Below are 288,358 nucleotides of genomic sequence, written 5' to 3'. Positions count from 1 at the left end.
GTGAAAATAAGTCGATGTGTACATGGATACCGAGTTTCTGCAATTGTTTGTCTTGTTATTTTCGGCAAAAATCGCCGCTTCGCAAGCCAAAATTAACGAGTCAAAGAATTGCACAAAATCGGTATCCATGTACCAGCAAAAATCGCCGAGGGGCACCCTAAAATATACTTTTACCTGTATTTCTTGTGCATTTAACATATCATATATTATCTAGTTGTAGTGGTGCTGATTTTAGAATCCTGTCTAACACGTCACATTGTTTGTCAGATTTTAATGAATCTACTTATTCTAAACATGTTTGATTTAGTTCATTCTTTGTGTTCCAGTGAGAGGGTCTGTGATTTTTTTTTTGGCTACTTAATTCAAAATTCATTTTTATCATCTATAATAAGTGGATAATTCATTATGTATTGTAGTTGTAGTATAAGTAGCAGTATTTCTAGTGTGCTGATGTCAGTAATGTATTTAACAAGTAGCAGTATTTCTAGTGTGCTTGCACATACTCTACATAACTTATAAGGTATTTCTCCCGCCTTCTTGGAGTGATGATCTGCAACTGGGCGCATATTCCAGAGGTCCGCAGTTCGATTCCCGGCGAAGGCATTGCTAATTTTTCATTCTATCTTGCTTCCAATGTAAAATTCTAATGTCTGTACAGTGGCGCCCGAACTAAAAGGGTGTTAGATGATTGTTCTCCACACCCAGGATTTGACGATTAATTCCCCTAAAAACCTCAGTCGCCCTTTAAAAGGAGGAGTATATAAAGTATTTCTCCCACCTTCTCGGCATGTCTTCATGGTGTGATGTGTATCCAGAGGTCCGTGGTTTGATTCCTGGCAAAGGCATTGCATATTTTTCATCTTAACTGCTTCCAAAAAATACCTAATGCCTCTACAAACTGATGAATCAATACAGCTGCATATATATCAATGAATGCATATCAGTGCACTGTATGTGACATGTACAAGTTTTGTTACTTTCATGTATAGTGTATATTTCTGTATTATGTGTTGATGAAACAGACTACCCATTCTCAACTACATATAAACAGTGTTTCATTTGTTTTATGTTTGATTCTTAAATTCCAAATCTTACTTAATTTACCTTTATTTGCTGTAATTAAGCGATGAATCATTTTATCTCTTGCAAATCTCATAATACCATGTATAGTATTATCCAATCTCTTAACACTTTTTCCATGAAGGTAAATATATTTTAATGTTTGGTGCATTCGTTCGATGTGCATGTTTGTGTTAACACCACTGTGAAGTCTAAAACAGTATGCCGAGCTAGATCTATTTTGTAAATAATATGTTTCAAAGTAATTTGCAAATTCAATAATGTCCGGATCTTCTTCAAGTAATTTTATTGCTGCTTCTTTCAGTGTATGAAAAGTATGAATGTCTTGTTCTAAGTGAGACCTACCGTATTTGACGGCATATAAAACACACTTTTTTTCTTAAATTTGGTCTCTAAAAAGTTACATGCGTCTTATACGTGAAGGACACAGTCTTATACGTGAAGGTAATTGCATTCAATAATTGTTTATTTGGCTTTTATGAAACGTGAGAACTAAAAGAAACCATGCTATTGAAACTTTTTTCCATGTGTGTGGCCATGTAAATAAGGGTGCGTCTTATATGCCATCAAATACAGTAATAATTTTATATGTTTTTGCCTGTTTTTCAACACCATTGATTTTTTTTTAAATTGTTTCTCCGGGTTCTATCAATATGCCATGCACAAAAAAGATGTTTCTGTAGTAAACCCATTTCAGACTTCCAAGCATTAAAAAAAAGATTCAGCCATATCAGACATAAATATTTGTGGTTGTATTTGCCCAACTTTTTCTTTAATGCATGAAAAAAAAATTGATAGCACAGGTTGGTCACATCGATTAGAAATTAAAAATGCACACAGGAATCCTTGGTGCAAATCATTTATTGTAAGTTAAGTTATGAGTTCAAATCTGTATGCATTAACCCCATGTGTACCATCAATACATATACAAGTCAGAACTAAATTTTTTCACTATCTCTCTTTGTGCTTCTGTCATCATTATCAAAACAAAATCATTTCCTTTTAGAAATTAATATTGTGTACAATATTCATTCATGCTATGTTGATCCCTGGGTTTTATAAAATGAAATGCATTGATGTTCAGAATTTTGCATTTCAGGTACCCGTGTATCTACACAAACCCAATCATTTTCATGTTTAACAGAATTAGAAGACAAACTGAAAGATTTTTTGATGTTATGTAAATCTTGTTTTGTAAGAACAGGAAACCTCTCAAGCCGGGCATCTCATAGAGAATTTCTAATTTCATCTAAAATATTATCCAGAGAAATTTTTGCTGCTATCTTTGATGCAGTATTTTTTATTTCATCTGTTGTTAAAAATAAGTGACCTAAATCATTCCGATGCCCAGTATGTATTTTCTGATGTGACACTACACATTTGCCATCTGTATGTTCTGTTACTTTTAATGCAGCTGCACAATATGTATTTATTTTATTGCTACCAAGGGTTTTTAAGTGACACAAACCTTTACTTTCTGATATAAAATTTCCTGAACAGTGGCATTACACCATGTATATTAAATATGCTTACTCCATAAGAAATTTTGACTTCGTACTATTTTCAATTTCTGCCTTCCATGCCAAAAAATCATTAAATGAATTAAATTCTAGTTCAGTATGATTCAAATCAACATCATGAACATTACTGAAATGAAATATTATTTCTCGCTTTTAAAAATTAGCATAACATACAGGACACACATAATTACCTGTAAGAAGTATGAATTTTATTTTGATGATATTTCCAATTTTTTAGGTCACGAAATTTCAGATGGCAGTCCTCACATTTGTAGTTTGGTGATTGACCACTTTTTTAAGAATCATTAATGTAGTATTATTAGAGTGTAATGTGTTGGTATGGCGTTTCAAACTGCATTTATTATGGTACGTTTTTAAGCAATCAGAACATACAAAATTACTCTCAGCCACACTAAAATTATTTGCACAATCAACCATACTATTAGAACTTAGTTTTCAGAGACTTAATTAATGTAGTATAGTATTATTGTACATATGCATGGCGTTTCAAATTGTATCTATAGTTGAAAGTTTTAAACAATCACGGCAAACAAAATCACTCTCAGCTATACTAAAATCATTTGCACAATGAACCTTATCACTCACAACACAATCAGAATTATCACACAGGATTACACCTTCCTGATTTTGATTCGATTCAGAATCAAAAATACCTTTGGGGAAACACAAGTACTTGGCCATGAAATAGGCAGTTTTTCTTGATTTTATGCGGAAGATATAATAATGGAAGCAAAATAAAAAAAGAGAACTGTATCATCAATCACACTTTACCACAGCAGTGCAAACAGTAATAACAGTAAATACGACGCGCCTTCAGGGAAATGACGACATGCGCAGTAATCTGCGCAGATGTTCAGGGAGGAACCGGGAGGAAACTAGCATCTGAGGGGCTAGACGCTTGTCTCACCACACCTCTCCCTCTCTTTGCATTGGGACCATGGAGGTAGGAAGTAAGAAGGAGTCGCCCTAAACAAGTTTCTCCGTACCCTGCTCTGAAGCACCGGCGATCCCTACGTGGTGACCAAAACATTGGGTCATTTACCATTGAGTTTTATGGGATTTGACGCGTTCGGGTGTAAATATTTTGTAATTACGTCGCAAATATACATATAAATGTATATATTTTCTTTTTCTACGACACTTCAGAGTACTAAGTATGTGAAAACAACATATTTTTAAACAACATTTCATTCTGAACGGAATTAAATGCTATACTTTTCTCAGAATGGTTTAATTTGCATGAAATATTTTCACAAGTTTTCGTTAATTACATTAGAAAAAAAAATTAAGGTAGTTCGATTTTATTCGGTTAAGGTGCAAAAATTAAGATCAAAGTTTATTGTATTATTAATATTAAAATTATGCATTATTTCTTTTCTATTTATAGAGCTTCTTCCTAAAATACTTTCTTAAATATGACATGATTTTTTGGCTTCTTTTAAATCGAAAAATGTAAGTCAATTTATAATTGATGCTCTATTCGGTTCATTTTAAATTAGAGAATTATTAGGAAAATAGTATTTGACTTTCTCTGAACATTTCTGAAAGGGAATAAAATAAGTTTTTTTTTTTTTTAAGTATTATTTAAAACTTGTAGCTGAATTATTATAAAATGTAAAGGGAATAATTCTTTTAATTATACTTATCAGATTTTTTTCTTTTTACCCTTCATTTCAACAATACATATTCCAAAACTCTTTATTACGTTCTTAAGTGCGCATCTCATAGCATTTGCTTTACAATACCTTTTAACAGATTGCTTTCCAATACGAACAATTCTTGCTTAAATAGTTTTATAACTTATTTGTCAACAGGATTTCAATTTATGTTTACAATTCAATATTAAGGTTATTATATATTTAGATAACATTTATAATCATTATAAATTAGATACATTTAATCATTAGATTTCTTCACAGTACTATCACAGTTGTTTATAAGTGAATAAATTCTTCATTTCAAATAAATTTATAAATAATTTAATGAATATTTAAGTATTTTGTCAAAGGCAGATACATGCTTTTTGCAAGCACATGCATAAATACCCATACATATTTCCTATTTATCATTTCCGGCATGTGCAAATCTTTAATTTCTGTGCATTCACTATATTTTTCGTGTAAAGGACTTTACACTAATTTAGCATACACCCGAAAGTTTTACATAAAAAATATATATGAATATAATTTGAATGAAAATTATAAGTATTATTTTTAATACCCACTCAAAGGTCAGTTTTTCTTCAAAATTCCCCCACGATGGCATCTCTCTCTTTAGGCAGATAGCCCTTGCATGCGTTACTCTATTTAAAAACTTAATCTGACCTATGTGCCTAATTACAAATATTTTAACATACATAATTTTATATTTACATTTAGCCATCAAGTTTCAAACTTTTCAAATCTTCTAGAAAATAAATTTTGGCAGATCTCTTTTAGCAATTTTCTTAAAATCTATATTTTTGTAGTGCAACAGCTTAGAATTTTATAAAACAGATTCATAATCAAAATCGCTGTTGTTAGTTATCGAAAAATAACCAAGATGTGATTTTTGCGTAAATGTCACTAAACTATACAAATTGCTATTATCCATCCCACTATGAATGTTTCTTTTATGCGAAAGTGTCCCTTTTTCGATTTCTATGGAACTGTCGTGTGTCGAAATACTATCAGAATTTTGTCAAGCGAGCTTCTGAATGTAAACAAAAAATACCCCGTCTGGTGACCCAAGCTTCAAAGCAGTGCTTCACTTCTAGCGCGGAATGGCCCCTCCTCCCTTTCCTACCTCCATGATTGGGACGCGATTTTGAGAAAAAGCGGACGACTCCATCTTGGAAAAACGGCATTCGATATGTTTTGGTTTGCTGTATTTAAGTCGGGGTGGAATCCGGTCAGCTAGCTGTGTTCTTCTCCTCGGTGAAATATTGCTATCATTTCATTGAAAGTGACCTGGTAATATTTCAGGATACACCCTCGTACATTGGGCTAAGTTGTCACCTCTCATGGATGAGAGTACCTAAGTAAGAACTTAAAATTTTAGATACGTTTCTTAGGTTAAAATTCTGATTGAAATACTTCTTTTAAGGTATATGACTTAACTTTCCAAGATGTCACTAATTGTGTGTGTGAATTAAGATAGTTTAATATATAACACCTGCTTCAAAGCTAACAGTAAAGTTTATTTTGTTTACTTGTCATTTAAAATTACCTGCTTATTGTCTTTCGGTGTCATCTTTCTACCATCGCTGAAATAATTTACTCATCTCGAAGATTATTATCCCTTTTATTGTGTGTATCCATAATAACTGTCTAATTTTTTTTCTTTTATTGTTCATGTTGTAGCCGTACATTAAAAAACCCTTTCGCTTACTGTACTTCTGTCGTATTAGGAAAATCAGTTGCTTTTCTATCAACTGCAGTCATGATTTTAGTAACAATGTAGCACATTGCTGGAATATAAAACAAAGAGGAAAATCATTTGCTTTTCTATCAACTGCAGTCATGATTTTAGTAACAATGTAGCACATTGCTGGAATTTAAAACAAAGAAGGCTACTTTTGAAGTTTTATATATTAAGAAACGGTATTAGATATTTCTCCTTGTGTATAATTATTCTTTAATTTCAAAGTAGTTAAAATCTAATGATTCCTTTCTTTCCCCCCTTGGCCTCTTCTAGTGTAATTTGTCATCATTTTTGTGCACTCTAGGATTGCAGAACATGATATCGATAAAGAAAAAGAACGAAGCTGGAACGGACAAATAATGCAGAGCAAAAAGACATCTGTGGCTGGTAATTCTTGTTTTATCTTAACTTTATTTCCATTAGAAATGCTTCAATGTTATAATTTGTACGTCCCTTCTCACATGTTGCTTTATATTGGAGTTTTACTAGTTATTTATTTTACATGATCGCTTCACATTATGTTTTAATGTTTAGGTTAGCATTTGTACATTAATTTGTGCATTAATTTAGGTTTTGAATTCCATATTGAATTGTCTGAATTGGTGCTTTCTTTATATTGTATTGTAATATTCGAAGTGAGGTTGAACTGTTAATTACACTATAATTATCTGAAGTTTGAGATTTGTTAGAGTTCTGTTGCTTCGTAGTGGTTTCAAAATTACTGCTGTAGTGTAATTGTTTCCCAAGTGGCCTCCTTTTGCATTACGAGGAGGAGGCTAAACATTTTCATCTCTGTGTGGCCTAATATTTTCCCTGTCCAATGGGGTCTTCTCTTCCAAACAGGCCAGTGTAATTGCACTGCATGTGTATAAACCAATTTTGATTAATTTTTTTCAACTTTAGAGTCTCTCTATCAAGTGCTGTTTCTCGTAAAACCATTGTGTTAATCTTTGGATTATGGTAACTTGGAGATTTTTCGTGAAAATTTGGCAAGAACCCTTCTACAACAACCTTCTACTTTTTTTTTTTTTGCACCATTTTGTCTTCATGAAGTAAAGACAGGTTTATTTATTTATTTTTTTTTTTTTAATTTTCTCAACATTTTTTCCAACAATCTGCTAGCCAAATTACGCTTATGCTATAAATTTTATGGAACAAAATTGCTTAATCATGACAAATATTAACTGCAAAATTGGGAGAAAGTGCAGGTTTGCAAACTCCTTGCCAAGGTTTTTAGAATGGCACATACATGGTAACCATGTACAATTTGACCTATTTTTACTTAAAAAAAATCCCAGAATTGCGCACACTCTTGACTTTATCCGTGTACAAAGCTTTTTTCTCATAAATTAGAAAAATTTGCACGAAAATGCAGGAAAATTTTATAAATCTTTAAAGTCGGTAAAAAGGACATATATGAAATTACCTGATCGCGAAAAAGTATATACCGTTTCCAAGGATGAACATTTGCACGTATAAAATATCCAAAAACTTTTCCCTCTAAATTATCTATTATAAACGTCACCTGCGAATTTATAACGCAAACATTAAAAATGGTTGCTAATACTTATTGTCAAATATTTAAATTATTTCCATGCACGTTTACTTCTGCTGAAACGTATTCCAAAATGCTACAAACATATAATTCCCAAAATAACTATCATTCAATTAAAATATAGTTTAATTAAAAAACACTACTTAAAATAGAAATAAACACATACAATAAATTAATAAAAATTAACTTAAAATGTTAATTACTTTAAACTAATCCATTGCTAATAAAAATTTTCCAATAATAGCATATTATCTTATTTATTCCTTATATTTACAACAATGCATAAAAATAATATCCTCAAATGATTAAGAATACTAACTTACCTGATCTTCTACAGAACCTTGAGTGCATGGCGGATCACAAAATGTCCATTTTCACCACATTTCTTTCACCGCCATTCAAACTTATCTGTAATATCCTTCCTTTCACACAATCTCATTTCATTCCCACATTTTGGACATTCATACTTATCCACAATTAATCCTACACTCATACAGCATTCAAGCAATTCTTTTGGATTATCAGATAAACGCAATAAAAATTTCGAATTCACATTAGATAGCGCCATGGGATCCAAAAATTAAGCAACACTGTTTCACACAACACAGAATGAAGCTAAATACAAAATGCTATAAAGTACTGCAGATATTTTTCCAAATTTCCCCCCTTTTCCGATTGAAGAGCTGTCCTTCGTCCATAAATGTCACATGACATATCTCATGATCTCTCATTTCTCTCAGACAAAAAATCCGTAATTGGAACTGGGTACTTCTCACATTATTGCCAAAGTGCTAGGTAGTAACCTTTATCGCCTACCAAAATGTCGCCAAACTGCCTGTTACCATATTCCAAAGATTAGCCGACCATTGAAAGTTAAATGTTCAACAACAAAAAAATAAATAAATAAATAATTAAAAAATAAATAAAAATTTAATGAGTACTCGTAAAGTTATTATTATTTTTTTTTTATTTATTACGTGCTCCGCCCTTAGGCACTACATGGACAGGGAGGGACTCCCCGTGGAGGTCTTTTTAAGGGAAACTGGCTCGTATCCACGTTACACATGGGGAAAACCACGAAAACGCCCATGCAGCCAGCCCGTTCGCCAGGACTTGAACCACGGAACGAACTACCAGTGTTCAACGGCTTATACCGCTCGGCCGCTGGTGTGCTACTCGTAAAGTTAGTGGAGCGAAAATGTCTTCTGTTAAGGATGCTCAAAATGTGCTTTTTCTTAGTTGTTTTAAGCATATACTTTATTATATTTTTCCCTTAATCTGAACTATTTTGGCGTATTGTGAAGTTTTATGAACCAATTTGCATAGATCTATTTAAAATTGATTCGATAAATAAAAATTAATTTTGAGATCAAATCAGAGATGTTTTATTATTATCGAAGTAAAATTCTGCAGATTAACTTTCAACTTTGTTTTGAAAAGCACTCTGAATGTTTCTTTTGGACTTTTTTCCGTTCTCTTGGCAAATGCATGACAGAATTATTATTGGAAAAAGCTGATGTCTTTTGCTTATAAGAATGACTAATGCAACTGTAACCGTGTCGCTGTAAAGAGCACATGTTTCCCAGTAGCTCTTTTAAAGTGTCCTGTTTTTTCTTTAATTGGGTCAATCTCCTCTAGAAGATCAGACATTGCTTTTGTGTTATTTAAGAATTCTTTCATCTTATCTTAGGTTAAAAAGCTCTTCTTCGTAATGAGCGTTTTTATTATCAAGGGGTTTTATAAGCACCCAATTCTTCTTTTATTTAACATATTTATTTATTTAACTTTAAAACTTCTATTATTTAACAAATCTTTAAAAGTATATATGTACAGCTCTTTTAATGTTAATATATTGCGAGTTTGATTCTTACTCTTTTTTGATCTGTTATGTAACTAATTCTGTGTGTGAATTAAGATAGTTTAATGTATAACACCTGCTTCAAAGCTAACAGTAAAGTTTATTTTGTTTATTTGTCATTTAAAATTACCTGCTTATTTTCTTTTGGTGCCGTCTTTCTACCAGGGCTGAAATTATTTACTCTTCTCGAAGATCATTATCCGTAATAACTGTCTAAATATTTTTCCTTTCATTGTTCATGTTGTACCCACACATTAAAACCGCTTTTGCTAACTGTACTTCTGTCGTATTAGGGAAATCATTTGCTTTTCTATCGACTGCAGTCATGATTTTACTAACAATGTAGCACATTGCTGGAATTTAAAACAAAGAAGCTACTTTTTGAAGTTTTATATATTTAGAAACAATATTAGCTATTTCTCTTTGAGTATAATAATTCTTTAATGTCAAAGTAGTTAAAATCTAATGATTTCTTTTTTTCCCCCTTGGCCTCTTCTAGTGTAATTTGTCATCACTTTTGTGCACTTTTGGATTGCAGAACATGATATCGTGAAACAAAAAGAACGGAGAAATAGTGCAGAGCAAAAAGACATCTGTGGCTGGTAATTCTTGTTTTATGTTAACTTTATTTCCACTAGAAATGCTTCAATGTTATAATTTGTATGTCCTTTTTCACAAGTAGCTTTATATTGGAGTTTTACTAGTTATTTTACGTGAACGCTTCATATTACGTTTTAATGTTTAGGGTAGCATTTATGCATTAATTTCTTAGGTTTTGAATTCCGTATTGAAGTGTCTGAATTGGTGCTTTCTTTATATTGTATAGTAATATTCGAAGTTAGGTCGAACTGTTAATCACATTATAATTGTCAGAAGTCTGAGATTTGTTAGAGTTCTGTTGCTTCGTAGTGGTTTCAAAATTACTGTTGTAGTGTAATTTTTTCCCGAGTGGCCTCCTTTTGCATTATGAGGAGGAGGCTAAACATTTTCCTCTCTGTGTGGCCTAATATATTCCCTGTCCAACAGGGTCTCCTCTTCCCAACAGGTCAGTGTAATTGCACTGCCTGTGTATAAACCAATTTTGTTTCAGATTTTTTCCGAATTTAGAGTCTCTCTATCAAGTGCTATTTCTCTTGAAACCATTGAAAGTTAAATGTTCAACAAAAAAGAAATGTAAATAAAAATTTAATGAGTACTCGTATAGAAAGTTAGTGGAGCTGCAAATTGTGAAGTTTTATGAACCAATTTGCGAAGATCTGTTTAAAAGTGATTCCACAAATAAAAATTCATTTTGAAATCAAATCAGAGATGTTTTATTATTATCGAAGTAAACTTCTGCAGATTGACTTTCAACTTTGTTTTGCTAAGCACGCTGAAAGTTTCTTTCGGACTTCTTTCTGTTCTCTTGGCAAATGCATGACAGAATTATTTTTTGAAAAAGCTGATGTCCTTCGCTTATAAGAATGACTGATGCAACTGTATGCGTGTCGCTGTAAAGAGCACATGTTTCCCAGTAGCTGTTTTAAAGTGTCCTGTTTTTTTCTTTAATTGGGTCATTCTCCGCTAGAAGATCAGACGTTGCTTTTGTGTTATTTAACAATTCCTTCATCTTATCTTCAGTTAAAAAGCTCTTCTTCGTAATGAGCACTTTTGTTATCAAGGGGTTTTATAAGATCCCAATTCTTCTTTTGTAATTTTCTGATTCATTGTTTAACTTCTCTGTCTTCCATGTGTGAAAATTCTACGGCATCGTTTGCTTTTGAGATTTGTAAGATGTTTTGGACTTCATTTTCAGTTGATGGAAATTGTTTAAAGTAGCAGATAAATTCTTTCCGGTGTTGATAATTGAATGCTGCAGCACGTATGAATGAAATTCTAGCAGTGGACAAATTAAATGGGATCCCTATAAAGTATTTTACTCCTGTACCATGGATTAGTCATTAACAGTACTTGTGTAAAAACAGATTAAAGTTTATGAATTCCCTGTTTAAGAAAGGAATTTCTTTATGACAGTATGAAGTGTGTATCATAGCTGGAATAGCGAGGTGTTGCGTCTTCAGGGAAACAAAATCTGTTATTCTGTAATTTTTACTGAAAATGTGTGTTTAAATTTTGTTACCTAGATAACCTATTTTTAACTCTTTCTATATGAAAATGAAACCAAATACAGACAAAAAAATAAAATTGCATTCCTTCCCTTGGAGCAGTTACTCGCATTTTTAACATAATGGGAGGCAATTTTAAGTTTATAAAATTCTGGCTAGCTGCAATTATATATTGCACTTTTAATATTTCAGTTGTAAGTGCATTGCACAAAGTTTAAAAATGTGTGGTATAATATGTTAAAGAAAATGTATACTCTTTGTATTATTTACAAAAAGATCAGCTCGATGAAAATTAAATACAGGGAAATCATATTTTAATGTGAAATTTAACACTGCATTTCTTCTGAGAGTTTTTTTTTCTCCTTCTGGTACGTGCGATGTTATGGCTAAATCCATGCAGTCGTTCGGATGTTTGTTTGTTATTCTGTATCTGAAGATTGATTTTAACAAGTTCGTTGTTGAAAATCCTCTTTCACATTTTTAAGTAGATCGAAAGAAGGAATTTATCTTTTTAAAAGTTTAACAGTTCATGATTTTTCTGATCTAGGACTATTCAAATGGCTTTTTGTGATATTCCTTATCTTAATTAGGATGAAAATCAGTTATTTCCATTTCTAGATCAGTAGAATTGTTAACCTATTTGCAATCTTTTACCATTTTTCTTAAATACTAGTATTATGTAATGGGTATGAAGTGAATGAAGTAGTTGGCCTAATTTTAAATACACTCAAAACATCTAATTTAGAAACTAATTTAAGCTCGATGAGATTTTCCAAATGTTTCTTTCAGTTTTCTTACATTTCACGCTTTAATTCTCCAGATTTTCAAAGTGGCAAAACGTACATTGCATTATGGTAAAAACGTATATTCCTTATATTTGTGTAATATTTTTACAAAATTAATTTTGATTTAAAATGAATTTAAAATACCCTTGAATTCAAAGACTTTTAATATTTTAGTTGTTATGTCTGTAAGAATGACTAAATCATAGAACCAATTATGGTCAATAATTTCTTCATAAGTTTCGTTTCTGGATTTTTAAAATTCTTCTGTAAAACTTTTGTAACCGAAGCTGGGATGGAACCCAGGCAGCCAGACATAATGTACCTTCCCTGAGTGAAAATTTCTATCATTTCACTGAAAGTGACATTATAATATTTCAGAATAAACCCTCGTAACACTAATAAATGTATGTAGGTTTTTTTTTAATGTTTTTATAATGCGTGTTTGGTTCTTACAATATTTTGAGCTATTATATTACTAATTCTGTATGTGAGTTAAGACATTTTAATATAGAACATCTGCTTCAAGGCTAAAAGTAAAGTATTTGAATTGTGTTTCACCCTTCGTGTGTTTTAGACGTTCGTTCTACTCTAGAGTTTACGGAATTTCTCGGGATTTGGACACTTCACAAATCTGACAAAATTTCATTCCTATGTTTAGGTTTTATAGTACAATAAGTTGAGCATCCCTACATTAGTATATGACTGATTCCTTCGAAAGAAAAAAAGAGTATGTTAGTTTTGTTGAATTTTTGGTCACAATTTTATTATGTAGGTAATTGCAATAGCTCTTCCACGAAATTGCATTTAAATTTTTTGCGATATTTCAAAATGCTGTTTAATTCAATGGAATTTGATGTGTTTTGGCTTGCTGTATTAAAGCTGGGCTCGAACACGGGCAGCTAGACAATATGTTCTTTCCCTGAGTTAAATATTGCTATAATTTCATTAAAGTGACATGGTAATATTTCAGGATAATTTTTGGTACATTGGACTAAGCTATCTTCTCTCAGGGATAAGAGTACCTAAGTAAAGAAAGTAAAATTAGAAACGGTTCTTACATTAAAATTCTCAATGAAATATTTCTTTTATGGTTTATGACTTTTGTTTCTAAGATGTTCTTCGAAATCTGTTTTTGACCTTTTTTTTAAAAAAAAAAAATCTTTAAAAGTGTATTTGTATAGCTCTTTTAATGTTAATATATTGTCATTTAAAATTACCTGCTTATTGTCTTTGTGCCGTCTTTCGACCAGCGCTGAAATTATTTACTCTTCTCGAAGATCATTATCCGTAATAACCGTCTAAATATTTTTCCTTTCATTGTTCATGTTGTACCCATACATTAAAACCTCTTTTGTTAACTGTACTTCTGTCGTATTAGGGAAATCATTTGCTTTTCTATCGACTGCAGTCATCATTTTAGTAACAATGTAGCACATTGCTGGAATTTAAAACAAAGAAGCTACTTTTGAAGTTTTATATATTTAGAAACAATATTAGCTATTTCTCTTTGTGTATAATAATTCTTTAATTTCAAAGTAGTTAAAATCTAATGATTCCTTCCCTCCCCCTTGGCTTCTTCTAGTGTAATTTGCCATCACTTTGTACACTCTTAGATTGCAGATCGTGAAAGAAAAAGAATGGAGAAACAGTGCAGACAAAAAGACATCTGTGGCTGGTAATTCTTCCTTTATATTAACTTTATTTTCACTAGAAATGCTTGAATGTTATAATTTGTACGTCCCTTTTCACATGTTGCTTTATATTGGAGTTTTACTAGTTATTTATTTTACTTGAAAGCTTCATATTACGTTTTAATGTTTAGGGTAGCATTTATGCATTAATTTCTTTGGTTTTGAATTTCGTATTGAAGTGTCTGAATTGGTGCTTTCTTTATATTGTATTGTAATATTCGAAGTGAGGTAGAACTGTTAATCACACTATAATTATCAGAAGTCTGAGATTTTTTAGATTTCCGTGGCTTCGTAGTGGTTTCAAAATTACTGCTGTAGTGTATTTTTTTCTGAATTGGCCTCCTTTCGCATTACGAGGAGGAGGCTAAACATTTTCCTCTCTGTGTGGCCTAATATTTTCCCTGTCCAACGGGATCTTCTCTTCCCAACAGGTCAGTGTAAATGAACTGCCTGTGTATAAACCAATTTTGTTTTAGTTTTTCCAGAATTTAGAATCTCTCTATCAAGTGCTGTTTCTCTTAAAACCATTGAAAGTTAAATGTTGAACAAAAAAGAAATGTAAATAAAAATTTAATGAGTACTCGTAAAGAAAGTTAGTAGAGCCAAATTGTCTTCTGTTAAGGCTGCTCAAAATGTGCTTTTTCTTAGTTGTTTTAAGCATACTTTATTGTATTTTTTCCCTTAATCTGAACTATTTTAGCATATTGTGAAGTTTTGTGAACCAGTTTGCGAAGATCTATTTAAAATTGATTCAATAAATAAAAATTAATTTTGAAATCGAATCAGTGATGTTTTATTATTATCCAAGTTGCATGACAGAATTATTTTTTGAAAAAGCTGATGTCTTTTGCTTATAAAAAAGACTGATGCAACTGTAACCGTGTCGTTGTAAAGAGCACGTTTCCCAGCAGCTCTTTTAAAGGGTGAGGGCTGTGTGATCACCAAGGCAAGCGGCAGCACGATCGCTGCACTCCGTAAAAAAGTGAAAATTTTTCCTTTCCTCTTGGTGGTTATCAATTAAATTTCTTTGAAAAATGTTTATTTTTCCCCTACAAAACCTATATCATTCCAATGAATTTCGACTCCGATGTTGACGAGAATAAAACAGCGGACAATGTAAGGATATACTCCAAAAGCCTGGAATTTTAAGATAAGTACTTTTCTTTCATGTAAACTAAATCAAATTTCTATAAATAAGTGCCTTTAAATCAATAAATCTTAATTTTTCATCAGTTTAAAGCATTAAAAAATACTTGAAATTGCCATTGCTTGTGGCTTCCTTTGTGTATCAACTCGAAACAGACCCCAGCGTTATCAGTTCACGTCTGTCAACACTTACAAAGCCCTTAAGGAATCTCGAGAGAGGGAAAATTTGGGGATGAGAGGGATAATTTGGGCATCGCGCTATTTCCCTCTCGGATCTTCTGGATTCTCTTTTCTTTCTAGATCGCTTGAATATAGTTTCGCCTTTAAATAATATTATACCTCACCGATTTTTTCTCTTACTGTTCTTTGCTATCTGTTAAATGTCCATATATAAGGGATGGTTTATTCTTCACCGCCTTAAATTAATTTTTAGAACTATGAGCTTATATAAATAACAGTGTGCCTCATTGTGTTATATTAACATTATTTAACTAGTAATAAATTATGATAGTATAATAATTAATCTTGTAATAAATTATGATAGTTAAATTAATAAATACTTTTTGTGTTTTTAATACATATACTCAGTAATTTACACACACACACACACATATATATATGTATATATATATATATATATTTTATTTACTTATTTATTTGGGTGTGTGCGGTTGTAATCTTGTATTGTATATGGTTCTATGTTGTTAGTCTGCTGCTGCTTTTTGAAAAATGTATGAAAATTTTGAGAATGAAAGTAGCATAAGTTACTTTGGTTAAATTAATATATACTTTTGTTTGATGACCTTTGTTGATATCTCAGGATGCAAGCGTACATATTACTTTATATTCCATGCTAAATACCTTGATACGAAGCATTTTAACACCGTCAATATTTGTTTTTTCCCCAGTAACACATCTATTCACCATTACCAAACACACTCACTACACAAACACACCTGTGAGACACTATTTATTGTAAATAAAGACAGTTTCTTCTTCTTTTAACTACACTCATGGACACAATCGTATTTAGGATATTTTCTACTTCTTTTCCTTTTCTTTCTATAGGCCCCCCACCCTTTTTTTTTTTTTTTCTTTTTCCCTCTATTGTTTTTGGGCCATTTATTTTAAATTTTATTTTGTCCCATCTTTTCTTCCTGGCCTTTTGAACTCGTACAAGATGTACGAAGTTCCTTTTTTCTCTCCTCAAATACGAAATTGCCCCTCTTTCTATATACCTTTCCTTCGCACCTATGCTTGATTTTTCACCCATCGGTGCAGAAAGACTTAGCGGGTGCAAAACAAGACATCTGTCTACTTTGTCTGTCTGTCTGTCTGCCAGCTCTTTTAAAGTGTCCAGTTTTTTCTCTAATTGGGTCAATCTCCGCTAGAAGATCAGACATTGCTTTTGTGTTATTTAACAATTCCTTCAACTTATCTTCTGTTAAAATCTTTTCTTAGTAATGAGCGCTTTTATTATCAAGGGTATTATAAGCACCCAATTCTTCTTTGGTAATTTTCTGATTCATTGTTTGACTTCTCTGTCTTCCATATGTAGAAATTCTTCGGCATCCTTTGCTTTTGAGATTTGTTAGATTTTTTGGACTTCATTTTCAGTCGATGGAAATTGTTTAAAGTAGCAGATAAATTCTTTCCTGTGTTGATGGATGAATGTTGCACCCTGTATGAATGAAATTCTAGCAGTGGACAAATTAAATGGAATCCTTTAGAGTACTGCTATACGCGAAATCACGCTTTACGAGTTTGCGCTCAGCAAGTACCTGCCGTATTAAAAATGATAGAATAAGCATCACTTGAAGAATCGTATGAGTTATGTGGAATGCAGGTTGGGAGTTTAGTCGTGATAGGTAAACGGACTATACAGATGACCCGAAGTAATAAAAATTTAGATGGGTGTACTATAAAGTATTTTACTCCTGGACCATGGACTAGTCGTAAACAGTACTTGTGTAAAAACAGATTAAAGTATATGAATTTCCTGTTTAAGAAAGGAATTTCTCTATGACAGTATGCAGTCTGTACCATAGCTGGAATAGCGAGGTGTTGCGTCTTCAGGGAAACAAAATCTGTTATTCTGTAATTTTTACTGAAAATGTGTGTTTAAATTTTGTTACCTATATAACCTATTTTTAACTCTTTCTATATAAAAATGAAACCAAATACAGACAAAGAAATAAAATTGCATTCCTTTCCTTGGTGCAGTTATTCGCAACTTTAACTTATTGGGAGCCAATATTAAGTTTATAGAATTTTGGCTAGCTGCAATTATATATTGCAATTTTAATATTTCAGTTGTTAGTGCATTACACAAAGTATAAAAATGTGTGGTATAAAATGTTAAAGAAAAGGTATACTCTTTGTATTATTTACAAAAAATTCAGCAAGATGAAAATTAAATACAGGGAAAACATATTTTAATGTGAAATTTAACACTGCATTTCTTCTGCGAGTTATTTTCCCTCTCTAGTACATGCGATGTTATGGCTAAATCCATGCAGTCGTTCGGATGTTTGTTTGTTATCCTGTATCTGAACATTGATTTTTAACAAGTTCATTCTTGAAAATCCTCTTTCACCTTTTTACGTAAATCGAAAGCAGGAATTTATCTTTTTAAAAGTTTAACAGTTCATGATTTTTCTGATCTAGGACTATTCAAATGGGCTTTTTGTGGTAGTCTTGATATTAATTAGGATGAAAATTAGTTATTTCCATTTCTAGATCGGTAGAATTGTTATTTAACATATTTTCAATCTTTTACCATTTTTCTTAAAAATTAGTATTATGTAATGGGTTGGAAGTGAAGGAAGTAGTTGGCCTAATTTTAAATACACTCAAAACATCTAATTTGAAAACTAACGTAAGCTCGATGAGACTTTACAAATGTTTGTTTCAGTTTTCTTATATTTCACACTTTAGTTCTCCAGATTTTCCAAAGTGGCAAAACGTACATTACATTATGGTATATTATGTATATTCCTTATATTTGTGTAATATTTTCACAAAATTAATTTTGATTTAAAATGAACTTATAATAGCCTTTAATTCAAAGACTTTGGTTTAGTTCTCTTCCCCCCCCCTCAAGTTTAAGATTTTAGTTATTATGTCTGTAAGAATGACTAAATCATAGAACCAGGTATGTTCAATAATTTCTTCGTAAGTTTCATTTCTGGATATTTAAAATTCTTCTATGAAACTTTTGTAACAGAAGCTGGGATGGAACCCAGGCAGACAGACAGAGAGTGTCTTCCCTGAGTGAAAATTTCTATCATTTCACTGAAAGTGACATTATACTATTTCATAATGAACCCTCGTAACACTAATAAATGTATATACACTTTTTTATAATGTTTGTATAATGCGTGTTTGGTTCTTACAATATTTTGAGGTATTATATTACTAATTCTGTATGTGCATTAAGACAGTTTAATATAGAATACCTGCTTCAAGGCTAAAAGTAAAGTATTTGAATTAAGTTTTACGTTTCGTCTGTTTTCAGACGCAAGATCTATTCTACAATTTACAGAATTTCTCGGTATTGGACATCTCACATAGCTGACAAAATTTCATTCCTGTGTTTAGGTTTTATGTTATAGTACAATAAGTTGAGCATCCCTACATTAGTATATGACTTTGATTCCTTCGAAACAGAAAAAGAGTATCTTAGTTTTCTTGAATTTTTGGTCACAAATTTATTATGTAGGTAATTGCAATAGCTCTTCCACGAAATTGCATTTAAATTTTTTGCGATATTTCAAAATGCTGTTTAATTCAATGGAATTTGATGTGTTTTGGCTTGCTGTATTAAAGCTGGGCTCGAACACGGGCAGCTAGACAATATGTTCTTTCCCTGAGTTAAATATTGCTATAATTTCATTAAAGTGACATGGTAATATTTCAGGATAATTTTTGGTACATTGGACTAAGCTATCTTCTCTCAGGGATAAGAGTACCTAAGTAAAGAAAGTAAAATTAGAAACGGTTCTTACATTAAAATTCTCAATGAAATATTTCTTTTATGGTTTATGACTTTTGTTTCTAAGATGTTCTTCGAAATCTGTTTTTGACCTTTTTTTTAAAAAAAAAAATCTTTAAAAGTGTATTTGTATAGCTCTTTTAATGTTAATATATTGTCATTTAAAATTACCTGCTTATTGTCTTAGTGCCGTCTTTCGACCAGCGCTGAAATTATTTACTCTTCTCGAAGATCATTATCCGTAATAACCGTCTAAATATTTTTCCTTTCATTGTTCATGTTGTACCCATACATTAAAACCTCTTTTGCTAACTGTACTTCTGTCGTATTAGGGAAATCATTTGCTTTTCTATCGACTGCAGTCATCATTTTAGTAACAATGTAGCACATTGCTGGAATTTAAAACAAAGAAGCTACTTTTGAAGTTTTATATATTAAGAAACAATACTAGATATTTCTCTTTGTGTATAATTTTTCTTTAATTTCAAAGTAGTTAAAATCTAATGATTCCTTCCCTCCCCCTTGGCTTCTTCTAGTGTAATTTGCCATCACTTTGTACACTCTTAGATTGCAGATCGTGAAAGAAAAAGAATGGAGAAACAGTGCAGACAAAAAGACATCTGTGGCTGGTAATTCTTCCTTTATATTAACTTTATTTTCACTAGAAATACTTGAATGTTATAATTTGTACGTGCCTTTTCACATGTTGCTTTATATTGGAGTTTTACTAGTTATTTATTTTACTTGAAAGCTTCATATTACGTTTTAATGTTTAGGGTAGCATTTATGCATTAATTTCTTTGGTTTTGAATTTCGTATTGAAGTGTCTGAATTGGTGCTTTCTTTATATTGTATTGTAATATTCGAAGTGAGGTAGAACTGTTAATCACACTATAATTATCAGAAGTCTGAGATTTTTTAGATTTCCGTGGCTTCGTAGTGGTTTCAAAATTACTGCTGTAGTGTATTTTTTTCTGAATTGGCCTCCTTTCGCATTACGAGGAGGAGGCTAAACATTTTCCTCTCTGTGTGGCCTAATATTTTCCCTGTCCAACGGGATCTTCTCTTCCCAACAGGTCAGTGTAATTGAACTGCCTGTGTATAAACCAATTTTGTTTTAGTTTTTCCAGAATTTAAAATCTCTCTATCAAGTGCTGTTTCTCTTAAAACCATTGAAAGTTAAATGTTGAAGAAAAAAGAAATGTAAATAAAAATTTAATGAGTACTCGTAAAGAAAGTTAGTAGAGCCAAATTGTCTTCTGTTAAGGCTGCTCAAAATGTGCTTTTTCTTAGTTGTTTTAAGCATACTTTATTATATTTTTTCCCTTAATCTGAACTATTTTAGCATATTGTGAAGTTTTGTGAACCAGTTTGCGAAGATCTATTTAAAATTGATTCAATAAATAAAAATTAATTTTGAAATCGAATCAGTGATGTTTTATTATTATCCAAGTTGCATGACAGAATTATTTTTTGAAAAAGCTGATGTCTTTTGCTTATAAAAAAGACTGATGCAACTGTAACCGTGTCGTTGTAAAGAGCACGTTTCCCAGCAGCTCTTTTAAAGGGTGAGGGCTGTGTGATCACCAAGGCAAGCGGCAGCACGATCGCTGCACTCCGTAAAAAAGTGAAAATTTTTCCTTTCCTCTTGGTGGTTATCAATTAAATTTCTTTGAAAAATGTTTATTTTTCCCCTACAAAACCTATATCATTCCAATGAATTTCGGCTCCGATGTTGACGAGAATAAAACAGCGGACAATGTAAGGATATACTCCAAAAGCCTGGAATTTTAAGATAAGTACTTTTCTTTCATGTAAACTAAATCAAATTTCTATAAATAAGTGCCTTTAAATCAATAAATCTTAATTTTTCATCAGTTTAAAGCATTAAAAAATACTTGAAATTGCCATTGCTTGTGGCTTCCTTTGTGTATCAACTCGAAACAGACCCCAGCGTTATCAGTTCACGTCTGTCAACACTTACAAAGCCCTTAAGGAATCTCGAGAGAGGGAAAATTTGGGGATGAGAGGGATAATTTGGGCATCGCGCTATTTCCCTCTCGGATCTTCTGGATTCTCTTTTCTTTCTAGATCGCTTGAATATAGTTTCGCCTTTAAATAATATTATACCTCACCGATTTTTTCTCTTACTGTTCTTTGCTATCTGTTAAATGTCCATATATAAGGGATGGTTTATTCTTCACCGCCTTAAATTAATTTTTAGAACTATGAGCTTATATAAATAACAGTGTGCCTCATTGTGTTATATTAACATTATTTAACTAGTAATAAATTATGATAGTATAATAATTAATCTTGTAATAAATTATGATAGTTAAATTAATAAATACTGTTTGTGTTTTTAATACATATACTCAGTAATTTACACACACACACACACATATATATATGTATATATATATATATATATTTTATTTACTTATTTATTTGGGTGTGTGCGGTTGTAATCTTGTATTGTATATGGTTCTATGTTGTTAGTCTGCTGCTGCTTTTTGAAAAATGTATGAAAATTTTGAGAATGAAAGTAGCATAAGTTACTTTGGTTAAATTAATATATACTTTTGTTTGATGACCTTTGTTGATATCTCAGGATGCAAGCGTACATATTACTTTATATTCCATGCTAAATACCTTGATACAAAGCATTTTAACACCGTCAGTATTTGTTTTTTCCCCAGTAACACATCTATTCACCATTACCAAACACACCTGTGAGACACTATTTATTGTAAATGAAGACAGTTTCTTCTCCTTTTAACTACACTCATGGACACAATCGTATTTAGGATATTTTCTACTTCTTTTCCTTTTCTTTCTATAGGCCCCCCCTTTTTTTTTTTTTTTCTTTTTCCCTCTATTGTTTTTGGGCCATTTATTTTAAATTTTATTTTGTCCCATCTTTTCTTCCTGGCCTTTTGAACTCGTACAAGATGTACGAAGTTCCTTTTTTCTCTCCTCAAATACGAAATTGCCCCTCTTTCTATATACCTTTCCTTCGCACCTATGCTTGATTTTTCACCCATCGGTGCAGAAAGACTTAGCGGGTGCAAAACAAGACATCTGTCTACTTTGTCTGTCTGTCTGTCTGCCAGCTCTTTTAAAGTGTCCAGTTTTTTCTCTAATTGGGTCAATCTCCGCTAGAAGATCAGACATTGCTTTTGTGTTATTTAACAATTCCTTCAACTTATCTTCTGTTAAAATCTTTTCTTAGTAATGAGCGCTTTTATTATCAAGGGTATTATAAGCACCCAATTCTTCTTTGGTAATTTTCTGATTCATTGTTTGACTTCTCTGTCTTCCATATGTAGAAATTCTTCGGCATCCTTTGCTTTTGAGATTTGTTAGATTTTTTGGACTTCATTTTCAGTCGATGGAAATTGTTTAAAGTAGCAGATAAATTCTTTCCTGTGTTGATGGATGAATGTTGCACCCTGTATGAATGAAATTCTAGCAGTGGACAAATTAAATGGAATCCTTTAGAGTACTGCTATACGCGAAATCACGCTTTACGAGTTTGCGCTCAGCAAGTACCTGCCGTATTAAAAATGATAGACTACGAAACATCACTTGAAGAATCGTATGAGTTATGTGGAATGCAGGTTGGGAGTTTAGTCGTGATAGGTAAACGGACTATACAGATGACCCGAAGTAATAAAAATTTAGATGGGTGTACTATAAAGTATTTTACTCCTGGACCATGGACTAGTCGTAAACAGTACTTGTGTAAAAACAGATTAAAGTATATGAATTTCCTGTTTAAGAAAGGAATTTCTCTATGACAGTATGCAGTCTGTACCATAGCTGGAATAGCGAGGTGTTGCGTCTTCAGGGAAACAAAATCTGTTATTCTGTAATTTTTACTGAAAATGTGTGTTTAAATTTTGTTACCTATATAACCTATTTTTAACTCTTTCTATATAAAAATGAAACCAAATACAGACAAAGAAATAAAATTGCATTCCTTTCCTTGGTGCAGTTATTCGCAACTTTAACTTATTGGGAGCCAATATTAAGTTTATAGAATTTTGGCTAGCTGCAATTATATATTGCAATTTTAATATTTCAGTTGTTAGTGCATTACACAAAGTATAAAAATGTGTGGTATAAAATGTTAAAGAAAAGGTATACTCTTTGTATTATTTACAAAAAATTCAGCAAGATGAAAATTAAATACAGGGAAAACATATTTTAATGTGAAATTTAACACTGCATTTCTTCTGCGAGTTATTTTCCCTCTCTAGTACATGCGATGTTATGGCTAAATCCATGCAGTCGTTCGGATGTTTGTTTGTTATCCTGTATCTGAACATTGATTTTTAACAAGTTCATTCTTGAAAATCCTCTTTCACCTTTTTACGTAAATCGAAAGCAGGAATTTATCTTTTTAAAAGTTTAACAGTTCATGATTTTTCTGATCTAGGACTATTCAAATGGGCTTTTTGTGGTAGTCTTGATATTAATTAGGATGAAAATTAGTTATTTCCATTTCTAGATCGGTAGAATTGTTATTTAACATATTTTCAATCTTTTACCATTTTTCTTAAAAATTAGTATTATGTAATGGGTTGGAAGTGAAGGAAGTAGTTGGCCTAATTTTAAATACACTCAAAACATCTAATTTGAAAACTAACGTAAGCTCGATGAGACTTTCCAAATGTTTGTTTCAGTTTTCTTATATTTCACACTTTAGTTCTCCAGATTTTCCAAAGTGGCAAAACGTACATTACATTATGGTATATTATGTATATTCCTTATATTTGTGTAATATTTTCACAAAATTAATTTTGATTTAAAATGAACTTATAATAGCCTTTAATTCAAAGACTTTGGTTTAGTTCTCTTCCCCCCCCTAAAGTTTAAGATTTTAGTTATTATGTCTGTAAGAATGACTAAATCATAGAACCAGGTATGTTCAATAATTTCTTCGTAAGTTTCATTTCTGGATATTTAAAATTCTTCTATGAAACTTTTGTAACAGAAGCTGGGATGGAACCCAGGCAGACAGACAGAGTGTCTCTTCCCTGAGTGAAAATTTCTATCATTTCACTGAAAGTGACATTATACTATTTCATAATGAATCCTCGTAACACTAATAAATGTATATACACTTTTTTATAATGTTTTTATAATGCGTGTTTGGTTCTTACAATATTTTGAGGTATTATATTACTAATTCTGTATGTGCATTAAGACAGTTTAATATAGAATACCTGCTTCAAGGCTAAAAGTAAAGTATTTGAATTAAGTTTTACGTTTCGTCTGTTTTCAGACGCAAGATCTATTCTACAATTTACAGAATTTCTCGGTATTGGACATCTCACATAGCTGACAAAATTTCATTCCTGTGTTTAGGTTTTATGTTATAGTACAATAAGTTGAGCATCCCTACATTAGTATATGACTTTGATTCCTTCGAAACAGAAAAAGAGTATCTTAGTTTTCTTGAATTTTTGGTCACAATTTTATTATGTAGGTAATTGCAATAGCTCTTCCACGAAATTGCATTTAAATTTTTTGCGATATTTCAAAATGCTGTTTAATTCAATGGAATTTGATGTGTTTTGGCTTGCTGTATTAAAGCTGGGCTCGAACACGGGCAGCTAGACAATATGTTCTTTCCCTGAGTTAAATATTGCTATAATTTCATTAAAGTGACATGGTAATATTTCAGGATAATTTTTGGTACATTGGACTAAGCTATCTTCTCTCAGGGATAAGAGTACCTAAGTAAAGAAAGTAAAATTAGAAACGGTTCTTACATTAAAATTCTCAATGAAATATTTCTTTTATGGTTTATGACTTTTGTTTCTAAGATGTTCTTCGAAATCTGTTTTTGACCTTTTTTTTAAAAAAAAAAATCTTTAAAAGTGTATTTGTATAGCTCTTTTAATGTTAATATATTGTCATTTAAAATTACCTGCTTATTGTCTTTGTGCCGTCTTTCTACCAGCGCTGAAATTATTTACTCTTCTCGAAGATCATTATCCGTAATAACCGTCTAAATATTTTTCCTTTCATTGTTCATGTTGTACCCATACATTAAAACCTCTTTTGCTAACTGTACTTCTGTCGTATTAGGGAAATCATTTGCTTTTCTATCGACTGCAGTCATCATTTTAGTAACAATGCAGCACATTGCTGGAATTTAAAACAAAGAAGCTACTTTTGAAGTTTTATATATTAAGAAACAATACTAGATATTTCTCTTTGTGTATAATTTTTCTTTAATTTCAATGTAGTTAAAATCTAATGATTCCTTCCTTCCCCCTTGGCTTCTTCTAGTGTAATTTGCCATCACTTTGTACACTCTTAGATTACAGATCGTGAAAGAAAAAGAATGGAGAAACAGTGCAGACAAAAAGACATCTGTGGCTGGTAATTCTTCCTTTATATTAACTTTATTTTCACTAGAAATACTTGAATGTTATAATTTGTACGTCCCTTTTCACATGTTGCTTTATATTGGAGTTTTACTAGTTATTTATTTTACTTGAAAGCTTCATATTACGTTTTAATGTTTAGGGTAGCATTTATGCATTAATTTCTTTGGTTTTGAATTTTGTATTGAAGTGTCTGAATTGGTGCTTTCTTTATATTGTATTGTAATATTCGTAGAACTGTTAATCACACTATAATTATCAGAAGTCTGAGATTTTTTAGATTTCCGTGGCTTCGTAGTGGTTTCAAAATTACTGCTGTAGTGTATTTTTTTCTGAATTGGCCTCCTTTTGCATTACGAGGAGGAGGCTAAACATTTTCCTCTCTGTGTGGCCTAATATTTTCCCTGTCCAACGGGATCTTCTCTTCCCAACAGGTCAGTGTAATTGAACTGCCTGTGTATAAACCAATTTTGTTTTAGTTTTTCCAGAATTTAAAATCTCTCTATCAAGTGCTGTTTCTCTTAAAACCATTGAAAGTTAAATGTTGAAGAAAAAAGAAATGTAAATAAAAATTTAATGAGTACTCGTAAAGAAAGTTAGTAGAGCCAAATTGTCTTCTGTTAAGGCTGCTCAAAATGTGCTTTTTCTTAGTTGTTTTAAGCATACTTTATTATATTTTTTCCCTTAATCTGAACTATTTTAGCATATTGTGAAGTTTTGTGAACCAGTTTGCGAAGATCTATTTAAAATTGATTCAATAAATAAAAATTAATTTTGAAATCGAATCAGTGATGTTTTATTATTATCCAAGTTGCATGACAGAATTATTTTTTGAAAAAGCTGATGTCTTTTGCTTATAAAAAAGACTGATGCAACTGTAACCGTGTCGTTGTAAAGAGCACGTTTCCCAGCAGCTCTTTTAAAGGGTGAGGGCTGTGTGATCACCAAGGCAAGCGGCAGCACGATCGCTGCACTCCGTAAAAAAGTGAAAATTTTTCCTTTCCTCTTGGTGGTTATCAATTAAATTTCTTTGAAAAATGTTTATTTTTCCCCTACAAAACCTATATCATTCCAATGAATTTCGGCTCCGATGTTGACGAGAATAAAACAGCGGACAATGTAAGGATATACTCCAAAAGCCTGGAATTTTAAGATAAGTACTTTTCTTTCATGTAAACTAAATCAAATTTCTATAAATAAGTGCCTTTAAATCAATAAATCTTAATTTTTCATCAGTTTAAAGCATTAAAAAATACTTGAAATTGCCATTGCTTGTGGCTTCCTTTGTGTATCAACTCGAAACAGACCCGCGTTATCAGTTCACGTCTGTCAACACTTACAAAGCCCTTAAGGAATCTCGAGAGAGGGAAAATTTGGGGATGAGAGGGATAATTTGGGCATCGCGCTATTTCCCTCTCGGATCTTCTGGATTCTCTTTTCTTTCTAGATCGCTTGAATATAGTTTCGCCTTTAAATAATATTATACCTCACCGATTTTTTCTCTTACTGTTCTTTGCTATCTGTTAAATGTCCATATATAAGGGATGGTTTATTCTTCACCGCCTTAAATGAATTTTTAGAACTATGAGCTTATATAAATAACAGTGTGCCTCATTGTGTTATATTAACATTATTTAACTAGTAATAAATTATGATAGTTTAATAAATACTGTTTGTGTTTTTAATACATATACTCAGTAATTTACACACACACACACACATATATATATATTTTATTTACTTATTTATTTATTTGGGTGTGTGCGGTTGTAATCTTGTATTGTATATGGTTCTATGTTGTTAGTCTGCTGCTGCTTTTTGAAAAATGTATGAAAATTTTGAGAATGAAAGTAGCATAAGTTACTTTGGTTAAATTAATATATACTTTTGTTTGATGACCTTTGTTGATATCTCAGGATGCAAGCGTACATATTACTTTATATTCCATGCTAAATACCTTGATACGAAGCATTTTAACACCGTCAAAATTTGTTTTTTCCCCAGTAACACATCTATTCACCATTACCAAACACACTCACTACACAAACACACCTGTGAGACACTATTTATTGTAAATAAAGACAGTTTCTTCTTCTTTTAACTACACTCATGGACACAATCGTATTTAGGATATTTTCTACTTCTTTTCCTTTTCTTTCTATAGGCCCCCCACCCTTTTTTTTTTTTTTCTTTTTCCCTCTATTGTTTTTGGGCCATTTATTTTAAATTTTATTTTGTCCCATCTTTTCTTCCTGGCCTTTTGAACTCGTACAACATGTACGAAGTTCCTTTTTTCTCTCCTCAAATACGAAATTGCCCCTCTTTCTATATACCTTTCCTTCGCACCTATGCTTGATTTTTCACCCATCGGTGCAGAAAGACTTAGCGGGTGCAAAACAAGACATCTGTCTACTTTGTCTGTCTGTCTGTCTGCCAGCTCTTTTAAAGTGTCCAGTTTTTTCTCTAATTGGGTCAATCTCCGCTAGAAGATCAGACATTGCTTTTGTGTTATTTAACAATTCCTTCAACTTATCTTCTGTTAAAATCTTTTCTTAGTAATGAGCGCTTTTATTATCAAGGGTATTATAAGCACCCAATTCTTCTTTGGTAATTTTCTGATTCATTGTTTGACTTCTCTGTCTTCCATATGTAGAAATTCTTCGGCATCCTTTGCTTTTGAGATTTGTTAGATTTTTTGGACTTCATTTTCAGTCGATGGAAATTGTTTAAAGTAGCAGATAAATTCTTTCCTGTGTTGATGGATGAATGTTGCACCCTGTATGAATGAAATTCTAGCAGTGGACAAATTAAATGGAATCCTTTAGAGTACTGCTATACGCGAAATCACGCTTTACGAGTTTGCGCTCAGCAAGTACCTGCCGTATTAAAAATGATAGACTACGAAACATCACTTGAAGAATCGTATGAGTTATGTGGAATGCAGGTTGGGAGTTTAGTCGTGATAGGTAAACGGACTATACAGATGACCCGAAGTAATAAAAATTTAGATGGGTGTACTATAAAGTATTTTACTCCTGGACCATGGACTAGTCGTAAACAGTACTTGTGTAAAAACAGATTAAAGTATATGAATTTCCTGTTTAAGAAAGGAATTTCTCTATGACAGTATGCAGTCTGTACCATAGCTGGAATAGCGAGGTGTTGCGTCTTCAGGGAAACAAAATCTGTTATTCTGTAATTTTTACTGAAAATGTGTGTTTAAATTTTGTTACCTATATAACCTATTTTTAACTCTTTCTATATAAAAATGAAACCAAATACAGACAAAGAAATAAAATTGCATTCCTTTCCTTGGTGCAGTTATTCGCAACTTTAACTTATTGGGAGCCAATATTAAGTTTATAGAATTTTGGCTAGCTGCAATTATATATTGCAATTTTAATATTTCAGTTGTTAGTGCATTACACAAAGTATAAAAATGTGTGGTATAAAATGTTAAAGAAAAGGTATACTCTTTGTATTATTTACAAAAAATTCAGCAAGATGAAAATTAAATACAGGGAAAACATATTTTAATGTGAAATTTAACACTGCATTTCTTCTGCGAGTTATTTTCCCTCTCTAGTACATGCGATGTTATGGCTAAATCCATGCAGTCGTTCGGATGTTTGTTTGTTATCCTGTATCTGAACATTGATTTTTAACAAGTTCATTCTTGAAAATCCTCTTTCACCTTTTTACGTAAATCGAAAGCAGGAATTTATCTTTTTAAAAGTTTAACAGTTCATGATTTTTCTGATCTAGGACTATTCAAATGGGCTTTTTGTGGTAGTCTTGATATTAATTAGGATGAAAATTAGTTATTTCCATTTCTAGATCGGTAGAATTGTTATTTAACATATTTTCAATCTTTTACCATTTTTCTTAAAAATTAGTATTATGTAATGGGTTGGAAGTGAAGGAAGTAGTTGGCCTAATTTTAAATACACTCAAAACATCTAATTTGAAAACTAACGTAAGCTCGATGAGACTTTCCAAATGTTTGTTTCAGTTTTCTTATATTTCACACTTTAGTTCTCCAGATTTTCCAAAGTGGCAAAACGTACATTACATTATGGTATATTATGTATATTCCTTATATTTGTGTAATATTTTCACAAAATTAATTTTGATTTAAAATGAACTTATAATAGCCTTTAATTCAAAGACTTTGGTTTAGTTCTCTTCCCCCCCCCTAAAGTTTAAGATTTTAGTTATTATGTCTGTAAGAATGACTAAATCATAGAACCAGGTATGTTCAATAATTTCTTCGTAAGTTTCATTTCTGGATATTTAAAATTCTTCTATGAAACTTTTGTAACAGAAGCTGGGATGGAACCCAGGCAGACAGACAGAGTGTCTCTTCCCTGAGTGAAAATTTCTATCATTTCACTGAAAGTGACATTATACTATTTCATAATGAATCCTCGTAACACTAATAAATGTATATACACTTTTTTATAATGTTTTTATAATGCGTGTTTGGTTCTTACAATATTTTGAGGTATTATATTACTAATTCTGTATGTGCATTAAGACAGTTTAATATAGAATACCTGCTTCAAGGCTAAAAGTAAAGTATTTGAATTAAGTTTTACGTTTCGTCTGTTTTCAGACGCAAGATCTATTCTACAATTTACAGAATTTCTCGGTATTGGACATCTCACATAGCTGACAAAATTTCATTCCTGTGTTTAGGTTTTATGTTATAGTACAATAAGTTGAGCATCCCTACATTAGTATATGACTTTGATTCCTTCGAAACAGAAAAAGAGTATCTTAGTTTTCTTGAATTTTTGGTCACAATTTTATTATGTAGGTAATTGCAATAGCTCTTCCACGAAATTGCATTTAAATTTTTTGCGATATTTCAAAATGCTGTTTAATTCAATGGAATTTGATGTGTTTTGGCTTGCTGTATTAAAGCTGGGCTCGAACACGGGCAGCTAGACAATATGTTCTTTCCCTGAGTTAAATATTGCTATAATTTCATTAAAGTGACATGGTAATATTTCAGGATAATTTTTGGTACATTGGACTAAGCTATCTTCTCTCAGGGATAAGAGTACCTAAGTAAAGAAAGTAAAATTAGAAACGGTTCTTACATTAAAATTCTCAATGAAATATTTCTTTTATGGTTTATGACTTTTGTTTCTAAGATGTTCTTCGAAATCTGTTTTTGACCTTTTTTTTAAAAAAAAAAATCTTTAAAAGTGTATTTGTATAGCTCTTTTAATGTTAATATATTGTCATTTAAAATTACCTGCTTATTGTCTTTGTGCCGTCTTTCTACCAGCGCTGAAATTATTTACTCTTCTCGAAGATCATTATCCGTAATAACCGTCTAAATATTTTTCCTTTCATTGTTCATGTTGTACCCATACATTAAAACCTCTTTTGCTAACTGTACTTCTGTCGTATTAGGGAAATCATTTGCTTTTCTATCGACTGCAGTCATCATTTTAGTAACAATGCAGCACATTGCTGGAATTTAAAACAAAGAAGCTACTTTTGAAGTTTTATATATTAAGAAACAATACTAGATATTTCTCTTTGTGTATAATTTTTCTTTAATTTCAATGTAGTTAAAATCTAATGATTCCTTCCCTCCCCCTTGGCTTCTTCTAGTGTAATTTGCCATCACTTTGTACACTCTTAGATTGCAGATCATGAAAGAAAAAGAATGGAGAAACAGTGCAGACAAAAAGACATCTGTGGCTGGTAATTCTTCCTTTATATTAACTTTATTTTCACTAGAAATACTTGAATGTTATAATTTGTACGTCCCTTTTCACATGTTGCTTTATATTGGAGTTTTACTAGTTATTTATTTTACTTGAAAGCTTCATATTACGTTTTAATGTTTAGGGTAGCATTTATGCATTAATTTCTTTGGTTTTGAATTTTGTATTGAAGTGTCTGAATTGGTGCTTTCTTTATATTGTATTGTAATATTCGTAGAACTGTTAATCACACTATAATTATCAGAAGTCTGAGATTTTTTAGATTTCCGTGGCTTCGTAGTGGTTTCAAAATTACTGCTGTAGTGTATTTTTTTCTGAATTGGCCTCCTTTCGCATTACGAGGAGGAGGCTAAACATTTTCCTCTCTGTGTGGCCTAATATTTTCCCTGTCCAACGGGATCTTCTCTTCCCAACAGGTCAGTGTAATTGAACTGCCTGTGTATAAACCAATTTTGTTTTAGTTTTTCCAGAATTTAAAATCTCTCTATCAAGTGCTGTTTCTCTTAAAACCATTGAAAGTTAAATGTTGAAGAAAAAAGAAATGTAAATAAAAATTTAATGAGTACTCGTAAAGAAAGTTAGTAGAGCCAAATTGTCTTCTGTTAAGGCTGCTCAAAATGTGCTTTTTCTTAGTTGTTTTAAGCATACTTTATTATATTTTTTCCCTTAATCTGAACTATTTTAGCATATTGTGAAGTTTTGTGAACCAGTTTGCGAAGATCTATTTAAAATTGATTCAATAAATAAAAATTAATTTTGAAATCGAATCAGTGATGTTTTATTATTATCCAAGTTGCATGACAGAATTATTTTTTGAAAAAGCTGATGTCTTTTGCTTATAAAAAAGACTGATGCAACTGTAACCGTGTCGTTGTAAAGAGCACGTTTCCCAGCAGCTCTTTTAAAGGGTGAGGGCTGTGTGATCACCAAGGCAAGCGGCAGCACGATCGCTGCACTCCGTAAAAAAGTGAAAATTTTTCCTTTCCTCTTGGTGGTTATCAATTAAATTTCTTTGAAAAATGTTTATTTTTCCCCTACAAAACCTATATCATTCCAATGAATTTCGGCTCCGATGTTGACGAGAATAAAACAGCGGACAATGTAAGGATATACTCCAAAAGCCTGGAATTTTAAGATAAGTACTTTTCTTTCATGTAAACTAAATCAAATTTCTATAAATAAGTGCCTTTAAATCAATAAATCTTAATTTTTCATCAGTTTAAAGCATTAAAAAATACTTGAAATTGCCATTGCTTGTGGCTTCCTTTGTGTATCAACTCGAAACAGACCCCAGCGTTATCAGTTCACGTCTGTCAACACTTACAAAGCCCTTAAGGAATCTCGAGAGAGGGAAAATTTGGGGATGAGAGGGATAATTTGGGCATCGCGCTATTTCCCTCTCGGATCTTCTGGATTCTCTTTTCTTTCTAGATCGCTTGAATATAGTTTCGCCTTTAAATAATATTATACCTCACCGATTTTTTCTCTTACTGTTCTTTGCTATCTGTTAAATGTCCATATATAAGGGATGGTTTATTCTTCACCGCCTTAAATGAATTTTTAGAACTATGAGCTTATATAAATAACAGTGTGCCTCATTGTGTTATATTAACATTATTTAACTAGTAATAAATTATGATAGTTAAATTAATAAATACTGTTTGTGTTTTTAATACATATACTCAGTAATTTACACACACACACACACACATATATATATATATTATTTACTTATTTATTTATTTGGGTGTGTGCGGTTGTAATCTTGTATTGTATATGGTTCTATGTTGTTAGTCTGCTGCTGCTTTTTGAAAAATGTATGAAAATTTTGAGAATGAAAGTAGCATAAGTTACTTTGGTTAAATTAATATATACTTTTGTTTGATGACCTTTGTTGATATCTCAGGATGCAAGCGTACATATTACTTTATATTCCATGCTAAATACCTTGATACGAAGCATTTTAACACCGTCAATATTTGTTTTTTCCCCAGTAACACATCTATTCACCATTACCAAACACACTCACTACACAAACACACCTGTGAGACACTATTTATTGTAAATAAAGACAGTTTCTTCTTCTTTTAACTACACTCATGGACACAATCATATTTAGGATATTTTCTACTTCTTTTCCTTTTCTTTCTATAGGCCCCCCACCCTTTTTTTTTCTTTTTCCCTCTATTGTTTTTGGGCCATTTATTTTAAATTTTATTTTGTCCCATCTTTTCTTCCTGGCCTTTTGAACTCGTACAAGATGTACGAAGTTCCTTTTTTCTCTCCTCAAATACGAAATTGCCCCTCTTTCTATATACCTTTCCTTCGCACCTATGCTTGATTTTTCACCCATCGGTGCAGAAAGACTTAGCGGGTGCAAAACAAGACATCTGTCTACTTTGTCTGTCTGTCTGTCTGCCAGCTCTTTTAAAGTGTCCAGTTTTTTCTCTAATTGGGTCAATCTCCGCTAGAAGATCAGACATTGCTTTTGTGTTATTTAACAATTCCTTCAACTTATCTTCTGTTAAAATCTTTTCTTAGTAATGAGCGCTTTTATTATCAAGGGTATTATAAGCACCCAATTCTTCTTTGGTAATTTTCTGATTCATTGTTTGACTTCTCTGTCTTCCATATGTAGAAATTCTTCGGCATCCTTTGCTTTTGAGATTTGTTAGATTTTTTGGACTTCATTTTCAGTCGATGGAAATTGTTTAAAGTAGCAGATAAATTCTTTCCTGTGTTGATGGATGAATGTTGCACCCTGTATGAATGAAATTCTAGCAGTGGACAAATTAAATGGAATCCTTTAGAGTACTGCTATACGCGAAATCACGCTTTACGAGTTTGCGCTCAGCAAGTACCTGCCGTATTAAAAATGATAGACTACGAAACATCACTTGAAGAATCGTATGAGTTATGTGGAATGCAGGTTGGGAGTTTAGTCGTGATAGGTAAACGGACTATACAGATGACCCGAAGTAATAAAAATTTAGATGGGTGTACTATAAAGTATTTTACTCCTGGACCATGGACTAGTCGTAAACAGTACTTGTGTAAAAACAGATTAAAGTATATGAATTTCCTGTTTAAGAAAGGAATTTCTCTATGACAGTATGCAGTCTGTACCATAGCTGGAATAGCGAGGTGTTGCGTCTTCAGGGAAACAAAATCTGTTATTCTGTAATTTTTACTGAAAATGTGTGTTTAAATTTTGTTACCTATATAACCTATTTTTAACTCTTTCTATATAAAAATGAAACCAAATACAGACAAAGAAATAAAATTGCATTCCTTTCCTTGGTGCAGTTATTCGCAACTTTAACTTATTGGGAGCCAATATTAAGTTTATAGAATTTTGGCTAGCTGCAATTATATATTGCAATTTTAATATTTCAGTTGTTAGTGCATTACACAAAGTATAAAAATGTGTGGTATAAAATGTTAAAGAAAAGGTATACTCTTTGTATTATTTACAAAAAATTCAGCAAGATGAAAATTAAATACAGGGAAAACATATTTTAATGTGAAATTTAACACTGCATTTCTTCTGCGAGTTATTTTCCCTCTCTAGTACATGCGATGTTATGGCTAAATCCATGCAGTCGTTCGGATGTTTGTTTGTTATCCTGTATCTGAACATTGATTTTTAACAAGTTCATTCTTGAAAATCCTCTTTCACCTTTTTACGTAAATCGAAAGCAGGAATTTATCTTTTTAAAAGTTTAACAGTTCATGATTTTTCTGATCTAGGACTATTCAAATGGGCTTTTTGTGGTAGTCTTGATATTAATTAGGATGAAAATTAGTTATTTCCATTTCTAGATCGGTAGAATTGTTATTTAACATATTTTCAATCTTTTACCATTTTTCTTAAAAATTAGTATTATGTAATGGGTTGGAAGTGAAGGAAGTAGTTGGCCTAATTTTAAATACACTCAAAACATCTAATTTGAAAACTAACGTAAGCTCGATGAGACTTTCCAAATGTTTGTTTCAGTTTTCTTATATTTCACACTTTAGTTCTCCAGATTTTCCAAAGTGGCAAAACGTACATTACATTATGGTATATTATGTATATTCCTTATATTTGTGTAATATTTTCACAAAATTAATTTTGATTTAAAATGAACTTATAATAGCCTTTAATTCAAAGACTTTGGTTTAGTTCTCTTCCCCCCCCTAAAGTTTAAGATTTTAGTTATTATGTCTGTAAGAATGACTAAATCATAGAACCAGGTATGTTCAATAATTTCTTCGTAAGTTTCATTTCTGGATATTTAAAATTCTTCTATGAAACTTTTGTAACAGAAGCTGGGATGGAACCCAGGCAGACAGACAGAGTGTCTCTTCCCTGAGTGAAAATTTCTATCATTTCACTGAAAGTGACATTATACTATTTCATAATGAATCCTCGTAACACTAATAAATGTATATACACTTTTTTATAATGTTTTTATAATGCGTGTTTGGTTCTTACAATATTTTGAGGTATTATATTACTAATTCTGTATGTGCATTAAGACAGTTTAATATAGAATACCTGCTTCAAGGCTAAAAGTAAAGTATTTGAATTAAGTTTTACGTTTCGTCTGTTTTCAGACGCAAGATCTATTCTACAATTTACAGAATTTCTCGGTATTGGACATCTCACATAGCTGACAAAATTTCATTCCTGTGTTTAGGTTTTATGTTATAGTACAATAAGTTGAGCATCCCTACATTAGTATATGACTTTGATTCCTTCGAAACAGAAAAAGAGTATCTTAGTTTTCTTGAATTTTTGGTCACAATTTTATTATGTAGGTAATTGCAATAGCTCTTCCACGAAATTGCATTTAAATTTTTTGCGATATTTCAAAATGCTGTTTAATTCAATGGAATTTGATGTGTTTTGGCTTGCTGTATTAAAGCTGGGCTCGAACACGGGCAGCTAGACAATATGTTCTTTCCCTGAGTTAAATATTGCTATAATTTCATTAAAGTGACATGGTAATATTTCAGGATAATTTTTGGTACATTGGACTAAGCTATCTTCTCTCAGGGATAAGAGTACCTAAGTAAAGAAAGTAAAATTAGAAACGGTTCTTACATTAAAATTCTCAATGAAATATTTCTTTTATGGTTTATGACTTTTGTTTCTAAGATGTTCTTCGAAATCTGTTTTTGACCTTTTTTTTAAAAAAAAAAATCTTTAAAAGTGTATTTGTATAGCTCTTTTAATGTTAATATATTGTCATTTAAAATTACCTGCTTATTGTCTTTGTGCCGTCTTTCTACCAGCGCTGAAATTATTTACTCTTCTCGAAGATCATTATCCGTAATAACCGTCTAAATATTTTTCCTTTCATTGTTCATGTTGTACCCATACATTAAAACCTCTTTTGCTAACTGTACTTCTGTCGTATTAGGGAAATCATTTGCTTTTCTATCGACTGCAGTCATCATTTTAGTAACAATGCAGCACATTGCTGGAATTTAAAACAAAGAAGCTACTTTTGAAGTTTTATATATTAAGAAACAATACTAGATATTTCTCTTTGTGTATAATTTTTCTTTAATTTCAATGTAGTTAAAATCTAATGATTCCTTCCCTCCCCCTTGGCTTCTTCTAGTGTAATTTGCCATCACTTTGTACACTCTTAGATTGCAGATCGTGAAAGAAAAAGAATGGAGAAACAGTGCAGACAAAAAGACATCTGTGGCTGGTAATTCTTCCTTTATATTAACTTTATTTTCACTAGAAATACTTGAATGTTATAATTTGTACGTCCCTTTTCACATGTTGCTTTATATTGGAGTTTTACTAGTTATTTATTTTACTTGAAAGCTTCATATTACGTTTTAATGTTTAGGGTAGCATTTATGCATTAATTTCTTTGGTTTTGAATTTTGTATTGAAGTGTCTGAATTGGTGCTTTCTTTATATTGTATTGTAATATTCGTAGAACTGTTAATCACACTATAATTATCAGAAGTCTGAGATTTTTTAGATTTCCGTGGCTTCGTAGTGGTTTCAAAATTACTGCTGTAGTGTATTTTTTTCTGAATTGGCCTCCTTTCGCATTACGAGGAGGAGGCTAAACATTTTCCTCTCTGTGTGGCCTAATATTTTCCCTGTCCAACGGGATCTTCTCTTCCCAACAGGTCAGTGTAATTGAACTGCCTGTGTATAAACCAATTTTGTTTTAGTTTTTCCAGAATTTAAAATCTCTCTATCAAGTGCTGTTTCTCTTAAAACCATTGAAAGTTAAATGTTGAAGAAAAAAGAAATGTAAATAAAAATTTAATGAGTACTCGTAAAGAAAGTTAGTAGAGCCAAATTGTCTTCTGTTAAGGCTGCTCAAAATGTGCTTTTTCTTAGTTGTTTTAAGCATACTTTATTATATTTTTTCCCTTAATCTGAACTATTTTAGCATATTGTGAAGTTTTGTGAACCAGTTTGCGAAGATCTATTTAAAATTGATTCAATAAATAAAAATTAATTTTGAAATCGAATCAGTGATGTTTTATTATTATCCAAGTTGCATGACAGAATTATTTTTTGAAAAAGCTGATGTCTTTTGCTTATAAAAAAGACTGATGCAACTGTAACCGTGTCGTTGTAAAGAGCACGTTTCCCAGCAGCTCTTTTAAAGGGTGAGGGCTGTGTGATCACCAAGGCAAGCGGCAGCACGATCGCTGCACTCCGTAAAAAAGTGAAAATTTTTCCTTTCCTCTTGGTGGTTATCAATTAAATTTCTTTGAAAAATGTTTATTTTTCCCCTACAAAACCTATATCATTCCAATGAATTTCGGCTCCGATGTTGACGAGAATAAAACAGCGGACAATGTAAGGATATACTCCAAAAGCCTGGAATTTTAAGATAAGTACTTTTCTTTCATGTAAACTAAATCAAATTTCTATAAATAAGTGCCTTTAAATCAATAAATCTTAATTTTTCATCAGTTTAAAGCATTAAAAAATACTTGAAATTGCCATTGCTTGTGGCTTCCTTTGTGTATCAACTCGAAACAGACCCCAGCGTTATCAGTTCACGTCTGTCAACACTTACAAAGCCCTTAAGGAATCTGGAGAGAGGGAAAATTTGGGGATGAGAGGGATAATTTGGGCATCGCGCTATTTCCCTCTCGGATCTTCTGGATTCTCTTTTCTTTCTAGATCGCTTGAATATAGTTTCGCCTTTAAATAATATTATACCTCACCGATTTTTTCTCTTACTGTTCTTTGCTATCTGTTAAATGTCCATATATAAGGGATGGTTTATTCTTCACCGCCTTAAATGAATTTTTAGAACTATGAGCTTATATAAATAACAGTGTGCCTCATTGTGTTATATTAACATTATTTAACTAGTAATAAATTATGATAGTATAATAATTAATCTTGTAATAAATTATGATAGTTAAATTAATAAATACTGTTTGTGTTTTTAATACATATACTCAGTAATTTACACACACACACATATATATATATATATATATATATATATATATATTTTATTTACTTATTTATTTATTTGGGTGTGTGCGGTTGTAATCTTGTATTGTATATGGTTCTATGTTGTTAGTCTGCTGCTGCTTTTTGAAAAATGTATGAAAATTTTGAGAATGAAAGTAGCATAAGTTACTTTGGTTAAATTAATATATACTTTTGTTTGATGACCTTTGTATATATCTCAGGATGCAAGCGTACATATTACTTTATATTCCATGCTAAATACCTTGATACGAAGCATTTTAACACCGTCAAAATTTGTTTTTTCCCCAGTAACACATCTATTCACCATTACCAAACACACTCACTACACAAACACACCTGTGAGACACTATTTATTGTAAATAAAGACAGTTTCTTCTTCTTTTAACTACACTCATGGACACAATCGTATTTAGGATATTTTCTACTTCTTTTCCTTTTCTTTCTATAGGCCCCCCACCCTTTTTTTTTTTTTCTTTTTCCCTCTATTGTTTTTGGGCCATTTATTTTAAATTTTATTTTGTCCCATCTTTTCTTCCTGGCCTTTTGAACTCGTACAAGATGTACGAAGTTCCTTTTTTCTCTCCTCAAATACGAAATTGCCCCTCTTTCTATATACCTTTCCTTCGCACCTATGCTTGATTTTTCACCCATCGGTGCAGAAAGACTTAGCGGGTGCAAAACAAGACATCTGTCTACTTTGTCTGTCTGTCTGTCTGCCAGCTCTTTTAAAGTATCCAGTTTTTTCTCTAATTGGGTCAATCTCCGCTAGAAGATCAGACATTGCTTTTGTGTTATTTAACAATTCCTTCAACTTATCTTCTGTTAAAATCTTTTCTTAGTAATGAGCGCTTTTATTATCAAGGGTATTATAAGCACCCAATTCTTCTTTGGTAATTTTCTGATTCATTGTTTGACTTCTCTGTCTTCCATATGTAGAAATTCTTCGGCATCCTTTGCTTTTGAGATTTGTTAGATTTTTTGGACTTCATTTTCAGTCGATGGAAATTGTTTAAAGTAGCAGATAAATTCTTTCCTGTGTTGATGGATGAATGTTGCACCCTGTATGAATGAAATTCTAGCAGTGGACAAATTAAATGGAATCCTTTAGAGTACTGCTATACGCGAAATCACGCTTTACGAGTTTGCGCTCAGCAAGTACCTGCCGTATTAAAAATGATAGACTACGAAACATCACTTGAAGAATCGTATGAGTTATGTGGAATGCAGGTTGGGAGTTTAGTCGTGATAGGTAAACGGACTATACAGATGACCCGAAGTAATAAAAATTTAGATGGGTGTACTATAAAGTATTTTACTCCTGGACCATGGACTAGTCGTAAACAGTACTTGTGTAAAAACAGATTAAAGTATATGAATTTCCTGTTTAAGAAAGGAATTTCTCTATGACAGTATGCAGTCTGTACCATAGCTGGAATAGCGAGGTGTTGCGTCTTCAGGGAAACAAAATCTGTTATTCTGTAATTTTTACTGAAAATGTGTGTTTAAATTTTGTTACCTATATAACCTATTTTTAACTCTTTCTATATAAAAATGAAACCAAATACAGACAAAGAAATAAAATTGCATTCCTTTCCTTGGTGCAGTTATTCGCAACTTTAACTTATTGGGAGCCAATATTAAGTTTATAGAATTTTGGCTAGCTGCAATTATATATTGCAATTTTAATATTTCAGTTGTTAGTGCATTACACAAAGTATAAAAATGTGTGGTATAAAATGTTAAAGAAAAGGTATACTCTTTGTATTATTTACAAAAAATTCAGCAAGATGAAAATTAAATACAGGGAAAACATATTTTAATGTGAAATTTAACACTGCATTTCTTCTGCGAGTTATTTTCCCTCTCCAGTACATGCGATGTTATGGCTAAACCCATGCAGTCGTTCGGATGTTTGTTTGTTATCCTGTATCTGAACATTGATTTTTAACAAGTTCATTCTTGAAAATCCTCTTTCACCTTTTTACGTAAATCGAAAGCAGGAATTTATCTTTTTAAAAGTTTAACAGTTCATGATTTTTCTGATCTAGGACTATTCAAATGGGCTTTTTGTGGTAGTCTTGATATTAATTAGGATGAAAATTAGTTATTTCCATTTCTAGATCGGTAGAATTGTTATTTAACATATTTTCAATCTTTTACCATTTTTCTTAAAAATTAGTATTATGTAATGGGTTGGAAGTGAAGGAAGTAGTTGGCCTAATTTTAAATACACTCAAAACATCTAATTTGAAAACTAACGTAAGCTCGATGAGACTTTACAAATGTTTGTTTCAGTTTTCTTATATTTCACACTTTAGTTCTCCAGATTTTCCAAAGTGGCAAAACGTACATTACATTATGGTATATTATGTATATTCCTTATATTTGTGTAATATTTTCACAAAATTAATTTTGATTTAAAATGAACTTATAATAGCCTTTAATTCAAAGACTTTGGTTTAGTTCTCTTCCCCCCCCCTAAAGTTTAAGATTTTAGTTATTATGTCTGTAAGAATGACTAAATCATAGAACCAGGTATGTTCAATAATTTCTTCGTAAGTTTCATTTCTGGATATTTAAAATTCTTCTATGAAACTTTTGTAACAGAAGCTGGGATGGAACCCAGGCAGACAGACAGAGTGTCTCTTCCCTGAGTGAAAATTTCTATCATTTCACTGAAAGTGACATTATACTATTTCATAATGAACCCTCGTAACACTAATAAATGTATATACACTTTTTTATAATGTTTGTATAATGCGTGTTTGGTTCTTACAATATTTTGAGGTATTATATTACTAATTCTGTATGTGCATTAAGACAGTTTAATATAGAATACCTGCTTCAAGGCTAAAAGTAAAGTATTTGAATTAAGTTTTACGTTTCGTCTGTTTTCAGACGCAAGATCTATTCTACAATTTACAGAATTTCTCGGTATTGGACATCTCACATAGCTGACAAAATTTCATTCCTGTGTTTAGGTTTTATGTTATAGTACAATAAGTTGAGCATCCCTACATTAGTATATGACTTTGATTCCTTCGAAACAGAAAAAGAGTATCTTAGTTTTCTTGAATTTTTGGTCACAATTTTATTATGTAGGTAATTGCAATAGCTCTTCCACGAAATTGCATTTAAATTTTTTGCGATATTTCAAAATGCTGTTTAATTCAATGGAATTTGATGTGTTTTGGCTTGCTGTATTAAAGCTGGGCTTGAACACGGGCAGCTAGACAATATGTTCTTTCCCTGAGTTAAATATTGCTATAATTTCATTAAAGTGACATGGTAATATTTCAGGATAATTTTTGGTACATTGGACTAAGCTATCTTCTCTCAGGGATAAGAGTACCTAAGTAAAGAAAGTAAAATTAGAAACGGTTCTTACATTAAAATTCTCAATGAAATATTTCTTTTATGGTTTATGACTTTTGTTTCTAAGATGTTCTTCGAAATCTGTTTTTGACCTTTTTTTTAAAAAAAAAAATCTTTAAAAGTGTATTTGTATAGCTCTTTTAATGTTAATATATTGTCATTTAAAATTACCTGCTTATTGTCTTTGTGCCGTCTTTCTACCAGCGCTGAAATTATTTACTCTTCTCGAAGATCATTATCCGTAATAACCGTCTAAATATTTTTCCTTTCATTGTTCATGTTGTACCCATACATTAAAACCTCTTTTGCTAACTGTACTTCTGTCGTATTAGGGAAATCATTTGCTTTTCTATCGACTGCAGTCATCATTTTAGTAACAATGCAGCACATTGCTGGAATTTAAAACAAAGAAGCTACTTTTGAAGTTTTATATATTAAGAAACAATACTAGATATTTCTCTTTGTGTATAATTTTTCTTTAATTTCAAAGTAGTTAAAATCTAATGATTCCTTCCCTCCCCCTTGGCTTCTTCTAGTGTAATTTGCCATCACTTTGTACACTCTTAGATTGCAGATCGTGAAAGAAAAAGAATGGAGAAACAGTGCAGACAAAAAGACATCTGTGGCTGGTAATTCTTCCTTTATATTAACTTTATTTTCACTAGAAATACTTGAATGTTATAATTTGTACGTCCCTTTTCACATGTTGCTTTATATTGGAGTTTTACTAGTTATTTATTTTACTTGAAAGCTTCATATTACGTTTTAATGTTTAGGGTAGCATTTATGCATTAATTTCTTTGGTTTTGAATTTCGTATTGAAGTGTCTGAATTGGTGCTTTCTTTATATTGTATTGTAATATTCGAAGTGAGGTAGAACTGTTAATCACACTATAATTATCAGAAGTCTGAGATTTTTTAGATTTCCGTGGCTTCGTAGTGGTTTCAAAATTACTGCTGTAGTGTATTTTTTTCTGAATTGGCCTCCTTTCGCATTACGAGGAGGAGGCTAAACATTTTCCTCTCTGTGTGGCCTAATATTTTCCCTGTCCAACGGGATCTTCTCTTCCCAACAGGTCAGTGTAATTGAACTGCCTGTGTATAAACCAATTTTGTTTTAGTTTTTCCAGAACTTAAAATCTCTCTATCAAGTGCTGTTTCTCTTAAAACCATTGAAAGTTAAATGTTGAAGAAAAAAGAAATGTAAATAAAAATTTAATGAGTACTCGTAAAGAAAGTTAGTAGAGCCAAATTGTCTTCTGTTAAGGCTGCTCAAAATGTGCTTTTTCTTAGTTGTTTTAAGCATACTTTATTATATTTTTTCCCTTAATCTGAACTATTTTAGCATATTGTGAAGTTTTGTGAACCAGTTTGCGAAGATCTATTTAAAATTGATTCAATAAATAAAAATTAATTTTGAAATCGAATCAGTGATGTTTTATTATTATCCAAGTTGCATGACAGAATTATTTTTTGAAAAAGCTGATGTCTTTTGCTTATAAAAAAGACTGATGCAACTGTAACCGTGTCGTTGTAAAGAGCACGTTTCCCAGCAGCTCTTTTAAAGGGTGAGGGCTGTGTGATCACCAAGGCAAGCGGCAGCACGATCGCTGCACTCCGTAAAAAAGTGAAAATTTTTCCTTTCCTCTTGGTGGTTATCAATTAAATTTCTTTGAAAAATGTTTATTTTTCCCCTACAAAACCTATATCATTCCAATGAATTTCGGCTCCGATGTTGACGAGAATAAAACAGCGGACAATGTAAGGATATACTCCAAAAGCCTGGAATTTTAAGATAAGTACTTTTCTTTCATGTAAACTAAATCAAATTTCTATAAATAAGTGCCTTTAAATCAATAAATCTTAATTTTTCATCAGTTTAAAGCATTAAAAAATACTTGAAATTGCCATTGCTTGTGGCTTCCTTTGTGTATCAACTCGAAACAGACCCCAGCGTTATCAGTTCACGTCTGTCAACACTTACAAAGCCCTTAAGGAATCTCGAGAGAGGGAAAATTTGGGAATGAGAGGGATAATTTGGGCATCGCGCTATTTCCCTCTCGGATCTTCTGGATTCTCTTTTCTTTCTAGATCGCTTGAATATAGTTTCGCCTTTAAATAATATTATACCTCACCGATTTTTTCTCTTACTGTTCTTTGCTATCTGTTAAATGTCCATATGTAAGGGATGGTTTATTCTTCACCGCCTTAAATGAATTTTTAGAACTATGAGCTTATATAAATAACAGTGTGCCTCATTGTGTTATATTAACATTATTTAACTAGTAATAAATTATGATAGTATAATAATTAATCTTGTAATAAATTATGATAGTTAAATTAATAAATACTGTTTGTGTTTTTAATACATATACTCAGTAATTTACACACACACACATATATATATATATATATATATATTTTATTTACTTATTTATTTATTTGGGTGTGTGCGGTTGTAATCTTGTATTGTATATGGTTCTATGTTGTTAGTCTGCTGCTGCTTTTTGAAAAATGTATGAAAATTTTGAGAATGAAAGTAGCATAAGTTACTTTGGTTAAATTAATATATACTTTTGTTTGATGACCTTTGTTGATATCTCAGGATGCAAGCGTACATATTACTTTATATTCCATGCTAAATACCTTGATACGAAGCATTTTAACACCGTCAATATTTGTTTTTTCCCCAGTAACACATCTATTCACCATTACCAAACACACTCACTACACAAACACACCTGTGAGACACTATTTATTGTAAATAAAGACAGTTTCTTCTTCTTTTAACTACACTCATGGACACAATCGTATTTAGGATATTTTCTACTTCTTTTCCTTTTCTTTCTATAGGCCCCCCACCCTTTTTTTTTTTTTTCTTTTTCCCTCTATTGTTTTTGGCCATTTATTTTAAATTTTATTTTGTCCCATCTTTTCTTCCTGGCCTTTTGAACTCGTACAAGATGTACGAAGTTCCTTTTTTCTCTCCTCAAATACGAAATTGCCCCTCTTTCTATATACCTTTCCTTCGCACCTATGCTTGATTTTTCACCCATCGGTGCAGAAAGACTTAGCGGGTGCAAAACAAGACATCTGTCTACTTTGTCTGTCTGTCTGTCTGCCAGCTCTTTTAAAGTGTCCAGTTTTTTCTCTAATTGGGTCAATCTCCGCTAGAAGATCAGACATTGCTTTTGTGTTATTTAACAATTCCTTCAACTTATCTTCTGTTAAAATCTTTTCTTAGTAATGAGCGCTTTTATTATCAAGGGTATTATAAGCACCCAATTCTTCTTTGGTAATTTTCTGATTCATTGTTTGACTTCTCTGTCTTCCATATGTAGAAATTCTTCGGCATCCTTTGCTTTTGAGATTTGTTAGATTTTTTGGACTTCATTTTCAGTCGATGGAAATTGTTTAAAGTAGCAGATAAATTCTTTCCTGTGTTGATGGATGAATGTTCCACCCTGTATGAATGAAATTCTAGCAGTGGACAAATTAAATGGAATCCTTTAGAGTACTGCTATACGCGAAATCACGCTTTACGAGTTTGCGCTCAGCAAGTACCTGCCGTATTAAAAATGATAGACTACGAAACATCACTTGAAGAATCGTATGAGTTATGTGGAATGCAGGTTGGGAGTTTAGTCGTGATAGGTAAACGGACTATACAGATGACCCGAAGTAATAAAAATTTAGATGGGTGTACTATAAAGTATTTTACTCCTGGACCATGGACTAGTCGTAAACAGTACTTGTGTAAAAACAGATTAAAGTATATGAATTTCCTGTTTAAGAAAGGAATTTCTCTATGACAGTATGCAGTCTGTACCATAGCTGGAATAGCGAGGTGTTGCGTCTTCAGGGAAACAAAATCTGTTATTCTGTAATTTTTACTGAAAATGTGTGTTTAAATTTTGTTACCTATATAACCTATTTTTAACTCTTTCTATATAAAAATGAAACCAAATACAGACAAAGAAATAAAATTGCATTCCTTTCCTTGGTGCAGTTATTCGCAACTTTAACTTATTGGGAGCCAATATTAAGTTTATAGAATTTTGGCTAGCTGCAATTATATATTGCAATTTTAATATTTCAGTTGTTAGTGCATTACACAAAGTATAAAAATGTGTGGTATAAAATGTTAAAGAAAAGGTATACTCTTTGTATTATTTACAAAAAATTCAGCAAGATGAAAATTAAATACAGGGAAAACATATTTTAATGTGAAATTTAACACTGCATTTCTTCTGCGAGTTATTTTCCCTCTCTAGTACATGCGATGTTATGGCTAAACCCATGCAGTCGTTCGGATGTTTGTTTGTTATCCTGTATCTGAACATTGATTTTTAACAAGTTCATTCTTGAAAATCCTCTTTCACCTTTTTACGTAAATCGAAAGCAGGAATTTATCTTTTTAAAAGTTTAACAGTTCATGATTTTTCTGATCTAGGACTATTCAAATGGGCTTTTTGTGGTAGTCTTGATATTAATTAGGATGAAAATTAGTTATTTCCATTTCTAGATCGGTAGAATTGTTATTTAACATATTTTCAATCTTTTACCATTTTTCTTAAAAATTAGTATTATGTAATGGGTTGGAAGTGAAGGAAGTAGTTGGCCTAATTTTAAATACACTCAAAACATCTAATTTGAAAACTAACTTAAGCTCGATGAGACTTTCCAAATGTTTGTTTCAGTTTTCTTATATTTCACACTTTAGTTCTCCAGATTTTCCAAAGTGGCAAAACGTACATTACATTATGGTCTATTATGTATATTCCTTATATTTGTGTAATATTTTCACAAAATTAATTTTGATTTAAAATGAATTTATAATAGCCTTTAATTCAAAGACTTTGGTTTAGTTCTCTTCCCCCCCCCCTCAAGTTTAAGATTTTAGTTATTATGTCTGTAAGAATGACTAAATCATAGAACCAGGTATGTTCAATAATTTCTTCGTAAGTTTCATTTCTGGATATTTAAAATTCTTCTATGAAACTTTTGTAACAGAAGCTGGGATGGAACCCAGGCAGACAGACAGAGTGTCTCTTCCCTGAGTGAAAATTTCTATCATTTCACTGAAAGTGACATTATACTATTTCATAATGAACCCTCGTAACACTAATAAATGTATATACACTTTTTTATAATGTTTGTATAATGCGTGTTTGGTTCTTACAATATTTTGAGGTATTATATTACTAATTCTGTATGTGCATTAAGACAGTTTAATATAGAATACCTGCTTCAAGGCTAAAAGTAAAGTATTTGAATTAAGTTTTACGTTTCGTCTGTTTTCAGACGCAAGATCTATTCTACAATTTACAGAATTTCTCGGTATTGGACATCTCACATAGCTGACAAAATTTCATTCCTGTGTTTAGGTTTTATGTTATAGTACAATAAGTTGAGCATCCCTACATTAGTATATGACTTTGATTCCTTCGAAACAGAAAAAGAGTATCTTAGTTTTCTTGAATTTTTGGTCACAATTTTATTATGTAGGTAATTGCAATAGCTCTTCCACGAAATTGCATTTAAATTTTTTGCGATATTTCAAAATGCTGTTTAATTCAATGGAATTTGATGTGTTTTGGCTTGCTGTATTAAAGCTGGGCTCGAACACGGGCAGCTAGACAATATGTTCTTTCCCTGAGTTAAATATTGCTATAATTTCATTAAAGTGACATGGTAATATTTCAGGATAATTTTTGGTACATTGGACTAAGCTATCTTCTCTCAGGGATAAGAGTACCTAAGTAAAGAAAGTAAAATTAGAAACGGTTCTTACATTAAAATTCTCAATGAAATATTTCTTTTATGGTTTATGACTTTCGTTTCTAAGATGTTCTTCGAAATCTGTTTTTGACCTTTTTTTTAAAAAAAAAAAATCTTTAAAAGTGTATTTGTATAGCTCTTTTAATGTTAATATATTGTCATTTAAAATTACCTGCTTATTGTCTTTGTGCCGTCTTTCTACCAGCGCTGAAATTATTTACTCTTCTCGAAGATCATTATCCGTAATAACCGTCTAAATATTTTTCCTTTCATTGTTCATGTTGTACCCATACATTAAAACCTCTTTTGCTAACTGTACTTCTGTCGTATGAGGGAAATCATTTGCTTTTCTATCGACTGCAGTCATCATTTTAGTAACAATGTAGCACATTGCTGGAATTTAAAACAAAGAAGCTACTTTTGAAGTTTTATATATTAAGAAACAATACTAGATATTTCTCTTTGTGTATAATTTTTCTTTAATTTCAAAGTAGTTAAAATCTAATGATTCCTTCCCTCCCCCTTGGCTTCTTCTAGTGTAATTTGCCATCACTTTGTACACTCTTAGATTGCAGATCGTGAAAGAAAAAGAATGGAGAAACAGTGCAGACAAAAAGACATCTGTGGCTGGTAATTCTTCCTTTATATTAACTTTATTTTCACTAGAAATACTTGAATGTTATAATTTGTACGTCCCTTTTCACATGTTGGTTTATATTGGAGTTTTACTAGTTATTTATTTTACTTGAAAGCTTCATATTACGTTTTAATGTTTAGGGTAGCATTTATGCATTAATTTCTTTGGTTTTGAATTTCGTATTGAAGTGTCTGAATTGGTGCTTTCTTTATATTGTATTGTAATATTCGAAGTGAGGTAGAACTGTTAATCACACTATAATTATCAGAAGTCTGAGATTTTTTAGATTTCCGTGGCTTCGTAGTGGTTTCAAAATTACTGCTGTAGTGTATTTTTTTCTGAATTGGCCTCCTTTCGCATTACGAGGAGGCTAAACATTTTCCTCTCTGTGTGGCCTAATATTTTCCCTGTCCAACGGGATCTTCTCTTCCCAAAAAGTCAGTGTAATTGAACTGCCTGTGTATAAACCAATTTTGTTTTAGTTTTTCCCGAATTTAGAGTCTCTCTATCAAATGCTGTTTCTCTTAAAACCATTGAAATTCAATTTAGGTTTTATAGTACAATAAGTTGAGCATCCTTACATTAGTATATGACTTTGATTCCTTCAAAAGAAAAAAAGAGTATCTTAGTTTTTTTGTTTTTTTTTTAAATTTTATTTTTGATCAAAGTTTTAGTTATGTAGGTAATTGCAATATCTTTTCCGCAAAATTGCATTAAAATTTTTTGCAACATTTTAAAATGCTATATCATTTGATGGGATTTGATGTGTTTTCGCTTTCTGTATTAAAGCTGGGCTCAAACCCGGGCAGCTAGAGAACATTTTCTTTCCCTGAGTAAAAATTAAATCGTTTAAAAATACATTTATGTCATTAAATGAAGAGGCTAGATGAAATATTCAAATCGTGTAGCTTCTACATTTAGTTTGACAGTAAAAAGTCTGGAAGTAATATTATTCTTTGTTGAAAAATATCTTTATTGATACCAAGTGTTGCAAATCAATCTTAAGTTATTTCTCAGAGTAATATATAAAAACTGTCGTCCTCTGGCTACATTCCTGAAAGTAAGCATTAGGTATTTAACAAATCGATTTGATCATATTTTATGCATCATGCAGACTATATTTCCAGCTCTTTCATTAAAGTGCAATTTATTTTCAGTGTATGAACATGAAATTTCTTCTAAAATACTGTACAAGCCTAGTCACTTATTCCAAATTTAATTCAGTCTTCATATAAGAATTCAAATTTGCCAGACAATTGCTTTCTTAACATCTATTAAACAAAAATAGTTTAATAGATGTTGTTGTAATTAATTTAACACTTTTAACTTTATTGTTTTCAGAAGTTTGCTAAATCAAGTTTATCTTTGTGTGACCTTGCATCTAAGGCACCAATAATAAATTTGTTTTGGCATTCACTGGTTAAATTTTTAAAGAAAACTTATTATTGATGTAAAAGAAGGAACAAATTACATTTATCTTGGTAATATGTCTTTTGATATTGTCTTAAGTTATCGCGTCTTATGGTTATTTATGGTGTCTCATGATGTTGCAGCAACTTAAAATGCATTTCATAGAACTTGTTGTTTTTTAAGTTGCATAACCTGTTTTCATAGCTTCTTGTCATCTTTATGTTTTACTGTTCCATGTTCAAATATATATAAAAGGTAAATTTCTAATCAAATATTCTTCCATTCACAGCACAGTGATATAATTTGTGTTCGCATTTATTATACAGTTATGATCATTATTCATTATAGAGTTTTATATATTTAATTTATATCATTATGTATTATATGATTTTGCTTTTAGAATATATCACAATATATGTTTCGAATTGTTAATAAAACTATTATGTTTTTCAATGTGATCTGTGTGTCTTTTAGGTTAATTATTTTAATAAAGGAAGTAAAATAAAATCATACCCTTTTAATGTAATTCACATTTTACCATAAAAATTTTTTTTTAAAGTCACATTTGATAACAATATAAAAAATGTTGATAGAAACTTTAAAATTATTCCTATTTTTATTGGCAAGTATTAAATATTCTTCACAAAATTCCATTTCTCAGCACACACCATCTCAATTAATTTAATCAGTTTCCAAATAAAAATTAAATTCAGTATGTCGAAGAGTAAGTACCAGAAGTAGAACTGCATGAAACACACAAGAACATATCCATATTTAGACAATTACTATTCACTTCTAACTGTTACTAACTGAATAAAGGAAAATATAAGTATAAAGTTCTATGAATAAAAGATCAGTTACACTAAAGAAAATTTTTTTTAATATACATTACATCTTAATTCTATATAATTATTCTTTTGTTTTTCACTTGCCCTTGACATTAGTTGATGACAGCTGATTCATGTCAGAAATATTGTTCCTTATAAAAAAATACACACATAAATTTTATGTTTTATATATAGAAAAATCTATGTACTCTTCTGTTATAGAGACTTGGATTCAAAAATGTCTGTATGTGTGTTTATACACAAACATACATGCATACGTGCATATATACGTGCATATGTGAACACATTCATACATACATTTCTGAATTCGGTCCTGATAACAGAAGTGTACCAAATTTTGCCGCAGTTGTTAAATGAATAGTCAAAGGCAGAATGGTTTGGTTTATTTGATTACAGCAAAGCTTGCTCAGGCTCATCTATAGCTAAAAGTATAGATAATGCCTTTGTGTAGTACTTTCCATTGAAAACTGTCACACATTAATATTACATGTGTATAATCAGCTATGAAATATGCACCAAGAAACTGAAATTGTCAACAGTAATGTAATATACTTTATTCTGTGTTACATACGAGTAGTACATTGTGTTTGGACTAAGCTATATGAAGCATACACAATCAACCGCATTCAAATACTAAATATTTAAGTATTTTCTGATTATCCAACCCCTAGTTTCAGCATTTTATAAAAGTGTTAGGTTTTTTTTATGCATTCCTGGTACACATGCGACCAAAGACAGTGCATATAAATGGTTATATGATTATATTATACAAATGGTTATGATTTTATAGTTAACCGTCATTTCGCTGGCAAATACTTTTTTTATCATAATGAATTACATTAGAATTTTGGAGTCTATGTACTTATAAGAAAAAAAGCGTTGGATTTCATTAAAAATACAATGTTTTCCCTAAGAATAAAGAATCAAAAATGTGCATTTTATGAAATTGTACTTTTTAAATGATAAAATTTTAAAATCTACAATCTGAATATTAGAATATGTTTGGAAAATTACCGTAAAATCTCTTGTTTCTACCAAAATGCTTTTAACATTCTGTGATGGATGGAATTCTCTTATGAAAATTATGTTATGGTACTTGAAATGGTTTCTTGTTTACTTAAGAATTATAACCAGATAATGAAGCTCTTACAACAAATTTTATCTGATTAATATAATTTATGCCTTTTTTTTTTAATGAAATGGCTGTTGTATATAATGATTGTAGTTGTTTAAATTTAAATAATTCTTTGGCATAATGTAATTTATATCATCTATGTTGCTACAATTCTGTTTCAGTACAAGACCATCATGTCAGTGTAAGATTTCATAAGTGGAGACTTGGTTTCTAATCTTTGTGTAATATAATACGGAGAAGCTCTTACTGTGAATTTTGATATGTATAATTTATTCTTGTATTGGATTGGAATGGACTCGGTGTTTTCATTTAGGATGTTTCATATTCAAAGAGTTAGTTCAGTGTTTCATATTCAAAGATGATTAAGTTCATACAATGTAATTAATTAATAGACTTATCACACAGACCTTTTTAATAGACTTATTAAATTTTTTGTTCAGACATAATGTTACTAATTAAAAACAGCATTAGAAAAACAAAACTGGTTAAAAGAAAACTTCAGTTATTTTTAAAATTGATATTTTATATTTAAATGCTTTTATTAATATAAAAACAACAATAAACATATTTCTAAATAATAAGGTTATTAAGAATCCTTAAGAAAATTTTTAACATTTATAAAGGTTTGCAAGGTGAAAACATAATCGATTTTGTTATAAATCACATGGTTTTGACATGTTTTGAGTATGCTCTTTCTGGATTGGTAGAAGCTTGGTGATCCTGTTATGAACAAATCTTAACAGATGAAGATATAGCATGTGAATATAGAATCTAAAGGAAAGGTAAGGTTAGATTAGGGTCTTTGAATATTACCAAGCACAATGGTTATCAGTCTGAAGAAGAATGTTTTTATGAAGAACTTTATAGGGCACACTCGTTCTTATATGGCAGGGTTGCTTTCTCAAGTACTGAGGTAGGGAATACTTAATCTGCTCTTTTTTTTTTTTTTTTTTTTTTTTTTTTTTTGAAGTGTTTGGTAATGGTATTATTCATTTCATGTATTTTCTGTAATACATATAGAACACTAATATTTCTATTACAAGTGTCTTTTTTTCATTTTTAAGTGCTTTGCTTGTTGATATTCTCAAAATTGCATCTAATATGTAGTGCTATTAAGTATATAATAGCTATATAGTATGTATAAATTATAATGTACAACATATAATGATATGTATTATGTGGGCTATTATGTATGTATAAATACAATAAACGCATATATAGATCAATATATTTTTAGTATGTAATCATTCAAAATAAATTTTATGGAAAAAAAAAGACACTTGACAGCAGAGATTTTCTGGAAATCCCAAGTTAAATACATATGAAATCATTTGTTTACAATCAGTGAACGTTAACACCAAAACAGCGACTCAATGCTTACAACAGCCAGCATTTCCTCCTTTACATGAACAAGAAATTAAATTAAAAATATATATATATATATATTTCTCCTTTTTCAACAATGAAATGTCCTTCGATTTCATGCGATCGTTACGCTATAGAACTTATCCTTCAATAGGAAGTCAAAATTCGTACATTGGGTTTTTCAAGTAAAATTCCGTGCTTTACTAAATGATGCGCTTTTTTAAATTCTCTCTGCTTCAGTAATATAGCGAGAATTTACGCCTCCTTGAACAAAATCAAACATTTCGCAAAAGCTAAGCAACTCCATTTTTGGATGGACGAAGTCAGATCACAAATCAAAATACTGATTTTTATACGCCATACCTATATGGGAATTTAATCGCAGATAAAAAGAAAAGGCAAAGCAGTAGAAAACATCCTAAAAATATTACTGTCTCCATGGGTGTAGTCAAAAGGAGAGGAAGTGTAATCATTTACAATAAATACTGTCTCACACTTGTGTGTAGTGAGTATGTTTGGTAAGGCTGAATAGATGTGATGATGGGGGGGGGGGAATGGATAGTGTTGAGATGCTTCGTATTCAAGCATTTATTTATTTATTTTACCATGGAATTTAGCATGGAATACAAGGCAATATGTATGCTTTCATCCTGAGACACGCAGCAAAAGACCCATAACATCAGACAAAAACATATATTACTTTAACTAAAATAACTAAAGACAATAAGCATAGATCGGTGGTATTTATTAATATATTTATCATAATTTATTATAAGTTTATTTATGGTCAGCTCGCTATCATAATTTATTACTTGTTAATTAATGTTAGTTTAACACAGTGAAGAAAACAGTATTTATATTATCTCATAATTCTAAGAATTTATTTAACGCAATGAAGAATAATAGATCCCTCACATTTAGATATTAAACAGATAGCAAACAACAGTTGAGGGGAAAAAATCGGTGAGGTATAGTATTTAAAGGCAAAAAAATATTTAGCGATCTCAGGGGGGGGGGAAAGATAGGAGAACGAAGTAGCGCATAGCGCAACCTAACATACACGTCGCTTCGCAAAATCTCCATTTTCCCTCTCTGGAAACTGGAAATGTAGGCGATGTCGTTCTGTTGGAAGATAGCCAGAGACGCCGCACTCATTAGTGTTTAGCCAAGATAATCGAGCTTTTTCCCAGTATAGACGGAAAAATTAGACTAACGAGGGTCAAGATAGGAAATGAACTCTGCTTCCTCCAGTGTCCCGGCTTTTCCCGTCGGAGATCTCTACTCCCGAATCTGCTGGTCCTCTGTTCCACTGCAGAACATCTCGAGATAGAAACAACCCTGCGACTGGTCAGGCTGATTGTATTTCAGAACCTGCTTCAAGTCTGTTTGTGTTTCAGAACCTGCTTCAAGTCCTCACGTGATAACCAGAGCTGGAAGAGTTATTGGTCTTCCTCATCGACTGGACCTGTGTGTATTGAATTCCTCCGTACCGTCGGACCTCAATGGTGGGAGGAGATGTTACATCTAAACTCCGGACTATCAGCGCCGTTGCATCTAAAATCTAGAATAATCAAAACAAAAACGTATATAGAACTCTGATTTGCATTGAACTGGAACCAGAACAAGAACTAGAAAGATTGTATGAAGGAAAGAGCGTAATGCTCATCTAAACGTAATCTGTTAATTGTGTATAAATATAATCTATTTATGTTTCACACAAGTCTAAGTGTCAATATTTTGAAGAATCTTGGAATTTAGATAGTTCAGCGATCAGAATGGATGTTTCCTTGGCCATCCGGCAGATAGAAAAGGTAAGATAATTTTTTTTGCCTTTATAGAGAATTCAGAAATATTAATTTTGAGTGAGAATCTAGAATTTCGTTTCCACTAGAAGGTTTCATAAATACGTTATATTCACTTTTACATTTAGCCTTTGAAGTTAAATAAATTTTACAATTTCGACCTAGCTTTTGCGGTTTAAAATATGATTCTCCTTGTTTAATTGCAATATGTGTCATCAATTCGCAATCAAATAAACCGAATATTTCATCTGATACAATTAATTAACATAATAATTTAAAATCACTCACTTAGCGCATCTGACAATAATACTCAACGGTAGCATTTCATCTTGACGCAAATTAAACATAGCTTTCTGAATGTAATTTTTGCGCTTTTTGAAAACTGTATAACACTCTCGTGGCGTTGTCTGAAATTCTTTCAACACTATTGTTCTAAGCTTATCATAATTGCGCATGTCTTCTTCAGTCAAATAAACTATTCAATTATTCGCTCTCACCCAGAATATTCAAAATAATTTCCAATTTTAGCTCATCTGGTTTAAACGCTTTCTCAAGGGACTGGAAAAAAGATTGAATGAACTTTACTCTCGAAGGTACTGGGAAAGAATATGTATTGTTAAAAACAAGGTGGTTAGAATAGAACAAGGAGGAGGCTATTCTAACTTCCTTGGTTAAGAAGGAAAACTTCTTCGCACCAAAAGTTGCTCGGCTGCCCATGAGCGAAATATCTGTCTCCAAAGCGCCAAAGTTCGAAGCCGGTATCGAAGTTCGAAGGTCACGTTTATCAAGAGTCCATAAAACGAATACCGTTATAATTTTCTTAAACCTTTGAAGGAAAAGAAAATATTTTTTCGCGTAAGTAAATTAAATTAATAGGTTAGTTATTTTGAGTCCACCCCCTCCCAAAGAAAAAGTGCAAAAATCTGAGTCTAAATTATTACAAAAAGTAAAAGAAGAAACGTTTTGTCGGTGAGATCGGAGATCATCATTCGTTAAGTGGTGTTCGACACGAAGGCCTTTACCACAACATGTTTATCAATCCCCTAAGAACCTGTAACAGTTCGTTAAATTCCATAAACTGGAAAAGTCCTGTGCACTTGTAATAAAAGTGCAAAGACTTCAGTAGTCAAGAAGTTGATCAGGGGTGACGCCATACATCGGCCACAAATGAAGTCTTCGTTGGATAAGCTATAATAGCAACTAATAATTTTGACATATCTTTTACACATTATCGTAGATTTGACACAGTATCGTAGAGTAATATTGGAAAATAACATATACAAGTCCCAGATTTTTTTTTTTTTTTTGCTTTCGTCCGAGGCGAAAGTACCTATATCTTAATACTCATAGGGAAGTAGACTGTCACGTGATATACGAATTTAATGATGATAAAGTCAGCAGCCTTGGTACCGGGCAAAGTCCGGGGTAAGATGAAAATGATGATAAAGATGGAACAAAATCTTGATTAAATAGTTGAAAATAAAATATATACAAGAACTACCATCTAACATTATGATGTATAGTTTTGGGCCGTTTATGCGGCTGTGCGATTAGATAGTCGTACTCCCCTATGTTTTTAATAACTTCTTTTCGTAGAATTTGAATGTAATCTTTAGTAATTCGGTATATAATGGTAAAATCTTTAGAGAATTATAAATGACAGTGTTCCTAACGAACCACGGAGAGTTCGATAGGAATCTGAGAGTTTTACTCTGAAAACTTTGAAGCCTTGCTCGGTTTGAACGTGCAGTAGCTGCCCACGCCCAAGCGGCATATAGAATTATGGGTTGGATTGCCTGTAGATAGATTGTTCTTTTAGCGTTGATATTTAACTTCGAATATTTGCACATCAGAGAGTATATGCTCATTAAGGCACGTTGTGCTTTGTCTCTTATATAATTAACATGAAATTTGAAAGTTAACTTCTGATCGAGATAAACACCTAGATATTTTGCTTGGTGGTCACTTGACACGATTTGTCCGTCCATCGTAATTTCTTCCAAGTCTTGAGGGATATTTCCTTTCTTAAAGTAAATCACTTTTGATTTTTCGGGTTTAATTTTAATTTTCGATCCTTTAAACCAGGGTGAAATGTAATTAATGGCATTCTGTAGTTTATTTCTTGCATGATATGGATTAAGTGAGAGACATAAAAGTGCCATGTCATCGGCATAGCATGCAGTGAAAGTATTTTCTGTATTAGGAAGATCGTTCATATATAAATTATAGAGAAGCGGGAAAATTACCGACCCCTGTGGTAACCCGCGTTAAATTTTCTTGTGGTGGAATAGTTATCTTGAATCTTAACTTGAAAAGTTCTGTTCTTTAAACAATCAGGAATTAGATGGGTGATGGCAGGTGAGAAATTGTAGTTAATCAGCTTGATGATAAGACCGGGATGTCAAACTTTATCGAAGGCTTTCTCTAAATCCATAAAAATAGCAGCGACTACTTCCTTTTTATTAAAATTTTCACCTATGAATTCTACGATTCGGGCGATCTGCTGAGTCGTTGAGAATCCCTGGCGAAATCCAAATTGATGGTCTTTGATGATGTTATTTTCATTAATAAAAGTGGTGAATCGAGACTTGATAAGCCTTTCGAAAAGTTTGGCAATTGCAGGCAGAAGACTGATCGGTCTAAAGCTTTCTTTGGATTAAGTTTCTTTATAATTATCTGTATTTCTTTGGGAGAAGTCGGGTTGTTTTGATTTTCAGGATCTCTGCAGAGGAAATCGGTCAAGGGATTGATAATGTTGATATCATTCGGGTGTGGAAATTTATTTATATTAAACTGTTGTTCATAGTTATCAGAGAAGAGGTTGACAATTTTCTTATGATCGTATATTTTGGTGTTATTATCATCTAGAATGGGTCCAATATTGGAGGGAGTGCTTCGGAGACTTTAGCAACTTTCCACACTTAGCAACTTTCTATATTAGGAAAATATTTCCTAATATAGAAAATACGGTGTGCGAAAGACTTTCAATGAAGTTATCCCAGCAATTGTTTCCGTACACTTGGATAAGTTTTCTGAGGTTTCGATTGGCAGCATTAAATCTTCTTTTGTCTTGGGTGGAGTGAGAACGTTGATAAATTTTTCTTAGTCAATTTTTCTCTGTAATTTTCTGTCTAATATTGTGTGGGAGCGTATAATTAGTCTGTTTTGGAATACATTTGGCGTGGTTGAGGGCTTCGTTGATTTTACTGCTAAGATAGGCTGTGGCATCATGAATTTCGCTGTTATTAGTCATTTTAGTCGTAGCAGATATGTTTTCTTCAAGGTGATAAGCATAGTTTTCCCAATTAATAAGGCACTTTATAGGCGGAAGACCATGCTTTAAGCCATATAAAGTGAATCGTACTCGTAGGTGATCTGAAAAAAGTTCTTTATCCACTTGGAGAAAAGGTATTTGAGGAACATTGAAGGTAATTAAGATGTCTAATACATCAGAAGTATTTGAGATTTGATGAAGATCCATAGGTTCATCTGGACCATAAATGTTGATATCAGGGTTGTTGATGGTAATAATTCCGTCTGGATTATTCGCGTGGAGTTCCAGTTACCGTGCTTACAATTAAGTCCCCAGCAAGAATAGTTGGATAACCAAAGTTGAGAATATAGTCAAGATCTTGAGTGTTGAGGCTTTTGTTGAGTGGCTTATAAACAACAAAGGTGAGATATTCTTTATTATCACTGTTCAAAATACATGCACTTGCTTCAAAGCTCATAAGTGGAAGAGGAAACGATGGTACTGTTTAGGCTTTTTTTTTCATGAGAATAGCTATACCGCCACCACGCTTAGGAAGACGGTCAGATCTATAGATGTTGTAGTTGGGAATTTTAAATTTGTCATTTGATTTGAGGTGGGTTTCACTTAACAAAGTTACATCCAGACTGTGCTGGTTGATGTAGTTTTGAATTTCAAATTTTTGATTTTTAATACCATTACTATTATAAAACATAAACTCGGCATAATAAATATGTTGCATGGTATTTGGATTAGCCGTATGGGCGTAAATATTCATGCTCGTTCTGGATGAACATCTTTAGTGCTGCCATTGCAGTCTTGAGCCTGGTGTCGGGGTTAGAAGCTTGCTTGTATTGCTGGTAAATTTGATAAATTTCAGTAATGAACCCGGTGAATTCTTCTAAAGTGTTGTTCTTCTATGTCTCTGTTTACTGATTTTCGTCTATTTTTGGAGGATTGGTCTTCTTTATCGTTATTTATAGAGTTGTTATTATTCTTGAGGAATTTCCTGTCGTTAACCGTCTTTGGGTTGCTCTTGGTATTCGCCGCATATGATTTGTTGTACGGGGCTTAAATGCATTTGGTGTTAATGAAGGAACTTCATTAATTTTTTCAATATCTGTATTTCCTGGTCTTTTAGGGCATTCCTTACTACAGGATGCATGTCCTCCTCCACAGGGGACACATTTCGCAGGAAATTCTTTATCTTTTTGAGAGCACTGGAAGGATTTGTGATTATCGGCGCGTCTGACGTTTTGTCCACGAACGTTTCTTCCCTCAATTTCCTGTACAGTCGGTTACAAAAGTATTCGAACACCGGTACCCTATCAGAAAATGACAAGATGGCGTTTTTTTTTTTTTTTTTTCCTGTCTCTTGTGTTATTCCATCCTAAGTTTTCTTCTTTCCCCATCTTGGAAAAGATTGAAAAATGGTCACGATCTCTCTTTGAATTGGGAAGCCATTTTGAGAAAAGCGGACGACCCCACCTTGGACAACGGAAATGACCGCTCACCACACCTCTCCCTCTCTTTGCATTGGGACGCGATTTTGAGAAAAAGCGGACGACTCCATCTTGGAAAAACGGCATTCGATATGTTTTGGCTTGCTGTATTTAAGTCGGGGTGGAATCCGGTCAGCTAGCTGTGTTCTTTTCCTCGGTGAAATATTGCTATCATTTCATTGAAAGTGACCTGGTAATATTTCAGGATAAACCCTCGTACATTCGGCTAAGTTGTCACCTCTCATGGATGAGAGTACCTAAGTAAGAACTTAAAATTTTAGATACGTTTCTTAGGTTAAAATTCTGATTGAAATACTTCTTTTAAGGTATATGACTTAACTTTCCAAGATGTCACTAATTGTGTGTGTGAATTAAGGTAGTTTAATATATAACACCTGCTTTAAAGCTAACAGTAAAGTTTATTTTGTTTATTTGTCATTTAAAATTACCTGCTTATTGTCTTTCGGTGCCATCTTCCTACCTTTGCTGAAATAATTTACTCATCTCGAAGATCATTATCCCTTTTATTGTGTGTATCCATAATAACTGTCTAAATTTTTTTCTTTTATTGTTCATGTTCTAGCCGTACATTAAAAAACCCTTTCGCTTACTGTACTTCTGTCGTATTAGGAAAATCAGTTGCTTTTCTATCAACTGCAGTCATGATTTTAGTAACAATGTAGCACATTGCTGGAATTTAAAACAAAGAGGAAAATCATTTGCTTTTCTATCAACTGCAGTCATGATTTTAGTAACAATGTAGCACATTGCTGGAATTTAAAACAAAGAAGGCTACTTTTGAAGTTTTATATATTAAGAAACGGTATTAGATATTTCTCCTTGTGTATAATTATTCTTTAATTTCAAAGTAGTTAAAATCTAATGATTCCTTTCTTTCCCCCCTTGGCCTCTTCTAGTGTAATTTGTCATCATTTTTGTGCACTCTTGGATTGCAGAACATGATATCGTTAAAGAAAAAGAACGAAGATGGAACGGACAAATAATGCAGAGCAAAAAGACATCTGTGGCTGGTAATTCTTGTTTTATCTTAACTTTATTTCCATTAGAAATGCTTGAATGTTATAATTTGTATGTCCCTTCTCACATGTTGCTTTATATTGGAGTTTTAATAGTTATTTATTTTACATGATCGCTTCACATTATGTTTTAATATTTAGGTTAGCATTTGTACATTAATTTGTGCATTAATTTAGGTTTTGAATTCCATATTGAATTGTCTGAATTGGTGCTTTCTTTCTATTGTATTGTAATATTCGAAGTGAGGTTGAACTGTTAATCACACTATAATTATCCAAAGTTTGAGATTTGTTAGAGTTCTGTTGCTTCGTAGTGGTTTGAAAATTACTGCTGTAGTGTAATTTTTTCCCAAGTGGCCTCCTTTTGCATTACGAGGAGGAGGCTAAACATTTTCATCTCTGTGTGGCCTAATATTTTCCCTGTCCAATGGGGTCTTCTCTTTCGAACAGGCCAGTGTAATTGCACTGCATGTGTATAAACCAATTTTGTTTAATTTTTTTCAAATTTAGAGTCTCTCTATCAAGTGCTGTTTCTCGTAAAACCATTGTGTTAATCTTTGGATTATGGTAACTTGCATATTTTTCGTGAAAATTTGGCAAGAACCCTTCTACAACAAACTTCTACTTTTTTTTTTTTTTTTTTTTTTGCACCATTTTGTCTTCATGTAGTAAAGACAGGTTTATTTATTTATTTTTTTTTTTAATTTTCTCAACATTTTTTCCAACAATCTGCTAGCCGAATTACGCTTATGCTATAAATTTTATGGAACAAAAGTGCTTAATCATGACAAATATTAACTGCAAAATTGGGAGAAAGTGCAGGTTTGCAAACTCCTTGCCAACGTTTTTAGAATGGCACATACATGGTAACCATGTACGCTTTGACCTATTTTTACTTAAAAAAAATCCCAGAATTGCGCACACTCTTGACTTTATCCATGTACAAAGCTTTTTTCTCATAAATTAGAAAAATTTGCACGAAACTGCAGGAAAATTTTATAAATCTTTAAAGTCGGTAAAAAGGACATATATGAAATTACCTGATCGCGAAAAAGTATATACCGTTTCCAAGGATGAACATTTGCACGTATAAAATATCCAAAATCTTTTCCCTCTACATTATCTATTATAAACGTCACCTGCGAATTTATAACGCAAACATTAAAAATGGTTGCTAATACTTAGTGTCAAATATTTAAATTATTTCCATGCACGTTTACTTCTGCTGAAACGTATTCCAAAATGCTACAAACATATAATTCCCAAAATAACTATCATTTAATTAAAATATAGTTTAATTAAAAAACACTACTTAAAATAGAAATAAACACATACAATAAATTAATAAAAATTAACTTAAAATGTTAATTACTTTAAACTAATTCATTGCTAATAAAAATTTTCCAATAATAGCATATTATCTTATTTATTCCTTATATTTACAACAATGCATAAAAATAATATCCTCAAATGATTAAGAATACTAACTTACCTGATCTTCTACAGAACCTTGAGTGCATGGCGGATCACAAAATGTCCATTTTCACCACATTTCTTTCACCGCCATTCAAACTTATCTGTAATATCCTTCCTTTCACACAATCTCATTTCATTCCCACATTTTGGACTTTCATACTTATCCGCAATTAATCCTACACTCATACAGCATTCAAGCAATTCTTTTGGATTATCAGATAAACGCAATAAAAATTTCGAATTCACATTAGATAGCGCCATGGGATCCAAAAATTAAGCAACACTGTTTCACACAACACAGAATGAAGCTAAATACAAAATGCTATAAAGTACTGCAGATATTTTTCCAAATTTCCCCCCTTTTCCGATTGAAGAGCTGTCCTTCGTCCATAAATGTCACATGACATATCTCATGATCTCTCATTTCTCTCAGACAAAAAATCCGTAATTGGAACTGGGTACTTCTCACATTTTTGCCAAAGTCCTAGGTAGTAACCTTTATCGCCTACCAAAATGTCGCCAAACTGCCTGTTACCATATTCCAAAGATTAGCCAACCATTGAAAGTTAAATGTTCAACAACAAAAAAATAAATAAATAAAAATTTAATGAGTACTCATAAAGTTATTATTTTTTTTTTTTTATTTATTACGTGCTCCGCCCTTAGGCACTACATGGACAGGGAGGGACTCCCCGTGGAGGTCTTTTTAAGGGAAACTGGCTCGTATCCACGTTACACATGGGGAAAACCACGAAAACGCCCATGCAGCCAGCCCGTTCGCCGGGACTTGAACCACGGAACGAACTATCAGTGTTCAACGGCTTATACCGCACGGCCGCTGGTGTGCTACTCGTAAAGTTAGTGGAGCGAAAATGTCTTCTGTTAAGGATGCTTAAAATGTGCTTTTTCTTAGTTGTTTTAAGCATACTTTATTGTATTTTTCCTTAATCTGAACTATTTTGGCATATTGTGAAGTTTTATGAACCAATTTGCATAGATCTATTTAAAATTGATTCGATAAATAAAAATTAATTTTGAGATCAAATCAGAGATGTTTTATTATTATCGAAGTAAAATTCTGCAGATTAACTTTCAACTTTGTTTTGAAAAGCACTCTGAATGTTTCTTTTGGACTTTTTTCCGTTCTCTTGGCAAATGCATGAGAGAATTATTTTTTGAAAAAGCTGATGTCTTTTGCTTATAAGAATGACTAATGCAACTGTAACCGTGTCGCTGTAAAGAGCACATGTTTCCCAGTAGCTCTTTTAAAGTGTCCTGTTTTTTCTTTAATTGGGTCAATCTCGTCTAGAAGATCAGACATTGCTTTTGTGTTATTTAACAATTCTTTCATCTTATCTTAGGTTAAAAAGCTCTTCTTCGTAATGAGCGTTTTTTTTATCAAGGGGTTTTATAAGCACCCAATTCTTCTTTTATTTAACATATTTATTTATTTAACTTTAAAACTTCTTTTATTTAACAAATCTTTAAAAGTATATATGTATAGCTCTTTTAATGTTAATATATTGCGAGTTTGATTCTTACTCTTTTTTTATCTGTTATGTAACTAATTCTGTGTGTGAATTAAGATAGTTTAATGTATAACACCAGCTTCATAGCTAACAGTAAAGTTTATTTTGTTTATTTGTCATTTAAAATTACCTGCTTATTTTCTTTTGGTGCCGTCTTTCTACCAGGGCTGAAATTATTTACTCTTCTCGAAGATCATTATCCGTAATAACTGTCTAAATATTTTTCCTTTCATTGTTCATGTTGTACCCATACATTAAAACCGCTTTTGCTAACTGTACTTCTGTTGTATTAGGGAAATCATTTGCTTTTCTATCGACTGCAGTCATGATTTTACTAACAATGTAGCACATTGCTAGAATTTAAACAAAGAAGCTACTTTTTGAAGTTTTATGTATTTAGAAACAATATTAGCTATTTCTCTTTGTGTATAATTATTCTTTAATGTCAAAGTAGTTAAAATCTAATGATTTCTTTTTTCCCCCCTTGGCCTCTTCTAGTGTAATTTGTCATCACTTTTGTGCACTTTTGGATTGCAGAACATGATATCGTGAAACAAAAAGAACGGAGAAATAGTGTAGAGCAAAAAAACATCTGTGGCTGGTAATTCTTGTTTTATGTTAACTTTATTTCCACTAGAAATGCTTGAATGTTATAATTTGTATGTCCTTTTTCGCAAGTAGCTTTATATTGGAGTTTTACTAGTTATTTTACGTGAACGCTTCATATTACGTTTTAATGTTTAGGGTAGCATTTATGCATTAATTTCTTAGGTTTTGAATTCCGTATTGAAGTGTCTGAATTGGTGCTTTCTTTATATTGTATAGTAATATTCGAAGTTAGGTCGAACTGTTAATCACACTATAATTGTCAGAAGTCTGAGATTTGTTAGAGTTCTGTTGCTTCGTAGTGGTTTCAAAATTACTGTTGTAGTGTAATTTTTTCCCGAGTGGCCTCCTTTTGCGTTATGAGGAGGAGGCTAAACATTTTCCTCTCTGTGTGGCCTAATATATCCATGTCCAACAGGGTCTCCTCTTCCCAACAGGTCAGTGTAATTGCACTGCCTGTGTATAAACCAATTTCGTTTCAGATTTTTTCCGAATTTAGAGTCTCTCTATCAAGTGCTATTTCTCCTGAAACCATTGAAAGTTAAATGTTCAACAAAAAAGAAATGTAAATAAAAATTTAACGAGTACTCGTATAGAAAGTTAGTGGAGCTGCAAATTGCGAAGTTTTATGAACCAATTTGCGAAGATCTGTTTAAAAGTGATTCCACAAATAAAAATTCATTTTGAAATCAAATCAGAGATGTTTTATTATTATCGAAGTAAAATTCTGCAGATTGACTTTCAACTTTGTTTGCAAAGCACTCTGAAAGTCTTTCGGACTTCTTTCCGTTCTCTTGGCAAATGCATGACAGAATTATTTTTTGAAAAAGCTGATGTCCTTCGCTTATAAGAATGACTGATGGAACTGTTTGCGTGTCGCTGTAAAGAGCACATGTTTCCCAGTGGCTGTTTTAAAGTGTCCTGTTTTTTTCTTTAATTAGGTCATTCTCCGCTAGAAGATCAGACGTTGCTTTTGTGTTATTTAACAATTCCTTCATCTTATCTTCAGTTAAAAGCTCTTCTTCATAATGAGCACTTTTGTTATCAAGGGGTTTTATAAGATCCCAATTCTTCTTTTGTAATTTTCTGATTCATTGTTTAACTTCTCTGTCTTCCATGTGTGAAAATTCTACGGCATCGTTTGCTTTTGAGATTTGTAAGATATTTTGGACTTCATTTTCAGTCGATGGAAATTGTTTAAAGTAGCAGATAAATTCTTTCCGGTGTTGATAATTGAATGCTGCAGCACGTATGAATGAAATTCTAGCAGTGGACAAATTAAATGGGATCCCTATAAAGTATTTTACTCCTGGACCATGGAATAGTCATTAACAGTACTTGTGTAAAAACAGATTAAAGTATATGAATTCCCTGTTTAAGAAAGGAATTTCTTTATGACAGTATGAAGTGTGTATCATAGCTGGAATAGCGAGGTGTTGCGTCTTCAGGGAAACAAAATTTGTTATTCTGCAATTTTTACTGAAAATGTGTGTTTAAATTTTGTTACCTAGATAACCTATTTTTAACTCTTTCTATATAAAAATGAAACCAAATACAGACAAAGAAATAAAATTGCATTCCTTTCCTTGGTGCAGTTATTCGCTACTTTAACTTATTGGGAGCCAATATTAAGTTTATAGAATTTTGGCTAGCTGCAATTATATATTGCAATTTTAATATTTCAGTTGTTAGTGCATTACACAAAGTATAAAAATGTGTGGTATAAAATGTTAAAGAAAAGGTATACTCTTTGTATTATTTACAAAAAATTCAGCAAGATGAAAATTAAATACAGGGAAATCATATTTTAATGTGAAATTTAACACTGCATTTCTTCTGAGAGTTTTTTTTCTCCTTCTGGTACGTGCGATGTTATAGCTAAATCCATGCAGTCGTTCGGATGTTTGTTTAATTAGGATGAAAATGAGTTATTTCCATCTCTAGATCAGTAGAATTGTTAACCTATTTGCAATCTTTTACCATTTTTCTTAAATACTAGTATTATGTAATGGGTTTGAAGTGAATGAAGTAGTTGGCCTAATTTTAAATACACTCAAAACATCTAATTTAGAAACTAATTTAAGCTCGATGAGATTTTCCAAATGTTTCTTTCAGTTTTCTTACATTTCACGCTTTAATTCTCCAGATTTTCAAAGTGGCAAAACGTACATTGCATTATGGTAAAAATGTATATTCCTTATATTTGTGTAATATTTTTACAAAATTAATTTTGATTTAAAATGAATTTAAAATACCCTTGAATTCAAAGACTTAGTTTAGTTCTCTCCCCCCGTCAGGTTTTAAGATTTTAGTTGTTATGTCTGTAAGAATGACTAAATCATAGAACCAATTATGGTCAATAATTTCTTCATAAGTTTCGTTCCTGGATTTTTAAAATTCTTCTGTGAAACTTTTGTAACCGAAGCTGGGATGGAAACCAGGCAGCCAGACAGAATGTACCTTCCCTGAGTGAAAATTTCTATCATTTCACTGAAAGTGACATAATAATATTTCAGAAGAAACCCTCGTAACACTAATAAATGTATGTAGGTTTTTTTTTAATATTTTTATATGGCGTGTTTGGTTCTTACAATATTTTGAGCTATTATATTACTAATTCTGTATGTGCATTAAGACATTTTAATATAGAACACCTGCTTCAAGGCTAAAAGTAAAGTATTTGAATTGTGTTTCACCTTTCGTGTGTTTTTAGACGTTCGTTCTACTCTACAGTTTACGGGATTTCTCGGGATTTGGACATCTCACAAATCTGACAAAATTTCATTCCTATGTTTAGGTTTTATAGTACAATAAGTTGAGCATCCCTACATTAGTATATGACTGATTCCTTCGAAAAAAAAAAAAGAGTATCTTAGTTTTGTTGAATTTTTGGTCAAAATTTTAGTATATAGGTAATTGCAATAGCTCTTTCACGAAATTTTATTTAAATTTTTTGCAACATTTCAAACTGCTGTATCATTCAATGGCATTTGATGTGTTTTGGCTTGCTGTATTAAAGCTGGGCTCAAACCCGGGCAGCTAGACAATATGTTCTTTTCCTGAGTGAAATATTGCTATCATTTCATTAAAGTGACGTGGTAATATTTCAAGATAATTTCTCTTACATTGGACTAAGCCGTCCTCTCTTGTGGATGAGTGTATCTAAGTAAAGAACTTAAAATTAGAAATGGTTCTTACGTTAAAATTCTCAATGAAATATTTCTTTTATGGTTTATGACTTTTGTTTCCAAGATGTTCTTCGAAATCTGTGTTTAGAATGGTGTTTTTGAGCTTTTTTTTAAAAAAAAATCTTTAAAAGTGTATATGTATAGCTCTTTTAATGTTAATATATTGCGAGTTTGATTCTTACTCTTTTTTGATCTGTTATGTCACTAATTCTGTGTGTGAATTAAGATAGTTTAATATATAACACCTGCTTCAAAGCTAACAGTAAAGTTTATTTTGTTTATTTGTCATTTAAAATTACCTGCTTATTGTCTCTTGGTGCCGTCTTTTTACCAGTGCTGAAATTATTTACTCTTCTTGAAGATCATTATCCGTAATAACTGTCTAAATTTTTTTCCTTTCATTGTTCATGTTGTACCCATACATTAAAACCCCTTTTGCTAACTGTACTTCTGTCGTATTAGGGAAATCATTTGCTTTTCTATCGACTGCAGTCATCATTTTAGTAACAATGCAGCACATTGCTGGAATTTAAAACAAAGAAGCTACTTTTGAAGTTTTATATATTAAGAAACAATACTAGATATTTCTCTTTGTGTATAATTTTTCTTTAATTTCAAAGTAGTTAAAATCTAATGATTTCTTTCCCCCCCCCCCCTTGGCTTCTTCTAGTGTAATTTGCCATCATTTTTGTACACTCTTGGATTGCAGATCGTGAAAAAAAAGAATGGAGAAACAGTGCAGACAAAAAGACATCTGTGGCTGGTAATTCTTCTTTTATATTAACTTTATTTTCACTAGAAATGTTTGAATGTTATAATTTGTACGTCCCTTTTCACATGTTGCTTTATATTGGAGTTTTACTAGTTATTTATTTTACTTGAAAGCTTCATATTACGTTTTAATGTTTAGGGTAGCATTTATGTATTAATTTCTTTGGTTTTGAATTTCATATTGAAGTGTCTGAATTGGTGCTTTCTTTATATTGTATTGTGATATTCGAAGTGAGGTAGAACTGTTAATCACACTATAATTATTAATTTAGAGTTCCGTGGCTTTGTAGTGGTTTCAAAATTACTGCTGTAGTGTAATTTTTTCCCAAGTGGCCTCCTTTCGCATTAAGAGGAGGAGGCTAAACATTTTCCTCTCTGTGTGGCCTAATATTTTCCCTGTCCAACGGGATCTTCTCTTCCCAACAGGTCACTGTAATTGAACTGCATGTGTATAAACCAATTTTGTTTAATATTTTTCAAATTTAGAGTCTCTCTATCAAGTGCTGTTTTTCGTAAAACCATTGTGTTAATCTTTGGATTATGGTAACTTGCAGATTTTTCGTGAAAATTTGGCAAGAACCCTTCTACAACAAACTTCTACTTTTTTTTTTTTTTTTTTTTTTGCACCATTTTGTCTTCATGAAGTAAAGACAGGTTTATTTATTTATTTTTTTTTTTTTTTTATTTTCTCAACATTTTTTCCAACAATCTGCTAGCCGGAGCAAACGCTTATGCTATAAATTTTATGGAACAAAAGTGCTTAATCATGACAAATATTAACTGCAAAATTGGGAGAAAGTGCAGGTTTGCAAACTCCTTGCCAACGTTTTTAGAATGGCACATACATGGTAACCATGTACACTTTGACCTATTTTTACTTAAAAAAAATCCTAAAATTGCGCACACTCTTGACTTTATCCATGTACAAAGCTTTTTTCTCATAAATTAGAAAAATTTGCACGAAAATGCAGGAAAATTTTATAAATCTTTAAAATCGGTAAAAAGGACATATATGAAATTACCTGATCGCGAAAAAGTATATACCGTTTCCAAGGATGAACATTTGCACGTATAAAATATAACGTAAAAAAAGTTTTCCAGTTAAGGTGCTTACAATTAAGTCCCCAGCAAGAATAGATGGTTAACCAAAGTTGAGAATATAGTCAAGATCTTGAGTGTTGAGGCTTTTGTTGAGTGGCTTATAAACAGCAAAGGTGAGATATTCTTTATTATCACTGTTCAAAATACATGCACTTGCTTCAAAGCTCATAAGGGGAAGAGGAAAGATGGTACTGTTTAGGCTTTTTTTTCATGAGAATAGCTATACCGCCACCACGCTTATGAAGACGGTCAGATCTATAGATGTTGTAGTTGGGAATTTTAAATTTGTCATTTGATTTGAGGTGGGTTTCACTTAACAAAATTACATCCAGACTGTGCTGGTTGATGTAGTTTTGAATTTCAAATTTTTGTTTTTAATACCATTACTATTATAAAACATAAACTCGGCATAATAAATATGTTGCATGGTATTTGGATTAGCCGTATGGGCGTAAATATTCATGCTCGTTCTGGATGAACATCTTTAGTGCTGCCATTGCAGTCTTGAGCCTGGTGTCGGGGTTAGAAGCCTGCTTGTATTGCTGGTAAATTTGATAAATTTCAGTAATGAACCCGGTGAATTCTTCAAAAGTGTTGTTCTTCTATGTCTCTGTTTACTGATTTTCGTCTATTTTTGGAGGATTGGTCTTCTTTATCGTTATTTATAGAGTTGTTATTATTCTTGAGGAATTTCCTGTCGTTAACCGTCTTTGGGTTGCTCTTGGTAATCGCCGCATATGATTTGTTGTACGGGGCTTAAATGCATTTGGTGTTAATGAAGAAACTTCATTAATTTTTTCAATATCTGTATTTCCTGGTCTTTTAGGGCATTCCTTACTACAGGATGCATGTCCTCCTCCACAGGGGACACATTTCGCAGGAAATTCTTTACCTTTTTGAGAGCACTGGAAGGATTTGTGATTATCGGCGCGTCTGACGTTTTGTCCACGAACGTTTCTTCCCTCAATTTCCTGTACAGTCGGTTACAAAAGTATTCGAACACCGGTACCCTATCAGAAAATGACAAGATGGCGTTTTTTTTTTTTTTTTCCTGTCTCTTGTGTTATTCCATCCTAAGTTTTCTTCTTTCCCCATCTTGGAAAAGATTGAAAAATGGTCACGATCTCTCTTTGAATTGGGAAGCCATTTTGAGAAAAGCGGACGACCCCACCTTGGACAACGGAAATGACCGCTCACCACACCTCTCCCTCTCTTTGCATTGGGACGCGATTTTGAGAAAAAGCGGACGACTCCATCTTGGAAAAACGGCATTCGATATGTTTTGGCTTGCTGTATTTAAGTCGGGGTGGAATCCGGTCAGCTAGCTGTGTTCTTTTCCTCGGTGAAATATTGCTATCATTTCATTGAAAGTGACCTGGTAATATTTCAGGATAAACCCTCGTACATTCGGCTAAGTTGTCACCTCTCATGGATGAGAGTACCTAAGTAAGAACTTAAAATTTTAGATACGTTTCTTAGGTTAAAATTCTGATTGAAATACTTCTTTTTCTTTGACTTAACTTTCCAAGATGTCACTAATTGTGTGTGTGAATTAAGGTAGTTTAATATATAACACCTGCTTCAAAGCTAACAGTAAAGTTTATTTTGTTTATTTGCCATTTAAAATTACGTGCTTATTGTCTTTCGGTGCCATTATTCTACCATCGCTGAAATAATTTACTCATCTCGAAGATCATTATCCCTTTTATTGTGTGTATCCATAATAACTGTCTAAATTTTTTTCTTTTATTGTTCATGTTGTAGCCGTACATTAAAAAACCCTTTCGCTTACTGTACTTCTGTCGTATTAGGAAAATCAGTTGCTTTTCTATCAACTGCAGTCATGATTTTAGTAACAATGTAGCACATTGCTGGAATTTAAAACAAAGAAGGCTACTTTTGAAGTTTTATATATTAAGAAACGGTATTAGATATTTCTCCTTGTGTATAATTATTCTTTAATTTCAAAGTAGTTAAAATCTAATGATTCCTTTCTTTTCCCCCTTGGCCTCTTCTAGTGTAATTTGTCATCATTTTTGTGCACTCTTGGATTGCAGAACATGATATCGTTAAAGAAAAAGAACGAAGATGGAACGGAGAAATAATGCAGAGCAAAAAGACATCTGTGGCTGGTAATTCTTGTTTTATCTTAACTTTATTTCCATTAGAAATGCTTGAATGTTATAATTTGTACGTCCCTTCTCACATGTTGCTTTATATTGGAGTTTTACTAGTTATTTATTTTACATGATCGCTTCACATTATGTTTTAATGTTTAGGTTAGCATTTGTACATTAATTTGTGCATTAATTTAGGTTTTGAATTCCATATTGAATTGTCTGAATTGGTGCTTTCTTTATATTGTATTGTAATATTCGAAGTGAGGTTGAACTGTTAATCACACTATAATTATCCGAAGTTTGAGATTTGTTAGAGTTCTGTTGCTTCGTAGTGGTTTCAAAATTACTGCTGTAGTGTAATTTTTTCCCAAGTGGCCTCCTTTTGCATTACGAGGAGGAGGCTAAACATTTTCATCTCTGTGTGGCCTAATATTTTCCCTGTCCAATGGGGTCTTCTCTTTCGAACAGGCCAGTGTAATTGCACTGCATGTGTATAAACCAATTTTGTTTAATTTTTTTCAAATTCAGAGTCTCTCTATCAAGTGCTGTTTCTCGTAAAACCATTGAAAGTTAAATGTTGAACAAAAAAGAAATGTAAATAAAAATTTAATGAGTACTCGTAAAGAAAATTAGTAGAGCCAAATTGTCTTCTGTTAAGGCTGCTCAAAATGTGCTTTTTCTTAGTTGTTTTAAGCATACTTTATTATATTTTTTCCCTTAATCTGAACTATTTTAGCATATTGTGAAGTTTTCTGAACCAATTTGCGAAGATGTATTTAAAATTGATTCAATAAATAAAAATTAATTTTGAAATCGAATCAGTGATGTTTTATTATTATCCAAGTTGCATGACAGAATTATTTTTTGAAAAAGCTGATGTCTTTTGCTTATCAAAATGACTGATGCAACTGTAACCGTGTCGTTGTAAAGAGCACGTTTCCCAGCAGCTCTTTTAAAGTGTCCAGTTTTTTCTTTAATTGGATCAATCTCCGCTAGAAGATCATACGTTGCTTTTGTGTTATTTAACAATTCCTTCATCTTATCTTCAGTTAAAATCTTTTCTTAGTAAAGAGCGCTTTTATTATCAAGGGGTATTATAAGCACCCAATTCTTCTTTTGTAATTTTCTGATTCATTGTTTGACTTCTCTGTCTTCCATATGTAGAAATTCTTCGGCATCCTTTGCTTTTGAGATTTGTTAGATTTTTTGGACTTCATTTTCAGTCGATGGAAATTGTTTAAAGTAGCAGATAAATTCTTTCCTGTGTTGATGGATGAATGTTGCACCCTGTATGAATGAAATTCTAGCAGTGGACAAATTAAATGGGATCCTTTAAAGTACTGCTATACGCGAAATCACGCTTTACGAGTCTGCGCTCAGCAAGTACCTGCCGTATTAAAAATGATAGACTACAAAACATCACTTGAAGAATCGTATGAGTTATGTGGAATGCAGGTTGGGAGTTTAGTCGTGATAGGTAAACGGACTATACAGATGACCCGAAGTAATAAAAATTTAGATGGGTGTACTATAAAGTATTTTACTCCTGGACCATGGACTAGTCGTAAACAGTACTTGTGTAAAAACAGACTAAAGTATATGAATTTCCTGTTTAAGAAAGGAATTTCTCTATGACAGTATGCAGTCTGTATCATAGCTGCAATAGCGAGGTGTTGCGTCTTCAGAAAAAACAAAATCTGTTATTCTGTAATTTTTACTGAAAATGTGTGTTTAAATTTTTTTACCTAGATAACCTATTTTTAACTCTTTCTATATAAAAATGAAACCAAATACAGACAAAGAAATAAAACTGAATTCCTTTCCTTGGTGCAGTTATTCGCAACTTTAACTTATTGGGAGCCAACGTTAAGTTTATAGAATTTTGGCTAGCTGAAATTATATATTGCAATTTTAATATTTCAGTTGTTAGTGCATTACACAAAGTATAAAAATGACTGGTATAAAATGTTAAAGAAAAGGTATACTCTTTGTATTATTTAGAAAAAATTCAGCAAGATGAAAATTAAATAGAGGGAAAACATATTTTAATGTGAAATTTAACACTGTATTTCTTCTGCGAGTTATTTCCCCTCTCTAGTACATGCGATGTTATGGCTAAATCCATGCAGTCGTTCGGATGTTTGTTTGTTATCCTGTATCTGAACATTGATTTTTAACAAGTTCATTCTTTATAATCCTCTTTCACCTTTTTACGTAAATCGAAAGCAGGAATTTATCTTTTTAAAAGTTTAACAGTTCATGATTTTTCTGATCTAGGACTATTCAAATGGGCTTTTTGTGGTAGTCTTGATATTAATTAGGATGAAAATTAGTTATTTTCATTTCTAGATCGGTAGAATTGTTATTTAACATATTTTCAATCTTTTACCATTTTTCTTAAATACTAGTATTATGTAATGGGTTTGAAGTGAAGGAAGTAGTTGGCCTAATTTTAAATACACTCAAAACATTTAATTTGAAAACTAACTTAAGCTCGATGAGACTTTCCAAATGTTTGTTTCAGTTTTCTTATATTTCACACTTTAGTTCTCCAGATTTTCCAAAGTGGCAAAACGTACATTACATTATGGTATATTATGTATATTCCTTATATTTGTGTAATATTTTCACAAAATTAATTTTGATTTAAAATGAATTTATAATAGCGTTTAATTCAAAGACTTTGGTTTAGTTCTCTTCCCCCCCTCAAGTTTAAGATTTTAGTTATTATGTCTGTAAGAATGACTAAATCATAGAACCAGGTATGTTCAATAATTTCTTGGTAAGTTTCATTTCTGGATATTTAAAATTCTTCTATGAAACTTTTGTAACAGAAGCTGGGATGGAACCCAGGCAGACAGACAGAATGTCCCTTCCCTGAGTGAAAATTTCTATCATTTCACTGAAAGTGACATTATACTATTTCATAATAAACCCTCGTAACATTAATAAATGTATATACATTTTTTTATAATGTTTATATAATGCGTGTTTGGTTCTTACAATATTTTGAGGTATTATATTACTAATTCTGTATGTGCATTAAGACAGTTTAATATAGAATACCTGCTTCAAGGCTAAAAGTAAAGTATTGGAATTATGTTTATGAAGTAATATTATTCTTTGTTGAAAAATATCTTTATTGATACGAAGTGTTGCAAATCAATCTTAAGTTATTTCTCAGAGTAATATATAAAAACTGTCCTCCTCTGGCTACATTCCTGAAAGTAAGCATTAAGTATTTAACAAATCGATTTGATCATATTTTATGCATCATGCAGACTATATTTCCAGCTCTTTCATTAAAGTGCAATTTATTTTCAGTGTATGAACATGAAATTTCTTCTAAAATACTGTACAAGCCTAGTCACTTATTCCAAATTTAATTCAGTTTTCATATAAGAATTCAAATTTGCCAGACAATTGCTTTCTTAACATATGTTGTTGTAATTTAACACTTTTGACTTTATTGTTTTCAGAAATTTCCTAAATCAAGTTTATCTTTGTGTGACCTTGCATCTAAGGCACCAATAATAAATTTGTTTTGGCATTCACTGGTTAAATTTTTAAAGAAAACTTATTATTGATGTAAAAGAAGGAACAAATTACATTTATCTTGGTAATATGTCTTTTGATATTGTCTTAAGTTATCGCGTCTTATGGTTATTTATGGTGTCTCATGATATTGCAGCAACTTAAAATGCATTGCATAGAACTTGTTGTTTCTTAAGTTGCTTAACCTATTTTCATAGCTTCTTGTCATCTTTATGTTTTACTGTTCCATGTTCAAATATATATAAAAGGTAAATTTCTAATCAAATATTCTTCCATTCACAGCACAGTGATATAATTTGTGTTCGCATTTATTAAACAGTTATGATCATTATTCATTATAGAGTTTTATATATTTATTATATATATTTAATTTATATCATTATGTATTATATGATTTTGCTTTTAGAATATATCACAGTATATGTTTCGAATTGCTAATAAAACTATTATGTTTTTCAATATGTTAATGTGATCTGTGTGTCTTTTAGGTTAATTATTTTAATAAAGGAATTAAAGAAAATCATACCCTTTTAATGTAATTCACATTTTACCATAAAAATTTTTTTTTAAAGTCACATTTGATAACAATATAAAAAATGTTGATAGAAACTTTAAAATTATTCCTATTTTTATTGGCAAGTATTAAATATTCTTCACAAAATTCCATTTCTCAGCACACACCATCTCAATTAATTTAATCAGTTTCCAAATAAAAATTAAATTCAGTATGTCACAGAGTAAGTACCAGAAGTAGAACTGCATGAAACACACAAGAACATATCCATGTTTAGCCAATCACTATTCACTTCTAACTGTTACTAACTGAATAAAGGAAAATATAAGTATAAAGTTCTATGAATAAAAGATCAGTTACACTAAAGAAAATTTTTTTTAATATACATTACATCTTAATTCTATATAATTATTCTTTTGTTTTTCACTTGCCCTTGACATTAGTTGATGACAGCTGATTCATGTCAGAAATATTGTTCCTTATAAAAAAATACACACATAAATTTTATGTTTTATATATAGAAAAATCTATGTACTCTTCTGTTATAGAGACTTGGATTCAAAAATGTCTGTATGTGTGTTTATACACAAACATACATGCATACGTACATATATACGTGCATATGTGAACACATTCATACATACATTTCTGAATTCGGTCCTGATAACAGAAGTGTACCAAATTTTGCCGCAGTTGTTAAATGAATAGTCTAAGGTAAAATGGTTCTGGTTTATTTGATTACAGCAAAGCTTGCTCAGGCTCATCTATACCTAAGGTTGTAGAAGATGCCGTTGTGTAGTACTTTCGATTGAAAACTGTCACACATTAATATTACATGTGTATAATCAGCTATAAAATATGCACCAAGAAAGTAAAAGTGTCAACAGTAATTTAATATACTTTATTCTGTGTTACATACGAATAGTACATTCTTTTTGGGCAAAGCTATATGAAGCATACACAATCAGCCTCATTCAAATACTAAATATTTAAGTATTTTTTGATTATCCAACCCCTAGTTTCAGCATTTTATAAGAGTGTTAGGTTTTTTTTATGCATTCCTGGTACACATCCGACCAAAGACAGTGCATAAAAATGGTTATATGATTATATTATACAAATGGTTATGATTTTATAGTTAACCGTCATTTCGCTGGCAAATACTTTTTTTATCATAATGAATTACATTAGAATTTTGGAGTCTATGTACTTATAAAAAAGAAAGCGTTAGATTTCATTAAAAGTACAATGTTTTCCCTAAGAATAAAGAATCAAAAATGTGCATTCTATGAAATTGTACTTTTTAAATGATAAAATTTTAAAATCTACAATCTGAGTATTAGAATATGGTTGGAAAATTACCGTAAAATCTCTTGTTTCTACCAAAGTGCTTTTAATATTCTGTGATGGATGGAATTCTCTTATGAAAATTATGTTATGGTACTTGAAATGGTTTCTTGTTTACTTAAGAATTATAACCAGATAATGAAGCTCTTACAACAAATTTTATCTGATTAATATAATTTATGCCTTTTTTTTTAATGAAATGGCTGTTGTATATAATGATTGTAGTTGTTTAAATTTAAATAATTCTTTGGCATAATGTAATTTATATCATCTATGTTGCTACAATTCTGTTTCAGTACAAGACCATCATGTCAGTGTAAGATTTCGTAAGTGGAGACTTGGTTTCTAATCTTTGTGTAATATAATTCGGAGAAGCTCTTACTGTGAATTTTCATATGTATAATTTATTCTTGTATTGGATTGGAATGGACTCGGTGTTTACATTTAGGATGTTTCATATTCAAAGAGTTAGTTCAGTGTTTCATATTCAAAGATGATTAAGTTCATACAATGTAATTAATTAATAGACTTATCACACAGACCTTTTTAATAGACTTATTAAATTTTTTGTTCAGACATAATGTTACTAATTAAAAACAGCATTAGAAAAACAAAACTGGTTAAAAGAAAACTTCAGTTATTTTTAAAATTGATATTTTATATTTAAATGCTTTTATTAATATAAAAACAACAATAAACATATTTCTAAATAATAAGGTTATTAAGAATCCTTAAGAAAATTTTTAACATTTATAAAGGTTTGCAAGGTGAAAACATAATCGATTTTGTTATAAATCACATGGTTTTGACATGTTTTGAGTATGCTCCTGCTGGATTGGTAGAAGCTTGGTGATCCTGTTATGAACAAATCTTAACAGATGAAGATATAGCATGTGAATATAGAATCTAAAGGAAAGGTAAGGTTAGATTAGGGTCTTTGAATATTACCAAGCACAATGGTTATCAGTCTGAAGAAGAATGCTTTTATGAAGAACTTTATAGGGCACACCCGTTCTTATATGGCAGGGTTGCTTTCTCAAGTACTGAGGTAGGGAATATTTAATCTGCCCTTTTTTTTTTTTTTTTTTTTTGAAGTGTTTGGTAATGGTATTATTCATTTCATGTATTTTCTGTAATACATATAGAACACTAATATTTCTATTACAAGTGTCTTTTTTTCATTTTTAAGTGCTTTGCTTGTTGATATTCTCAAAATTGCATCTAATAAGTAGTGCTATTAAGTATATAATAGCTGTATATTATGTATAAATTATAATATAATGTACGGTTGATCTTTACAATATGGTAACTGGTAGTTTGGCGACATTTTGGAGGCGATAAAGGTTACTACCTGGGACTTTGGTAATAATGTGAGCAGTACTCAGTTCTGGTTACGCATTATTTTGCATGAGGGAAATGAGAGATCATGGGATATGTCATGTGATATTAATGGACGAATTACGGTTCTTTAATCGGAAAAGGGGGGAAATCGGGGAAAAAATGTGGAAATTTTGTATTTAGCTTTATTCTGTGTTGTGTAATTTTTGGATCCCATGGCCCTAATTAAAGTGAATTCGAAATGGGTATTTAGGCATTGTGATAAAGAGAAGTTTGCTTTTTATTTAGCGGAGGAAGTATGGAGGAAAAATTCGCAGAAAAGATGCCGCTCGAGCGCTGGTGGGTTCTTCGCTGTTTGAAAAATAGGTGTTCACTTTTCGATAAAGCAAGCACCTGTTTTCTTCAATTAAAACAGGTTATACGACATGACTCTTACTACTTCATTCTCACTTAGCTTTTGATTTCTAATATTGATTCAATATTTTCTGTAGGCATTCTGATTAGAATAATGGATTTCAAACATGTGCAAAAGGCGTGTATCTGAATATAATTAGGTTTTTATAACATAGGGTCCATTTTATTAATTTCTAAAGCAATAGAATCACATTATCGCTGTTTTGAAAGAAAGCAAAAATGTGACAAATGTATAATGAACATTAATATACATGCTTTACTAGAAATTCACCCTTTCGTCATTAGCGGTTCTGATGAAAGGAATGGGGAGCAGCAGCAAACGAAATAACAAATAACGGACAAATAACGAAATCTAATCTTTAATGCGGTCTCCCAGTTTCTTTAGCCCAGCAGCGGCAGAGCGGTAATGTCGTTGAGCACTGGTAGTTCGGTCTGAGGTTCGAATCCCGCGAACGGGTTGGCTGCATGGGTGTTTTCGTGGTTTTCGCCATGTGTAACGTGTATACGTTACACATGGCGAAAACCGCATAACTTTTTAAATTATGCTTATTTTTGCTGCACTTCATTTAAACGTATTTCCTCGAATTATTCTAACTTAATTAAGCGATACCCGAAGGCAACTTACAAATGGCATCAAACACTGCAAATTTTGAAATTAAATTTCCCGGTCAATCTCTGTCTACGGGACACAAACTTCTTGTATTTTTATTTTTTCATAACGAGTATAAAACTTTGCCAGCTATAAATATAGGAACCAGAAGACAACATTAAAAGTTAGATTTCATAATTTGTCCAAAATTAATTCTTTTTAAATTTTGACATTGACAAAATATGAATATTTCAGTCATTTAAAATACTTCTGTATTTTTGTTGCACCGTATTTAAACTTGCTTCTTCGAGTTATTGACACTAAATTACATTAATTCCGTTAACTATTAGAAAATAGTTATAGCAAATCATCTAATTACGACATCTCTAATAGGTCACTTTCTAAGAAATCTGTATTTTTGAGAACATAAACAAACATTGGTAGTGAACATCACCTTTTTAAGACCACGATGTTATATTCAGATACAACACCTTCTGAGCACGTCTGAAATTCATTCTTCTCCTCAGCATAATTCGTCTGCATAAAATAATAAATAGTATTAGAAATCAAAAGCTAAGTCGTAGTAGAAACAGTCATCTCTTCTAAACCATTTTAATTGAAGTAAACAGACGTTCGTCTTATCGTAAAGTAGACACCTATTTTTCAAACAGCGGATGAAACGGAAAAGAGGGAATTGGCGGGGGAAGGCAGCGAACGAAATGACACTTTTTGGAGCTGGGATGAAATGAGAAAGGACGAAAAAGTACTAAGCCAATAAGACAAGGTCTGGTATTTTACTTTATAATTTAACAATTCATCATAAATTTAAGAATTATTTTAATTTTTATTTGTCTTTACATTTTTGTTAAATTTTACTTATAAGTATTTTATTTCAGTTGCTAATTATTATGTTACTTTAATTATTCATTACTTTAATCACTATTTTTTTGTTATTTTAATTATTAAGTTTTTTAATAAGTAATTTTTTAGTATTTTAATTACTAATTAATGTTATTATTGTAATATTTATTTTATTTCGTTATTTATTTTTTATTTTATTTTTTCCTGACGGCCTTCCATAGGCGCTTCTGACTTCTGAGACGCCACAAAAGGAGGTGAATTATTTGTATCCAAAAACACGACGCGAAACTTCCTATCGCATAGGGCCGTATACCGATAAAATAGGCTCAGGATACGAATATCGATCGATTTTACCGAAAGTAACGAGTAACGATAGGAAAGTAACGAGTACTGGTTCACCGAGTAACGAATACATACGGGTACACAATTTCTCGTTACTTCTACAGCACTAGTGTGTGTAGTGAGTATGTTTGGTAAGGCTGAATAGATGTGATGATGGGGGGGGGGAATGGATAGTGTTGAGATGCTTCGTATTCAAGCATTTATTTATTTATTTTACCATGGAATTTAGCATGGAATACAAGGTAATATGTATGCTTTCATCCTGAGACACGCAGCAAAAGACCCATAACATCAGACAAAAACATATATTACTTTAACTAAAATAACTAAAGACAATAAGCATAGATCGGTGGTATTTATTAATATATTTATCATAATTTATTATAAGTTTATATATGGTCAGCTCGCTATCATAATTTATTACTTGTTAATTAATGTTAGTTTAACACATTGAAGAAAACAGTATTTATATTATCTCATAATTCTAAGAATTTATTTAACGCAATGAAGAATAATAGATCCCTCACATTTAGATATTAAACAGATAGCAAACAACAGTTGAGGGAAGAAAAATCGGTGAGGTATAGTATTTAAAGGCAAAAAAATATTTAAGCGATCTCAGGAAGGGGGGAAAGATAGGAGAACGAAGTAGCGCATAGCGCAACCTAACGTACACGTCGCTTCGCAAAATCTCCATTTCCCCTCTCTGGAAACTGGAAATTAGGCGATGTCGTTCTGTTGGAAGATAGCGAGAGACGCCGCACTCATTAGTGTTTAGCCAAGATAATCGAGCTTTTTCCCAGTATAGACGGAAAAATTAGACTAACGAGGGTCAAGATAGGAAATGAACTCTGCTTCCTCCAGTGTCCCGGCTTTTCCCGTCAGAGATCTCTACTCCCGAATCTGCTGGTCCTCTGTTCCACTGCAGAACATCTCGAGATAGAAACAACCCTACTACTGGTCAGGCTGATTGCGTTTCAGAACCTGCTTCAAGTCTGTTTGTGTTTCAGAACCTGCTTCAAGTCCTCACGTGATAACCAGAGCTGGAAGAGTTATTGGTCTTCCTCATCGACTGGACCTGTGTGTATTGAATTCCTCCGTACCGTCGGACCTCAATGGTGGGAGGAGATGTTACATCTAAACTCTGGACTATCAGCGCCGTTGCATCTAAAATCTAGAATAATCAAAAAAAAAAAAAAAAAAAACGTATATAGAACTCTGATTTGCATTGAACTGGGACCAGAACAAGAACTAGAAAGATTGTATGAAGGAAAGAGCGTAATGCTCATCTAAACGTAATCTGTTAATTGTGTATAAATATAATCTATTTATGTTTCACACAAGTCTAAGTGTCAATATTTTGAAGAATCTTAGAATTTAGATAGTTCAGCGATCAGAATGGATGTTTCCTTGGCCATCCGGAAGATAGAAAAGGTAAGATAATTTTTTTTGCCTTTATAGAGAATTCAGAAATATTAATTTTGAGTGAGAATCTAGAATTTCGTTTCCACTAGAAGGTTTCATAGATACGTTATATTCACTTTTACATTTAGCCTTTGAAGTTAAATAAATTTTACAATTTCGACCTAGCTTTTGCGGTTTAAAATATGATTCTCCTTGTTTAATTGCAATATGTGTCATCAATTCGCAATCAAATAAACCGAATATTTCATCTGATACAATGAATTAACATAATAATTTAAAATCACTCACTTAGCGCATCTGACAATAATACTCAACTGTAGCATTTCATCTTGACGCAAATTAAACATAGCTTTCTGAATGTAATTTTTGCGGTTTTTGAAAACTGTATAACACTCTCGTGGCGTTGTCTGAAATTCTTTCAACACTATTGTTCTAAGCTTATCATAATTGCGCATGTCTTCTTCAGTCAAATAAACTATTCAATTATTCGCTCTCACCCAGAATATTCAAAATAATTTCCAATTTTAGCTCATCTGGTTTAAACGCTTTCTCAAGGGACTGGAAAAAAGATTGAATGACTTTACTCTCGAAGGTACTGGCAAAGAATATGTATTGTTAAAAACAAGGTGGTTAGAATAGAACAAGGAGGAGGCTATTCTAATCTCCTTGGTTAAGAAGGAAAACTTCTTCGCACCAAAAGTTGCTCGGCTGCCCATGAGCAAAATATCTGTCTACAAAGCGCCAAAGTTCGAAGCCGGCATCGAAGTTCGAAGGTCACATTTATCAAGAGTCCATAAAACGAATATCGTTATAATTTTCTTAAAATTTTGAAGGAAAATAAAATATTTTTTCGCGTAAGTAAATTAAATTAATAGGTTAGTTATTTTGAGTCCACCCCCTCCCAAAGAAAAAGTGCAAAAATCTGAGGCTAAATTATTACAAAAAGTAAAAGAAGAAACGTTTTGTCGGTGAGATCGGAGATCATCATTCGTTAAGTGGTGTTCGACACGAAGGCCTTTACCACAACATGTTTATCAATCCCCTAAGAACCTGTAACAGTTCGTTAAATTCCATAAACTGGAAAAGTCCTGTGCACTTGTAATAAAAGTGCAAAGACTTCAGTAGTCAAGAAGTTGATCAGGGGTGACGCCATACATCGGCCACAGATGAAGTCTTCGTTGGATAAGCTATAATAGCAACTAATAATTTTGACATATCTTTTACACATTATCGTAGATTTGACACAGTATCGTACAGTAATATTGGAAAATAACATATACAAGTCCCAGATTTTTTTTTTTTTTTTCTTTCGTCCGAGGCGAAAGTACCTATATCTTAATACTCATAGGGAAGTAGACTGTCACGTGATATACGAATTTAATGATGATAAAGTCAGCAGCCTTGGTACCGGGCAAAGTCCGGGGTAAGATGAAAATGATGATAAAGATGGAACAGAATCTTGATTAAATAGTTGAAAATAAAATATATACAAGAACTACCATCTAACATTATGACGTATAGTTTTGGGCCGTTTATGCGGCTGTGCGATTAGATAGTCGTACTCCCCTATGTTTTTAATAACTTCTTTTCGTAGAATTTGAATGTAATCTTTAGTAATTCGGTATATAATGGTAAAATCTTTAGAGAATTATAAATGACAGTGTTCCTAACGAACCACAGAGAGTTCGATAGGAATCTGAGAGTTTTACTCTGAAAACTTTGAAGCCTTGCTCGGTTTGAACGTGCAGTAGCTGCCCACGCCCAAGCGGCATATAGAATTATGGGTTGGATTGCCTGTAGATAGATTGTTCTTTTAGCGTTGATATTTAACTTCGAATATTTGCACATCAGAGAGTATATGCTCATTAAGGCACGTTGTGCTTTGTCTCTTATATAATTAACATGAAATTTGAAAGTTAACTTCTGATCGAGATAAACACCTAGATATTTTGCTTGGTGGTCACTTGACACGATTTGTCCGTCCATCGTAATTTCTTCCAAGTCTTGAGGGATATTTCCTTTCTTAAAGTAAATCACTTTTGATTTTTTGGGTTTAATTTTAATTTTCGATCCTTTAAACCAGGGTGAAATGTAATTAATGGCATTCTGTAGTTTATTTCTTGCATGATATGGATTAAGTGAGAGACATAAAAGTGCCATGTCATCGGCATAGCATGCAGTGAAAGTATTTTCTGTATTAGGAAGATCGTTCATATATAAATTATAGAGAAGCGGGAAAATTACCGACCTCTGTGGTAACCAGCGTTAAATTTTCTTGTGGTGGAATAGTTATCTTGAATCTTAACTTGAAAAGTTCTGTTCTTTAAAAAATCAAGAATTAGATGGATGATGGCAGGTGAGAAATAGTAGTTAATCAGCTTGATGATAAGACCGGGATGTCAAACTTTATCGAAGGCTTTCTCTAAATCCATAAAAATAGCAGCGACTACTTCCCTTTTATTAAAATTTTCACCTATGAATTCTACGATTCGGGCGATCTGCTGAGTCGTTGAGAATCCCTGGCGAAATCCAAATTGATGGTCTTTGATGATGTTATTTTCATTAATAAAAGTGGTGAGTCGAGACTTGATAAGCCTTTCGAAAAGTTTGGCAATTGCAGGCAGAAGACTGATCGGTCTAAAGTTACTTGTGAGATTTTCAGCTTTGCCAGTCTTTTTAATGACAGTTAGAATGGCGTGTTTCCAATATTTTGGGAATGTATTAAGTCTGAAACATGCGTTAAAAATATTTGTAATAAGGACGATGTCTTTCCTTGGGAGGTATTGCAGGGCCTTATTAGTGATATTGTCATATCCAGATGCTTTCTTTGGATTAAGTTTCTTTATAATTTTCTGTATTTCTTCTTGTTTTGATTTTCAGGATCATTGCAAAGGAAATCGGTCAAGGGATTGATAATGTTGATATCATTCGGGTGTGGGAAATTATTTATATTAAACTGTTGTTCATAGTTATCAGAGAAGAGGTTGACAATTTTCTTATGATCGTAAATTTTGGTGTTATTATCATCTAGAATGGGTCCAATATTGGAGGGAGTGCTTCGGAGACTTTAGCAACTTTCCACACAGAATGGTCGGTGTGCGAAAGACTTTCATTGAAGTTATCTAAGCAATTGTTTCCGTACACTTGGATAAGTTTTCTAAGGTTTCGATTGGCAGCATTAAAACTTCTTTTGTCTTGGGTGGAGTGAGAACGTTGATAAATTTTTCTTAGTCAATTTTTCTCTGTAATTTTCTGTCTAATATTGTGTGGGAGCGTATAATTAGTCTGTTTTGGAATACATTTGGCGTGGTTGAGGGCTTCGTTGATTTTACTGCTAAGATAGGCTGTGGCATCATGAATTTCGCTGTTATTAGTCATTTTAGTCGTAGCAGATATGTTTTCTTCAAGGTGATAAGCATAGTTTTCCCAATTAATAAGGCACTTTATAGGCGGAAGACCATGCTTTAAGCCATATAAAGTGAATCGTACTGGTAGGTGATCTGAAAAAAGTTCTTTATCCACTTGGAGAAAAGGTATTTGAGGAACATTGAAGGTAATTAAGATGTCTAATACATCAGAAGTATTTGAGATTTGATGAAGATCCATAGGTTCATCTGGACCATAAATGTTGATATCAGGGTTGTTGATGGTAATAATTCCGTCTGGATTATTCGCGTGGAGTTCCAGTTACCGTGCTTACAATTAAGTCCCCAGCAAGAATAGTTGGATAACCAAAGTTGAGAATATAGTCAAGATCTTGAGTGTTGAGGCTTTTGTTGAGTGGCTTATAAACAGCAAAGGTGAGATAATCTTTATTATCACTGTTCAAAATACATGCACTTGCTTCAAAGCTCATAAGTGGAAGAGGAAACGATGGTACTGTTTAGGCTTTTTTTTCCATGAGAATAGCTATACCGCCACCACGCTTAGGAAGACGGTCAGATCTATAGATGTTGTAGTTGGGAATTTTAAATTTGTCATTTGATTTGAGGTGGGTTTCACTTAACAAAATTACATCCAGACTGTGCTGGTTGATGTAGTTTTGAATTTCAAATTTTTGATTTTTAATACCATTACTATTATAAAACATAAACTCGGCATAATAAATATGTTGCATGGTATTTGGATTAGCCGTATGGGCGTAAATATTCATGCTCGTTCTGGATGAACATCTTTAGTGCTGCCATTGCAGTCTTGAGCCTGGTGTCGGGGTTAGAAGCTTGCTTGTATTGCTGGTAAATTTGATAAATTTCAGTAATGAACCCGGTGAATTCTTCTAAAGTGTTGTTCTTCTATGTCTCTGTTTACTGATTTTCGTCTATTTTTGGAGGATTGGTCTTCTTTATCGTTATTTATAGAGTTGTTATTATTCTTGAGGAATTTCCTGTCGTTAACCGTCTTTGGGTTGCTCTTGGTATTCGCCGCATATGATTTGTTGTACGGGGCTTAAATGCATTTGGTGTTAATGAAGAAACTTCATTAATTTTTTCAATATCTGTATTTCCTGGTCTTTTAGGGCATTCCTTACTACAGGATGCATGTCCTCCTCCACAGGGGACACATTTCGCAGGAAATTCTTTACCTTTTTGAGAGCACTGGAAGGATTTGTGATTATCGGCGCGTCTGACGTTTTGTCCACGAACGTTTCTTCCCTCAATTTCCTGTACAGTCGGTTACAAAAGTATTCGAACACCGGTACCCTATCAGAAAATGACAAGATGGCGTTTTTTTTTTTTTTTTCCTGTCTCTTGTGTTATTCCATCCTAAGTTTTCTTCTTTCCCCATCTTGGAAAAGATTGAAAAATGGTCACGATCTCTCTTTGAATTGGGAAGCCATTTTGAGAAAAGCGGACGACCCCAAGGTTCTTTAATATACTAAGGTTAGGCCAGGAACGGAAAAAGCGTGCCATTGGTTGCTGGTAGTGACGTCACCTGGGAGACAAGAAACATCGGCCGACGCCTCTGCTACATGATTTTGGTAATGGAAAAAATGTAAACTAAATCAAAATGATCATTTTATATGTGGTAGATACACCGGAAATACCGGGTATATACTTTCCGATTAAGTATTTTGTTAAAGAAAATGTTTATTTTATGCACAGAATTCGTACGAATGCTGAAAATAATTGTAAACATTAAATTCTTTTCGTAAAGGAAAGTATTAGAAAATGAAAAACGATATTTAAGTTAATTAAGGGAAATAAATATTGTAAAACAAGGTATTTTTCAATATTTTTTCGTAGTATTGTTTGCACTAAATAAATCTTGTTGAACAGAACACATGATGGCATAACTGCTAAGACCATGGTAAAAACATAATCAAAAAGTATTATTCTATTTATTTTCATTGCTCATGCACTTTTTTTAATACAAATGAACTTTGACATTCCATGAGAAATATATGATCGTCATTTTCAGTTTAAATTACATATCTCAAGCAAAAGTATATATAAAAAGATTTGACTTAACAAATTCATATTTAAATACCATAAAATTCTACAAATTTCTTAATATCCGTCATTTATACATTTAAATAGTATACTTATCGCATTCATTATAAAGTGAAAAGTCACTTCATACTGATTCACTTCAGATTTTAACAGAAGTGCGTATATTTTCAGTATAATCTAGAAGTACTCTTATAATCCCTTACACTGCCAAGATTTCTATATAACATTTATCCTGACGTGATTATTTGCTATAGTAAATAATCTTCGATATTGGCATCCTATTCTTCCTTCCATACATTAAAAATGGAACAATTAAAATACATTTTCTTACACATATACGCACAATAATAATAATAATAAACTTGCCCTACATCTTAGTTTCGGCCCACCAGCGGCTGAGCGGTAAAGTCGCTGAACACTGGTAGTTCGGTCCGAATCCCGCGAACGGGCTGGCTGCATGTGTGTTTTCGTGGTTTTCCACATGCGTAACGTGTATACGAGCCAGTTTCCCTGAGAAAGTCCTCCACGAAGACATCACACCTATTACGCAGATAACCCTAGTGTACTTTGCCATAATTAAATACACCACCACATCTTAATTTCAATTCAGCCTGTACACAAATTAAATATTTTTAATTACTAATGTATTTTTATCAGGTTGTTTCTTAAAATACTTTTGTTATAATCGAAATATGTGTTCAATATTGAATTATTTTTCTTTCTCTTATAATTAAAAACAAGTTATATGGAATCAAAATTAAAACATATGCAGCAGTTAAATAACACTAAACAGAATATCTTACTCTTTCGCTATTTGTATTCTAGCATTATACATAGATTTGTTTTCCTTCAGGTTCAAGCATGTGTAAGTTATATCAATTAAATTACATCACACATACCTGTATGCATCAGTTAAATAACACTGAAGGAAATATGTCACTCACTCATTCGATGTTTGCATCATAGTGTGGTCGAGAAATTGTTCTTTCCTCACGGTGAGGAATGTATCAGTTTACATAGTTCGCAAAGCTTAACCCAGACGCTGCTTCAATACATAGAATTACGTTTGGGATGTAAAGAAAGTAACCAAAACATGTGAATGAAGTTGGGTACGCGAATTTATTAACTAATCATTCAGGTACTCAGTATTGGTAAACATGACATTGAGTTTAAATATCTCACTACGATGTAAGTCTCATACACAAAATGAAGATTATGATAAAAAATGATTTAAAATGAGAAAATTTTCAATTTAAATGTAAAATAGCAGTAAAATGAAAAATAAATGTAAAATTACATCACAGTTATGTATGAAAACTACATAAATTCATTAAAAAAATAGTTATTTTATCTGGTTGTAAAGAGTGTTTTCCGCCATATAACGTATTAACGTGTATAATTCTGACACAAAGCTATAGCACAATTTGCCACTTCCGCCTAGGTATAATAGCAAATTAACAACAGAAATCAAATCAAACTGTTGATGCAACGAAAGTAAACAAACGCCAAGAACTAACGCTGTCACCCACATGACGTCATGCGTATGTGGCATAACTTTCTCCCTGCACTGCGCATCGCTCTTGGGCCCCCCCTGGGACGACCCCACCTTGGACAACGGAAATGACCGCTCACCACAACAAGCGTCTAGCCCCTCAGATGCTAGTTTCCTTCTGGATCGTTTGCGCAGATTCACGCGCAGCGTGTTTACCCCAAGGAACTGGGCGTGGTCAAAGGCGATTTTTTTAAAACGCCACGCGTGTAAAACGTTACGAACTTGGTGCGCATTACTGAATGTAAATTAATTAATTTTATTAGATTTTCTGAAATAGTTTTCTTTTTAATTGGTATATATATTTATTTGTTCAGATGTTTTATTATAAATCTATACATAAAGGAAGAATATCTGATTTATTCATTTATTCACGTACAGATCATCGCCCGAAGCTATTAGAGATACAGATATCAAAACTTAGGAGCTTATTACTTTTGTATCGAAGATGTTATTTAAGAAGCGATTTTTTAAGATTTGGCGTGCAAAACATGTTTTTATGTTTTTTCATATAAGGAAGAAACAGATGTACATAAGATTCTTGCTTTAAAATGTATGCAATATGAACACATAAAAACCAATTTCAAACGTTTTCAAAATTCGGCAACGAAGGGGGGGGAACGTGTTCTTCACATATTCCATCATACCTCAGGTATCCATAAGACACACTTATGAATTATTGCTGTAAAATGTAAGGAATACAAATAAATGCTGACATCAACATGTGTGGGGAGGGGGACTGATTGGCATAAAATACAAGTTTACATAATGTACAAGTAAGCCTTATTAAAGGTGCAAACCAGATATGTAAAGCTAGTTAGTATTAAAAAAAAACTTAAGGTTTCTATTATTTAATGTTATTAATAACTAAAACCCCAAAATAAAAATGTAGCAGCATGCGGCAATTCACAAAACTGTTATGAGTTTGTTACCATGTTCAATTAGTTTTAAACAATTCTACACATAATAAAATGGCCAGTGCACAACATGTGAATGTACATGGGGTTGAATAATTAGAAAATAAAAAACTTGACAAATATTAATTAGCAAGTATTGAATAGTAGAAAATATTGCTTACCGTTCAAATTTGGACAAATATTAAATAGCAAGTATTGAATAGTAGAAAATATTGCTTACCGTTCAAATTTGGGATTGAATCAGTTTCACCAAAATATATTTATCTACATTAAAAATGTTTGGTAATAATCTATTGACTGAACACTTTAAAAGTCAATGAATGATTGATTGTATGGACAATATTTGGTATTGTTGCACTTGGGGGGGGGAAGAAAGACAGTAATGCAAGGAGGATGAACAAAAATAGACTTACTCATTAATCACAGAATATATCAGCCTATCACGAGGACCTGAGATAAAGGTTCAAAACCCTGTTCTGACCTTCTACATCTGTTCCTGATCATTTTAAGGATTAGAGTTGGAATTATCTTATTATTAAAGAGAAGTTCTAAAGAAAGAGATAGTATTATATAAATAAGAAAAAAATATCATCTGACACATATAAAACACTTACAGGCAGTTGAAAGATGTTTTAGATGATAAAAATGAACAAAAGGAATTGTGAATAGGTACTAATGACTATTGTTAAAATATATATTTTTCAATAGATGTATTAAGTTTCTTCAGTGGAATTATGTGCAAAATTTTTGTGATCCAAAATAATTTTTAGAATTGTATTATTGTCTTCATTCTGTGAAGTTATTGTAGAAGTTTTTGTCAGTTTCCTTTTCGTTTTGTATTTGAGAATCTTTTGGGTATTATATTTTTATTAGATGGAATATCTTTATTAGCAGTTGGGAAATGTATTTCGGGTAGAGTAGACTTTAAGGTACCCCTTGTATTTTGGCGAAGTTGTTGTTTGATTTATCGCCAAGTTGTCTCATTTATGTTAGCCTGAATAGTTGAATGTTATGGAAACCCTATTGTGACGTAATTGGGTGCATGCATGATTCTGGGAAATTTTTAATCATGGGATGTTTTGTAAGCGTTTTTGTGCTGTGTGTTTAGACGGTAGAATGGCCAAATGTAGTAAGATTAATTTGAAGTTTCTGTGCGATTTGGAGCAAAAGGGGAAAAGAGCTTTAATTGACTGGTGTGTAAATGAAGGTTTACTTAGTAGCCATTATAAGTATCCTGTATGTACAGGGTGATCAGCGAATAAGCCCTGATTTCAAAATTAAATATCTCTACAACAAAAATCGATAGAATTATGCGGTAAACTGTACATTTATTAGCAAAACTGTAAAAATAGTGTACAGTCGGTCACAAAAGTATTCGAACACCGGTACCCTATCAGAAAATGACAAGATGGCGTTTTTTTCCCTCTTTCTCTCTGTGTGTCGTGTTATTCCATCCTAGGTTTTCTTCCCCCCCATCTTGGAAAAAACTGGAAAAAAATTGGTTACGATCTCTTTTTGAATGGGGAGATGCCATTTTGAGAAAAAGCTGACGACCCTATCGGAGAATGAACATGACCGCTCTACACACCCTTTCACTCTCTCTCTCTCTCTCTCTGAATTGGGAAGCCATTTTGGGAAAAAAGCAGACGACCCTATCTTGGAGAATGGAAATGAACGCCTCTCCCTCTCTCTTTGAAATGGAAAGCCATTTTGGGACCCTCTATTCTTGGGGAGGGAGAAAACTGAAGTCTGCACTTCGCTGTCTCTGAAAAGCGGACCCTCTTCTTCTGATCTTGAAGAACTGGAAATGAACGCTCTACACGATCTCTCTTTGAATTCAGAAGGTATTTTGGGACCTTCTAATGTTGGAAAACTGAAATGAACGCTCTACGCATTTTCTCTCTCTCTCTTTGAGATGAGTAGCCATTTTGGAGGATCCTCCACCACCATCCTAACCTTGGAAAACTGAAATGAACGCTCTACACCTTCTCTCTCTCTCTCTTTCTCTGAAATGGGTAGTCATTTGAAAACTCCCTAACTTTGGAAAAAAACAGAAATGAACGCTCTACACCATCTCTCTTTGAAAATGGGGGGGGGGTGTCATTTTGAGACCTCCCTCCCCTAAACTTAAAAAAAAAAAAAAAAAAAACTGAAATGAACGCTCTACACTTTTTCTCTTTGGACATGGGTAGCCCTTTGGGGACCCTCTCCTCTTGGTAGGAAAAAAAAAGAACTGAAGTGAAGGCTCTACACAATCTCTCTTGGAATGGGATCCATATTTCGGGAAACGTGGATCACCTCATGCTGGAAAACTGAAGTGAACCACCAAGATTGCACTCTATATAATGTTTTTTTTTATTTGACATCATGACCCTCCTCCAATTTGTTATTAAAAAAAATTTTTTTTGTTTTGGTTTTTATCCCATTTCCGATGTGATTTCAGAAATGCAATTCCATAACATTTCAATTTCATTCGAGGTTAAATGATCTAAACAGTCTTTGACCCACCCATCCGTATGATTATTTTCTTCTCCTTCCTGTTGCACCAAATTTTGTAAGTCCATATAATCATTCCATACGGGAAGGGCTGGATCCTCACAAGGCTGTCTTGAAACACTTGGAGTCTCTTTGGGATGAGTGGAAGGATCTAGGATGTCTGGACCCGGCTGCGATTCTACATCCATGATTTCTGGACCCGTTGGAACTTGTTTACCCGGCTGAAATTCTACCTCTACGATTTCTGGACCCGTTGGAACTTGTGAACCCGGCTGTGATTCTGCCTCCATGATTTCTGGACCCGTTGGAACTTGTGGACCCGTCTGACATTCTACCTCTACGATGTCGGGACAGGTTGGAGGAGAAGAAGAAGAAGAGGATACTGGAAGAGGTTCTGTCTGTGAGGAGTCCGAAAGAGGCTGCCTGTTTGAACAAGTCGGGGAAGAAGAAGAAGAAGCTTCTGGGTTCTGAAGCGGATCTTGCACGCCAGGTAGGTTCCGGTAAGTCGACCGTTTTTTAAGAGGTAATTTTTTTTCTTCCTCCTCATCTTCAATTGTGATGACTTCAATTTCATTCCGTTGCCGGGTCGATTTTGTTTCGGGCCATGACGGTTTGGTCCAGCTCCTCTTATCATCTAAGGAAGGGATGGGTAAAGGTGGCGGAGGGTTTTCTTCTTTTTCTTGAAACATCATCGGCGATTGGAAAGAAATCTCCTCTTTCAATTGTTTCCAAAGCGAGTACGAGCACCGATCGACGAGAAAGAGACCCTTCTGGGTTGTGACGATGAGATATTGCGTTTTCGGGGGAACGACATAGTTTAGAAAAGGTCTTAGAATATATTTCTTATATTTCATCCTGTCGCTGACTTTAAAACTTCTTTCCTTCAGATTGGGGGACGATGATTCGTAATAGGCGAGAGGAGCGGCTGTGGTTTGAACAATATGAACTTCGTCCTCAGCCGTCGTTCTCACTCCAAACGTAAAATATCGTTTCGTGAGAAAAATATTCTTCCACCGAAAACTCGTGCGCGGATCCGTATATCGCCGGTCTGTTTGAATGGGCCGTCTCAAAGCTCGATCCATCCGATTCCAAGAGAAGGGAGATTCCTCTTTCGTTTGTTGTGATTCGAATAAATTTCTGTATATATTCTGAACGAGCAGGTTGGAGGATTCGACATCTTGGTTGAAAGAAACGATCGCTTGATGAGGTGGTAAATGCGGAATAAATGTCGCACAATGACACGCCAAAAAAATTTTCAAGTTGGAGATTTGCTTTAGCGTCTTCAAATCCTCCCCGTTCGAAATCCGTTGAGTTGGAAAAACGTCTAATAGCGACATGGCTCCCAATGGAAAAGAAATGATCTCGCCCAGTACTCTCGCCTTTTTGTATATATATAGACACACACAGACACACATAGAGGCTCTATGACGTCCGTTTTATTTGTTTTTTTTTGTTTCTCTCTCTCTTCTTTCCAAGAAATCTTATCTGCATGACCTCTTTTTCTTTTCTTAAAAAGATGAATGTGTGTGGGAATGAGGAAGTGAAAGTAATAATTTAATAAACAAAAAATTATCCAACCATGACCTTCTTTTTTTTTTCAAAGTCACCCTTTCCAATCCAAGGACGTCCAGAGATAGAGGAAGCAGGGAGAGAGGAGGAGGGAAGGGAAGGTCACACTCTCTTTCTCTCTATAAATAAAAGGGAAGAGCCCCAAAGTCGTATTTTTGTCCAAGTGGATCATGAGGAGGCCACCCCAGCTCACTACGTGTATTCCTTTCAAATATAAATATGTTGATCTTTCCTTTTATATCATCCAAGGAGTCGTTTACTTGAAAGCCTCCGATTTTTCAAAATGTGCGGGTTATCATACCGTGGGGAGTTATCAAAAGATGCGGGACGAATTTTTATCCGACGAAAACGTGTTGATGGCTCGTGACATTCCACCTTTGGATGCACAAATTTTGTTAATGAAACGAGCCAAATATTTTTACACGTCCCACTTTCTAACCGTCTCGCAAATGAATAGGATTATGGATCGTCTTGAGAAGACAAAAGGGATTCTCGTTCATTTTAGTGAATGGTTGCACAAATGTTTGCACGAACCTCTCTCGATCGAGAAGACTGGGAAGAATACCTATTATATTCTTCTCGAGGACTCTCCTCCTTCGTCTCATCTTAAGGAGGCTACGACTTTTGAAAAAATCCTCGAGCAAGAAAAAATAGAATGGTGGAACAACTACCCCATCCCTCTCCCCGAGCATCAAGAGGAGCCTGTTCAGAAGAAAAAGAAAAAACCTTTCCAAAAGCCTATCCTCATCCTCCTCGATAATGATGGGGATGAGGAGAAGCCTGTTCAGATTCCTCTCCGTTTGTCAAAACCCGTCGAGGATGAAAAACCTCTCCCTTTCTCAAGACCCCTTGAGGAAGAGAGACCCCTCGAGAAGGAGAGATCTCTCCCATTGTCAAACCTCCTTGAAGATGAAAAACCTCTCCCTTTCTCAAGACCCCTCGAGAAGGAGGGACCTCTTCCTTTATCAAACCCCCTCGAAGATGAAAAACCTCTCTGTACGTATCCAAATGATCAGAAGGTTGTTGATGCGTATTCCTTCATCTATTGCACCAAGATATTTTACTGTACATTTATTTACAATTTATTTACAAGTCGTATGCCACCTGGCATATTTACAAGCGTTATGCCTCCTGGCATGTACATGATAGACATATTCTGCCACCTGGCATGTGAATTGATACATCATACTAGTTTTCTGCCACCTGACAGATACGATGCAATTACCTCAATTAGCGGTAATACGCCCGACATTTTGGCGCGTCCGCTTCCCTTACGTTCTGTAACGCAACTAACTTTTTGTGCGGTGCGCCCTCTGGGCACAAATCACCGCAGTCACCGAGGAGGCCAAAACATCCTCCCCCCGATGAATTACATTCATCTTAATACAATCTTCAATATATGCAAACAAGTAAATGAAAAATATAGAAACTGAAAACATACAAAAATCTTCAAAAAGTATAAAATTACATGTTACACTTACCAATCTGCTAGCAAAACATCTTATATCTTACTATATTGAAACGTTAACTATGAGGGTTAAACTAGAACAAACAAATAAAATTATTAGTACAATAAGAAATGAAAATAATAATAAAACATATTCCATATAAACCAAACACATAAGTTAATGTTCTTCAACTGATAAAAGACACAGTTTGGTAATAGGACGTTTAATGTCCCCGTACACAGTTTTTAGTCTAACCACTCGGACATTATTGTCTCTTCCAGGAAACACTTCTATTACTCGCCCGAGTTTCCAACGTAATGAAGGCATATTATCTTCTTTAATGAGAACCAAGTCATTTAGGCGAATATTTCTGCTAGGCTGTCTCCATTTGCTACGCTGTTGTAGTTGGCACAGGTACTCTTTAGACCACCGCTTCCAAAACCCTTGGAACATCTGTTGTGTTAGTTGCCATCTTTGCAATGGAGACACTCGTACTTCGGTTAAATCTTGTTCCGGAACAGCTGTTAAAGAAGTCCCTATAATAAAGTGTCCAGGAGTCAAAGCTGTCAAATCATTGGGATCACTGGAGACCGGTGTTATTGGCCTCGAATTTAAGCATGCTTCAATTTGTGCAATTAGAGTTAGAAACTCTTCATAAGTCAAAATTTGAGTTCCAACACATTTCTTTAGATGCAGCTTCATAGATCTAACAGCTGCCTCCCATATACCACCATGATGTGGAGCAGCTGGCGGGTTGAATATCCACCTTATGTTTTCATTTGCTAACCACCTTTGAAATTCTGAAGCCTTCCGTAACTCATAGGCGGTAAGCATACCAGATTGCTTTTCACGAGCGGATTTACTTTGGTTAAATTTCCGTACAGTTCAAGATTTAGTAACGGTTCTGTAGATTCCACAAGTGTTTTCAAAGTAACACATTTACGTTCTTCACTAACGTTTTGCAAGTCAGCTTCGGTATTCATTTCGTTTATGTGATGTCGAATATCTACTTCTGAAAGCCAGGGTGGCCCAGAAAACCAATCACTATCATTAATTAGAGCTTCAGCATCCATCCCCCTCGTAAGTTTATCAGCAGGGTTTGTCTTCCCACTGCGAAAGTAGCAGTTGTTCAAAATTGTTTTCTCCTTGATTTCTACCACACGATTTCTAACAAATTGTTTCCACTCGTTGGCAGATCCCTTGATCCAGTGAATGCAAATTTGGGAATCAGTCCAGTAAAATATATTTCCCTTATCCAACTGCGGAAATATCGATTGCAAATACGAACCTAATCTTGCAGAAATTAATGCTCCCAAAAGTTCAAGCCTAGGGAGTGTTACCCTTTTTAATGGAGCCAAACGGGATTTCGACACTATGAAACTTGTTTTACATTTATTTTTCTTCTTAAATCTAAAATATGCTACAGCACCATAACACTTGGGACTGGCATCAGAAAATATGTGAACTTCTATAAACTTCCAACACATATCACTGAAGTACTGTCTGGGAATTTCGAAAAACTTTATTTTTTCAACTTCTTTTAACCATTCCTGAAATATGAATTCTGTATCAAGGGGAACACTTTCGTCCCATTGAATACACTTTTCCCACATAGTTTGCATTAAGAGTTTAATTCGAACAGTAAATGGAATCATAATTCCTAAGGGATCAAAGAGCATACCACATGCTGCTAAAATGATGCGTTTAGTTACTTTGAGATTTTGTAACTTCTCAAACTGAGATACATCTATTTTCAAATTATCATTGACATTGTCCCAGATAAGACCTAAAACTTTCAACGGTACCAAAGAGTCTTCAGATGTTTCACGAGAGTCAATTCCATTAAGTTTCCATAGTTCATTCAGCTCAGGTGAGTTTGAAACCCATCTACGTAAATTCATACTGGCCTCGCTAAGAATGAAAATCATGTCCTTGCTTAAATGTAAGGCCTTTGCTACATTAGCTGTCCCAGAAATTAAATCATCTACGTAAAGCTCTTTTAACATACTGCATGCCTCTTCGTAGGCATCTTCATACTTTTTTAAATGCAGTCTTACTGTAGCTGTTAATAAATAAGGTGAGCACTTGACCCCGAAAGGAACTCGATTGTGTTGAAGAACTTGTAAGTTGGGATTACTGTGATCGAGATTTGACCCTTCTTCATTTATCCACAAAAACTTTAAAAAATCCCTATCTTCTTTAGCTAAGCCTACCTCTAAAATTGCACGCTGAATGTCGGCACAAAACGCAATTGAATGTACCCTGAATTTAATGATAATCTTTAGCAAATCAGGATTTAAATTAGGTCCGCTTTCTAAACAATCATTAAGTGATAAATTTCCCTTACTTTTAGAAGAAGCGTCAAAAACTATTCGAACCTTTGTAGAATCCTTCTGCTCGCGCACTACCGCGTGATGAGGCATGTAATACCCCGTTTTCAAACTACTATTTAAATACGTATCTACCCGTTCCACTATACCATCTCTCAAGTGTTCATTAATTATCTCATTATATTTTAAATATAGCTCGCTATTTTTCTGAAACTTATTATTTAAAAATTGTAAACGCTGTTTCGCGATTTCATAATTGTTATTTAAACCTTCAACACCCTCTTTCCACAATAATCGAGTTTCATACCTTTTATTCTTGTAAGTTGTATTTCGTTCAAATGACTCTAAAATTTCTTTATCTGATAGAGATATTTCTTTATCCGAACTTATCCCAATTGCTTCTAATTCCCATAATTTTTTAACTCTTTCATAATCTAAGTCCTCATTTACAACGGTTATATGATTAACTCTTGCGTCCTTACTCTTTGATCCTTCGTCCTTGCCTTGAATCACAAAACCGAAAGTGCTTTCTATTGCGACTAATTTTTTACAAATCTTCACGTTTCGTTCTCCTAAAATTTCCCAAATATAATCCGAACCTATTAATACTTGAATTTCGTCACTCGTACCAGCATCTGCTAATTCTATTCCCTTCTCAAACGCCATCTTTCGTATCCACCGAGAAGGAACTTTTACTTGCCCTAGTGTTATAGAATCAATGACTATTGCGTTAATTTTTATCTTTTTACTGGGATGGCTTACATTTTGCAATACGATTTCTACGATATCATACAAGCGCTCTTTTGCATCTTTGCATCCAAATGTGAAAATAATAAGCGCTTCTTTATTAATAATTTTCAACCCCAGTGAATCAACCACTTCTCGTAAGATGAATGACTTTGTTGACCCTGAATCTAGCATACAACGTAATACCTTTTCGTTCCCCCCTTTACACCTAACTGCTGCCGAAAACGTCTGTAAAAGAACGGAAGTCGGTGGTTTAATTTTGTTATTATTTTCATTACATAAGAGCGAAAGAGAAGCTTCAGGGATTGGCGTTTGTTTTGTCTGATTGGAAGTATCCGTCTCTAAATCTTTCGATGAGGCGTCACATATTAACGAATTATGTAAACCTTGGACATTGCACAGTCTGCATTTTTCATCTTTATGAGCACAGAAACGCCTGGGATGCCCTTTCGAAAAGCAAATAAAACATAAACCTCGATCCATTAATGCCTTTCGGCGAGCCTTTAAATCAAGTGCGCAATCGTGATTCATATGACAAGCAGATAAACAAAATATGCAGACATTTTGATTCTCTTTCTTAGGCGGGGTAGAGAACTTTCGATTTGGATTAAAATGTGAATTTTGAAAGTATTTAGAGGGAGTTTCACTTTGACTAGTTAATACCGAAGCACCTTGCTTATTCGTACTCTAATAATTTCTTTTAGAATGCATGTAAGATTTATTTTGATAACCTTGATGGGAACTTTTGTTTCGTATTGGTGTTTCATTTACATCAAAATTCTTAGAACGCGCTAACATCATTGATGTTTCCCTACATTCCACTTCAGTTTTCAAGAACGTTAGTAGTTCATTAACATCGAAATTTTGTTTATCACTTCTTTTCCTAGTGAATTCTAGAGTTAAATTCTCGGGTATTAACTTTAACAAAATAGGGGATAATAAATGTCCATAAGAACCACTAGTAACATTTAAAGAATTTAAATTCCTTATTTGTATTTCTATATCGTCATAAAGCTTCCTCAAAGAAGCCGTATTTCCGGAATATTTTACAGGTTCTAAACTCAACAATTTATTCATATGCGCATTAATTAGCAGGTCATCTCTGCCAAAACGATTTTTTAGTATATCAACAGCCACCGTATAGTTTTCACTAGTAAATGTTAATCCACTAATAGCATTTAAAGCTAAACCTCTCAAAAGCGATTTTAAATAACAAAACTTGTCAACCGAACTGAGACTTTCGTTTTGGTGAATGGAATTACTAAACTGATTCCAGAATTCAAGCCAAGAACAAGGATCACCGTAATATTTTGTAATCGTTAATTTTGGCAATTTTAAAATATTAACTTCACAAGTTTTCAACTTCGGAGATATAGTTTCCTCACTAGAATTTCTAGATTCAACTTTACACGCGTTTTTTCTTAATTTTTCCTGAATTTTACATTTAAAACTTATAATTCTTTCCTGATATTCCTGCGCGGAAATTACTTCTGTTTCCAACTCCTGTTCCGTAATTATAAGTTTTTCAATCTCAGAATCGTATTGTTTCAACAACTGCGATTTTTCAAGTAACATTTCGAGTAATTCTTTTAATTTCTCATCCGCGGTTTCACCCTCTTCTAACAATGCAGAATCTATTTTACTCATCAACTTGGTAGTTAAGTTACGAGTCACCGTACGCAACTTCTTTGCCTTATTCATAGCCTCCATTTTACCATTAGATTCTATCAACTATAATAATCACCAAGATTTTTATTTAACAATTCTATTCAAAACTGGAAAAATGAAAAAGGGCCTACCTCGAATTTCTTCGCGATAAATCCTGGATTTTCAGTCATGAACTCACTAAATTTCATGAACTCACTACTTTTCTTCGTCCATTCTTCATCTCCACAAATCACGTCCGGGTCACCAGAAAAAATGTACGTATCCAAATGATCAGAAGGTTGTTGATGCGTGTTCCTTCATCTATTGCACCAAGATATTTTACTGTACATTTATTTACAATTTATTTACAAGTCGTATGCCACCTGGCATATTTACAAGCGTTATGCCTCCTGGCATGTACATGATAGACATATTCTGCCACCTGGCATGTGAATTGATACACCATACTAGTTTTCTGCCACCTGACAGATACGATGCAATTACCTCAATTAGCGGTAATACGCCCGACATTTTGGCGTGTCCGCTTCCCTTACGTTCTGTAACGCAACTAACTTTTTGTGCGGTGCGCCCTCTGGGCACAAATCACCGCAATCACCGAGGAGGCCAAAACACTCTCCATTTATCAAGACCCCTCGAAAATGAGAGACCTCTCGATTTGTCAAAACCCCTCGAGGATAAGGGAACCAAAACTTCTCTCTCTTTCGAAGAGGAGGGACCTCTCAATTTGTCAAGACCCCTCGAGAATAAGGGAACCGAAAATCCTCTCCCATTCTCAAGACTTCTCGAGGAGGAGGAGGAGGAGGAGAGACCGCTCCATGTCTCAAGACATGACCCCCCTCTATCTCTTGAGGATCCGAGGGAAACGATTCCTATTGAAAAACCATCTATCGACGATCCCCAGAAAAGGTCTTCGGAGGAGATTAGACTTCCATGTAGAAAACGAATCTGCCACAATCATAATAATAAAAATAATAATAATAATAATAATATACCCCCTTCTCAACAACAGAATCCTACAACATTTGCAGATAAATGCATTCAAACCAATCCCTTTATAGTAACCCTTTTGATTGGAGAACCCGTGCATTAGCCTCGAAAAAAAAAATGAGATTCTAGACTGTTTCTATGACCAGAATGTTAAGCCAATAGATAGGTCTAGCTCAGAATTTTTCTTTTTAAAAGAAAATAAATAAATAATCCAAAGACTATTCGTAAATATAAATGGAAAAGTCTCGAGTCGGCTGGAAAAAAATTTTCAGAGCTGAGAAAATTTTTCCAACTCAAAAAAAAAACTTTTTGTTAATTTTTATCATGTCTCAGACATGATAAAAATTAACGACCCCCTTCCCTTTTCGTCTGGGAATGTTGTCTCACTCTTTTGAAAAACAAATCGTGATTCATTCATGGAATGATTGCCATTAGCGAAAGGATGAGTCATGGTCTATTTTTAGAAAGGGTGAGACATCCTTCCCAGACAAAAAGGGAGGGTCATTAATTTTTATCATGTCTAAGACATGATAAAAATTAACCAAAAACTTTTTTTTTTTTTTTTTTTTTTCATTAGAGAATTTTTATTTCAGCTCTGAGAAATTTTTTTTTCTCCCAGCCGATTCGAGACTTTACCCATTTGTTTTTAAGAATGATTTCTCCCTGATCTATTATTTCAAAATTCCAAGTTTCGCTTCAGAACCATCTGTGCTGTTGAAGAAGTAACATGATATATGTATTTTTTTTAATGAGTTCTGTCAAGATTGAATTGTGCAGGATCGACCTTGCGAATTTCTTCTCTGTGTCTTTAAATAATAATGATACCGAACCGCTTTTTGTAGAGCGCAATGGAAAAAACCTTTTGTATGGTTAGGACAATTCATGTGTTCGATCCCATTGTATTTGAGAATCTCTTGCGTCGATCCCGAAATGCAATAAATGGATGTTTGCAACCATTTCTCTAAAAACCGCCGTTTCATTTCTCCTCGCACCCAAATCATGGAAAAGGGTTCCGTCAACATCGTTAACACCCATGGAAAATAACTGTACGGAATTTCTCCTTCGTACCACGACAAGCCGTGATAATAATCACTCGCCCACACAGCGGTTCGTTTTTCTTTCTCGGTGAGCATTTGCCATGGAAACGGAGGTTTAAAAACAAATACCCCTCGAGAAGTACCGTCCAATGTGACGTAAGCCAATTCTTTCACAATAAAGGCTCCTTGAGAATCATAGAAACCTTCAAAGTCGAGCACGAGTTCCATGTTTTTTATTTCTTTTTCTTTCCAAGGTGACCTTTATTATTATTATGATGGATGTGTATTGAGATACGCACGATATTATTCAAAAAACAAATATATATACGAATGTGACCTTTCCCAGAATTCATACGACCTGTCACGTGCAACCTTCTCTCTCTATATATAAAAGAGGAGACGGCGAGAGAACGCTATCCATTTTTTCCTTCAGGACACACAGCGAGAGAGAGAGAATTTTGTTTTCTTTTTTTTCTCAATTGAAGAAGATGGACATTTTGAGTGCCAAACCTCTCAAAGATTCCTACATTGTTCTGGACATGGAATACTTTCATTGTTATGATCCAAAGACGGGAGATATATGTTTCATCTTGAAAGAACTGGGCTACATCACTTGTGATTTAACCTTATGCGGATCCATGATTTTTCTCCCTCCTGTCCATTACGATGACTTATCGTCCCGCAATCAAGCTGTGGTCAACCAGACTACAAATAACCGACACGGCCTGCAATGGACCGAGGGTCGTCTTTCCTACGAGCATCTTCCTACAATCCTGAAAATGCTGACCGAAAATGTGGAGGTGATCTACGTCAATGGATACGATAAAGCCGAATTTTTCAGCAAGCTCTGCCAGCGATCCGTTTACGAGTTTTACATCCCAGGGAAAACCGAGTGGCGGAACAAGTCGAAATGCACGCGACACCAATATTTCCAAAAGATGATTCATTGTGCCGAGAACAAAGTGAGAAATTTTCGATACCATTTGATGGAGGGTAGTTACGTTTTCCGGAAATTACACTGTTACCCCTCCGAAAGCAAAGCTGTCGAAGACGAAGAGGAGGCGGAAGAATCTCCCCAGGAGAACTCGTGCGACGATGAGGAGGAGGAGGAGGAGGATGAACTTTCTAATAATAATAATAATAATAATAATAATAATAAATATCTAAGTTGGGATGCTTTAGAGACCCAAGAATATTGGTCTCAACCCTTATCTCACCTAGACCTGAAAGAGGATCCTCAAGTGTACTCTTTGTGGTCCTCTTCTAAAATTTGGTCTTCGAGAGAACCCTTGAATATTCATGAATGAAATGGTATGTAAATCCCTAGAGAAAAAAAATAAAAAAAAAGTTCCTTTTTTTTGTAATATGTTGATTTCTTTCCAATCCCATTTCTTTTCCATAACTCCACCCCCAATCGACGAGAAGAAGAAGAATTTTCCAAGTTACACAAGACGAATCTTCCAAGTTACACAAGACGTAGAAAGATTTCACAAGGATTTATAAATCACACTCTCCCACATGATATATGTATAGAGAGAAAAAGACCCTCTGTTCTCTAGCCAATACGTCAAGACTTCCCTAAACTAAGAGAGACCATGAGTACCGAGGAAACTTTAGCAGAGCAAGTGGAAAGACTTTCAAAGAGATTAGAAGAGTTAAGACGGGATAGATTTACAGTTCCGCCGACTAAAGAGGAAACTATCATCGATTTCAACAAACCGCTGTACTTTCATCCCCTACCCCAAAGAATGAGACGAATGGACTCTCCGTTGAACAGTTCCAATGAGAAACAAAATGTCACTTATTTGAATAGCCAATTTCAACACATGAATATTTCATAAGTATTTTTTTCCCTAAAGCGTAGGGAGATCGGATCAGTAGTTTTTCCCTTTTCATCGTCGAAAAAGATTGGGAGGAAAAATCTTTCTCAGCTCTCTCAGAAAAATTTCAGCCTTAAAAAAAAAAAACTTTTTGTTAATTTTTATCATGTCTTAGACATGATAAAAATTAACTCTACCCCCCTTTTGTCTGGGAATGTTGTCTCACACTTCACACTTTTTAAAAATAGACCATCACTCCTCCTTTCCTAAAGAATAGAATTCCAAGAATGGGATCTGGTCTATTTTTAGAAACGGTGAGACCCTATTCCCAGACAAAAGGCGGGTAGAGTTAATTTTTATCATGTCTAAAGTTCAGGGTCCATCCATCTTCTTATGTGAAACGGTGACCCTGACGAGATCGAGATAAACAAGTCCTGTGAGTTGTTTTGTAATCTTGACGCGATCCAAGAAAGACTTTTTATTTTTTTTTGAAATAGGCGGGGGGAGAGAGAAAATGTTCTCACGACCCTCAGATATCTTTTCATAAATATATTTTTTATCAAAGTGTTTCTTTCATTCCGATCCTTTTAAGAGGTTGGAATGACCCTGACATTTAGATGGGGTCGCGATCCCGACAGATGTCACGCGAGTATAAAAGTGTGTGTCCTCCGCAAGATTTCTTCAGAGAACAAAAGAAGACGTGAACTGAGCTGGTAAGTCCCTTTGGTCCTATGAATATGGTTATCTATAAAATCGATTTGATTCTTAGTTTTTTTTTAATAATCATAATAATCATAACTTCATTTAAAAAGACCTTTGAAACTTTGAAACTTCTTAACTCTTTGAAAAGAAAAATGTCTCTTTCAAGACGACGACTCTCAAACGTTTTATTGTTTTTTTCCCCCTTTCTAGATCTTCCCTATTATACTTATATACCTTTTCGATTCTTTTTTTGCTCCTGTTTGTGGGAGACATCACCGTATTCATCGCCATGGCGTGTTCAGAAAACTTTATCGTGCTCGATCTAGAGGGTTTCCAGTCCTACAACCACAAGAAGGGTGAATTTACCTACGTTTTAAAAGAATTGGGCTATGCGACAAAAGATTTTTTGACCGTGGGATCGTTGACGTTTGCTCCTCCTCACCCCTTCCACCAACTGAGTGAAAAAAACCAAAAGACGAATGCCTGGCTGACGAGAAACCGGCACGGACTTCGTTGGAACGAGGGTCATATTCCCTACAACCATTTAGGACGCATTCCCCAATCGCTCACTCACAGCTTCTCCACGATTTATGTGGTGGGATGCCAGAAAGCTAAATTCTTTGCTAAAGCCTTGGATTATCAAAAACCCGTGACGGAAATTTATGTGCCAGATGGAATCATTTGGAAGTATCGGGAAAAATGTGCCCGACATCATCAAAGGAGGAAATATTTCCATTGTGCCGAAAACAAAGTGCGCAACTATCGATGGCATATTACGGAAGGAGATTTTCATATCAATCACGTCTATCCAGACGGAACGGAGAAAGAGGAGAGGATCCAGGAGGAAGCAGACAATCCTCTGCAAGCTTTTGATAAGGCCTACGATCAGTTAGAGAAGGATCCGTCCCCAAAAGCGTACGATAACCTCATCCAGAAATGGGATAATCTGTCCTGTTTCCAGGTGATGGAACATCCGGATGAGCATACGCCTTTCCACTTGATGGGCTCTTCTACTTCTTCTTTGCCGTCAACTTCCTCCAATAACTCGAGGAAGACGGAGGGTTGGGGAGACATACCTGAAAATATTCCCCATTACGATCCAGCAGCCTGTTGGGACGAACCTTCCAAAGAATCTCATGAGACCCCCAAAATATCTTCAGAGGATCCAAAGACAAAATCCACTGAGTGTTGGGACAATGAACGGACGACTCATGCTCCAAAATCCACTAAGACTATGTCCACTGAGTGTTGGGACAATGAATAGACAACTCATGCTCCAAAATCTACTGAGACTATGTCCACTGAATGTTGGGACAATGAACGGACGACCCATGCTCCAAAATCTACTGAGACTATGTCCACTGAGTGTTGGGACGATGAAACCGAAAAGACGACAGAGAATTGGGATGACCGTTCTCAAAAGTATTTGAATTGATATATACATAAACTCAGGAGAAAAAAAATAAAGAAAAGATTTTTAGAAATAAGTAGGGAAAGGTTCTCCGCTTTCCCTATATTTATGGAAATGGACTGAGAAGAAAGAGAGAGAGAGAGAGAGACGAATCAGGAGACCAAAAAAAATGGGTCTTGGAAGGAATGAGTGCAAATGCATTCGATTCCTTCCGATACCCATTTTTTTTGGGTCCCTCTCTTATCCAATCTTGGAAAAGAACTTTGTCCTATTTTTCTAGGTCCATTCAAAAAGAAATGAATCTATCCATAAATTTTCTTAAAAGAAAAAAAAACAAAAAGATCCTTTACCTCTTGACGGTCCAAAGTCGAGAATCTTGGAAAACGTTATCCACTCTCCATCCAGTCAAGCTTCTCTGTAGAAAATCTAGTAGGTGCATCTGCATTCTTGAACACCCGGCAGTTATTATTGGACGCGAAACGTCGAATGCTGAAATAGTTAACAGTGATCCCATTCTTAAAGAAACGGGGATGTTTTATTCATCCAGTCGAGTGCGGAAAAATTTCTGAGAGCCGGAGAAAAATTTCTCTAGCTGAAAAAAAAAAAAAAAAAAAAATACCCCCCTTTTAGTCTGAAAATTGATATCTTCAATTTTTCAAAAATTGAAGACATCAATTTTCAAATTTTCAGACTAAAAAGGGGGGTAATTTATTTTTCAGAAACTTTTCCCAGCCGATTCGATGTGAATAAACTTTACTTTTCTTTTAAGAATGCTATTTAATGGATCGATTTCAACCTATCGAGTTTCGCTTGAGTTCCGGCCGTGCTGTGGGCCCACCTTGATACAAGTTTTACCCTTTTGGAATAGAATTTCCGTCAAGGTAGGCTACTTTTCCTCTTTTTACATTTTTCATGTCATTTCATTTGTATTACAATATACTGAAAACGGGCGTTCGAACTGATTTCTAGGCTATTTCTATACAAATGGAGCTCGATCCAAGAAAGAAATGATGTCTTTTTTTTTATTTTGTGGACTGCCAATTTGTATTGGAATATACTGAAAACGGGTGTTTGAGTCGGTTTTCAGTATATTTCAATACAAATAGAGCTCGATCCAAGAAAGAAATGATTTTTTTTTTTTATTTTGTGGACTGCCAATTTGTATTGGAATATACTGAAAACGGGTGTTTGAGTCGGTTTTCAGTATATTTCAATACAAATAGAACTCGATCCAAAAAAGAAATGATGTCTTTTTTTTTATTTTGTGGACTGCCAATTTGTTTTGGAATATACTGAAAACGGGTGTTTGAGTCGGTTTTCAGTATATTCCAATACAAGTGGAGCTCGATCCAAGAAAAAAATGATGTCTTTTTTTATTTTGTGGACTGCCAATTTGTATTGGAATATACTGAAAACGGGTGTTTGAGTCGGTTTTCAGTATATTTCAATACAAGTGGAGCTCCATCCAAGAAAAAATGATGTCTTTTTTTTATTTTGTGGATTGCCAATTTTGTATTGGAATATACTGAAAACGGGTGTTTGATTCGGTTTTCAGTATATTCCAATACAAGTGGAGCTCGATCCAAGAAAAAAATGATGTCTTTTTTTTATTTTGTGGATTGCCAATTTTGTATTGGAATATACTGAAAACGGGTGTTCACGTTGGTTTTCAGTGTATTTCAATACAAGTGGAGCTCCATCCAAGAAAAAAATGATGTCTTTTTTTATGTTGTGGACAGCCAATTTTGTATTGGAATATACTGAAAACGGGTGTTCACGTTGGTTTTCAGTATATTACAATACAAGTGGAGCTCGATCCAAGAAAAAAATGATGTCTTTTTTTTATGTTGTGGACAGCCAATTTTGTATTGGAATATACTGAAAACGGGCGTTCACGTCGGTTTTCAGTATATTTCAATACAAATGGAGCTCGATCCAAGAAAGAAATGATGTCTTTTTTTTATTTTGTGGACAGCCAATTTTGTATTGGAATATACTGAAAACGGGCGTTCACGTTGGTTTTCAGTATATTTCAATACAAATGGAGCTCCATCCAAGAAAAAAAAATGATGTCTTTTTTTATGTTGTGGACAGCCAATTTTGTATTGGAGTATACTGAAAACGGGCGTTCGTTGGAATATACTGAAAACGGGCGTTCACGACGGTTTTCAGTATATTTCAATACAAATGGAGCTCGATCCAAGAAAGAAATGATGTCTTTTTTTTATTTTGTGGACTGCCCTATTTGTATTGGAATATACTGAAAACGGGTGTTCTCGTCGGTTTTCAGTATATTCCAATAAAAGTGGAACTCCATCCAAGAAAAAAATGATGTCTTTTTTTTATTTTGTGGACTGCCAATTTTGTATTGGAATATACCGAAAACGGGCGTTCACGTCGGTTTTCAGTATATTCCAATACAAGTGGAGCTCGATCCAAGAAAAAAATGATGTCTTTTTTTATTTTGTGGACTGCCAATTCCGTATTGGAATATACTGAAAACGGGCGTTCACGTTGGTTTTCAGTATATTACAATACAAATGGAGCTCCATCCAAGAAAGAAATGATGTCTTTTTTTATGTTGTGGACAGCCAATTTTGTATCGGAGTATACTGAAAACGGGCGTTCGAGTCGGTTTTCAGTATATTCTAATACAAATGGAGCTCCATCCAAGAAAAAAATGATGTCTTTTTTATGTTGTGGACTGCCCTATTTTGTATTGGAATATACTGAAAACAGGCGTTCGAGTCGGTTTTCAGTATATTCCAATACAAATGGAGCTCTATCCAAGAAAAAAATGATGTCTTTTTTTATGTTGTGGACAATCAATTTTGTATTGGAATATACTGAAAACGGGCGTTCGAGTCCTTTTTCCGACTATTTCTACACACATTCCACTATATTAAAATGACGTTATGGTTGAGTCCAAACAGAGTCGTCTCCGGACAATGTCGTCCCCTCTTTTCTTTGAATTCTATTCTTTAAAAGGATGAGTCATGGTCTATTTTTAGAATGTGGGACACAACATTCCCAGACAAAAGGGGGGGGTGAGTTAATTTTTATCATGTCTAGAAGACATGATAAAAATTAACAAAAAGTTTTTTTTTTTTTTTTTTTCTTACACATCTCAGAATTTTTTCTGAGCTCTGAGAAATTTTTCCTAGCCGATCCCATTTCGTTTTTCGACTTTCACTTTCAACTCTTCACTTTTCCTATCCACTGTCGTTGGAATTGTGTTCACTGGAGGCTATTTCTTTTTTTGCAATCTCGCTTTTAGTTTTCTCTGAGATTCTTTAGAAATGGCTATACAAATTTCACCATCTATATAGAGATGATGTCCAAACAAAGTCGTCCCCGGACCATCTTGATGACCGAATATGTATAGAAATAGTCTGAAAATGGGCTTGAGGGCCGGTTTCTGGACGATTCATCTACAAATTCAACCGCACCCAGAAAAACAAAAATACATAGTTTCTTTTTGGGCGGACAGGAGATGATAAATTTCTTTTCTCTCTCTCTCTCCCAATATTGGAGGAGAGAGTGGCCCAAAAAAATGGGTCTCGGAAGGAATCGAATGCATTTTGAAATGCACTGATTCCTTCCAAGACCCATTTTTTGGTCTCCTGATTCAACTCTCCAGTCTATGGAATAGGGAAAGCGGAGAACGTTTCCCCTTCTTTAAGCGACTGGAGACGATATCGCATCATCATCATCATCATCATCATCACCATCATCATCTTTCTGATACTTTTCAACGAAGGCTTGATGTCTCTGGATGATTTTGGGGAGATGATGGATCCCGAATTGAGTGATGAAAAAGAGAGGACGCTTTTTCCTTTCTTGTTCGTCTTGCACAGTCTCTCGGAGGGTGATATACGTTTCCCCGTCCTCCTCAATTTTCGTCAGAGGTCTCATGAATATTTTACACATCCAAGGGAAGAGCGACTTGTTATGCAGGGATTTCGAAGCGACGAAGGCCGCTTCATTCGAAGTGAGGACAATCTGGTTCGGTTGACCCCATTCTTTGGAGTAGTTGTCCAAATCGCCTAGTCGAAGAAAATGGTGTCGATTAGGAGAAAAGACTTGGAGAACACTCGTCGTATGCGAGACGTTCGTAGGCAAGAGAGTCAAGATATCTTTTGCATTCCAGTACAGGAATCCTAGATCCACATACGCGTGCACGTAATAGTCATCGTTATATTCCAGTTTGAGCAGCATGGCTTTTGTATTTTTTTTTCCGTTCTCAAGGCGAAACACTAGTCTGATATGAACAAGAGCTCGCTGGCGATCCGTTTATATAGACTCCTTAGAGAGAGAGAGGGAGAGGGGAGGAGGAACAAGGTTGATGAATTCTAAAATAAAAAAAATGATAAAACATGAGTGTTTGTGATCGGCTGGGAAAAATTTCTGAGAGCCGAGAAAAAAATTCCAAGTCAAAAAAAAAAAAACTTTTTGTTAATTTTTATCATGTCTTCTAGACATGATAAAAATTAACTATCCCCTTTTGTCTAGGAATGTTGTCAATTAACTATCCCCTTTTGTCTAGGATTGCTGTCTAGGAATGTTTCTAAAAATAGACCATGACTCATCTTTTCTAAAGAATAGAATTCCAAGAAAAGAATGGGTTCTGGTCTATTTTCAGAAACGGTGAGACAACATTCCCAGACAAAAGGGTGTACATTGAGTCTGTCCTGTAGACCCTGAACAACCCCAAAAAGCTATCCACTGTCGTTGGAATTGTGTTCACTGGAGGCTATTTCTTTTTTTGCAATCTCGCTTTTAGTTTTCTCTAAGATTCTTTAGAAATGGGTGAAGATAGGTAGCGTGAAGCTGGGAACACCTGGATCAGGATTCCCGATTAGGGTAGAGAGGGAGGCGTGTTGCCTTTTGAACAGCCCACAGTGTTCTGAAACGTGGAATGCTTTTATAGAAAAGAGAAGAGTTGAAAGTCGAAAAACGAAATGAGATCGGCTGGCAAAATATTTTCAGAGCTCAGAAAAAAATTCTGAAATGTAAAAAAAAAAAAAAAAAAAAAAAAAAAAAAAAAAAAAAAAAAAAACTTTTTGTTAATTTTTATCATGTTTTCTAGACATGATAAAAATTAACTCACCCCCCTTTTGTCTGGGTATGTTGTCTCACCGTTTCTAAAAATAGACCACAACCCAGTCTTTTCTTGGAATTCTATTCTTTAAAAGGATGAGTCATGGTCTATTTTTAGAAAGTGGGAGACAACATTCCCAGACAAAAGGGGGGGGAGTTAATTTTTATCATGTCTAGAAGACATGATAAAAATTAACAAAAAGTTTTTTTTTTTTTTTTTTTTTTTTGAGCTCTGAGAAATTTTTCCTAGCCGATCCCATTTCGTTTTTCGACTTTCACTTTCAACTCTTCACTTTTCTATAAAAGCTAAAAGCATTCCACGTTTCTGTTCAGAACAGTGTCTCTCTCTACCCAAATCTGAAACCCTAGTCACGAGAGAATATGAGACTAGAAAAATAGTTTAGCTTATTGATCTAAAAAATGTCCCATGCTAGAACTCAGAATTATAATCAGAGCGGGGCTTTCCAGTATCCACTTCCAAGATTTTAGATTTGCCATGGGTGACATGTTCCCAAATTCATAAATTCTTCAATTATAGTCCCCTTCTTTGACAAATGGCTAAGAAATTCTTAAAGAATATCATGATAAAGATTTAGCTATCTATATATAACATTATGTTTTCTTTTCAAAAAAAAATCCAGTCTTGATCGAAATGGACTTTACGCACAATTTATTGTATCCCCCCTTTCCAAGATTGGTTTGAAGAAGTGATAAAAAAAATGGGTCTGGAAGGAAAAGAGTGCATTTCGAGAAAAGAAAAGAGGACCCTCTTTTTCTCGCAATGCACCCGTTTCCTTCCAGACCCATTTCTTTTGCCTCCTCAGAACTCTCTTTCTTTTTTCCTCCCTCTCTCTCTTAAGAGGGATTGAAAGAAAGAGGCTAGATGGAAAAGTTTCTTTTTTTTTTCTTTCGAGAAGATAAAAAAAATTTGGAGGAGGAGCAAATTTTTTTTGGGTGGTGGTGGTTGTTTTTTTTAGAAGGTGATGACTTTAGTGACATTTAAAGAGACCACCAGAGGATCCGTTTGAGTCTCGACGACCTTTTCTTGACGGGGGTCTGTCTGGCAATAAGCGCTGGCATATTGTTTAGGGTAAGTAGAAGAATCCGTCATGCCTGGATGAGGCGGTATGTAGCGCACTCCCAGATTAAAGAGGGTGATGAAGGGAAATCTCTCCCCCGGATAGAGCAGTCGGTAAACGGGTTGATTGGGTACAACTCGAACCAGCGGCTGAGTTAAAATGCTATACACCCAGGCCAGAAGCTGATTATTTTTAGGATTATTTTCGGCCAGATGTAACATTTCTTCGCTGGAGAGGACATATCCCTCTTGAGAACTGCCGAGACTCTCAAGATTTTTTATTTTCCTGAAGACGTGGTGTTCGTCGAAAAACACGGAGAGAATGTCCCAGGTTCTTTTACTGGAAGTATGAATCAGAGGCAAAATGCCCGTAGCGTTCCAAAACAATCTTCCTTCATCCACATAACAGCGAATGCTCACAAACTCATTATATAAGACGCGGATCATCATCTTGAGTAGAAATATGGATACGCACAGCAGTCTCTATCTCTGGGAAATAGAGTCTGTCTTCCACTCGCCTCTCTATACATACGAGAAGACCACGTGATGGGTGACGTGACGGTTGACTTCTAGAAAAAAAAATCAACTTTGTCTATCTCTCTCTCTATGACCTTCTATTTTTTTCCTAAAGGACACCCCGTCACCTTTTCAAAGGTCATGGGATTGAGAGCAACGAAAGAAAAAAAAACAACCATCCTTTGTATACTACCTATGACCTTCTCCTAGAGACCCCTGTCATTTTCTTCTCGAGAGCTACGTGATGAAAGCTTTTTTTTATTCTAGAGTTTATCAACTTTGTAGACACATAACCCCGTCACCTTCTCAAAGGCCATGTCGTATGGAATGGGACCCTTTTGGTTTTTTCTTTTGAGAAAATAAAAAATAAAACAACTTTATAATCATCTCTCTGACCTTCACAAACACTCATTTCGTTATCATTTTTTTTTATTTTAGAATTCATCAACCTTGTTCCTCCTCCCCTCTCCCTCTCTCTCTCTGAGGAGTCTATATAAACGGATCGCCAGCGAGCTCTTGTTCATATCAGACGAGTGTTTCGCCTTGAGAAAGGAAAAAAAACACAAAAGCCATGCTGCTCAAACTGGAATATAACGATGACTATTACGTGCACGCGTATGTGGATCTAGGATTCCTGTACAGGAATGCCAAAGATATCTTAACTCTCTTACCTACGAACGTCTCGCATACGACGACTGTTCTCCAAGTCTTTTTTCCTAATCGACACCATTTTCTTCGACTAGGCGATTTGGACAACTACTCCAAAGAATGGGGTCAACCGAACCAGATTGTCCTCACTTCGAATAAAGAGGCCTTCGTCGCTTCGAAATCCCTGCATAACAAGTCGCTCTTCCCTTGGATGTGTAAAATATTCATGAGACCTCTGACGAAAATTGAGGAGGACGGGGAAACGTATATCACCCTCCGAGAGACTGTGCAAGACGAACAAGAGAGGAAAAAGAGTCCTCTCTTTTTCATCACTCAATTCGGGATCCATCATCTCCCCAAAATCATCCAGAGACATCAAGCCTTCGTTGAAAAGTATCAGAAAGAGGATGATGGTGATGATGATGATGATGATGCGATATGGTCTCCAGTGGCTTAAAGAAGGGGAAACGTTCTCCGCTTTCCCTATTCCATAGACTGGAGAGTTGAATCAGGAGACCAAAAAAATGGGTCTTGGAAGGAATGAGTGCATTTCAAAATGCATTCGATTCCTTCGGAGACCCATTTTTTTGGGCCACTCTCTCCTCCAATATTGGGGGAGAGAGAGAGAAAAGAAATTTATCATCTCCTGTCCGCCCAAAAAGAAACTATGTATTTTTGTTTTTCTGGATGCGGCCGAATTTGTAGATGAATCGTCCAGAAACCGGCCCTCAAGCCCATTTTCAGACTATTTCTATACATATTCGGTCATCAAGATGGTCCGGGGACGACTTTGTTTGGACATCATCTCTATATAGATGGTGAAATTTGTATAGCCATTTCTAAAGAATCTCAGAGAAAACTAAAAGCGAGATTGCAAAAAAAGAAATAGCCTCCAGTGAACACAATTCCAACGACAGTGGATAGGAAAAGTGAAGAGTTGAAAGTGAAAGTCGAAAAACGAAATGGGATCGGCTAGGAAAAATTTCTCAGAGCTCAGAAAAAAATTCTGAGATGTTAAAAAAAAAAAAAAACTTTTTGTTAATTTTTATCATGTCTTCTAGACATGATAAAAATTAACTCACCCCCCCTTTTGTCTGGGAATGTTGTGTCCCACTTTCTAAAAATAGACCATGACTCATCCTTTTAAAGAATAGAATTCAAAGAAAAGAGGGGACGACTTTGTCCGGAGACGACTCTGTCCGGGGACGACTCTGTTTGGACTCAACCATAACGTCATTTTAATATAGTGGAATGTGTGTAGAAATAGCGGAAAAAGGACTCGAACGCCCGTTTTCAGTATATTCCAATACAAAATTGATTGTCCACAACATAAAAAAAGACATCATTTTTTTCTTGGATAGAGCTCCATTTGTATTGGAATATACTGAAAACCGACTCAAACACCCGTTTTCAGTATATTCCAATACAAAATAGGGCAGTCCACAACATAAAAAAAAGACATCATTTTTTTCTTGGATGGAGCTCCATTTGTATTGAAATATACTGAAAACCGACTGGAACGCCCGTTTACAGTATATTCCAATACAAAATTGGCTGTCCACAAAATAAAAAAAAGACATCATTTTTTTCTTGGATCGAGCTCCATTTGTATTGGAATATACTGAAAACCGACGTGAACGCCCGTTTTCAGTATATTCCAATACAAAATTGGCAGTCCACAAAATAAAAAAAAGACATCATTTTTTTCTTGGATCGAGCTCCATTTGTATTGGAATATACTGAAAACCGATGTGAACGCCCGTTTTCAGTATATTCCAATACAAAATTGGCAATCCACAAAATAAAAAAAAGACATCATTTTTTTCTTGGATCGAGCTCCACTTGTATTGGAATATACTGAAAACCGACGTGAACACCCGTTTTCAGTATATTCCAATACAAATAGGGCAGTCCACAAAATAAAAAAAAAGACATCATTTCTTTCTTGGATCGAGCTCCATTTGTATTGAAATATACTGAAAACCGACGTGAACGCCCGTTTTCAGTATATTCCAATACAAAATTGGCTGTCCACAACATAAAAAAAGACATCATTTTTTTCTTGGATGGAGCTCCATTTCTATTGAAATATACTGAAAACCAACGTGAACGCCCGTTTTCAGTAAATTCCAATACAAAATTGGCTGTCCACAAAATAAAAAAAAGACATCATTTCTTTCTTGGATCGAGCTCCATTTGTATTGAAATATACTGAAAACCGACTCAAACACCCGTTTTCAGTATACTCCAATACAAATTGGCAATCCACAAAATAAAAAAAAGACATCATTTTTTTCTTAGATCGAGCTCCACTTGTATTGGAATATATTGAAAACCGACTCAAACACCCGTTTTCAGTATACTCCAATACAAAATTGGCTGTCCACAACATAAAAAAAGACATCATTTTTTTTTTGGATGGAGCTCCATTTGTATTGAAATACACTGAAAACCAACGTGAACACCCGTTTTCAGTATATTCCAATACAAAATTGGCAATCCACAAAATAAAAAAAAGACATCATTTTTTTCTTGGATCGAGCTCCATTTGTATTGAAATATACTGAAAACCGACGTGAACGCCCGTTTTCAGTATATTCCAATACAAAATTGGCTGTCCACAACATAAAAAAAGACATCATTTTTTTCTTGGATGGAGCTCCATTTCTATTGAAATATACTGAAAACCAACGTGAACGCCCGTTTTCAGTAAATTCCAATACAAAATTGGCTGTCCACAAAATAAAAAAAAGACATCATTTCTTTCTTGGATCGAACTCCATTTGTATTGAAATATACTGAAAACCGACTCAAACACCCGTTTTCAGTATACTCCAATACAAATTGGCAATCCACAAAATAAAAAAAAGACATCATTTTTTTCTTAGATCGAGCTCCACTTGTATTGGAATATATTGAAAACCGACTCAAACACCCGTTTTCAGTATACTCCAATACAAAATTGGCTGTCCACAACATAAAAAAAGACATCATTTTTTTCTTGGATGGAGCTCCATTTGTATTGAAATACACTGAAAACCAACGTGAACACCCGTTTTCAGTATATTCCAATACAAAATTGGCAATCCACAAAATAAAAAAAAGACATCATTTCTTTCTTGGATCGAGCTCCATTTGTATTGAAATATACTGAAAACCAACGTGAATGCCCGTTTTCAGTATATTCCAATACAAAATTGGCTGTCCACAAAATAAAAAAAAGACATCATTTTTTTCTTGGATCGAGCTCCACTTGTATTGTAATATACTGAAAACCAACGTGAACACCCGTTTTCAGTATATTCCAATACAAAATTGGCAATCCACAAAATAAAAAAAAGACATATTTTTTTTTCTTAGATCGAGCTCCACTTGTATTGGAATATACTGAAAACCGACTCAAACACCCGTTTTCAGTATATTCCAATACAAATTGGCAGTCCACAAAATAAAAAAAAAGACATCATTTCTTTCTTGGATCGAGCTCTATTTGTATTGAAATATACTGAAAACCGACTCAAACACCCGTTTTCAGTATATTCTAATACAAAATTGTCTGTCCACAAAATAAAAAAAAGACATCATTTCTTTCTTGGATCGATCTCCATTTGTATTGAAATATACTGAAAACCGACTGGAACGCCCGTTTTCAGTATATTCCAATACAAAATTGGCTGTCCACAAAATAAAAAAAAGACATCATTTTTTTCTTGGATCGAGCTCCATTTGTATTGGAATATACTGAAAACCGACGTGAACGCCCGTTTTCAGTATATTCCAATAGAAAATTGGCAGTCCACAAAATAAAAAAAAGACATCATTTTTTTCTTGGATCGAGCTCCATTTGTATTGGAATATACTGAAAACCGATGTGAACGCCCGTTTTCAGTATATTCCAATACAAAATTGGCAATCCACAAAATAAAAAAAAGACATCATTTTTTTCTTGGATCGAGCTCCACTTGTATTGGAATATACTGAAAACCGACGTGAACACCCGTTTTCAGTATATTCCAATACAAATAGGGCAGTCCACAAAATAAAAAAAAGACATCATTTCTTTCTTGGATCGAGCTCCATTTGTATTGAAATATACTGAAAACCGACGTGAACGCCCGTTTTCAGTATATTCCAATACAAAATTGGCTGTCCACAACATAAAAAAAGACATCATTTTTTTCTTGGATGGAGCTCCATTTGTATTGAAATATACTGAAAACCAACGTGAACGCCCGTTTTCAGTATATTCCAATACAAAATTGGCTGTCCACAAAATAAAAAAAAGACATCATTTCTTTCTTGGATCGAGCTCCATTTGTATTGAAATATACTGAAAACCGACTCAAACACCCGTTTTCAGTATACTCCAATACAAATTGGCAATCCACAAAATAAAAAAAAGACGTCATTTTTTTCTTAGATCGAGCTCCACTTGTATTGGAATATATTGAAAACCGACTCAAACACCCGTTTTCAGTATACTCCAATACAAAATTGGCTGTCCACAACATAAAAAAAGACATCATTTTTTTCTTGGATGGAGCTCCATTTGTATTGAAATAGACTGAAAACCGACTCGAACGCCCGTTTTCAGTATATTCCAATACAAAATTGGCTGTCCACAAAATAAAAAAAAGACATCATTTTTTTCTTGGATCGAGCTCCATTTGTATTGGAATATACTGAAAACCGATGTGAACGCCCGTTTTCAGTATATTCCAATACAAAATTGGCAATCCACAAAATAAAAAAAAGACATCATTTTTTTCTTGGATCGAGCTCCACTTGTATTGGAATATACTGAAAACCGACGTGAACGCCCGTTTTCAGTATATTCCAATACAAATAGGGCAGTCCACAAAATAAAAAAAGACATCATTTCTTTCTTGGATCGAGCTCCATTTGTATTGAAATATACTGAAAACCGACGTGAACGCCCGTTTTCAGTATATTCCAATACAAAATTGGCTGTCCACAAAATAAAAAAAAGACATCATTTCTTTCTTGGATCGAGCTCCACTTGTATTGGAATATACTGAAAACCGACTCAAACACCCGTTTTCAGTATATTCCAATACAAATTGGCAGTCCACAAAATAAAAAAAAAGACATCATTTCTTTCTTGGATCGAGCTCTATTTGTATTGAAATATACCGAAAACCGACTCAAACACCCGTTTTCAGTATATTCTAATACAAAATTGGCTGTCCACAAAATAAAAAAAAGACATCATTTCTTTCTTGGATCGAACTCCATTTGTATTGAAATATACTGAAAACCAACGTGAACACCCGTTTTCAGTATATTCCAATACAAAATTGGCAATCCACAAAATAAAAAAAAGACATCATTTTTTTCTTAGATCGAGCTCCACTTGTATTGGAATATACTGAAAACCGACGTGAACGCCCGTTTTCAGTATATTCCAATACAAATAGGGCAGTCCACAAAATAAAAAAAGACATCATTTCTTTCTTGGATCGAGCTCCATTTGTATTGAAATATACTGAAAACCGACGTGAACGCCCGTTTTCAGTATATTCCAATACAAAATTGGCTGTCCACAACATAAAAAAAAGACATCATTTTTTTCTTGGATCGAGCTCCACTTGTATTGTAATATACTGAAAACCAACGTGAACACCCGTTTTCAGTATATTCCAATACAAAATTGGCAATCCACAAAATAAAAAAAAGACATCATTTTTTTCTTAGATCGAGCTCCACTTGTATTGGAATATACTGAAAACCGACTCAAACACCCGTTTTCAGTATATTCCAATACAAATTGGCAGTCCACAAAATAAAAAAAAAAGACATCATTTCTTTCTTGGATCGAGCTCTATTTGTATTGAAATATACTGAAAACCGACTCAAACACCCGTTTTCAGTATATTCTATTACAAAATTGGCTGTCCACAAAATAAAAAAAAGACATCATTTCTTTCTTGGATCGAACTCCATTTGTATTGAAATATACTGAAAACCGACGTGAACGCCCGTTTTCAGTATATTCCAATACAAAATTGGCTGTCCACAAAATAAAAAAAAGACATCATTTTTTTCTTGGATCGAGCTCTACTTGTATTGTAATATACTGAAAACCAACGTGAACACCCGTTTTCAGTATATTCCAATACAAAATTGGCAATCCACAAAATAAAAAAAAACATCATTTTTTTCTTAGATCGAGCTCCACTTGTATTGGAATATACTGAAAACCGACTCAAACACCCGTTTTCAGTATATTCCAATACAAATTGGCAGTCCACAAAATAAAAAAAAAGTCATCATTTCTTTCTTGGATCGAGCTCTATTTGTATTGAAATATACTGAAAACCGACTCAAACACCCGTTTTCAGTATACTCCAATACAAATTGGCAATCCACAAAATAAAAAAAAGACATCATTTTTTTCTTAGATCGAACTCCACTTGTATTGGAATATATTGAAAACCGACTCAAACACTCGTTTTCAGTATACTCCAATACAAAATTGGCTGTCCACAACATAAAAAAAGACATCATTTTTTTCTTGGATGGAGCTCCATTTGTATTGAAATATACTGAAAACCGACTCGAACGCCCGTTTTCAGTATATTCCAATACAAAATTGGCTGTCCACAAAATAAAAAAAAGACATCATTTTTTTCTTGGATCGAGCTCCATTTGTATTGAAATATACTGAAAACCGACGTGAACGCCCGTTTTCAGTATATTCCAATACAAAATTGGCTGTCCACAACATAAAAAAAAGACATCATTTTTTTTGTTGGATGGAGCTCCATTTGTATTGAAATATACTGAAAACCAACGTGAACGCCCGTTTTCAGTATATTCCAATACAAAATTGGCTGTCCACAAAATAAAAAAAAGACATCATTTCTTTCTTGGATCGAGCTCGATTTGTATTGAAATATACTGAAAACCGACGTGAACGCCCGTTTTCAGTATATTCCAATACAAAATTGGCTGTCCACAAAATAAAAAAAAGACATCATTTTTTTCTTGGATCGAGCTCCATTTGTATTGGAATATACTGAAAACCGACGTGAACGCCCGTTTTCAGTATATTCCAATACAAAATTGGCAATCCAAAAAATAAAAAAAAGACATCATTTTTTTCTTAGATCGAGCTCCACTTGTATTGGAATATACTGAAAACCGACTCAAACACCCGTTTTCAGTATATTCCAATACAAATTGGCAGTCCACAAAATAAAAAAAAAAGACATCATTTCTTTCTTGGATCGAGCTCTATTTGTATTGAAATATACTGAAAACCGACTCAAACACCCGTTTTCAGTATATTCTAATACAAAATTGGCTGTCCACAAAATAAAAAAAAGACATCATTTTTTTCTTAGATCGAGCTCCACTTGTATTGGAATATACTGAAAACCGACGTGAACGCCCGTTTTCAGTATATTCCAATACAAAATTGGCTGTCCACAAAATAAAAAAAAGACATCATTTTTTTCTTGGATCGAGCTCTACTTGTATTGTAATATACTGAAAACCAACGTGAACACCCGTTTTCAGTATATTCCAATACAAAATTGGCAATCCACAAAATAAAAAAAAACATCATTTTTTTCTTAGATCGAGCTCCACTTGTATTGGAATATACTGAAAACCGACTCAAACACCCGTTTTCAGTATATTCCAATACAAATTGGCAGTCCACAAAATAAAAAAAAAGTCATCATTTCTTTCTTGGATCGAGCTCTATTTGTATTGAAATATACTGAAAACCGACTCAAACACCCGTTTTCAGTATACTCCAATACAAATTGGCAATCCACAAAATAAAAAAAAGACATCATTTTTTTCTTAGATCGAGCTCCACTTGTATTGGAATATATTGAAAACCGACTCAAACACCCGTTTTCAGTATACTCCAATACAAAATTGGCTGTCCACAACATAAAAAAAGACATCATTTTTTTCTTGGATGGAGCTCCATTTGTATTGAAATATACTGAAAACCGACTCGAACGCCCGTTTTCAGTAAATTCCAATACAAAATTGGCTGTCCACAAAATAAAAAAAAGACATCATTTCTTTCTTGGATCGAGCTCCATTTGTATTGAAATATACTGAAAACCGACTCAAACACCCGTTTTCAGTATACTCCAATACAAATTGGCAATCCACAAAATAAAAAAAAGACATCATTTTTTTCTTAGATCGAGCTCCACTTGTATTGGAATATATTGAAAACCGACTCAAACACCCGTTTTCAGTATACTCCAATACAAAATTGGCTGTCCACAACATAAAAAAAGACATCATTTTTTTCTTGGATGGAGCTCCATTTGTATTGAAATACACTGAAAACCAACGTGAACACCCGTTTTCAGTATATTCCAATACAAAATTGGCAATCCACAAAATAAAAAAAAGACATCATTTCTTTCTTGGATCGAGCTCCATTTGTATTGAAATATACTGAAAACCAACGTGAACGCCCGTTTTCAGTATATTCCAATACAAAATTGGCTGTCCACAAAATAAAAAAAAGACATCATTTCTTTCTTGGATCGAGCTCCATTTGTATTGAAATATACTGAAAACCGACGTGAACACCCGTTTTCAGTATATTCCAATACAAAATTGGCAATCCACAAAATAAAAAAAAGACATATTTTTTTTGTTGGATGGAGCTCCATTTGTATTGAAATATACTGAAAACCAACGTGAACGCCCGTTTTCAGTATATTCCAATACAAAATTGGCTGTCCACAAAATAAAAAAAAGACATCATTTCTTTCTTGGATCGAGCTCCATTTGTATTGAAATATACTGAAAACCGACGTGAACGCCCGTTTTCAGTATATTCCAATACAAAATTGGCTGTCCACAACATAAAAAAAAGACATCATTTTTTTCTTGGATCGAGCTCCACTTGTATTGTAATATACTGAAAACCAACGTGAACACCCGTTTTCAGTATATTCCAATACAAAATTGGCAATCCACAAAATAAAAAAAAGACATATTTTTTTTTCTTAGATCGAGCTCCACTTGTATTGGAATATACTGAAAACCGACTCAAACACCCGTTTTCAGTATATTCCAATACAAATTGGCAGTCCACAAAATAAAAAAAAAGACATCATTTCTTTCTTGGATCGAGCTCTATTTGTATTGAAATATACTGAAAACCGACTCAAACACCCGTTTTCAGTATATTCTAATACAAAATTGGCTGTCCACAAAATAAAAAAAAGACATCATTTCTTTCTTGGATCGATCTCCATTTGTATTGAAATATACTGAAAACCGACTGGAACGCCCGTTTTCAGTATATTCCAATACAAAATTGGCTGTCCACAAAATAAAAAAAAGACATCATTTTTTTCTTGGATCGAGCTCCATTTGTATTGGAATATACTGAAAACCGACGTTCACGTCGGTTTTCAGTATATTCCAATACAAAATTGGCTGTCCACAACATAAAAAAAGACATCATTTTTTTCTTGGATGGAGCTCCATTTGTATTGAAATATACTGAAAACCAACGTGAACGCCCGTTTTCAGTATATTCCAATACAAAATTGGCTGTCCACAAAATAAAAAAAAGACATCATTTCTTTCTTGGATCAAGCTCCATTTGTATTGAAATATACTGAAAACCGACTCAAACACCCGTTTTCAGTATACTCCAATACAAATTGGCAGTCCACAAAATAAAAAAAAAGTCATCATTTCTTTCTTGGATCGAGCTCTATTTGTATTGAAATATACTGAAAACCGACTCAAACACCCGTTTTCAGTATACTCCAATACAAATTGGCAATCCACAAAATAAAAAAAAGACATCATTTTTTTCTTAGATCGAGCTCCACTTGTATTGGAATATATTGAAAACCGACTCAAACACTCGTTTTCAGTATACTCCAATACAAAATTGGCTGTCCACAACATAAAAAAAGACATCATTTTTTTCTTGGATGGAGCTCCATTTGTATTGAAATATACTGAAAACCGACTCGAACGCCCGTTTTCAGTATATTCCAATACAAAATTGGCTGTCCACAAAATAAAAAAAAGACATCATTTTTTTCTTGGATCGAGCTCCATTTGTATTGAAATATACTGAAAACCGACTCGAACGCCCGTTTTCAGTATATTCCAATACAAAATTGGCTGTCCACAAAATAAAAAAAAGACATCATTTTTTTCTTGGATCGAGCTCCATTTGTATTGAAATATACTGAAAACCGACGTGAACGCCCGTTTTCAGTATATTCCAATACAAAATTGGCTGTCCACAACATAAAAAAAAGACATCATTTTTTTTGTTGGATGGAGCTCCATTTGTATTGAAATATACTGAAAACCGACGTGAACGCCCGTTTTCAGTATATTCCAATACAAATAGGGCAGTCCACAAAATAAAAAAAGACATCATTTCTTTCTTGGATCGAGCTCCATTTGTATTGAAATATACTGAAAACCGACGTGAACGCCCGTTTTCAGTATATTCCAATACAAAATTGGCTGTCCACAAAATAAAAAAAAGACATCATTTCTTTCTTGGATCGAGCTCCACTTGTATTGGAATATACTGAAAACCGACTCAAACACCCGTTTTCAGTATATTCCAATACAAATTGGCAGTCCACAAAATAAAAAAAAAAGACATCATTTCTTTCTTGGATCGAGCTCTATTTGTATTGAAATATACCGAAAACCGACTCAAACACCCGTTTTCAGTATATTCTAATACAAAATTGGCTGTCCACAAAATAAAAAAAAGACATCATTTCTTTCTTGGATCGAACTCCATTTGTATTGAAATATACTGAAAACCAACGTGAACACCCGTTTTCAGTATATTCCAATACAAAATTGGCAATCCACAAAATAAAAAAAAGACATCATTTTTTTCTTAGATCGAGCTCCACTTGTATTGGAATATACTGAAAACCGACGTGAACGCCCGTTTTCAGTATATTCCAATACAAATAGGGCAGTCCACAAAATAAAAAAAGACATCATTTCTTTCTTGGATCGAGCTCCATTTGTATTGAAATATACTGAAAACCGACGTGAACGCCCGTTTTCAGTATATTCCAATACAAAATTGGCTGTCCACAACATAAAAAAAAGACATCATTTTTTTCTTGGATCGAGCTCCACTTGTATTGTAATATACTGAAAACCAACGTGAACACCCGTTTTCAGTATATTCCAATACAAAATTGGCAATCCACAAAATAAAAAAAAGACATCATTTTTTTCTTAGATCGAGCTCCACTTGTATTGGAATATACTGAAAACCGACTCAAACACCCGTTTTCAGTATATTCCAATACAAATTGGCAGTCCACAAAATAAAAAAAAAGACATCATTTCTTTCTTGGATCGAGCTCTATTTGTATTGAAATATACTGAAAACCGACTCAAACACCCGTTTTCAGTATATTCTATTACAAAATTGGCTGTCCACAAAATAAAAAAAAGACATCATTTCTTTCTTGGATCGAACTCCATTTGTATTGAAATATACTGAAAACCGACGTGAACGCCCGTTTTCAGTATATTCCAATACAAAATTGGCTGTCCACAAAATAAAAAAAAGACATCATTTTTTTCTTGGATCGAGCTCTACTTGTATTGTAATATACTGAAAACCAACGTGAACACCCGTTTTCAGTATATTCCAATACAAAATTGGCAATCCACAAAATAAAAAAAAACATCATTTTTTTCTTAGATCGAGCTCCACTTGTATTGGAATATACTGAAAACCGACTCAAACACCCGTTTTCAGTATATTCCAATACAAATTGGCAGTCCACAAAATAAAAAAAAAGTCATCATTTCTTTCTTGGATCGAGCTCTATTTGTATTGAAATATACTGAAAACCGACTCAAACACCCGTTTTCAGTATACTCCAATACAAATTGGCAATCCACAAAATAAAAAAAAGACATCATTTTTTTCTTAGATCGAACTCCACTTGTATTGGAATATATTGAAAACCGACTCAAACACTCGTTTTCAGTATACTCCAATACAAAATTGGCTGTCCACAACATAAAAAAAGACATCATTTTTTTCTTGGATGGAGCTCCATTTGTATTGAAATATACTGAAAACCGACTCGAACGCCCGTTTTCAGTATATTCCAATACAAAATTGGCTGTCCACAAAATAAAAAAAAGACATCATTTTTTTCTTGGATCGAGCTCCATTTGTATTGAAATATACTGAAAACCGACGTGAACGCCCGTTTTCAGTATATTCCAATACAAAATTGGCTGTCCACAACATAAAAAAAAGACATCATTTTTTTTGTTGGATGGAGCTCCATTTGTATTGAAATATACTGAAAACCAACGTGAACGCCCGTTTTCAGTATATTCCAATACAAAATTGGCTGTCCACAAAATAAAAAAAAGACATCATTTCTTTCTTGGATCGAGCTCGATTTGTATTGAAATATACTGAAAACCGACGTGAACGCCCGTTTTCAGTATATTCCAATACAAAATTGGCTGTCCACAAAATAAAAAAAAGACATCATTTTTTTCTTGGATCGAGCTCCATTTGTATTGGAATATACTGAAAACCGACGTGAACGCCCGTTTTCAGTATATTCCAATACAAAATTGGCAATCCACAAAATAAAAAAAAGACATCATTTTTTTCTTAGATCGAGCTCCACTTGTATTGGAATATACTGAAAACCGACTCAAACACCCGTTTTCAGTATATTCCAATACAAATTGGCAGTCCACAAAATAAAAAAAAAAGACATCATTTCTTTCTTGGATCGAGCTCTATTTGTATTGAAATATACTGAAAACCGACTCAAACACCCGTTTTCAGTATATTCTAATACAAAATTGGCTGTCCACAAAATAAAAAAAAGACATCATTTTTTTCTTAGATCGAGCTCCACTTGTATTGGAATATACTGAAAACCGACGTGAACGCCCGTTTTCAGTATATTCCAATACAAAATTGGCTGTCCACAAAATAAAAAAAAGACATCATTTTTTTCTTGGATCGAGCTCTACTTGTATTGTAATATACTGAAAACCAACGTGAACACCCGTTTTCAGTATATTCCAATACAAAATTGGCAATCCACAAAATAAAAAAAAACATCATTTTTTTCTTAGATCGAGCTCCACTTGTATTGGAATATACTGAAAACCGACTCAAACACCCGTTTTCAGTATATTCCAATACAAATTGGCAGTCCACAAAATAAAAAAAAAGTCATCATTTCTTTCTTGGATCGAGCTCTATTTGTATTGAAATATACTGAAAACCGACTCAAACACCCGTTTTCAGTATACTCCAATACAAATTGGCAATCCACAAAATAAAAAAAAGACATCATTTTTTTCTTAGATCGAGCTCCACTTGTATTGGAATATATTGAAAACCGACTCAAACACCCGTTTTCAGTATACTCCAATACAAAATTGGCTGTCCACAACATAAAAAAAGACATCATTTTTTTCTTGGATGGAGCTCCATTTGTATTGAAATATACTGAAAACCGACTCGAACGCCCGTTTTCAGTAAATTCCAATACAAAATTGGCTGTCCACAAAATAAAAAAAAGACATCATTTCTTTCTTGGATCGAGCTCCATTTGTATTGAAATATACTGAAAACCGACTCAAACACCCGTTTTCAGTATACTCCAATACAAATTGGCAATCCACAAAATAAAAAAAAGACATCATTTTTTTCTTAGATCGAGCTCCACTTGTATTGGAATATATTGAAAACCGACTCAAACACCCGTTTTCAGTATACTCCAATACAAAATTGGCTGTCCACAACATAAAAAAAGACATCATTTTTTTCTTGGATGGAGCTCCATTTGTATTGAAATACACTGAAAACCAACGTGAACACCCGTTTTCAGTATATTCCAATACAAAATTGGCAATCCACAAAATAAAAAAAAGACATCATTTCTTTCTTGGATCGAGCTCCATTTGTATTGAAATATACTGAAAACCAACGTGAACGCCCGTTTTCAGTATATTCCAATACAAAATTGGCTGTCCACAAAATAAAAAAAAGACATCATTTCTTTCTTGGATCGAGCTCCATTTGTATTGAAATATACTGAAAACCGACGTGAACACCCGTTTTCAGTATATTCCAATACAAAATTGGCAATCCACAAAATAAAAAAAAGACATATTTTTTTTGTTGGATGGAGCTCCATTTGTATTGAAATATACTGAAAACCAACGTGAACGCCCGTTTTCAGTATATTCCAATACAAAATTGGCTGTCCACAAAATAAAAAAAAGACATCATTTCTTTCTTGGATCGAGCTCCATTTGTATTGAAATATACTGAAAACCGACGTGAACGCCCGTTTTCAGTATATTCCAATACAAAATTGGCTGTCCACAACATAAAAAAAAGACATCATTTTTTTCTTGGATCGAGCTCCACTTGTATTGTAATATACTGAAAACCAACGTGAACACCCGTTTTCAGTATATTCCAATACAAAATTGGCAATCCACAAAATAAAAAAAAGACATATTTTTTTTTCTTAGATCGAGCTCCACTTGTATTGGAATATACTGAAAACCGACTCAAACACCCGTTTTCAGTATATTCCAATACAAATTGGCAGTCCACAAAATAAAAAAAAAGACATCATTTCTTTCTTGGATCGAGCTCTATTTGTATTGAAATATACTGAAAACCGACTCAAACACCCGTTTTCAGTATATTCTAATACAAAATTGGCTGTCCACAAAATAAAAAAAAGACATCATTTCTTTCTTGGATCGATCTCCATTTGTATTGAAATATACTGAAAACCGACTGGAACGCCCGTTTTCAGTATATTCCAATACAAAATTGGCTGTCCACAAAATAAAAAAAAGACATCATTTTTTTCTTGGATCGAGCTCCATTTGTATTGGAATATACTGAAAACCGACGTTCACGTCGGTTTTCAGTATATTCCAATACAAAATTGGCTGTCCACAACATAAAAAAAGACATCATTTTTTTCTGGGATGGAGCTCCATTTGTATTGAAATATACTGAAAACCAACGTGAACGCCCGTTTTCAGTATATTCCAATACAAAATTGGCTGTCCACAAAATAAAAAAAAGACATCATTTCTTTCTTGGATCAAGCTCCATTTGTATTGAAATATACTGAAAACCGACTCAAACACCCGTTTTCAGTATACTCCAATACAAATTGGCAGTCCACAAAATAAAAAAAAAGTCATCATTTCTTTCTTGGATCGAGCTCTATTTGTATTGAAATACACTGAAAACCGACTCAAACACCCGTTTTCAGTATACTCCAATACAAATTGGCAATCCACAAAATAAAAAAAAGACATCATTTTTTTCTTAGATCGAGCTCCACTTGTATTGGAATATATTGAAAACCGACTCAAACACTCGTTTTCAGTATACTCCAATACAAAATTGGCTGTCCACAACATAAAAAAAGACATCATTTTTTTCTTGGATGGAGCTCCATTTGTATTGAAATATACTGAAAACCGACTCGAACGCCCGTTTTCAGTATATTCCAATACAAAATTGGCTGTCCACAAATTAAAAAAAAGACATCATTTTTTTCTTGGATCGAGCTCCATTTGTATTGAAATATACTGAAAACCGACGTGAACGCCCGTTTTCAGTATATTCCAATACAAAATTGGCTGTCCACAACATAAAAAAAAGACATCATTTTTTTTGTTGGATGGAGCTCCATTTGTATTGAAATATACTGAAAACCAACGTGAACGCCCGTTTTCAGTATATTCCAATACAAAATTGGCTGTCCACAAAATAAAAAAAAGACATCATTTCTTTCTTGGATCGAGCTCCATTTGTATTGGAATATACTGAAAACCGACGTGAACGCCCGTTTTCAGTATATTCCAATACAAAATTGGCAATCCACAAAATAAAAAAAAGACATCATTTTTTTCTTAGATCGAGCTCCACTTGTATTGGAATATACTGAAAACCGACTCAAACACCCGTTTTCAGTATATTCCAATACAAATTGGCAGTCCACAAAATAAAAAAAAAAGACATCATTTCTTTCTTGGATCGAGCTCTATTTGTATTGAAATATACTGAAAACCGACTCAAACACCCGTTTTCAGTATATTCTAATACAAAATTGGCTGTCCACAAAATAAAAAAAAGACATCATTTTTTTCTTAGATCGAGCTCCACTTGTATTGGAATATACTGAAAACCGACGTGAACGCCCGTTTTCAGTATATTCCAATACAAAATTGGCTGTCCACAAAATAAAAAAAAGACATCATTTTTTTCTTGGATCGAGCTCTACTTGTATTGTAATATACTGAAAACCAACGTGAACACCCGTTTTCAGTATATTCCAATACAAAATTGGCAATCCACAAAATAAAAAAAAACATCATTTTTTTCTTAGATCCAGCTCCACTTGTATTGGAATATACTGAAAACCGACTCAAACACCCGTTTTCAGTATATTCCAATACAAATTGGCAGTCCACAAAATAAAAAAAAAGTCATCATTTCTTTCTTGGATCGAGCTCTATTTGTATTGAAATATACTGAAAACCGACTCAAACACCCGTTTTCAGTATACTCCAATACAAATTGGCAATCCACAAAATAAAAAAAAGACATCATTTTTTTCTTAGATCGAGCTCCACTTGTATTGGAATATATTGAAAACCGACTCAAACACCCGTTTTCAGTATACTCCAATACAAAATTGGCTGTCCACAACATAAAAAAAGACATCATTTTTTTCTTGGATGGAGCTCCATTTGTATTGAAATATACTGAAAACCGACTCGAACGCCCGTTTTCAGTAAATTCCAATACAAAATTGGCTGTCCACAAAATAAAAAAAAGACATCATTTCTTTCTTGGATCGAGCTCCATTTGTATTGAAATATACTGAAAACCGACTCAAACACCCGTTTTCAGTATACTCCAATACAAATTGGCAATCCACAAAATAAAAAAAAGACATCATTTTTTTCTTAGATCGAGCTCCACTTGTATTGGAATATATTGAAAACCGACTCAAACACCCGTTTTCAGTATACTCCAATACAAAATTGGCTGTCCACAACATAAAAAAAGACATCATTTTTTTCTTGGATGGAGCTCCATTTGTATTGAAATACACTGAAAACCAACGTGAACACCCGTTTTCAGTATATTCCAATACAAAATTGGCAATCCACAAAATAAAAAAAAGACATCATTTCTTTCTTGGATCGAGCTCCATTTGTATTGAAATATACTGAAAACCAACGTGAACGCCCGTTTTCAGTATATTCCAATACAAAATTGGCTGTCCACAAAATAAAAAAAAGACATCATTTCTTTCTTGGATCGAGCTCCATTTGTATTGAAATATACTGAAAACCGACGTGAACACCCGTTTTCAGTATATTCCAATACAAAATTGGCAATCCACAAAATAAAAAAAAGACATATTTTTTTTGTTGGATGGAGCTCCATTTGTATTGAAATATACTGAAAACCAACGTGAACGCCCGTTTTCAGTATATTCCAATACAAAATTGGCTGTCCACAAAATAAAAAAAAGACATCATTTCTTTCTTGGATCGAGCTCCATTTGTATTGAAATATACTGAAAACCGACGTGAACGCCCGTTTTCAGTATATTCCAATACAAAATTGGCTGTCCACAACATAAAAAAAAGACATCATTTTTTTCTTGGATCGAGCTCCACTTGTATTGTAATATACTGAAAACCAACGTGAACACCCGTTTTCAGTATATTCCAATACAAAATTGGCAATCCACAAAATAAAAAAAAGACATATTTTTTTTTCTTAGATCGAGCTCCACTTGTATTGGAATATACTGAAAACCGACTCAAACACCCGTTTTCAGTATATTCCAATACAAATTGGCAGTCCACAAAATAAAAAAAAAGACATCATTTCTTTCTTGGATCGAGCTCTATTTGTATTGAAATATACTGAAAACCGACTCAAACACCCGTTTTCAGTATATTCTAATACAAAATTGGCTGTCCACAAAATAACAAAAAGACATCATTTCTTTCTTGGATCGATCTCCATTTGTATTGAAATATACTGAAAACCGACTGGAACGCCCGTTTTCAGTATATTCCAATACAAAATTGGCTGTCCACAAAATAAAAAAAAGACATCATTTTTTTCTTGGATCGAGCTCCATTTGTATTGGAATATACTGAAAACCGACGTTCACGTCGGTTTTCAGTATATTCCAATACAAAATTGGCTGTCCACAACATAAAAAAAGACATCATTTTTTTCTTGGATGGAGCTCCATTTGTATTGAAATATACTGAAAACCAACGTGAACGCCCGTTTTCAGTATATTCCAATACAAAATTGGCTGTCCACAAAATAAAAAAAAGACATCATTTCTTTCTTGGATCGAGCTCCATTTGTATTGAAATATACTGAAAACCGACTCAAACACCCGTTTTCAGTATACTCCAATACAAATTGGCAATCCACAAAATAAAAAAAAGACATCATTTTTTTCTTAGATCGAGCTCCACTTGTATTGGAATATATTGAAAACCGACTCAAACACCCGTTTTCAGTATACTCCAATACAAAATTGGCTGTCCACAACATAAAAAAAGACATCATTTTTTTCTTGGATGGAGCTCCATTTGTATTGAAATAGACTGAAAACCGACTCGAACGCCCGTTTTCAGTATATTCCAATACAAAATTGGCTGTCCACAAAATAAAAAAAAGACATCATTTTTTTCTTGGATCGAGCTCCATTTGTATTGGAATATACTGAAAACCGATGTGAACGCCCGTTTTCAGTATATTCCAATACAAAATTGGCAATCCACAAAATAAAAAAAAGACATCATTTTTTTCTTGGATCGAGCTCCACTTGTATTGGAATATACTGAAAACCGACGTGAACGCCCGTTTTCAGTATATTCCAATACAAATAGGGCAGTCCACAAAATAAAAAAAGACATCATTTCTTTCTTGGATCGAGCTCCATTTGTATTGAAATATACTGAAAACCGACGTGAACGCCCGTTTTCAGTATATTCCAATACAAAATTGGCTGTCCACAACATAAAAAAAAGACATCATTTTTTTTGTTGGATGGAGCTCCATTTGTATTGAAATATACTGAAAACCAACGTGAACGCCCGTTTTCAGTATATTCCAATACAAAATTGGCTGTCCACAAAATAAAAAAAAGACATCATTTCTTTCTTGGATCGAGCTCCATTTGTATTGAAATATACTGAAAACCGACGTGAACGCCCGTTTTCAGTATATTCCAATACAAAATTGGCTGTCCACAACATAAAAAAAAGACATCATTTTTTTCTTGGATCGAGCTCCACTTGTATTGTAATATACTGAAAACCAACGTGAACACCCGTTTTCAGTATATTCCAATACAAAATTGGCAATCCACAAAATAAAAAAAAGACATCATTTTTTTCTTAGATCGAGCTCCACTTGTATTGGAATATACTGAAAACCGACTCAAACACCCGTTTTCAGTATATTCCAATACAAATTGGCAGTCCACAAAATAAAAAAAAAAGACATCATTTCTTTCTTGGATCGAGCTCTATTTGTATTGAAATATACTGAAAACCGACTCAAACACCCGTTTTCAGTATATTCTAATACAAAATTGGCTGTCCACAAAATAAAAAAAAGACATCATTTCTTTCTTGGATCGAACTCCATTTGTATTGAAATATACTGAAAACCGACGTGAACGCCCGTTTTCAGTATATTCCAATACAAAATTGGCTGTCCACAAAATAAAAAAAAGACATCATTTTTTTCTTGGATCGAGCTCTACTTGTATTGTAATATACTGAAAACCAACGTGAACACCCGTTTTCAGTATATTCCAATACAAAATTGGCAATCCACAAAATAAAAAAAAACATCATTTTTTTCTTAGATCGAGCTCCACTTGTATTGGAATATACTGAAAACCGACTCAAACACCCGTTTTCAGTATATTCCAATACAAATTGGCAGTCCACAAAATAAAAAAAAAGTCATCATTTCTTTCTTGGATCGAGCTCTATTTGTATTGAAATATACTGAAAACCGACTCAAACACCCGTTTTCAGTATACTCCAATACAAATTGGCAATCCACAAAATAAAAAAAAGACATCATTTTTTTCTTAGATCGAGCTCCACTTGTATTGGAATATATTGAAAACCGACTCAAACACTCGTTTTCAGTATACTCCAATACAAAATTGGCTGTCCACAACATAAAAAAAGACATCATTTTTTTCTTGGATGGAGCTCCATTTGTATTGAAATATACTGAAAACCGACTCGAACGCCCGTTTTCAGTATATTCCAATACAAAATTGGCTGTCCACAAAATAAAAAAAAGATATCATTTTTTTCTTGGATCGAGCTCCATTTGTATTGAAATATACTGAAAACCGACGTGAACGCCCGTTTTCAGTATATTCCAATACAAAATTGGCTGTCCACAACATAAAAAAAAGACATCATTTTTTTTGTTGGATGGAGCTCCATTTGTATTGAAATATACTGAAAACCAACGTGAACGCCCGTTTTCAGTATATTCCAATACAAAATTGGCTGTCCACAAAATAAAAAAAAGACATCATTTCTTTCTTGGATCGAGCTCCATTTGTATTGAAATATACTGAAAACCGACGTGAACGCCCGTTTTCAGTATATTCCAATACAAACACAGGATGGACGTGTTTCAAATAATGTGTTACACTCATTATCAAGTAAGCACAGCTTATTGGGATGTTCAGGTTGAGATAGAGTATTAAAATATTGCAAAAGGGACAATTGCTCACGCCTCAGATGAAGTGATGGTTCGTTACAGTCAACATATAGGCTCTGCACAGGAGAAGTCCTGAAAGCTCCTGAACAAATCCGCAGACCTTGATGGTGAACAGGATCCAGTTTTAACAAAACAGATGAGCGAGCGGATCCATAAACAACTGAGCCATAGTCCAGTTTAGAGCGGATAAGCGCTCTGTAAATGCGAAGCATGGAGCAACGCTCTGCACCCCAGGAGGTGTTCGCCAACACTTTTAAAATATTTAGTGTTTTTAGACACTTCTTTCTCAGGTTTAAAACATGAGAAAGGAAAGTCAATTTTCGGTCGAACGTCACTCCTAAAAATTTTACTTCAGGCGCAACTGGAATAATTGTACCATTCAAGTATAACTCAGGTTCAGGATGGAGACCTCGCTTCCTACAAAAGTGCACGCAGACAGTTTTCTGTTTCGAAAAGTTAAATCCCTGTTTGTCTGACCATTCTTGGATCTTAATCAGAGCCATCTGCAGTTGCCTCTCTACATATCTCATGTCTGCTCCTCGACAGCTAATCTGCAGATCATCAACATATAGAGATCCCAAGATGGTGGGAGGAAGTTCTTTTAGTACAGAATTTATTTTTAAACTAAACAGGGTTACACTGAGCACACAGCCTTGAGGCACACCCTCTTCCTGTTCAAAAACATCCGAAAAAACAGAGCCAATTCTTACTTGAAAAGTTCTAGTGTTCAAGAAATTTTGAATGAAAATTGGTAGGTTGCCGCGCAAGCCACTCTCGTGAAGATCCCGGAGTATACCGTATCTCCATGCCTTATCATAAGCTTTTTCAATGTCGAAGAATATCGAGACAAGGTGGCTTCTTCTTACAAATGCTTTTCGAATAGATGTCTCTAAGAGGAGCATGTTATCTACAGTTGTTCTTCCCTTTCGAAAACCACTCTGATAAGGCGATATAATATCATTCTTTTCCAAGAAGTAGACTAGGCGGCTGTTTACCATCTTTTCAAACAGTTTGCAAACACAGCTGGTAAGGGCAATTGGCCGATAGTTCGAGGGATTCCTCGGGTCTTTCCCTGGCTTCGCAATAGGAATGACAATAGCTCTCCTCCATGCACTGGGAAATGTACGCTCCTTCCACACTCTATTGTAAAGTGTGAGAAGGGCACTCAGTGACTTACAGGACAGATGCTTTAGCATTTCATAATACACGCCATCCAGACCCGGACAAGACCTATGTGTCTGCAACAAAGCTCTCTTTAGTTCAACCATAGTAAAGTCTCTATTGTACGGCTCAAAGTTGGAAGAGTTGAAAGCGATGGGATTTTTCTCAGAGCGTTGCTTGATAGAAAGAAATGCAGGTGAGTAATTTCGGCTGGAAGAAACGGCAGCAAATGTCTCACCAATTGTATTTGCAATTTCTTCTATGGAGCTAATCACTCGGCCATCTTTTTCCAGAAAGGAAAGTGAGTGGTCTTTGTACATTCCGCATGCTTTTCGAACTCTTTCCCAAACCCGCTTACTAGGTGTAGAGGATGTTATTGAGGACACATATGAAATCCAGGAATCCCTCTGGCTCTGCCTTCTTACTTTCCGTGCATTTGCTTTGGCTCTTTTAAAAGCTATGAGGTTTCGCAGAGTAGGATATCTACGAAAAATACCCCATGCTTTTTTCTGTTTTTTCAGTGCTTCATGACAGTCGCGATTCCACCATGGTTTCGAATATTTTTGTGTTTTTCCTGATGTTCTAGGAATCGAAAGCATAGCTGCCTGAATAATAGTATTAGTAACAGCTTCAACAGCGTCATCGATATGCACACCTTCTACCATTTCCTCTGTCAGCTCTGCAACGGAAGAGAAGAGTTCCCAGTCTGCCCTGTCCAGGATAAAACGAGGGACTCTCGACACGGGGTTTGCTCCTCTTCGTGCAAGAGACACAAAAATAGGATAATGATCGCTGTTGTACAGGTCATTTCCGACACTAAAAGTGCAAAATGGCAACAGAGATGGTGAACAGATGGCAAGATCGAGAGCGTGGAATGTCCTTGAAGGCTCATGGAAGTACGTATCTTGCCCATTATTTAGGAGACAAAGGCTATGATCTTCGATCATCTGCTCTATTTGTCTTCCTCGGCAATTTGTATCTTTACTTCCCCAGAGTGGACTATGGCCGTTAAAATCTCCTATTATGATAAAAGGCTCAGGCAGCTGCTCTATTAGATTATTTAAATCTTGCTGATAAATGTGCTCATTTGGAGGCAAATACAAAGAAACAAATGAAACAATAATATCAAAATTTATTTGAGTAGCGACAACTTGGAGGGATGTCGTCAAAGGAAGTACATTTGAGGGATAATCCAGTGAGGAGAGGAGACCTACACCTCCACTGGCACGCTCACCTGCAATGTTATCCTTCCTGACGAAAGAAAACCTCCGAAGTTTTGCATGGTGTTCAGGTTTCAAATTTGTTTCCTGTATTGCTAAGCACACAGGATGATACACATTTATTATAGATTTGATGTCAAGGAAATTTCGGTGGAAACCGCGACAGTTCCATGACATGAGGGTTGCCATTATGAATGGTTTTTGTTTTTTCTGTGCTGTTCTTTTGTTTTTCGTGGAAGTAGATGCCTGGGAACTTCTAGACCCTCTTCTACTTCCATAAAGTCTGAATCCGCAGATTCAGAAATCATCTCATCAAAAGAGCTATTGCTGTGACTTCTATTTTTATTGGATATTTTCTGTGTAGAAGTTTTGGGCTTACTTTGAATAACTGTTTCTTTCTTTTGTACTATATGGGTTGCATTTTCTTTTTGCTTGTTGGATGTAGACGGATGGGTTTTATTTGCTAGGGTCTGTGTGCCTATTGATGTTTGGGTGGCGACTGTACGAGATGATTTTACAGCACTGGCGTATGATGTATTTGGTCGAAGCTGTGAGCTCTGGACTAATCTTCTGGCTTCGGCATATGAGATGTTCCTCGTAAACTTTGCAGTCTGCACTTCTTTTTCCAATTTCCATTTTGGGCAGAGGCGTGAAAATGCTGGGTGCTCACCCTTGCAATTTATACAAAGAGGCGCAGCCGTACAATTTTCAGAATCGTGGCCAATCTGTGAGCATCGGGCGCATGTAAGGCTGCCACGACAAGACGTCTTAGAATGGCCGAAACGCTGGCATTGGAAACATCGCATAGGGTTTGGAATATAAGGTCTTACAGGAATATTTAGATATCCGGCCTTAATATTCTTAGGCAGATCAGGCGTGTTGAAGGTAAGGATCACGTGTTTCGTGTCTATCAACTTACCTTCTTTACGCATCTTGATCCGCCTTACACCGCAGACATTTTGCTCGGAGAGCTCAGAAGCGATCTCTTCTTCAGAAACATACAGAAGGTCGAATTCTGAGATTACACCCCGACAATAGTTGAGTGACTTATGTGGTGTTACAGTCACATTCGCTTGCCCAAGTTTAGTTATCTGAAGTAAAGAAGCAGACTGGGTGGCTGAGGTTGTATCAATAAGCAGGTCTCCGGAGCGGAGACGCTTTATATTTCTCGGCTCACCAATACAGGACTGGATGTATTTGTTTATTACGAAAGGAGACATCTTATGCATTTCGCCAGAAGGACTAGAGATGACTAGGAAACGGGGAATATTGTTATGATTTTTTTCATTTGTATCTGTACGTAATTTTTTTGCAGTAGACTTTTCAGAAGTAGGTTGAGTGAGAGGTTGAGTGAGTGGTTTAGCAGTAGACGTTTCAGAAATAGGTTGAATGACTGGTTTAACAGTAGATGTTTCAGAACTAGGTTAAGTGACTGGTTTAGGAGTAGAAGTTTCAGAACTAGGTTGAGTGACAGGAGTGATTTGAGTGACTTGAGTGACAGGATTGACTTGAGTGACTGGAGTTACCTCGAAATCTTTTATTAAGTAAATATGAGAAGCCATAGTGAAAGAATAAAGATTCGGGTCCGACGGCCCCGCCCACCACGGAGCCCAACAAGGGAACACAGATTCCTGTGTTAGGGCTAGCCGGACCTATACGCAAACTGAAGCCCCACAGTCGGCTTTCCCGAAAGCAGGTACTCCCGAGAGCTTGACCCCAAGCCACTGACACAAGGACTAGTGACCAGCCGATTGACACCCGTGAGGACGACTAAGGTGCCTCCCGTTTAGCTGAAGCAGAGGCCAAAGCAGTGTGTTGGGGACAGTACCTCGCCCCTCAACTACCAGGACCCTCCTTTCCAGCGACACGGGTCTCCACGCACGGCAAACACGTGGGCAGTTTTCTCCCCACTTGAAAACTAGAAACAAGGTCTGTTCCAGCCTCTCGTGACGAGCCCCAAACTCCGTAGAGAGAAACCACAAGGGAGAAGGGAAGGGAAAAAGATCCAGCCAAGAGGAGAGGAGACGGAAAAGAGGATAGATCACTGGGGCTCCAGGATCGTGATACCCGTCTCATCAAGAAGATGATCCCCTGAAGGGCTAGGGTACCTCGGGATTGCCACACCCGTACTCACAGAAGTGAGCCCCCTGAGGGGGATGATATAAAAGGAAAGATCAACATATTTATATTTGAAAGGAATACACGTAGTGAGCTGGGGATGCCTCCTCATGATCCACTTGGACAAAAATACGACTTTGGGGCTCTCCCCTTTTATTTATAGAGAGAAAGAGAGTGTGACCTTCCCTTCCCTCCTCCTCTCTCCCTGCTTCCTCTATCTCTGGACGTCCTTGGATTGGAAAGGGTGACTTTGAAAAAAAAAAGAAGGTCATGGTTGGATAATTTTTTGTTTATTAAATTATTACTTTCACTTCCTCATTCCTACACACATTCATCTTTTTAAGAAAAGAAAAAGAGGTCATGGAGATAAGATTTCTTGGAAAGAAGAGAGAGAGAAACAAAAAAAAAACAAATAAAACGGACGTCATAGAGCCTCTATGTGTCTCTGTGTGTGTCTATATATATACAAAAAGGCGAGAGTACTGGGCGAGATCATTTCTTTTCCATTGGGAGCCATGTCGCTATTAGACGTTTTTCCAACTCAACGGATTTCGAACGGGGAGGATTTGAAGACGCTAAAGCAAATCTCCAACTTGAAAATTTTTTTGGCGTGTCATTGTGCGACATTTATTCCGCATTTACCACCTCATCAAGCGATCGTTTCTTTCAACCAAGATGTCGAATCCTCCAACCTGCTCGTTCAGAATATATACAGAAATTTATTCGAATCGCAACAAACGAAAGAGGAATCTCCCTTCTCTTGGAATCGGATGGATCGAGCTTTGAGACGGCCCATTCAAACAGACCGGCGATATACGGATCCGCGCACGAGTTTTCGGTGGAAGAATATTTTTCTCACGAAACGATATTTTACGTTTGGAGTGAGAACGACGGCTGAGGACGAAGTTCATATTGTTCAAACCACAGCCGCTCCTCTCGCCTATTACGAATCATCGTCCCCCAATCTGAAGGAAAGAAGTTTTAAAGTCAGCGACAGGATGAAATATAAGAAATATATTCTAAGACCTTTTCTAAACTATGTCGTTCCCCCCAAAACGCAATATCTCATCGTCACAACCCAGAAGAGTCTCTTTCTCGTCGATCGGTGCTCGTACTCGCTTTGGAAACAATTGAAAGAGGAGATTTCTTTCCAATCGCCGATGATGTTTCAAGAAAAAGAAGAAAACCCTCCGCCACCTTTACCCATCCCTTCCTTAGATGATAAGAGGAGCTGGACCAAACCGTCATGGCCCGAAACAAAATCGACCCGGCAACGGAATGAAATTGAAGTCATCACAATTGAAGATGAGGAGGAAGAAAAAAAATTACCTCTTAAAAAACGGTCGACTTACCGGAACCTACCTGGCGTGCAAGATCCGCTTCAGAACCCAGAAGCTTCTTCTTCTTCTTCCCCGACTTGTTCAAACAGGCAGCCTCTTTCGGACTCCTCACAGACAGAACCTCTTCCAGTATCCTCTTCTTCTTCTTCTCCTCCAACCTGTCCCGACATCGTAGAGGTAGAATGTCAGACGGGTCCAGAAATCATGGAGGCAGAATTACAGCCGGGTTCACAAGTTCCAACGGGTCCAGAAATCGTAGAGGTAGAATTTCAGCCGGGTAAACAAGTTCCAACGGGTCCAGAAATCATGGAGATAGAATCGCAGCCGGGTCCAGACATCCTAGATCCTTCCACTCATCCCAAAGAGACTCCAAGTGTTTCAAGACAGCCTTGTGAGGATCCAGCCCTTCCCGTATGGAATGATTATATGGACTTACAAAATTTGGTGCAACAGGAAGGAGAAGAAAATAATCATACGGATGGGTGGGTCAAAGACTGTTTAGATCATTTAACCTCGAATGAAATTGAACTGTTATGGAATTGCATTTCTGAAATCACATCGGAAATGGGATAAAAACCAAAACAAAAAAAAATTTTTTTAATAACAAATTGGAGGAGGGTCATGATGTCAATTAAAAAAAATATTATATAGAGTGCAATCTTGGTGGTTCACTTCAGTTTTCCAGCATGAGGTGATCCACGTTTCCCGAAATATGGATCCCATTCCAAGAGAGATTGTGTAGAGCCTTCACTTCAGTTCTTTTTTTTTCCTACCAAGAGGAGAGGGTCCCCAAAGGGCTACCCATGTCCAAAGAGAGAAAGTGTAGAGCGTTCATTTCAGTTTTTTTTTTTCAAGTTTAGGGGAGGGAGGTCTCAAAATGACACCCCCCCCCCATTTTCAAAGAGAGATGGTGTAGAGCGTTCATTTCTGTTTTTTTCCAAAGTTAGGGAGTTTTCAAATGACTACCCATTTCAGAGAAAGAGAGAGAGAGAGAAGGTGTAGAGCGTTCATTTCAGTTTTCCAAGGTTAGGATGGTGGTGGAGAATCCTCCAAAATGGCTACTCATCTCAAAGAGAGAGAGAGAAAATGCGTAGAGCGTTCATTTCAGTTTTCCAACATTAGAAGGTCCCAAAATACCTTCTGAATTCAAAGAGAGATCGTGTAGAGCGTTCATTTCCAGTTCTTCAAGATCAGAAGAAGAGGGTCCGCTTTTCAGAGACAGCGAAGTGCAGACTTCAGTTTTCTCCCTCCCCAAGAATAGAGGGTCCCAAAATGGCTCTCCATTTCAAAGAGAGAGGGAGAGGCGTTCATTTCCATTCTCCAAGATAGGGTCGTCTGCTTTTTTCCCAAAATGGCTTCCCAATTCAGAGAGAGAGAGAGAGAGAGAGTGAAAGGGTGTGTAGAGCGGTCATGTTCATTCTCCAAGATAGGGTCGTCAGCTTTTTCTCAAAATGGCATCTCCCCATTCAAAAAGAGATCGTAACCAATTTTTTTCCAGTTTTTTCCAAGATGGGGGGGGAAGAAAACCTAGGATGGAATAACACGACACACAGAGAGAAAGAGGGAAAAAAAACGCCATCTTGTCATTTTCTGATAGGGTACCGGTGTTCGAATACTTCTGTGACCGACTGTACAAAAGTGTAGAAAATTTAGTTACGAAAATCGTTAACAGATGGCGCTCTGCATTGAAAATTATTTCTGAAAGGAGTCAAAAAAATAATTAAAAAAATAAAGCAGGCCTTGCAATCAAAATACAATTTTTTCAAAATGTTCACCATTCGAAACAATGAGGTGGCGTAAATGAACAATGAAATTTGACATCACGCCTTGCAATGTCTCGACGGAAATGGAATAACATGCAACACTAATGAACGATTCAAGTTCATCTAGAGTAGCAGGATTGTTTCGATAGACAGCGTCTTTCAATGCGCCCCACAGAAAGAAGTCACATGGACTCAGATCGGGAGAATATGGAGGCCAAGCTATTCCTGTGTCTGTAAATTGAGGATAATCTAACGCAATTACTCTATTCTCAAAGTATTCATGAAGAAAGTGAAAAGCTTTATTTGTTCGATGTGGTCGAGCCCCATCTTGCAGGAACCAGTCGATACCTAGTCGACCCTCCAACACTAGTTGAATGCTGACAAATTGTTCTAAAATTGTAACGTAACGTTCAGTAGTTATCGTTTCTCATATGAAAAAGGGTCCGATAATGCCTCTGGTGCATACAACAGCCCATGTTATAACTTTAGGCGAATGCAGTGCTTTTTCTTCACACAATGAGGATTTTCAGTACACCAAAAGCTCCAGTTTTGTTTATTAACGATTCCATGCAAATGAAAATGTGCTTCATCTGTGAACCAGATGCAGCTCCCATCAAATCTGTCGTTGTTGATCATTGTTAGAATCTGATTCGCAAAGTCAACCCTTTGTTGCACAGCTTTCATGGGTATGGCCTGATGACTTTGGATTTTGTATGGAAACAGCCGTAGGCTATTTTTAAATATTTTTTTGTGTGCCCGTTCAAACCTGTCTCTGATGCTTTTCCTAGGATTTTGCTGAACAAATCCAGAAGCTTTGGTTGCATTTTCAGGAGTGACTATAGTTTGCTTAGGCCCAACGTTTCCCTTTCGATCATCAGCCATGCTGCCAGTCCATTCGAATTTCGTGAAGAGCATGAGAATGTTTTTCGCATCGGGTCCAACTGGAACATTGAATCGGTTTTAAAATCTGCAACGTGTTGCCATAGGACTGTGTTCTAATGGGCGAAATTCCAGAACCAAAATACACACTGTTCAATGAAATACATTATTTCACTTTCTACGCTAGCCTCTTTTCACTAGCCAACAGTAGTACTGATCACTTTCGACTTCGAAGCACATTTTAAAGGCTATTGTTAGGTCATTGCGATTACAGCGCCATCTGTTAGCGATTTTCATAACTAAATTTTATAAACTTTTGTACACCATTTTTACAGTTTTTCTAATAAACGTTCAGTTTACCGCATAATTCTATCGATTTTTGTTGTAGAGTTATTTAATTTTGAAATCAGGGCTTATTCGCTGATCACCCTGTAGGAAGGATATGCGTCTAGTCGAACGTAAACACCGCTTAGATGGATGTGAATGAGTTTGTAGGAAGAAAGGTTCAGATGGTCACTATGTGAAGCGTTCGATCAGAAAGAGTACTTGGTTTGAAAAAAGTCATTTGAGTATGATTGATATTTTGATTTTTACGTAGCTCTGGGTGTACGAAGCGAATTCGAAAATCATGGTAAGCGAATATTTGCTTTTGGCAGTGCTTAAATGTATATCATGTTTCTCCTTTTTTATGTTATTTTATTGTTTGGTTTAAAATGTATTTTATTGAGATTATGTCTTTTTTGTTTGCCTATATTGTAGAATTTGGTACTCCTTTGACTTTTCAAGTGAAAATATATCGATGTGTACGTGGACAAATTAAAGGGAGAGCGCAATGCAAGTTTGTGCAATTCTGGGATTTTTTATCAAGTGAAAATAGGTCGATGTGTACATGGATAAAGTTAAAAGAGTGCGCAATGCCACTCTTTTAACTTTATCCATGTACTCAATTTTTGAGCAATTCGAGGAATTATTTTTAAGTGAAAATAGGTCGACGTGTATATGGATAAAGTCAAATGGAGTGGAGTGCGCAATGCCATTTTTATGCAATTCAAGGATTTTTTTTAAGTGAAAATAAGTCGATGTGTACATGGATACCGAGTTTCTGCAATTGTTTGTCTTGTTATTTTCGGCAAAAATCGCCGCTTCGCAAGCCAAAATTAACGAGTCAAAGAATTGCACAAAATCGTTATCCATGTACCAGCAAAAATCGCCGAGGGGCACCCTAAAATATACTTTTACCTGTATTTCTTGTGCATTTAACATATCATATATTATCTAGTTGTAGTGGTGCTGATTTTAGAATCCTGTCTAACACGTCACATTGTTTGTCAGATTTTAATGAATCTACTTATTCTAAACATGTTTGATTTAGTTCATTCTTTGTGTTCCAGTGAGAGGTTCTGTGATTTTTTTTTTTTTTTGGCTACTTAATTCAAAATTCATTTTTATCATCTATAATAAGTGGATAATTCATTATGTATTGTAGTTGTAGTATAAGTAGCAGTATTTCTAGTGTGCTGATGTCAGTAATGTATTTAACAAGTAGCAGTATTTCTAGTGTGCTTGCACATACTCTACATAACTTATAAGGTATTTCTCCCGCCATCTTGGAGTGATGATCTGCAACTGGGCGCATATTCCAGAGGTCCGCAGTTCGATTCCCGGCGAAGGCATTGCTAATTTTTCATTCTCTCTTGCTTCCAATGTAAAATTCTAATGTCTGTACAGTGGCGCCCGAACTAAAAGGGTGTTAGATGATTGTTCTCCACACCCAGGATTTGGCAATTAATTCCCCTAAAAACCTCAGTCGCCCTTTAAAAGGAGGAGTATATAAAGTATTTCTCCCACCTTCTCGGCATGTCTTCATGGTGTGATGTGTATCCAGAGGTCCGTGGTTTGATTCCTGGCAAAGGCATTGCATATTTTTCATCTTACCTGCTTCCAAAAAAATACCTAATGCCTCTACAAACTGATGAATCAATACAGCTGCATATATATCAATGAATGCATATCAGTGCACTGTATGTGACATGTACAAGTTTTGTTACTTTCATGTATAGTGTATATTTCTGTATTATGTGTTGATGAAACAGACTACCCATTCTCAACTACATATAAACAGTGTTTCATTTGTTTTATGTTTGATTCTTAAATTCCAAATCTTACTTGTTAATTTACCTTTATTTGCTGTAATTAAGCGATGAATCATTTTATCTCTTGCAAATCTCATAATACCATGTATAGTGTTATCCAATCTCTTAACATTTTTTCCATGAAGGTAAATATATTTTAATGTTTGGTGCATTCGTTCGATGTGCATGTTTGTGTTAACACCACTGTGAAGTCTAAAACAGTATGCCCAGCTAGATCTATTTTGTAAATAATATGTTTCAAAGTAATTTGCAAATTCAATAATGTCCGGATCTTCTTCAAGTAATTTTATTGCTGCTTCTTTCAGTGTATGAAAAGTATGAATGTCTTGTTCTAAGTGAGACCTACCGTATTTGACGGCATATAAAACACACTTTTTTTCTTAAATTTGGTCTCTAAAAAGTTACCTGCGTCTTATACGTGAAGGACACAGTCTTATACGTGAAGGTAATTGCATTCAATAATTGTTTATTTGGCTTTTATGAAACGTGAGAACTAAAAGAAACCATGCTATTGAAACTTTTTTCCTTGTGTGTGGCCATGTAAATAAGGGTGCGTCTTATATGCCATCAAATACAGTAATAATTTTATATGTTTTTGCCTGTTTTTCAACACCATTGATTTTTTTTTAAATTGTTTTTCCGGGTTCTATCAATATGCCATGCACAAAAAAGATGTTTCTGTAGTAAACCCATTTCAGACTTCCAAGCATTAAAAAAAGATTCAGCCATATCAGACATAAATATTTGTGGTTGTATTTGCCCAACTTTTTCTTTAATGCATGAAAAAAAATTGATAGCACAGGTTGGTCACATCGATTAGAAATTAAAAATGCACACAGGAATCCTTGGTGCAAATCATTTATTGTAAGTTAAGTTATGAGTTCAAATCTGTATGCATTAACCCCATGTGTACCATCAATACATATACAAGTCAGAACTAAATTTTTTCACTATCTCTCTTTGTGCTTCTGTCATCATTATCAAAACAAAATCATTTCCTTTTAGAAATTAATATTGTGTACAATATTCATTCATACTATGTTGATCCCTGGGTTTTATAAAATGAAATGCATTGATGTTCAGTATTTTGCATTTCAGGTACCCGTGTATCTACACAAACCCAATCATTTTCATGTTTAACAGAATTAGAAGACAAATTGAAAGATTTTTTGATGTTATGTAAATCATGTTTTGTAAGAAAAGGAAACCTCTCAAACCGGGCATCTCATAGAGAATTTCTAATTTCATCTAAAATATTATCCAGAGAAATTTTTGCTGCTATCTTTGATGCAATATTTTTTATTTCATCTGTTGTTAAAAATAAGTGACCTAAATCATTCCGATGCGCAGTATGTATTTTCTGATATGACACTACACATTTGCCATCTGTATGTTCTGTTACTTTTAATGCAGCTGCACAATATGTATTTATTTTATTGCTACCAAGGGTTTTTGAGTGACACAAACCTTTACTTTCTGATATAAAATTTCCTGAACAGTGGCATTACACCATGTATATTAAATATGCTTACTCCATAAGAAATTTTGACTTCGTACTATTTTCAATTTCTGCCTTCCATGCCAAAAAATCATTAAATGAATTAAATTCTAGTTCAGTATGATTCAAATCAACATCATGAACATTACTGAAATGAAATATTATTTCTCGCTTTTAAAAATTAGCATAACATACAGGACACACATAATTACCTGTTAGAAGTATGAATTTTATTTTGATGATATTTCCAATTTTTTAGGTCACTAAATTTCAGATGGCAGTCCTCACATTTGTAGTTTGGTGATTGACCACTTTTTAAAGAATCATTAATGTAGTATTATTAGAGTGTAATGTGTTGGTATGGCGTTTCAAACTGCATTTATTATGGTACGTTTTTAAGCAATCAGAACATACAAAATTACTCTCAGCCACACTAAAATTATTTGCACAATCAACCATACTATTAGAACTTAGTTTTCAGAGACTTAATTAATGTAGTATTATTGTACATATGCATGGCGTTTCAAATTGTATCTATAGTTGAAAGTTTTAAACAATCACGGCAAACAAAATCACTCTCAGCTGTACTAAAATCATTTGCACAATGAACCTTATCACTCAGAACACAATCAGAATTATCACACAGGATTACACCTTCCTGATTTTGATTCGATTCAGAATCAAAAATACCTTCTGGGCAAACAGAAGTACTTGGCCATGAAATAGGCAGTTTTTCTTGATTTTATGCGGAAGATATAATAATGGAAGCAAAATAAAAAAAGAGAACTGTATCATCAATCACACTTTACCACAGCAGTGCAAACAGTAATAACAGTAAATACGACGCGCCTTCAGGGAAATGACGACATGCGCAGTAATCTGCGCAGATGTTCAGGGAGGAACCGTGAGGAAACTAGCATCTGAGGGGCTAGACGCTTGTCTCACCACACTTCTCCCTCTCTTTGCATTGGGATGCGATTTTGAGAAAAAGCGGACGACTCCATCTTGGAAAAACGGCATTCGATATGTTTTGGTTTGCTGTATTTAAGTCGGGGTGGAATCCGGTCAGCTAACTGTGTTCTTTTCCTCGGTGAAATATTGCTATCATTTCATTGAAAGTGACCTGGTAATATTTCAGGATAAACCCTCGTACATTGGGCTAAGTTCTCACCTCTCATGGATGAGAGTACCTAAGTAAGAACTTAAAATTTTAGATACGTTTCTTAGGTTAAAATTCTGATTGAAATACTTCTTTTAAGGTATATGACTTAACTTTCCAAGATGTCACTAATTGTGTGTGTGAATTAAGGTAGTTTAATATATAACACCTGCTTCAAAGCTAACAGTAAAGTTTATTTTGTTTATTTGTCATTTAAAATTACCTGCTTATTGTCTTTCGGTGCCATCTTTCTACCATCACTGAAATAATTTACTCATCTCGAAGATCATTATCCCTTTTATTGTGTGTATCCATAATAACTGTCTAATTTTTTTTCTTTTATTGTTCATGTTGTAGCCGTACATTAAAAAACCCTTTCGCTTACTGTACTTCTGTCGTATTAGGAAAATCAGTTGCTTTTCTATCAACTGCAGTCATGATTTTAGTAACAATGTAGCACATTGCTGGAATTTAAAACAAAGAGGAAAATCATTTGCTTTTCTATCAACTGCAGTCATGATTTTAGTAACAATGTAGCACATTGCTGGAATTTAAAACAAAGAAGGCTACTTTTGAAGTTTTATATATTAAGAAACGGTATTAGATATTTCTCCTTGTGTATAATTATTCTTTAATTTCAAAGTAGTTAAAATCTAATGATTCCTTTCTTTCCCCCCTTGGCCTCTTCTAGTGTAATTTGTCATCATTTTTGTGCACTCTTGGATTGCAGAACATGATATCGTTAAAGAAAAAGAACGAAGATGGAACGGACAAATAATGCAGAGCAAAAAGACATCTGTGGCTGGTAATTCTTGTTTTATCTTAACTTTATTACCATTAGAAATGCTTGAATGTTATAATTTGTACGTCCCTTCTCACATGTTGCTTTATATTGGAGTTTTACTAGTTATTTATTTTACATGATCGTTTCACATTATGTTTTAATGTTTAGGTTAGCATTTGTACATTAATTTGTGCATTAATTTAGGTTTTGAATTCCATATTGAATTGTCTGAATTGGTGCTTTCTTTATATTGTATTGTAATATTCGAAGTGAGGTTGAACTGTTAATCACACTATAATTATCCAAATTTTGAGATTTGTTAGAGTTCTGTTGCTTCGTAGTGGTTTCAAAATTACTGCTGTAGTGTAATTTTTCCCAAGTGGCCTCCTTTTGCATTACGAGGAGGAGGCTAAACATTTTCATCTCTGTGTGGCCTAATATTTTCCCTGTCCAATGGGGTCTTCTCTTCCGAACAGGCCAGTGTAATTGCACTGCATGTGTATAAACCAATTTTGTTTAATTTTTTTCAACTTTAGAGTCTCTCTATCAAGTGCTGTTTCTCATAAAACCATAGCGTTAATCTTTGGATTATGGTAACTTGGAGATTTTTCGTGAAAATTTGGCAAGAACCCTTCTACAACAACCTTCTACTTTTTTTTTTTTTTTTTTTTTTTTTTTTTTTTTTTTTTTTTTGCACCATTTTGTCTTTATGAAGTAAAGACAGGTTTATTTATTTATTTTTTTTTTTATTTCCTCAACATTTTTTCCAACAATCTGCTAGCCGAATTACGCTTATGCTATAAATTTTATGGAACAAAAGTGCTTAATCATAACAAATATTAACTGCAAAATTGGGAGAAAGTGCAGGTTTGCAAACTCCTTGCCAAGGTTTTTAGAATGGCACATACATGGCAACCATGTACACGTTGACCTATTTTTACTTAAAAAAAATCCCAGAATTGCGCACACTCTTGACTTTATCCATGTACAAAGCTTTTTTCTCATAAATTAGAAAAATTTGCACGAAAATGCAGGAAAATTTTATAAATCTTTAAAGTCGGTAAAAAGGACATATATGAAATTACCTGATCGCGAAAAAGTATATACCGTTTCCAAGGATGAACATTTGCACGTATAAAATATCCAAAAACTTTTCCCTCTAAATTATCTATTATAAACGTCACCTGCGAATTTATAACGCAAACATTAAAAATGGTTGCTAATACTTAGTGTCAAATATTTAAATTATTTCCATGCACGTTTACTTCTGCTGAAACGTATTCCAAAATGCTACAAACATATAATTCCCAAAATAACTATCATTTAATTAAAATATAGTTTAATTAAAAAACACTACTTAAAATAGAAATAAACACATACAATAAATTAATAAAAATTAACTTAAAATGTTAATTACTTTAAACTAATTCATTGCTAATAAAAATTTTCCAATAATAGCATATTATCTTATTTATTCCTTATATTTACAACAATGCATAAAAATAATATCCTCAAATGATTAAGAATACTAACTTACCTGATCTTCTACAGAACCTTGAGTGCATGGCGGATCACAAAATGTCCATTTTCACCACATTTCTTTCACCGCCATTCAAACTTATCTGTAATATCCTTCCTTTCACACAATCTCATTTCATTCCCACATTTTGGACATTCATACTTATCCACAATTAATCCTACACTCATACAGCATTCAAGCAATTCTTTTGGATTATCAGATAAACGCAATAAAAATTTTGAATTCACATTAGATAGCGCCATGGGATCCAAAAATTAAGCAACACTGTTTCACACAACACAGAATGAAGCTAAATACAAAATGCTATAAAGTACTGCAGATATTTTTCCAAATTTCCCCCCTTTTCCGATTGAAGAGCTGTCCTTCGTCCATAAATGTCACATGACATATCTCATGATCTCTCATTTCTCTCAGACAAAAAATCCGTAATTGGAACTGGGTTCTTCTCACATTATTGCCAAAGTCCTAGGTAGTAACCTTCATCGCCTACCAAAATGTCGCCAAACTGCCTGTTACCATATTCCAAAGATTAGCTAACCATTGAAAGTTAAATGTTCAACAACAAAAAAATAAATAAATAAATAAATAAAAATTTAATGAGTACTCGTAAAGTTATTATTATTATTTTTTTTTTATATTTATTACGTGCTCCGCCCTTAGGCACTACATGGACAGGGAGGGACTCCCCGTGGAGGTCTTTTTAAGGAAAACTGGCTCGTATCTACGTTACACATGGGGAAAACCACGAAAACGCCCATGCAGCCAGCGCGTTCGCCGGGACTTGAACCACGGAACGAACTACCAGTGTTCAACGGCTTATACCGTTCGGCCGCTGGTGTGCTACTCGTAAAGTTAGTGGATCGAAAATGTCTTCTGTTAAGGATGCTCAAAATGTGCTTTTTCTTAGTTGTTTTAAGCATACTTTATTGTATTTTTCCTTAATCTGAACTATTTTGGCGTATTGTGAAGTTTTATGAACCAATTTGCAAAGACCTATTTAAAATTGATTCGATAAATAAAAATTAATTTTGAGATCAAATCAGAGATGTTTTATTATTATTGAAGTAAAATTCTGCAGATTAACTTTCAACTTTGTTTTGAAAAGCACTCTGAATGTTTCTTTTGGACTTTTTTCCGTTCTCTTGGCAAATGCATGAGAGAATTATTTTTTGAAAAAGCTGATGTCTTTTGCTTATAAGAATGACTAATGCAACTGTAACCGTGTCGCTGTAAAGAGCACATGTTTCCCAGTAGCTCTTTTAAAGTCTCCTGTTTTTTCTTTAATTGGGTCAATCTTGTCTAGAAGATCAGACATTGCTTTTGTGTTATTTAACAATTCTTTCATCTTATCTTAGGTTAAAAAGCTCTTCTTCGTAATGAGCGTTTTTATGGGGATGTTTCCATAACCGGCACTTGGCAAAATTGCGGATTTGTTTACATCGGAAGTGAGCGTACGTGCACCAGAATATGGTAACCCTGATAATTGTTGCAACCCGCACAGGGAATTTTCCTGAAGGAGGAAAAGGGAAATTTTCTGTTTACTTTTCGAACATTACGGTAAGAGAAAATAAAGTTTGAAAGTCGCAAATCATTATTAGTTCATATTTTCGCAAAACGTTTATGGGGTTTATTTTTCGAACATTACGGTAAAAGAAAATAAAGTTTTTTATATTTTCGCAAAACGTTTATGGGGTTTGGGGAGTTAAAAAATGCAGCAAATTATTATTATTAACATAACAAAATGTTCCTTTTTTAGGTATTATATATGTTATAAATATTGCTATTGCCATGAAGACAAACTGGGCAAAGTTAAAATGATACCAACAACAACAGCATTTAATTTATTATAGCTTTTTTCTTACTTTTACTAGAATTCTAATGATAAAATGATTAGTGCATTTAAATACATATTAAATGAAAATATTAAAATAGATATGGAGATGCATTAAATATGATTTGGACTAATTTAATTATGTATTCTTACATATATAGCTATGCACATTTAATTTTTCTCAATAAAAATAATTAAGCTATCGTTATTATTTTTATATGTCTATACATTTTTTAACTCTGCACATAGCTACTTAGAAAGAAAGATATATGGGTAGGATATAAGAAGATAAAAATTATTAATCTTCCCTTCAAAGTCAAATGGATATAGCTGTAGTATATGATTTCAAAAAAAGTAAATCATTAGAATATTAAGCTGAAAATATAAGTCTGAAAGAAAGAGATTTTTCTTAAATTCAAACTGTGCACAAAACATTTCAGATGCATTCAAACTCTGAACTGGAACATGTTAATTTACTGTTGTGGAACTAATATGAAAACAATATTGTTGACAGCATAGTAGTGTACCACCAAAGAATTTATGCTGGGAGAAGAAGCAAAGCTTCGATGACACCACAAAGCCAAATGATAACTGGCTTAATTTTTACTCTTTTTATGCATAAAATGTCATAGTTGTTAGTATCTCATTAAAATGTATTTTCTAATAATATAATGATTTGCAAATGATGGAAATTTACTTGTCATTAAAACATTTTGTTCTAAACATGCTTCAGCTTATCAAAGAAGTTAAAGCTATTCCAACCTATCCCCCATATTAAAAGTTTTTTTGATTAAATCAGGTTCATGTCTAATGCATCAAAAATATAAATAAACTTTCTTTAGTATTTGTCAAACATCAGTTCTCATGGCCTTAAATTGGATGCAAGATTTATTTCACAAAGTTATGTTTTCACTTATGGGGCAAAACTTTTAAATTTGTTATTTGAATCTGTTACATTAGTCTTTATTTTAAAGAAATATTGTATGTCATATGGCCATGAAGGCAACCTGGTTAAAGTAGAAATGAAATCAAACTTTCTAATTAATGTGATTTGAAGCCATTGTGTTATACTTCGAGGAATATGTTATATGGTAAATATGTGTGCTCATGTTTTTCCTGGAAAGGGCATAACATTTTTTTACAGAAATAAGTTACCAACCTAAATCTATTGTCATGGCAATTAAATTTTTCTGAAAGAGCAGGATTATTTATAAGCCAAGTGCTAAACCTTTGTATTATTACCCTGATCATGAAATTTTAAATGGTGATTTAATTTCTTTTTTCAGGTTGAACTGCCCTTCAATGAAAGCTTTTGCTCGATGTGTGGCCTGTAATAGCAATAAATGGGACTTTTGTGAACTGAAATCTGTTAGGCTTTCAAAAATCCAGAAAGGTAAAGTTTAACTTTTTATTTAAGCCTAATGTTCTTAAAATATATTAGAATATCCATAGGTGACATTTGATTATTGTTTAATAAAGACACCATAACAAAATAAGCTGATTGAATCACCAAATTTGTAACTTGTTTCTTTTAAATATATCCAGACTGTCTGCTTTAATAAGGAAGTAACATACAGTGCATATATAGTAGTGTTTTGATTTTCATTTATCATTTTATTCTGTTTTAAGTATGAGTTCAGCAATGCTCCAACATAAGGTATTCCAATTTATATGAGCTTTAAGTCGTACAGCTCCTTATTTTATTTTGCATATTTATACTTGTTGTTTTGAAATTGTCAATAATTCATAAAATGCTGATGAACAAAACATTACTATGCCTATATATAAGAATTAGCTTTAATGAAATAAGAAGCATCAAAGTGTATGCTAATTGCCATAAAACTCCATACCCTTCTTCAAAACAGTACTTCAGTTATAACTGTGTTAACAGACGATGCAGTTGTTCAACATTTTTATACATTGTGCTGTTACTTTCATACTTTGGTTTAGGAAAGTAAATGGGATTTGATATTCTATATTTCTTCTTTTTTCCCCACATTATAATTATGAATCGAGTTATCAGAAAAGAATAATTAATTTTATGAAACCATTAGCATCAGAATAACTCCATTTCTTGCACATGTACTTTTTGTTTCCAATGGTGGATGCTTGCCTATGCCGGCATTGGCCACTCCTAAAATCAGATATGGTGATCTATTATGGAGGCACCTAATAGGCAGGCCACCTTTGCCTCCTATGAAGGGACAGATAATTTACATCCATGCCTTGTTCGTTATTCGAACCCGGGTCCCTCAGTATTGTACTCAGGCTTCCCTAATCACTATACCATCCGGGCAGCTACGACTTTATTTTAATATGCTATTTTGTATTGATATGTAATATGAAAAATACATTTTTATTATGTATTTTTTAAAACAAGTGCTTTTTAGTCATTGGTTCTATTTAACTAGAATTCACATGTATTGTTTTATATGCAAAATAAATACGACCCAGACTGATTGGAATCTGACTTCAGAGCTTTCGCTCGTCGCATCTGTCGCATAGCTTCAGAGCTATAACTGTGTTATATTTAATTTTTAGTACTTAAATATTAATTTGTTAAAGTTAAAAAGTAATAAAGCTGAAGAATGTCAATGTGATATATTTCTTAACAATAATGTGCAGTAGTCCCTCTTTAAAAATGGTTTTGATTATCTGCAGACAATAAAAATTGAGAAAGTTATGAAAATTAGATTATTTTGTTGAATTCAAATTGGCCAAATGATAAAGATATACAGTCAAAAGTCGTTAATTCGGACACCCATAATCCGGAATGATCTATAATCCGGACCTCAAAGCTACAAACTTTCTGCGCATGCGTTGCGTTCACGCATGCGCACAGGCGTTTAAGAGTGCGCGTAAGACCTTTACGGCTGCGAATATGTTTGTGCACATGCGCGTTTAATGCGTAACGGAGGTATAAGCTAAGCTAAAATTATCTGATTCAGTTAATGTTGCACATTGCGTTGCTCCTTAATCTTTGAATTGGATCCTGCTTATTATTTTTTGCAGACTTTTAGAACAATTTCATAAAAGTAAGCTTGAACTTTTGATTATGTCAAATAGAATTTCCGATATATATTTACTAATACGTAATTTATATCTACAAAGCGAAAGTATGTTCTGAAATTCGAAATCTGTTTATCAATTTCACGCCGCGGATTGGAAGTTGATCTGTCAGCACTATCCTTATCTTCAGGGCAGATGTTTTTATTTTATTTGGCTTATAATTCCTTACTAAGTATAGTATTTCATGTCTATGTACTCCGTCTTTGATATGATTTAAATCAACCTCGTCATTATAATTCGCTTTCGATAGTGAAGAAAGTGACCCAGAGGTTATTGAAAACGAAAACATTTCCATTGACAAATTAGTCGGTATTCTCAACACAGCAATTATAGGACTTGAACAGCGGAACTTTGTAACTAAACGAGAAATTATGTCTGTTTAATAGAATTCAAGAGAAAGTGTTATCACATGAAACGAAGCAACTTACATTGAAATAAATGTTTAATAAAGTAAACAAATAAATATTAAGCTTTTTCTTTTTGTAAATTTTGATACCCTTTAGATCATAATTGTTCTTTATTTCATAAATTATGGTTTCATATTTTTAATTTTGTAATTTCTGCATGCCATCTTACCAGATTTAAACTGATGATCTATAATCCGGAAAAATCGATAATCCGGAATCGCCGAAGTCCCGACGAGTCCGGATTAACGACTTTTGACTGTACTTGCATATAAATCACTTCTGCATATGATTGAAGCTTTACAATATGTGCTTGTTAACTTCAGTTGTCTATAGTATTATTATTATGACAGTTTAACACTTGATATTTGCAGCACATTACCTCAGATTAGAACTATAGGATAAAATGTAGTTGAAAACTTTGGGAGGTTATAAATGAAATAAACGCAGAAGAAATTAACTCAAGCCATTACTATTGTGAATGAATAACAGAGCAGTTAGAAAATTTATTATAATTCAGAATTAATGTTTAGTACTGGCAAAGAGAAAGTGAATAGTGTATTAAGTTAGATAGTTTTCACAATAGAAATATTAACTTAAATAAAAAGAACAAAACTATAAATTTTCCCTCATTAATTATTAATATTTTTATTATGTTTCATTATTAAACATGTTTATTACTTGTGTATCCTGCCAAATAGACTGGCTGCATGGAAGTTTTCATAATTTTCTCTATGTGTGACATGAATTTATGCATCCAAAATGCTAACCTTTGTATGCAACACTCACTCATTTCTAATGCTTTAAAGTCCCAATACTCATTTAATTTAGCATTTGCAGTATCAGCGTTGTTACACTATGAGTATTACTAATATTTTAATTCAGTGCTGCTTTCTAATTACTTTCACATTTATTTTATTCAATAAATAAATTAACTAAAATATAAAATTTATTGTGAATCGATTTTGTAATTATTTATGTTTATAATTTTTATCCCTTCCAGCTGATTAGGTGTGCAGAAGCAGCAGACTTGTAAATGTGAAGGAGCTATTTGCTTAGTTATGCAGTAGAATTCACCACCCTGCGGCAAGCTTCATTAAAGCTGTGAACAGCCAAGCTAACCATCTTCAGGGCAAGTAGCTGCATCAAGCAAACCCAATGACATTCCAAAGAGGAATGTCAGTCAAAATAAAAACTTAATACCTAAATCTCGGTTTCAAAGCTCTTGACTTCAAAGACTTCTTCATTTCTCTAACTAAATTTGCTGCTGCTGTACACAAAGGGTCGTCAATGACTGTTATAAATGATATCAGTCTCTGCCATGGGGATGCAATGTTAAGCATTTTAAAGAATGCTTGGTCTATTCAGTATTCAACATGTGTATTCAAATGTGTATTAAATTATTTATTACACTTCAGCACTATTTGCGAACCGATATTTCAAAGATAAACTAAATACTCTTTCGGGAGCGCCAGAAGTTTTTCCGCGAGGCCTTTGTAGATAAAAAGATACCGATTTTCCACAAAATCAAGACAGCAGGCAGCAGGTCATTTTCTAATGTTCATTATACAATGATTAATAATTTCGTTTTGAGACAGATTTTGCACTATTAATTAATGGAATATTAATTATTACAATTACAATTAATGCAGCTGTAATTGCAGTTGCATGCAAAGTTGATGCTTTAAAAATGTCAAGATTTATAGGACGAAACAATAAAAGAATCAGTCTTAAAAATCAAATTTTGGCCTTTTTACGACTGACATTTTAACAGTTCTGTTTTTATATTTGTGCTTTTCTTTCACAAAAGTAACTTCTATATCAAAATTAGAATTTACAGAAGATTAGACCAGAGTTTATCAAACAATTCTGGATCCCTGTTTGCTTTCCGTATTTTTATAAAGCCATCTGCCTCTTTCATATATGTATTCATATTAATTAAAAAGTACGATTTAATTAGTTTTAATGTAATTAATTAAATTAACATTTTATTTTTGTTTTAAATTCGTTTATAAACCGTTGCAACCATATATTATCCCCTGTATTATATTTAAAGAAATTAAATATTGAAGAATCTGCATAAATGTATGGAGTGGACACCAACTGGGCGAATGAAAATCCTCCCCGTTCTGCTATAGTCCAATTGCGCGAATCAAAATTTAATTCCTCCCTTTGCCTACAGGGTTACAATTTAACTTTTCAAAGCCAATTGTAGCCAAGAGGAAAATAAAAATAAAGGAATACAATTTATATCTACAATCAGAAGAACAAGTAAAGAATATCTAACAAGCACGCTAATTACTTGAATAACAGTAATAAATTAAAGAGCTAACAAAGAAAATTAAAGGTATTGGTAAAATACATATCAGCATTACAAACATTTCTTTAACTACAATATTAGAGCAAAGAGTATTATAATAGTATTATGAATTAAATAATTATAAAGCATACCAATTATATTTTTTATAAATTGCATCAATAATAGTCGATGTCTGAACTAGACTGGAAAATTGAATATAGTTCACTGCCGTGCAAAAGATTATTCCGAATGAAAGTGTGTTAAAGTGTGCTAGAAATATTTTTGGTTAATTAAAGTAATCATGTAAATGTTTGCAGAAATTAATAGTTAAATTTAAAAAAAGGTTAGCATGAAATCTATTATAACAACATTACTATGCGTTTGGAACACTGACGTATGAATTGTAAAAAAATTTAAATTATTATGCTAAGAAGTTTTTTCTAAAATTTATCTAGAAGGAAAGAATTAAGATAACAGTACTGCAAACTAATGTAATTAATCAGGCCTCTCAGTAAATAAAAGCTTATTTTTTTAACCAAAAACTAAAAATTGGGATGCAAAAGTTTGTGTAATATACTTGGAAATATCTGAACATATAATTAATTAGAAACGTACAATTAAATTAATAACAAGCTAATTAACAGTAACATTAAGCTTAATTTCATTCTATCTGAAACAAGCAATCGATCAGGAGCACCGCATAACTGAAGTTTTATTGCTATTTTACGTAGATTTGCGTAGAAAATAAATATCTGCACTTGTGAAACAAGTGAATAATATACTGATGGTCAACAGGAATTAAAATACAGTGGTTAAAAATATAACTCCTTGTCAGAAGGTATGCAAAGTTACCATAGCTACAGAAATTGAATGATTATGGAAAACTCATAAAGTTAAACGCTACAGTGTGGAAAGAATATTCTGGAATAAACATGTTAAGAAAATTAGATGGAGAAATAATCCTTAATTTATTGATATCCATATAAACTCTATGCTTGTAGAGACATTAGGACTTTTTTGGAGCAGGGAAGATGAAAAATAAGCAACGCCTTTGCCGGGAATCGAACCACGGATCTCTGAAATACCGGCTCAGTGTGCTGAGCACTACACCACGAAGGCACGTTAGGAAAGCGGGATAAATACCTTATATACTCCCCTTTCTAAAGGGCGTCTGGGGTTTTTAAGGGGACCCAATCGCGAAATCCTGGGTGTGTAGAATCCTTTTAGTTCGGGCGCCACTGTAGAGACATTAGAATTAATTGGAAGCAGGCAAGATGAAGCAAACCCTTCGCCGGGAATTGAACCACGGAGGTCTGAAATAAGGCTCAGTGTGCTGACCACTACACCACGAAGGCACGCTAGGAAAGCGGGAGAAATACCTTATATGCTTTTGGAAAAGGTTACAATAAATTTGGACCGAGGTATCAATCATCGAATATGAGTTAATTTCTTTCGTTATTTTTTCTTATTAAAGGGATTTGTAAAAAGATATGCTAAGGTAAAGGTGAAAATTTTTCCAATATTTTTAAAGAATAAATTAAAAATATATTTTTGCTTCATGAATTGAAACTTTTACGATGCATTTTTACACAGTAAATGAGTGTAAAAAAAGAAAGAGCTGGGGGAATTTCTTGGATTAGAAACTCGGGTCGAACTACCAATGTTTAGTGACTTTTCCGATTGATCAAAAAATCATTTGAAATTAGGGTTTTTTTTTTTTTTTTTTTTTTTTTTTTTTGTGTGTGTGTGTGTGTATGCAAGTAAAGGAAATTCGCTGAACACTGGTAGTTCGGTCCGAGGTTCAAATCCCGCGAACGGGCTGGCTGCATGGGCGTTTTCGTGGTTTTCCCCATGCGTAACGTGTATACGAGCCAGTTTCCCTTAGAAAGTCCTCCACGAAGGCATCCCTTCCCTTAGGCAGATAGCCCTCGTGTGCTTTGCCATAATTAAATACACCATATTAAATACACCTTTTAATCGTTAAGAAAGCATTGCAAATTATGTTTTAAGTTGGGAAAATACAGCGAGCAGCCCAGCTGTAAAAACCGCTGCAAACTGGTAACTCGTTCCAGATTCGAGCACCTCGAACGTATTGGCTACGGATTATTTTCGTAGTTTTCCCATCTGTAACGTGGATACTAGCCAGTTTCCTTTAGAATGTACCTCACGGGCATTAATCCTTGCCTTGAAGTACCTAACGACGGAGCACGAAATGAGTAATTAAATAAAAAATAAATAATCTGCAAAACAACTTTAAAAATTTGATCTCCTGTCTGTGATGAAAGTTCATGCCCCTGTTCTTTTATTTTATTTTTTTTTAGTCCAAAGGAGTAATTTGCCCACAAGGACTATTAAATTCGTTTTGGGATTTTGCGTCGAAAATTTTGAAAGGCTATATCACTTTTTAAATCGTTGCCACCACATATTATTTCCCTGTATTATATTTAAAGAAATTAAATAATGAAGAATCTGCATAAAGGTATGTATGTTTCTCGCATTGTGATAAAACAACGGTACCTAGAGCCATAAAAATTTCAATAACGTAATCTTCCGTAAAATATGGGCATGTGGACGCCCTAATTTGAATTTGAAATTTGTTTTTTTATCGATTTCATATTTTGCAACACTTCAACGAATTTTTGATTAAAAAAACTAAACGATTTAAAAGCTAGCAATAGTAACACTCTAAGAAGGATTTAAGGGGAAAAAAAAAACTTTTTGTTTCCAGAGCGCGAGACTGTGTATCGAAAGGACCTTCTTTCTCAAACACTGTTATTAATAACGTAATAACACAATAATTAATAATGCAATTAAGACCGAAAATTTTCTTCACAATAAATTTTACGAAATAATTATAGATGCTTCTTTATATGTATTTTCACTCATACAAGGCAATCCACATTATCTGGGCTAATCGGGATTTTACACTTTTCGGACTAATCGGGAATGAAAACGTGATTAATCAAAACTTAATTGTTACAAAACGTGTGTAAAATATTTATCTGGGCAGACAATAACGCGAGTTAATTAATTCAGATTTAAATAATTTTGTCGCTTATGATAATTTCCCCTTTGCAATACATAATTTAGCATGCTTTTAAGTTATTCACCCAAGGTCAATATTTCTTTCGGATCAAGACTGTTTCGGTCCTGTTCTTATGGCGGAAGTATTTAAATTATTTTCATACGTCTGCTCTAAGAATCAAAATATTTTCAATATAAGTACGATGCATAATCAAGAAATGATTTTTTTTTTCTATATCTCAATAGAAATATTAAAAAAAAATCTAATCTATATTTGCCATTTGCACAACCTATTGGATATTTGTATTAAATATGCACACAAAAAATATTAGATTAAAAATTGGTTGCCATTTTAATTAGCAAAATTTAAGTTATAATACGTTAATTCTAAAATTTAGTGTGAGATTTGGCCCTGTTTGAGATAGATCAATTTCGTTACGTCTGGTCTTAGTTCGATTAGTTTTAACCATAAATTAGGATCCAATTTTAATTTTGTTCTGTATTTATTTTTCAAGTACAACATGGAAGAAATGGTCTAGTGGTTAGCGTCGCTGACTGCCGAATGTCCCGGGTTCTAATCCCGGAGATTGGAAGGCATGGCAGTTTGTAAATGTATAGTGTCGGTGCGGCATGGCGGCAGTCTAATTATGCAGCGAGCCGAAAGTCCTCTCGTGTAGTTTGGAGGAAAGGGAGAGGGTAGGAGACCCTCGGACCCGTTCCCCCGGTGTGCTCTCCATCAAAATTTGGGGCGGACCGTTCCTTGCCACGAGGTATTTCGTGCGCTTGGGTTGATGTTACGGCAACTGAGCATAAGTAACAACAACAGGAGTTAAGCATAAGTAACAACAACAGGAGCTTTCAAGTGATACCTGGGAACAGACCGCCCTCTTAGCATGCTTTTGTGGTGTAGTGTTCATCACGCAACCGTATCCAGCTCTTATATGCCTTCCAGTAATTTCGAGAAGTGGAAAGTACTAGAGATTTCTCAGTGACCGGCGTAAAACTATCGAGAACAGAGAGAGCGTCATTTTCTCAATTTTAGTCTAGAGCTGAATTCGGAGTATTTAGACATTTGACAGAGCTTCGCCTTTTCGATACGCTTTGCATGGCGTTAACTTTCTTAGTAGTTTGAAATTTTAACTACTGATTGCGCTGTGTGATACTGAGAAAAGCTGTACGAGTATGCTTGTGGAAAGTTCCAGAACTGTAAGGTCTTTCTTTTGGTAAAAGAAATTTTATCAAGCTTTCATCGGTTCTGTGTGCATTAATTAAGATATTACCTTTGAACAACACAACAATAAGTAAAATATAAAACCGAGAACCTATTTTATTGCAAATTCCAAACAATCTATTCTATTGAAATTTGTGCGAGTCTGTCTGTTTGTACTTTTGTGACATCATCTCCTCCGGAACGGCGGAGAGTTGAGTTTCGTTCCCTTGGATTCCAAAAACTCGTGGAAAGCCATTTGGACCATTTTCATCATCGCACAACGTTCATCAGCCGAAATATTAATTACAATCTCCGAAAAGTCAAATTTTCGCATTCATTTTTTCCAGTGGCAACAGTCTCGCGCGCTGTAGATTTTATATTTCGAAAAATGATGCCACTCTTCGCTTTCTATATTAGAGTCTTTTAATAATAATAATAAAAAAAATTGTTAGTTTTACAAAATATAAACTTAAAATAGCATTGCCAAACATTAAATGTATTAATATTATATAAAGTCATATTCTGTGGGTGAAGAAAACACATTATTGCATGTGACGTCATTGTATGTCGAAAATGTTTCGTGAATGTCATCATTTTAAATAAACACACACACACACAGATCGTATTTTATTCTCGAGTGTCAAGATGTAGAAACATCTTTTTACTCGACTTCTGATAAAGATCGGGTGGGGGGAGAAAGAGAAGGTTGAAAGGAGTGAGGGAGGCGGATGAAAGAGATTTTAAGTAAAGAGCTGCTGTTGGCAACTTTTTTGGGTGAAAGTGCAGAATCGTCCACTGCTTGCCGCGTTTTTAAGAATTGCACATACTTGGTATCCATGTACACGACGACCTAGTTTTCACTTAAAAATATGTTCCAGAATTGCAGAAAAATGGCATTGGGTACTCCCTTGACTTTACCCATATACACATCGACCTATTTTCACTTAAAAAGTCAAAGAAAATTGACAAAAATCCAATTCTTCTTGCTCTTGTAAAAAGCGCCAAACAAATAAGTAGGCGATTCTGCGCCAGGAAAATAAGTGGGCGATTCTGCACTTTAGCCCTTTTTTGCTTCAGGTTAGGATAACTGACTGCCACATTAGTTGTTTTATTGACACTGAGAAAAAGTTGTTATATTTCATTAAATTTAAATCATGACGTCATGCGTGTTAACTTGTTGAAGTGTCAAAAGTTATTTTTTCCTGGTTTGGCAACAATAAATTAGTTACGGATTGATTGCTGCTTGAAAATAATAAGTGTACAGATGTGAAACATAATTATAAATTTTGTTTCGGCCGCAGCCCGTTAGTATAGCAATAAAATTTGAATATTGTCTATCTCTTCAATTCTTAATAATTTGTCGAATAATTGAATCGCCATGTTGATGTTAAAAAATGCATAATAAAAATATCTATCTTTACAGTTTGGCCGCGGAATTAATAATAGTTCAAGGTCAGTTTCGTAGCTAGAACTCTCGGTCTCCTGTGCAAAAAGATTTCCTGTCCCCCCCTCCCCAATAAATTTACTGTGTTTAAAAAAAGAGGGGGGGAAGAAAGTTTAGATTTGCAGAGATTTTTAAATAAAATCCAGTAGGTTTTACATGCAAGTATATTTCCAATTTCTATATAAAACCTGCGCCAATCCAACATACAATTTTTTTAGAAAATATGTATGGTAAAGTTTTGTCCCCCTTCTTTGAAGAAAGAGCGGTAAAGTCGCTGAACACTGGTAGTTCAGTCCGAGGTTCAAATCCCGGGAACGGGCTGACTGCATGGGCGTTTTCGTGGTTTTCCCCATATGTAACGTGTATACGAGCCACTTTCCCTTAGAAAGCCCTCCACGAAGGCATCCCTCCCTTTAGGCAGATAGCCCTCGAGACTTTCCTATAATCACATACACACACACACACACTTTTAAGAAAACTTTTTGGTATACTAAACTACTCGAATACATCATTTTTATACGTGTTTCAAGTTTAAATATGTAAATGTAGTTCAGCAGGGCATTCATGGGCCCCCTATGCAACTGCATTCCTTGCGTACCCTTATTTACGCCACTGTTCAAGGTCAAAGGGCTTCTAATATAATAAAAGACTATAGTGCATTGTTTGTTATCGTTTTAAAATAAGTTTCAGCTGTATGTGCATTTCGTTTAGAAAATAAAAACATATCACTATTTTAGAAAAATAAAGCGTTCAGAAAGAACGAGGAATGTTTTGTATACGGAGATGTTTAACCGATTTACGAAAACATTATTTATAATGTATTTTGTCAGGTAAGGATGAAAGAAAGGAATAATTAATTACAATAGATATATTAAATTAATTTTTAATATATTTCCTAGAAATCGAGCAAAATAAAGACTGAAATTTTCCAGAAAATCGTGTTTGTCTTGGAGACCATTTGGCATATCTTCTGCCAGAGATGCACGGGTCATGATAGAACCCTCGCCCTCCTTGCTGTGCCACTGCCCATGTGGAGAACTTTCTAAGGGTAACATGCTCGTATTCATGTTACATATGCGGAAAGCCAACCCATTAGCATGGGAACAAACTTCCATTCTTCAGCAATCATATTCACCCAACCACTGCTGTATTTCCTGCTTGCAAGAAACTGCATATTGACATCTTGGAATGATTTACGAGACATTTGATTGAACAAAATAAAAAAATAAATGTCAGAATAAAAATTGAAGCGTTTCTTGAAAGTGTGCAGGATGATTTTAGATGTAAAGCCTATTTTTGATTTCTCTGGTGGGATCATTAGCAACTTTCTTCAGTTTTTTTTTTTTTTTTTTTTTTCTTTTTTCTTTTTGTGAGATATTTATACGTGTACTTGGCAGTACACGTATAAATATAGATAGGCAAAGGTGAGTAAGTAATAAAGTATTTGACTGATGTGAATTCATCAATCAAATCTTTAAAAGTGTTCAAATAATAAAAAAAATGATACTGCATGCTTTTACCATTCTGACATTTTGTATGCTCATATGAGGCATTTCTTCTTGCTATGGAATAATTTAAACCGAACTGCTGTATTATTTTAAAATTCTTTCCATTTTAATTCAACGTGAATATTTTTACTCCGACTAATCTCATCTCTCTCTTTTTCTTTTATATTGCTTATAATTGTCTACTGTAGACATATGATTCGTTTTGAGTTGATTTATGTGTTAAAATAACTAAATAGCAATGCAAATTTGATTTTAGGATGTGGACACAGTTGATGTTATTTCATTTAAAAGGTGGAATAACATTATGGTTTTCTAACTTTTAAAATTATTTTTGATCTTCTAATTTTAAAATCTTTTAATAGTAGCGTTTTCATTGAGGTATTATGCTATAAGTTTTCAGACAACAATTTTTTTTTTTACACTATTTTTGAGACTTAAAAAATTAATATTGATTCAGATAATGTGAAGAACATTACATATAGGTGTGATGTGTTTAAATTAGTCCTCAGTGTTTTCTACTATATACTATTAACACTTTATCTACATGTATCCCATGTTTCATCATGAAAGCATTCTCTTTTCACACTGGTATTCAATTCCTATATCGCTTTCCTTTAAATAACCATGATCCTGAATTTTACTAGAGCTATTCGGTCTGCCAAAGTCTCGCAGCATTCATTATAATTCAAAACATATTTTAGCTTTCCAATATCAGCAAATTTTATCTTCAATAAAATCGACTAATTAGATTAATGCTTTAAAAGTTACAATTTATTGTTATAGGAAATTATTCTGAAAATGGTCATTACATTCGGTTTTAGGCAACACATGCATTCTATCAGAAAATGCTACAGTTTGAGCAGCATTGTGACAAGAAAGTACTTGTTACAATGTTAGTAGCGTATATGTATGTAAGAAAAATCAAGAATATGTAAAAGATTAAATTAGCAGCAAAAATTAATTCCCTTCTGTATTATAAAAATAGTAACCTGTATTTGCACTGTGTCATTTCGAGAAAAATATATGTCATTTGACTCTTACATAATTCTGGTGATGTAAATGGAACTAAAACTCTGCAGCTAATAATAATTTTACAGAAGTATTAACTATCCAATCAAAATGCATTGAGAACCAAAACTAATTCAGTCATACACAGTTTGAATTAAGATGTCAACCTGAACATAACGCACTTGCTTTAACCACAAAGCACTTTGTGCACGCACACTATGCACAAAGTTTACGACAAATTCGGTTTTTAATGCACACTTCTCGCATATCACAGCTGAGGCGTCTGAATGCCATTTCTATTCCTCCTCTCAACCCTTCCCCACATCATGTAATCTGCCAACAGGAAGTTATATGAGTTTTTTTTTTTTTTTTTTTTTTTTTTTTTTTTAACTGGGCTTTTGCGCTACGTGGCAGCTTCTTCGTAAAAGTTACGACACGCGCATGGTCGTAGGTGAAAATTCGGAAAGTATTTTTTTTTCAAATATTTTGTAATTTTGTTCTATTAATTAATGTGTATTATTTAAATTTGTATAAATTTGACTCTATAATTTTTATATCAGTTTTTCACGGCAAAAAAATATGTGCAACCAGCTGATTTTGCTCGCATTCTTCAAGAATTATTTGATGAAGAAAAAGAAGACGAGGAAACCTTTTGGATGCCAGAATAATAGCGATCTGTGTGAGGAAAATATCGAGATAAATAATATCAGCAGTAAATCTGAACATTATATTTCAGATGATGATAGTAATAATGATATAGAAAAATGGAAGGATGATGATATATTCTATGTTAGTAAAGATAAATCTTCTAAGTGGCAAAATCAGAAATATACAAACTGCTCAAAGACGAATATTGTGAGCATTAACCTGGCCTACAACACCATGCTAAGGATATAAAGGATGAAATAGGAACATTTTTGAAAATAGTTGATATAAATATGCTTGATGAAATTTTGGAATGTCAAATAAATATACAAGTTTACTAAAAGGTAAAATACTCAAGAGATAGAGACTGCACTGAGTGGAAATGATGGCCTACTTTAGATTGTTATATACCATAGGAATAAAAAAAGGACACCATGCAAATGCGAAAGAATTGTTCTCAAGTGATGGCACTGGAATTGAAATAACGAGAGCTGTGATGAGCTACAAGAGATTTTAATTTCTGACAAGTTATCTTCGATTCGATGATAAATCAACAGGACAGATGAACATTGAAACTAACTTGGATTTTAAAATATAGTTATTAAATAATAAAGTTTTAAATTTCTATAATAAAATACATCATTTCTTTTCCACCTGACTAATATAAGCATTTAAAAATAATTTACTATCATTTAAATGTGACATCATTTGTAGTTTACAATAATAAGGTTAATATATTATGTTTTAACAAATTTATTACCAACATTCACTCATTTCTGTCATTTTTCGTGCCAAAAATGGTATAGTAACAGTTGTGAAAAATACGACGTGCGGATGCTCGTGTAAAATTGTCAAGCGCGCGAGCTGGGAGGTTAAACGCTTTGGCCTAGCTAGACTGCTGCTTCCTTCTTGGTGCAAAGTTATCGAAAATGTAAGCTTTTTGGAGTAGGCACAATTAATGTGCCAACTTGTTTGTGGCCTCAACATGTTTGCTGAAGTAACTGTACAAAATATGTAAATGTAGCATTTCTCTTTTAGTATTTGTGCATAGTTTCCTTCAAATGAACCTTAATAAGTATTTTTTTCACAAAAATTTAAAAGTATTAAAATGGCCTCTAATTAAGGTGTAAGTGGAATTATAATTAATTCATAATTGTGATTAGATTATATCATTGCAATTAGATTATGCACTTATAGCATAATCACATAAAGTAATGAAATTAGAGTTCACAAATACAATATAATTACAATGCAATTACAATAACCTATTAATACCATAATACAATTACAATGTAATTTAAATTGGGTACTAGAATTGCATACCCTCCACTCAAAAGGAGGTACTGATAAGCCTGGAAGTCATTATCAACAAAAAGCCTGTTCAGGACAGTTTGCTGACAATTTCCACCGGGCGGAAAGTACGTTCTTCAGCCCGGGCAAATCATGACAATAAAAATCATTTAGTCTCATGATTCACTACATTTTAACATACTTTTATTAGAAGAATAATTAGAACCGACATGACAAATATCTTCGAAAAATAACTGTCAAATATCTGTATCCATTAATTGATCGAGTTAAACACTTTTAAGTATATCAGAATAACAGTTCTGTATACCTTAAATACACAAATTATGGCAAAAGTTAAAGTAATATTCTTAGAAGAAGCATATGATATTACTCACCAGATGCAAAATTATAGTACATTTTTTGCCATAAATACAGGTTAATTACACAGTAGTAAAATGTGTAAAAATTAATGATAAGTTTATCAGAAGTGAATTAATTTTGCAAAAAAACTTTCGGCACTTGAAACTTTTCTACACCTGGAGGGGGGAGAGGTCTAGTAAAATTAGATTTGTTATAACTTGATCTAACACCTTCTATATATGGATCACTAAAGAAATAATTACCATGCTTAAAAAACAGATGCACATACCAGTTTTTCCCCCTTGTTACGTTTTACATTGAGAAATAACAAACAGTACAATGGTGAAAAATACTATTTTTTAAGTTTTGTTAAAATGAAGGAATGCACATACCATCTTTCATTCAAGCATTACACTGAGATATAACATGCAGTATAACAATGAAAAATTTAGATAAATTGAAGTAACACATACCATCTTTTATTCATGCACTACTAAAATGAATAAAACTATTATGCTTAAAAAACAGATACAAATAATAACTTATTTTGTTCGTTACCCTTTACACTGAGATATAACATGTAGTATGACAATGAAAATTACTATCCTGAAGTTTTTTTGAAATGAAGGAACATGATTTTTTAAAGTATAACTCCACATCCCGCACTGAATAGTCAAATTTCAAACGCATGTTTATGAAGGTTCACTGAAGCAGCACAATGACCCAGTACTTCAAATAAAGCAATATGGAATAATATTATGGGAAAATTTATGCATACTTTTTTCTACTGCATGTCGTCTGATATGATCACACATGTGCCTAAAAGTGTATCTAAAAGAAAAACAAGGCTATATTTCAATATTAACAAAAAAAATTGTTTACAGATTAAAATTCATTCATTTTCAAGTATTATAAGAATCACGCATGAAACAAATCTGCTTTCCCATACTATTAAGTAAAAGTTAACTGAAATTTTATACTGGAAAATATGCTATATTTCTATATATTACAAACAAGAAAAAAATACCATAATAATATACTCATAGCCTAGGAGAAAGTAACACAGAAATTTGTATACTTGTAACCTAGGAAAAAGTAATACATATTACATAAAATACAGAAGTTATTTAACGTAAAACACACATATCTTCTAAAATCTCCTTTGTGGGTTTATATTTCGATTATTAGTAGAGGATGCAGGAATAAAGTAATTTGACTGATATTTAGCATATAACGACAACACATCACCCCTTAATGCTCTAAGACCTTCAATAGTTGCAACATTCTTTGATAAATTCTCAAACAATTTCATTGTTTCCTGTCTAATACTTTCGCAACTTTCAGCATTTTGTTCACTCGTTATTTCATTAATTATCGCCGAACGTTCTTCGGCATGCCTGGAATCCCTCTGAGTCACATCAATTACCAAATTATCTGAATGAAACTCATCATTTTCTGACACACCAGATCTCTGAACTTCAGTTACCTGGTTTTGACATACGTGATGAATATGCTTACAAATACTGAAACGGATACTATAATCAATACAAGTACAGGAGAATGCATGAATACAAATATTACAGTCATCACACCTTATGCTACATGCACAAGGATCATGAAACCGAACATCATAAAATGTAATTTCTCTTGAACTAACAGCCTTCGAAACTGACCACTGTTTCTTAGGCTCGATTTCAATTACCTGATATTCAGGCATACTCATACTCTGTCTGTGTCGTTTACGAATTTCTGTGACCCTAGTTGTCAATTTATGACGTTCTAAAGATATTACACGATTCATCAGTTTCCTTGCAATAGCATTTAACACCAAAGATAAAGAATAATCTAGTCTCTTTATCACCTTTGCATTACCATGTTCATACTTAAGCTGCTTGTGCCACCTTTCAACTTTCATGTTTGTATTTACCCCTAATCCAATTCGATAGCAATAGGCCCATTTCTCAGGCTGAGACATATAATTTTTGTAGAAATATTCTCCAAAAGCTTTTGTTTCTTCATTAGACAAACAGCTGGTGACAAAGATATCCGAAATTCTTTTGAAAGACACTGTGTCAATTTCGTGCATTATTTGCACTAACTCATTTGCAATTTTTAACCTTAAGTCACTGTTTTTTTATTTTAGATAAGTTTTTATTCCATGCTCTGCGAACATGCCAGCTACACAAAAGACACTTATCAACTTCACCAAAAACCTGACACCATGCATTATAAAATTCCGGAGCATCGTCTGACATGAAAACCTTAGGTTTAAGATTAGGAACTCTATCTTTAATAGCTGAAAAAAATGGTATAAAAGTTTGTGCTGTTATTTTTGATGAATACAAAATAGCAACAGGAAAACCTTCATGATTATCATCATTGACAAGTACAGAAGTTAATTGAAATCCATACTGATTCATACCATGAGTAGAGTCTATCATAATACAGCTGCTGTTTAATTCCAGCAACCTAAGTTGGGCACCATTCATAACCCCTAAAAGGAAATCATCCCTTGATACACCTTGAAAACCTGGCAGTTTGTCACCAACTTTCTTGTACAACAAAATTGGACAACCAGATTCAGCTTTCATTTTCTGGACTTTTAAGTCCACCGATACTGCATCATTAGTGTCAAAAACAATTTCATTATTTACCTGAATACCTCTAGAAATATTTTGTAAATCTTTTAAGTGAGTAACACCAATTCTTTTTGTTGGTGAATAACTACTTTGAATGGACATTAAAATCTTTTCTTTTGGAATACCTTGCTGCATCATACCTGCTAATTTAGATTTTTCAGTTTTTGAGAGCGGCAATTTCCCAACTTCATGCCTATGACCAACATGCACCAATTGGTAACTAACTTTAATTTCAAAAATATCCCCGATCTCTTTCTCTGACACTTTTATTTCAGCAGGACATGTTTTCCCTATTTTAATTGAACCTCCACATTTCATGTGACGTATTCTGTCAGTTTTTATTTTACATGAACCACTTCTATTACATAAGAAATAACTACGAATTGTCCCATCTGCCAAACGTTTAGTCGTTCGTTTGGTAAAAAAGGACTGACTACTTTTTTCAACATCTTCTTTCCAATTTTCGAATTCAGATTTAGAATGAAAAATAAGTTCCTGAAAATTTAACCTTATATCTGTATGGACAGAATCTATGTGGTCATGCAACTCTTTCATAGAAGTAAACCTTTCATTACACAGAGTACAATCTCTTTCATTATAAGTTTCCAACTTATGTTCAGAATGAAAATTTCTTATGTGTCTATATAAATTACTTTTAACAGAAAATGAGCAGTCACAAGAAGCACAACAAAACCTGGAACTTATCGATGACATATTAGTATATAAAATATTCTTAGTGTTATTAGTTTAACAACATAAGAACTCTGTAGTTATCAGAAAAATACAAATGGCAATCTAAATAGGAACACTTGAAAAAACAGTAATATTTAGATGATTTTTAAATTGCATCAATACACAGAGTCATTATCATGGTGTGTGTATATATAAATATGCTGTAAATAGCAGCTGTATAACTTAGCGCATAATATTCATAACAAAAAACCAAAATTATTGTACGGAAATATATATCAATAACGCTGTATTTATAATCAACCAAGCATAAGAAAGTTTTGAAAAAAAAAAAAAAAAAAATACTTTTCAGTTTCTTCTGTACCTATGAAAAATAAAAATTGGTACTCGAAGTAAGTATTCCCAAACCAGAGTTTTTACATAGAAAAAAAGGTAATTAATGGAAATGTTTGTTACCCAAAAAGTAAAAAATCAAACTTTAATAACGCCCAGTAATTAATTAAGGATAAAAACAGTGCTGAATATATATGCCTTATTACTTCTGAAATAATAATCAAGTTAAGCACGATAATAAACAGAAAATTAACTTGAAAAATCTGAAAGGAAAACCTGAAAAGAATATTGTAAAATCTTAAATTAGCTCACAGATAAGCAAAAGATATAGAAAATAACTTGTAAATTTGAAAAAAATAATAGCTTTTAAAATCTGAAAGGAAAACCTGAAAAAAATAACTCGTAAACTCTGAAAAGAATATTGTAAAATTTTAAATAACAGCTAAAAAAATATTGTAAAATATTAAATAAGAGCTACAAAAATAAGCAGAGAAAAAATGCTTTACTTGAAGCGCACACTGCAAAATCTGAAAGGAAAACCTGAAAAAAAAAAATTAACTTGTCAAACCTGAAAAAAAATAACTCGTAAATTCTGAAAAGAATATTGTAAAATATTAAATAAGAGCTACAAAAATAAGAGAAAAAATGCTTTACTTGGAGCGCACACCGCAAAATCTGAAAGGAAAACCTGAAAAAAAATTTACTTGTCAAACCTGAAAAAAATGACTGGTAAACTCTGAAAAGAAAAGTGTAAAATTTTAAATAACAGCTAAAAGAATATTGTAAAATATTAAATAAGAGCTACAAGAATAAGCAGAGCAAAAGCGCTTTACTTTTGAAACGCACACCGCAACAGTCAAGAGCAAGAATGAATACCACACTCTCTGCCGGTTCCCCCTCGCCACGATCAACCTTCCACACCCGCTGTTTCAAGTGGACTTTACCAGGCGGCAAAGATCAAAAGGATCTGGTTGGGATTTGAGATTGTAGTCACTGTTTCACACAACACAGAATGAAGCTAAATACAAAATGCTATAAAGTACTGCAGATATTTTTCCAAATTTCCCCCCTTTTCCGATTGAAGAGCTGTCCTTCGTCCATAAATGTCACATGACATATCTCATGACAGGTAGGCGCTCAATCCCGGAACGAATGCTATTGTTTGCTGGAAGAGTCCAAGATTTGTAGGTGTGGTACGTGAAAGTAGGGATGAGCTAAGAGGAGAAAGGAAAAGGAATTTTGAGTATAGGGAATTTCAGTCGTTTCGGAATTGAGCGCCTACTATGAACCGGCTACTGCTTTGTGAGTAAGTGTAGTATTTATTATTCTTATTGATTGTCTGCCCTTTTTTTTTTTTTTTAATTATGATTACCCAATTTTGAAAATTCTGTGTTAAATTTAAATAAAATCTAAAAAGAAATAACACTTGTTATTTTCTATAAAAATATGGAAATACATATATAAAACATAATAATAATATATAAAATATATAAATATACTTCTCTATAAAAAATGGAATTAAAAGTTTCATGTGCTTCTACATCTCAGATATCTTGCCCTCATTGTGAAGTAACATTCAGTATTAAATGTAATATGTACCAACATATCAGAAAGTATCATCCAGAAAAAGAAGTTCACAAGGTTTGTAATAAAATTTGTGGTCTCTGCAGTCTTAAATTCCAAACAATGAAGGAATTATTACATCATATAGAAACAGATCATACTGATATAAATTTGGAGTATGAAAATCAAGTATTTACTTCTAAAACTGAATTTGAACACTGGAAGGAAATGATGGAACGAAATGCACAATCTTCTTTCATTATTTCATCCAGTAAAAAGGCAGTAAAAGAAGGAACTGCATCGTATTATCAGTGCCATAGAAGTGGGCAAAGTAAAATTAAAGAGTCAAGAAAACGTAATATTAAAGTAGCTGGCTCTATTAAATGTGGTATTACGTGTCCAGCATACATAAAAGTTTTAGAAAAAGAAAATGAAATAAAAGTGGAATGTCAGTCTGTTCATGTCGGTCACAAAACAGAAGTGGGAAAATTGCCTCTCTCGAAGACAGAAAAAACTAATCTAGCTAATTTAATGAAACAGGGAGTTCCACCAGCAAAAGTATTGTCAAAAATTCAAAAGTGCTACACACCTTCAAAACGGTTGTGTATAACAAATTCACAAGATTTACGAAATATTCGTAAAGACTTTGGGATTGACAAAGACATTATGCTGGATAAAAATGATTTCGTGTCTGTAGATATAACAGTTAGAAAACTGCAGGCAGAACCTGGCAATCCAGTTTTAATATATAAACAAACTAATGAAGAACTGCCTCAGTACCCAGGTCTATGCAAATCGGACTTTTTATTAGGTATTATGAATAGTGCACAATTAAAAATGCTTGAACGACATAGTAATTGTATCATGATAGATTCTACCCATGGCACAAATCAGTATGGTTTAAATTTGACATCTGTTTTAATTAATGATAACAATTTTGAAGGATTCCCAGTGGCAATCTTGTATTCTTCAAAATTAACCACTGAAACGTTTGCTGCATTTTTCAGTTCCATTAAAGAAAGACTTCCAAATTTGAAGACAACAGTTTTTATGTCTGATGATGCTCCGGCATATTACAACGCATGGTGCTCTGTGTTTGGAGGGGCAGATCATCATTTACTTTGCAGCTGGGATGTGCAACGTGCATGGTTCAAAAATTTGAATTCTTAAGTTCGAGATCCAGAAATAAGAGTAAAGATTAAGTCAGAGTTACTGAAAATTCTAAAAGAAATCGATATTGTAACTTTTGAAAGACTTTCCGATGCTTATATCAGTGATTATGTGTTGCATGATGAAACTCGAGCTTTTGGAGAGTATTTAACCACATACATGCAACGTAAGAAACAGTGGGCATATTGTTACCGAACTTATTTGGGTGTTAATACAAACATGAAAGTAGAGCGGTGGCATCGGCAACTTAAATACGAAGAAGCTAGTGGAACAGTTATTAAAAGATTAGATAAGTCATTGCATTTTGTTTTAACTGCAATAGCCAAGAAATTAATGTGTCAAATCATTTCTGTGGAACGGCCAAAATTAACTTCTAGAATGAAGGAAATTAGAAACAAACATGAAAGGAGCAAATTCATGGCTGATTACGAATTATACGAAATAAAGCCAAAACAGGCATGGATTGTATCTAGAAGTCAAGAAGGACTGATTCATACAAATAATGTGTATTTTGAAAAAGTGTGTTATTGTAACATTCGATGTCATGAGTGCGACATCTGCATTCATCAGTTTGTTTGTTCATGCATTGATTATAGTGTGAGATTTCAGATATGTAAGCACATTCATTATGTATGCTCAGTTTGTGATATAGATTGTGGTACAAATGTTTGCTCAGAGAAAGATGATTTGATAATTGACGTATCTGAAAATGATGAGCAAATTGAAGAACATTATGCCATCACACAAGAAATCAGAAGAAAGGAACATTCAGATTTTGAAAAAGAAAAGGAAGAGTGGCATGCAGAGTTTCAGTTTTTAACATCACAGGCTGACACAGAGGATAAAAAACAAAAGGTGAGAGAATTCCTAAAAACTTTAAGAGCATCTTTTGCTACTTGTGAAAAACTGCCAACTATACCTTCAAGTTCAGAATGTGTTAATGAGCCAGTGAATAAATTTATAAAGCATCAAAGGAGGTAATATGATGATTTTAAAAAATTCTGTGTGCATTTAATTTAAAAAGAAATTCATAATTTTTGTTAAAGTTATTTATAAAGGATGTTGTTAGCAGAATTTGCTCTTTGCTTAATGAAACTTCATGTAGTAATTGCCAGTCTCAATTTAACTTAATGCCTTTCAAATGAACAGAAATGCAAAAGTTTTGCTTCAGTATTTCCAATTGTTAAATATGGTAAAAATTAACATTTATTTCATAAGTACATAAATTTAACAAACTGATACTTCTTAGGAAACTGAATCAGATGTCATGCAAGTTTTTATAAAGCCAGCAATAGAATTAACCTGGTTTAAGTAGAAATATCAAATTAAGTAATTTGATAGCAATTTTGTTATATTTTTTACTAACTACTATTCTTAAAATACATTGATTAATCCGACTGAGTGTAAATTGGATATTGAATTGTTATTACAATATGTTAAAAAGCAAAATAATAGATGAATACCTAATAAAGTACCTTATATTTTTATTTTAACAGGAACTAACTCCTAGCCCGGGTCTACGGACTGAAAATAGGGCATGGGCAGGGCCGTAGGAGGAAGTTCGCTACGTGTGGTCAACCATGAAATTGTAATGTACGAGTATTTCTTCAGTAGAATTACAGTGTCTGCAAAAGAAATTTAAGAAACAGCTCAATGATTATAAATAGTACCATTAACTGCTATTATTAAAACCAAAAGCAATATTAATGTATTTTTAATTAATCTTTTGAAATTATATCTCTGTATATTATATAAATTATCTGATTTTTGGGGATGGTCTGCCCTCCTAGAAAGTTTATGGTTGAAATAAATAATTTTTTACAAAAGACGTTACCCATTAATTCTTGATGTATATAATTATTTACTTACTCAATGTTGCCAACAAAGGGATGTTTCATCCTGCTGATATTAACTTTGTTTTTTAGCAGTAAAAGTGATTACACCTTCAATAAATGCAGCCTAACAAAAAAAAAAAAAAAACCTTTGGTAAAAGTTTACAATTGGGTGCCCCTTGTTTATTGGAGATTTTTTTTTTTTTTTTTTTTTTTGATGTACAGTAAGCACAATTTCAAGATGGATGCTACACAAAACCAAAATAAGAAGTCAAAGAATTGCACAAACTCTGTGTCCATGTACACATCAATCTGTTAACACTTAACATCCCAGAATTGCACAAACTAGGCATTGCACACTGCCTTAAATTTGTTCATGTACACATACATCTATTTTCATTTTAAAAAAGTCAAGAAACTAAAACAAAGTTAAAACTATCATGGTAACCAGAAATGAGGTTTCATTGCCAAAATTAAAAAAAAAAAAAAATTGTCACTAATCGAATGGGCACCCAGTTCTACACTAGAGCCAAAACTTTTCCTGCAATACATACACACATAAGGTGCAACTGGACACAGAACTGATAGTTACAAATTTAAAAGGTTCTAGAACATAGCAGCAGTTTTCATATTGCTATATTGTAGAAGATGAACTCAAAAACATGATAAAACAAATGTCGTAGTGATCGCAGACACTTAAAGGAAACAATGTTTGATATTTGGAAGAACCGTTTAAATTAACAGTCAGCAAATGCATTGTATTAATTCTCATGAAAACCATTTAATGCTACAGAAGTATGTGATAAAAGTAACAAGTATGCTTATCATTTTATTGTCATTGTGATGCATTAAATATATAGTTGCTGATTAACATTAAATATTATATATATGCATAAAAAAAGTTACAGCTCTTCGCAAAAGTATAGCATTTCTAGGAAACATTCTCTAAGCTTAAATAACTACAATGAAAAGCAATTACAGTAGTGCCCGTGTATTTGTGGGTAATTAATTCCAGAACATACGAATAAACACTATGTAGAACAAAATATCCATGTAATATATATAAGGTGATTAAGGCTGATCTTTGGAATATGGTAACAGGTAGTTTGGTGACATTTTGGTAAGGCGATAAAGGTTACTAGCTAGGACTTTAGTGTACAGGGATAAAGTCAAGAGTGTATGCAATGCCATTTTTGTGCAATTCTGGGATGTTTTTTAAGTGAAAATAGGTCAACGTGTACATGGATACCGTGTATGTGCAATTCTTAAAAACGCAGCAAGCAGTTTGCGATTCTGCACTTTCTCCCAATTTCGCACCTAATCTATGTCATGATTAAGAATTTTTGTTCCATAAAAGTTCTAGTATAAGCGTAATTCGGCTAGCAGATTGTTGGAAAAAATGTTGAGTAAAAAAAAAAAAAACATGGCTTTACTTCGTGAAAACAAAATGGTGTCCAAAACAAAACTAGCAGGTTGCTGTAGCAGGGTTGGTCGCCAAAAAATTGCCAAGTTACCATAATTCGAAAATTAACCGGTGATTAAATAAGATATCAATATTAATACTGAATGATAAAATACATCGTATACTATATCACTTTATAGACTTCATTTTTAATACAATAATGAAAAATTTACTCTCCTCAAGTTTTTTCCTCGACAATGGATAAAACATCACAGCTACTCTCAAGTTGAGAAGCATTGGTAGCTTCAAAACTCCAACAATTAGAAAGCACTAAAATGTAAAAAAAAAAAAGTTTCCGAGTGCAAGAGATGCAATTGAATGTAACTAAAGAAAAGCAAATAGTTAAAAGTGGAGCTGAGAGAATTTAATAGAAAAAATCTGTGTATGCAAGAAAGTTTGATGCTTGACCATTGATAGCATCGTCCTCTGCTGACACTTACAAGCATCATGAGGAAGAGATCGATTAAGAAGTGTTCAATTCTGAGCAGCAATATGTAACCTGAAAATACATACATTCCAATGTAACATTTCCATTTACCCATTTAGTTACATTTATTACTTACTTACTTACCCCCAGCTCGGCTGCTCTACTGCCTGTTAGATTACTACTATCAGCATTTATACTCAACTGGCAGAGCATTTTATTGTCGCTAGGCCTAGCCAGAAATCTCTACAGAATATTAAAATTTGTTGCAGAATTTATAAAGTTACTTGGGAAGATGGGTAAAACACATGCATGTGAATATAATTGGGGTTACAGTGGGAATTTCAGTGCTTAGCTTGTTTCTATGGTTGTGTTTCATATTTAGCCATACACTATTTATCACTAGGCGTAGAACTTAAAACTTCAAGATTACTTTTTCCACCATTGTTATATATAGATACCAGGATACAATTGTACTATTGCTTTCTACGTGGAAGTTTTCCTAGCATTTGCAGTGTTCCAGAAGTACTAAATGTGAGATTGTATTGTCCTATGTACAGGTATTAAAGATGGACATAATTGTTTAAAAACATTTATACACAAAAATAAATATAATTGACAGGTGTAAATTGAAACAATTAAAAGAAACATATAGCTGCTATTAAAATAAATTTTAAACTTTTAACAGACATGATTTAACAACTAAAAATTTTTATTTTTTACTCTTAACAGTTGATTTTAATGCCACCACTCACTAATCACTACGATGAACTCTGGCATATGGTTGAAGCTGCATGGAATGAAATACCATATCTAATCATCCAAGTTGTGTTTATCTCGATGCTGAGCTGGATTATAACCATTGTTTTTGCTAGAAAGGACAGCTCTGTGCACTGAATTATGTACGCTGTGTACCTCTAATCACCAGAAAATTTAATCATGTTTTCTTCCCACTATTCTGTATATATGTGTAATAAATAAGATTCTGCTATTTGCTTTCCTTCCTGGTGTAGCACATTTAATATATAGCAGTGTATATGATATGCTTATGGAGGAGTAATCTGCAAATCCCAAATGTTATGTAATTAATACAATCATATGTTCAAAAATAAAGTATCAATTTGCAGACATTGTCACGTCTAAATTTAACAAAAGCCAACAATATTACTATTAATATTCCTTCTAAACAATACATGAAAATATATTTTCACCATCTTTAAAACCTACACTAACATGAAATTTTGAAAAACTCCAGTATTTGTTTATTATCCCAACCCCCACCAAAAAAGAAAGATGCATATTGAATGTCTGCAATGCTAAACACCACATAAATTTATGTTTTATGGACATCTCAATGACTAGATATTTATTAAGCATTGGTTGGAATCCATCAGTCATTTAGCTATCTCATCACTGACAATCCAGTGGGTAGATGACTACAAAATGTTAATATCTTCTTCAGGATTCAAATACAGGCCACATGATTATGGAAATCACTAGAAAGCCCAGCAGTCATACGAAATGACCGCTGTTCTAGATATTATAAGTAATTAAAATTATTTGTGCAAAGGCATCTGCTTATTTAAACTGAATTACCCAGGGCAGGCAGCGAGGACGCCCCTTTGCTTACTGCCCCACGAGGTTGTCCCCTTCTACTTGCTTAAAGTAGAGTGCAATGAAGGAAATCATTGGCGGTACATTTCTTAAGAGTCACTGCTAGCTCAATAAATAAAGGTGATTTAAATAATAAAATGTTAATTCACATGTCAAAGATCTCTTTGTACATAACATTTCTTGTGTAGATCTTTCCATCATTTTTAATATTACGTCCGTCCTTTCACGAACTCTTGAACAGGCAGCATGAAGTTGACCATGTCCAAATGCAGGCTCAGGTAAAAAAATGCCAGCACACTTAAGCGTTTGGCCCTGAGACTTATTGATGGTCATAGCAAAGGTAAGTTGTACAGGAAATTGTCTACGTCTCAATTGAAATGGCAACCTTGTGCCATGGCAACTTCACCCCATTGGGTAGTACAGTTACGCAAGCAACTAATAAACTATCGGGGACAAACAGACACTTAAGCCGCATATATATATATATATATATATATATGGGGTGGAGTAACACCATCTTCTCCGAAACAGCTGGCTCCCGGCTTAGTGAAGCACACTGTTGGATTCCGCAGGTCCATGGCACGCCATTTTGACCATTCGTGTCTTCTTGGGACTTAGACTAGCCGAGATATTAATTAAAAACTAATTTTCCCATTTGTTTTCCCTAAATTTTCCACTTTTTTCCTTGGGTTTTCCCTTGTAGAGGGATTTGGCTACGTGCCAATTTCTTTTTTTCTCGAATATCTACGGAACGGCGCCGTGTTGAAATTCAAAACGCATATCTTCGGATTCCAAAAAATTCTCTGAATTTATCAATACTGTTCTCATCTTCGTACGACTTTAATCGGCCGAGATATTAATTAAAAACTGTTGAAACATTAATTTCCGCACTCATTTTTCTAAGTGGCAACAATAAACTATCGGCGACACACACTTTAGCCGCTTATATATATAAAGGTATCGCAATCACCAGGCAACACAAATCAGGGCTGCGACCACATAAAACTGTGAGTAACTACAACATGCGTAAACATACGTACTATATCTGTTAAAAATAAAAAATAGTTTTTTTATTTATTCTGTATAATCAATGAAGCATTTCCATAAATTATTAATTATTGAATATTAAACTGAAATCTGTCTATTAAATTATAATCAAAACATACACATAGCTATTCCTCCTTTGAGATTTCAACCAGAAAATTACTCGTACAATAATATTCAGAAGTGTGTAATTTATTTTTATGCCATTTATAAAATTTAGTATACATTTATATATTAGATGCAATATTTTACATGGGCCCACCAGCGGCTGAGCGGTAAAGTCGCTGAACACTGGTAGTTCGGTCCGAGGTTCGAATACCACAAAAGGGCTGGCTGTATGGGCGTTTTCGTGGTTTTCCCCATGTGTAACGTGTATACAAGCCAGTTTGCCTTAGAAAATCCTCCACAAAGGCATCCCTCCCATTAAGCAGATAGCCCTCGAGGCTTTGCCATAATCACACACACGCGCGCGCAATATTTTACATTACAAAGAATTTTATTCCAAAAAGTCTTGTAAGAAGCATATTCATTTTCTTATTCCTTGCAAATTTAATTGCAAAAAATGTTTCATACTTTTAGTTAGCATTTTAACTGTATAGTGTTTTTGCCTTTTCTTTGTTCTCTCTCTCTCTCTCTCTCTTTTTTTTTTTTTTTTTTTTTTTTTTTTGGTTAAATTACTTTTCAGACATTTCCAATATTCTTTAGTTTATCAGCGCTTAATTTTTTTTTCGAACATATCACTTGCTTTAGATAAATTAACAGATTTTGCTTGCCTTTCAAACTGCATTACTCAATTTAATATCAGTATGTCAGATGCAAAAAAAGAAAATAACTCCCTTCAAGATTATACCAAAGCACAACATTGCCAAAGATTTATTTGATTAGCACGAGTTTTAAGTAGTCATTTGGAAGAAAAAAGCATGCGTATTTTTGTAAATTTATACATTTGTAATACAGAATATGAGGCAGATTTCCCCAGAAAGTTCTCCATGCAAAAGGACATCCTAAACAGATAGCCACAGTGCAAGTTGCCAAACTCTAAATTTGTAACATATCTAAATCAACAACTGAAAGCAGTGCACAGGATTGATGTTAAATAATTTTCGTTAAATAAGAATAACAAAGTACTGTTTACTTTTTAACTGGACTTTATTCCATGAAACAAATTTATTCTGTGTAAACTGAATTTGTTCTTTCACAAGTGAATACAATACTCTTTTCATATAAAGAAAGGTCTTTTAAAGCTCCATCAAAATATATGATACTAAAACACATTATTTATTTTGTGTACCAGATAAAAGAAAAGTTAAATAATTATGTTTTGTTGTTATTATATTAGAGGTAAATGTTATAAATATCAAAAATTTACAGTTACAATTTTCTACAATACTTTAAGTAAACAAAAACTTTACAATTACGTACTGTAACTTCATGTAATACTCTTACTTTACCGTAATAACAGTTCTAATAAATATTAAACTTCGTTGGAATAAACAAAATTATGTAATTTCGCCAAAACGTTATGCCTTTAAGCAAATTTTAAATAAGCATACAATTTTACATTGCAAAAACGTATTTATGTACGAATTTTTTTTTTTTCATAAATTGGTAAAAATTAATCCGTACTTAAACATAATGTTCAATAAAACAGTGCATAAACATAGCAGTAAAACTCCTTCCAAGGTTCGGAAATAAGTCAGCGAGCATATCCCTTTTTTCCCCAGTACCCACTGAAAGCCATTCCACGATCTAATTATTTCCGTTGGAAAGCATTCCGGCACCTTTCCTTTCTATTCCTCTCACCTACGTATATTGAACTCGCCCAGCTAACAATAGCATGCGTTCCGAGATTGACGGTCTAGTTCTCATGACCTCTCATTTCTCTCAGACAATAAATCCGTAATTGGAACTGGGTACTTCTCACATTATTGCCAAAGTCCTAGGTAGTAACCTTTATCGCCTACCAAAATGTCGCCAAACTGCCTGTTACCATATTCCAAAGATTAGCCAACCATTGAAAGTTAAATGTTCAACAACAAAAAAATAAATAAATAAATAATTAAAAAATAAATAAAAATTTAATGAGTACTCGTAAAGTTATTATTATTTTTTTTTATTTATTACGTGCTCCACCCTTAGGCACTACATGGACAGGGAGGGATGTCCCGTGGAGGTCTTTTTAAGGGAAACTGGCTCGTATCCACGTTACGCATGGGGAAAACCACGAAAACGCCCATGCAGCCAGCCCGTTCGCCGGGACTTGAACCACGGAACGAACTACCAGTGTTCAACGGCTTATACCGCTCGGCCACTGGTGTGCTACTCGTAAAGTTAGTGGAGCGAAAATGTCTTCTGTTAAGGATGCTTAAAATGTGCTTTTTCTGAGTTGTTTTAAGCATACTTTATTGTATTTTTCCTTAATCTGAACTATTTTGGCGTATTGTGAAGTTTTATGAACCAATTTGCATAGATCTATTTAAAATTGATTCGATAAATAAAAATTAATTTTGAGATCAAATCAGAGATGTTTTATTATTATCGAAGTAAAATTCTGCAGATTAACTTTCAACTTTGTTTTGAAAAGCACTCTGAATGTTTCTTTTGGACTTTTTTCCGTTCTCTTGGCAAATGCATGACAGAATTATTTTTTGAAAAAGCTGATGTCTTTTGCTTATAAGAATGACTAATGCAACTGTAACCGGGTCGCTGTAAAGCACATGTTTCCCAGTAGCTCTTTTAAGATCAGGTGAGGGCTGTGTGATCACCGAGCCAAGCGGCAGCACGATCGCTGCGCTCCGTAAAAAAGTGAAAATATTTCCTTTCCTCTTGGTGATTATCAATTAAATTTCTTTGAAAAATCTTTATTTTTCCCCTACAAAACCTATATCATTCCAATGAATTTCGGATCCGATGTTGACGAGAATATAACAGCGGACAATGTAAGGATGTACTCCAAAAGCCTGGAATTTTAAGATAAGTACTTTTCTTTCATCTAAACTAAATAAAATTTCTATAAATAAGTGCCTTTAAATCAATAAATCTTAATTTTTCATCAGTTACATTAAAAAATACTTGAAATTGCCACTGCTTGTGGCTTCCTTTGTGTATCAACTCGAAACAGACGCCAGCGTTATCAGTTCACGTCTGTCTAAGGCTCCTATATTTAGAGGAGCCGTCTGTCAACACTTACAAAGCCCTTAAGGAATCTGGAGAGAGGGAAAATTTGGGGATGAGAGGGATAATTTGGGCATCGCGCTATTTCCCTCTCGGATCTTCTGGATTCTCTTTTCTTTCTAGATCGCTTGAATATAGTTTCGCCTTTAAATAATATTATACCTCACCGATTTTTTCTCATACTGTTCTTTGCTATCTGTTAAATGTCCATATGTGAGGGATGGTTTATTCTTCACCGCCTTAAATGAATTTTTAGAACTATGAGCTTATATAAATAACAGTGTGCCTCATTGTGTTATATTAACATTATTTAACTAGTAATAAATTATGATAGTTAAATTAATAAATACTGTTTAATTTGTGTTTTTAATACATATACTCAGTTATTTACACACATAAATATATATATATGTATTTTTATTTTATTTATTTATTTATTTATTTATTTTTTTGGGTGTATGCGGTTGTGGTCTTGTATTGTATATGGTTCTATGTTGTTAGTCTGGTGCTGCTTTTTGAAAAATGTATGAAAATGTTGAGAATGAAAGTAGCATAAGTTACTTTGGTTAAATTAATATATACTTTTGTTTGATGACCTTTGTTGATATCTCAGGATGCAAGCGTACATATTACTTTATATTCCATTCTAAATACCTTGATACGAAGCATTTTAACACCGTCAATATTTGTTTTTTGCCCAATAACACATCTATTCACCATTACCAAACACACCTGTGAAACACTATTTATTGTAAATGAAGACAGTTTCTTCTCCTTTTAACTACACTCATGGACACAATCGTATTTTAGGATATTTTCTACTTCTTTTCCTTTTCTTTCTATAGGCCCTTTTTTTTTTTTTTTTTTCTTCTCCCTCTATTATTTTTGGGCCAATTATTTTAAATTTTATTTTGTCCCATCTTTTCTTCCTGGCCTTTTGAACTCGTACAAGATGTACGAAGTTCCTTTTTACTCTCCTCAAATACGAAATTGCCCCTCATTCTATATACCTTTCCTTTGCACCTATGCTTGATTTTTCGCCCATTGGTTGCAGAAAGACTTAGCGGGTGCAAACAAGACATCTGTCTACTTTGTCTGTCTGTCAGTAGCTCTTTTAAAGTGTCCTGTTTTTTCTTTAATTGGGTCAATCTCGTCTAGAAGATCAGACATTGCTTTTGTGTTATATAACAATTCTTTCATCTTATCTTAGGTTAAAAAGCTCTTCTTCGTAATGAGCGTTTTTATTATCAAGGGGTTTTATAAGCACCCAATTCTTCTTTTATTTAACATATTTATTTTTTTAACTTTAAAACTTCTTTTATTTAACAAATCTTTAAAAGTATATATGTATAGCTCTTTTAATGTTAATATATTGCGAGTTTGATTCTTACTCTTTTTTGATCTGTTATGTAACTAATTCTGTGTGTGAATTAAGATAGTTTAATGTATAACACCTGCTTCAAAGCTAACAGTAAAGTTTATTTTGTTTATTTGTCATTTAAAATTACCTGCTTATTTTCTTTTGGTGCCGTCTTTCTACCAGGGCTGAAATTATTTACTCTTCTCGAAGATCATTATCCGTAATAACTGTCTAAATATTTTTCCTTTCATTGTTCATGTTGTACCCATACATTAAAACCGCTTTTGCTAACTGAACTTCTGTCGTATTAGGGAAATCATTTGCTTTTCTATCGACTGCAGTCATGATATTACTAACAATGTAGCACATTGCTGGAATTTAAAACAAAGAAGCTACTTTTTGAAGTTTTATATATTTAGAAACAATATTAGCTATTTCTCTTTGTGTATAATTATTCCTTAATGTTAAAGTAGTTAAAATCTAATGATTTTTTTTTTCCCCCTTGGCCTCTTCTAGTGTAATTTGTCATCACTTTTGTGCACTTTTGGATTGCAGAACATGATATCGTGAAAGAAAAAGAACGGAGAAATAGTGCAGAGCAAAAAGACATCTGTGGCTGGTAATTCTTGTTTTATGTTAATTTTATTTCCACTAGAAATGCTTGAATGTTATAATTTGTATGTCCTTTTTCACAAGTAGCTTTATATTGGAGTTTTACTAGTTATTTTACGTGAACGCTTCATATTACATTTTAATGTTTAGGGTAGCATTTATGCATTAATTTCTTAGGTTTTGAATTCCGTATTGAAGTGTCTGAATTGGTGCTTTCTTTATATTGTATAGTAATATTCGAAGTTAGGTCGAACTGTTAATCACACTATAATTGTCAGAAGTCTGAGATTTGTTAGAGTTCTGTTGCTTCGTAGTGGTTTCAAATTTACTGTTGTAGTGTAATTTTTTCCCGAGTGGCCTCCTTTTGCATTATGAGGAGGAGGCTAAACATTTTCCTCTCTGTGTGGCCTAATATATTCCCTGTCCAACAGGGTCTCCTCTTCCCAACAGGTTAGTGTAATTGCACTGCCTGTGTATAAACCAATTTTGTTTCAGATTTTTTCCGAATTTAGAGTCTCTCTATCAAGTGCTATTTCTCTTGAAACCATTGAAAGTTAAATGTTCAACAAAAAAGAAATGTAAATAAAAATTTAATGAGTACTCGTATAGAAAGTTAGTGGAGCTGCAAATTGTGAAGTTTTATGAACCAATTTGCGAAGATCTGTTTAAAAGTGATTCCACAAATAAAAATTCATTTTGAAATCAAATCAGAGATGTTTTATTATTATCGAAGTAAAATTCTGCAGATTGACTTTCAACTTTGTTTTGCAAAGCACTCTGAAAGTTTCTTTCGGACTTCTTTCCGTTCTCTTGGCAAATGCATGCCAGAATTATTTTTTGAAAAAGCTGATGTCCTTCGCTTATAAGAATGACTGATGCAACTGTATGCGTGTCGCTGTAAAGAGCACATGTTTCCCAGTAGCTGTTTTAAAGTGTCCTGTTTTTTTCTTTGATTAGGTCATTCTCCGCTAGAAGATCAGACATTGCTTTTGTGTTATTTAACAATTCCTTCATCTTATCTTCAGTTAAAAGCTCTTCTTCGTAATGAGCACTTTTGTTATCAAGGGGTTTTATAAGATCCCAATTCTTCTTTTGTAATTTTCTGATTCATCGTTTAACTTCTCTGTCTTCCATGTGTGAAAATTCTACGGCATCGTTTGCTTTTGAGATTTGTAAGATTTTTTGGACATCATTTTCAGTCGATGGAAATTGTTTAAAGTAGCAGATAAATTCTTTCCGGTGTTGATAATTGAATGCTGCAGCACGTATGAATGAAATTCTAGCAGTGGACAAATTAAATGGGATCCCTATAAAGTATTTTACTCCTGGACCATGGATTAGTCTTTAACAGTACTTGTGTAAAAACAGATTAAAGTATATGAATTCCCTGTTTAAGAAAGGAATTTCTTTATGACAGTATGAAGTGTGTATCATAGCTGAAATAGCGAGGTGTTGCGTCTTCAGGGAAACAAAATTTGTTATTCTGTAATTTTTACTGAAAATGTGTGTTTAAATTTTGTTACCTAGATAACCTATTTTTAACTCTTTCTATATGAAAATGAAACCAAATACAGACAAAAAAATAAAATTGCATTCCTTCCCTTTGTGCAGTTACTCGCATTTTTAACATAATGGGAGGCAATTTTAAGTTTATAAAATTCTGGCTAGCTGCAATTATATATTGCACTTTTAATATTTCAGTTGTAAGTGCATTGCACAAAGTATAAAAATGTGTGGTATAATATGTTAAAGAAAATGTATACTCTTTGTATTATTTACAAAAAGATCAGCTAGATGAAAATTAAATACAGGGAAATCATATTTTAATGTGAAATTTAACACTGCATTTCTTCCGAGAGTTTTTTTTCTCCTTCTGGTACGTGCGATGTTATGGCTAAATCCATGCAGTCGTTCGGATGTTTGTTTGTTATTCTGTATCTGAACATTGATTTTAACAAGTTCGTTGTTGAAAATCTTCTTTCACATTTTTAAGTAGATGGAAAGAAGGAATTTATCTTTTTAAAAGTTTAACAGTTCATGATTTTTCTGATCTAGGACTATTCAAATGGCTTTTTGTGATATTCCTTATCTTAATTAGGATGAAAATCAGTTATTTCCATCTCTAGATCAGTAGAATTGTTAACCTATTTGCAATCTTTTACCATTTTTCTTAAATACTGGTATTATGTAATGGGTTTGAAGTGAATGAAGTAGTTGGCCTAATTTTAAATACACTCAAAACATCTAATTTAGAAACTAATTTAAGCTCGATGAGATTTTCCAAATGTTTCTTTCAGTTTTCTTACATTTCACGCTTTAATTGTCCAGATTTTCAAAGTGGCAAAACGTACATTGCATTATGGTAAAAATGTATATTCCTTATATTTGTGTAATATTTTTACAAAATTAATTTTGATTTAAAATGAATTTAAAATAACCTTGAATTCAAAGACTTAGTTTAGTTCTCTCCCCCCCCCCTCAGGTTTTAAAATTTTAGTTGTTATGTCTGTAAGAATGACTAAATCGTAGAACCAATTATGGTCAATAATTTCTTCATAAGTTTCGTTTCTGGATTTTGAAAATTCTTCTGTGAAACGTTTGTAACCGAAGCTGGGATGGAACCCAGGCGGCCAGACAGAATGTACCTTCCCTGAGTGAAAATTTCTATCATTTCACTGAAAGTGACATTATAGTATTTCAGAATAAACCCTCGTAACACTAATAAATGTATGTAGGTTTTTTTTTAATGTTTTTATAAGGCGTGTTTGGTTATTACAATATTTTGAGCTATTATATTACTAAGTCTGTATGTGAGTTGAGACATTTTAATATAGAACACCTGCTTCAAGGCTAAAAGTAAAGTATTTGAATTGTGTTTCACCTTTTGTGTGTTTTTAGACGTTCGTTCTACTCTACAGTTTATGGAATTTCTCGGGATTTGGACATCTCACAAATCTGACAAAATTTCATTCCTATGTTTAGGTTTTATAGTACAGTAAGTTGAGCATCCCTACATTAGTATATGACTGATTCTTTCGAAAGAAAAAAAGAGTATCTTAGTTTTGTTGAATTTTTGGTCAAAATTTTAGTATATAAGTAATTGCAATAGCTCTTTCACGAAATTTCATTTAAATTTTTTGCAAGATTTCAAAATGCTGTATCATTCAATGGCATTTGATGTGTTTTGGCTTGCTGTATTAAAGCTGGGCTCGAACCCGGGCAGCTAGACAATATGTTCTTTTCCTGAGTGAAATATTGCTATCATTTCATTAAAGTGACGTGGTAATATTTCAATATAATTTCTCGTACATTGCACTAAGCCGTCCTCTCTCGTGGATGAGTGTATCTAAGTAAAGAACTTAAAATTAGAAATGGTTCTTACGTTAAAATTCTCAATGAAATATTTCTTTTATGGTTTATGACTTTTGTTTCCAAGGTGTTTTCCGAAATCTGTTTTTAAAATGGTGTTTTTGATCCGTTTCTAAAAAAAATCTATAAAAGTATATATGTATAGCTTTTTAATGTCAATATATTGCGAGTTTGATTCTCACTCTTTTTTGATCTGTTATGTCAGTAATTCTCTGTGTGAATTAAGATAGTTTAATATATAACACCTGCTTCAAAGCTAACAGTAAAGTTTATTTTTTTATTTGTCATTTAAAATTACGTGCTTAATTTCTTTTGGTGCCATCTTTCTACCAGCGCTGAAATTATTTACTTTTCTCGAAGATCATTATCCCTTTTATTCTGTGTATCCGTAATAACTGTCTAATTTTTTTTTCTTTCATTATTCATGTTGTACCCATACATTAAAAACCTCTTTCGCGTAGTGCACCTCTGTCGCATTAGGGAAATCATTTGCTTTTCTATCGACGTCAGTCATGATTTTAGTAACAATGTAGCCCATTGCTGGAATTTAAAACAAAGAAGCTACTTTTGAAGTTTTATATATTAAGAAACAATACTAGATATTTCTCTTTGTGTATAATTTTTCTTTAATTTCAAAGTAGTTAAAATCTAATGATTCCTTTCCCCCCCTCCGCCTTGGCTTCTTCTAGTGTAATTTGCCATCATTTTTGTACACTCTTGGATTGCAGATCGTGAAAGAAAAAGAATGGAGAAACGGTGCAGACAAAAAGACATCTGTGGCTGGTAATTCTTCTTTTATATTAACTTTATTTTCACTACAAATGCTTGAATGTTATAATTTGTACGTCCCTTTTCACATGTTGCTTTATATTGGAGTTTTACTAGTTATTTATTTTAATTGAAAGCTTCATATTACGTTTTAATGTTTAGGGTAGCATTTATGCATTAATTTCTTTGGTTTTGAATTTCGTATTGAAGTGTCTGAATTGGTGCTTTCTTTATATTGTATTGTAATATTCGAAGTGAGGTAGAACTGTTAAACACACTATAATTATCAGAAGTCTGAGATTTTTTAGAGTTCCGTGGCTTCGTAGTGGTTTCAAAATTACTGCTGTTGTGTATTTTTTTCTGAATTGGCCTCCTTTCGCATTAAGAGGAGGAGGCTAAACATTTTCCTCTCTGTGTGGCCTAATATTTTCCCTGTCCAACGGGATCTTCTCTTCCCAACAGGTCAGTGTAATTGAACTGCCTGTGTATAAACCAATTTTGTTTTAGTTTTTCCAGAATTTACAATCTCTCTATCAAGTGCTGTTTCTCTTAAAACCATTGAAAGTTAAATGTTGAACAAAAAAGAAATGTAAATAAAAATTTAATGAGTACTCGTAAAGAAAGTTAGTAGAGCCAAATTGTGTTCTGTTAAGGCTGCTCAAAATGTGCTTTTTCTTAGTTGTTTTAAGCATACTTTATTATATTTTTTCCCTTAATCTGAACTATTTTAGCATATTGTGAAGTTTTCTGAACCAATTTGCGAAGATCTATTTAAAATTGATTCAATAAATAAAAATTAATTTTGAAATCGAATCAGTGATGTTTTATTATTATCCAATTTGCATGACAGAATTATTTTTTGAAAAAGCTGATGTCTTTTGCTTATAAAAATGACTGATGCAACTGTAACCGTGTCGTTGTAAAGAGCACGTTTCCCAGCAGCTCTTTTAAAGTGTCCAGTTTTTTTCTTTAATTGGGTCAATCTCCGCTAGAAGATCAGACATTGCTTTTGTGTTATTTAACAATTCCTTCACCTTATCTTCTGTTAAAATCTTTTCTTAGTAATGAGTGCTTTTATTATCAAGGGTATTATAAGCACCCAATTCTTCTTTTGTAATTTTCTGATTCATTGTTTGACTTCTCTGTCTTCCATATGTAGAAATTCTTCGGCATCCTTTGCTTTTGAGATTTGTTAGACTTTTTGGACTAAATTTTCAGTCGATGGAAATTGTTTAAAGTAGCAGATAAATTCTTTCCGGTGTTGATAATAGAATGATGCAGCACGTATGAATGAAATTCTAGCAGTGGACAAATTAAATGGGATCCTTTAAGAATCGTATGAGTTATGTGGAATGCAGATTGGGAGTTTAGTCCTGATAGGTAAACAGTCTATACAGATGACCGGAAATAATAAAAATTTAGATGGGAATTAATATAAAGTATTTTACTCCTTCACCATGGATTAGTCATTAACAGTACTTGTGTAAAAACAGATTAATGTATATGAATTTCCTGTTTAAGAAAGGAATTTCTCTATGACAGTATGCAGTCTGTATCATAGCTGGAATAGCGAGGTGTTGCGTCTTCAGGGAAACAAAATCTGTTATTCTGTAATTTTTACTGAAAATGTGTGTTTAAATTTTGTTACCTAGATAACCTATTTTTAACTCTTTCTATATAAAAATGAAACCAAATACAGACAAAGAAATAAAATTGCATTCCTTTCCTTGGTGCAGTTATTCGCAACTTTAACTTATTGGGAGCCAATATTAAGTTTATAGAATTTTGGCTAGCTGCAATTATATATTGCAATTTTAATATTTCAGTTGTTAGTGCATTACACAAAGTATAAAAATGTGTGGTATAAAATGTTAAAGAAAAGGTATACTCTTTGTATTATTTACAAAAAATTCAGCAAGATGAAAATTAAATACAGGGAAAACATATTTTAATGTGAAATTTAACACTGCATTTCTTCTGCGAGTTATTTTCCCTCTCAGTACATGCGATGTTATGGCTAAATCCATGCAGTCGTTCGGATGTTTGTTTGTTATCCTGTATCTGAACATTGATTTTTAACAAGTTCATTCTTGAAAATCCTCTTTCACCTTTTTACGTAAATCGAAAGCAGGAATTTATCTTTTTAAAAGTTTAACAGTTCATGATTTTTCTGATCTAGGACTATTCAAATGGGCTTTTTGTGGTATTCTTGATATTAATTAGGATGAAAATTAGTTATTTCCATTTCTAGATCGGTAGAATTGTTATTTAACATATTTTCAATCTTTTACCATTTTTCTTAAATACTAGTATTATGTAATGGGTTTGAAGTGAAGGAAGTAGTTGGCCTAATTTTAAATACACTCAAAACATCTAATTTGAAAACTAACTTAAGCTCGATGAGATTTTCCAAATGTTTGTTTCAGTTTTCTTATATTTCACACTTTAGTTCTCCAGAATTTCCAAAGTGGCAAAACATACATTACATTATGGTATATTATGTATATTCCTTATATTTGTGTAATATTTTCACAAAATTAATTTTGATTTAAAATGAATTTATAATAGCCTTTAATTCAAAGACTTTGGTTTAGTTCTCTCCCCCCCCTCAAGTTTAAGATTTTAGTTATTATGTCTGTAAGAATGACTAAATCATAGAATCAGGTATGTTCAATAATTTCTTCGTAAGTTTCATTTCTGGATTTTTAAAATTCTTCTATGAAACTTTTGTAACAGAAGCTGAGATGGAACCCAGGCAGACAGACAGAATGTCCCTTCCCTGAGTGAAAATTTCTATCATTTCACTGAAAGTGACATTATACTATTTCATAATAAACCCTCGTAACACTAATAAATGTATATACACTTTTTTATAATGTTTATATAATGCGTGTTTGGTTCTTATAATATTTTGAGGTATTATATTACTAATTCTGTATGTGCATTAAGACAGTTTAATATAGAATACCTGCTTCAAGGCTAAAAGTAAAGTATTTGAATTATGTTTTACGTTTCGTCTGTTTTCAGACGCAAGATCTATTCTACAATTTACAGAATTTCTCTGTATTGGACATCTCACATAGCTGACAAAATTTCATTCCTGTGTTTAGGTTTTATGTTATAGTACAATAAGTTGAGCATCCCTACATTAGTATATGACTTTGATTCCTTCGAAACAGAAAAAGAGTATCTTAGTTTTCTTGAATTTTTGGTCACAATTTTAGTATGTAGGTAATTGCAATAGCTCTTCCACGAAATTGCATTTAAATTTTTTGCGATATTTCAAAATGCTGTTTAATTCAATGGCATTTGATGTGTTTTGGCTTTCTGTTAAAGCTGGGCTCGAACACAGGCAGCTAGACAATATGTTCTTTCCCTGAGTTAAATATTGCTATAATTTCATTAAAGTGACATGGTAATATTTCAGGATAATTTTTGGTACATTGGACTAAGCTATCTTCTCTCAGGGATAAGAGTACCTAAGTAAAGAACGTAAAATTAGAAACGGTTCTTACATTAAAATTCTCAATGAAATATTTCTTTTATGGTTTATGACTTTTGTTTTCAAGATGTTCTTCGAAATCTGTTTTTAGAATGGTGTTTTTGAGCTTTTTTCAAAAAAAAAAAATCTTTAAAAGTGTATTGGTATAGTTCTTTTAATGTTAATATATTGCGAGTTTGATTCTTACTCTTTTTAGATCTGTTATGTCACTAATTCTGTGTGTGAATTAAGATAGTTTAATGTATAACACCTGCTTCAAAGCTAACAGTAAAGTTTATTTTGTTTATTTGTCATTTAAAATTACCTGCTTATTGTCTTTTGGTGCTGTCTTTCTACCAGCGCTGAAATTATTTACTCTTCTCGAAGATCATTATCGGTAATAACTGTCTAAATATTTTTCCTTTCATTGTTCATGTTGTACCCATACATTAAAACCGCTTTTGCTAACGGAACTTCTGTCGTATTAGGGAAATCATTTGCTTTTCTATCGACTGCAGTCATGATTTTACTAACAATGTAGCACATTGCTGGAATTTAAAACAAAGAAGCTACTTTTTGAAGTTTTATATATTTAGAAACAATATTAGCTATTTCTCTTTGTGTATAATTATTCCTTAATGTTAAAGTAGTTAAAATCTAATGATTTTTTTTTTTCCCCCTTGGCCTCTTCTAGTGTAATTTGTCATCACTTTTGTGCACTTTTGGATTGCAGAACATGATATCGTGAAAGAAAAAGAACGGAGAAATAGTGCAGAGCAAAAAGACATCTGTGGCTGCTAATTCTTGTTTTATGTTAATTTTATTTCCACTAGAAATGCTTGAATGTTATAATTTGTATGTCCTTTTTCACAAGTAGCTTTATATTGGAGTTTTACTAGTTATTTTACGTGAACGCTTCATATTACATTTTAATGTTTAGGGTAGCATTTATGCATTAATTTCTTAGGTTTTGAATTCCGTATTGAAGTGTCTGAATTGGTGCTTTCTTTATATTGTATAGTAATATTCGAAGTTAGGTCGAACTGTTAATCACACTATAATTGTCAGAAGTCTGAGATTTGTTAGAGTTCTGTTGCTTCGTAGTGGTTTCAAATTTACTGTTGTAGTGTAATTTTTTCCCGAGTGGCCTCCTTTTGCATTATGAGGAGGAGGCTAAACATTTTCCTCTCTGTGTGGCCTAATATATTCCCTGTCCAACAGGGTCTCCTCTTCCCAACAGGTTAGTGTAATTGCACTGCCTGTGTATAAACCAATTTTGTTTCAGATTTTTTCCGAATTTAGAGTCTCTCTATCAAGTGCTATTTCTCTTGAAACCATTGAAAGTTAAATGTTCAACAAAAAAGAAATGTAAATAAAAATTTAATGAGTACTCGTATAGAAAGTTAGTGGAGCTGCAAATTGTGAAGTTTTATGAACCAATTTGCGAAGATCTGTTTAAAAGTGATTCCACAAATAAAAATTCATTTTGAAATCAAATCAGAGATGTTTTATTATTATCGAAGTAAAATTCTGCAGATTGACTTTCAACTTTGTTTTGCAAAGCACTCTGAAAGTTTCTTTCGGACTTCTTTCCGTTCTCTTGGCAAATGCATGCCAGAATTATTTTTTGAAAAAGCTGATGTCCTTCGCTTATAAGAATGACTGATGCAACTGTATGCGTGTCGCTGTAAAGAGCACATGTTTCCCAGTAGCTGTTTTAAAGTGTCCTGTTTTTTTCTTTGATTAGGTCATTCTCCGCTAGAAGATCAGACATTGCTTTTGTGTTATTTAACAATTCCTTCATCTTATCTTCAGTTAAAAGCTCTTCTTCGTAATGAGCACTTTTGTTATCAAGGGGTTTTATAAGATCCCAATTCTTCTTTTGTAATTTTCTGATTCATCGTTTAACTTCTCTGTCTTCCATGTGTGAAAATTCTACGGCATCGTTTGCTTTTGAGATTTGTAAGATTTTTTGGACATCATTTTCAGTCGATGGAAATTGTTTAAAGTAGCAGATAAATTCTTTCCGGTGTTGATAATTGAATGCTGCAGCACGTATGAATGAAATTCTAGCAGTGGACAAATTAAATGGGATCCCTATAAAGTATTTTACTCCTGGACCATGGATTAGTCTTTAACAGTACTTGTGTAAAAACAGATTAAAGTATATGAATTCCCTGTTTAAGAAAGGAATTTCTTTATGACAGTATGAAGTGTGTATCATAGCTGAAATAGCGAGGTGTTGCGTCTTCAGGGAAACAAAATTTGTTATTCTGTAATTTTTACTGAAAATGTGTGTTTAAATTTTGTTACCTAGATAACCTATTTTTAACTCTTTCTATATGAAAATGAAACCAAATACAGACAAAAAAATAAAATTGCATTCCTTCCCTTGGTGCAGTTACTCGCATTTTTAACATAATGGGAGGCAATTTTAAGTTTATAAAATTCTGGCTAGCTGCAATTATATATTGCACTTTTAATATTTCAGTTGTAAGTGCATTGCACAAAGTATAAAAATGTGTGGTATAATATGTTAAAGAAAATGTATACTCTTTGTATTATTTACAAAAAGATCAGCTAGATGAAAATTAAATACAGGGAAATCATATTTTAATGTGAAATTTAACACTGCATTTCTTCCGAGAGTTTTTTTTCTCCTTCTGGTACGTGCGATGTTATGGCTAAATCCATGCAGTCGTTCGGATGTTTGTTTGTTATTCTGTATCTGAACATTGATTTTAACAAGTTCGTTGTTGAAAATCTTCTTTCACATTTTTAAGTAGATGGAAAGAAGGAATTTATCTTTTTAAAAGTTTAACAGTTCATGATTTTTCTGATCTAGGACTATTCAAATGGCTTTTTGTGATATTCCTTATCTTAATTAGGATGAAAATCAGTTATTTCCATCTCTAGATCAGTAGAATTGTTAACCTATTTGCAATCTTTTACCATTTTTCTTAAATACTGGTATTATGTAATGGGTTTGAAGTGAATGAAGTAGTTGGCCTAATTTTAAATACACTCAAAACATCTAATTTAGAAACTAATTTAAGCTCGATGAGATTTTCCAAATGTTTCTTTCAGTTTTCTTACATTTCACGCTTTAATTGTCCAGATTTTCAAAGTGGCAAAACGTACATTGCATTATGGTAAAAATGTATATTCCTTATATTTGTGTAATATTTTTACAAAATTAATTTTGATTTAAAATGAATTTAAAATACCCTTGAATTCAAAGACTTAGTTTAGTTCTCTCCCCCCCCCCTCAGGTTTTAAAATTTTAGTTGTTATGTCTGTAAGAATGACTAAATCGTAGAACCAATTATGGTCAATAATTTCTTCATAAGTTTCGTTTCTGGATTTTGAAAATTCTTCTGTGAAACGTTTGTAACCGAAGCTGGGATGGAACCCAGGCGGCCAGACAGAATGTACCTTCCCTGAGTGAAAATTTCTATCATTTCACTGAAAGTGACATTATAGTATTTCAGAATAAACCCTCGTAACACTAATAAATGTATGTAGGTTTTTTTTTAATGTTTTTATAAGGCGTGTTTGGTTATTACAATATTTTGAGCTATTATATTACTAAGTCTGTATGTGAGTTGAGACATTTTAATATAGAACACCTGCTTCAAGGCTAAAAGTAAAGTATTTGAATTGTGTTTCACCTTTTGTGTGTTTTTAGACGTTCGTTCTACTCTACAGTTTATGGAATTTCTCGGGATTTGGACATCTCACAAATCTGACAAAATTTCATTCCTATGTTTAGGTTTTATAGTACAGTAAGTTGAGCATCCCTACGTTAGTATATGACTGATTCTTTCGAAAGAAAAAAAGAGTATCTTAGTTTTGTTGAATTTTTGGTCAAAATTTTAGTATATAAGTAATTGCAATAGCTCTTTCACGAAATTTCATTTAAATTTTTTGCAAGATTTCAAAATGCTGTATCATTCAATGGCATTTGATGTGTTTTGGCTTGCTGTATTAAAGCTGGGCTCGAACCCGGGCAGCTAGACAATATGTTCTTTTCCTGAGTGAAATATTGCTATCATTTCATTAAAGTGACGTGGTAATATTTCAATATAATTTCTCGTACATTGCACTAAGCCGTCCTCTCTCGTGGATGAGTGTATCTAAGTAAAGAACTTAAAATTAGAAATGGTTCTTACGTTAAAATTCTCAATGAAATATTTCTTTTATGGTTTATGACTTTTGTTTCCAAGGTGTTTTCCGAAATCTGTTTTTAAAATGGTGTTTTTGATCCGTTTCTAAAAAAAATCTATAAAAGTATATATGTATAGCTTTTTAATGTCAATATATTGCGAGTTTGATTCTCACTCTTTTTTGATCTGTTATGTCAGTAATTCTCTGTGTGAATTAAGATAGTTTAATATATAACACCTGCTTCAAAGCTAACAGTAAAGTTTATTTTTTTATTTGTCATTTAAAATTACGTGCTTAATTTCTTTTGGTGCCATCTTTCTACCAGCGCTGAAATTATTTACTTTTCTCGAAGATCATTATCCCTTTTATTCTGTGTATCCGTAATAACTGTCTAATTTTTTTTTCTTTCATTATTCATGTTGTACCCATACATTAAAAACCTCTTTCGCGTAGTGCACCTCTGTCGCATTAGGGAAATCATTTGCTTTTCTATCGACGTCAGTCATGATTTTAGTAACAATGTAGCCCATTGCTGGAATTTAAAACAAAGAAGCTACTTTTGAAGTTTTATATATTAAGAAACAATACTAGATATTTCTCTTTGTGTATAATTTTTCTTTAATTTCAAAGTAGTTAAAATCTAATGATTCCTTTCCCCCCCTCCGCCTTGGCTTCTTCTAGTGTAATTTGCCATCATTTTTGTACACTCTTGGATTGCAGATCGTGAAAGAAAAAGAATGGAGAAACGGTGCAGACAAAAAGACATCTGTGGCTGGTAATTCTTCTTTTATATTAACTTTATTTTCACTACAAATGCTTGAATGTTATAATTTGTACGTCCCTTTTCACATGTTGCTTTATATTGGAGTTTTACTAGTTATTTATTTTAATTGAAAGCTTCATATTACGTTTTAATGTTTAGGGTAGCATTTATGCATTAATTTCTTTGGTTTTGAATTTCGTATTGAAGTGTCTGAATTGGTGCTTTCTTTATATTGTATTGTAATATTCGAAGTGAGGTAGAACTGTTAAACACACTATAATTATCAGAAGTCTGAGATTTTTTAGAGTTCCGTGGCTTCGTAGTGGTTTCAAAATTACTGCTGTTGTGTATTTTTTTCTGAATTGGCCTCCTTTCGCATTAAGAGGAGGAGGCTAAACATTTTCCTCTCTGTGTGGCCTAATATTTTCCCTGTCCAACGGGATCTTCTCTTCCCAACAGGTCAGTGTAATTGAACTGCCTGTGTATAAACCAATTTTGTTTTAGTTTTTCCAGAATTTACAATCTCTCTATCAAGTGCTGTTTCTCTTAAAACCATTGAAAGTTAAATGTTGAACAAAAAAGAAATGTAAATAAAAATTTAATGAGTACTCGTAAAGAAAGTTAGTAGAGCCAAATTGTGTTCTGTTAAGGCTGCTCAAAATGTGCTTTTTCTTAGTTGTTTTAAGCATACTTTATTATATTTTTTCCCTTAATCTGAACTATTTTAGCATATTGTGAAGTTTTCTGAACCAATTTGCGAAGATCTATTTAAAATTGATTCAATAAATAAAAATTAATTTTGAAATCGAATCAGTGATGTTTTATTATTATCCAATTTGCATGACAGAATTATTTTTTGAAAAAGCTGATGTCTTTTGCTTATAAAAATGACTGATGCAACTGTAACCGTGTCGTTGTAAAGAGCACGTTTCCCAGCAGCTCTTTTAAAGTGTCCAGTTTTTTTCTTTAATTGGGTCAATCTCCGCTAGAAGATCAGACATTGCTTTTGTGTTATTTAACAATTCCTTCACCTTATCTTCTGTTAAAATCTTTTCTTAGTAATGAGTGCTTTTATTATCAAGGGTATTATAAGCACCCAATTCTTCTTTTGTAATTTTCTGATTCATTGTTTGACTTCTCTGTCTTCCATATGTAGAAATTCTTCGGCATCCTTTGCTTTTGAGATTTGTTAGACTTTTTGGACTAAATTTTCAGTCGATGGAAATTGTTTAAAGTAGCAGATAAATTCTTTCCGGTGTTGATAATAGAATGATGCAGCACGTATGAATGAAATTCTAGCAGTGGACAAATTAAATGGGATCCTTTAAGAATCGTATGAGTTATGTGGAATGCAGATTGGGAGTTTAGTCGTGATAGGTAAACAGTCTATACAGATGACCGGAAATAATAAAAATTTAGATGGGAATTAATATAAAGTATTTTACTCCTTCACCATGGATTAGTCATTAACAGTACTTGTGTAAAAACAGATTAATGTATATGAATTTCCTGTTTAAGAAAGGAATTTCTCTATGACAGTATGCAGTCTGTATCATAGCTGGAATAGCGAGGTGTTGCGTCTTCAGGGAAACAAAATCTGTTATTCTGTAATTTTTACTGAAAATGTGTGTTTAAATTTTGTTACCTAGATAACCTATTTTTAACTCTTTCTATATAAAAATGAAACCAAATACAGACAAAGAAATAAAATTGCATTCCTTTCCTTGGTGCAGTTATTCGCAACTTTAACTTATTGGGAGCCAATATTAAGTTTATAGAATTTTGGCTAGCTGCAATTATATATTGCAATTTTAATATTTCAGTTGTTAGTGCATTACACAAAGTATAAAAATGTGTGGTATAAAATGTTAAAGAAAAGGTATACTCTTTGTATTATTTACAAAAAATTCAGCAAGATGAAAATTAAATACAGGGAAAACATATTTTAATGTGAAATTTAACACTGCATTTCTTCTGCGTGTTATTTTCCCTCTCAGTACATGCAATGTTATGGCTAAATCCATGCAGTCGTTCGGATGTTTGTTTGTTATCCTGTATCTGAACATTGATTTTTAACAAGTTCATTCTTGAAAATCCTCTTTCACCTTTTTACGTAAATCGAAAGCAGGAATTTATCTTTTTAAAAGTTTAACAGTTCATGATTTTTCTGATCTAGGACTATTCAAATGGGCTTTTTGTGGTATTCTTGATATTAATTAGGATGAAAATTAGTTATTTCCATTTCTAGATCGGTAGAATTGTTATTTAACATATTTTCAATCTTTTACCATTTTTCTTAAATACTAGTATTATGTAATGGGTTTGAAGTGAAGGAAGTAGTTGGCCTAATTTTAAATACACTCAAAACATCTAATTTGAAAACTAACTTAAGCTGGATGAGACTTTCCAAATGTTTGTTTCAGTTTACTTATATTTCACACTTTAGTTCTCCAGAATTTCCAAAGTGGCAAAACATACATTACATTATGGTATATTATGTATATTCCTTATATTTGTGTAATATTTTCACAAAATTAATTTTGATTTAAAATGAATTTATAATAGCCTTTAATTCAAAGACTTTGGTTTAGTTCTCTTCCCCCCCTCAAGTTTAAGATTTTAGTTATTATGTCTGTAAGAATGACTAAATCATAGAATCAGGTATGTTCAATAATTTCTTCGTAAGTTTCATTTCTGGATTTTTAAAATTCTTCTATGAAACTTTTGTAACAGAAGCTGGGATGGAACCCAGGCAGACAGACAGAATGTCCCTTGCCTGAGTGAAAATTTATATCATTTCACTGAAAGTGACATTATACTATTTCATAATAAACCCTCGTAACACTAATAAATGTATATACACTTTTTTATAATGTTTATATAATGCGTGTTTGGTTCTTATAATATTTTGAGGTATTATATTACTAATTCTGTATGTGCATTAAGACAGTTTAATATAGAATACCTGCTTCAAGGCTAAAAGTAAAGTATTTGAATTATGTTTTACGTTTCGTCTGTTTTCAGACGCAAGATCTATTCTGCAATTTACAGAATTTCTCTGTATTGGACATCTCACATAGCTGACAAAATTTCATTCCTGTGTTTAGGTTTTATGTTATAGTACAATAAGTTGAGCATCCCTACATTAGTATATGACTTTGATTCCTTCGAAACAGAAAAAGAGTATCTTAGTTTTCTTGAATTTTTGGTCACAATTTTAGTATGTAGGTAATTGCAATAGCTCTTCCACGAAATTGCATTTAAATTTTTTGCGATATTTCAAAATGCTGTTTAATTCAATGGCATTTGATGTGTTTTGGCTTTCTGTTAAAGCTGGGCTCGAACACAGGCAGCTAGACAATATGTTCTTTCCCTGAGTTAAATATTGCTATAATTTCATTAAAGTGACATGGTAATATTTCAGGATAATTTTTGGTACATTGGACTAAGCTATCTTCTCTCAGGGATAAGAGTACCTAAGTAAAGAACGTAAAATTAGAAACGGTTCTTACATTAAAATTCTCAATGAAATATTTCTTTTATGGTTTATGACTTTTGTTTTCAAGATGTTCTTCGAAATCTGTTTTTAGAATGGTGTTTTTGAGCTTTTTTTAAAAAAAAAATCTTTAAAAGTGTATTGGTATAGTTCTTTTAATGTTAATATATTGCGAGTTTGATTCTTACTCTTTTTAGATCTGTTATGTCACTAATTCTGTGTGTGAATTAAGATAGTTTAATGTATAACACCTGCTTCAAAGCTAACAGTAAAGTTTATTTTGTTTATTTGTCATTTAAAATTACCTGCTTATTGTCTTTTGGTGCTGTCTTTCTACCAGCGCTGAAATTATTTACTCTTCTCGAAGATCATTATCGGTAATAACTGTCTAAATATTTTTCCTTTCATTGTTCATGTTGTACCCATACATTAAAACCCCTTTTGCTTACTGTACTTCTGTCGTATTAGGGAAATCATTTGCTTTTCTACCGACTGCAGTCATCATTTTAGTAACAATGTAGCACATTGCTGGAATTCAAAACAAAGAAGCTACTTTTGAAGTTTTATATATTAAGAAACAATACTAGATATTTCTCTTTGTGTATAATTTTTCTTTAATTTCAAAGTAGTTAAAATCTAATGATTCCTTCCCTCCCCCTTGGCTTCTTCTAGTGTAATTTGCCATCATTTTTGTACACTCTTTTGTACACAAAAGCAGTGTACATGGATATAGTGAAGAGTGTGCGCAATGCCATTTTTGTGCAATTCTGGGATGTTTTTTAAGTAAAAATAAGTCGACGTGTACATGGTTTAGTGATATTATAATTAAATGATAGTTATTTTGTGAATTTTATGTTTGTAGGAATTTGGTATACGTTTAAGTTGAAATAAACGTGCATGGAAATAATTTAAATATTTGATACTAAGTATTTGTAATGCTTGCGGTATGAATTCGTTGGTGACGTGTATAATGTAATAGATGATTTAGAGGTAAAAGTTTTTGGATATTTTATTTATTTTATATGTGGAAATGTTCATATTTGTAAAGGATAAATACTTTTTCACGATCTGGTAATTTCATATATGTTCTTTTTACCGGGTTTAAAGATTGAGAAAATTGTCATGTATTTTCGTGAAATTTTTCTAATTTATGAGAAAAAAGCAGTGTACATGGATATAGTGAAGAGTGCACGCAATGGCATTTTTGTGCAATTCTGGGATGTTTTTTTAAGTAAAAATAAGTCGGCGTGTACATGGTTTATGTTTATGTGTTATTTTGAAAAACGTGTAAGGAGTATGGTATTGTGCACTTTTCCCCAATTTTGCAGTGAATATTTGTCATGATTAAGCAGTTTTGTTTGATAAAATTTCTAGCATAAGTGTAATTCGGCTAGTAGATTGTTGGAAGAAGTGTTCAGTAGATAAGAAGAAAAGAAACATGTCTTTACTTCGTGAAGACAAAATGGCGGCGGGGAAAAAAAAAATAGAGGGTTGCTGTAGGAGAGTTGGTTGCCAAATTTTCGCCAAAAATTCGCGAAGTTACCATAATGTAAAGATCAACCCAATATATTTTTAGTATGTAATCATTCAAAATAAATTTTATGGAAAAAAAAAAAGACACTTGACAGCAGAGATTTTCTGGAAATCCCAAGTTAAATACATATGAAATCATTTGTTTACAATCAGTGAACGTTAACACCAAAACAGCGATTCAATGCTTACAATAGCCAGCAGTTCCTCCTTTACATGAACAAGAAATTAAATAAATATATATATATATATATATATTTCTCCTTTTTCAACAATGAAATGTCCTTCGATTTCATGCGATCATCACGCTATAGAAATTATCCTTCAATAGGAAGTCAAAATTCGTACATTGGGTTTTTCAAGTAAAATTCCGTGCTTTACTAAATGATGCGCTTTTTTAAATTCTCTCTGCTTCAGTAATATAGCGAGAATTTACGCCTCCTTGAACAAAATCAAACATTTCGCAAAAGCTAAGCAACTCCATTTTTGGATGGACGAAGTCAGATCACAAATCAAAATACCAGTTTTTATACGCCATACCTATACGTGAATTTAATCGCGGATAAAAAGAAAAGGCAAAGTAGTAGAAAACATCCTAAAAATATTACTGTCTCCATGGGTGTAGTCAAAACGAGAGGAAGCTGTAATCATTTACAATAAATACTGTCTCACAGGTGCGTGTAGTGAGTATGTTTGGTAAGGCTGAATAGATGTGATGGGGGGGGGGGAATGGATAGTGTTGAGATGCTTCATATTCAAGCATTTATTTATTTATTTTACCATGGAATTTAGCATGGAATACAAGGCAATATGTATGCTTTCATCCTGAGACACACAGCAAAAGACCCGTAACATCAGACAGAAACATATATTACTTTAACTAAAATAACTAAAGACAATAAGCATAGATCGGTGGTATTTATTAATATATTTATCATAATTTATTATAAGTTTATTTATGGTCAGCTCGCTATCATGATTTATTACTTGTTAATTAATGTTAGTTTAACACATTGAAGAAAACAGTATTTATATTATCTCATAATTCTAAGAATTTATTTAAGGCAATGAAGAATAATAGATCCCTCACATTTAGACATTAAACAGATAGCAAACAACAGTTGAGGGAAAAAAAAATCGGTGAGGTATAGTATTTAAAGGCAAAAAAATATTTAGCGATCTCAGGGGGGGGGGCGGAAAGATAGGAGAACGAAGTAGCGCATAGCGCAACCTAACATACACGTCGCTTTGCAAAATCTCCATTATTCTTCTCTGGAAACTGGAAATGTAGGCGATGTCGTTCTGTTTTAAGATAGCAAGAGACGCCGCACTCATTAGTGTTTAGCCAAGATAATCGAGCTTTTTCCCAGTATAGACGGAAAAATTAGACTAACGAGGGTCAAGATAGGAAATGAACTCTGCTTCCTCCTGTGTCCCGGCTTTTCCCGTCGGAGATCTCTACTCCCGAATCTGCTGGTCCTCTGTTGCACTGCAGAACATCTCGAGATAGAAACAACCCTACGACTGGTCAGGCTGATTGTGTTTCAGAACCTGCCTCAAGTCTGTTTGTGTTTCAGAACCTGCTTCAAGTCCTCACGTGATAACCAGAGCTGGAAGAGTTATTGGTCTTCCTCATTGACTGGACCTGTGTGTATTGAATTCCTCCGTACCGTCGGACCTCAATGGTGGGAGGAGATGTTACATCTAAACTCTGGACTATCAGCGCCGTTGCATCTAAAATCTAGAATAATCAAAACAAAAACGTTTATAGAACTCTGATTTGCATTGAACTGGAACCAGAACAAGAACTAGAAAGATTGTATGAAGGAAAGAGCGTAGTGCTCATCTAAACGTAATCTGTTAATTGTGTATAAATATAATCTATTTATGTTTCACACAAGTCTAAGTGTCAATATTTTGAAGAATCTTGGAATTTAGATAGTTCAGCGATCAGAATGGATGTTTCCTTGGCCATCCGGAAGATAGAAAATGTAAGATAATTTTTTTTTTGCCTTTATAGAGAATTCAGAAATATTAATTTTGAGTGAGAATCTAGAATTTCGTTTCCACTAGAAGGTTTCATAAATACATTATATTCACTTTTACATTTAGCCTTTGAAGTTAAACAAATTTTACAATTTCGACCTAGCTTTTGTGGTTTAAAATATGATTCTCCTTGTTTAATTGCAATATGTGTCATCACTTCGCAATCAAATAAACCGAATATTTCATCTGATACAATTAATTAACATAATAAATTAAAATCACTCACTTAGCGCATCTGACAATAATACTCAACGGTAGCATTTCATCTTGACGCAAATTAAACATAGCTTTCTGAATGTAATTTTTGCGCTTTTTGAAAACTGTATAACACTCTCGTGGCGTTGTCTGAAATTCTTTCAACACTATTGTTCTAAGCTTATCATAATTGCACATGTCTTCTTCAGTCAAATAAACTATTCAATTATTCGCTCTCACCCAGAATATTCAAAATAATTTCCAATTTTAGCTCATCTGGTTTAAACGCTTTCTCAAGGGACTGGAAAAAAAGATTGAATGACTTTACTCTCGAAGGTACTGGCAAAGAATATGTATTGTTAAAAACAAGGTGGTTAGAATAGAACAAGGAGGAGGCTATTCTAACCTCCTTGGTTAAGAAGGAAAACTTCTTCGCACCAAAAGTTGCTCGGCTGCCCATGAGCGAAATATCTGTCTCCAAAGCGCCAAAGTTCGAAGCCGGCATCGAAGTTCGAAGGTCACGTTTATCAAGAGTCCATAAAACGAATATCGTTATAATTTTCTTAAAACTTTGAAAGAAAAGAAAATATTTTTTCGCGTAAGTAAATTAAATTAATAGGTTAGTTATTTTGAGTCCACCCCCTCCCAAAGAAAAAGTGCAAAAACTGAGTCTAAATTATTACAAAAAGTAAAAGAAGAAACGTTTTGTCGGTGAGATCGGAGATCATCATTCGTTAAGTGGTGTTCGACACGAAGGCCTTTACCACAACATGTTTATCAATCCCCTAAGAACCTGTAACAGTTCGTTAAATTCCACAAACTGGAAAAGTCCTGTGCACTTGTAATAAAAGTGCAAAGACTTCAGTAGTGAAGAAGTTGATCAGGGGTGATGCCATACATCGGCCACAGATGAAGTCTTCGTTGGATAAGCTATAATAGCAACTAATAATTTTGACATATCTTTTACACATTATCGTAGATTTGACACAGTATCGTACAGTAATATTGGAAAATAATGTATACAAGTCCCAGATTTTTTTTTTTTTGCTTTTGTCCGAGGCGAAAGTACCTATATCTTAATACTCATAGGGAAGTAGACTGTCACGTGATATACGAATTTAATGATGATAAAATCAGCAGCCTTGGTACCGGGCAAAGTCCGTGGTAAGATGAAAATGATGATAAAGATGGAACAAAATCTTGATTAAATAGTTGAAAATAAAATATATACAAGAACTACCATCTAACATTATGATGTATAGTTTTGGGCCGTTTATGCGGCTGTGCGATTAGATAGTTGTACTCCCCTACGTTTTTAATAACTTCTTTTCGTAAAATTTGAATGTAATCTTTAGTAATTCGGTATATAATGGTAAATTCTTTAGAGAATTATAAATGACAGTGTTCCTAACGAACCACGGAGAGTTCGATAGGAATCTGAGAGTTTCACTCTGAAAACTTTGAAGCCTTGCTCGGTTTGAACGTGCAGTAGCTGCCCACGCCCAAGCGGCATATAGAATTATGGGTCGGATTGCCTGTAGATAGATTGTTCTTTTAGCGTTGACATTTAACTTCGAATATTTGCACATCAGAGAGTATATGCTCATTAAGGCACGTTGTGCTTTGTCTCTGATATAATTAACATGAAATTTGAAAGTTAACTTCTGATCGAGATAAACACCTAGATATTTTGCTTGGTGGTCACTTGACACGATTTGTCCATCCATCGTAATTTCTTCCAAGTCTTGAGGGATATTTCCTTTCTTAAAGTAAATCACTTTTGATTTTTCGGGTTTAATTTTAATTTTCCATCCTTTAAACCAGGGTGAAATGTAATTAATGGCATTCTGTAGTTTATTTCTTGCATGATATGGATTAAGTGAGAGACATAAAAGTGCCATGTCATCGGCATAGCATGCAGTGAAAGTATTTTCTATATTAGGAAGATCGTTCATATATAAATTATAGAGAAGCGGGAAAATTACCGACCCCTGTGGTAACCCGCGTTAAATTTTCTTGTGGTGGAATAGTTATCTTGAATCTTAACTTGAAAAGTTCTGTTCTTTAAAAAATCAGGAATTAGATGGATGATGGCAGGTCAGAAATTGTAGTTAATCAGCTTGATGATAAGACCGGGATGTCAAACTTTATCGAAGGCTTTCTCTAAATCCATAAAAATAGCAGCGACTACTTCCTTTTTATTAAAATTTTCACCTATGAATTCTACGATTCGGGCGATCTGCTGAGTCGTTGAGAATCCCTGGCGAAATCCAAATTGATGGTCTTTGATGATGTTATTTTCATTAATAAAAGTGGTGAGTCGAGACTTGATAAGCCTTTCGAAAAGTTTGGCAATTGCAGGCAGAAGACTGATCGGTCTAAAGTTACTTGTGAGATTTCCAGCTTTGCCAGTCTTTTTAATGACAGTTAGAATGGCGTGTTTCCAATATTTTGGAAATGTATTAAGTCTTAAACATGCGTTATAAATATTTGTAATAAGGACGATGTCTTTCCTTGGGAGGTATTGCAGGGCCTTTTTAGTGATATTGTCATATCCAGATGCTTTCTTTGGATTAAGTTTCTTTATAATTTTCTGTATTTCTTTGGGAGAAGTCGGGTTGTTTTGATTTTCAGGATCTTTGCAGAGGAAATCGGTCAAGGGATTGATAATGTTGATATCATTCGGGTGTGGGAAATTATTTATATTAAACTGTTGTTCATAGTTATCAGAGAAGAGGTTGACAATTTTCTTATGATCGTAAATTTTGGTGTTATTATCATCTAGAATGGGTCCAATATTGGAGGGAGTGCTTCGGAGACTTTAGCAACTTTCCACACAGAATGGTCGGTGTGCGAAAGACTTTCAATGAAGTTATCCCAGCAAGTGTTTCCGTACACTTGGATAAGTTTTCTGAGGTTTCGATTGGCAGCATTAAATCTTCTTTTGTCTTGGGTGGAGTGAGAACGTTGATAAATTTTTCTTAGTCAATTTTTCTCTGTAATTTTCTGTCTAATATTGTGTGGGAGTGTATAATTAGTCTGTTTTGGAATACATTTGGCGTGGTTGAGGGCTTCGTTGATTTTACTGCTAAGATAGGCTGTGGCATCATGAATTTCGCTGTTATTAGTCATTTTAGTGGTAGCAGATATGTTTTCTTCAAGGTGATAAGCATAGTTTTCCCAATTAATAAGGCACTTTATAGGCGGAAGACCATGCTTTAAGCCATATAAAGTGAATCGTACTGGTAGGTGATCTGAAAAAAGTTCTTTATCCACTTGGAGAAAAGGTATTTAAGATGTCTAATACATCAGAAGTATTTGAGATTTGATGAAGATCCATAGGTTCATCTGGACCATAAATGTTGATATCATGGTTGTTGATGGTAATAATTCCGTCTGGATTATTCGTGTGGAGTTCCAGTTAACGTGCTTACAATTAAGTCCCCAGCAAGAATAGTTGGATAACCAAAGTTGAGAATATAGTCAAGATCTTGAGTGTTGAGGCTTTTGTTGAGTGGCTTATAAACAGCAATGGTGAGATATTCTTTATTATCACTGTTCAAAATACATGCACTTGCTTCAAAGCTCATAAGGGGAAGAGGAAAGATGGTACTGTTTAGGCTTTTTTTTCATGAGAATAGCTATACCGCCACCACGCTTATGAAGACGGTCAGATCTATAGATGTTGTAGTTGGGAATTTTAAATTTGTCATTTGATTTGAGGTGGGTTTCACTTAACAAAATTACATCCAGACTGTGCTGGTTGATGTAGTTTTGAATTTCAAATTTTTGTTTTTAATACCATTACTATTATAAAACATAAACTCGGCATAATAAATATGTTGCATGGTATTTGGATTAGCCGTATGGGCGTAAATATTCATGCTCGTTCTGGATGAACATCTTTAGTGCTGCCATTGCAGTCTTGAGCCTGGTGTCGGGGTTAGAAGCCTGCTTGTGTTGCTGGTAAATTTGAAAAATTTCAGTAATGAACCCGGTGAATTCTTCAAAAGTGTTGTTCTACTATGTCTCTGTTTACTGATTTTCGTCTATTTGTGGAGGATTGGTCTTCTTTATCGTTATTTATAGAGTTGTTATTATTCTTGAGGGATTTCCTGTCGTTAACCGTCTTTGGGTTGCTCTTGGTAATCGCCGCATATGATTTGTTGTACGGGGCTTAAATGCATTTGGTGTTAATGAAGAAACTTCATTAATTTTTTCAATATCTGTATTTCCTGGTCTTTTAGGGCATTCCTTACTACAGGATGCATGTCCTCCTCCACAGGGGACACATTTCGTAGGAAATTCTTTACCTTTTTGAGAGCACTGGAAGGATTTGTGATTATCGGCGCGTCTGACGTTTTGTCCACGAACGTTTCTTCCCTCAATTTCCTGTACAGTCGGTTACAAAAGTATTCGAACACCGGTACCCTATCAGAAAATGACAAGATTGCGTTTTTTTTTTTCCTGTCTCTTGTGTTATTCCATCCTAAGTTTTCTTCTTTTCCTATCTTGGAAAAGACTGAAAAATGGTCACTATCTCTCTTTGAATTGGGAAGCCATTTTGAGAAAAGCTGACGACCCCACCTTGGACAACGGAAATGACAGCTCACCACACCTCTCCCTCTCTTTGCATTGGGACGCGATTTTGAGAAAAAGCGGACGACTCCATCTTGGAAAAACGGCATTCGATATGTTTTGGCTTGCTGTATTTAAGTCGGGGTGGAATCCGGTCAGCTAGCTGTGTTCTTTTCCTCGGTGAAATATTGCTATCATTTCATTGAAAGAGACCTGGTAATATTTCAGGATAAACCCTCGTACATTCGGCTAAGTTGTCACCTCTCATGGATGAGAGTACCTAAGTAAGAACTTAAAATTTTAGATACGTTTCTTAGGTTAAAATTCTGATTGAAATACTTCTTTTAAGGTATATGACTTAACTTTTCAAGATGTCACTAATTGTGTGTGTGAATTAAGGTAGTTTAATATATAACACCTGCTTCAAAGCTAACAGTAAAGTTTATTTTGTTTATTTGTCATTTAAAATTACCTGCTTATTGTCTTTCGGTGCCATCTTTCTACCATCGCTGAAATAATTTACTCATCTCGAAGATTATTATCCCTTTTATTGTGTGTATCCATAATAACTGTCTAAATTTTTTTCTTTTATTGTTCATGTTGTAGCCGTACATTAAAAAACCCTTTCGCTTACTGTACTTCTGTCGTATTAGGAAAATCAGTTGCTTTTCTATCAACTGCAGTCATGATTTTAGTAACAATGTAGCACATTGCTGGAATTTAAAACAAAGAGGAAAATCATTTCCTTTTCTATCAACTGCAGTCATGATTTTAGTAACAATGTAGCACATTGCTGGAATTTAAAACAAAGAAGCTACTTTTTGAAGTTTTATATATTTAGAAACAATATTAGCTATTTCTCTTTGTGTATAATTATTCTTTAATGTCAAAGTAGTTAAAATCTAGTGATTTCTTTTTCCCCCCCTTGGCCTCTTCTAGTGTAATTTGTCATCACTTTTGTGCCCTCTTGGATTGCAGAACATGATATCGTGAAAGAAAAAGAACGGAGAAATAGTGCAGAGCAAAAAGACATCTCTGGCTGGTAATTCTTGTTTTATGTTAACTTTATTTCCACTAGAAATACCTGAATGTTATAATTTGTATGTCCTTTTTCACAAGTAGCTTTATATTGGAGTTTTACTAGTTATTTTACGTGAACGCTTCATATTACGTTTTAATGTTTAGGGTAGCATTTATGCATTAATTTCTTAGGTTTTGAATTCCGTATTGAAGTGTCTGAATTGGTGCTTTCTTTATATTGTATAGTAATATTCGAAGTTAGGTCGAACTGTTAATCACACTATAATTATCAGAAGTCTGAGATTTGTTGGAGTTGTGTTGTTTCGTAGTGGTTTCAAAATTACTGTTGTAGTGTAATTTTTTCCCGAGTGGCCTCCTTTTGCATTATGAGGAGGAGGCTAAACATTTTCCTCTCTGTGTGGCCTAATATTTTCCCTGTCCAACAGGGTCTCCTCTTCCCAATAGGTCAGTTTAATTGCACTGCCCGTGTATAAACCAATTTTGTTTCAGATTTTTTTCCGAATTTAGTGTCTCTCCATCAAGTGCTGTTTCTCTTGAAACCATTGAAAGTTAAATGTTCAACAAAAAAGAAATATAAATAAAAATTTAATGAGTACTCATATAGAAAGTTAGTGGAGCCAAATTGTCTTCTGTTAAGGATGCTCCAAATGTGCTTTTTCTTAGTTGTTTTAAGCATATACTTTATTATATTTTTCCCTTAATCTGAACTATTTTGGCATCTTGTGAAGTTTTATGAACCAATTTGGGAAGATCTATTTAAAATTTATTCCACAAATAAAAATTCATTTTGAAATCAAATCAGATATGTTTTATTATTATCGAAGTAAAATTCTGCAGATTGACTTTCAACTTTGTTTTGCAAAGCACTCTGAAAGTTTCTTTCGGACTTCTTTCCGTTCTCTTGGCAAATGCATGACAGAATTATTTTTTGAAAAAGCTGATGTCCTTCGCTTATAAGAATGACTGATGCAACTGTATGCGTGTCGCTGTAAAGAGCACATGTTTCCCAGTAGCTGTTTTAAAGTGTCCTGTTTTTTTCTTTAATTGGGTCATTCTCCGCTAGAAGATCAGACGTTGCTTTTGTGTTATTTAACAATTCCTTCATCTTATCTTCAGTTAACAGCTCTTCTTCGTAATGAGCACTTTTGTTATCAAGAGGTTTTATAAGATCCCAATTGTTCTTTTGTAATTTTCTGATTCATTGTTTAACTTCTCTGTCTTTCATGTGTGAAAATTCTACTGCATCGTTTGCTTTTGAGATTTGTAAGATTTTTTGGACTTCATTTTCAGTCGATGGAAATTGTTTAAAGTAGCAGATAAATTCTTTCCGTTGTTGATGATTGAATGCTGCAGCACGTATGAATGAAATTCTAGCAGTGGACAAATTAGATGGGATTCTTTAAGGTACTTCTATACGCGAAATCACGCTTTACAAGTCTGCGCTCAGCAAGTACCTGCTGTATTAAAAATGATAGACTAGGAAACATGACTTGAAGAATCGTATGAGTTATGTGGAATGCAGATTGGGAGTTTAGTTGTGATAGGTAAACAGTCTATACAGATGACCGGAAATAATAAAAATTTAGATGGGAATTACTATAAAGTATTTTACTTCTGGACCATGGATTACTCATTAACAGTACTTGTGTAAAAACAGATTAAAGTATATGAATTTCCTGTTTAAGAAAGAATTTCTTTATGACAGTATGAAGTGTGTATCATAGCTGGAATAGCGAGGTGTTGCGTCTTCAGGGAAACAAAATTTGTTATTCTGTAATTTTTACTGAAAATGTGTGTTTAAATTTTGTTACCTAGATAACCTATTTTTATTTCTTTCTATGTGAAAATGAAACCAAATACAGACAAAGAAATAAAATTGCATTCCTTCCCTTGGTGCAGTTATTCGCATTTTTAACATAATGGGAGGCAATTTTAAGTTTATAAAATTCTGGCTAGCTGCAATTATATATTGCACTTTTAATATTTCAGTTGTAAGTGCATTGCACAAAGTATAAAAATGTGTGGTATAATATGTTAAAGAAAATGTATACTCTTTGTATTATTTACAAAAAGATCAGCTAGATGAAAATTAAATACAGGGAAATCATATTTTAATGTGAAATTTAACACTGCATTTCTTCTGAGAGTTTTTTTTCTCTTCTGGTACGTGCGATGTTATGGCTATATCCATGCAGTCGTTCGGATGTTTGTTTGTTATTCTGTATCTGAATATTGATTTTAACAAGTTCGTTGTTGAAAATCCTCTTTCACATTTTTAAGTAGATCGAAAGCAGGAATTTATCTTTTTAAAAGTTTAACAGTTCATGATTTTTCTGATCTAGGACTATTCAAATGGCTTTTTGTGATATTCCTTATCTTAATTAAGATGAAAATCAGTTATTTCCATTTCTAGATCAGTAGAATTGTTAACCTATTTGCAATCTTTGACCATTTTTCTTAAATACTAGTATTATGTAATGGGTATGAAGTGAATGAAGTAGTTGGCCTAATTTTAAATACACTCAAAACATCTAATTTAGAAACTAATTTAAGCTCAATGAGATTTTCCAAATGTTTCTTTCAGTTTTCTTACATTTCACGCTTTGATTCTCCGGATTTTCAAAGTGGCAAAACGTACATTGCATAATGGTAAAAATGTATATTCCTTATATTTGTGTAATATTTTTACAAAATTAATTTTGATTTAAAATGAATTTAAAATACCCTTGAATTCAAAGACTTAGTTTAGTTCTCTCCCCCCTCAGGTTTTAAGATTTTAGTTGTTATGTCTGTAAGAATGACTAAATCATAGAACCAATTATGGTCAATAATTTCCTCATAAGTTTCGTTTCTGGATTTTTAAAAGTCTTCTGTGAAACTTTTGTAACCAAAGCTGGGATGGAACCCAGGCAGCCAGACAGAATGTACCTTTCCTGAGTGAAAATTTCTATCATTTCACTGAAAGTGACACTATAATATTTCAGAATAAACCCTCGTAACACTAATAAATGTATGTAGGTTTTTTTTTTAATGTTTTTATAATGCGTGTTTGGTTCTTACAGTATTTTGAGCTATTATATTACTAATTCTGTATGTGAGTTAAGACCTTTTAATATAGAACAGCTGCTTCGAGGCTAAAAGTAAAGTATTTGAATTGTGTTTCACCTTTCGTGTGTTTTCAGACGTACGTTCTACTCTACAGTTTACGGAATTTCTCGGGATTTGGACATCTCACAAATCTGACAAAATTTCATTCCTATGTTTAGGTTTTATAGTACAATAAGTTGAGCATCCCTACATTAGTATATGACTGATTCCTTCGAAAGAAAAAAAGAGTATCTTAGTTTTGTTGAATTTTTGGTCAAAATTTTAGTATATAGGTAATTGCAATAGCTCTTTCACGAAATGTTATTTAAATTTTTTGCAACATTTCAAAATGCTGTATCATTCAATGGCATTTGATGTGTTTTGGCTTGCTGTATTAAAGCTGGGCTCGAACCCGGGCAGCTAGACAATATGTTCTTTACCTGAGTGAAATATTGCTATCATTTCATTAAAGTGACGTGGTATTATTTCAAGATAATTTCTCGTACATTGGACTAAGCAGTCCTCTCTCATGGATGAGTGTACCTAAGTAAAGAACTTAAAATTAGAAATGGTTCTTACGTTAAAATTCTGAATAAAATATTTCTTTTATGGTTTATGACTTTTGTTTCCAAGGTGTTTTCCGAAATCTGTTTTTAAAATGGTGTTTTTGATCCGTTTCTAAAAAAAATCTATAAAAGTATATATGTATAGCTTTTTATTGTCAATATATTGCGAGTTTGATTCTCACTCTTTTTTGATCTGTTATGTCAGTAATTCTGTGTCTGAATTAAGATAGTTTAATATATAACACCTGCTTCAAAGCTAACGTTTAAAGTTTATTTTTTTATTTGTCATTTAAAATTAGGTGCTTAATTTCTTTTGGTGCCATCTTTCTACCAGCGCTGAAATTATTTACTTTTCTCGAAGATCATTATCTTTTTTATTCTGTGTATCCGTAATAACTGTCTAATTTTTTTTTCTTTCATTATTCATGTTGTACCCATACATTAAAAACCTCTTTCGCATAGTGCACCTCTGTCGTATTAGGGAAATCATTTGCTTTTCTATCGACTGCAGTCATGATTTTAGTAACAATGTAGCACATTGCTGGAATTTAAAACAAAGAAGCTACTTTTTGAAGTTTTATATATTTAGAAACAATATTAGCTATTTCTCTTTGTGTATAATTATTCTTTAATGTCAAAGTAGTTAAAATCTAATGATTTCTTTTTTTCCCCTTTGGCCTCTTCTAGTGTAATTTGTCATTACTTTTGTGCACTCTTGGATCGCAGAACACGATATCGCGAAAGAAAAAGAACGGAGAAATAGTGCAGAGCAAAAAGACATCTGTGGGTGATAATTCTTGTTTTATGTTAACTTTATTTCCACTAGAAATGCTTGAATGTTATAATTTGTATGTCCTTTTTCACAAGTAGCTTTATATTGGAGTTTTATTAGTTATTTTACGTGAACGCTTCATATTACGTTTTAATGTTTAGGGTAGCATTTATGCATTAATTTCTTAGGTTTTGATTTCCATATTGAAGTGTCTGAATAGGTGCTTTCTTTATATTGTATAGTAATATTCGAAGTTAGGTCGAACTGTTAATCACACTATAATTATCAGAAGTCTGAGATTTGTTGGAGTTCTGTTGCATCGTAGTGGTTTCAAAATTACTGTTATAGTGTAATTTTTTCCCGAGTGGCCTCCTTTTGCATTATGACGAGGAGGCTAAACATTTTCCTCTCTGTGTGGCCTAATATTTTCCCTGTCCAACAGGGTCTCCTCTTCCCAACAAGTCAGTGTAATTGCACTGCCTGTGTATAAACCAATTTTGTTTCAGATTTTTTCCGAATTTAGAGTCTCTCTATCAAGTACTGTTTCTCTTGAAACCATTGAAAAATTAATGTTCAACAAAAAAGAAATGTAAATAAAAATTTAATGAGTACTCGTATAGAAAGTTAGTGGAGCCAAATTGTCTTCTGTTAAGGATGCTCCAAATGTGCTTTTTCTTAGTTGTTTTAAGCATATACTTTATTATATTTTTCCCTTAATGTGAACTATTTTGGCATATTGTGAAGTTTTATGAACCAATTTGCGAAGATCTATTTAAAATTTATTCCACAAATAAAAATTCATTTTGAAATCAAATCAGAGATGTTTTATTATTATCGAAGTAAAATTCTGCAGATTGACTTTCAACTTTGTTTTGCAAAGCACTCTGAAAGTTTCTTTCAGACTTCTTTCCGTTCTCTTGGCAAATGCATGACAGAATTATTTTTTGAAAAAGCTGATGTCCTTCGCTTATAAGAATGACTGATGCAACTGTAGGTGTGTCGCTGTAAAGAGCTTATGTTTCCCAGTAGCTGTTTTAAAGTGTCCTGTTTTTTTCTTTAATTGGGTCATTCTCCGCTAGAAGATCAGACGCTGCTTTTGTGTTATTTAACAATTCTTTCATCTTATCTTCAGTTAACAGCTCTTCTTCGTAATGAGCACTTTTGTTATCAAGAGGTTTTATAAGATCCCAAATCTTCTTTTGTAATTTTCTGATTCATTGTTTAACTTCTCTGTCTTCCATGTGTGAAAATTCTACTGCATCGTTTGCTTTTGAGATTTGTAAGATTTTTTGGACTTCATTTTCAGTCGATGGAAATTGTTTAAAGTAGCAGATAAATTCTTTCCATTGTTGATGATTGAATGCTGCAGCACGTATGAATGAAATTCTAGCAGTGGACAAATTAGATGGGATTCTTTAAGGTACTTCTATACGCGAAATCACGCTTTACAAGTCTGCGCTCAGCAAGTACCTGCTGTATTAAAAATGATAGACTAGGAAACATGACTTGAAGAATCGTATGAGTTATGTGGAATGCAGATTGGGAGTTTAGTCGTGATAGGTAAACAGTCTATACAGATGACCGGAAATAATAAAAATTTAGATGGGAATTACTATAAAGTATTTTACTCCTGGACCATGGATTACTCATTAACAGTACTTGTGTAAAAACAGATTAAAGTATATGAATTCCCTGTTTAAGAAAGAATTTCTTTATGACAGTATGAAGTGTGTATCATAGCTGGAATAGCGAGGTGTTGCGTCTTCAGGGAAACAAAATTTGTTATTCTGTAATTTTTACTGAAAATGTGTGTTTAAATTTTGTTACCTAGATAACCTATTTTTAACTCTTTCTATATGAAAATGAAACCAAATACAGACAAAGAAATAAAATTGCATTCCTTTCCTTGGTGCAGTTATTTGCAACTTTAACTTATTGGGTGCCAATTTTAAGTTTTTAGAATTTGGGCTAGCTGCAATTATATATTGCACTTTTAATATTTCAGTTGTAGGTGCATTGCGCAAAGTATAAAAATGTGTGGTATAATATGTTAAAGAAAATGTATACTCTTTGTATTATTTACAAAAAGATCAGCTAGATGAAAATTAAATACAGGGAAATCATATTTTAATGTGAAATTTAACACTGCATTTCTTCTGAGAGTTTTTTTTCTCCTTCTGGTACGTGCGATGTTATGGCTATATCCATGCAGTCGTTCGGATGTTTGTTTGTTATTCTGTATCTGAATATTGATTTTAACAAGTTCGTTGTTGAAAATCCTCTTTCACATTTTTAAGTAGATCGAAAGCAGGAATTTATCTTTTTAAAAGTTTAACAGTTCATGATTTTTCTGATCTAGGACTATTCAAATGGCTTTTTGTGATAATCCTTATCTTAATTAGGATGAAAATCAGTTATTTCCATTTCTAGATCAGTAGAATTGTTAACCTATTTGCAATCTTTGACCATTTTTCTTAAATACTAGTATTATGTAATGGGTTTGAAGTGAATGAAGTAGTTGGCCTAATTTTAAATACACTCAAAACATCTAATTTAGAAACTAATTTAAGCTCGATGAGATTTTCCAAATGTTTCTTTCAGTTTTCTTACATTTCACGCTTTAATTCTCCGGATTTTCAAAGTGGCAAAACGTACATTGCATTATGGTAAAAATGTATATTCCTTATATTTGTGTAAAATTTTTACAAAATTAATTTTGATTTAAAATCAATTTAAAATACCCTTGAATTCAAAGACTTAGTTTAGTTCTCTCCCCCCTTCAGGTTTTAAGATTTTAGTTGTTATGTCTGTAAGAATGACTAAATCATAGAACCAATTATGGTCAATAATTTCCTCATAAGTTTCGTTTCTGGATTTTTAAAATTCTTCTGTGAAACTTTTGTAACTGAAGCTGGGATGGAACCCAGGCAGCTAGACAGAATGTACCTTCCCTGAGTGAAAATTTCTATCATTTCACTGAACGTGACACTATAATATTTCAGAATAAACCCTCGTAACACTAATAAATGTATGTAGGTTTTTTTTTAATGTTTTTATAATGCGTGTTTGGTTCTTACAGTATTTTGAGCTATTATATTACTAATTCTGTATGTGAGTTAAGACCTTTTAATATAGAACACCTGCTTCAAGGCTAAAAGTAAAGTATTTGAATTGTGTTTCACCTTTCGTGTGTTTTCAGACGTACGTTCTACTCTACAGTTTACGGAATTTCTCGGGATTTGGACATCTCACAAATCTGACAAAACTTCATTCCTATGTTTAGGTTTTATAGTACAATAAGTTGAGCATCCCTACATTAGTATATGACTGATTCCTTCGAAAGAAAAAAAGAGTATCTTAGTTTTGTTGAATTTTTGGTCAAAATTTTAGTATATAGGTAATTGCAATAGCTCTTTCACGAAATTTTATTTAAATTTTTTGCAACATTTCAAAATGCTGTATCATTCAATGGCATTTGATGTGTTTTGGCTTGCTGTATTAAAGCTGGGCTCAAACCCGGGCAGCTAGACAATATCTTCTTTCCCTGAGTGAAATATTGCTATCATTTCATTAAAGTGACGTGGTAATATTTCAAGATAATTTCTCGTACATTGGACTAAGCAGTCCTCTCTCATGGATGAGTGTACCTAAGTAAAGAACTTAAAATTAGATATGGTTCTTACGTTAAAATTCTGAATAAAATATTTCTTTTATGGTTTATGACTTTTGTTTCCAAGGTGTTTCCGAAATCTGTTTTTAAAATGGTGTTTTTGATCCGTTTCTAAAAAAAATGTATAAAAGTATATATGTATAGCTTTTTAATGTCAATATATTGCGAGTTTGATTCTCACTCTTTTTTGATCTGTTATGTCAGTAATTCTGTGTGTGAATTAAGATAGTTTAATATATAACACCTTCTTCAAAGCTAACAGTAAAGTTTATTTTTTTATTTGTCATTTAAAATTACGTGCTTAATTTCTTTTGGTGCCATCTTTCTACCAGCACGGAAATTATTTACTTTTCTCGAAGATCATTATCCCTTTTATTCTGTGTATCCGTAATAACTGTCTAATTTTTTTTTCTTTCATTATTCATGTTGTACCCATACATTAAAAACCTCTTTCGCGTAGTGCACCTCTTTCGTTTTAGGGAAATCATTTGCTTTTCTATCGACTGCAGTCATGATTTTAGTAACAATGTAGCACATTGGTGGAATTTAAAACAAAGAAGCTACTTTTTGAAGTTTTATATATTTAGAAACAATATTAGCTATTTCTCTTTGTGTATAATTATTCTTTAATGTCAAAGTAGTTAAAATCTAATGATTTCTTTTTTTCCCCTTTGGCCTTTTCTAGTGTAATTTGTCATCATTTTTGTGCACTCTTGGATTGCAGAACACGATATCGCGAAAGAAAAAGAACGGAGAAATAGTGCAGAGCAAAAAGACATCTGTGGCTGGTAATTCTTGTTTTATGTTAACTTTATTTCCACTAGAAATGCTTGAATGTTATAATTTGTATGTCCTTTTTCACAAGTAGATTTATATTGGAGTTTTACTAGTTATTTTACGTGAACGCTTCATATTACGTTTTAATGTTTAGGGTAGCATTTATGCATTAATTTCTTAGGTTTTGAATTTCGTATTGAAGTGTCTGAATTGGTGCTTTCTTTATATTGTATAGTAATATTCGAAGTTAGGTCGAACTGTTAATCACACTATAATTATCAGAAGTCTGAGATTTGTTGGAGTTCTGTTGCATCGTAGTGGTTTCAAAATTACTGTTGTAGTGTAATTTTTTCCTGAGTGGCCTCCTTTTGCATTATGAGGAGGAGGCTAAACATTTTCCTCTCTGTGTGGCCTAATATTTTCCCTGTCCAACAGGGTCTCCTCTTCCCAATAGGTCAGTTTAATTGCACTGCCTGTGTATAAACCAATTTTGTTTCAGATTTTTTTCCGAATTTAGTGTCTCTCCATCAAGTGCTGTTTCTCTTGAAACCATTGAAAGTTAAATGTTCAACAAAAAAGAAATATAAATAAAAATTTAATGAGTACTCGTATAGAAAGTTAGTGGAGCCAAATTGTCTTCTGTTAAGGATGCTCCAAATGTGCTTTTTCTTAGTTGTTTTAAGCATATACTTTATTATATTTTCCCCTTAATCTGAACTATTTTGGCATATTGTGAAGTTTTATGAACCAATTTGGGAAGATCTATTTAAAATTTATTCCACAAATAAAAATTCATTTTGAAATCAAATCAGTGATGTTTTATTATTATCGAAGTAAAATTCTGCAGTTTGACTTTCAACTTTGTTTTGCAAAGCACTCTGAAAGTTTCTTTCAGACTTCTTTCCGTTCTCTTGGCAAATGCATGACAGAATTATTTTTTGAAAAAGCTGATGTCCTTCGCTTATAAGAATGACTGATGCAACTGTATGCGTGTTGCTGTAAAGTGCACATGTTTCCCAGTAGCTGTTTTAAAGTGTCCTGTTTTTTTCTTTAATTGGGTCATTCTCCGCTAGAAGATCAGACGTTGCTTTTGTGTTATTTAACAATTCCTTCATCTTAACCTCAGTTAAAAGCTCTTCTTCGTAATGAGCACTTTTGTTATTATCAAGGGGTTTTATAAGATCCCAATTCTTCTTTTGTAATTTTCTGATTCATTGTTTAACTTCTCTGTCTTCCATGTGTGAAAATTCTATGGCATCGTTTGCTTTTGAGATTTGTAAGATTTTTTGGACTTCATTTTCAGTCGATGGAAATTGTTTAAAGTAGCAGATAAATTCTTTCCGTTGTTGACGATTGAATGCTGCAGCACGTATGAATGAAATTCTAGCAGTGGACAAATTAAATGGGATTCTTTAAGGTACTACTATAAGCGAAATCACGCTTTACAAGTCTGCGCTCAGGAAGTACCTGCTGTATTAAAAATGATAGACTAGGAAACATGACTTGAAGAATCGTATGAGTTATGTGGAATGCAGATTGGGAGTTTAGTTGTGATAGGTAAACAGACTATACAGATGACCCGAAGTAATAAAAATTAGATGGGTGTACTATAAAGTATTTTACTCCTGGACCATGGACTAGTCGTAAACAGTACTTGTGTAAAAACAGATTAAAGTATATGAAATTCCTGTTTAAGAAAGGAATTTCTCTATGACAGTATGCAGCCTGTATCATAGCTGGAATAGCGAGGTGTTGCGTCTTCAGGGAAACAAAATCTGTTATTCTGTAATTTTTACTGGAAATGTGTGTTTAAATTTTGTTACCTAGATAACCTATTTTTAACTCTTTCTATATGAAAATGAAACCAAATACAGACAAAGAAATAAAATTGCATTCCTTTCCTTGGTGCAGTTATTTGCAACTTTAACTTATTGGGTGCCAATTTTAAGTTTGTAGAATTTGGGCTAGCTGCAATTATATATTGCAATTTTAGTATTTCAGTTGTTAGTGCATTACACAAAGTATAAAAATGTGTGGTATAAAATGTTAAAGAAAAGGTATACTCTTTGTATTATTTACAAAAAATTCAGCAAGATGAAAATTAAATACAAGGAAAACATATTTTAATGTGAAATTTAACACTGCATTTCTTCTGCGAGTTATTTTTCCTCTCTAGTACATGAGATGTTATGGCTAAATCCATGCAGTCGTTCGGATGTTTGTTTGTTATCCTGTATCTGAACATTGATTTTTAACAAGTTCATTCTTGAAAATCCTCTTCACCTTTTTACGTAAATCGAAAGCAGGAATTTATCTTTTTAAAAGTTTAAGAGTTCATGATTTTTCTGATCTAGGACTATTCAAATGGCTTTTTGTGATAATCCTTATCTTAATTAGGATGAAAATCAGTTATTTCCATTTCTTGATCAGTAGAATTGTTAACCTATTTGCAATCTTTGACCATTTTTCTTAAGTACTAGTATTATGTAATGGGTTTGAAGTGAATGAAGTAGTTGGCCTAATTTTAAATACACTCAAAACATCTAATTTAGAAACTAATTTAAGCTCGATGAGATTTTCCAAATGTTTCTTTCAGTTTTCTTACATTTCACGCTTTAATTCTCCGGATTTTCAAAGTGGCAAAACGTACATTGCATTATGGTAAAAATAGATATTCCTTATATTTGTGTAATATTTTTACAAAATTAATTTTGATTTAAAATCAATTTAAAATACCCTTGAATTCAAAGACTTAGTTTAGTTCTCTCCCCCCTTCAGGTTTTAAGATTTTAGTTGTTATGTCTGTAAGAATGACTAAATCATAGAACCAATTATGGTCAATAATTTCCTCATAAGTTTCGTTTCTGGATTTTTAAAATTCTTCTGTGAAACTTTTGTAACCGAAGCTGGGATGGAACCCAGGCAGCCAGACAGAATGTACCTTCCCTGAGTGAAAATTTCTATCATTTCACTGAACGTGACACTATAATATTTCAGAATAAACCCTCGTAACACTAATAAATGTATGTAGGTTTTTTTTTAATGTTTTTATAATGCGTGTTTGGTTCTTACAGTATTTTGAGCTATTATATTACTAAGTCTGTATGTGAGTTGAGACATTTTAATATAGAACACCTGCTTCAAGGCTAAAAGTAAAGTATTTGAATTGTGTTTCACCTTTCGTGTGTTTTCAGACGTACGTTCTACTCTACAGTTTACGGAATTTCTCGGGATTTGGACATCTCACAAATCTGACAAAACTTCATTCCTATGTTTAGGTTTTATAGTACAATAAGTTGAGCATCCCTACATTAGTATATGACTGATTCCTTCGAAAGAAAAAAAGAGTATCTTAGTTTTGTTGAATTTTTGGTCAAAATTTTAGTATATAGGTAATTGCAATAGCTCTTTCACGAAATTTTATTTAAATTTTTTGCAACATTTCGAAATGCTGTATCATTCAATGGCATTTGATGTGTTTTGGCTTGCTGTATTAAAGCTGGGCTCAAACCCGGGCAGCTAGACAATATGTTCTTTCCCTGAGTGAAATATTGCTATCATTTCATTAAAGTGACGTGGTAATATTTCAAGATAATTTCTCGTACATTGGACTAAGCCGTCCTCTCTCATGGATGAGTGTACCTAAGTAAAGAACTTAAAATTAGAAATGGTTCTTACGTTAAAATTCTGAATAAAATATTTCTTTTATGGTTTATGACTTTTGTTTCCAAGGTGTTTTCCGAAATCTGTTTTTAAAATGGTGTTTTTGATCCGTTTCTAAAAAAAATCTATAAAAGTATATATGTATAGCTTTTTAATGTCAATATATTGCGAGTTTGATTCTCACTCTTTTTTGATCTGTTATGTCAGTAATTCTGTGTGTGAATTAAGATAGTTTAATATATAACACCTGCTTCAAAGCTAACAGTAAAGTTTATTTTTTTATTTGTCATTTAAAATTACGTGCTTAATTTCTTTTGGTGCCATCTTTCTACCAGCACGGAAATTATTTACTTTTCTCGAAGATCATTATCCGTTTTATTCTGTGTATCCGTAATAACTGTCTAATTTTTTTTTCTTTCATTATTCATGTTGTACCCATACATTAAAAACCTCTTTCGCATAGTGCACCTCTGTCGCATTAGGGAAATCATTTGCTTTTCTATCGACTGCAGTCATGATTTTAGTAACAATGTAGCCCATTGCTGGAATTTAAAGCAAAGAAGCTACTTTTTGAAGTTTTATATATTTAGAAACAATATTAGCTATTTCTCTTTGTGTATAATTATTCTTTAATGTCAAAGTAGTTAAAATCTAATGATTTCTTTTTTTCCCCCATGGCCTCTTCTAGTGTAATTTGTCATCACTTTTGTGCACTCTTGGATTGCAGAACACGATATCGTGAAAGAAAAAGAACGGAGAAATAGTGCAGAGCAAAAAGATATCTGTGGCTGGTAATTCTTGTTTTATGTTAACTTTATTTCCACTAGAAATGCTTGAATGTTATAATTTGTATGTCCTTTTTCACAAGTAGCTTTATATTGGAGTTTTACTAGTTATTTTACGTGAACGCTTCATATTACGTTTTAATGTTTAGGGTAGCATTTATGCATTAATTTCTTAGGTTTTGAATTCCGTATTGAAGTGTCTGAATAGGTGCTTTCTTTATATTGTATAGTAATATTCGAAGTTAGGTCGAACTGTTAATCACACTATAATTATCAGAAGTCTGAGATTTGTTGGAGTTCTGTTGCATCGTAGTGGTTTCAAAATTACTGTTATAGTGTAATTTTTTCCGAGTGGCCTCCTTTTGCATTATGACGAGGAGGCTAAACATTTTCCTCTCTGTGTGGCCTAATATTTTCCCTGTCCAACAGGGTCTCCTCTTCCCAACAGGTCAGTGTAATTGCACTGCCTGTGTATAAACCAATTTTGTTTCAGATTTTTTCCGAATTTAGAGTCTCTCTATCAAGTGCTGTTTCTCTTGAAACCATTGAAAGTTTAATGTTCAACAAAAAAGAAATGTAAATAAAAATTTAATGAGTACTCGTATAGAAAGTTAGTGGAGCCAAATTGTCTTCTGTTAAGGATGCTCCAAATGTGTTTTTTCTTAGTTGTTTTAAGCATATACTTTATTATATTTTCCCCTTAATCTGAACTATTTTGGCATATTGTGAAGTTTTATGAACCAATTTGCGAAGATCTATTTAATATTGATTCCACAAATAAAAATTCATTTTGAAATCAAATCAGAGATGTTTTATTATTATTGAAGTAAAATTCTGCAGATTGACTTTCAACTTTGTTTTGCAAAGCACTCTGAAAGTTTCTTTCAGACTTCTTTCCGTACTCTTCGCAAATGCATGACAGAATTATTTTTTGAAAAAGCTGATGTCCTTCGCTTATAAGAATGACTGATGCAACTGTATGCGTGTCGCTGTAAAGAGCACATGTTTCCCAGTAGCTGTTTTAAGGTGTCCTGTTTTTTTTCTTTAATTGGGTCATTCTCCACTAGAAGATCAGACGTTGCTTTTGTGTTATTTAACAATTCCTTCATCTTATTACGGAGTTATATTTGAGTTAAAAGCTCTTCTTCGTAATGAGCACTTTTGTTATCAAGGGGTTTTATAAGATCCCAATTCTTCTTTTGTAATTTTCTGATTCATTGTTTAACTTCTCTGTCTTCCATGTGTGAAAATTCTATGGCATCGTTTGCTTTTGAGATTTGTAAGATTTTTTGGACTTCATTTTCAGTCGATGGAAATTGTTTAAAGTAGCAGATAAATTCTTTCCGTTGTTGATGATTGAATGCTGCAGCACTTATGAATGAAATTCTAGCAGTGGAAAAATTAAATGGGATTCTTTATGGTACTACTATACGCAAAATCACGCTTTACAAGTCTGCGCTCAGCAAGTACCTGCTGTATTAAAAATGATAGACTAGGAAACATGACTTGAAAATCGTATGAGTTATATGGAATGCAGATTGGGAATTTAGTCGTGATAGGTAATCAGTCTATACAGATGACCGGAAATAACAAAAATTTAGATGGGAATTACTATAAAGTATTTTACTCCTGGACCATGGATTAGTCATTAACAGTACTTGTGTAAAAACAGATTAAAGTATATGAATTCCCTGTTTAAGAAAGGAATTTCTTTATGACAGTATGAAGTGTGTATCATAGCTGGAATAGCGAGGTGTTGCGTCTTCAGGGAAACAAAATTTGTTATTCTGTAATTTTTACTGAAAATGTGTGTTTAAATTTTGTTACCTTGATAACCTATTTTTAACTCTTTCTATATGAAAATGAAACCAAATACAGACAAAAAAATAAAATTGCATTCCTTCCCTTGGTGCAGTTACTCGCATTTTTAACATAATGGGAGTCAATTTTAAGTTTATAAAATTCTGGCTAGCTGCAATTATATATTGCACTTTTAATATTTCAGTTGTAGGTGCATTGCGCAAAGTATAAAAATGTGTGGTATAATATGTTAAAGAAAATGTATACTCTTTGTATTATTTACAAAAAGATCAGCTAGATGAAAATTAAATACAGGGAAATCATATTTTAATGTGAAATTTAACACTGCATTTCTTCTGAGAGTTTTTTTTCTCCTTCTGGTACGTGCGATGTTATGGCTATATCCATGCAGTCGTTCGGATGTTTGTTTGTTATTCTGTATCTGAATATTGATTTTAACAAGTTCGTTGTTGAAAATCCTCTTTCACATTTTTAAGTAGATCGAAAGCAGGATTTTATCTTTTTAAAAGTTTAACAGTTCATGATTTTTCTGATCTAGGACTATTCAAATGGCTTTCTGTGATATTCCTTATCTTAATTAGGATGAAAATCAGTTATTTCCATTTCTAGATCAGTAGAATTGTTAACCTATTTGCAATCTTTGACCATTTTTCTTAAATACTAGTATCATGTAATGGGTTTGAAGTGAATGAAGTAGTTGGCCTAATTTTAAATACACTCAAAACATCTAATTTAGAAACTAATTTAAGCTCGATGAGATTTTCCAAATGTTTCTTTCAGTTTTCTTACATTTCACGCTTTAATTCTCCGGATTTTCAAAGTGGCAAAACGTACATTGCATTATGGTAAAAATGCATATTCCTTATATTTGTGTAATATTTTTACAAAATTAATTTTTATTTAAAATGAATTTAAAATACCCTTGAATTCAAAGACTTAGTTTAGTTCTCTCCCCCCTCAGGTTTTAAGATTTGAGTTGTTATGTCTGTAAGAATGACTAAATCATAGAACCAATTATGGTCAATAATTTCCTCATAAGTTTCGTTTCTGGATTTTTAAAATTCTTCTTTGAAACTTTTGTAACCGAAGCTGGGATGGAACCCAGGCAGCCAGACAGAATGTACCTTCCCTGAGTGAAAATTTCTATCATTTCACTGAAAGTGACACTATAATATTTCAGAATAAACCCTCGTAACACTAATAAATGTATGTAGGTTTTTTTTTTCATGTTTTTATAATGCCTGTTTGGTTCTTACAGTATTTTGAGCTATTATATTACTAATTCTGTATGTGAGTTAAGACCTTTTAATATAGAACACCTGCTTCAAGGCTAAAAGTAAAGTATTTGAATTGTGTTTCACCTTTCGTGTGTTTTCAGACGTACGTTCTACTCTACAGTTTACGGAATTTCTCGGGATTTGGACATCTCACAAATCTGACAAAATTTCATTCCTATGTTTAGGTTTTATAGTACAATAAGTTGAGCATCCCTACATTAGTATATGACTGATTCCTTCGAAAGAAAAAAAGAGTATCTTAGTTTTGTTGAATTATTGGTCAAAATTTTAGTATATAGGTAATTGCAATAGCTCTTTCACGAAATTTTATTTAAATTTTTTGCAACATTTCAAAATGCTGTATCATTCAATGGCATTTGATGTGTTTTGGCTTGCTGTATTAAAGCTGGGCTCGAACCCGGGCAGCTAGACAATATGTTCTTTACCTGAGTGAAATATTGCTATCATTTCATTAAAGTGACGTGGTATTATTTCAAGATAATTTCTCGTACATTGGACTAAGCCGTCCTCTCTCATGGATGAGTGTACCTAAGTAAAGAACTTAAAATTAGAAATGGTTCTTACGTTAAAATTCTGAATAAAATATTTCTTTTATGGTTTATGACTTTTGTTTCCAAGGTGTTTTCCGAAATCTGTTTTTAAAATGGTGTTTTTGATCCGTTTCTAAAAAAAATCTATAAAAGTATATATGTATAGCTTTTTAATGTCAATATATTGCGAGTTTGATTCTCACTCTTTTTTGATCTGTTATGTCAGTAATTCTGTGTGTGAATTAAGATAGTTTAATATATAACACCTGCTTCAAAGCTAACAGTAAAGTTTATTTTTTTATTTGTCATTTAAAATTACGTGCTTAATTTCTTTTGGTGCCATCTTTCTACCAGCGCTGAAATTATTTACTTTTCTTGAAGATCATTATCCCTTTTATTCTGTGTATCCGTAATAACTGTCTAATTTTTTTTTTCTTTCATTATTCATGTTGTACCCATACATTAAAAACCTCTTTCGCGTAGTGCACCTCTGTCGTATTAGGGAAATCATTTGCATTTCTATCGACTGCAGTCATGATTTTAGTAACAATGTAGCACATTGCTGGAATTTAAAACAAAGAAGCTACTTTTTGAAGTTTTATATATTTAGAAACAATATTAGCTATTTCTCTTTGTGTATAATTATTCTTTAATGTCAAAGTAGTTAAAATCTAATGATTTCTTTTTTTCCCCTTTGGCCTCTTCTAGTGTAATTTGTCATCACTTTGTGCACTCTTGGATTGCAGAACACGATATCGTGAAAGAAAAAGAACGGAGAAATAGTGCAGAGCAAAAAGACATCTGTGGCTGGTAATTCTTGTTTTATGTTAACTTTATTTCCACTAGAAATGCTTGAATGTTATAATTTGTATGTCCTTTTTCAGAAGTAGCTTTATATTGGAGTTTTACTAGTTATTTTACGTGAACGCTTCATATTACGTTTTAATGTTTAGGGTAGCATTTATGCATTAATTTCTTATCTTTTGAATTCCGTATTGAAGTGTCTGAATAGGTGCTTTCTTTATATTGTATAGTAATATTCGAAGTTAGGTCGAACTGTTAATCACATTATAATTATCAGAAGTCTGAGATTTGTTGGAGTTCTGTTGCATCGTAGTGGTTTCAAAATTACTGTTATAGTGTAATTTTTTCCCGAGTGGCCTCCTTTTGCATTATGACGAGGAGGCTAAACATTTTCCTCTCTGTGTGGCCTAATATATCCATGTCCAACAGGGTCTCCTCTTCCCAACAGGTCAGTGTAATTGCACTGCCTGTGTATAAACCAATTTTGTTTCAGATCTTTTCCGAATTTAGTCTCTCTATCAAGTGCTGTTTCTCTTGAAACCATTGAAAGTTTAATGTTCAACAAAAAAGAAATGTAAATAAAAATTTAATGAGTACTCGTATAGAAAGTTAGTGGAGCCAAATTGTCTTCTGTTAAGGATGCTCCAAATGTGCTTTTTCTTAGTTGTTTTAAGCATATACTTTATTATATTTTTCCCTTAATCTGAACTATTTTGGCATATTGTGAAGTTTTATGAACCAATTTGCGAAGATCTATTTAAAATTGATTCCACAAATAAAAATTCATTTTGAAATCAAATCAGAGATGTTTTATTATTATCGAAGTAAAATTCTGCAGATTGACTTTCAGCTTTGTTTTGCAAAGCACTCTGAAAGTTTCTTTCAGACTTCTTTCTGTTCTCTTGGCAAATGCATGACAGAATTATTTTTTGAAAAAGCTGATGTCGTTCGCTTATAAGAATGACTGATGCAACTGTATGCGTGTCGCTGTAAAGAGCACATGTTTCCCAGTAGCTGTTTTAAAGTGTCCTGTTTTTTTCTTTAATTGGGTCATTCTCCGCTAGAAGATCAGACGTTGCTTTTGTGTTATTTAACAATTCCTTCATCTTATCTTCAGTTAAAAGCTCTTCTTCGTAATGAGCACTTTTGTTATCAAGGGGTTTTATAAGATCCCAATTCTTATTTTGTAATTTTCTGATTCATTGTTTAACTGCTCTGTGTTCCATGTGTGAAAATTCTACGGCATCGTTTGGTTTTGAGATTTGTAAGATTTTTTGGACTTCGTTTTCAGTCGATGGAAATTGTTTAAAGTAGCAGATAAATTCTTTCCATTGTTGATGATTGAATGCTGCAGCACGTATGAATGAAATTCTAGCAGTGGACAAATTAAATGGGATTCTTTAAGGTACTACTATACGGGAAATCACACTTTACAAGTCTGCGCTCAGCAAGCACCTGCTGTATTAAAAATGATAGACTAGGAAACATGACTTGAAGAATCGTATGAGTTATGTGGAATGCAGATTGGGAGTTTAGTCGTGATAGGTAATCAGTCTATACAGATGACTGAAAATAATAAAAATTTAGATGGGAATTAATATAAAGTATTTTACTCCTGAACCATGGATTAGTCATTAACAGTATTTGTGTAAAAACAGATTAAAGTATATGAATTCCCTGTTTAAGAAAGGAATTTCTTTATGACAGTATGATGTGTTGTATCATAGCTGGAATAGCGAGGTGTTGCGTCTTCAGGGAAACAAAATTTGTTATTCTGTAATTTTTACTGAAAATGTGTGTTTAAATTTTGTTACCTAGATAACCTACTTTTAACTCTTTCTATATGAAAATTAAACCAAATACAGACAAAAAAATAAAATTGCATTCCTTCCCTTGGTGCAGTTATTCGCATTTTTAACATAATGGGAGGCAATTTTAAGTTTATAAAATTCTGGCTAGCTGCAATTATATATTGCACTTTTAATATTTCAGTTGTAAGTGCATTGCACAAAGTATAAAAATGTGTGGTATAATATGTTAAAGAAAATGTATACTCTTTGTATTATTTACAAAAAGATCAGCTAGATGAAAATTAAATACAGGGAAATCATATTTTAATGTGAAATTTAACACTGCATTTCTTCTGAGAGTTTTTTTTCTCCTTCAGGTACGTGCAATGTTATGGCTATATCCATGCAGTCGTTCGGATGTTTGTTTGTTGTTCTGTATCTGAATATTGATTTTAACAAGTTCGTTGTTGAAAATCCTCTTTCACATTTTTAAGTAGATCGAAAGCAGGATTTTATCTTTTTAAAAGTTTAACACTTCATGATTTTTCTGATCTAGGACTATTCAAATGGCTTTTTGTTATATTCCTTATCTTAATTAGGATGAAAATCAGTTATTTCCATTTGTAGATCAGTAGAATTGTTAAACTATTTGCAATCTTTGACCATTTTTCTTAAATACTAGTATTATGTAATGGGTTTGAAGTGAATGAAGTAGTTGGCCTAATTTTAAATACACTCAAAACATCTAATTTAGAAACTAATTTAAGCTCGATGAGATTTTCCAAATGTTTCTTTCAGTTTTCTTACATTTCACGCTTTAATTCTCCGGATTTTCAAAGTGGCAAAACGTACATTGCATTATGGTAAAAATGTATAGTCCTTATATTTGTGTAATATTTTTACAAAATTAATTTTGATTTAAAATGAATTTAAAATACCCTTGAATTCAAAGATTTAGTTTAGTTCTCTCCCCCCTCAGGTTTTAAGATTTTAGTTGTTATGTCTGTAACAATGACTAAATCATAGAACCAATTATGGTCAATAATTTCCTTATAAGTTTCATTTCTGGATTTTTAAAATTCTTCTGTGAAACTTTTGTAACCAAAGCTGGGATGGAACCCAGGCAGCCAGACAGAATGTACCTTCCCTGAGTGAAAATTTCTATCATTTCACTGAAAGTGACACTATAAATATTTCAGAATAAACCCTCGTAACACTAATAAATGTAGGTAGGTTTTTTTTTTAATAGTTTTATGATGCGTGTTTGGTTCTTACAGTATTTTGAGCTATTATATTACTAATTCTGTATGTGAGTTAAGACCTTTTAATATAGAATACCTGCTTCAAGGCTAAGAGTAAAGTATTTGAATTGTGTTTCACCTTTCGTGTGTTTTCAGACGTACGTTCTACTCTACAGTTTACGGAATTTCTCGGGATTTGGACATCTCACAAATCTGACAAAATTTCATTCCTATGTTTAGGTTTTATAGTACAATAAATTGAGCATCCCTACATTAGTATATGACTGATTCCTTCGAAAGAAAAAAAGAGTATTTTAGTTTTGTTGAATTTTTGGTCAAAATTTTAGTATATAGGTAATTGCAATAGCTCTTTCACGAAATTTTATTTAAATTTTTTGCAACATTTCAAAATGCTGTATCATTCAATGGCATTTGATGTGTTTTGGCTTGCTGTATTAAAGCTGGGCTCGAACCCGGGCAGCTAGACAATATGTTCTTTACCTGAGTGAAATATTGCTATCATTTCATTAAAGTGACGTGGTATTATTTCAAGATAATTTCTCGTACATTGGACTAAGCCGTCCTCTCTCATGGATGAGTGTACCTAAGTAAAGAACTTAAAATTAGAAATGGTTCTTACGTTAAAATTCTGAATAAAATATTTCTTTTATGGTTTATGACTTTTGTTTCCAAGGTGTTTTCCGAAATCTGTTTTTAAAATGGTGTTTTTGATCCGTTTCTAAAAAAAATCTATAAAAGTATATATGTATAGCTTTTTAATGTCAATATATTGCGAGTTTGATTCTCACTCTTTTTTGATCTGTTATGTCAGTAATTCTGTGTGTGAATTAAGATAGTTTAATATATAACACCTGCTTCAAAGCTAACAGTAAAGTTTATTTTTTTATTTGTCATTTAAAATTACGTGCTTAATTTCTTTTGGTGCCATCTTTCTACCAGCGCTGAAATTATTTACTTTTCTCGAAGATCATTATCCCTTTTATTCTGTGTATCCCTAATAACTGTCTAATTTTTTTTTCTTTCATTATTCATGTTGTACCCATACATTAAAAACCTCTTTCGCGTAGTGCACCTCTGTCGTATTAGGGAAATCATTTGCATTTCTATCGACTGCAGTCATGATTTTAGTAACAATGTAGCACATTGCTGGAATTTAAAACAAAGAAGCTACTTTTTGAAGTTTTATATATTTAGAAACAATATTAGCTATTTCTCTTAGTGTATAATTATTCTTTAATGTCAAACTAGTTAAAATCTAATTTCTTTTTTTTTCCCTTGGCCTCTTCTAGTGTAATTTGTCATCACTTTTGTGCACTCTTGGATTGCAGAACACGATATCGTGAAAGAAAAAGAACGGAGAAATAGTGCAGAGCAAAAAGATATCTGTGGCTGGTAATTCTTGTTTTATGTTAACTTTATTTCCACTAGAAATGCTTGAATGTTATAATTTGTATGTCCTTTTTCACAAGTAGCTTTTTATTGGAGTTTTACTAGTTATTTTACGTGAACGCTTCATATTACGTTTTAATGTTTCATATTACGTTTTAATGGTAGCATTTATGCATTAATTTCTTAGGTTTTGAATTCCGTATTGAAGTGTCTGAATAGGTGCTTTCTTTATATTGTATAGTAATATTCGAAGTTAGGTCGAACTGTTAATCACACTATAATTATCAGAAGTCTGAGATTTGTTGGAGTTCTGTTGCATCGTAGTGGTTTCAAAATTACTGTTATAGTGTAATTTTTTCCCGAGTGGCCTCCTTTTGCATTATGACGAGGAGGCTAAACATTTTCCTCTCTGTGTGGCCTAATATTTTCCCTGTCCAACAGGGTCTCCTCTTCCCAACAGGTCAGTGTAATTGCACTGCCTGTGTATAAACCAATTTTGTTTCAGATTTTTTCCGAATTTAGAGTCTCTCTATCAAGTGCTGTTTCTCTTGAAACCATTGAAAGTTTAATGTTCAACAAAAAAGAAATGTAAATAAAAATTTAATGAGTACTCGTATAGAAAGTTAGTGGAGCCAAATTGTCTTCTGTTAAGGATGCTCCAAATGTGCTTTTTCTTAGTTGTTTTAAGCATATACTTTATTATATTTTCCCCTTAATCTGAACTATTTTGGCATATTGTGAAGTTTTATGAACCAATTTGCGAAGATCTATTTAAAATTGATTCCACAAATAAAAATTCATTTTGAAATCAAATCAGAGATGTTTTATTATTATCGAAGTAAAATTCTGCAGGATTGACTTTCAACTTTGTTTTGCAAAGCACTCTGAAAGTTTCTTTCGGACTTCTTTCTGTTCTCTTGCCAAATGCATGACACAATTATTTTCTGTAAAAGCTGATGTCCTTCGCTTATAAGAATGACTGATGCAACTGTATGCGTGTCGCTGTAAAGAGCACATGTCTCCCAGTAGCTGTTTTAAAGTGTCCTGTTTTTTTTCTTTAATTGGGTCATTCTCCACTAGAAGATCAGATGTTGCTTTTGTGTTATTTAACAATTCCTTCATCTTATCTTCAGTTAAAAGCTCTTCTTCGTAATGAGCACTTTTGTTATCAAGGGGTTTTATAAGATCCCAATTCTTCTTTTGTAATTTTCTGATTCATTGTTTAACTTCTCTGTGTTCCATGTGTGAAAATTCTACGGCATCGTTTGCTTTTGAGATTTGTAAGATTTTTTGGACTTCGTTTTCAGTCGATGGAAATTGTTTAAAGTAGCAGATAAATTCTTTCCATTGTTGATGATTGAATGCTGCAGCACGTATGAATGAAATTCTAGCAGTGGACAAATTAAATGGGATTCTTTAAGGTACTACTATACGGGAAATCACGCTTTACAAGTCTGCGCTCAGCAAGTACCTGCTGTATTAAAAATGATAGACTAGGAAACATGACTTGAAAATCGTATGAGTTATATGGAATGCAGATTGGGAGGTTAGTCGTGATAGGTAATCAGTCTATACAGATGACCGGAAATAACAAAAATTTAGATGGGAATTACTATAAAGTATTTTACTCCTGAACCATGGATTAGTCATTAACAGTACTTGTGTAAAAACAGATTAAAGTATATGAATTCCCTGTTTAAGAAAGGAATTTCTTTATGACAGTATGATGTGTTGTATCATAGCTGGAATAGCGAGGTGTTGCGTCTTCAGGGAATTAAAATTTGTTATTCTGTAATTTTTACTGAAAATGTGTGTTTAAATTTTGTTACCTAGATAACCTACTTTTAACTCTTTCTATATGAAAATGAAACCAAATACAGACAAAAAAATAAAATTGCATTCCTTCCCTTGGTGCAGTTATTCGCATTTTTAACATAATGGGAGGCAATTTTAAGTTTATAAAATTCTGGCTAGCTGCAATTATATATTGCACTTTTAATATTTCAGTTGTAGGTGCATTGCGCAAAGTATAAAAATGTGTGGTATAATATGTTAAAGAAAATGTATACTCTTTGTATTATTTACAAAAAGATCAGCTAGATGAAAATTAAATACAGGGAAATCATATTTTAATGTGAAATTTAACACTGCATTTCTTCTGAGAGTTTTTTTTCTCCTTCTGGTACGTGCGATGTTATGGCTATATCCATGCAGTCGTTCGGATGTTTGTTTGTTATTCTGTATCTGAATATTGATTTTAACAAGTTCGTTGTTGAAAATCCTCTTTCACATTTTTAAGTAGATCGAAAGCAGGATTTTATCTTTTTAAAAGTTTAACAGTTCATGATTTTTCTGATCTAGGACTATTCAAATGGCTTTCTGTGATATTCCTTATCTTAATTAGGATGAAAATCAGTTATTTCCATTTCTAGATCAGTAGAATTGTTAACCTATTTGCAATCTTTGACCATTTTTCTTAAATACTAGTATCATGTAATGGGTTTGAAGTGAATGAAGTAGTTGGCCTAATTTTAAATACACTCAAAACATCTAATTTAGAAACTAATTTAAGCTCGATGAGATTTTCCAAATGTTTCTTTCAGTTTTCTTACATTTCACGCTTTAATTCTCCGGATTTTCAAAGTGGCAAAACGTACATTGCATTATGGTAAAAATGTATAGTCCTTATATTTGTGTAATATTTTTACAAAATTAATTTTGATTTAAAATGAATTTAAAATACCCTTGAATTCAAAGACTTAGTTTAGTTCTCTCCCCCCTCAGGTTTTAAGATTTTAGTTGTTATGTCTGTAACAATGACTAAATCATAGAACCAATTATGGTCAATAATTTCCTCATAAGTTTCGTTTCTGGATTTTTAAAATTCTTCTGTGAAACTTTTGTAACTGAAGCTGGGATGGAACCCAGGCAGCCAGACAGAATGTACCTTCCCTGAGTGAAAATTTCTATCATTTCACTGAAAGTGACACTATAATATTTCAGAATAAACCCTCGTAACACTAATAAATGTAGGTAGGTTTTTTTTTTAATAGTTTTATGATGCGTGTTTGGTTCTTACAGTATTTTGAGCTATTATATTACTAATTCTGTATGTGAGTTAAGACCTTTTAATATAGAATACCTGCTTCAAGGCTAAAAGTAAAGTATTTGAATTGTGTTTCACCTTTCGTGTGTTTTCAGACGTACGTTCTACTCTACAGTTTACGGAATTTCTCGGGATTTGGACATCTCACAAATCTGACAAAATTTCATTCCTATGTTTACGTTTTATAGTACAATAAGTTGAGCATCCCTACATTAGTATATGACTGATTCCTTCGAAAGAAAAAAAGAGTATTTTAGTTTTGTTGAATTTTTGGTCAAAATTTTAGTATATAGGTAATTGCAATAGCTCTTTCACGAAATGTTATTTAAATTTTTTGCAACATTTCAAAATGCTGTATCATTCAATGGCATTTGATGTGTTTTGGCTTGCTGTATTAAAGCTGGGCTCGAACCCGGGCAGCTAGACAATATGTTCTTTACCTGAGTGAAATATTGCTATCATTTCATTAAAGTGACGTGGTATTATTTCAAGATAATTTCTCGTACATTGGACTAAGCAGTCCTCTCTCATGGATGAGTGTACCTAAGTAAAGAACTTAAAATTAGAAATGGTTCTTACGTTAAAATTCTGAATAAAATATTTCTTTTATGGTTTATGACTTTTGTTTCCAAGGTGTTTTCCGAAATCTGTTTTTAAAATGGTGTTTTTGATCCGTTTCTAAAAAAAATCTATAAAAGTATATATGTATAGCTTTTTAATGTCAATATATTGCGAGTTTGATTCTCACTCTTTTTTGATCTGTTATGTCAGTAATTCTGTGTGTGAATTAAGATAGTTTAATATATAACACCTGCTTCAAAGCTAACAGTAAAGTTTATTTTTTTATTTGTCATTTAAAATTACGTGCTTAATTTCTTTTGGTGCCATCTTTCTACCAGCGCTGAAATTATTTACTTTTCTCGAAGATCATTATCCCTTTTATTCTGTGTATCCCTAATAACTGTCTAATTTTTTTTTTCTTTCATTATTCATGTTGTACCCATACATTAAAAACCTCTTTCGCGTAGTGCACCTCTGTCGTATTAGGGAAATCATTTGCATTTCTATCGACTGCAGTCATGATTTTAGTAACAATGTAGCACATTGCTGGAATTTAAAACAAAGAAGCTACTTTTTGAACTTTTATATATTTAGAAACAATATTAGCTATTTCTCTTAGTGTATAATTATTCTTTAATGTCAAAGTAGTTAAAATCTAATTTCTTTTTTTTCCCTTTGGCCTCTTCTAGTGTAATTTGTCATCACTTTTGTGCACTCTTGGATTGCAGAACATGATATTGTGAAAGAAAAAGAACGGAGAAATAGTGCAGAGCAAAAAGACATCTGTGGCTGGTAATTCTTGTTTTACGTTAACATTATTTCCACTAGAAATGCTTGAATGTTATAATTTGTATGTCCCTTTTCACATGTTGCTTTATATTGGAGTTTTAATAGTTATTTATTTTACTTGAAAGCTTCATATTACGTTTTAATGTTTAGGGTAGCATTTATGCATTAATTTCTTAGGTTTTGAATTCCGTATTGAAGTGTCTGAATAGGTGCTTTCTTTATATTGTATAGTAATATTCGAAGTTAGGTCGAACTGTTAATCACACTATAATTATCAGAAGTCTGAGATTTGTTGGAGTTCTGTTGCATCGTAGTGGTTTCAAAATTACTGTTATAGTGTAATTTTTTCCGAGTGGCCTCCTTTTGCATTATGAGGAGGAGGCTAAACATTTTCCTCTCTGTGTGGCCTAATATTTTCCCTGTCCAACAGGGTCTCCTCTTCCCAACAGGTCAGTGTAATTGCACTGCCTGTGTATAAACCAATTTTGTTTCAGATTTTTTCCGAATTTAGAGTCTCTCTATCAAGTGCTGTTTCTCTTGAAACCATTGAAAGTTTAATGTTCAACAAAAAAGAAATGTAAATAAAAATTTAATGAGTACTCGTATAGAAAGTTAGTGGAGCCAAATTGTCTTCTGTTAAGGATGCTCCAAATGTGTTTTTTCTTAGTTGTTTTAAGCATATACTTTATTATATTTTCCCCTTAATCTGAACTATTTTGGCATATTGTGAAGTTTTATGAACCAATTTGCGAAGATCTATTTAATATTGATTCCACAAATAAAAATTCATTTTGAAATCAAATCAGAGATGTTTTATTATTATTGAAGTAAAATTCTGCAGATTGACTTTCAACTTTGTTTTGCAAAGCACTCTGAAAGTTTCTTTCAGACTTCTTTCCGTACTCTTCGCAAATGCATGACAGAATTATTTTTTGAAAAAGCTGATGTCCTTCGCTTATAAGAATGACTGATGCAACTGTATGCGTGTCGCTGTAAAGAGCACATGTTTCCCAGTAGCTGTTTTAAGGTGTCCTGTTTTTTTTCTTTAATTGGGTCATTCTCCACTAGAAGATCAGACGTTGCTTTTGTGTTATTTAACAATTCCTTCATCTTATTACGGAGTTATATTTGAGTTAAAAGCTCTTCTTCGTAATGAGCACTTTTGTTATCAAGGGGTTTTATAAGATCCCAATTCTTCTTTTGTAATTTTCTGATTCATTGTTTAACTTCTCTGTCTTCCATGTGTGAAAATTCTATGGCATCGTTTGCTTTTGAGATTTGTAAGATTTTTTGGACTTCATTTTCAGTCGATGGAAATTGTTTAAAGTAGCAGATAAATTCTTTCCGTTGTTGATGATTGAATGCTGCAGCACTTATGAATGAAATTCTAGCAGTGGAAAAATTAAATGGGATTCTTTATGGTACTACTATACGCAAAATCACGCTTTACAAGTCTGCGCTCAGCAAGTACCTGCTGTATTAAAAATGATAGACTAGGAAACATGACTTGAAAATCGTATGAGTTATATGGAATGCAGATTGGGAGTTTAGTCGTGATAGGTAATCAGTCTATACAGATGACCGGAAATAACAAAAATTTAGATGGGAATTACTATAAAGTATTTTACTCCTGGACCATGGATTAGTCATTAACAGTACTTGTGTAAAAACAGATTAAAGTATATGAATTCCCTGTTTAAGAAAGGAATTTCTTTATGACAGTATGAAGTGTGTATCATAGCTGGAATAGCGAGGTGTTGCGTCTTCAGGGAAACAAAATTTGTTATTCTGTAATTTTTACTGAAAATGTGTGTTTAAATTTTGTTACCTTGATAACCTATTTTTAACTCTTTCTATATGAAAATGAAACCAAATACAGACAAAAAAATAAAATTGCATTCCTTCCCTTGGTGCAGTTACTCGCATTTTTAACATAATGGGAGTCAATTTTAAGTTTATAAAATTCTGGCAAGCTGCAATTATATATTGCACTTTTAATATTTCAGTTGTAGGTGCATTGCGCAAAGTATAAAAATGTGTGGTATAATATGTTAAAGAAAATGTATACTCTTTGTATTATTTACAAAAAGATCAGCTAGATGAAAATTAAATACAGGGAAATCATATTTTAATGTGAAATTTAACACTGCATTTCTTCTGAGAGTTTTTTTTCTCCTTCTGGTACGTGCGATGTTATGGCTATATCCATGCAGTCGTTCGGATGTTTGTTTGTTATTCTGTATCTGAATATTGATTTTAACAAGTTCGTTGTTGAAAATCCTCTTTCACATTTTTAAGTAGATCGAAAGCAGGAATTTATCTTTTTAAAAGTTTAACAGTTCATGATTTTTCTGATCTAGGACTATTCAAATGGCTTTCTGTGATATTCCTTATCTTAATTAGGATGAAAATCAGTTATTTCCATTTCTAGATCAGTAGAATTGTTAACCTATTTGCAATCTTTGACCATTTTTCTTAAATACTAGTATCATGTAATGGGTTTGAAGTGAATGAAGTAGTTGGCCTAATTTTAAATACACTCAAAACATCTAATTTAGAAACTAATTTAAGCTCGATGAGATTTTCCAAATGTTTCTTTCAGTTTTCTTACATTTCACGCTTTAATTCTCCGGATTTTCAAAGTGGCAAAACGTACATTGCATTATGGTAAAAATGCATATTCCTTATATTTGTGTAATATTTTTACAAAATTAATTTTTATTTAAAATGAATTTAAAATACCCTTGAATTCAAAGACTTAGTTTAGTTCTCTCCCCCCTCAGGTTTTAAGATTTGAGTTGTTATGTCTGTAAGAATGACTAAATCATAGAACCAATTATGGTCAATAATTTCCTCATAAGTTTCGTTTCTGGATTTTTAAAATTCTTCTTTGAAACTTTTGTAACCGAAGCTGGGATGGAACCCAGGCAGCCAGACAGAATGTACCTTCCCTGAGTGAAAATTTCTATCATTTCACTGAAAGTGACACTATAATATTTCAGAATAAACCCTCGTAACACTAATAAATGTATGTAGGTTTTTTTTTTCATGTTTTTATAATGCCTGTTTGGTTCTTACAGTATTTTGAGCTATTATATTACTAATTCTGTATGTGAGTTAAGACCTTTTAATATAGAACACCTGCTTCAAGGCTAAAAGTAAAGTATTTGAATTGTGTTTCACCTTTCGTGTGTTTTCAGACGTACGTTCTACTCTACAGTTTACGGAATTTCTCGGGATTTGGACATCTCACAAATCTGACAAAATTTCATTCCTATGTTTAGGTTTTATAGTACAATAAGTTGAGCATCCCTACATTAGTATATGACTGATTCCTTCGAAAGAAAAAAAGAGTATCTTAGTTTTGTTGAATTATTGGTCAAAATTTTAGTATATAGGTAATTGCAATAGCTCTTTCACGAAATTTTATTTAAATTTTTTGCAACATTTCAAAATGCTGTATCATTCAATGGCATTTGATGTGTTTTGGCTTGCTGTATTAAAGCTGGGCTCGAACCCGGGCAGCTAGACAATATGTTCTTTACCTGAGTGAAATATTGCTATCATTTCATTAAAGTGACGTGGTATTATTTCAAGATAATTTCTCGTACATTGGACTAAGCCGTCCTCTCTCATGGATGAGTGTACCTAAGTAAAGAACTTAAAATTAGAAATGGTTCTTACGTTAAAATTCTGAATAAAATATTTCTTTTATGGTTTATGACTTTTGTTTCCAAGGTGTTTTCCGAAATCTGTTTTTAAAATGGTGTTTTTGATCCGTTTCTAAAAAAAATCTATAAAAGTATATATGTATAGCTTTTTAATGTCAATATATTGCGAGTTTGATTCTCACTCTTTTTTGATCTGTTATGTCAGTAATTCTGTGTGTGAATTAAGATAGTTTAATATATAACACCTGCTTCAAAGCTAACAGTAAAGTTTATTTTTTTATTTGTCATTTAAAATTACGTGCTTAATTTCTTTTGGTGCCATCTTTCTACCAGCGCTGAAATTATTTACTTTTCTTGAAGATCATTATCCCTTTTATTCTGTGTATCCGTAATAACTGTCTAATTTTTTTTTTCTTTCATTATTCATGTTGTACCCATACATTAAAAACCTCTTTCGCGTAGTGCACCTCTGTCGTATTAGGGAAATCATTTGCATTTCTATCGACTGCAGTCATGATTTTAGTAACAATGTAGCACATTGCTGGAATTTAAAACAAAGAAGCTACTTTTTGAACTTTTATATATTTAGAAACAATATTAGCTATTTCTCTTAGTGTATAATTATTCTTTAATGTCAAAGTAGTTAAAATCTAATTTCTTTTTTTTCCCTTTGGCCTCTTCTAGTGTAATTTGTCATCACTTTTGTGCACTCTTGGATTGCAGAACATGATATTGTGAAAGAAAAAGAACGGAGAAATAGTGCAGAGCAAAAAGACATCTGTGGCTGGTAATTCTTGTTTTACGTTAACATTATTTCCACTAGAAATGCTTGAATGTTATAATTTGTATGTCCCTTTTCACATGTTGCTTTATATTGGAGTTTTACTAGTTATTTATTTTACTTGAAAGCTTCATATTACGTTTTAATGTTTAGGGTAGCATTTATGTATTAATTTCTTTGGTTTTGAATTTCATATTGAAGTGTCTGAATTGGTGCTTTCTTTATATTGTATTGTAATATTCGAAGTGAGGTAGAACTGTTAATCACACTATAATTGTCAGAAGTCTGAGATTTTTTAGAGTTCCGTTGCTCCATAGTGGTTTCAAAATTACTGCTGTAGTGTATTTTTTTCTGAAGTGGCCTTCTTTCGCATTACAAGGAGGAGGCTAAACATTTTCCTCTCTGTGTGGTCTAATATTTTCCCCGTCCAACAGGGTCTCCTCTTCACAACAGGTCAGTGTAATTGCACTGCCTGTGTATAAACCAATTTTGTTTCAGATTTTTTCCGAATTTAGAGTCTCTCTATCAAGTGCTGTTTCTCTTGAAACCACTGAAAGTTAAATGTTCAACAAAAAAGAAATGTAAATAAAAATTTAATGAGTACTCGTATAGAAAGTTGGTGGAGCCAAATTGTCTTCTGTTAAGGATGCTCCAAATGTGCTTTTTCTTAGTTGTTTTAAGCATATACTTTATTATATTTTCCCCTTAATCTGAACTATTTGGGCATATTGTGAAGTTTTATGAACCAATTTGCGAAGATCTATTTAAAATTGATTCGACAAATAAAAATTCATTTTGAAATCAAATCAGAGATGTTTTATTATTATCGAAGTAAAATTCTGCAGGATTGACTTTCAACTTTGTGTTGCAAAGCACTCTGAAAGTTTCTTTCGGACTTCTTTCTCTTCTCTTGCCAAATGCATGACACAATTATTTTCTGTAAAAGCTGATGTCCTTCGCTTATAAGAATGACTGATGCAACTGTATGCGTGTCGCTGTAAAGAGCACATGTCTCCCAGTAGCTGTTTTAAAGTGTCCTGTTTTTTTTCTTTAATTGGGTCATTCTCCACTAGAAGATCAGATGTTGCTTTTGTGTTATTTAACAATTCCTTCATCTTATCTTCAGTTAAAAGCTCTTCTTCGTAATGAGCACTTTTGTTATCAAGGGGTTTTATAAGATCCCAATTCTTCTTTTGTAATTTTCTGATTCATTGTTTAACTTCTCTGTCTTCCATGTGTGAAAATTCTACGGCATCGTTTGCTTTTGAGATTTGTAAGATTTTTTTGACTTCATTTTCAGTCGATGGAAATTGTTTAAAGTAGCAGATAAATTCTTTCCGTTTTTATGATTGAATGCTGCAGCACGTATGAATGAAATTCTAGCAGTGGACAAGTTAAATGGGATCCTTTAAGGTACTGCTACATGCGAAATCACGCTTTACAAGTCTGCGCTCAACAAGTACCTGCTGTATTAAAAATGATAGACTAGGAAACATGACTTGAAGAATCGTATGAGTTATGTGGAATGCAGATTGGGAGTTTAGTCGTGATAGGTAAACAGACTATACAGATGACCCGAAGTAATAAAAATTTAGATGGGTGTACTATAAAGTATTTTACTCCTGGACCATGGACTAGTCGTAAACAGTACTTGTGTAAAAACAGATTAAAGTATATGAATTTCCTGTTTAAGAAAAGAATTTCTCTATGACAGTATGCAGTCTGTATCATAGCTGGAATAGCGAGGTGTTGCGTCTTCAGGGAAACAAAATCTGTTATTCTGTAATTTTTACTGGAAATGTGTGTTTAAATTTTGTTACCTAGATAACCTATTTTTAACTCTTTCTATATGAAAATGAAACCAAATACAGACAAAGAAATAAAATTGCATTCCTTTCCTTGGTGCAGTTATTTGCACCTTTAACTTATTGGGTGCCAATTTTAAGTTTATAGAATTTGGGCTAGCTGCAATTATATATTGCAATTTTAGTATTTCAGTTGTTAGTGCATTACACAAAGTATAAAAATGTGTGGTATAAAATGTTAAAGAAAAGGTATACTCTTTGTATTATTTACAAAATATTCAGCAAGATGAAAATTAAATACAGGGAAAACATATTTTAATGTGAAATTTAACACTGCATTTCTTCTGCGAGTTATTTTTCCTCTCTAGTACATGCTATGTTATGGCTAAATCCATGCAGTCGTTCGGATGTTTGTTTGTTATCCTGTATCTGAACATTGATTTTTAACAAGTTCATTCTTGAAAATCCTCTTTCACCTTTTTACGTAAATCGAAAGCAGGAATTTATCTTTTTAAAAGTTTAACAGTTCATGATTTTTCTGATCTAGGACTATTCAAATGGGCTTTTTGTGGTAGTCTTGATATTAATTAGGATGAAAATTAGTTATTTCCATTTCTAGATCGGTAGAATTGTTATTTAACATATTTTCAATCTTTTACCATTTTTCTTAAAAATTAGTATTATGTAATGGGTTGGAAGTGAAGGAAGTAGTTGGCCTAATTTTAAATACACTCAAAACATCTAATTTGAAAACTAACTTAAGCTCGATGAGACTTTCCAAATGTTTGTTTCAGTTTTCTTATATTTCACACTTTAGTTCTCCAGATTTTCCAAAGTGGCAAAACGTACATTGCATTATGGTAAAAATGTATAGTCCTTATATTTGTGTAATATTTTCACAAAAATAATTTTGATTTAAAATAAATTTAAAATACCCTTGAATTCAAAGACTTAGTTTAGTTCTCTCCCCCCTCAGGTTTTAAGATTTGAGTTGTTATGTCTGTAAGAATGACTAAATCATAGAACCAATTATGGTCAATAATTTCCTCATAAGTTTCGTTTCTGGATTTTTAAAATTCTTCTTTGAAACTTTTGTAACAGAAGCTGGGATGGCTAAAAGTAAAGTATTTGAATTATGTTTTACATTTCGTCTGTTTTCAGACGCAGGATCTATTCTACAATTTGCAGAATTTCTCAGTATTGGACATCTCACAAATCTGACAAAATTTCATTCCTATGTTTACGTTTTATAGTACAATAAGTTGAGCATCCCTACATTAGTATATGACTGATTCCTTCGAAAGAAAAAAAGAGTATTTTAGTTTTGTTGAATTTTTGGTCAAAATTTTAGTATATAGGTAATTGCAATAGCTCTTTCACGAAATTTTATTTAAATTTTTTGCAACATTTCAAAATGCTGTATCATTCAATGGCATTTGATGTGTTTTGGCTTGCTGTATTAAAGCTGGGCTCGAACACGGGCAGCTAGACAATATGTTCTTTCCCTGAGTCAAATATTGCTATAATTTCATTAAAGTGACATGGTAATATTTCAGGATAATTTTTGGTACATTGGACTAAGCTATCTTCTCTCAGGAATAAGAGTACCTAAGTAAAGAACGTAAAATTAGAAACGGTTTTTACGTTAAAATTCTCAATGAAATGTTTCTTTTATGGTTTATGACTTTTGTTTCCAAGAGTTTCTTCGAAATCTGTTTTTAGAATGGTGTTTTTGAGCTTTTTTTTTTTAAAAAAAAAAAATCTTTAAAAGTGTATATGTATAGCTCTTTTAATGTTAATATATTGCGAGTTTGATTCTTACTCTTTTTTGATCTGTTATGTCACTAATTCTGTGTGTGAATTAAGATAGTTTAATATATAACACCTGCTTCAAAGCTAACAGTAAAGTTTATTTTGTTTATTTGTCATTTAAAATTACCTGCTTATTTCCTTTTGGTGCTGTCTTTCTACCAGGGCTTAAATTATTTACTCTTCTCGAAGATCATTATCCGTAATAACTGTCTAAATATTTTTCCTTTCATTGTTCATGTTGTACCCATACATTAAAACCCCTTTTGCTTACTGTACTTCTGTCGTATTAGGGAAATCATTTGCTTTTCTATCAACTGCAGTCATGATTTTAGTAACAATGTAGCACATTGCTGGAATTTAAAACAAAGAAGGCTACTTTTGAAGTTTTATATATTTAGAAACATTATTAGCTATTTCTCTTTGTGTATAATTATTCTTTAATGTCAAAGTAGTTAAAATCTAATGATTTCTTTTTTTCCCCCTTGGCCTCTTCTAGTGTAATTTGTCATCACTTTTGTGCACTTTTGGATTGCAGAACATGATATCGTGAAAGAAAAAGAACGGAGAAATAGTGCAGAGCAAAAAGACATCTGTGGCTGGTAATTCTTGTTTTATATTAACTTTATTTCCACTAGAAATGCTTGAATGTTATAATTTGTATGTCCTTTTTCACAAGTAGCTTTATATTGGAGTTTTACTAGTTATTTTACGTGAACGCTTCATATTACGTTTTAATGCTTAGGGTAGCATTTATGCATTAATTTCTTAGGTTTTGAATTCCGTATTGAAGTGTCTGAATTGGTGCTTTCTTTATATTGTATTGTAATATTCGTAGTGAGGTAGAACTGTTAATCACACTATAATTATCAGAAGTTTGAGATTTGTTGGAGTTCTGTTGCATCGTAGTGGTTTCAAAATTACTGCTCTAATGTATTTTTTTCTGAATTGGCCTCCTTTCGCATTAAGAGGAGGAGGCTAAACATTTTCCTCTCTGTGTGGCCTAATATTTTCCCTGTCCAACGGGATCTTCTCTTCCCAACAGGTCAGTGTAATTGAACTGCCTGTGTATAAACGAATTTTGTTTTAGTTTTTCCCGAATTTTAGTCTCTCTCTATCAAGTGCTGTTTCTCTTAAAACCATTGAAATTCAATTTAGGTTTTATAGTACAATAAGTTGAGCATCCTTACATTAGTATGTGACTTTGATTCCTTCAAAAGAAAAAAAGAGTATCTTAGTTTTTTTTTTTTTTTTGAATTTTTGATCAAAGTTTTAGTATGTAGGTAATTGCAATATCTCTTCCGCAAAATTGCATTAAAATTTTTTGCAACATTTTAAAATGCTGTATCATTCGATGGCATTTGATGTGTTTTCGCTTTCTGTATTAAAGCTGGGCTCAAACCCGTGCAGCTAGACAACATGATCTTTCCCTGAGTAAAAATTAAATCGTTTAAAAATACAGTTATATCATTAAATGAAGAGTCTAGATGAAATATTCAAATCGTGTAGCTTCTACATTTAGTTTGACAGTAAAAAGTCTGGAAGTAATATTAATTCTTTGTTGAAAAATATCTTTATTGATACCAAGTGTTGCAAATCAATCTTAAGTTATTTCTCAGAGTAATATATAAAAACTGTCCCCCTCTGGCTACATTCTTGAAAGTAAGCATTAAGTATTTAACAAATCGATTTGATCATATTTTATGCATCATGCAGACTATATTTCCAGCTCTTTCAATAAAGTGCAATTTATTTTCAGTGTATGAACATGAAATTTCTTCTAAAATACTGTACAAGCTTAGTCACTTATTCCAAATTTAATTCAGTTTTCATATAAGAATTCAAATTTGCCAGACAATTGCTTTCTTAACATCTATTAAACTAAAAATAGTTTAATAGATGTTGTTGTAATTTAACACTTTTGACTTTAATGTTTTCAGAAATTTGCTAAATCGAGTTTATCTTTGTGTGACCTTGCATCTAAGGCACCAATAATAAATTTGTTTTGACATTCACTGGTTAAATTTTTAAAGAAAACTTATTATTGATGTAAAAAAAGGAACAAATGATATTTATCTTGGTAATATGTCTTTTGATATTGTCTTAAGTTATCGCGTCTTATGGTTATTTATGGTGTCTCATGATATTGCAGCAACTTAAAATGCATTTCATAGAACTTGTTGTTTCTTAAGTTGCATAACCTATTTTCATAGCTTCTTGTCATCTTTATGTTTTACTGTTCCATGTTCAAATATATATAAAAGGTAAATTTCTAATCAAATATTCTTCCATTCACAGCACAGTGATATAATTTGTGTTCGCATTTATTATACTGTTATGATCATTATTCATTATAGAGTTTTATATATTTATTATATATATTTAATTTATATCATTATGTATTATATGATTTTGCTTTTAGAATATATCACAATATATGTTTCGAATTGCTAATAAAACTATTATGTTTTTCAATATGTTAATGTGATCTGTGTGTCTTTTAGGTTAATTATTTTAATAATGGAATTAAAATAAAATCATACCCTTTTAATGTAATTCACATTTTACCATAAAAATGTTTTTTAAAGTCACATTTGATAACAATATAAAAAATGTTGATAGAAACTTTAAAATTATTCCTATTTTTATTGGCAAGTATTAAATATTCTTCACAAAATTCCATTTCTCAGCACACACCATCTCAATTAATTTGATCAGTTTCCAAATAAAAATTAAATTCAGTATGTCGCAGAGTAAGTACCAGAAGTAGAACTGCATGAAACGCACAAGAACATATCCATATTTAGCCAATCACTATTCACTTCTAACTGTTACTAACTGAATAAAAGAAAATATAAGTATTAAGTTCTATGAATAAAAGATCAGTTACAGTAAAGAAAAATTTTTTTAATATACATTACATCTTAATTCTATATAAGTATTCTTTTGTTTTTCACTTGCCCTTGACATTAGTTGATGACAGCTGTTTCATGTCAGAAATATTGTTCCTTATAAAAAAATACACACATAAATGTTATGTTTTATATATAGAAAAATCTATGTACTCTTCTGTTATAGGGACTGGATTCAGAAATGTATGTATGTGTGTATGCACTTTTATATGTGTGTTTATACACAAACATGCATGCATACGTACATATATACGTGCATATGTGAACACATTCATACATACATTTCTGAATTCGGTCCTGATAACAGAAGTGTACCAAATTTTGCCGCAGTTGTTAAATGAATAGTCTAAGGTAAAATGGTTCTGGTTTATTTGATTACAGCAAAGCTTGCTCAGGCCCATCTATACCTAAGGGTGTAGATGATGCCCTTGTGTAGTACCTTCGATTGAAAACTGACACACATTAATATTACATGTGTATAATCAGCTATAAAATATGCACCAAGAAACTGAAATTTTCAACAGTAATTTAATATACTTTATTCTGTGTTACATACAAATAGTACATTCTTTTTGACAAAGCTATATGAAGCATACACAATCAGCCTCATTCAAATACTAAATATTTAAGTATTTTTTGATTATCCAACCCCTAGTTTCAGCATTTTATAAAAGTGTTAGGTTTTTTTTATGCATTCCTGGTACACATCTGACCAAAGACAGTGCATAAAAATGGTTATATGATTATATTGTACAAATGGTTCTCATTTTATAGTTAACCGTCATTTCGCTGGCAAATACCTTTTTTATCATAATGAATTACATTAGAATTCTGGAGTCTTATGTACTTATAAGAAAGAAAGCATTGGATTTCATTAAAAATACAATGTTTTCCCTAAGAATAAAGAATCAAAAATGTGCATTCTATGAAATTGTACTTTTTAAATGATAAAATTTTAAAATCTACAATCTGAATATTAGAATATGGTTGGAAAATTACCGTAAAATCTCTTGTTTCTACCAAAGTGCTTTTAATATTCTGTGATGGATGGAATTCTCTTATGAAAATTATGTTATGGTACTTGAAATGGTTCCTTGTTTACTTAAGAATTATAACCAGATAATGAAGCTCTTACAACAAATTTTATCTGATTAATATAATTTATGCCTTCTTTTTTTAATGAAATGGCTGTTGTATATAATGATTGTACTTGTTTAAATTTAAATAATTCTTTGGCATAATGTAATTTATATCATCTATGTTGCTACAATTCTGTTTCAGTACAAGACCATCATGTCAGTGTAAGATTTCGTAAGTGGAGACTTGGTTTCTAATCTTTGTGTAATATAATACGGAGAAGCTCTTACTGTGAATTTTGATATGTATAATTTATTCTTGTATTGGATTGGAATGGACTCGGTGTTTTCATTTAGGATGTTTCATATTCAAAGAGTTAGTTCAGTGTTTCATATTCAAAGATGATTAAGTTCATACAATGTAATTAATTAATAGACTTATCACACAGACCTTTTTAATAGACTTATTTTTAAATTTTTTGTTCAGACATAATGGTACTAATTAAAAACAGCATTAGAAAAACAAAACTGGTTAAAAGAAAACTTCAGTTATTTTTAAAATTGATATTTTATATTTAAATGCTTTTATTAATATAAAAACAACAATAAACATATTTCTAAATAATAAGGTTATTAAGAATCCTTAAGAAAATTTTTAACATTTATAAAGGTTTGCAAGGTGAAAACATAATCGATTTTGTTATAAATCACATGGTTTTGAGTATGCTCCTGCTGGATTGGTAGAAGCTTGGTGATCCTGTTATGAACAAATCTTAACAGATGAAGATATAGCATGTGAATATAGAATCTAAAGGAAAGGTAAGGTTAGATTAGGGTCTTTGAATATTACCAAGCACAATGGTTATCAGTCTGAAGAAGAATGCTTTTATGAAGAACTTTATGGGGCACACTCATTCTCATATGGCAGGGTTGCTTTCTCAAGTACTGAGGTAGGGAATATTTAATCTGCTCTTTTTTTTTTTTTTTGGAAGTGTTTGGTAATGGTATTATTCATTTCATGTATTTTCTGTAATACATATAGAACACTAATATTTCTATTACAAGTGTCTTTTTTTCATTTTTAAGTGCTTTGCTTGTTGGTATTCTCAAAATTGCATTTAATAAGTAGTGCTATTAAGTATATAATAGCTATATATTATGTATAAATTATAATATAATGTACAACATATAATGATATGTATTACGTGTGCTATTATGTATGTATAAATACAATAAACGCATATATAGATCAATATATTTTTAGTATGTAATCATTCAAAATAAATTTTATGGAAAAAAAAAGACACTTGACAGCAGAGATTTTCTGGAAATCCCAAGTTAAATACATATGAAATCATTTGTTTACAATCAGTGAACGTTAACACCAAAACAGCGACTCAATGCTTACAACAGCCAGCATTTCCTCCTTTACATGAACAAGAAATTAAATAAAATATATATATATATATATATTTCTCCTTTTTCAACAATGAAATGTCCTTCGATTTCATGCGATCATTACGCTATAGAACTTATCCTTCAATAGGAAGTCAAAATTCGTACATTGGGTTTTTCGAGTAAAATTCCGTGCTTTACTAAATGATGCGCTTTTTTAAATTCTCTCTGCTTCAGTAATATAGCGAGAATTTACGCCTCCTTGAACAAAATCAAACATTTCGCAAAAGCTAAGCAACTCCATTTTTGGATGGACGAAGTCAGATCACAAATCAAAATACCGATTTTTATATGCCATACCTATATGTGAATTTAATCGCGGATAAAAAGAAAAGGCAAAGTAGTAGAAAATATCCTAAAAATATTACTGTCTCCATTGTTGTAGTCAAAACGAGAGGAAGCTGTAATCATGTACAATAAATAGTGTCTCACAGTTGTGTGTAGTGAATAAGTATGTTTGGTAAGGCTGAATAGATGTGGTGATGGGGGGGGGAATGGATAGTGTTGAGATGTTTCGTATTCAAGCATTTATTTATTTATTTTACCATGGAATTTAGCATGGAATACAAGGCAATATGTATGCTTTCATCCTGAGACACACAGCAAAACACCCATAACATCAGACAAAAACATATATTACTTTAACTAAAATAACTAAAGACAATTAGCATAGATCGGCGGTATTTATTAATATATTTATCATAATTTATTATAAGTTTATTTATGGTCAGTTCGCTGTCATAATTTATTACTTGTTAATTAATGTTAGTGTAACACATTGAAGAAAACAGTATTTATATTATCTCATAATTCTAAGAATTTATTTAAGGCAATGAAGAATAATAGATCCTTCACATTTAGACATTAAACAGATAGCAAACAACAGCTGAGGAAAAAAAAATCGGTGAGGTATAGTATTTAAAGGCAAAAAAATATTTAAGCGATTGAAGGGGGGGGGGGGAAGATAGGAGAGCGAAGTAGCGCATAGCGCAACCTAACATACACATCGCTTCGCAAAATCTCCATTTTCCCTCTCTGGAAAATGGAAATTCCTGAAAACAAGACAGGGCTAAGGATAGGGCTTAACCTGTATAGTAGGGCGGGCTCAGAAAGCAGAATCGTTGACAAACGGGAACTGATAACGAAGTTAGCGCCTGTTTGGAATTGTTACCACAAAAAGAGACGCAAGCAATGAGCAATTTCAAGCATTGTTTAACGCTAAAAACTGGTGAAAAAATATATTTATTAATTTAAAAGCACTTAGATTTGATTTAGTTTAGATGAAAGAAGGATACTTATCTCAAAATTCCATGCTTTCTTCGTGTATCCTCGCAGTGTCCACTCTGTCACTCTCATTAACATCGGAGCTAAATTAAGGAAAGAAGAGTTTAAACCCTTTGCTGCGGAGTTAGATCTAATCGTTGCAAAAGATGTGAAAATTGTTATTTTAAACACTTTTATAAAGAAATAATAAAGTTTTGAAAACTTATCAAGAGTTAGTAAAAGCGTAGTTGATTACGCGCTTAAGGAAGGGGGAAAAACTCAAAGCCGAAAACAATTCAAAAATTTCGTTACAAAAACTTGAAAACGAAACAAAGGTAGAGTTAGATAAAATCAAACAAGCGCAGTTGGAGAAAGAACTTCAAATCGCGAATATCAAATCGAGTTGTCCCAAAATACGTCGTCTTCGACAGTAAAGCCATCAAAAGACAGCCGTCAGAAACCCAATCCATGATATCTCAGTTGATGAATTTGAGAATGCTGAAAAGACACTTTGTAGGTTTGGAACAGAAAGAATCATTTACATGCATAAAAGACCCCACTGTTCGTGCGTTGAGACTAATCGTAGACGAAATGGAATTTTCAGAGCGAATACGGACGTCCTACAGCGTCAAGATGAAGAAAATTTTCAATATCCTCTCATTTTACCTTCAAAACACCCTCTTGTTTAGAGACTAATTTATAAGACACATGTAGAACTCCAGCATGCTGTTGCAGCATTTTAATGACAAATTATAGAGAAAATTGTGGATATAAAATCCAGAAAAACTGTTCGAAATATTATCAAATATTATCAGGAAATGTGTAAGATGTAAAAGATTTGCTACACAAAGAGTAATAGTCGAGCCAGCATTTCCACCCGAATTCAGACTTAGAGAAAGGGCCGTTTTTGAAGTCGTCGTTGTAGATCTAGCGGATCCTCTCTATCTCCGTGATGGATCTAAAGCTTGCATAGTCTAGATTCATTGCTAGAAGAATTAGACCTTATGTAATATATTCTGACAATGGAACTAATTTGGTACGGACTAACAGTGTTCTTAAGAAAGTGAAGTAGAACGCCATATGTTTAGCTGTTTCTATTTAAAGGACACGATGGAAATTAAAACCTCCGACTCCTGCCTGGTGGGAGAGGCTTGTGCGAATGATGAAAGAAAATTTTTAAGAAGAATATAAGGCCGAACTTTCTTAAATTACGAAGAGTTATATACTATATTATGTGATTGTGAACAAATGATTAATACACGACATATCACATACGTATCAGAGGATAATCAAGATCCTTTACCATTGACCCCTATGATGTTCCTCCATGAATGGCGTCATCAGGAGTTCCTGATATTGATTACGTAGACTACCAAGAACCAAACCGCCGAGCCAAATATCGACAGAGAATAAGACGTGATCTAAGAAACAGATTTCGTAGTGAATATCTTGGTGAGTTGAGACAACATGCGATAAAGAGGCAAAAATATCAACAGTGTCAAGTAGGCGATGTCGTTCTGTTGGAAGATAGCCAGAGACGCCGCATTCATTAGTGTTTAGCCAAGATAATCGAGCTTTTTCCCAGTATAGACGGAAAAATTAGACTAACGAGGGTCAAGATAGGAAATGAACTCTGCTTCCTCCAGTGTCCCGGCTTTTCCCGTCGGAGATCTCTACTCCCGAATCGGCTGGTCCTCTGTTCCACTGCAGAACATCTCGAGATAGAAACAACCCTACGACTGGTCAGGCTGATTGTGTTTCAGAACCTGCTTCAAGTCTGTTTGTGTTTCAGAACCTGCTTCAAGTCCTCACGTGATAACCAGAGCTGGAAGAGTTATTGGTCTTCCTCATCGACTGGACCTGTGTGTATTGAGCTCCTCCGTACCGTCGGACCTCAATGGTGGGAGGAGATGTTACATCTAAACTCTGGACTATCAGCGCCGTTGCATCTAAAATCTAGAATAATCAAAACAAAAACGTATATAGAACTCTGATTTGCATTGAACTGGAACCAGACCAAGAACTAGAAAGTAAGTATGAAGGAAAGAGCGTAATGCTCATCTAAACGTAATCTGTTAATTGTGTATAAATATAATATATTTATGTTTCACAGAAGTCTAAGTGTCAATATTTTGAAGAATCTTGGAATTTAGATAGTTCAGCGATCAGAATGGATGTTTCCTTGGCCATCCGGAAGATAGAAAAGGTAAGATAATTTTTTTTTTTTTTTTTTTTTTTGCCTTTATAGAGAATTCAGAAATATTAATTTTGAGTGAGAATCTAGAATTTCGTTTCCACTAGAAGGTTTCCTAAATACATTATATTCACTTTTACATTTAGCCTTTGAAGTTAAATAAATTTTACAATTTCGACCTAGCTTTTGCGGTTTAAAATATGATTCTCCTTGTTTAATTGCAATATGTGTCATCAATTCGCAATCAAATAAACCGAATATTTCATTTGATACAATTAATTAACATAATAATTTAAAATCACTCACTTAGCGCATCTGACAATAATATTCAACTGTAGCATTTCATCTTGACGCAAATTAAACATAGGTTTCTGAATGTAATTTTTGCGCTTTTTGAAAACTGTATAACACTCTCGTGGCGTTGTCTGAAATTCTTTCAACACTATTGTTCTAAGCTTATCATAATTGCGCATGTCTTCTTCAGTCAGTTAAACTAATAAATTATTCGCTCTCACCCAGAATATTAAAAATAATTTCCAATTTTAGCTCATCTGGTTTAAACGCTTTCTCAAGGGACTGGAAAAAAAGATTAAATGACCTTAACTCTCGAAGGTACTGGCAAAGAATATGTATTGTTAAAAACAAGGTGGTTAGAATAGAACAAGGAGGAGGCTATTCTAACCTCCTTGGTTAAGAAGGAAAACTTCTTCGCACCAAAAGTTGCTCGGCTGCCCATGAGCGAAATATCTGTCTCCAAAGCGCCAAAGTTCGAAGCCGGCATCGAAGTTCGAAGATTACGTTTATCAAGAGTCCATAAAACGAATATCGTTATAATTTTCTTAAAACTTTGAAGGAAAAGAAAATATTTTTTCGCGTAAGTAAATTAAATTAATAGGTTAGTTATTTTGAGTCCATCCCCTCCCAAAGAAAAAGTGCAAAAATCTGAGTCTAAATTATTACAAAAAGTAAAAGAAGAAACGTTTTGTCGGTGAGATCGGAGATCATCATTCGTTAAGTGGTGTTCGACCCGAAGGCCTTTACCACAACATGTTTATCAATCCCCTAAGAACCTGTAACAGTTCGTTAAATTCCATAAACTGGAAAAGTCCTGTGCACTTGTAATAAAAGTGCAAAGTCTTCAGTAGTGAACACGTTGATCAGGGGTGACGCCATAAATCGGCCACAGATGAAGTCTTCGTTGGATAAGCTATAATAGCAACTAATAATTTTGACATATCTTTTACACATTATCGTAGATTTGACACAGTATTGTACAGTAATATTGGAAAATAATATATACATGTCCCAGATTTTTTTTTTTCGTCCGAGGCGAAAGTACCTATATCTTAATACTCACAGGGAAGTAGACTGTCACGTGATATACGAATTTAATGATGATAAAGTCAGCAGCCTTGGTACCGGGCAAAGTCCGTGGTAAGATGAAAATGATGATAAAGATGGAACAAAATCTTGATTAAATAGTTGAAAATAAAATATATACAAGAACTACCATCTAACATTATGACGTATAGTTTTGGGCCGTTTATGCGGCTGTGCGATTAGATAGTCGTACTCCCCTATGTTTTTAATAACTTCTTTTCGTAGAATTTGAATGTAATCTTTAGTAATTCGGTATATAATGGTAAAATCTTTAGAGAATTATAAATGACAGTGTTCCTAACGAATCACGGAGAGTTCGATAGGAATCTGAGAGTTTTACTCTGAAAACTTTAAAGCCTTGCTCGGTTTGAACGTGCAGTAGCTGCCCACGCCCAAACGGCATATAGAATTATGGATCGGATTGCCTGTAGATAGATTGTTCTTTTAGCGTTGATATTTAACTTCGAATATTTGCACATCAGAGAGTATATGCTCATTAAGGCACGTTGTGCTTTGTCTCTGATATAATTAACGTGAAATTTGAAAGTTAACTTCTGATCGAGATAAACACCTAGATATTTTGCTTGGTGGTCACTTGACACGATTTGTCCGTCCATCGTAATTTCTTCCAAGTCTTGAGGGATATTTCCTTTCTTAAAGTAAATCACTTTTGATTTTTCGGGTTTAATTTTAATTTTCCATCCTTTAAACCAGGGTGAAATGTAATTAATGGCATTCTGTAGTTTATTTCTTGCATGATATGGATTAAGTGAGAGACATAAAAATGCCATGTCATCGGCATAGCATGCAGTGAAAGTATTTTCTATATTAGGAAGATCGTTCATATATAAATTATAGAGAAGCGGGAAAATTACCGACCCCTGTGGTAACCCGCGTTAAATTTTCTTGTGGTGGAATAGTTATCTTGAATCTTAACTTGAAAAGTTCTGTTCTTTAAAAACGCAAGAATTAGATGGATGATGGCAGGTGAGAAATTGTAGTTAATCAGCTGGATGATAAGACCGTGATGTCAAACTTTATCGAAGGCTTTCTGTAAATCCATAAAAATAGCAGCGACTACTTCCTTTTCATTAAAATTTTCACCTATGAATTCTACGATTCGGGCGATCTGCTGAGTCGTTGAGAATCCCTTGCGAAATCCAAATTGATGGTCTTTGATGATGTTATTTTCATTAATAAAAGTGGTGAGTCGAGACTTGATAAGCCTTCCGAAAAGTTTGGCAATTGCAGGCAGAAGGCTCATCGGTCTAAAGTTACTTGTGAGATTTCCAGCTTTGCCAGTCTTTTGAATGACAGTTAGAATGGCGTGTTTCCAATATTTTGGGAATGTATTAAGTCTTAAACATGCGTTAAAAATATTTGTAATAAGGACGATGTCTTTCCTTGGGAGGTATTGCAGGGCCTTATTAGTGATATTGTCATATCCAGATGCTTTCTTTGGATTAAGTTTCTTTATAATTTTCTGTATTTCTTTGGGAGAAGTCGGGTTGTTTTGATTTTCAGGATCTTTGCAGAGGAAATCGGTCAAGGGATTGATAATGTTGATATCATTCGGGTGTGGGAAATTATTTATATTAAACTGTTGTTCATAGTTATCAGAGAAGAGGTTGACAATTTTCTTATGATCGTAAATTTTGGTGTTATTGTCATCTAGAATGGGTCCAATATTGGAGGGAGTGCTTCGGAGACTTTAGCAACTTTCCACACAGAATGGTCGGTGTGCGAAAGACTTTCAATGAAGTTATCCCAGCAATTGTTTCCGTACACTTGGATAAGTTTTCTGAGGTTTCGATTGGCAGCATTAAAACTTCTTTTGTCTTGGGTGGAGTGAGAACGTTGATAAATTTTTCTTAGTCTATTTTTCTCTGTAATGTTCTGTCTAATATTGTGTGGGAGCGTATAATTAGTCTGTTTTGGAATACATTTGGCGTGGTTGAGGGCTTCGTTGATTTTACTGATAAGATAGGCTGTGGCATCATAAATTTCGCTGTTGTTAGTCATTTTAGTGGTAGCAGATATGTTTTCTTCAAGGTGATAAGCATAGTTTTCCCAATTAATACGGCACTTTATAGGCGGAAGACCATGCTTTAAGCCATATAAAGTGAATTGTACTGGTAGGTGATCTGAAAAAGTTCTTTATACACTTGGAGAAAAGGTATTTGAGGAACATTGAAGGTAATTAAGATGTCTAATACATCAGAAGTATTTGAGATTTGATGAAGATCCGTAGGTTCATCTGGACCATAAATGTTGATATCAGGGTTGTTGATGATAATAATTCCGTCTGGATTATTTCGCGTGGAGTTCCAGTTAACGTGCTTACAATTAAGTCCCCAGCAAGAATAGTTGGATAACCTAAGTTGAGAATATAATCAAGATCTTGAGTGTTGAGGCTATTGTTGAGTGGCTTATAAACAGCAATGGTGAGATATTCTTTATTATCACTGTTCAAAGTACAGTTCAAAGTACAGCACTTGCTTCAAAGCTCATAAGGGGAAGAGGAAAGATGGTACTGTTTAGGCATTTTTTCATGAGAATAGCTATACCGCCACCACGCTTATGAAGACGGTCAGATCTATAGATGTTGTAGATGTAGACTGTGCTGGTTGATGTAGTTTTGAATTTCAAATTTTTGATTTTTAATACCATTACTATTATAAAACATAAACTCGGCATAATAAATATGTTGCATGGTATTTGGATTAGCCGTATGGGCGTAAATATTCATGCTCGTTCTGGATGAACATCTTTAGTGCTGCCATTGCAGTCTTGAGCCTGGTGTCGGGGTTAGAAGCCTGCTTGTGTTGCTGGTAAATTTGATAAATTTCAGTAATGAACCCGGTGAATTCTTCAAAAGTGTTGTTCTTCTATGTCTCTGTTTACTGATTTTCGTCTATTTTTGGAGGATTGGTCTTCTTTATCGTTATTTATAGAGTTGTTATTATTCTTGAGGGATTTCCTGTCGTTAACCGTCTTTGGGTTGCTCTTGGTAATCGCCGCATATGATTTGTTGTACGGGGCTTAAATGCATTTTGTGTTAATGAAGAAACTTCATTAATTTTTTCAATATCTGTATTTCCTGGTCTTTTAGAGCATTCCTTACTACAGGATGCATGTCCTGCTCCACAGGGGATACATTTCGCAGGAAATTCTTTACCTTTTTGAAAGCACTGGAAGGATTTGTGATTATCGGTGCGTCTGACGTTTTGTCCACGAACGTTTCTTCTTAACACGTGTTCGTCAATTTGCTGTACAGTCGGTTACAAAAGTATTCGAACACCGGTACCCTATCAGAAAATGACAAGATGAAATTTTTTTTTTTTTTTTTTCTGTCTCTCGTGTTATTCCATCCTAAGTTTTCTTCTTTCCCCATCTTGTAAAAGACTGAAAAATGGTCACGATCTCTATTTGAATTGGGAAGCCATTTTGAGAAAAGCGGACGACCCCACCTTGGAGAACGGAAATGACCGCTCACCACACCTCTCCCTCTCTTTGCATTGGGACGCGATTTTGAGAAAAAGCGGACGACTCCATCTTGGAAAAAGGGCATTCGATATGTTTTGGCTTGCTGTATTTAAGTCGGGGTGGAATCCGGTCAGCTAGGTGTGTTCTTTTCCTCGGTGAAATATTGCTATCATTTCATTGAAAGTGACCTGGTAATATTTCAGGATAAACCCTCGTACATTGGGCTAAGTTGTCACCTCTCATGGATGAGAGTAGCTAAGTAAAGAACTTAAAATTTTAGATACGTTTCTTAGGTTAAAATTCTGATTGAAATACTTCTTTTAAGGTATATGACTTAACTTTCCAAGATGTCACTAATTGTGTGTGTGAATTAAGGTAGTTTAATATATAACACCTGCTTCAAAGCTAACAGTAAAGTTTATTTTGTTTATTTGTCATTTAAAATTACCTGCTTATTGTCTTTCGGTGCCATCTTTCTACCATCGCTGAAATAATTTACTCATCTCGAAAATCATTACGCCTTTTATTGTGTGTATCCATAATAACTGTCTAAATTTTTTTCTTTTATTGTTCACGTTGTAGCCGTACATTAAAAAACCCTTTCGCTTACTGTACTTCTGTGGTATTAGGAAAATCATTTGCTTTTCTATCAACTGCAGTCATGATTTTAGTAACAATGTAGCACATTGCTGGAATTTAAAACAAAGAAGGCTAGTTTTGAAGTTTTATATATTAAGAAACAATATTAGATATTTCTCCTTGTGTATAATTAATCTTTAATTTCAAAGTAGTTAAAATCTAATGATTCCTTTCTTCACCCCCCTTGGCCTCTTCTAGTGTAATTTGTCATCATTTTTGTGCACTCTTGGATTGCAGAACATGATATCGTGAAAGAAAAAGAACGGAGAAATAGTGCAGAGCAAAAAGACATCTGTGGCTGGTAATTCTTGTTTTATCTTAACTTTATTTCCATTAGAAATGCTTGAATGTTATAATTTGTACGTCCCTTCTCACATGTTGCTTTATATTGGAGTTTTACTAGTTATTTATTTTACCTGATCGCTTCACATTATGTTTTAATGTTTAGGTTAGCATTTGTACATTAATTTGTGCATTAATTTAGGTTTTGAATTCCATATTGAATTGTCTGAATTGGTGCTTTCTTTATATTGTATTGTAATATTCGAAGTGAGGTTGAACTGTTAATCACACTATAATTATCCGAAGTTTGAGATTTGTTAGAGTTCTGTTGCTTCGTAGTGGTTTCAAAATTACTGCTGTAGTGTAATTTTTTCCCAAGTGGCCTCCTTTTGCATTACGAGGAGGAGGCTAAACATTTTCATCTCTGTGTGGCCTAATATTTTCCCTGTCCAATGGAGTCTTCTCTTTCGAACAGGCCAGTGTAATTGCACTGCATGTGTATAAACCAATTTTGTTTAATTTTTTCCAAATTTAGAGTCTCTCTATCAAGTGCTGTTTCTCGTAAAACCATTGCGTTAATCTTCGGATTATGGTAACTTGGCGATTTTTCGCGAAAATTTGGCAAGAACCCTGCTACAACAACCTTCTACTTTGTTTTTTCGCACCATTTTGTCTTCATGAAGTAAAGACAGGTTTATTTTTTTTTTTATTTTCTCAACTTTTTTTCCAACAATCTGCTAGCCGAATTACGCTTATGCTATAAATTTTATGGAACAAAAGTGCTTAATCATGACGAATATTAACTGCAAAATTGGGAGAAAGTGCAGGTTCGCGAACTCCTTGCCAAGGTTTTTAGAATGGCACATACATGGTAACCATGTACACGTTAACTTATTTTTACTTAAAAAAAACATTCCAGAATTGCACAAAAATGGAATTGCGCACACTCTTGACTTTATCCATGTACACTGCTTTTTTCTCATGAATTAGAAAAATTTGCACGAAAATGCAGGAAAATTTTGTAAATCTTTAAACCCAGTAAAAAGAACATATATGAAATTACCTGATCGCAAAAAAGTATTTATCCTTTACAAATATGAACATTTCCATATATAAAATAAATAAAATATCCAAAACTTTTACCTCTAAATCATCTATTACATTATACACGTCACCAACGAATTCATACCGCAAGCATTACAAATACTTAGTATCAAATATTTAAATTATTTCCATGCACGTTTACTTCAACTAAAACGTATACCAAATTCCTACAAACATAAAATTCACAAAATAACTATCATTTAATTAAAATATAATTAAATTCAAAAACACTACTTAAAATATAAATGAGCAGATACATTAAATTAATAAAAATTACCTTACAATCCTAATTACTTTAAACTAAATCATTGCTAATAACAATTTTCCCAATAATACCAAATTCCTTTCCACCTTACATTTAGAACAATGCATAAAAATAATATCCTAAAGTAATTAAAAATACTAACTTACCTAATCTTCTTCAGAATCTTGATTACGTGGCGGATACACTTTTCTAATTCATTCAATAAAATTATTGAAAGATTTTTTCTGCGAATTTTTCCTCCATACTTCCTCCGCTAAATAAAAAGCAAACTTTTCTTTATCACAATGCCTAAATACCCATTTCGAATTCACTTTAGTTAGGGCCATGGGATCCAAAAATTAAACAACACTGTTTCACACAACACAGAATAAAGCTAAATACAAAATTTCCACATTTTTTCCCGATTTCCCCCCTTTTCCGATTAAAGAACCGTAATTCGTCCATTAATATCACATGACATATCCCATGATCTCTCATTTCCCTCACACAAAATTATGAGTAATCGGAACTGAGTACTGCTCACATTATTACCAAAGTCCCAGGTAGTAACCTTTATCGCCTCCAAAAGGTCGCCAAACTACCAGTTACCATATTGTAAACATCAACCTAGTAGAATTGTTAACCTATTTGCAATCTTTGACCATTTTTCTTAAATACTAGTATTATGTAATGGGTTTGAAGTGAATGAAGTAGTTGGCCTAATTTTAAATACGCTCAAAACATCTAATTTAGAAACTAATTTAAGCTCGAGGAGATTTTCCAAATGTTTCTTTCAGTTTTCTTACATTTCACGCTTTAATTCTCCAGATTTTCAAAGTGGCAAAACGTACATTGCATTATGGTAAAAATGTATATTCCTTATATTTGTGTAATATTTTTACAAAATTAATTTTGATTTAAAATGAATTTAAAATACCCTTGAATTCAAAGACTTAGTTTAGTTCTCTCTCCCCCTCAGGTTTTAAGATTTTAGTTGTGATGTCTGTAAGAATGACTAAATCATAGAACCAATTACAGTCAATAATTTCCTCATAAGTTTCGTTTCTGGATTTTTAAAATTCTTCTGTGAAACTTTTGTAACCGAAGCTGGGATGGAACCCAGGCAGCCAGACAGAATGTACCTTCCCTGAGTGAAAATTTCTATCGTTTCACTGAAAGTGACATTATAATATTTCAGAATAAACCCTCGTAATACTAATAAATGTATGTAAGATTTTTTTTAATGTTTTTATAATGCGTGTTTGGTTCTTACAATATTTTGAGCTATTATATTACTAATTCTGTATGTGAGTTAAGATATTTTAATATAGAACACCTGCTTCAAGACTAACAGTAAAGTATTTGAATTGTGTTTCACCTTTCGTGTGTTTTCAGGCGTCCGTTCTACTCTACAATTTACGGAATTTCTCGGTATTGGACATCTCACAAATCTGACAAAATTTCATTCCTATGTTTAGGTTTTATAGTACAATAAGTTGAGCATCCCTACATTAGTATATGACTGATTCCTTCAAAAGAAAAAAAGAGTATCATAGTTTTGTTGAATTTTTGGTCAAAATTTTAGTATATAGGTAATTGCAATAGCTCTTTCACGAAATTTTATTTAAATTTTTTGCAACATTTCAAAATGCTGTATCATTCAATGGCATTTGATGTGTTTTGGCTTGCTGTATTAAAGCTGGGCTCGAAGCCGGGTAGCTACGCAATATGTTCTTTCCCTGAGTGAAATATTGCTATCATTTCATTAAAGTGACGTGGTAATATTTCAAGATAATTTCTCGTACAATCGGCTAAGCCGTCCTCTCTCGTGGATGAGTGTACCTAAGTAAAGAACTTAAAATTAGAAATGGTTCTTACGGTAAAATTCTGAATAAAATATTTCTTTTATGGTTTATGACTTTTTTTCCGAGGTGTTTTCCGAAATCTGTTTTTAGAATGGTGTTTTTGATCCGTTTCTAAAAAAAATCTATAAAAGTATATATGTATAGCTTTTTAATATCAATATATTGCGAGTTTGATTCTCACGCTTTTTTGATCTGTTATGTCAGTAATTCTGTGTGTGAATTAAGATAGTTTAATATATAACACCTGCTTCAAAGCTAACAGTAAAGTTTATTTTTATATTTGTCATTTAAAATTACGTGCTTAATTTCTTTTGGTGCCATCTTTCTACCAGCGCTGAAATTATTTACCTTTCTCGAAGATCATTATCCCTTTTATTCTGTGTATCCGTAATAACTGTCTAATTTTTTTTTCTTTCATTATTCATGTTGTACCCATACATTAAAAACCCCTTTCGCGTAGTGCACCTCTGTCGTATTAGGGAATTCATTTGCTTTTCTATCGACTGCAGTCATGTTTTTAGTAACAATGTAGCACATTGCTGGAATTAAAAACAAAGAAGCTACTTTTTGAAGTTTATATATTTAGAAACAATATTAGCTATTTCTCTTTGTGTATAATTATTCTTTAATGTCAAAGTAGTTAAAATCTAAAAATTTCTTTTTTCCGCCTTGGCCTCTTCTAGTGTAATTTGTCATCACTTTTGTGCACTCTTGGATTGCAGAACATGATATCGTGTAAGAGAAAGAACGGAGAAATAGTGCAGAGCAAAAAGACATCTGTGGCTGGTAATTCTTGTTTTATGTTAACTTTATTTCCACTAGAAATGCTTGAATGTTATAATTTGTATGTCCTTTTTCACAAGTAGCTTTATATTGGAAATTTACTAGTTATTTTACGTGAACGCTTCATATTACGTTTTAATGTTTAGGGTAGCATTTATGCATTAATTTCTTAGGTTCTGAATTCCGTATTGAAGTGTCTGAATAGGTGCTTTCTTTATATTGTATAGTAATATTCGAAGTTAGGTCGAACTGTTAATCATACTATAATTATCAGAAGTCTGAGATTTGTTAGAGTTCTGTTGCTTCGTAGTGGTTTCAAAATTACTGTTGTAGTGTAATTGTTTCCCGAGTGGCCTCCTTTTGCATTATGAGGAGGAGGCTAAACATTTTCCTCTCTGTGTGTGGCCTAATATTTTCCCTGTTCAACAGGGTCTCCTCTTCCCAACTGCTCAGTGTAATTGCACTGCCTGTGTATAAACCAATTTTGTTTCAGATTTTTTCCGAATTTAGAGTCTCTCTATCAAGTGCTGTTTCTCTTGAAACCACTGAAAGTGAAATGTTCAACAAAAAAGAAATGTAAATAAAAATTTAATGAGTACTCGTATAGAAATTTAGTGGAGCCAAATTGTCTTCTGTTAAGGATGCTCCAAATGTGCTTTTTCTTAGTTGTTTTAAGCATATACTTTATTATATTTTTCCCTTAATCTGAACTATTTTGGCATATTGTGAAGTTTTATGAACCAATTTGCGAAGATCTATTTAAAATTGATTCCACAAATAAAAATTCATTTTGAAATCAAATCAGAGATGTTTTATTATTATCGAAGTAAAACTCTGCAGATTGACTTTCAACTTTGTTTTGCAAAGCACTCTGAAAGTTTCTTTCGGACTTCTTTCCGTTCTCTTGGGAAATGCATGACAGAATTATTTTTTGAAAAAGCTGATGTCCTTCGCTTATAAGAATGACTGATGCAACTGTATGCGTGTCGCTGTAAAGAGCACATGTTTCCCAGTAGCTGTTTTAAAGTGTCCTGTTTTTTTCTTTAATTGGGTCATTCTCCGCTAGAAGATCAGACGTTGCTTTTGTGTTATTTAACAATTCCTTCATCTTAACCTCAGTTAAAAGCTCTTCTTCGTAATGAGCACTTTTGTTATTATCAAGGGGTTTTATAAGATCCCAATTCTTCTTTTGTAATTTTCTGAATCATTGTTTAACTTCTCTGTGTTCCATGTGTGAAAATTCTACGGCATCGTTTGCTTTTGAGATTTGTAAGATTTTTTGGACTTCGTTTTCAGTCGATGGAAATTGTTTAAAGTAGCAGATAAATTCTTTCCGGTGTTGATGATTGAATGCTGCAGCACGTATGAATGAAATTCTAGCAGTTGACAAATTAAATGGGATCCTTTAAGGTACTGCTATACGCGAAATCACGCTTTACAAGTCTGCGCTCAGCAAGTACCTGCTGTATTAAAAATGATAGACTAGGAAACATGACTTGAAGAATCGTATGAGTTATGTGGAATGCAGATTGGGAGTTTAGTCGTGATAGGTAAACAGTCTATGCAGATGACCGAAAATAATAAAAATTCAGACGGGAATTAATATAAAGTATTTTACTCCTGGACCATGGATTAGTCATTAACAGTACTTGTGTAAAAACAGATTAAAGTATATGAAATCCCTGTTTAAGAAAGGAATTTCTTTATGACAGTATGAAGTGTGTATCATAGCTGGAATAGCGAGGTGTTGCGTCTTCAGGGAAACAAAATTTGTTATTCTGTAATTTTTACTGAAAATGTGTGTTTAAATTTTGTTACCTAGATAACCTATTTTTAACTCTTTCTATATGAAAATGAAACCAAATACAGACAAAGAAATAAAATTGCATTCCTTCCCTTGGTGCAGTTATTCGCATTTTTAACATAATGGGAGGCAATTTTAAGTTTATAAAATTCTGGCTAGCTGCAATTACATATTGCACTTTTAATATTTCAGTTGTAAGTGCATTGCACAAAGTATAAAAGTGTGTGGTATAATATTGTTGCGTGCGTACGAGTTCGTTATGAAATGAATGCACAAGTCTGATGAAAAATGAACCAAAATTTATTATTATCACAACAGAAATGCTTAAATTTTCTCAAATTATCATGCAGTATCACAATATCTCACAGTAGTTATCTTTTAACTACTTAAATGTACAATAGAACGTAATTCAAAACAGCTAAAGAACGCTAATCCGCGAATTCGCTATAATCAACAACGGCAGTTTTCTAAACAACAACAAACTAAGCAACTACTACAAACTGAGATGTTTTCCTCCTTTTATAAGATTTTAAAATCACGCGCTAGAATTTTCCAGCACTTTCTCGAAATCAAAAAGAGATATTTATTTATTTAACGCACGCGCTCTTGTATTTTTAATTTTTCCGGCTTAGCTTTCTTTTAATATTCGTCACGCGCTGCACTGCGCGAGAAATAAAACCATTTAATTTATAATTGAACTAACATTAGCTTTTTAAATACCAAATTCGTAACACTGCCCCCTTCCCAAGGACTGCACGTCCCGGGCAGTACAATCTCTGTACAGGAAGCTAAACTTACAACTGTGGCATAAATGCAACTGAGGCATAAACATTACATTACAATATCAAACAACATGAACAATAAATGCAATAACTAACTTAAACAAATCAAATGCTATCAAATACAAATCAAATACTAAATACAAATCAAATCAAATGCACATTTAAAAACAAAAAGGACCATGGTCTTATACTATTTACAATTATTTACATTACGTACTATGGCCATAGTAATGAGCTAACCTGTCGTAATGACCGACTTTAGGTTTAGAGTTCGAAGACTTACGGAGACGTCATTTAGTCTGTTCCGCACTGTACATGGACCATCCGAAGGTGACTGTAGTTTAGGACTGAGTCCTTTTCGTTGAATCGGGTTCCACAACCTCACCTTGTCTCCAGTAGTTCTCGTGTTGTATCTGGTCTTCACTTTTTCCGTCGCCAAGTTCACTCGCTTTCGTGTGAAACGGGGCATCACTTCAAAACGGGCCTGGACATCTTGGATATGTTCCTCAGGCGATGAAGGCGCATCCGTACGGCGATCAAACTGGCGGTCACAAGGCAGACGAAGGTCTCGACCAAAGAGCATCTGGGCTGGAGAAGAGCTGGTAGTCTTGCGTTTCTTTTCCACCCTAGTATGATTTCGGCAGCTTCCCAAGCTGGATCTTTCGGACAAGGCGTCGGCATTTCCAGGCGAGGATCCTTTTTGAGGATGGATAGTCATGCCATCAGATGCTGAAAGCAGTTTGTTGTTTTTCAAGTCTAAGGAAAAATTGTATTTCCTTAAAAAGTCCAATCCGAGTATGCATGGATCTGTGATATCCGCCACATAGGCCGTGTGATGGTAGGCGGCACTTCCAAACGTGATGCTTACGTTTAACTTCCCAGTTATATCGATCTTATCACCAGACGCAGTCTGAAGGGTAACACAGGATGGCGTCCAAATAAGTTTATCTTTAAACTGTTCAGCTAAATCTTTCCTAATGATGGTAACATTAGCTCCTGTGTCAATGATCATATTGCAAGGAACTCCATCGATATTCCCATTAATGGACAGTCCGTTACTGTTGCCACTCACTGTATAAATTTTAAGCGCTTTAAAACAAGGTTTTTCATTATCTGGCAACCTCCGTTCCTCGATATGGTCACTAATTTGTTTACTGCGTCGTTGCTGGAAAATGGTCTTATTTTCCGTACCTCGGGGTGTTTTGCAGTTTCTTCGTATGTGGCCTTCAACTACGCAGTTCCAGCACTTTAGAACTAGTTTCTTTTCACTTCTGTTCCGTCTCAAGCCACTGACTTGTCTGGTAAAATCATCTGCTTTATATTCCGTACCCTGGGGCGTTCTGCAATTCCGTCTTAGGTGACCTTCACTACCACATCTCCAACACCTTAGAGCCACTTTCTTCTCGCTCCTACTCCGTATCAAATCTTCGACTTGTCTGGCTAAATCATCTAAACGAGCCATGAGTTGATCCACTGGCTCATGGACTCGCACAGCTCTAACTGGGTAGCGATCTCTACTAGTTGCTTGCTGAGCTGCCTCGAACTTCATGGCGTACAACAGAGCGCTTTTTATGTCCTTTACATCTGCCAGTCGAAGAGCTTTCTGTATTTCAGGATCCCGGATGCCGTCGATGAAATATTGCAGCGACAGGATTTCTCTTGTTTCTGTCGGGCACTCCGAAAAGGCGTGATGTGACAGACTTTCAACATCCGTGGCGAGCTCCTGAAGTGTTTCGGTGAGCTTCTGTTGACGAGATTTTAATTGGAGCCTGCTGTAGTCTTTTAAACATTTCTCGCCGAAGCGCAGCTCCAAAGCGCCGGATAGAGCTTCGAAATCTAGCCTTTGATTTTCGGGAAGCGTCTGCAGGATATCCGCTGCGTCTGCTCTCAGAGAAGCGGCGAGATGACAGGCCTTAGCTTGGGAATCCCATCCATTCGCATCCGAAACGATAGAAAATTGTGTCCTATACACCTGCCAGGAGGTCTTCCCATCATATGTAGATAGCTTCAGAACGGAACGAGCAGGCATCGATAAAAATTTGAAACCTTCAGAATTGTTTTCTACCGTCGCTATGCACTTCTTTAGGCTGTCAACTTCTTTGGCGACGGCAGCAGAAACCCTATCATCAATTTGTTGTTCGACGGCAGAAACTCTCTCTTCTATATGTTCTTTTACAGAAGAAATTCTTTCTTCTACTTGTTCTTTTACCGGAGAAACTCTTTCTTCTATTTGTCCAACTTTAGTTTCAACCGCGTCTATTCTGCCTTCCATAGCCTCAAATTTATTTTCTATTACGCAGGTAATTTCTCTTTTCATTTCGTCCTGACCTGCTTTCATCTCATTTTTAAGAGATTTCATCTCTTCCTTAACGGATTCCTGGCCCAATTTCATTTCTCCTTTAACGGATTCCTGGCCCAACTTCATTTCTTCTTTAACGGACCTAATTTCTTCTTTAACAGAGTCTTTCATTTCTTCTTTAAATGTAGCAAAGGCTACCATGAATTGTTTTAACTGTTCTTCATCGCTCTTGTGATTGGCATTCAAAACCCCACTTCTGACACCAAAAATTGTTGCGTGCGTACGGGTTCGTTATGAAATGAATGCACAAGTCCGATGAAAAATGAACAAAAATTTATTATTATCACAACAGAAATGCTTAAATTTTCTCAAATTATCATGCAGTATCACAATATCTCACAGTAGTTATCTTTTAACTACTTAAATGTACAATAGAACGTAATTCAAAACAGCTAAAGAACGCTAATCCGCGAATTCGCTATAATCAACAACGGCAGTTTTCTAAACAACAACAAACTAAGCAACTACTACAAACTGAGATGTTTTCCTCCTTTTATAAGATTTTAAAATCACGCGCTAGAATTTTCCAGCACTTTCTCGAAATCAAAAAGAGATATTTATTTATTTAACGCACGCGCTCTTGTAATTTTAATTTTTCCGGCTTAGCTTTCTTTTAATATTCGTCACGCGCTGCACTGCGCGAGAAATAAAACCATTTAATTTATAATTGAACTAACATTAGCTTTTTAAATACCAAACTCGTAACACAATGTTAAAGAAAATGTATACTCTTTGTATTATTTACAAAAAGATCAGCTAGATGAAAATTAAATACAGGGAAATCATATTTTAATGTGAAATTTAACACTGCATTTCTTCTGAGAGTTTTTTTTTCTCCTTCTGGTACGTGCGATGTTATGGCTAAATCCATCCAGTCGTTCGGATGTTTGTTTGTTATTCTGTATCTGAACATTGATTTTAACACGTTCGTTGTTGAAAATCCTCTTTCACATTTTTAAGTAGATCGAAAGCAGGAATTTATCTTTTAAAAAGTTTAACAGTTCATGATTTTTCTGATCTAGGACTATTCAAATGGCTTTTTGTGTATTCCTTATCTTAATTAGGATGAAAATCAGTTATTTCCATTTCTAGAACAGTAGAATTGTTAACCTATTTGCAATCTTTTACCATTTTTCTTAAAAACTAGTATTATGTAATGGGTTTGAAGTGAATGAAGTAGTTGGCTTAATTTTAAATACACTCAAAACATCTAATTTAAAAACTAATTTAAGCTCGATGAGATTTTCCAAATGTTTCTTTCAGTTTTCTTACATTTCACGCTTTAATTCTCCAGATTTTCAAAGTGGCAAAACGTACATTGCATTATGGTAAAAATGTATATTCCTTATATTTGTGTAATATTTTTACAAAATTAATTTTGATTTAAAATGAATTTAAAATACCCTTGAATTCAAAGACTTAGTTTAGTTCTCTCCCCCTCTCAGGTTTTAAGATTTTAGTTGTTATGTCTGTAAGAATGACTAAATCATAGAACCAATTATGGTCAATAATTTCTTCATAAGTTTCGTTTCTGGATTTTTAAAATTCTTCTGTGAAACTTTTGTAACCGCAGCTGGGATGGAACCCTGGCAGCCAGACAGAATGTACCTTCCCTGAGTGGAAATTTCTATCATTTCACTGAAAGTGACATTATAATATTTCAGAGCAAACCCTCGTAATACTAATAAATGTATGTAAGTTTTTTTTAATGTTTTTATAATGCGTGTTTGGTTCTTACAATATTTTGAGCTATTATATTACTAATTCTGTATGTGAGTTAAGACATTTTAATATAGAACACCTGCTTCAAGACTAAAAGTAAAGTATTTGAATTGTGTTTCACCTTTCGTGTGTTTTCAGACGTACGTTCTACTCTACAATTTACGGAATTTCTCGGTATTGGACATCTCACAAATCTGACAAAATTTCATTCCTATGTTTAGGTTTTATAGTACAATAAGTTGAGCATCCCTACATTAGTATATGACTGATTCCTTCAAAAGAAAAAAAGAGTATCATAGTTTTGTTGAATTTTTGGTCAAAATTTTAGTATATAGGTAATTGCAATAGCTCTTTCACGAAATTTTATTTAAATTTTTTGCAACATTTCAAAATGCTGTATCATTCAATGGCATTTGATGTGTTTTGGCTTGCTGTATTAAAGCTGGGCTCGAACCCGGGCAGCTAGACAATATGTTCTTTCCCTGAGTGAAATATTGCTATCATTTCATTAAAGTGACGTGGTAATATTTCAAGATAATTTCTCGTACAATCGACTAAGCCGTCCTCTCTCGTAGATGAGTGTACCTAAATAAAGAACTTAAAATTAGAAATGGTTCTTACATTAAAATTCTGAATAAAATATTTCTTTTATGGTTTATGACTTTTGTTTCCAAGGTGTTTTCCGAAATCTGTTTTTAGAATGGTGTTTTTGATCGTTTTCTAAAAAAAATCTATAAAAGTATATATGTATAGCTTTTTAATGTCAATATATTGCGAGTTTGATTCTCACTCTTTTTTGATCTGTTATGTCAGTAATTCTGTGTGTGAATTAAGATAGTTTAATATATAACACCTGCTTCAAAGCTAACAGTAAAGTTTATTTTTTTATTTGTCATTTAAAATTACGTGCTTAATTTCTTTTGGTGCCATCTTTCTACCAGCGCTGAAATTATTTACCTTTCTCGAAGATCATTGTCCCTTTTATTCTGTGTATCCGTAATACATGTCTAATTTTTTTTTCTTTCATTATTCATGTTGTACCCATACATTAAAAACCCCTTTCGCGTAGTGCACCTCTGTGGTATTAGGGAAATCATTTGCTTTTCTATCGACTGCAGTCATGATTTTAGTAACAATGTAGCACATTGCTGGAATTTAAAACAAAGAAGCTATTTTTTGAAGTTTTATATATTTAGAAACAATATTAGCTATTTCTCTTTGTGTATAATTATTCTTTAATGTCAAAGTTGTTAAAATCTAATGATTTCTTTTTTTCCCCCTTGGCCTCTTCTAGTGTAATTTGTCATCACTTTTGTGCCCTCTTGGATTGCAGAACATGATATCGTGAAAGAAAAAGAACGGAGAAATAGTGCAGAGCAAAAAGACATCTGTGGCTGGTAATTCTTGTTTTATGTTAACTTTATTTCCACTAGAAATGCTTGAATGTTATAATTTGTATGTCCTTTTTCACAAGTAGCTTTATATTGGAAATTCACTAGTTATTTTACGTGAACGCTTCATATTACGTTTTAATGTTTAGGGTAGCATTTATGCATTAATTTCTTAGGTTTTCAATTCCGTATTGAAGTGTCTGAATAGGTGCTTTCTTTATATTGTATAGTAATATTCGAAGTTAGGTCGAACTGTTAATCATACTATAATTATCAGAAGTCTGAGATTTGTTAGAGTTCTGTTGCTTCGTAGTGGTTTCAAAATTACTGTTGTAGTGGAATTGTTTCCCGAGTGGCCTCCTTTTGCATTATGAGGAGGAGGCTAAACATTTTCCTCTCTGTGTGTGGCCTAATATTTTACCTGTTCAACAGGGTCTCCTCTTCCCAACAGCTCAGTGTAATTGCACTGCCTGTGTATAAACCAATTTTGTTTCAGATTTTTTCCGATTTTAGAGTCTCTCTATCAAGTGCTGTTTCTCTTGAAACCACTGAAAGTGAAATGTTCAACAAAAAAGAAATGTAAATAAAAATTTAATGAGTACTCGTATAGAAAGTTAGTGGAGCCAAATTGTCTTCTGTTAAGGATGCTCCAAATGTGCTTTTTATTAGTTGTTTTAAGCATATACTTTATTATATTTTTCCCTTAATGTGAACTATTTTGGCATATTGTGAAGTTTTATGAACCAATTTGCGAAGATCTATTTAAAATTGATTCCACAAATAAAAATTCATTTTGAAATCAAATCAGAGATGTTTTATTATTATCGAAGTAAAACTCTGCAGATTGACTTTCAACTTTGTTTTGCAAAGCACTCTGAAAGTTTCTTTCAGACTTCTTTCCGTTTTCTTGGCAAATGCATGACAGAATTATTTTTTGAAAAAGCTGATGTCCTTCGCTTATAAGAATGACTGATGCAACTGTATGCGTGTTGCTGTAAAGAGCACATGTTTCCCAGTAGCTGTTTTAAAGTGTCCTGTTTTTTTCTTTAACTGGGTCATTCTCCGCTAGAAGATCAGACGTTGCTTTTGTGTTATTTAACAATTCCTTCATCTTATCTTCAGTTAAAAGCTCTTCTTCGTAACGAGCACTTTTGTTATCAAGGGGTTTTATAAGATCCCAATTCTTCTTTTGTAATTTTCTGAACCATTGTTTAACTTCTCTGTGTTCCATGTGTGAAAATTCTACGGCATCGTTTGCTTTTGAGATTTGTAAGATTTTTTGGACTTCATTTTCAGTCGATGGAAATTGTTTAAAGTAGCAGATAAATTCTTTCCGGTGTTGATGATTGAATGCTGCAGCACGTATGAATGAAATTCTAGCAGTTGACAAATTAAATGGGATCCTTTAAGGTACTGCTATACGCGAAATCACGCTTTACAAGTCTGCGCTCAGCAAGTACCTGCTGTATTAAAAATGATAGACTAGGAAACATGACTTGAAGAATCGTATGAGTTATGTGGAATGCAGATTGGGAGTTTAGTCGTGATAGGTAAACAGTCTATACAGATGACCGAAAATAATAAAAATTTAGATGGGAATTACTATAAAGTATTTTACTCCTGGACCATGGATTAGTCATTAACAGTACTTGTGTAAAAACAGATTAAAGTATATGAATTCCTTGTTTAAGAAAGGAATTTCTTTATGACAGTATGAAGTGTGTATCATAGCTGGAATAGCGAGGTGTTGCGTCTTCAGGGAAACAAAATTTGTTATTCTGTAATTTTTACTGAAAATGTGTGTTTAAATTTTGTTACCTAGATAACCTATTTTTAACTCTTTCTATATGAAAATGAAACCAAATACAGACAAAGAAATAAAATTGCATTCCTTCCCTTGGTGCAGTTATTCGCATTTTTAACATAATGGGAGGCAATTTTAAGTTTATAAAATTCTGGCTAGCTGCAATTACATATTGCACTTTTAATATTTCAGTTGTAAGTGCATTGCACAAAGTATAAAAGTGTGTGGTATAATATTGTTGCGTGCGTACGAGTTCGTTATGAAATGAATGCACAAGTCTGATGAAAAATGAACAAAAATTTATTATTATCACAACAGAAATGCTTAAATTTTCTCAAATTATCATGCAGTATCACAATATCTCACAGTAGTTATCTTTTAACTACTTAAATGTACAATAGAACGTAATTCAAAACAGCTAAAGAACGCTAATCCGCGAATTCGCTATAATCAACAACGGCAGTTTTCTAAACAACAACAAACTAAGCAACTACTACAAACTGAGATGTTTTCCTCCTTTTATAAGATTTTAAAATCACGCGCTAGAATTTTCCAGCACTTTCTCGAAATCAAAAAGAGATATTTATTTATTTAACGCACGCGCTCTTGTATTTTTAATTTTTCCGGCTTAGCTTTCTTTTAATATTCGTCACGCGCTGCACTGCGCGAGAAATAAAACCATTTAATTTATAATTGAACTAACATTAGCTTTTTAAATACCAAATTCGTAACACTGCCCCCTTCCCAAGGACTGCACGTCCCGGGCAGTACAATCTCTGTACAGGAAGCTAAACTTACAACTGTGGCATAAATGCAACTGAGGCATAAACATTACATTACAATATCAAACAACATGAACAATAAATGCAATAACTAACTTAAACAAATCAAATGCTATCAAATACAAATCAAATACTAAATACAAATCAAATCAAATGCACATTTAAAAACAAAAAGGACCATGGTCTTATACTATTTACAATTATTTACATTACGTACTATGGCCATAGTAATGAGCTAACCTGTCGTAATGACCGACTTTAGGTTTAGAGTTCGAAGACTTACGGAGACGTCATTTAGTCTGTTCCGCACTGTACATGGACCATCCGAAGGTGACTGTAGTTTAGGACTGAGTCCTTTTCGTTGAATCGGGTTCCACAACCTCACCTTGTCTCCTTCGTTGGATCTATGTCCAGTAGCTCTCGTGTTGTATCTGGTCTTCACTTTTTCCGTCGCCAAGTTCACTCGCTTTCGTGCGAAACGGGGCATCACTTCAAAACGGGCCTGGACATCTTGGATATGTTCCTCAGGCGATGAAGGCGCATCCGTACGGCGATCAAACTGGCGGTCACAAGGCAGACGAAGGTCTCGACCAAAGAGCATCTGGGCTGGAGAAGAGCTGGTAGTCTTGCGTTTCTTTTCCACCCTAGTATGATTTCGGCAGCTTCCCAAGCTGGATCTTTCGGACAAGGCGTCGGCATTTCCAGGCGAGGATCCTTTTTGAGGATGGATAGTCATGCCATCAGATGCTGAAAGCAGTTTGTTGTTTTTCAAGTCTAAGGAAAAATTGTATTTCCTCAAAAAGTCCAATCCGAGTATGCATGGATCTGTGATATCCGCCACATAGGCCGTGTGATGGTAGGCGGCACTTCCAAACGTGATGCTTACGTTTAACTTCCCAGTTATATCGATCTTATCACCAGACGCAGTCTGAAGGGTAACACAGGATGGCGTCCAAATAAGTTTATCTTTAAACTGTTCAGCTAAATCTTTCCTAATGATGGTAACATTAGCTCCTGTGTCAATGATCATATTGCAAGGAACTCCATCGATATTCCCATTAATGGACAGTCCGTTACTGTTGCCACTCACTGTATAAATTTTAAGCGCTTTAAAACAAGGTTTTTCATTATCTGGCAACCTCCGTTCCTCGATATGGTCACTAATTTGTTTACTGCGTCGTTGCTGGAAAATGGTCTTATTTTCCGTACCTCGGGGTGTTTTGCAGTTTCTTCGTATGTGGCCTTCAACTACGCAGTTCCAGCACTTTAGAACTAGTTTCTTTTCACTTCTGTTCCGTCTCAAGCCACTGACTTGTCTGGTAAAATCATCTGCTTTATATTCCGTACCCTGGGGCGTTCTGCAATTCCGTCTTAGGTGACCTTCACTACCACATCTCCAACACCTTAGAGCCACTTTCTTCTCGCTCCTACTCCGTATCAAATCTTCGACTTGTCTGGCTAAATCATCTAAACGAGCCATGAGTTGATCCACTGGCTCATGGACTCGCACAGCTCTAACTGGGTAGCGATCTCTACTAGTTGCTTGCTGAGCTGCCTCGAACTTCATGGCGTACAACAGAGCGCTTTTTATGTCCTTTACATCTGCCAGTCGAAGAGCTTTCTGTATTTCAGGATCCCGGATGCCGTCGATGAAATATTGCAGCGACAGGATTTCTCTTGTTTCTGTCGGGCACTCCGAAAAGGCGTGATGTGACAGACTTTCAACATCCGTGGCGAGCTCCTGAAGTGTTTCGGTGAGCTTCTGTTGACGAGATTTTAATTGGAGCCTGCTGTAGTCTTTTAAACATTTCTCGCCGAAGCGCAACTCCAAAGCGCCGGATAGAGCTTCGAAATCTAGCCTTTGATTTTCGGGAAGCGTCTGCAGGATATCCGCTGCGTCTGCTCTCAGAGAAGCGGCGAGATGACAGGCCTTAGCTTGGGAATCCCATCCATTCGCATCCGCAACGATAGAAAATTGTGTCCTATACACCTGCCAGGAGGTCTTCCCATCATATGTAGATAGCTTCAGAACGGAACGAGCAGGCATCGATAAAAATTTGAAACCTTCAGAATTGTTTTCTACCGTCGCTATGCACTTCTTTAGGCTGTCAACTTCTTTGGCGACGGCAGCAGAAACCCTATCATCAATTTGTTGTTCGACGGCAGAAACTCTCTCTTCTATATGTTCTTTTACAGAAGAAATTCTTTCTTCTACTTGTTCTTTTACCGGAGAAACTCTTTCTTCTATTTGTCCAACTTTAGTTTCAACCGCGTCTATTCTGCCTTCCATAGCCTCAAATTTATTTTCTATTACGCAGGTAATTTCTCTTTTCATTTCGTCCTGACCTGCTTTCATCTCATTTTTAAGAGATTTCATCTCTTCCTTAACGGATTCCTGGCCCAATTTCATTTCTCCTTTAACGGATTCCTGGCCCAACTTCATTTCTTCTTTAACGGACCTAATTTCTTCTTTAACAGAGTCTTTCATTTCTTCTTTAAATGTAGCAAAGGCTACCATGAATTGTTTTAACTGTTCTTCATCGCTCTTGTGATTGGCATTCAAAACCCCACTTCTGACACCAAAAATTGTTGCGTGCGTACGGGTTCGTTATGAAATGAATGCACAAGTCCGATGAAAAATGAACAAAAATTTATTATTATCACAAAAGAAATGCTTAAATTTTCTCAAATTATCATGCAGTATCACAATATCTCACAGTAGTTATCTTTTAACTACTTAAATGTACAATAGAACGTAATTCAAAACAGCTAAAGAACGCTAATCCGCGAATTCGCTATAATCAACAACGGCAGTTTTCTAAACAACAACAAACTAAGCAACTACTACAAACTGAGATGTTTTCCTCCTTTTATAAGATTTTAAAATCACGCGCTAGAATTTTCCAGCACTTTCTCGAAATCAAAAAGAGATATTTATTTATTTAACGCACGCGCTCTTGTAATTTTAATTTTTCCGGCTTAGCTTTCTTTTAATATTCGTCACGCGCTGCACTGCGCGAGAAATAAAACCATTTAATTTATAATTGAACTAACTTTAGCTTTTTAAATACCAAACTCGTAACACAATGTTAAAGAAAATGTATACTCTTTGTATTATTTACAAAAAGATCAGCTAGATGAAAATTAAATACAGGGAAATCATATTTTAATGTGAAATTTAACACTGCATTTCTTCTGAGAGTTTTTTTTCTCCTTCTGGTACGTGCGATGTTATGGCTAAATCCATCCAGTCGTTCGGATGTTTGTTTGTTATTCTGTATCTGAACATTGATTTTAACACGTTCGTTGTTGAAAATCCTCTTTCACATTTTTAAGTAGATCGAAAGCAGGAATTTATCTTTTAAAAAGTTTAACAGTTCATGATTTTTCTGATCTAGGACTATTCAAATGGCTTTTTGTGTATTCCTTATCTTAATTAGGATGAAAATCAGTTATTTCCATTTCTAGAACAGTAGAATTGTTAACCTATTTGCAATCTTTTACCATTTTTCTTAAATACTAGTATTATGTAATGGGTTTGAAGTGAATGAAGTAGTTGGCTTAATTTTAAATACACTCAAAACATCTAATTTAAAAACTAATTTAAGCTCGATGAGATTTTCCAAATGTTTCTTTCAGTTTTCTTACATTTCACGCTTTAATTCTCCAGATTTTCAAAGTGGCAAAACGTACATTGCATTATGGTAAAAATGTATATTCCTTATATTTGTGTAATATTTTTACAAAATTAATTTTGATTTAAAATGAATTTAAAATACCCTTGAATTCAAAGACTTAGTTTAGTTCTCTCCCCCTCTCAGGTTTTAAGATTTTAGTTGTTATGTCTGTAAGAATGACTAAATCATAGAACCAATTATGGTCAATAATTTCTTCATAAGTTTCGTTTCTGGATTTTTAAAATTCTTCTGTGAAACTTTTGTAACCGCAGCTGGGATGGAACCCTGGCAGCCAGACAGAATGTACCTTCCCTGAGTGGAAATTTCTATCATTTCACTGAAAGTGACATTATAATATTTCAGAGTAAACCCTCGTAATACTAATAAATGTATGTAAGTTTTTTTTAATGTTTTTATAATGCGTGTTTGGTTCTTACAATATTTTGAGCTATTATATTACTAATTCTGTATGTGAGTTAAGACATTTTAATATAGAACACCTGCTTCAAGACTAAAAGTAAAGTATTTGAATTGTGTTTCACCTTTCGTGTGTTTTCAGACGTACGTTCTACTCTACAATTTACGGAATTTCTCGGTATTGGACATCTCACAAATCTGACAAAATTTCATTCCTATGTTTAGGTTTTATAGTACAATAAGTTGAGCATCCCTACATTAGTATATGACTGATTCCTTCAAAAGAAAAAAAGAGTATCATAGTTTTGTTGAATTTTTGGTCAAAATTTTAGTATATAGGTAATTGCAATAGCTCTTTCACGAAATTTTATTTAAATTTTTTGCAACATTTCAAAATGCTGTATCATTCAATGGCATTTGATGTGTTTTGGCTTGCTGTATTAAAGCTGGGCTCGAACCCGGGCAGCTAGACAATATGTTCTTTCCCTGAGTGAAATATTGCTATCATTTCATTAAAGTGACGTGGTAATATTTCAAGATAATTTCTCGTACAATCGACTAAGCCGTCCTCTCTCGTGGATGAGTGTACCTAAATAAAGAACTTAAAATTAGAAATGGTTCTTACATTAAAATTCTGAATAAAATATTTCTTTTATGGTTTATGACGTTTGTTTCCAAGGTGTTTTCCGAAATCTGTTTTTAGAATGGTGTTTTTGATCGTTTTCTAAAAAAAATCTATAAAAGTATATATGTATAGCTTTTTAATGTCAATATATTGCGAGTTTGATTCTCACTCTTTTTTGATCTGTTATGTCAGTAATTCTGTGTGTGAATTAAGATAGTTTAATATATAACACCTGCTTCAAAGCTAACAGTAAAGTTTATTTTTTTATTTGTCATTTAAAATTACGTGCTTAATTTCTTTTGGTGCCATCTTTCTACCAGCGCTGAAATTATTTACCTTTCTCGAAGATCATTGTCCCTTTTATTCTGTGTATCCGTAATACATGTCTAATTTTTTTTTCTTTCATTATTCATGTTGTACCCATACATTAAATCCCCTTTCGCGTAGTGCACCTCTGTGGTATTAGGGAAATCATTTGCTTTTCTATCGACTGCAGTCATGATTTTAGTAACAATGTAGCACATTGCTGGAATTTAAAACAAAGAAGCTATTTTTTGAAGTTTTATATATTTAGAAACAATATTAGCTATTTCTCTTTGTGTATAATTATTCTTTAATGTCAAAGTTGTTAAAATCTAATGATTTCTTTTTTTCCCCCTTGGCCTCTTCTAGTGTAATTTGTCATCACTTTTGTGCCCTCTTGGATTGCAGAACATGATATCGTGAAAGAAAAAGAACGGAGAAATAGTGCAGAGCAAAAAGACATCTGTGGCTGGTAATTCTTGTTTTATGTTAACTTTATTTCCACTAGAAATGCTTGAATGTTATAATTTGTATGTCCTTTTTCACAAGTAGCTTTATATTGGAAATTTACTAGTTATTTTACGTGAACGCTTCATATTACGTTTTAATGTTTAGGGTAGCATTTATGCATTAATTTCTTAGGTTTTCAATTCCGTATTGAAGTGTCTGAATAGGTGCTTTCTTTATATTGTATAGTAATATTCGAAGTTAGGTCGAACTGTTAATCATACTATAATTATCAGAAGTCTGAGATTTGTTAGAGTTCTGTTGCTTCGTAGTGGTTTCAAAATTACTGTTGTAGTGGAATTGTTTCCCGAGTGGCCTCCTTTTGCATTATGAGGAGGAGGCTAAACATTTTCCTCTCTGTGTGTGGCCTAATATTTTACCTGTTCAACAGGGTCTCCTCTTCCCAACAGCTCAGTGTAATTGCACTGCCTGTGTATAAACCAATTTTGTTTCAGATTTTTTCCGAATTTAGAGTCTCTCTATCAAGTGCTGTTTCTCTTGAAACCACTGAAAGTGAAATGTTCAACAAAAAAGAAATGTAAATAAAAATTTAATGAGTACTCGTATAGAAAGTTAGTGGAGCCAAATTGTCTTCTGTTAAGGATGCTCCAAATGTGCTTTTTCTTAGTTGTTTTAAGCATATACTTTATTATATTTTTCCCTTAATGTGAACTATTTTGGCATATTGTGAAGTTTTATGAACCAATTTGCGAAGATCTATTTAAAATTGATTCCACAAATAAAAATTCATTTTGAAATCAAATCAGAGATGTTTTATTATTATCGAAGTAAAACTCTGCAGATTGACTTTCAACTTTGTTTTGCAAAGCACTCTGAAAGTTTCTTTCAGACTTCTTTCCGTTTTCTTGGCAAATGCATGACAGAATTATTTTTTGAAAAAGGTGATGTCGTTCGCTTATAAGAATGACTGATGCAACTGTATGCGTGTCGCTGTAAAGAGCACATGTTTCCCAGTAGCTGTTTTAAAGTGTCCTGTTTTTTTCTTTAATTGGGTCATTCTCCGCTAGAAGATCAGACGTTGCTTTTGTGTTATTTAACAATTCCTTCATCTTATCTTCAGTTAAAAGCTCTTCTTCGTAATGAGCACTTTTGTTATCAAGGGGTTTTATAAGATCCCAATTCTTCTTTTGTAATTTTCTGAATCATTGTTTAACTTCTCTGTGTTCCATGTGTGAAAATTCTACGGCATCGTTTGCTTTTGAGATTTGTAAGATTTTTTGGACTTCGTTTTCAGTCGATGGAAATTGTTTAAAGTAGCAGATAAATTCTTTCCGTTGTTGATGATTGAATGCTGCAGCACGTATGAATGAAATTCTAGCAGTGGACAAATTAAATGGGATTCTTTAAGGTACTACTATACGCGAAATCACGCTTTACAAGTCTGCGCTCAGCAAGTACCTCCTGTATTAAAAATGATAGACTAGGAAACATGACTTGAAGAATCGTATGAGTTATGTGGAATGCAGATTGGGAGTTTAGTCGTGATAGGTAAACAGTCTATGCAGATGACCGAAAATAATAAAAATTCAGACGGGAATTAATATAAAGTATTTTACTCCTGGACCATGGATTAGTCATTAACAGTACTTGTGTAAAAACAGATTAAAGTATATGAAATCCCTGTTTAAGAAAGGAATTTCTTTATGACAGTATGAAGTGTGTATCATAGCTGGAATAGCGAGGTGTTGCGTCTTCAGGGAAACAAAATTTGTTATTCTGTAATTTTTACTGAAAATGTGTGTTTAAATTTTGTTACCTAGATAACCTATTTTTAACTCTTTCTATATGAAAATGAAACCAAATACAGACAAAGAAATAAAATTGCATTCCTTCCCTTGGTGCAGTTATTCGCATTTTTAACATAATGGGAGGCAATTTTAAGTTTATAAAATTCTGGCTAGCTGCAATTACATATTGCACTTTTAATATTTCAGTTGTAAGTGCATTGCACAAAGTATAAAAGTGTGTGGTATAATATTGTTGCGTGCGTACGAGTTCGTTATGAAATGAATGCACAAGTCTGATGAAAAATGAACCAAAATTTATTATTATCACAACAGAAATGCTTAAATTTTCTCAAATTATCATGCAGTATCACAATATCTCACAGTAGTTATCTTTTAACTACTTAAATGTACAATAGAACGTAATTCAAAACAGCTAAAGAACGCTAATCCGCGAATTCGCTATAATCAACAACGGCAGTTTTCTAAACAACAACAAACTAAGCAACTACTACAAACTGAGATGTTTTCCTCCTTTTATAAGATTTTAAAATCACGCGCTAGAATTTTCCAGCACTTTCTCGAAATCAAAAAGAGATATTTATTTATTTAACGCACGCGCTCTTGTATTTTTAATTTTTCCGGCTTAGCTTTCTTTTAATATTCGTCACGCGCTGCACTGCGCGAGAAATAAAACCATTTAATTTATAATTGAACTAACATTAGCTTTTTAAATACCAAATTCGTAACACTGCCCCCTTCCCAAGGACTGCACGTCCCGGGCAGTACAATCTCTGTACAGGAAGCTAAACTTACAACTGTGGCATAAATGCAACTGAGGCATAAACATTACATTACAATATCAAACAACATGAACAATAAATGCAATAACTAACTTAAACAAATCAAATGCTATCAAATACAAATCAAATACTAAATACAAATCAAATCAAATGCACATTTAAAAACAAAAAGGACCATGGTCTTATACTATTTACAATTATTTACATTACGTACTATGGCCATAGTAATGAGCTAACCTGTCGTAATGACCGACTTTAGGTTTAGAGTTCGAAGACTTACGGAGACGTCATTTAGTCTGTTCCGCACTGTACATGGACCATCCGAAGGTGACTGTAGTTTAGGACTGAGTCCTTTTCGTTGAATCGGGTTCCACAACCTCACCTTGTCTCCTTCGTTGGATCTATGTCCAGTAGCTCTCGTGTTGTATCTGGTCTTCACTTTTTCCGTCGCCAAGTTCACTCGCTTTCGTGCGAAACGGGGCATCACTTCAAAACGGGCCTGGACATCTTGGATATGTTCCTCAGGCGATGAAGGCGCATCCGTACGGCGATCAAACTGGCGGTCACAAGGCAGACGAAGGTCTCGACCAAAGAGCATCTGGGCTGGAGAAGAGCTGGTAGTCTTGCGTTTCTTTTCCACCCTAGTATGATTTCGGCAGCTTCCCAAGCTGGATCTTTCGGACAAGGCGTCGGCATTTCCAGGCGAGGATCCTTTTTGAGGATGGATAGTCATGCCATCAGATGCTGAAAGCAGTTTGTTGTTTTTCAAGTCTAAGGAAAAATTGTATTTCCTTAAAAAGTCCAATCCGAGTATGCATGGATCTGTGATATCCGCCACATAGGCCGTGTGATGGTAGGCGGCACTTCCAAACGTGATGCTTACGTTTAACTTCCCAGTTATATCGATCTTATCACCAGACGCAGTCTGAAGGGTAACACAGGATGGCGTCCAAATAAGTTTATCTTTAAACTGTTCAGCTAAATCTTTCCTAATGATGGTAACATTAGCTCCTGTGTCAATGATCATATTGCAAGGAACTCCATCGATATTCCCATTAATGGACAGTCCGTTACTGTTGCCACTCACTGTATAAATTTTAAGCGCTTTAAAACAAGGTTTTTCATTATCTGGCAACCTCCGTTCCTCGATATGGTCACTAATTTGTTTACTGCGTCGTTGCTGGAAAATGGTCTTATTTTCCGTACCTCGGGGTGTTTTGCAGTTTCTTCGTATGTGGCCTTCAACTACGCAGTTCCAGCACTTTAGAACTAGTTTCTTTTCACTTCTGTTCCGTCTCAAGCCACTGACTTGTCTGGTAAAATCATCTGCTTTATATTCCGTACCCTGGGGCGTTCTGCAATTCCGTCTTAGGTGACCTTCACTACCACATCTCCAACACCTTAGAGCCACTTTCTTCTCGCTCCTACTCCGTATCAAATCTTCGACTTGTCTGGCTAAATCATCTAAACGAGCCATGAGTTGATCCACTGGCTCATGGACTCGCACAGCTCTAACTGGGTAGCGATCTCTACTAGTTGCTTGCTGAGCTGCCTCGAACTTCATGGCGTACAACAGAGCGCTTTTTATGTCCTTTACATCTGCCAGTCGAAGAGCTTTCTGTATTTCAGGATCCCGGATGCCGTCGATGAAATATTGCAGCGACAGGATTTCTCTTGTTTCTGTCGGGCACTCCGAAAAGGCGTGATGTGACAGACTTTCAACATCCGTGGCGAGCTCCTGAAGTGTTTCGGTGAGCTTCTGTTGACGAGATTTTAATTGGAGCCTGCTGTAGTCTTTTAAACATTTCTCGCCGAAGCGCAGCTCCAAAGCGCCGGATAGAGCTTCGAAATCTAGCCTTTGATTTTCGGGAAGCGTCTGCAGGATATCCGCTGCGTCTGCTCTCAGAGAAGCGGCGAGATGACAGGCCTTAGCTTGGGAATCCCATCCATTCGCATCCGAAACGATAGAAAATTGTGTCCTATACACCTGCCAGGAGGTCTTCCCATCATATGTAGATAGCTTCAGAACGGAACGAGCAGGCATCGATAAAAATTTGAAACCTTCAGAATTGTTTTCTACCGTCGCTATGCACTTCTTTAGGCTGTCAACTTCTTTGGCGACGGCAGCAGAAACCCTATCATCAATTTGTTGTTCGACGGCAGAAACTCTCTCTTCTATATGTTCTTTTACAGAAGAAATTCTTTCTTCTACTTGTTCTTTTACCGGAGAAACTCTTTCTTCTATTTGTCCAACTTTAGTTTCAACCGCGTCTATTCTGCCTTCCATAGCCTCAAATTTATTTTCTATTACGCAGGTAATTTCTCTTTTCATTTCGTCCTGACCTGCTTTCATCTCATTTTTAAGAGATTTCATCTCTTCCTTAACGGATTCCTGGCCCAATTTCATTTCTCCTTTAACGGATTCCTGGCCCAACTTCATTTCTTCTTTAACGGACCTAATTTCTTCTTTAACAGAGTCTTTCATTTCTTCTTTAAATGTAGCAAAGGCTACCATGAATTGTTTTAACTGTTCTTCATCGCTCTTGTGATTGGCATTCAAAACCCCACTTCTGACACCAAAAATTGTTGCGTGCGTACGGGTTCGTTATGAAATGAATGCACAAGTCCGATGAAAAATGAACAAAAATTTATTATTATCACAAAAGAAATGCTTAAATTTTCTCAAATTATCATGCAGTATCACAATATCTCACAGTAGTTACCTTTTAACTACTTAAATGTACAATAGAACGTAATTCAAAACAGCTAAAGAACGCTAATCCGCGAATTCGCTATAATCAACAACGGCAGTTTTCTAAACAACAACAAACTAAGCAACTACTACAAACTGAGATGTTTTCCTCCTTTTATAAGATTTTAAAATCACGCGCTAGAATTTTCCAGCACTTTCTCGAAATCAAAAAGAGATATTTATTTATTTAACGCACGCGCTCTTGTATTTTTAATTTTTCCGGCTTAGCTTTCTTTTAATATTCGTCACGCGCTGCACTGCGCGAGAAATAAAACCATTTAATTTATAATTGAACTAACATTAGCTTTTTAAATACCAAATTCGTAACACTGCCCCCTTCCCAAGGACTGCATGTCCCGGGCAGTACAATCTCTGTACAGGAAGCTAAACTTACAACTGTGGCATAAATGCAACTGAGGCATAAACATTACATTACAATATCAAACAACATGAACAATAAATGCAATAACTAACTTAAACAAATCAAATGCTATCAAATACAAATCAAATACTAAATACAAATCAAATCAAATGCACATTTAAAAACAAAAAGGACCATGGTCTTATACTATTTACAATTATTTACATTACGTACTATGGCCATAGTAATGAGCTAACCTGTCGTAATGACCGACTTTAGGTTTAGAGTTCGAAGACTTACGGAGACGTCATTTAGTCTGTTCCGCACTGTACATGGACCATCCGAAGGTGACTGTAGTTTAGGACTGAGTCCTTTTCGTTGAATCGGGTTCCACAACCTCACCTTGTCTCCTTCGTTGGATCTATGTCCAGTAGCTCTCGTGTTGTATCTGGTCTTCACTTTTTCCGTCGCCAAGTTCACTCGCTTTCGTGCGAAACGGGGCATCACTTCAAAACGGGCCTGGACATCTTGGATATGTTCCTCAGGCGATGAAGGCGCATCCGTACGGCGATCAAACTGGCGGTCACAAGGCAGACGAAGGTCTCGACCAAAGAGCATCTGGGCTGGAGAAGAGCTGGTAGTCTTGCGTTTCTTTTCCACCCTAGTATGATTTCGGCAGCTTCCCAAGCTGGATCTTTCGGACAAGGCGTCGGCATTTCCAGGCGAGGATCCTTTTTGAGGATGGATAGTCATGCCATCAGATGCTGAAAGCAGTTTGTTGTTTTTCAAGTCTAAGGAAAAATTGTATTTCCTTAAAAAGTCCAATCCGAGTATGCATGGATCTGTGATATCCGCCACATAGGCCGTGTGATGGTAGGCGGCACTTCCAAACGTGATGCTTACGTTTAACTTCCCAGTTATATCGATCTTATCACCAGACGCAGTCTGAAGGGTAACACAGGATGGCGTCCAAATAAGTTTATCTTTAAACTGTTCAGCTAAATCTTTCCTAATGATGGTAACATTAGCTCCTGTGTCAATGATCATATTGCAAGGAACTCCATCGATATTCCCATTAATGGACAGTCCGTTACTGTTGCCACTCACTGTATAAATTTTAAGCGCTTTAAAACAAGGTTTTTCATTATCTGGCAACCTCCGTTCCTCGATATGGTCACTAATTTGTTTACTGCGTCGTTGCTGGAAAATGGTCTTATTTTCCGTACCTCGGGGTGTTTTGCAGTTTCTTCGTATGTGGCCTTCAACTACGCAGTTCCAGCACTTTAGAACTAGTTTCTTTTCACTTCTGTTCCGTCTCAAGCCACTGACTTGTCTGGTAAAATCATCTGCTTTATATTCCGTACCCTGGGGCGTTCTGCAATTCCGTCTTAGGTGACCTTCACTACCACATCTCCAACACCTTAGAGCCACTTTCTTCTCGCTCCTACTCCGTATCAAATCTTCGACTTGTCTGGCTAAATCATCTAAACGAGCCATGAGTTGATCCACTGGCTCATGGACTCGCACAGCTCTAACTGGGTAGCGATCTCTACTAGTTGCTTGCTGAGCTGCCTCGAACTTCATGGCGTACAACAGAGCGCTTTTTATGTCCTT

At 33.3% G+C, this 288,358-nt stretch overlaps 3 long non-coding RNA genes across 4 annotated transcripts; all 3 read left to right on the top strand.

Moving 5' to 3' along the window:
• Positions 1–71,611: 71,611 nt before the first annotated feature.
• On the top strand, positions 71,612–211,492 carry LOC146992752 (uncharacterized). The gene is made up of 3 exons (XR_015039174.1): positions 71,612–71,730; positions 148,416–148,529; positions 211,390–211,492. It is a non-coding gene; the product is annotated as an uncharacterized LOC146992752 (long non-coding RNA).
• LOC146992754 (uncharacterized) lies at positions 151,278–157,125 on the top strand. 2 transcript variants are annotated; one of them, XR_015038985.1, is made up of 3 exons: positions 151,278–151,694; positions 153,166–153,272; positions 156,356–157,125. It is a non-coding gene; the product is annotated as an uncharacterized LOC146992754 (long non-coding RNA). The 2 variants fall into 2 exon arrangements; XR_015038984.1 differs by having other exon boundaries at positions 151,279–151,605.
• Positions 172,833–176,362, top strand: LOC146992753 (uncharacterized). The gene is made up of 2 exons (XR_015038919.1): positions 172,833–173,108; positions 176,032–176,362. It is a non-coding gene; the product is annotated as an uncharacterized LOC146992753 (long non-coding RNA).
• Positions 211,493–288,358: the final 76,866 nt, after the last annotated feature.

Source organism: Stegodyphus dumicola, chromosome X2, assembly GCF_044657685.1.
Source record: "Stegodyphus dumicola isolate Sdum_Otavi_A_Nest chromosome X2, ASM4465768v1".
Lineage (NCBI taxonomy): Eukaryota > Metazoa > Arthropoda > Arachnida > Araneae > Eresidae > Stegodyphus > Stegodyphus dumicola.
The sequence above is the reverse complement of the archived record's forward strand: the minus strand, read 5'-3'. Positions and strand labels throughout refer to the sequence as shown.